At 44.3% G+C, this 288,358-nt stretch overlaps 3 protein-coding genes across 9 annotated transcripts in view; 2 read left to right on the forward strand and 1 right to left on the reverse strand.

Moving 5' to 3' along the window:
- Window positions 1-285: 285 nt before the first annotated feature.
- Window positions 286-78,060, reverse strand: MPHOSPH10 (M-phase phosphoprotein 10). The gene is made up of 11 exons (XM_033920107.1): window positions 77,715-78,060; window positions 61,802-62,468; window positions 50,189-50,295; window positions 49,577-49,775; window positions 47,989-48,130; window positions 39,191-39,258; window positions 34,166-34,303; window positions 22,573-22,683; window positions 21,071-21,178; window positions 19,641-19,874; window positions 286-531 (listed from the first exon to the last, which is right to left on the reverse strand). Exons 1-11 carry the CDS (start codon window positions 77,801-77,803, stop codon window positions 382-384), a joined length of 2,013 nt encoding a protein of 670 aa, XP_033775998.1. The 5' UTR covers window positions 77,804-78,060; the 3' UTR covers window positions 286-381.
- A 3-nt stretch (window positions 78,061-78,063) lies between these two features.
- Window positions 78,064-137,824, forward strand: MCEE (methylmalonyl-CoA epimerase). Of its 5 annotated transcripts, none has more exons than XM_033920110.1 (4): window positions 78,240-78,366; window positions 79,048-79,388; window positions 134,700-134,775; window positions 136,014-137,824. In XM_033920110.1, exons 1-4 carry the CDS (start codon window positions 78,333-78,335, stop codon window positions 136,028-136,030), a joined length of 468 nt encoding a protein of 155 aa, XP_033776001.1. In that variant the 5' UTR covers window positions 78,240-78,332; the 3' UTR covers window positions 136,031-137,824. The 5 variants fall into 5 exon arrangements, with proteins under 5 accessions (XP_033776000.1, XP_033776001.1, XP_033776002.1 ...); XM_033920111.1 differs by lacking the exon at window positions 136,014-137,824 and adding an exon at window positions 109,829-109,920 and having other exon boundaries at window positions 134,700-134,821; XM_033920109.1 differs by lacking the exons at window positions 78,240-78,366; window positions 136,014-137,824 and adding an exon at window positions 78,064-78,234 and having other exon boundaries at window positions 134,700-135,226.
- Window positions 137,825-179,775: 41,951 nt separating this feature from the next.
- APBA2 (amyloid beta precursor protein binding family A member 2) overlaps window positions 179,776-288,358 on the forward strand; it is a 339,269-nt gene continuing 230,686 nt past the window's right edge. Inside the window, exon 1 of one of the 3 annotated variants that reach the window (XM_033920561.1) lies at window positions 179,776-179,823. The gene's annotated coding sequence lies outside the window, so the exon portion shown is untranslated. Of the gene's footprint in view, window positions 179,824-180,124; window positions 180,455-288,358 lie in introns of those variants that run through there. The other 2 variants (XM_033920559.1, XM_033920560.1) reach the window with 2 other exon arrangements.

Here is a 288,358-nt window from a genome sequence, read left to right on the forward strand (position 1 = left end):
TTTTGGGGGGAGGGGGAAAGGGGGGGAGTCCCATTCTTTTGTCATTATTACATTCAGGTTTTATACTTTGCCATTTTTTCTGTAATTTTTCTTGACCTCTTCTCTATTTTTCTCTAATATTCTGTACTTTCTCTAACCATTCACAGATTTATCTGTTTCTTCTCATTTCTTGTGTCTCTATGATGCTGCTGGCTTCCAATACCTCTAAATCCCCAATTCCCTTCTCTCATCTTTACATCCATTCATATATCTCACTAACACCATCACACAAAATCCAAACTCATATAAATATTCCAACAATTTATTATAAAACATCTCCATTTACATAGCCTCAGAGACATTTCTTGAACAATATGTACAAGGCAGCCTAAAAATAACGTCTTATAATTTGAGTTTATGAGCAGAAAGTTCTTGAGGCTTCTTGGATTTCTTCTGTGCTTCTTTAGTAACTTTAATCTGTGATCTGACTTGATCTTGTAGCTGAGAAAAGAATGCTTGTGATGACTTCAAAGCTTTATCCTTCCCTTGGTCCTGTAAAAAACAAGTTTTTCCAAGCTAGTAATCATCACTACGCATTTGCTTAAACACAATAAAATATTCTACAGCAGGTTGAGGCCATAGTGCAAAGGCTGTACTGTTTAGGGAAACTTTGCTCCTTGTATTCATCAGCTTAACTCAGACATGGGCAACTCTGGTCCTCGAGGGCCGGAATCCAGTCAGGTTTTCAGGATTTCCCCAATGAATATGCATGAGATCTATTTGCATGCACTGCTTTCAATGCATATTCATTGGGGAAATCCTGAAAACTCGACTGGATTCCAGCCCTCGAGGACTGGAGTTGCCCATGTCTGGCCTAACTGCTGCTCTGGCACTAGATAACATTTGCTGTCACGTGATAAGTTGGTCGAGAAGGACCCCTGAAAAGTGTGACATTCAAAAGTGGCTCATATCCAAATACATGGAAGGATTATGGTTTGGGATAAAGATCCAAAAAGAATCCAAATTAAAGTCTGTCAGATAGCAGAAGAGCTGTGTAATAGGTCCACAATAACTGAAAGCAGAACTCTGACCTAAAAAAACAGCTACTCTTACATGTGCTGGCTAATTTCTGTAGTTGCTTAGGTTGAAAGAAGACAAAAGGTCAGTTTTTTTCTAAACTTCTTCACAACCACTCTGAAGGGAACAGATAAAAATTAGAAGTGACCTTACAAATCTGGAAGCCTGCTCAGTGATGAACCAATGAAAGTATAAAGTCATAAATTTGAACATGAGCTGCAGAAATAGCAATGTTACTTACCGTAACAGTTGTTATCCAGGGACAGCAGGCAGCTATTCTCACTAGTGGGTGATGTCATCCGACAGAGCCCCGATACGGACATCTTGCAAGCATGTCTTGCTTGAAGAAACTCAGAAGTTTCGAGATGCCCGCACCGCGCATGCGCCAGTGCCTTCCCGCCCGATGCTCCGGGCGTGTCTCCTCAGTTCAGGTAGCTAGCAGAGAAGCCAACCCAGGGGAGGTGGGTGGGACGTGAGAATAGCTGCCTGCTGTCCCTGGATAACAACTGTTACGGTAAGTAACATTGCTTTATCCCAGGACAAGCAGGCAGGTATTCTCACTAGTGGGTGACCTCCAAGCTAACCTCAATGAGATGGAGGGAGAGTTGGCAACTTAGGAGAACAAATTTTGTAACACAGTTTGGCCAAACTGCCCATCCCGTCTGGAGAAAGTATCCAGACAATAATGAGAAGTGAACGTATGAACCGAGGACCAAGTGGCAGCCCTACAAATCTCCTCAATCGGTGTCGATCTGAGGAAGGCTGCCATTGCTCTGACCTTATGGGCTGTGACCTTACAGGGAAGGGGTAATCCAGCCTGGGCATAGCAGAAAGAGATACAAGCCGCCATCCAGTTGGAGATGGTGCGCTTCGATACAGGTCGTCCCAACTTGTTTGGATCAAAGGAGACGAAAAGTTGAGGAGCAGTTCTGTGTGGTTTGGTGCGATCCAAGTAGAAAGCCAAAGCACGTTTACAGTCCAGAGTGTGAAGAGCTGATTCTCCAGGATGAGAATGAGGCTTTGGAAAGAACACTGGAAGCACAATGGATTGGTTGAGGTGAAATTCAGAGACCACTTTAGGCAGGAATTTCGGGTGAGTGCGGAGGACCACCTTGTCATGATGGAATACTGTGAAAGGTGGGTCCGCCACCAAGGCCTGAAGCTCACTGACCCTGCGAGCAGATGTGAGGGCCACCAGAAAAACCACTTTCCAAGTGAGAAACTGTAGTGGAGCCTTGCTCAGAGGCTCAAAAGTAGGTTTCATAAGCTGAGAAAGGACAACATTTAGATCCCAAACCACTGGAGGCGGTTTGAGAGGAGGATTGACATGAAAAAGTCCTTTCATAAATCTGGAAACCACAGGATGAGAAGAGAGAGGTTTCCCTTGTAGAGGCTGATGGAAAGCCGCAATAGCACTCAGGTGGACTCGTATAGATGTCGACTTGAGACCAGACTGAGACAGATGTAAAAGATAGTCCAAAACAGAGGATAGGGAGGCTCGCTGAGGCTCCTTAGAATTGGAAATACACCATGAAGAAAATCTAGTCCATTTTTGGGAGTAGCATTGACAAGTAGCAGGCTTCCTGGAAGCCTCCAAGACATCCCTCACCGCCTGGGAAAACTGGTGCGGAGTTACGTTGAGAGGAACTAAGCTGTCAGGTGGAGAGACTGCAGGTTGGGATGAAGCAGAGACCCCTGATGCTGAGTAAGCAGTGAAGGAAACACTGGAAGTAGGCACGGTTCCCTGCTGCTGAGTTGAAGTAGAAGGGAGAACCAAGGTTGCCTGGGCCACCGAGGAGCTATCAGAATCATGGTGGCATGGTCGGACTTCAGCTTGACCAGAGTCTTTTGAATGAGAGGGAATGGCGGAAACGCATACAGAAAGCGATTCCCCCAATCCAGCAGAAAAGCATCTGCCTTGAGGCGATGAGGAGCGTAGATCCTGGAGCAAAACTGAGGCAGCTTGAAATTGTGGGGAGCCGCAAAGAGGTCTATCTGAGGCGTTCCCCACTGAGCAAAGATCTGATGAAGGGGCTTGGAGTGGAGTGTCCATTCATGAGGCTGGAGAAGACGACTCAGTTTGTCCGCCAAGACATTGTCCTTCCCCTGAATGTAGACAGCTTTGAGGAAGGTGTTGTGGCGAACCGCCCAATCCCAGACTCTGAGAGCTTCCTGGCAGAGGGAGGCCGAGCCGTGCCCCCTTGCTTGTTGACATAATACATGGCGACCTGATTGTCGGTGCGAATGAGGACCACCATGTCGTGAAGCAGATGTTGAAAAGCTTGAAGAGCATTGAAGATGGCTCTGAGCTCCAGAAGATTGATTTGATGGAGTCGGTCCGCACAGGTCCAGAATCCCTGAGTGCGAAGCCCATCCAGATGAGCCCCCCAGGCATAGGTCGAGGAATCGGTAGTGAGAACCTTCTGATGAGGAGGAGTGTGAAACAGCAAACCTCTGGATAGATTCGAAGAGGTCATCCACCAAAGTAGAGACTGCCGAAGAGCAGGAGTGACTATGATGTGTCGAGTCAACGGGTCTGACACTTGAGTCCATTGAGAAGCTAGGGTCCACTGAGGAATTCTGAGATGGAGCCTGGCAAAGGGCGTCACATGAACTGTAGAGGCCATGTGGCCCAGGAGGACCATCATGTGTCTCGCTGAGATGGACTGGCGAGAAGATACAGACTGGCAGAGACGAAGAAGAGCATCCATGCGCTGAGGAGGAAGGAATGCTCGAAGCTGGATGGTGTCCAGTACCGCCCCAATGAAGGGAAGGGACTGGGTAGGCTGCAGATGAGATTTGGGAAAATTGATCTCGAAGCCTAGGCTCTGCAGGAAGCAAATCGTGGTCAAGGTCGCCGAAATGACCCTTGGAGCTGACGGGGCCTTGATGAGCCAGTCGTCGAGGTATGGAAATACCAGAAGACCCCTGTTCCGGAGTGCAGCGGCCACCACCACCAGACACTTCGTGAAGACTCTGGGAGACGAGGACAGGCCGAATGGAAGCACTCGATACTGGAGATGTAGATGTCCCACCCGAAATCTGAGGAACTTGCGGGAGGCCGGATGAATGGGAATGTGAGTGTAGGCCTCCTTGAGATCCAGAGAGCATAACCAGTCGTTCTGCTCGAGGAGAGGGTAGAGAGAAGCAAGTGTCAGCATGCGAAACCTCTCCTTGACTAGGAATTTGTTGAGGGCCCTGAGGTCCAAAATGGGTCGCAGGTCGCCCGTCTTCTTCGGAACAAGGAAGTACCGGGAGTAAAACCCCTGGTTCAGTTGGTCCGTCGGGACCGGCTCCACGGCACGAAGCCGGAGCAAAGCCTGAGCTTCCTGGAGAAGAAGGGCTGTCTGAGTCAAGTTGGAAGGATACTCTCTTAGAGGGTGGTCCGGAGGGACCCGATGGAAATGAAGAGAGTATCCTTCCTTGATGATAGTAAGGACCCAGAGGTCGATTGTTATGGCCTCCCAGCGATGATAAAAATGATGGAGGTGCCCTCCGATGGGAAAAACAGGGGGAGGCAGAACGAGGTTGGTTATGCCCTCGACGAGACAGTCAAAAAGGCTGAGTGGTCTTAGGGACAGCAGGCGATTGAGACTTAGGCTGACCCTTTTGGGGAGGCTGACGCTTCGCCAGTTGCCTCGCAGGAGGAGTTTGCCTCGGCTGATAACGCCTCTGATAAATCGACGGCGGACGAGAAGGTCGAGACTGCTGAGGCTTAGGCTTCGGCCGAAGGATAGATTGGAAGGACTTTTCGTGGTCAGACAACTTCTTCGTGACAGTCTCGATGGATTCGTCAAAAAGATCCGCCCCAGCACATGGGACGTTTGCCAGGCGGTCCTGAAGATTCGGGTCCATATCAATGGTCCGCAACCAGGCCAACCGGCGCATCGCCACCGAGCAGGCCGCCGCTCGGGCGGAGAGCTCGAATGCATCATAGGCAGATTGCATTAACTGAAGCCGAAGTTGGGACAGCGAAGCAACCACTTACTCAAACTCAAACCTAGCCTGGGATTCGATGTATGGTGTGAACTTCCGAAGCACAGGTAGAAAAAATTCCAAGTAGGCTGCAAAGTGGAAATTGTAATTCAGGACTCGAGACGCCATCATCGAATTCTGATATATGCGTCGACCAAACTTATCCATGGTTCTGCCCTCGCGGCCCGGAGGCACTGAAGCATAGACCTGGCCAGGATGAGACCGCTTGAGCGAGGATTCGACCAGGAGGGACTGGTGAGAAAGCTGAGGACCCTCGAAGCCTTTATGATGCACCGTGCGGTACCGCACATCCAATTTGCCAGGGACCGCAGGGATAGAGTAAGGAGACTCGAAGCATCGCATGAAGGTCTGGTCGAGGAGCTTGTGCAGGGGAAGCCGCAAGGACTCTGCCGGAGGACGAGGCAAGTGCATGGTATCGAGGTACTCTTTGGAATATCGAGACCCAGCATCGAGAGTAATGTCCATGTCATCCGCCATCTGCCCGAGGAACGATGAAAAGGACAATTGGTCTGCCGTCGCCGGTCTGCGAGACGGACTAGAAGAAGAAGAGGCTTCAGGCTCCAGAGAGGCCTGCGAGCAACAGGACGAGTAGAAAACCTCGGGGTCCTTGAACTCCGGGCCCGGAGGAGGAGACCCAGTCGAAGCAGCATACCCCAACTGAGGCAATTTCTTCTGAGGCGAGACGGTCGAGTGTCGAGAGAAATGCTTCGAAGAATGTCTGGATCGATGCCCATCCCGATGCCTGGAAGGGGATCGAGCCCGTCTGTGAGAAACTGGCTCAGACGCCTCCAAGGAGCAGATTGGACTCGATGCCGTTGATCGCAGAGGCGGCAGAGTCGGAGGCTCCCCGACGCCGCCCAGGTTTGATAGGGGGTTCGGAAGAACTCGTCCTGCTTCCTGCTATGCCCAGGACTGGGTGGCCCCAAAGGTGGACGCCACACTGAGTCATGGGGCGGAGTAATCGGTTCCAAGGGAGGCAGGTCACTAAACGAGGCTTTCCTCGAGGGGATGGGCTCCAAGGGAGGCATATCACTAAGGGAGGCCCTCCTCGAGGAAATCGGTTCCAAAGGAGGTACAGCGCTAACGGAGGACCTCCTCGAGGACCCGGACACCGCTCGCCGCTCCTCCTCGCCGAGTAACGAGGTAGTGCGGCGAGGAGGAGGAGGAGGGGGCGGATCGCCCCTCGAAGCCGAAGCTGGAAGGTCACCCTGGATGGTGGCAATCAGCCGAGGCCCCATGGTCTGCATGAGCTCCACGAACTGAGCCTCCAGGATGGACCGCAACGAAGCCGATATGGAGGGATCCGCACCAAAAGGGGGCCCTTCCGCACGGTCTCCGCGCTCCTTGGGTGCTACATGCTTCTGCTTGCCAGTCTTCGGCACCTTGAGCACCACCGGAGGAACTGTCGGAGTCAATACCTGCTCCGAGGAGACGGATGAAGGCTCCGGCGCCGAAGCCGGGGCCGAAACCGGTGTAAACGACGCCGGTTTCAGGAGGCCCGAAGCAGCCGGGGAGGCAGAGGGCTTCGCAGAAGAGTCGAAGCACCTGTCGATGTCGAAGCTGCAGGATCCGATGAAGCTTCCATCTTGAACATGGACTCCCACAGCAGACAGCGACGCTTAAACGCTCTCGCCGTCAGAGTGGAGCAAGGCCGGCACGTTTCAGGAAGTGATCCGGTCCCAGATACTGTAAGCAGCGTTGATGAGGGTCCGTGAGCGAAATCGCGCGCTGGCACTTGCTACACTTTTTAAAACCGGTGATCGGCCGGGACATAGGCCGGAAAAGTTCCGCCGCAAGGTCGAAGGTGCGGGGCCCCAGCCACGCGGCCGACCCGGTATCGGAAGGAAAATTTTTTTTTTTTTTTTTTTAAAGAAATCAAAGAAAGAAATAAATGCACAGGAGAGCCAAAAGAACTCAACCCGCGGCAAAAAAGAAGGCAAAAAAAGAGATTAAATGGGCGCAAATTGAAGATAGACTTCTCAGCTCCGCGGAAGAAAAAGAACTGAGGAGACACGCCCGGAGCATCGGGCGGGAAGGCACTGGCGCATGCGCGGTGCGGGCATCTCGAAACTTCTGAGTTTCTTCAAGCAAGACATGCTTGCAAGATGTCCGTATCGGGGCTCTGTCGGATGACATCACCCACTAGTGAGAATACCTGCCTGCTTGTCCTGGGATAACCAATGGAACTGGATATAATTGAGTGGAGAGAGATTTGATCAGGTAATAAAGGTGCAACAGAAGAAGAAAGTGCAACCAGAGACTCATGAAATCACCAGACAACAAAGGTAGGAAAATGATTTTATTTTAAATTTAGTGATCAAAATGTGTCTGAATTTATATCTGCTGTCTATATTTTGCACTATGGCCCCCCCTTTTACTAAACCGCAATAGCAGTTTTTAGCGCAGGGAGAGTAGAGCTGGGCATTCAGCGCAGCTTCCTGCGCTAAAAACTGCTATTGTGGTTTAGTAAAAAGGGAGGGGGTATATTTGTCTATTTTTGTATGGTTGTTAATGAGGTGACAGTGCATAGAGTCATCTGCCTTGACCTCTTTGAAAAAACCCCGGAATAGGAATGATAATTAATATTTTCTCTGCGTACAGTGTGCTTTATGTTTTTTAAAAAATTTTATTGTTAGGAGATCATTTTCACTTGGTCATTTTAAAAGTAGCTCACAAGCCCAAAAAGTATGGGCACCCCTGGTCTAGAGGATATTTCTGGAGATGCTCAGGTCAAGAGATCAGAACTTGAGGCATGGAAAGCATCTTCTTCTCAGATAGAAAGCAAGTCCAAAAGATTATAAAAATTAATTCCCAAGAGGCTCGTGGATCCTGGCTATCATTCTCTAAGAAGGGACTCCATGCTGGTGGTTCCTGACAAAGACTCTCTAAGAAAGGGGCATGCTGTTGGTTCCTGGTTTTGAGGCCTGCTGGCTATTCTATGCTTGAGCTTCTACCCTTTGCATATGTGACAGAGGCCGGAAGAGAGTGCTGGACCCAGGCTACAGCTGTTCCAGTGTTGAGCCTTCCTCCTTCAGAACACCTGCAGCGTTCCTGTTGCCTGAGAGACCTCTCTCCCACACAGACCGTATTGGACAGAATGCCTGATCTTGCACCATGCCAGAGCCCAAGCTGACTAAGGAAGAACCTTCCCTGCATGCACAGGTCGTATCAGATTTCTGTGTAATAGGGGGGAACTAGTTAGAAGATCCAATTATTAACCTGTAAGGAAAATGCATTTGCTTTCCCAGATAATTCATACAATAGTAGGTAATTGTATTCCTTATGCTTTCTAGCTTACCTATGCACTAAGAAGTCTCATACCTAATATGCACTTTCTGATCATTATTATGTGCCACTTGAAAGAAAAATAAATTCTCTCTCTAACACCAAGCCTGGTCTATTTGCTTGTCAGTAATCCTATTGGCACAGGGAGTTTGGATTTGGATCTTTGGGAATACAGATAAATATATAAATAAAGAGATTTCATAAACTAGAGTGCTACCATAACAAAGTCTGTATTTCAGTGTCCTGGCCTAGCCAGGCCATGCAAGCAGACCCTGTTTAGTCTCACCAATATGCTTGCACGTGGTGGTGGTGGGAATCTCTGGTTTGGAGAAAAAGTTTGAGAAGGGTAATTTCCATATTCAGGTAATGTGGGATAATGGCGCTGATACTAAATATAAAGGTAAAACCAAAGGAAGAAAAACAAACCCTATGCGTTTTTGTTACTTTGAATCCACAACACTGTTGAAAGGCTCTTAGTGGCTGTTTTACATCAGGTGCTGTTACAACTGCACCTCTCATATTCATTTACAGAGGCAGGCAGTTTCCTCGTCGAAACATAGCCCATGTTGGGTCTCTGTAAAGTTAGTGCTTGACTATTTTTTTTTTTGGTTTGAAACATTTTTATTAAGAAGCAAACAAAAGTGCTTGGCTATTAAACATAGTTGTTTTTTTTAAACCTCTGGTCAATTCTTTGTTTTTTAGATGATACTAAATATCACATGAAGCACCACTGTTGTGCATCAATTATGTCAGGACTGCAAGTAAGACAGGGCTCCACATATCCCAGGTCCTGGCTCCCAAGATTTTTGTGGCCCTTTTAAAAGGGCACAAGCTTCCCTCCCTGAACTGTGAGAGTCTGAGCCATGTGGTACAGAAACTCTCGGGATCCGGAAGGTTCGCCCCCCACATTTCGCCCCCAGCAATTCGCCCCTCACATTTCGCCCCCCACATTTCGCCCCCACACATTTCGCCCCCGAGTGTCAGACTATTCCTCTCGCAGGCGATTTCTTTGCCGACACGACGGCAGGCTACAAATTCAAAGTGCACAGCTGGCTGTTCTCACTGCCTCTAATGTCGGCCCTGCAGCTCCGGACTTCCCCACACCTGCTCTTCCCCCCCCCCTATTATTTTAAATGTTATGGCAGCCGCGGCGCTGTATCCATCGGAGGAGACTTCTAACCTCGGCCTGCCCCGGAACTCTTCCTGCAACAGCAACTTCATGTTCCTGCCTAGGCGGGTGGTGGCTGCAGGAAGAGTTCCGGGGCAGGCCGAGGTAGCGTGCACTGTCTGTCAATTCTATCAACCAATTACAGTTAAGGGGGTGCAGATGAGCCTGTTCTTGCCACGTCTCCTCCTCCCCTTCCCAGTCTTTTAAGCTTTGAATCTAAAAGGAGCGACACGCTTACTTAAGCACAGCGTCTGCCTAGCCTGTCAGCCAGTCAAGGTAGAGGGGAGGGGCGGGACCCTGTGGCACCATCCCCCCCCCCCCCAACGCGGGACCCTGTGGCACCATCAGCTCTTACTCCCTCTAACGCCGGCCCTGCAGCTCCGGACTTCCCCACACCTGCTCTCTCCCCCCCCCCCCCCGATCACTATTATTTTAAATGTTATGGCAGCCACGGCGCTGTATCCATCGGAGGAGACTTCTAACCTCGGCCTGCCCCGGAACTCTTCCTGCAACAGCAACTTCATGGCCGAGGTTAGAAGTCTCCTCCGATGGATACAGCGCCGTGGCTGCCATAACATTTAAAATAATAGTGATCGGGGGGGGGGGGGGGAGAGAGCAGGTGTGGGGAAGTCCGGAGCTGCAGGGCCGACATTAGAGGCAGTGAGAACAGCCAGCTGTGCACTTTGAATTTGTAGCCTGCCGTCGTGTCGGCAAAGAAATCGCCTGCGAGAGGAATAGTCTGACACTCAGGGGCGAAATGTGCGGGGGCGAAATGTGTGGGGGCGAAACATCCGGGGGGCGAAATGTGCGGGGGCGAAATGTGTGGGGGCGAAACATCCGGGGGGCGAAATGTGCGGGGGCGAAATGTGAGGGGCGAATTGCTGGGGGCGAAATGTGGGGGGCGAAACTTCCGTGAACCGAAACTCTCATGCTGGTCTTGACTTGAGAGCCAAAGATTAAACAGACAATCCCTGTACCATGCAGCTATGATATATCTGCTGTTGAAAAAGGGCCAAATGTATATAATTCAGTGTCTCATTATCCTTTCTTGGGAAATTAAACAGGTGGCAAAACCACAATTGATCAATTCTTTGGAGGAACATGGTCATTGTGATTCCAAGCAAGCTAGTTTTAGAAAACAGCATGGAATAAATAACCCTGCAAGCAATTGAAAATGATCTGTGTCTGGCAAGGAGGAAAAAAAAAAAATTATCTTTCCGGATATTACAGCTATGCTTTATTTGAAAACTGGCGTGTTTGATTCAAGTAGATGTGTGGTGTGGTTGAAGCTGAATTTCTTGTCTGTGAATTTATTAAAATCTGAAGTTCTCTGATTGGGAGAGTGATAATACTAGACAATGCAATTATATATAATATTGAAGACCCATACTTATCATATCATAACCTGGCAGTAATCTCTGCTGCCAAGTTTTGCACTGATTCAACTGATTTGAAGACAATGAAAAAATGTATTTGACACCCCCCCAAAAAAAATAACTGAAGAAAAAAATAGATCTTACACCACTATTCCAAAACACATGAGACGGTCTTGAAAGATGCAGCATACAAATACGATGTGAATCTGCTGTTCCAGTGAAAGATAATCTCCAAAGATTTTACCTCTTTACCAACTAAAAGCTATCAGGACAAAATTAATGAACGCAAAGGAGATAGATTTATATACCAGGGAGGCAATGTAAACAAATCTTTCTCATGTATATTGATTGTGGGCATCCTGAAAATCTAAATTGGCTGGGTATGCCTTGAGGACTGGCTTGAGAAGCTTTGCTCTAACTCACAACTACATCCATGACTTAAATGTTGTCTGAGGAGCATGGGAGACAATTTTTTTTGCCGACAATTATTTTTCTGGTTGGTTGAGTGTGCCAGTTAACTCAGAGTCTAATGTACTTGGTACAGGTCGACAACTCTCTTTCTGAAATGCTCAGACCAAAGATTTTTTGGATTTCAATATTTCTCAGTTTTTGAAATGATGAACAGCCATATAGCACCATCCCCACCCTCCACCCCTTGCCCTACTCCTGTACTCCCTTATTCTGTGTTCCCCCCCAAAAAAAATACCAAATGATGAACAGCCATACACGGCCAATACCTTTGTCTGTGGCCAAGAATACCCAAGCCCCACCAGCTGAAGAGATCCTTCATCGGTGGTACTTTAATTTGACTGCTGCTCCCCCCACCCCAACATGAGTGCACCAGAGTTTGTATTTTGTTTTGCTGCCATCATGCTATGGTTCATTCTTTTTATGGGTAAGAATGGTGTAGTTTTACTTTGTCTACATGGCTGATAAATACATTTTAAGAAATTAAGTTTAAACAGTCCTCTGATGAAGTAGTAATTCCACATACAGTGCAGAAAAAGCACATTTACTTACTGTAACAGGTGTTATCCAGGGACAGCAGGCAGATATTCTCACATGTGGGTGACGTCATCTACGGAGCCCCAATGCGGACAGCTTTTCAAGCAAACTTGATTGAAGTTTCAAGCTTGCTATGCTGCACCACGCATGTGCATGCCTTCTTGCCCACTAGAGGGCGCATCCCCACCTCGTGGTCCTCAGTTCCATAGCCAGCAAAGAAGCCATCCCCGGGGAGGAGGGCGGGTTGTGAGAATATCTGCCTGCTGTCCCTGGATAACACCTGTTACGGTAAGTAACTGTGCTTTATCCCAGGACAAGCAGGCAGCATATTCTCACATGTGGGTGACCTCCAAGCCAACCAAAAAAGGGCAGGTGGGAGGATGGCAATTTAGGAAAACAGGTTACGCAAAACCGACTGGCCAAACCGGCCGTCGCTCCTGGATAAAGTATCCAGACAGTAGTGGGAGGTGAAAGTATGAACCGAAGACCAAGTGGCAGCCTTACAGATGTCCTCAACAGGTGTAAACCGGAGGAAAGCAACAGAAGCTGCCATAGCCCGGACCTTATGCCCCGTGACTCGACCATGGAGCATGAGACCAGCCTGAGCGTAGCAAAAAGAGATACAAGCAGCTAACCAATTGGACAAGGTGCGCTTGGAAACAGGACGTCCCAACCGATTAGGGTCAAAGGACAAAAACAATTGAGGAACCCTCCGATGAGACTGAGTGCGTTGAAGATAAAAAGCCAACGCCCTCTTACAGTCAAGTGTGTGAAGCGCCACCTCACCAGGATGAGAGTGAGGCTTCGGAAAAAAACACCGGGAGGACAATGGACTGATTGAGGTGGAAATCAGACACAACCTTAGGCAAAAATTTAGGATGGGTGCGCAAAACCACCTTGTCATGATAGAACACCGTAAAAGGTGGGTCCGCAACCAAAGCCTGCAGCTCACTAATCCGTCGAGCAGACGTGAGCGCAAGCAGAAAGATCACCTTCCAAGTGAGAAACTTAAGATGAGATTTGTCAATAGGCTCGAAAGGAGGCTTCATCAGTTGAGCCAAAACCACATTAAGATCCCAAACTACAGGAGGAGGTTTCAGAGGAGGATGAACATTCAAAAGACCCCTCATGAAACGAGTAAACAGAGGATGAAGGGAGAGAGACCTACCCTCGAAATGCCGATGGAAAGCAGCAATAGCACTGAGATGCACCCGAATGGAAGTCGTCTTCAGCCCAGACTGGGATAAATGAAGCAAATATTCCAGGACCGAAGTCACCGGAACCGAGCTCGGATCCAGATGGTGCGAGGAACACCAGGATGAAAATCTGGTCCACTTCTGGGAATAGCAAAGCCGAGTCGAGACCTTGCGCGAGGCTTCCAAAACCTCCCTTACAGACTGAGAAACAGGAACTGAAGTCAAGGGAAAAGGAACCAAGCCGTCAGATGTAAGGACTGAAGATTGGGATGCAACAGCGAACCCCGACTCTGAGACAGCAGAGAGGGAAAAACAGGCAGAAGCAGAGGCTCCCTGACACTTAGTTGAAGGAGCAGGGAGAACCAGTGTTGACGAGGCCAACGAGGCGCAATGAGAATCATAGTGGCTCTGGTCGATTTGAGATGCACCAACGTCCTCAAGATCAGAGGGAAAGGAGGAAACGCATAAAGGAACTTCTCTCCCCAGTCGAGAAGAAAGGCATCGGCCTCGAGACGGTCCAGGAAGTACATCCGGGAACAATAGAGAGGCAGTTTGTGAGTCTCCGGAAAGGCAAACAGATCCACTTGAGGGGTCCCCCAGTGGTCGAAGACCTCGTGCAGAACTCGGGAGTTGAGCGACCACTCGTGCGGCTGGAGGAGACGACTGAGTTTGTCGGCCAGACAGTTCCGCTCTCCTTGAATGTAAACCGCCCGAAGAAAGATGTTCCGAGAGACCGCCCACTCCCAAAGGCGGAGGGCTTCCCAACACAGGGGCCAAGAGCACGTCCCCCCTTGCTTGTTCACATAGTACATTGCCACCTGGTTATCCGTCCACACTAGGACTATCTGATCGTGCAGCAGGTGGCAGAAAGCTCGAGCAGCCAGAAAAATGGTGCGAAGCTCCAAGACATTGATGTGACAAAGACGGTCCTCCGCCGACCACAGTCCTTGAGTCCGCAGACCGTCGAGATGAGCCCCCCCAAGCGTACTCTGAAGAGTCCGTGGTCAGGACCTTGCGATGCGGAGGGACGAGAAAGAGCAAACCCCCGGAAAGATTGGAAGAATTGGTCCACCAACGGAGCGAGCGTCTCAAGGAGGGAGTCACTGTCACAGGGGAGGAGACCGGGTCCCGGTCCTGACGCCATTGTGAGGCCAACGTCCACTGAGGAAGCCTCAGGTGCAAGCGGGCAAACGGCGTGACATGAACCGTAGATGCCATGTGGCCCAGTAGAATCATCAGGCGCTGCGCCGATACTGAGGGCAGCAGCGATATCTGGCAACTGAGTCGAAGCAGGACCTCCAACCGTGGAGGAGGGAGGAACGAATGGAGGCGAACCGTGTCCAGCACGGCCCCGATGAACTGAAGGGATTGAGCCGGGCACAATTGAGACTTGGGAAAGTTCACTTCGAACCCCAGACGCTGAAGGAAGATGATAGTCTGTCGGGTCGCTAAGATAACCCCCTCCCTGGAAGGAGCTTTGATCAGCCAATCGTCCAGGTAGGGAAAGACCTGCAGACCCTGGGATCGCAGGGCCGCCGCGACTACCACCATACACTTCGTGAAGACTCGAGGGGACGAAGCCAAGCCAAAGGGGAGGACCCGGTATTGAAGGTGCAACTCCCCCACCTGGAACCGTAGAAACTTGCGGAAGGTGGGATGCACCGGAACATGGGTATAAGCTTCCTTGAGGTCCAGGGAGCACATCCAGTCCCCTTCGTCCAGCAGCGGGTACAGGACCGGTAGAGATAACATACGGAACTTCTACCGGACAAGGAACTTGTTGAGCCTCCGGAGGTCCAGAATGGGGCGCAAGTCCCCGGTCTTTTTCGGGACCAGAAAATAGCGGGAGTAAAAACCCTTCCCCCGCTGGTCGGGGGGCACCCGCTCTACAGCCCGGAGACCCAACAAGGCCCTGGCCTCCGAAAGGAGCAGGGGGAGCTGCTGTTTGAAGGACACGCGCCGGGTGGACTGTCCGGCGGGATTTCCCTGAAGTTGAGGGAGTAACCCTCCGAGATGACTCGGAGCACCCAAGCATTGGAGGTGATGAGAGTCCAGGCAGGATGAAATGCCCTCAACCGACCCCCAATGGGTAGCGGGGTCGACTGCAGCGCGGAGGGGGCCCGCCCCCATCCGCTCAGAGCGTCAAAAAGATGGCACCGGCTTGGACGCCCCTTGCGCCTGAGGCTTCTGTTGAGGAGCCCTGGCCTGCTAAGGGGGCCGCCTGGGCGGAGGCCTGGAGAAAGCCGGTGTGGACTTCTGCGGATAGCGCCGCGGTGGAGGACGGTACTGCTTCGGAGCCTTAGGGCGGACCAGGGAGGCGAAGGAGCGCTCATGCTCGGAAAGGCGTTTAGTAGCCGCCTCCAGGGACTCATCGAAGAGCTCCGAGCCCACGCAGGGCAAATTCGCCAGGCGCTCCTGCAGATTGGGGTCCATATCTACAATGTGCAACCACACTAGGTGGCACATCGCCACCGCGAATGCGGAGACCCTTGATGTTAATTCGAAGGCGTCGTAGACGGCATGGAAAAGGAAAAGGCGCAGCTGGGACAGAGAATCCATGAGCTTGCCAAAGTCCCCCTTATGCGAGTCGGGCATGACCCCCTGATAACGGGGCATGGACTTGACCAGATGGCGCAGGTACGAAGAGAATGTAAATGCGTAGTTAAGCACCCTATTCGCCATCATGGAATTTTGGTAGAGGCGGCGCCCAAACTTATCCAGGGTACGCCCCTCACGCCCGGGCGGAACCGCTGCGGACACTCGAGAAGGCTGGGATTTCTTCAGCGACGATTCCACCAGCAAAGACTGGTGGGACAACTAAGCCTTCTCAAACCCCTTACAGGGGACCATGCGGTATTTCGATTCCATCTTTGAGGGGACAGCCGTTACCGCATAAGGGGAATCCAAATTCCGCAAGAAGGTCTGTTGCAGGACCTTGTTTAAGTGCAGGCGTGGAGACTCCCGCAGAGGAGAGGGTAAATCTTGTTCCTCCAAAAATTATTTGGAATACTGGGACCCCGTTAAAAGGTCCAGGTCCAAAGCCTTCCCCATATCCACCACAAACCTCGAAAACGAGGAGGGCCTCGAGGGAGGGGAGCGAGAGGCCCACGCCGCCGAGAAGGACGGAGAAGCCTCGCGTGAGTATCTGGGCTCACGACCCGTGCCAGCCTCCGACCCCCAGGAAGCCGCCCCGAGGGACCGCGTCGGGGTCGGAGACCTCCGAAGTCCCGAGGAGCCCCTCGGGGAAGTCCCCGGGGTATGGGGCACCGAAGCCTTCCTCCTCCTCGGGGAGGAATCCCTCGATCCCTTCCCTGAAGGGGAACCGAGCAGCCGTGGATTAGTCAGGCTGAGTTCCGAAACCTTCAGAGCCTCCGCCTCCCGGGTCGGCGAGGAACGACTGCGCCTCCGAGGCGACCCACGAGGGCGCTTAGACTTACGGGACCGGCGCTTCACCCGAGGCCGACCCGAGGGCGAGGACCAACGGGAGGTCCCCGTCGAGGACTTGGAAGAAGAAATCATGTGAACCCGGTGCACCTTGTCCCGAGGTCGCACGCTCCGCACAGGCTGGTCAATAGTCGAGGCCGAGGCCGAGGCCAAGGCCGGGGCCGAGGCAGGAACAACCACCGGGACCGAGGCCGGAGCCGAGGCCGGGGTTGCGGTCGGGGCCGAGGACGGCTGCAGGTGGGCCAGGGCACAGGACAGCTCCGAGGAGATAAGCGCTCAGAGCATGTCCTGAAACACGGGGATGGCCATCATGGATGGCATGTCCGTGGCCGGCGGGTGCTCCCTTGAGGGCAACCTCGGCAGCGAGTATTCCCGCGGAGCACCCGACTTCAACGTCCGGGCCGGGGCCGAGGACGACCCACCCGTCCTCGTCGAGGAACCCGAGGACAGCTTCTTAGAGGACCCTGGAGTAGAGGAAGGAAGCGGAGACTTACCCGGGGCCGACTTCGGCGTCGAAGACGCAGGCTTTGAAGTTGAAGGCATCCGTGGCGAGGTCGAGGTTGCCGAGGCCGAGGTCAAGGCCGGGCTGAGGCAGACGTCGAGGCCTTCCCCGCCGCGGGTTCTACAATAAAGAGCTCCGCCAAGCGGGCGTGCCGGCGGCGGAGCGCTCTAGGTTGAAAAGTGGAGCATCTAGTGCAAGAGTCCGTCGGGTGATCCACACCCAGGCAGACAAGGCACCACCGGTGGGGATCGGTGATGGAAAGCAACCGATCGCACCGGATGCACTTTTTAAAGTCCGACAAGGGTCGGGACATGAACGAAAAACTAGGCCGCGAACGAACGAGGTCCCGCGGCCGCGGCTACCGGGAGCCCCCGGAGCCTGGAACGAAAACTTTTTTTTTTCTCAACGGATTACAACAACACGACAAAGCAAAAACAAAAAAAAGGCACAGCGACTAAGAATAAACCCCTGCCACGGTGACAGAAGGCAAGAAAGCACGGAGCAAAAACTCAACAGGGCTTCTGGCTCCGCGGAAGAAACAGAACTGAGGACCACGAGGTGGGGATGCGCCCTCTAGTGGGCAAGAAGGCATGCACATGCGTGGTGCAGCATAGCAAGCTTGAAACTTCAATCAAGTTTGCTTGAAAAGCTGTCCGCGTTGGGGCTCCGTAGATGACATCACCCACATGTGAGAATATGCTGCCTGCTTGTCCTGGGATAAAAATATTTGCCATATGTTAATTTGTATTCTATTCTCATTTCTGCTGAATAAGCAACAAAATTTCCCTCCTCTCCCTCATCCCAAAACTCCAAGACTTTTGGGGGGCTTCAGAATGCCTAGCCTTCAGCCCTGAAGGAGCAGCTGATCCATCAGTGTGCAATAAGTACTATGGGGAGGTGACAGACCCTGCTGAAATTTGAAAATTTTTTGATGTACTGCTATACTGCTAGTCAGGGTGCTTAAATTTATTTCAGCTTATAAGATGCTGGTATACCAAGGCATTTGCAATGTGGAAAATAATGCTGGTGGAAACCGTAGTTTAACCCCAAAAAGATGATCAATAAATAAATCATTCAAAAGATAAAAATTCAGCTTATAGCACTGAATATCTGGTTATCTGCTGTCACCTGAATGTCAACTGGGTACTGGCTAATATTCAGATCAGTGCTCAGTTAATTTGGCCTTTTTGCTGTCCTAACTTTGTTACTTAGCTGCTAGTGGAAGGAATATTGCCAGTAAAGAAGCAGCTCTGCCCCAACACCCACTCACAAATACCCCTAACATAGTTGGTTTGCACATGGTCACTTAGGGCCCGATTCTATAAACAGGGCCTAACTCCTAGGTGCAGCTCAGCACGGTTGTCATATATGCCATTTGCAGAATTGTTCCTAACGGCGCCTAAGTTAAGTTAGGCACCAATATATTAAGCCAGAGTTTTCCTGGCTTAATTTGTCAGCGCCTTGTCATACCACGCTTATTCTCTGCCCCTAACCACTCCCACTTTTCAGGTAGGTGTCACTCCGATTTCCACACGGAACTCTTAATTAATCTTTTAAATTTTGTACTGAGGATACCGATGGGCCCCAAACCATAGGGGGGTGAAGCTGGTACCATTCCATTCCTGAGAAGATCGAGGTTGCCCCCAAGTGCCCATGATTGCTCTCACTCCCCCATTTTCAGGGTAAGAGAATATGAAGGTAAATCCCTCTACTCATGGATTGGGGCCCTCAAGAACAGGCAAAGAAGGTAATATGAGAAATTGTAAGGAAATGAGAAGGGGGGCACCTCCTAAAATGTTAATTGTCGGGAAGAGACCCTGTGAGGCTCCCAGAAAGCAGGCCCAAAATAGGGAGTATCAAAAGGTAGGAGACTAGTTAAATGATTCAGAATAGTATTGTGAAGAAGGTGAGATGAGTTGGGACCCCATAGAGAGGGAGGAGGGAAAGCCTATGAAGGCAACTGAGATAAGGAACCAGGAGGAAGCTATGGAGTTAGAATCCTGATTCTTAATTTGCATCACTCATGCTTTGGAACTAATTTGCATATTTTTGTGACAAACTTTGTTCCTGGATGCCCGTTTATCAGAGGCCATTAGACTTTGGAAAGGAATTATTATGGACCCGTCTTAGTTAAGGAAAGACATTAATTTCTTCTCAAGCGATTGATACCACTTCACTCTAACTATAATAGGAAGACCCCAGTAACATCCAGAGGCTCCCAACAGGTGAAAAGGGAAGAACCACCTCACTCTTGGAGTTCCTATGTCTCTTCCTTTGAGACACGATGATTGGGGCTTGTATGAGAAAAGCTTCTTTCTACTGGAAGGGAAAACCAGATGTGACAAGTTTTTAAATGAGATTTTAATAGTGTGGTAAATTACTACGCCGATTTATCAATTTTGAGTTCTGCGCAGAAATCAGCTAGGTGCTTAACCTAGGTGCCACCTATAGAATCAGGTCCTTAAAGCCAATATTCAGCATTGCTACTCAGTTAGGTGCCACTGAATATCAGCAGCCAAACAGCTCAGCAGGGTTTAACCAGGCAGCTTCCCAAATTTATCCTAGAAGGCGAATCATATTATTACAAAGGACAAACAACTCAAATTTCTTACCATAAGCAAAGTAGCTTTGCCTTCTTTTGTGAGCTTTTTTAACCTGGCAGGTGCAACTTGCTTGTTGTATCTATTTTGTGCTTCTTCGGGTTTTGTTTTATTTAGGAGTTTCTGCCGCTTCATCTTCTCTCTCAGCCGGAGACGTTTCTGATGCTTCTTTCTCCTTCTCTCTCGTTTTCTGTCTGTGGCCGTCTTTTCTGAATCTGTTTTCATATCACCAGCTTTGGTTTTTTCCTAGCAAAAACAAGTAATGATATCTTAGCACATGTTCTCTGCAGACAGGTCTGGTTGTGCATTCACAGAAACCTAGAAAACGATGGCAGATAAAAACCATATGGCCTATCCAGTCTGCCCATCCACACCACATCTACTATCCCTTCCTATCCCTTAGAGATCCTATGTACTTGTCCCAAGCTTGTTTGAAATTAAAAACAGCTTTCTTTTCTACCATCTCTATTGGAAAGGCTGTTCCACAAATTCACCATCCTTTCCGTGAAGAAGTATTTCCTCACCTTTTCACTTTAAAAACACAATCAGATATGAAACGTCAGGAAATGACATGACGTCCCCTTCTCCCTCATCTCCCAGACTTATCCAAAATCTATCCACCACTCTCTATCAGACAGCAGCTGAGTGTGTTTGTTAATCATTTCCATAATAAATAACTCCTTAATCCCTTATTTATCCTGTTTGTCTGTCTTGAAGAAATTGTAGGCTCTGTCGAGCACGAATCATTATTAGATGTACAGTGCTCGGTACATCTAATAATGTTACAGAAATAACTCATAGTAGTTTACTGAGTGCTAGTCTTCATTTCTCCTCTCCCAAAGGGGCATGGCTGGGAAAAATGAAAGATTACTTAAGTGTATGTCCATATGGAAGCTGCTTAGGTATAAGTGGAATATAAATAAATAAATGCTGGTCATTAAATTACTGAATTTGCTTTGTGAACATTACAGAGCTTTCAAGGGGGACAGCTTTTTCAGTGGGAGTTTTAGGGCACGCACCCCCAGCCCACTCCAGTGGCAGCCCACGGCACTATAAGCAGCAGGAGATGCCTTAATAAAACATACTCTCCTGCTGCCAGTCCCATAGCTCTTATCGTGAGACTGGTCCTGTGGCAGCAGGTGATGAGGTTTTATTAAGGCATGTTCTGCTGTCACTGGAAGGGGAGGCTGCTCAGTGGGAAGTCTCAGCTCCTCAGTGGGAATGCGGGAGATGACCCTCAAAAACTGAATGTGACAGGTCTGACATTACTGGACCACAGAGAGAAACATATTTTAATTCACAGAAAGAATTGGGTAATCCTGAATGGTTTCTTCCAGTTTTATCCTACAGCTTTACAAGCATGTAATATGGGCTCTGTTTTGGTTCGAGGCCTGTCTCAGTCTTTGATGGAGAGCGTGTTGTTACTTCACTGGAGCACATACCTTGACCTCCTCTGGAGCCAGGCGTGCAGCATCACTGACATTCACTGGTGCCACTTCCTCCATGCTTATCGCTGGGAGATTTGAAACAATCTTCACTTCCGGTACAGGCTTACAAAAAATGTTTTTTAAAATTAGAAAAACACAAACAGGTGCAGATACTCACAGTCAACAATAATGGCAGACATCTATTTCCAGTAGCAGCAATGGTTATACAAAGCAGGAGCATCAGAAATATAACTGGCAGCTCCACACTCCTATTGCTTTGGTTTGCAAATTTTTACCACCCTACTTTAGCCTTTTAAAGCAAGATTTGTCTTTTATTTGTATTAAAATTTCTTATGTACTGCCTGCAGACTCGAAAGCTATTGAAGCGGTGTACGTTTAGGTACAAATCACAACTATTTCCGCCTATTCCTCTCCACCAGTTGTTTTCAAACCCTTATATAGCTAGTATACTTCTGAGTAAATTATACACTAATAACAAAATAAAAATCACAGATATTCCATGATATTCCACTTCTTGATTTTGGGCTATGTACCAACACTAGTGACACAGTATACCAGTGTTTTTCACATGATAGACAGTCGATCTGGGGGAAGGTGGGGTTCTGATCATGTGGTCAGCCCTGCATTTCAATGACTGAAACAAAATCTCCTTCTCCTACAGTTAGGCTTAGGAAACAGTCTCTCCACTACCTGCTTTCCCTCCCATTCATCTTCCTAAAACACTCTCCCCAAAATACATACTATCTTTAAACCCCATCCCAGCCAGTCTCAGTTCTCACAAGCCAGCTTCTGTCATTCTGTTTCAAACCCTAACTTTCAAATCAGCTCTTCTGCTAGCTTTTTAATCACCTCCCCCCCACACACACCTTTCACTCCAGAGGCTTACCAACATCATCATTTTTGGAATAACTATCCTGTTTTCATTCAACATCACTCACATCACTCTTGGAGTCTGAACCAAATTGTGCCTGAGCTCCAGAGAATAGCACGGGACTTTGGCTCGAGGTTTCATGATCTTTTCCAAAGTCGAGACACAAATTATAACTCATGTACCCCGGTTACTTCCCTGCCAAAGCAGTTACTTATACTTGAGGTAATGGAGAGTGAAGACACTTGTCCAGGGTCACCAGAAGGGTCAGCGAGAGAAGTTACACCCTGACTTCCCAGGTTCTCAGCCTGTTACTTGAACTACTTTGCTACTCCTACACTCCAGTCTGGGCAGATGTAGGTAGAGAACTGGACAAAGCCATGGAAGCACTGACAGCAGCAAGCCTCTAGAAAAGGCAGGGGAGAGATACTGGGAAGAGAGACAGAGGGCCACATCAAGCATCAACAGGAGGTGCTTCTGGGCCCCAGGCCTTATTATAAAGAACACTGCCAAATACATCAGAATTTCATGGAATTCCGACCATCCAGGTAACTCTTCCCTCGTAGCTTTATCCAAAGCAAATTTTTCATCTTTTGTTTTCTCAAACTAGTTAATGTTGCAAACTAACCGGTTTAGGAATGAAGTGGAAGTTAGAAAGAGCATCTAGTTTTAGGAAGAGAGCGTCCATCGCCTTCTGAATCTCCACATGCTTTGGGTTTTCTTCCTCTTCAGACTTTTGCTGCAATAGTTATTAGAACACAAAAATCATTAATTGTAAGTTGTTAAACACAAACTACTTTTGAACACTCTGCAGTTTTACATCCTCTCCCAATTCGCTTAACAAATGACAATAATTGGCACAGGGGTTCTTCTAGAACCCTGCAAATATAGGTTCTAACTAAATCCAGTCACTAGGTATTGCTGCCATATGACTGCTGGAACTCCCTCCCTCCACAGCAACCTCAGCTTTGGTAGAGCCAGAGGAATTGATCCAAGGTCATCATCCGAGTTTTTTTTTACAAGTGAATGCACAGTTCCGTTACCAAGGTAGCTCATTTTCTTAATTGTTTTATCAAATAATGTATCAGAATGGCATTCTTAACCAAGTCTGCATCCACGTCTAGAGGATTCGCTGGATAGGAGAGAGGGTCCAAACGAAGTATTGTACATAGATTTTTTAAAATCTCAGAATGGTCCAGTACCAAACTTTAACAGATTAACATTTAGCAGAATAAACTGCACATTAAGAATCAATCTCATTTTATTCACTAGTACTAGTATTTTAGCCCGTTACATTAATGGGTGCTAGAAGTCTGGTCGGCTCTTGTAGTCCCTTGCCGCCGCCCCCCCCCCTTCCCTTTCCGCGGTCTTGACTCCAAACCTGCCGACTTTCGAAGAAGCGTGTGTAGAGTGATGCAGACGCTGCTGGAGTCGGGACTGCGGGAAGGGAAGGGGGGGCGGCAAGGCGAAGAACGTACTTTTACCAGAGCAGGGAATACAGCCCTGGCGGCCAGTCCTGCCGGCGAGTGTAGTTAGGTGCTGTAAGGCTGGAGACCCGCGTATGCGCACTCCTGCCACCACAGACCTACATCTCACGGAACAGGGAAAATGGAACACGCAGGTAGGAGTGCGCATGCGTGGCTAGGGTTTTATTATATAGGATGATGAGTGTAATAGCACTGAGTCCTAATTGACTAGTGTATATATATATATATATATTGTTGTTATTGAAGGTTAAATTTGCTGTGGTGTCCCTTTCCATCCCCATCTTTCTAAAGAGCCCAGCATCTATGTTCAAATGTACTGCTTAGGATATGCTGGAGCCTGGACTCAGATAATATCAGAAAGAGTTTTACTCTTAAATAAGCGAAAAAAAAAAGAAAAAGAAAAGATCTCCATTTAAAGCAGGGGTTCTGAGGATACCCACAATGAATATGTAAGAGATAGATTAGCATACAATGGAGGAAGTGCATGCGAATTTACCTTATACATATTCTTGGTAGATATCTTTTAAGAACATAAGAACTGCCGCTGCTGGGTCAGACCAGTGGTCCATCGTGCCCAGCAGTCCGCTCCCGCGGCGGCCCTTAGGTCAGAGACCAGTGCCCTAACTGAGTCTAGCCTTACCTGCGTATGTTCTGGTTCAGCAGGAACTTGTCTAACTTTATCTTGAATCCTTGGAGGGTGTTTTCCCCTATAACAGCCTCCGGAAAAGTATTCCAGATTTCTACCACTCTCTGGGTGAAGAACTTCTTTCTTAAGTTTGTATGGAATCTATCCCCTTTTAACTTTAGAGAGTGCCCTCTCGTTCTCTCTAACTTAGAGAGGGTGAACAACCTGTCTTTATCTACTAAGTCTATTCCCTTCATTGTCTTGAATGTTTCGATCATGTCCCCTCTCAGTCTTCTCTTTTCAAGGGAGAAGAGGCCCAGTTTCTCTAATCTCTCACTGTACGACAACTCCTCCAGCCCCTTAACCATTTTAGTCGCTCTTCTCTGGACCCTTTCGAGTAGTACAGTGACCAGTGCTGGACGCAGTATTCCAGGTGTGGGCGTACAGTGGCATGATAACCTTCTCCAATCTGTTTGTGATCCCCTTCTTAATCATTCTTAGTATTCTGTTCGCCCTTTTCGCTGCCGCTGTGCATTGCGCGGATGGCTTCATTGACTTGTCGACCAGTACTCCCAAGTCTCTTTCCTGGGGGGGTCTCTCTGAGTACTGCGCCGGACATCCTGTATTTGTGTATAAGATTTTTCTTACCAACATGCATCACCTTACACTTATCCACGTTAAACCTCATTTGCCATGTCGCAGCCCATTTCTCGAGCGTGTTTTATGTGTCGTTGCAGGTCTTCATAATCCTTCTGTGTCTTCACTAATCTGAATAACTTTGTATCGTCCGCAAATTTAATCACCTCGCTTGATATACCAATTTCCAGGTCGTTTATAAATATATTTAAGAGCACAGATCCAAGCACCAAACCCTGCGGCACTCCACTCGTGACGCTTTTCCAGTCTGAGTATCTTGAAAACTAGACAACCCATGATTTCAAGAGTTCCTCCCATGGCAGGAATGCTGGAGCCTGAGAGATTCAGTAAGGCAGGGCTTCTCAAAGTGAGGGTCAAAATCCAACAGTCCTGAAACCTACATTTGAGGTCACAACCTGGGTGGGGGGTCCTTCATAGGACGTCACTGGTCAACACTGCCAGGGAATCATGTACTTTCTGTGGCTGCACAAATAGGTATGTGACCACAGAAACCTTGGTAAGCACTGCCTTAGAAAAAAAAAATTAGGATCTCCTTTAACAGTGCAATTGGCATAGCACAGAAAGAGCCAAAGACTCCCCCCACCCACAGAAACAAAGCCAAAAAGCAAAGGTTATGTTAATTTACTTTGGGATCAATAAAACAAATTTTAAATTGGTTTGGGGCCCGTTGGTATCGTATGTTACTTCTATATAGCAGGTCTCTGATTACAAGTCAGTTTTTGTTTACTTACATGCACATCCAAGATAGGGTGGGAGGGGGGATATTTCTGTCCTAATTTGACCCGAGTATTTACATTTGGGGTGGTAGGAAGGGTGGGAGGATATTATTAATCTGAAAAGGGTAAGGTTACTGGGGAAATAGATGTTGCTATGTTTTATTGAATAATCATTGAGTGGGGGGGAGAAAATGAGGGGTTATATATATAATTGTAAGTTAAATGTGCTTAAATTGATGTATTTTGTGTTACATATGGCACCTTTGAAGTATGGAAAATCAATAAAATGATTTAAAAAAAAAAAAAAAGGAAGGAACAGATGCAACAAGGGAAAGCTGCACCCGCCACTCTGTGCAGGTTATAGTCATTCATGCTTAACTGATAGTTAAATATGATGCAGTCTTGGGGTGGTATTTTAAAACCAAAAGTATGGCTGACAGTATTTAATTTGCTAATCTCAACAATGAGATGTTTTTTTCCTCTTCCTTCAGATGTGCAGCACCCTCACTTGGAGCACATGATAATAACATGATCTTTTTTTTTTTTCTTTCTTTCTTTATTGATTTTCATACTTTAATAGTGCAATACATAAAAATATAACATATAATAATACATCAATATAAGCACCTTCAACTTACAATTATATTTAAGCACTCATTTTCTCCCCCCACCCCCCCCATTCAATGATTATACCATAAAACACAGCAACAAAGAGTTCCCCAATAATCTTACCTTAAACAAATTAATAAATCCTCCCATCCTCCCAAGTGTAAATACTCTAAGATCAAATTAGGACAGAGATATCCCCCCTCCCACCCATCCTTGGATGTGTATGAAAATAAACAAAAAGTGACTTATACAAGACCTGCAATAATAAAGTAACATATGATGCCAAACTAGTTTAAAAAAATTACTGTGCCTCAAAACTATCTGCATTTGTTTTTTCATATCTATAGCAGGAACACGGATTTGCCCACCAAAAAGGAAAATTTAAACGGTCGTAGTTCTTCCAGTTCTTGGTAATCATTTGCATGGCTATCCCGGTCATGATAAAGAAGGAGAAATTAGGTTCTTACCTGCTAATTTACTTTCTTTTAGCTTCTCCAGACCAGTAGAGGTTAATCTTTACAAATGGGTATATATCCAATCATGACCAGCAGGTGGAGACTGAAAACAAAACTGTGGGACAGTATATAATATACTCCCTTCTCTATTTACCTCAGTCTGCCGAATAGCCAAGCAGAACCAAGAACTGGAAAACAGAAAGAAAACAATACTCCAAACAGGAGTAACAACTAACATACCCAAATGCTGTTGGAAAATGCAGAGGAGAAATACCCGAAGGAAAATGTCCCCACAGCTCGCCAGCTAAGCCAGCCGAGCCACAGCCGCTGTTCTTTAATTCTCCCCGGCCCTAGAAAAATACTAGAACCCGCAGCAAAATACAAAAACTGCCCGCGAAACAGCCCCAACAACACAACAATAACAACAACAGACAGGGTGGGGACCTCTACTGGTCTGGAGAAGCTAAAAGAAAGTAAATTAGCAGATAAGAACCTAATTTCTCCTTCTTTAGCATTCTCCAGACCAGTAGAGGTTAATCTTTACAAATGGGACGTACCAAAGCAGTCCCTCTCACGGGCAGGACCCCCGCAGGGCCGATACCAGAACATGCTCACCGAACACCGCGTCCCGACGTGCCTGAACATCTACCCGATAATGTCTAACAAAGGAATGCAAGGAGGACCAAACCGCAGCCTTACAAATATCCACCGGAGGCACGAGCGACGACTCAGCCCAAGAAGCTGCCTGACCCCCGAGTGGAATGAGCCTTGAGAAACTCCGGAACAGGCTTCTGTCTCAGAAGATAAGCGGAAGCAATCGTCTCCTTGATCCAGCACGCAATAGTAGCCTTAGAAGCGCCAGCCCCCCGACGAGGACCCGCCAGAAGGACAAAGAGATGATCAGATTTCCGGACTTCCTGGGTCCGCTGCACATAAGAGCGAAGGACCCGACCGACATCCAACTTGCGCAGCTGCCGTTGCTCAGAAGAGCCCTCCCGACTACCCAAGACTGGGAGGACCACCGATTGATTGACCTGAAAAGGAGAAACTACTTTCGGCAGAAAGGAAGGAACAGGCCGCAAGACAACCCGCTCCCTAGAAAACTCCAAGAAGGGAGCCCTACAAGCGAAAGCCTGTATCTCAGAAACACGCCTAGCGGAAGTAATGGCCACCTAAAAGACCGCCTTCAGAGTAAGGTCCTTCAAAGAACAGCCATCCAACGGCTCGAAAGGCGGGCGCACCAAAACAGAGAGAATCAGATTGAGATCCCAAGAGGGAACAGAGAGCCGTAGGGGAGGCCTGAGCAACTTGGCCGCCCGCAAAAAGCGAATCACATCAGGAATGGCCGACAAACGCTGACCTGTCACCAACCCTCGAAAAGCCGACAGGGCCACAAGTTGAACCCGGAGAGAAGACCAAGCCAGGCCTCTATCCAGGCCATCCTGCAAGAACTCTAGAATGGTAGGCAGGGAAGCGCGAAAAGAGACCACTCCCCGCGCCCGGCACCACCCCTCAAAGAGACGCCAAACCCGCACATAAGCCCGAGATGTAGAAAGCCTCCGGGACCCCAAGAGCGTAGAGATCACCTTATCTGAATATCCCTTCTTACTAAGGCGACCCCTTTCAAGAGCCAAGCCGTAAGACAGAAGAGAGACGGGTCAAACATGGGAATGGGACCCTGCGTCAGAAGATCGTCCAAGAGAGGCAGAGGAAGAGGATCCGCCACCAGATGCCTCACCAGATCCGCATACCATGGACATCGAGGCCAATCCGGAGCCACCAGAACCACCAGACCCGGATGGTGAACAATGCGAAGAAGTACTCTGTCCACTAATGGCCAAGGAGGGAACACATACAACAGCCCCTCCGTTGGCCACGGTTGGACCAGAGCATCCAGACCCTCGGCCAGACTGTCCCTGTGACGACTGAAGAAGCGGGGCACTTTGGCGTTGCCACTCGTGGCCATCAGGTCCATCAGGGGCTGCCCCCAAGCCTGCACTATCAACTGAAACGCCACGGAGCCGAGACACCACTCTACTGGATCCAAGAAGTGACGACTGAGGAAGTCCGCCTGAACATTTTCTACCCCGGCTATGTGAGAGACCGAGAGGTCCAGAAGATGGGACTCCGCCCAAAGCATGAGCCGAGCCGCCTCCTGCGCCACCTGAGTGCTCTTGGTGCCCCCCTGACGATTGACATAAGCCACCGCCGCGGCATTGTCCGACAGGACTCTGACTGACTTGCCCAACCAAAGGGAGTGGAAAGCTAACAGCGCCAGACGGACCGCTCTGGTCTCCAACACGTTGATCGACCAGGAGGCCTCCTCCGTGGACCAGGTGCCCTGAGCTGAGTGACCCAAACACTGAGCCCCCCAACCGAGGAGACTCGCATCCGTAAGGAGCACCGTCCACTGCGGGAGATCCAGACCCACCCCCTGAACCAGGTGAGGGGTCCAGAGCCACCAACGCAGACTGCAGTGCGCCACGCCTCGCAGGGGGACAGGAACCTCCAAACCGTGCCTCTGGGATGACCACCGGAGCAGAGCATACTGAAGAGGACGCATGTGGGCCCGCGCCCACCTTACCACGTCCAGGGACGCCGCCATCGACCCCAAGACTTGGAGGAAATCTCGTGCCCAAGGACACCGGGACGCCAAAAGCAGGCGAATCTGAGATTGCAATTTGCTCACCCGGGCCCCTGGAAGGAAGACCTTCCCCAAGGAGGTGTCGAACAGAACCCCAAGGTACTCCAGACGCTGAGCCGGGACCAACCGACTCTTGGAAAGGTTGACCACCCAGCCCAGCGACCGGAGAAACTCCACCACCGAGCCGTAATCCGGGAGCTCTCCTGCAACGACTTTGCCCGAATCAACCAGTCGTCCAGGTAGGGGTGCACCAGAATGCCCTCCGAGCGCAAGGCCGCCGCGACGACCACCATCACCTTGGTGAACGTCCGGGGAGCCGTGGCCAGACCAAAGGGAAGCGCACAGAACTGATAGTGCCGACCCAAGATCGCAAAGCGAAGGAAGCGCTGATGAGAGGCCCGAATGGGAACATGCAAGTAGGCCTCCGTCAGATCGAGAGAAGTGAGAAACTCCCCCGGCTGAACCGCCAGAATGACCGACTGCAGAGTTTCCATGCAAAAAGAGGGAATCTTGAGAGCCCTGTTGACCCCCTTCAAATCCAGGATGGGCCGAAAGGTCCCCTCCTTCTTGGGCACCACAAAGTAAATGGAGTACCTGCCGTTGCCCCACTCCCGAGGGGGCACTGGAACAACTGCCTTGAGATCTAGCAAGCGCTGAAGGGTCTGGCGAAAAGCCTGCGTCTTCCAAGGAGTCTGACATGGAGAGGCTAGGAAAAGGTCCGGCAGAGAGCGGGCGAACTCCAGGGCATAACCGTCCTGCACCACCTCCAGGACCCACTGATCGGACGTGATCTCGGCCCATTTGGGGAAAAATTCGCGCAGCCGGGCCCCCACCGGAACCAAAGGGGGAGCCGGCAAGGAGTCATTGTGCAGGACGGGAAGCAGGGGAACCGGCGGAGGGATTCCCTGCCCCCCGACGGGCCCCCCGAAAGGGCTGCATGCGCTGGAAGAACTGACCCCGGGAAAACCCTGGAGCCGGGAAAGAAGCAGCCCCACGCCCAGGGCGATACTTGCGAAACTCCCGCAAACGCCCCCGGGCAGTGCCACCCCGAGACGCAGGGCGGGCACGGTCCTCAGGTAGACGGGGCACCTTTGAGTCCGTCAGAGTTTGAAGCAACTTATCTAATTCCTCCCCAAACAAAAAAGATCCCCGGAAGGGAAATTTAGTAAGCTTAGCTTTGGACGCAGCATCCGCTGACCAAGCGCGCAGCCACAAAATACGCCGCGCGGCCACGCCAAAGGCCATAGACTTAGCCGAGATCCGCACCAAGTCATAAAGAGCATCTGAGAGGAACGAGGCAGCCATCTCAATCTTCGCCACCTCCTGATCCACCAAAGACCAGTCATCAGACTCCCGATCCAGGACACGCTCAGCCCACCGAAACACGGCGCGAGCCACCAGCCCCCCACAAATAGCCACCTGGACCCCAAAGGCAGAGACCTGAAAATTTTGCTTAAGAATGTTCTCCAACTTGCGCTTCTCAGAGTCCCGCAAGGCAGAACCGCCCTCAACAGGCACGGTATGCCGCTTAGAAATAGCCGAGACCACCGCGTCTACGACTGGCGATGTTAAAGTAGCCCGACCCCCTCTGGGATGGGATACAAACGAGCCATGACGCGCGCCAAACGAAACGGCGCCTCCGGCGTTTTCCACTGTTCCAGTACAATATCCCGAATATCCTGATGCATGGGAAAAGAGCGGGAAACGGTACGGATCCCCCGAAGCAGAGGGTCCCCCACATGCGGAGTCTCCGGCGGCGCATCCTCAAAACGCAACACCGAAGATACCTGTTGAATCAGGTCCGGTAGCTCATCTCTCTGAAAAAGGCGCACCACGGACGCCTCTTCGCCGGAGGACGGGAAACCCGACAACCCGCCGCCAGCGGCCGTCCCCTCGAGAGGGTCCTGGAAATCCTCAAAAGGGTCCAGGTCCTCATCCAAACCGACCCGCTCCTCAGACCATAAATCCTCGTCCCAAGACACCCGCGGACGCTTGGACAAGGGAGGAGGAGGAGGGGACGCCACAACAGACGAGAGAGGCAAAGCCGCAGGGAGCACGGAGGAAACCCCACTCCCCGAAACCCCCTGGGCGCATCCGGGACCCCCAGCCGCCTGAAAATAGGCTCTGCACAAAGAAAAAAAGAAATCAGGGGAAAAACCCCCTGAGGGACCCAAGGGACTCCCTGCCACAGCAGGGGACCCAGCAGAAACCTGCCCCTGTTTTTCCAATACAGGGGGAAGGTCACCTGAGGTGGAAGACAAAATGGAGGGGCCAGACTGTGAAAATGGCGACTTTCCCGCCAAAAATGCTCCCTTCATAGCCTGTAGCGGCTGAGAAGCCTGAACAGTCTCAGCCGCTAAAACAGGCAAGTCGGCATCAGCTGTCAAAAAATCAGCTGAGAGGGAATCCTTCGGGGAATCCCTCTATGGGCGGTTGGGGAAGACCAGGCTTCCCCACTGCTCCCAGCCGACTCGCGAGGCACCATCGGCAGGGAGCTCTGGGCGCCTGCAGCCGCTGCCAACGGAGCTCCACCACATCACCGGGCCAAACTACTGAGTTCAGTCCGGCCGCGAGTGCCTCGCGGCTGGACCTAATTGTGTCCCACTCCCCCGGAGAAGGGCACAATTGCTCCATACGCGACCTAGCTAGAAACAAAGTGCCAGTTAGATGAAAAAATACTGTAAAAAACAGTAAACGGACAGGGAAGCAACCCTTCAGACCGGCACTACCTCAGGATTTTTTTATTTTTTTTTTACAGAACAGACTCCACAGGCTTGATTTAGGGGGCAAGGCTTACTGCTGAGGCTCCTCTAAAAAAATGTGGGGAGGTGGAGGAAGTGGGGGGAGGGACCCCGCTCGAGACCCGCCGGGTTTGACACCCCCGAGGTCGGACGGACCCCCAAACAGGGCCCGCCCAAGCTCTGTCCGGCCAAAAACAGGGACTAGAAACCCCCTAAACAAATTCCAACAGCCCTACCAAGGGAGATGGGTACAGATCACTCAACACCTGCTGGAGACTGAAAGAAGACTGAGGTAAATAGAGAAGGGAGTATATTATATACTGTCCCACAGTTTTGTTTTCAGTCTCCACCTGCTGGTCATGATTGGATATATACCCATTTGTAAAGATTAACCTCTACTGGTCTGGAGAGTGCTAAAGAAAAGACGGTATTTATATTGATCCATAGGGGGCTTAACATGCAATAGTGTTCCACAAATGACCACCTCATGTGTCAGTGGCACTGATGAATCAAATATGTTGTTAATCTTACCCCAAATTGACCTCCAAAAGTTAAGTATCAAAGGACAACGGAACAACAGATGATCCAGTGTCCCAATGTCTAGATGATAGTGCCAGCATCTATTAGATTTAGAACTATCTAACCTGTGTAACCTAACAGGGGTCCAAAAAGATCTATGTAACAGAAAAAAAACAAGTTTGTCTCATAGATGTTGACGCTGTACATCTCATCCTCCAAGTCCAAATATGTGGCCATCGAGATGCAGAAATATACTGCTTAATCTCAATGCTCCAAATATCATGAAGACCATTTTTTGTTTTTTTATTCAAAAAAATCAGATATTAATTTGTATCCACTTGGCAGCCTGAATAAAGTGACCTTCAATATGCAGATTTGATCTTCATTGTCACTTGCCGTTTCTTACACACAGACTGTAGAAGACTGTTCAACACTGGCCTCAGTTCCCTAATCCATACGTGTCTTTTGCCGTTTGCAGGACACAGACCGTAGAAGTCTGTCCGCCATCATAAAATTATTTGTTCCCCCTTTGCATTTTTATTAGCTAGTACAGACAAAATTCAAAGCAGCTCAAAGTTCGACACAATCAGTATCACATTTTTCTTTCATTAAAAAGATGCAATTACTTCATGCTACATAAGCATCAGAGTCTAAGTAAGCCAAAATATTTTCTGAAATTTCTCCAAATGTAAGACATGTGTGTGTGCATTGGGGGGGGGTAGACAGCAGCAGGTGAGGTACTGTGACAAGATAACAGGAGAGAGTAAAAGTAATCAACTATCATTCTCCCAATTACTACAATGACCACCGTGCGTTTATTACTCTCCAAACCAAATGTTGTGGTTTTCAGCTGTTTAAACAGAGCTGGCACACTGTATTCACTTTCTGCACTCAGAAGCTGCTTGAGTGTAAGAAACGAGCTTACATCTGAATACTACTGTAACTGAAAAAGACCCATCAAAACAGACAAGCTAAGATGCATCTCCATGTGCAGACTGGAAGCTGAGCTCCACAAAGGCCGCTCTCTTTTCCGGCCTCTGAATACAGTGGCTGGAGGTGTGGGACAGTGAAATTAAAACTCATAACTCTGTACCCACAGACCTGCAGCAGAGTTTCCTTTTCAGAATCCAAACAGCAATGTCCTCCTAGACTAGGGCTGCCCAAGTCCAGTCCTCGAGATCTACTGGCAGGCCAGGTTTTCAGGATATCCACAATGAACATGCATGAGAGAGATTTACATACCACAAAGGCAAGTGCAGGCAAATCTCTCTCATGCATCTTCATTGTGGATATCCTGAAAATCTGGCCTGCCAGTAGATCTAAAGGACCAAACTTGGGCAGTCCTGTCCTAGACTTTCTATCTGATATTTGTGCAACAAGGCATGCATAGAAATTTGAGAACCAATCTTTATACGTCACCACCACCACCACCCTCTTGTCTCCAAGTTGCTGACAAAAATAAGTTCTCGCTCCTGAAGATTTATCTCAGTAATGCCTTAATAACTAGAATACTTTTCAAACCTGTCTTTCCAATGAACCATTACTGCACTCTTTCAAGCACAATGTATAAAATCTATCTCTTAGAAAAGGAAAAGGGGGTCTTGCCAGTGAAGAAAGGTTGAAAAAAGTTACTGCAAATTACATAAATCATTGAAAAACTGTGGCTTTAATTTGCAATGACTGTGCGTGTTGGTGGGGTAAGGCCTGTTTCAGGTGTTACCCAGTCATCAACAGTAGCAAGACATCTATACGGTTTCCACAATCTTACCTGGGTGAGTTTCACATATTCTTGCTCATAAATTTCAGCTAGACTTAATTTGCTCTTCTCGTGATCCAAAGTTAAGCGTTTCTTGTATTCAAAAACATTCTCTTTAGGTTTTACTTTGCGTATTACGTCATCCCAAGCCTTGAAGCAGAAAAAGATTATGTTAGTAACCTGCAGCTATAATGGTCATCTTCTGTGTGATCGGCCTGAGTGGCTACTCCTGTAAACTAGTGCTCTCTCTCTCAAACATTTAGGCCCATATTCTAAAAACAGTGCCTTAAGCTGAGCACCTAACTTAAGTGGCAAAGCTGTTTAAAAATCATTTAAAAACTAAAACGGAGGCGCATAGATTGCATTTACAGGGGCGCCTTAGAATGCCTAAGGTCGAAGTAGAAATGGCTAAAACCAGAAACGATCTCAGGTGCCTCCATAGACGCGATTCATGTCAATCATAGGCACCAGAAATGTAGGCTTCAAAAACTGTGGCCTACATTTCCAGCGCCTATGTTTGAGGTAGCCGCAATTCTACAAACTTAGTCAAAAAAACACTGCAGGGGTAATTAACTCAACTATAGTATTATTGTTAAGTAACTAAAGAGGTAAGTATAAGTAATACAAAAGTCACTCAAAAAATATAGAAACAAAGTTTCAAATCAAACTGTTTCTCAAATGGTGAATACAATAGAACTCTGCTCAGAGACATGAAGGCTGATCTCTCTGCCTCACCCACCAATCATTGCAGTGTTCAATAAAGCTTCACTCCAAAACTCATGTTTATAATGTACGCTATTTGCTAGCTTATCCAGCTATGCTGAGACTACTATCACAATTATAAGGTAGAAAAATGTTGGTACTTAGCTTAAATAGCTAACTGGTTCTGACGTGCCATGTTTCGGTACTGCGTCAGGGAACCGACAAACTAATACAAAATTGAATATGGAGGTGAAGTCTCTGTATATTGATTGTAACTATGTTACTATACCGTCTACAACTAGGCGGTTTTACAGAGTACAAACATAAAAACTTAGGAATAAACACCACAAAGCAAAATCTTTAAAAAAAAACACCAAAAACCCCCAAAAAACAAACTACTCTTAAAATAAACCACTGTGCCACTGAAAACCTTGGACATTTCACAAAAATGCTGTAACAAAACAACTGATTTTTCAATAATTTTTTAAATCTTAACCAGTCGGAACACAGCCGTAACAGTCACTAATGCATTCCATAACTTAATACCTGAATTACAAAAAGCAGCGGCTCCGGTTCAGTTTATCTACCTCAAATTATAGGTTCCAACAACTTTTGATTTATGGATCTCAAACCTCGATTAGCCTGATAAGGTAACACCACACTAGTAAAGTACCATGGTGCTTGGTGGTAGGCCGTTTGATGAATTAAAGAAATCACTATGTTGGACACAAAATGCAATCGGTAGCCAATGCAATTTCTTCAAAACAGGTATAATATGGGCTGTTCTTTCAACACTCATAACCAACCTCCCTGCTGCATTTTGAACTAACACACATCCTGCTCCTCATTTTAGAATCACCGAGGTAAAGAGCGTTACAGTAGTCCAATCGTGATAATACCATCATTTTCACAATTCTGAAATCACATGTGGAGATGACCAAAATGTGTCTTTACCGTCTTAACAATCTGTCATTTCAACTACCAGCACTGTCATCTCTTTCTTCACTGGTAATTGCACCCCAAATACATTTATTGTATCAGGCCACTTTTCTTCTTCACTCCATTCAACAAACATCACTTCTGTTTTTCCCATATTCCCACAAACCATGTCAGGTTTGTATACAGGTAAAACTACAGTACAAAAGAAGGCGCTGAATCGGTAACATTTACAGCTGGCAAAATCTTACACAGGACGTATTTGTAAATAGTTGCTTTGGCAACCTTTTTTTGGCTTAGCAAAACCAGCAAGTAATTTAATGCGTACGTCTCATAATTCTATTTCCATGCTAAAATTTATTTCCATAAACTTGTGTCACAGGTTATTGAAATCAGCACTTATTAACCAATACCCTTTTCATGCAGGAGTCAAAAATGGTACACTGCAGTCATTTCATTACCAATTCTCTCTGCTTTCACAGGTACTTCAACATGCCTTTGATAAACTAAGTAAATCCAAGCATTCCTCTAAAAATGCATGACCATCTCTGGGAAAAGGGGCCTGAAGTCACCAGAAACAAAAAATGAGGTTAAAGAAAACAATTTGTACACAGCCCAAGCCCCATCCTTTTATGTGAAAAAATATTTTAAAAGTTGCAGGTTCAAGCATGCAACTTTTTGAGTCTGCTTATGAGCCCATGACATGAAAAACTGATCAGTCTCAACATTTTGGATCTGCTACTTTAGTCACATTTTCCCCAGAGACAGTCACATCAGACATAACAAAAATTCCAACAATTCTCACAATGCACTGCATTGTAAATATGTGAATGAGAGTGGAATAGGATGATTCATTGCAGGATATTTCATCACAGCTGCAATGAACTGGTCGAAATGAATTGTCCCATACTCTTGCTTCATCCCTGTACTGCTCTCATGCTTACCATTGCTGGCCAGGACTCCTCTTTGCGGAGAATACAGATGAGGTTCCTCCACTGGGGCTGGATCAGTATCCTCTTCCAGGGGGAGGGGAGAGGCAGGAAAGACTGCAGGACGCGGCTGTATAAAAGGCTCTTTGGTAGAGAATGACACGGTGACTGTTTCCCACTGCTAGCCATGAATAATAACCCGCAGGAATGGGGGAAGTAATTGACTGGTTGCTGTGGGTATGGGGACAAGGCCATTCACTTCTCCATAGAGCTTTGAATGGCCTTGTACCCACAGTAAATGATCTGCTGCGAGTTGCCTCCTTTCCAGGTCAGTGATCGTGGGTGCAGTAGCAGCAGCCCCCCTCCCTCAGCCCTCACACCCTCTCTCTCCCTGATCACCAAAAAGAAAGAACAAATACACAAACCCGTGACTCTCCTGGGTCGGCTCCTTCCAGCCTCCCAAGGTGGGCCTACCAGCTAGTTGGAAGCTAGCACGCAATGCTGCTCTGGGAACCTTCTTGCTGCTGAGTCCCTCCTTCCGATGTAACTTCCGGTTTCGCTTAGCTTGCGGGGATGGGGACTGAGCTGGTGGGGATGAGGACAAATTTTTTTCCCTGCATCATTCTCTACTCTTTGGAATGGGATGATAAAGCGAAGGGAGAGCTCAGAAAGTCCCCAGCAGCCAGGGCTGAAGATTAATTTTGGGGAGAGTTGAATTGCCCCCCCCCCAAATGATGAATCAGGCCAGTTCATCACACTGAATTGGCCATGATAAACTGTCCTAGACCTAAATGAGAGACCATGTAAAATATAAAAACACATGCACACATTTCTATGGATATAGAAGAACTAGCAAAGGTTCAGAAAAGAGAAATCAAAATAAAAAGTATGGATAAGTTCCAATGAAGAGATGCTAAATAGATTAACCCAGTATGTTGTTTGTTTTTTTTAAAGGTCAGTGTATTTGTATTTGTATTTTACTTGAATTGTACATCGCTTAGGTATTTAATAAGCGATTTATCAAGCACTAATAAAACTTGAAAACTTGGAATTAAGAGGTCCTTTTACTAAAGAGCATTAATGATTCCTATGGGCTGCACGAAATTTAGTGCACAGTAAATCTGTTAACACACCTTAATAAAAGGACCCCTAAGGCTCTTCAGCTTAGAGGAGATACGGTTGAGAAGAATCTATAAAATACTGAGTGGGGTGCAACAGATTTAAAGAGTACTAAGATGAAGAGGTGCACATGAAAACTAATTAGGTAGCACATTTAACACAAATCCAAAAAGAAATTTTTCACTCAGCAAATAAAAGTATACTGTGGAGTTTGTTCTTGGAAGATGTGGCAGTTAGCATAGAAAAAAAAACACATTAAACTATTGGGCTTGGGACAGCCACTTCTTATCCTTGTGCATAAGCAATAAGCACTGATCTACTTCTTGGCATCCTGCCAGGTACTGGAGACCTGGATTGGAGGCTGATAGATTGGATGGGGGGTTTGATGGATGTTCGGTATGACACATTTTATGTTCCCAAGGACTGTCCCTTACAAGCAGCCATGCTGTCATCAATATTCAATGGAGCTCATCATTGTAAAATGACTTCAGCCTGCCAGTAGGCAAGCAACCATCAGCAGTGTAATTTCAAAAGAGAGGCAGACACAGACTTGGTGAATGCACAGAAAGCTGGGCTCATACCATAATAAGCTGCATAAAAAGGTGTTCTATCATAGAATAAATTTGCTCCAGGTCCTTCCCACTCTCCCATATACAAAAGCATATTCCTTGCTTAGTAACTAAAATAAAAAACATCACATTATTTTAAGGCTTGATGTTCTTTTTATTGTATTAATTTGAAAGCGTAAACTGTTTTGGTGTGTAGAAACAGGGGTTCTAAACCCAGTTCTTGAGACACATCTACCCAGTCTGGTTTTCAGGATACCCACAGTAAAGCAACTCAAAGAAATGTATAAACTACTCCCTAAATACTTCTACTCCCTAAATACTTCTAATGTCCAACAATCCACTTGTAATCCACCTTGAACCGCAAGGTAATGGTGGAATAGAAATCCCTAATGTAATGTAATGTAATGAATATAGATGAGTGAGATTTGCATGTTCTACCTCCATTGTACATGGATCTGTCCCATACATATTCATTGTGGGTATCCTGAAAACCTGACTGGCTTAATATTTCCCAAGTGTTCACCCATGCTTAGATTTTCAAAACACATCTATTTTCATTATAATCTTGCTAGGATTCATAATGTCTATATTGCTAACCTTATTAATCTTATGTAAGCCACAATGATTCCCAGTTGACATTTGCGGGGTATAAGAAACAATATGGTATGATACTTGGGATCTGGGTTGGCCACTGTTGGAAGAAGGATATTGGGCTTGATGGACCTTTGGTCTGTCCCAATATGGCAATTATTATGTTCTTAACTGCAAGTCAAAAGGCTAACCTGGTCTTTTATCCTCTGTTTGATGATGTCTTCAAGCTGCACTGTGGTCTCCTCGGTGATTACAGGGGCTAGAAGAAAACAAATTAAAAATGATCTATCTATCTGGATTAAAACAGCTTTCTGGCCAAGTTTTAGCATGAACAGTTCCTTAAAAGGTTTGCCAACAAAGGCCCAGATTCACTAAAGATAGAGACTCGATCGCTGTTGGCCGATCTCTGGACGATTTTCAAACAGCAATTGATTCACTATCAAGTTTGCATGTAAATGATTTGCACAGATGTCGATCTTCAGAACCTCTTATGATATTTATATCATTTCAAGTTCCCGTCTTGTATTCATTTATAATCATTTATGCCCACCACTAGTTCTAGTAAAAGGCAAGAGGAGGTGGGCATAAATGATTATAAATGAATACAAGACGGGAACTTGAAATGATATAAATATCATAAGAGGTTCTGAAGATCGATGTCTGTATAGTTATAATATATGCCCACCATTCTATTTGATAATTCTATTTAATTATCAATAGGTTCAAAAGGAAATTGTGAAAAGGTTTTTAATCTAGAAGACAGAAAGAGATCCACTTGCAGATTTAGCACAGTTACTTACCGTAACAGGTGTTATCCAGGGACAGCAGGCAGATATTCTTTACGCATGGGTGACGTCACCGACGGAGCCCCGGTACGGACCTTTTTAACTAGAAAGTTCTAGTTGGCCGCACCGCACATGTGCGAGTGCCTTCCCGCCCGACGGAGGAGTGCGTGGTCCCCAGTTAAGATAAGCCAGCTAAGAAGCCAACCCGGGGAGGTGGGTGGGATGTAAGAATATCTGCCTGCTGTCCCTGGATAACACCTGTTACGGTAAGTAACTGTGCTTTATCCCAGGACAAGCAGGCAGCATATTCTTTACGCATGGGTGACCTCCAAGCTAACAGAAAGGGAGGAGGGAAGGTTGGCCATTAGGAAAACAAATTTTGTAACACAGATTGGCCGAAGTGTCCATCCCATCTGGAGAAGGCATCCAGACAGTAGTGAGTAGTGAACGTGTGAACTGAGGACCAAGTGGCAGCCTTGCAGATTTCCTCGATGGGCGTGGAACGGAGGAAAGCCACAGAAGCAGCCATAGCTCTGACCCTGTGGGCCGTGACAGCACCTTCCAGTGAGAGACCGGCCCGAGCATAACAGAACGCAATACAGGCAGCAAGCCAATTGGAAAACGTTCGTTTGGAGACGTTTGGACGACCTAGACGGTTAGGGTCGAAGGACAAAAAGAGCTGAGGAGATGAGCGGTGAGCCCTGGTACGGTCAAGGTAGTATGCAAGGGCACGCTTACAATCCAGCGTGTGCAACGCCTGTTCCCCAGGATGAGAATGGGGTTTAGGGAAAAAGACAGGCAACACAATGGATTGGTTGAGGTGAAAAGCCGAGACCACCTTGGGAAGGAATTTAGGATGGGTACGCAGAACCACCTTGTCATGGTGAAAAATAGTGAACGGTGGATCGGCGACCAGTGCATGCAGCTCACTAACCCTCCTGGCAGAGGTGATGGCAATGAGGAAAAGCACCTTCCATGTTAGAAGTTTGAGCGAAGTTGTGGCAAGAGGCTCAAACGGGGGTTTCATGAGGGCAGATAAAACCACATTCAGGTCCAAGACGACAGGAGGAGGCTGCAGAGATGGTTTGACATTGAAGAGGCCTCTCATGAACCGGGAAACCAGTGGATGAGCCGTAAGAGGTTTTCCGAGGACAGGCTCATGAAACGCAGTGATGGCACCGAGGTGGACTCTGATTGAGGTAGACTTGAGGCCAGCGTCGGACAGAGAGAGCAAATAGTCCAGTACAGTTTCCACCGCTAAAGAGGTGGGATCGTAATGATGCAGGAGACACCAAGAGGAGAACCTGGTCCACTTCTGATGGTAACATTGGAGGGTGGCCGGTTTCCTGGAGGCATCCAAAATGCGACGGACAGGCTGTGACAGATTCTCCGGAGAGGTTAGCCTGAGAGAAACCAAGCTGTCAGGTGGAGCGAAGACAGATTGGGATGCAGTAGAGATTGACGTTGCTGCGTAAGCAGAGTGGGAAACACAGGAAGAGGAATGGGCTCCCTGGAGCTGAGCTGAAGCAGGAGGGAGAACCAGTGTTGGCGAGGCCACCGAGGAGCGATGAGAATCATGGTGGCCCTGTCCCTGCGGAGTTTGGATAACGTCCGCAACATCAGAGGTAATGGAGGAAAGGCATAGAGGAACCGATCCGTCCAGTCGAGCAGGAATGCATCTGGGGTCAGACGATGAGGAGAGAAGAGTCTGGAACAAAACTGGGGCAGCTGATGGTTGTGAGGTGCTGCAAAGAGGTCCACCTGCGGAGTGCCCCAGCGAGCAAAGATGGAGTGGAGTGTTGAAGGGTCCAGAGACCACTCGTGAGGTTGAAGGATGCGGCTGAGATTGTCGGCCAGGGAGTTCTGTTCGCCCTGGATATAGACCGCCTTGAGGAAGAGATTGCGGGCCGTGGCCCAGGTCCAGATGCGGAGAGCCTCCTGACAAAGGAGGCGAGATCCGGTGCCGCCTTGTTTGTTTATGTAGTACATGGCGACTTGATTGTCTGTGCACAGGAGAAGAACCTGAGGGTAGAGAAGGTGCTGGAAGGCTTTGAGAGCATAGAACATGGCTCTGAGTTCTAGGAAATTGATGTGATGTTGACGCTCCTGAGGGGTCCAGAGTCCCTGGGTGCGTAGATCCCCTAGGTGAGCTCCCCACGCATAGGGGGAGGCATCCGTGGTTATGATCATGGAGTGAGGGGGTAGATGAAAGAGTAGACCCCTGGAAAGATTTGAGGAGTTCAACCACCATTGAAGAGATTGCTGAAGAGACGATGTCACAGAGATGGGATGAGAAAGAAGATCCGTGGTCTGCGACCATTGGTTGGCAAGAGTCCATTGAGGTGTCCTGAGGTGGAGTCGTGCCAGAGGAAGCACATGTACCATGGAGGCCATGTGGCCCAGGAGGACCATCATCTGTCGGGCAGGAATGGAGTGATGAAGGAGCACCTGACGACAGAGGTGGAGCAGGGTCCGTTGACGATCGGAGGGGAGAAACGCCCTCATTAGTGTGGTGTCGAGGACTGCTCCAATGAACTGAAGTCGCTGTGTAGGAAGCAGATGCGACTTGGGGTAGTTGATCTCGAACCCCAGGAGATGGAGGAGCGAGATGGTGTGATGAGTGGCTTGTAGCACAAGCGGCGACGTAGGAGCTTTCACCAACCAATCGTCCAAGTAGGGGAACACCTGGAGGTTGTGAGACCTGAGGAAGGCCGCCACCACAATAAGGCACTTGGTGAACACCCTGGGCGATGAAGCGAGGCCAAAAGGTAGCACTTTGTACTGATAGTGACGGTGCTGTATTTGAAACCATAGGTAGCGACGTGAAGTCGGATTGATGGGGATGTGAGTGTAGGCCTCTTTGAGGTCCAGGGAACATAGCCAGTCGTGTTGAGAGAGAAGAGGGTACAGCGTGGCAAGGGAGAGCATTCTGAACTTCTCCTTGACCAGACACTTGTTGAGGTCCCTGAGATCGAGGATGGGACGAAGGTCTCCTGTCTTCTTGGGAACCAGGAAGTAGCGGGAGTAGAATCCCTGACCCCGTTGGGCCGGAGGCACCTCTTCGATGGCATTGAGAAGAAGGAGGGATTGAACCTCCCTCAGGAGGAGGGAGGTTTGGGGGGAGTGAGAAGCAGACTCTACGGGAGGATTGTTTGGTGGAAGAGTCTGGAAGTTGAGAGAGTAGCCATGGCGGATGATGTTGAGGACCCATTGGTCTGATGTGATGACCTCCCAACGGCTGAGGAAGATTTGGAGGCGTCCTCCGATTGGTTGAGGAAGAGGCGACGAAGGAGGAAGACTGGCTATGCCCTGGAGAGAGGAGTCAAAAGGGCTGAGAGGGTTTCGAAGGAGGGAGAGGCTTGGCAGGTTGATTGGACTGAGAGCGAGCCTGAGTGTGCTGATGTTGCTGCCGGGGCCTCCGCGGTTGTTGAGAAGGCGGATTGAGGGGTCTGGCAGAGAACCTGCGCTGGTACGAGGACTGTGGTCTGTAAGGGCGAGCAGGTGGAGCCTTTTTCTTAGGTTTAACAAGGGTGTCCCATCTGGTCTCATGGGCAGAGAGCTTCTGGGTGGTTGAGTCTAAGGACTCTCCAAAAAGTTCATCCCCAAGACAGGGAGCGTTGGCTAGGCCATGTCCAAATCAGATGTCCAAATCAGATACCCTCAACCAGGCCAGGCGGAGCATGGCAACGGCCATGGCAGATGCACGGGAGGTTAGCTCAAAGGAATCATAGATAGAGCGCACCATAAATTTCCGCAGTTGAAGGAGGCCGGAAATTTGCTGCTGGAAGAGTGGAACCTTGTGTTCCGGCAGGTATTTTTGAAGGGCGGACAGTTGTTGGACTAGATGTTTCATGTAAAAAGAGAAATGAAAAGTATAATTGTTCGCCCTGTTGGCCAGCATTGCGTTTTGATAAAGGCGCTTGCCAAACTTGTCCATCGTTTTGCCTTCTCTGCCAGGAGGGGTGGAGGCATAAACACTGGAGCCCTGAGTTTTCTTTAAGGTAGACTCAACCAGGAGAGACTCATGGGGCAGCTGAGGTTTGTCAAAACCCGGGATCGGGATGACCCTGTAAAGGCTATCCAGCTTCCGGGGGGCCCCGGGGACGGTGAGTGGGTTCTCCCAATTCTTATAAAAAGTTTCCCGCAGTATGTCATGCACGGGTAATTTGAGAAACTCCTTGGGAGGCTGTTCAAAATCCAAGGCCTCCAGAAAGGCCTGGGATTTTTTGGAGTCAGACTCGAGGGGGATAGAGAGAGCCGCTGACATCTCCCTGAGGAACCTTGAGAAGGAGGATTGCTCAGGCTTAGAGGTGGTATCAGGCGCTGAGGGCTCTTCGTCCGACGACGATGCGTCCTCCTCGGTACCGGGAGGAGAGTCTTCCCATAAGTCCGGGTCCCTGACATCAGTGTGCGCATGTCGAGATATCGGGGTGGAAGGCTCAGTGTGGTGTGTCTTAGAGAGAGACTTACCAGAGCGCATCGAGATATTACCGGGAGAGGAAGATCGGTGCTGGTCTCGGTCCGGGGAGGACCGGTGCCCAGCCTGGTACCGAGGAGGATCGGCATCAGCGTGGGTATGACCTACGGGATGGGCACGAAGGTGCTCAGCCGAGAGAATCGGCATGGAGGAGTTGAGTGGATGGAGTGGATACCGGTTGGACGGCATGAGGCTCGGGCCGGTCTGGCACCGAAAGGAGCAGTGCCAGGAGGGTTGGTAACAGGTGCTGGAGTTGTTGCTGCAGCTGTTCCTGTAATTTGTCTTGGAGGATGGTTGCTATGCGGTCATCCAGGGGTTGCACCGGAACCGCTTTTTTCTGCTTCGGTTCCTTAGGTGCCGCTCCACGCCCCGGCGAAGAGGAGGCTGATGACGAGGCACTCACCGAGATCGGGGCGGAGCGTTTCCGGGGTCGGCGTGAAGCCGGTAGGGTCGGTGTCGCCACTGTGGCCAGAGGGCGCTCAAGGGGGGTGGAAGGCTTCTTAGCCGGCTTACCTGGCGCCAGCGACGCAGATGAAGGATCGGGCGTTGTCGAAGTGGTGGGTGCCGATTTTGGCGGTACCGTAGTGGACGCAATCGGTTCCATAGCAGATGCGGTGCCGAAGAGGATGTTCTGCTGGATTTGACGATTCTTTAGAGTGCGTTTTTTAAGAGTGGCACAGCGGGTGCAGGAGTCCGCCCGATGCTCAGGACCCAAACACTTTAGGCACCAATTGTGTGGGTCAGTGAGGGAGATCGGGCGTGCACACCGCTGGCACTTCTTAAAACCCGGCTGCGGGGGCATGAATTGAAAAACGGCCTCCGCAAAATCAAACCCGGAGGTCTGTATGGTGACAACAGGCCCCGCCGGGGTTGGATCGAAATTAAAGTAAAAAAAAAAAAAAAGCAAGATTTTTTTTTTTTTTTAAATGAAAATAAGAAAGAACCCGAAGGCAAGGAGAAAAAAAATTTAGGGAAAATCGCGAGCGGGAAGGCAAAAGTAGATTTTTCAACGGCCGTTGAAAACACATGCGTCTTCTTCGCTCCGCGGAAATGAAGAAACTGGGGACCACGCACTCCTCCGTCGGGCGGGAAGGCACTCGCGCATGCGCGGTGCGGCCAACTAGAACTTTCTAGTTAAAAAGGTCTGTACCGGGGCTCCGACGGTGACGTCACCCATGCGTAAAGAATATGCTGCCTGCTTGTCCTGGGATAAATCAAAATAGGTCATTATGGCAATTGAGGTTTATCCTGAAAGATTTGGCTAACAAAAAGGAATGTTTTGATCATCTTTAAAACCCATTTTTTACTATTGAGGTTTGGATACAGGTTTGATGTTGTAAAGGCTGAAAACTTTTTTCATAAAACCTGATGCAAAATAGCCAAGCAAATGTTAGTGAATCAGTTGCTTGGCTATTTAGCATGGAGTTTTACTAATTTGCATGGCCGGATCGGAAAATGAGCGATTGAGGGGGGAAACACGTGGTGGGCCATTTTGTGAATCTGTTTGGTTAGCGACAATCGCTGACTTTAGTGAATCGGGACCTTTGTGTTATCTAAGCGAGGATGCTGAGATAAAAAGGAGATACCAGCAAAGGATAATACAAATACAAAAAAAAAAAAAAGGCACAAAGATCAGTAAGAGTAGGAGAGTAAAGAAATATCACTGTATGGACAGAAGAGGCCCATTGCACCTTGACAGGCAGCCTATATATATTACATCCTATGAACTTCACAAGAAATCTTTGGCATGATGCAAAGAGCCTGAGTAGAGAATGACACGGTGACAAAATTCATCACCGTTCCCGTCCCCGCGGATAACCGCGGGAAACCATCTTCATGTCATTCTTTAAGGAGAGAGGGAAGAATCAGAGTATGAATGGCCACAACCACTGACCTGCAAGCCTTGCTTTGAAGAATGCTGGTATAGAAGGACTGAGGCTGAAATAGACACTAAAAAATGACATGGGATTATTACCCACGGGGACGGGAACGGTGATGAATTTTGTCACCGTGTCATTCTCTAAGCCTGAGTTCATCACACACATACCCTGGGGCTTAGGAGCAAGCTGTTCTAATGCATTTTACAGATCACCTCCTTACTCCTGCGATTTCAAGGTATTTGTGAGTTGGATTGGCCACTGTTGGAAACAGAATGCTAGGCTTGATAGAAACTATGGACACAGTCAGTAGAAACTAAGAGAAAACAGCTGTGCCAATTCCCTCACCAATAACTCAACATATTTCCAAGAAGAGGGAACCAGTTTTATCAAGGACAACAGGATACTATGAGCGGGGGGAGACTACAGCAGTCTTCACAAAGTTCTCCCAGCCACAGCTCCATTTTAGCAGCTCCAAACATCATGTGACCTTAGCCCCACTTCTATGCCTCGGCTCCAGGCTGACTTGCATTAGCTGCTGCTGCTCTCCTCAACCTCTATTAAGCCTGTTTAGGCAAGGTTATAACATCTCATCAGCCAGCATAGTAAATGATGGCAGATAAAGACCCGAATGGTTGGGCAGACTGGACATACATGCTCCATAAAATCATCATTTAATTTAAATGGTCCTTTTTCTTAGATATTTCTGGGCCAGAATCCCAGAGCCCCGTCCGATAGTGTGCTTAGATTCTATCTACTGGAGTCTTCGCCAAAGCTCACTCCAGCCCATCTTAACCATCCCAGCCATTGAAGCCCTCCCCAGCCCACCCTCAACTAAATGTCCATATACAGAACACAGACTGTGCAAGTCTGCCCAGTAATAGCCTTAGTTCCTTCAACTAGTATGCCCATTATTTTCAGATTAGAGATCCTCTGTGTTCATCCCACACTCGTTTGAACTCTGTCACCGGCTGATGATGCCACAGTGCAGGGGTTTTTTTGTGGTTTTTTTCAGGCATGGTCATGATTCCAGATAAGAATTTTGTGACTCCATCTGTGTAACAGCTTATAGTTTAGAGTAGAAAGGTAGAATCCTAGGTAACAATGCAGCTTCACCTTTGAAGTGATACATTGTTGCACTATGAATCCTAAAGAACACTATATTCATCATTTAAGCTGTATAGAAAGAACATCTTTTCATTAAGGATATTTATTTTATTTTATTTATAGTTGGGGCTATCTTAAAATTCTGGGCAAATTACAATATAAAAACACGAATAAAAAAACAATCCAAATACATCATCAGCAATATATAAACTAAAAAATATTGACACTATAATGCAGCAAAAAAGAAAAAGAAAGAAAACATAATAAGTCTTCAATATCAGCTTTATAATATATCATCGAAGGCCTTTTGAAAAAGAAAGGCCTTCAATGGTTTTCTAAAACACAGGTAAGTTAATGATACCCTTAACACAGTTGGCAGAGAGTTCCACAGCATTGTTCCAGCAACATAAAAATATAGACAACCAGGACTCCTCAATATGGATCTGTTTGAACAATGGAACTTCCAAAAGACCCCTCTATGCTGAATGTAAGCTAGGCAATAAAGTCTTAAAAGTAGCAGCAAGATAAGTTGATAGCTTACCCTGCAATGACTTATAAACCAAGGTTAAAATGTTAAATTGAGTCCATCAAAAACCTAGAAGCCAATGTAGCTTTTCTGAGGTAGGTGAAGCATATGTATGGTGGATTGTACTTATTATTCTTTCTCCATGAAGGATTTCTTCACATTAAATCACATGTGTGGAGCATATGTATAGAACCAGTCAAGTGAAGGGGTTCCTCACCTGTTTTAGATGCATGTTCAAAGAGCAGCGTCTCCTCTAGAAGGCTGTTCTCAGGTCTTTTTTGTCCTGTCACTTCTCCACTGAGCTGCCAAGACTTTTCCCCCAACAATTCTTTTTCTAGCACGTTAATTTTTTCAGTCATCTTAAAATAGGAAAAAAATGCAATTATTCAAAAAATTACTCAAGAAAAAATAAAAAAGGTCATTTGACATTTGGAAGCTGCAAAGAAATACTAGAGAAGACTTAAATTGATGTTAATCCCTGACGAAGCTGAACGAAGTGAAACGGAAGAGCTCCCATCGGGTTAAGTACCTTTTTGGAAACTCTATTATAAAAATCAAAATCACAATAAGCAGCTTTAGTGAGTAAATATGAACCGATGATGTTCATTACCCCAGTAAAGACACCAGTATAATACGGTGTTTGAGGTTCATCGCTCGCTTCGTAATGATATCTATATGACTTGTTTCATATATCTTGGCTCAGTTTAGAGAGAGATTTATTTTTGTTGAGCAAGATTCTTGTTTACAACAAGATTCTAGTTTACAACTATACCAGCTCTTTCACTGTGTTTTAGTATTTTGCACTCTCTCACTGCCCCTTTTACCACCACTCTAAAAGATACAATATGATATACAGAGTACAATAATATCAACAGCAGAATGTGTTTGAGGAAAAACAACTAATATAATGTGATACTGTGAATCCTTAGTGTGGGATAAAGAGGTATAGGAAGCCAGTTCCTCCACAAGAAGAGGTCAAAGGCTCCAATGCTCAACTTGGCTCTGGATTTTTTTTACTGGCATAAGACTTAGCTCGCAATTTTAGCCACACACCTTCATGGGAGTTCACAAGCGTGCAAAAACAATGTAATAAGTTTTTGTGACAAGTGGCATATAGTAAACTACAAAATAATAATTATTTAACTATCCACCAACACAGCCCAATGATAACAGCCAAAATACTGAAATGAACACAGGTTTTATAACTTAGCTTATATCGAGCACTGCTTTGTTCATTTGTCACAGCGGACACCAACAATTCTTTCATCCACCGCCGAGAAAATGTGTAATGGTTCAATCAGGTTTGGTTTCAGGGCAAACTGCCCCTTCCTCAGGAACCTCACAGAGTTTTTTGTGTTTTAAGGTCAAAAAGCTCAGAAACGCTGCTGTGCACGCCATTACTTGTCACCACAGCGTTACGTTCTTGCCATAGAATAAGGTAATAGTATGACAGACATCTACTGGTACTCATCATGGCATCTATTTCATATCTATTCTATAAAAGTAGGCACCCACCTTTCTCGTTACAGAATCCTAGCACAAGTGGCCAAAAACATGCTTATCTTTAAAGTGAAAGGGCTTATACCAGCATACGCCTAGATGTCAGCACGAATGCATGCACATTCTAGTTTCTATACTTTACATGTATGCTTGTGAGCACCACTCAAGCTCTGCCCATGCATACGGCATCAAATCATAGTATTTTTTCTGCTAGTTAGTTTCTCTAAGAAACCATTCATGCACCTTCTTGTCACCTACACCTAAGCAGCTCCTTAGAGAATTACTCCATAGTATCCTAGAATCACCTTTTCTTGTCTTTTCTCAAAGGAGGACTTGGGTTCGACGGTATCTTTCTCCTTCCCACCAAGTATCTCTGTAACATCTTCCCCTTCACTGTCGTCAGACAGGTCAAAAGTCACTCTCTTTGTAGATTCTTGCACGTTCTCCATTGCGTCTTCCATTGCATCATCTTCCTCAGTGTTGTCATCATCTTCTGCTTCACCCCTATGGCGCATTATTTAAAAAAAAAAAAAAAAAAAAGACATCACCAATGAAAGCATATTGCATCACCAAGGACAACAATTTCAGATCTTTTCTCGGAGGAACCATGGGAAAAAAAAATAAAACTGAAAACACTCCCAGTCTCACACTACTATCAGAAAATATTTCGGAGGGAAGGGGAGGGGGGGCAGAAAGCCTTTAATGTGCTCTTAACTAGAAATTACATGTTCTCCACACTGATGTTTGTATTCTCTACTATAATGCATTTAAAGACAAATTTTATTTAAAATAACTGGACATTAGAAACTGAGCATAATTTTCAGCGCCCACTGACTTATGCAAATGAGACGCCATCATGATCCACATCCCCCCCCCACCTAGTTAGAAATAGTACTAGAAGGTATCTGAATGCATACTCTCCCAATGATGCTTCTTCCTCCACCACTTCACCACCATCATCCTCTTCCTCCTCGACTGGATCAAAGTAATCCTTGTACTTCAAGTCTCTGGAACTTTTAACTGGCTGCAAAAAAAAATGAATAAGGGAAGAGATGTCCATTATACAACTTTCACATAGTTCCACACTTGGTTAATTTATGTTGGAGCCAGTGGCATAGTAAAGGGGGAGGCAGTCAGCCCCAGGCGCCGTCTTGGTGGGGGCGCTGGCAACCGTCCTCCTCTCCACCCCCTCCGCTCCTTAGTGCAAGCACCCCTTCCCACATACCTATTTAACGTTCCCTGTGTGAGCAGCAACCCCAACCTACTGCTTGCGCCAGCATCAGCTCTTCCTCTGATTTCACTTCCTAGATCCATGCCTAGGAAGTGACATCAGAGGAAGAGCCGATCCTAGCGTGAGCAGCAGGTTGGGGTTGCTACTTGCACTGAGAACGTTAAAGAGATATGGAGGAAGGGAAGGGGTGCATGCGTGCAGCAGGAGGGGGCAGGGAAGGAGCGGATGGGGGAGAAGAGGGCAGGGGAGGGGCGTCACCACCCTGGGCGCCTCCCACCCTCGCTATGACACTGGCTGGACCAGTCTATGCTAAGAACCTTGAATGAGCATTCCACTTTACAATGTGCTGCATGAAATTTAAAATGATTGAAAAAATATTTTAAAAATCACAAGCCAATTCACCAAAGGTACAGAGCAAAAGTAAACTCTAAAGATTCTACATGCCTTTGTCCAATGGTTGGACCAAGGATCATATACTCCATTCATTGAGATTTACCCCTTGGTGCATGAAGCACCAACACTCCAAGGAATGGTGGTTCAACAGGTTAAACTATCTAGCAAAGAGAAGACTTGATCAGTGAGCAAATTTTAAAATACAAAACCTGATCTTTCCAAATCTAAGTTAAGAAAAATTACACATTCAGACACAATGGGTATTTCCCTGTCCCCATGGGCTTACAACTGAAGGGCTTCATTTACTCATCTGCATTAATGCACATTATTGCATTAAAAACACACAATTAGGCCCGATTCTATAAGTGACGCCCTAACCACAGAAGTCTAGGAACGCCTAACTTAGGGCTCCTTTCATCAAACAGCAATAGAGCGTTTTACTGTGGGCCAGCGAGATAAATACTCCAACGCTCATAGAAATTGAGTGAGCATCAGAGCATTTACCTCGCTGGCCCAAAAAGCTCTATCAGCAGAACTAAATTGTTTTTAATTGGTTTAAATGGAATGGTAATTGACCACGCCATTAAAAAATGATTACAAAATTTATTTTAATTATCGATTTAGCTTGTGTGCAGATATCCACACAGTGCCTAGCAAAACCTAAGTCGAGGTGCCCTCCAACACCTAATGACCCCTATCTGAAAAGAAGACATGGTTAAGGGCAGAGAATAGGTGTGGTTGACTTAGGCGGTGGTAAATTAGGCTAGGAAAGCCCTAGCCTAATATATTAGCACCTACCACAAGGACACCTAGGTGCTACTAGGTGTGATTCTATAACGGACACCTAGTGGTTGACTGACAATTTAGGCACTGCTAGGTGATCTTGATAGAATCAGGCCCTTAGTAACTAAGTCCTTTGACAATAACAAGGCCTGCATTAATTAATGTATGCTAATACATTTAGCACGTGCTAGTAAATGTAGCCCAAAGTTTGTACCTGAGGCAAGGGGGGGTTGTGAAGTGATATGCCCAAGAACATGAGAAACTTGTCAGCGTATTTTGGTTTCCATGGTTCTCAACCTGCTGATCTATATAGATTTGTCTTTGACTGGGTATACTGGAACCTTGTATGGATGTTTGCTATGTATATATCCTCAGTAGGCCCCCAATCCTAAGAATATGAACTAAAAAGGCTTTTGCTTTGCAAACCTGCCAGTGGCTAGAATATTAACCATCCCACAGAACACGAGATTGAACACTAATGTCTTTCTTTACTGTATATCGGCAGGCACAGATCAACTCTTTTTATTATTTTTTATATAAATTCTGCATGCACAGCATAGCTTGAGGACATGTGTTTTAAACAAATGCATTATGAAACCTTTCTTGAAAGCAGTTCAGCCATGCCAAAGCTCTAGGGTACAGCTGATCGATTTTGTGATAAAAACAACCATGTACAAATTATGATCTATAAAGTTTTCACTTTCTAATAAGACATTTAGGTAATTTAGTACCAGGGTGTAAAGAGAGCTTTACTGATTCACTGATATTGCTATAAAACATACATTAGCCAGTTTTCATTTATTTTGGAGGCTACAAAACTAAATGCGAGCTGTACAGGCTTCGGGGCTACATTGCTATTTAGAATTCTCATATCTACTACTGTTCTGCAAATGAAGCAAAGTAAAAATCTTACATAAAAATTAGACTGCATCCTTGTAAAACTAAGATCCAAATATTCTATATCCAATCTAGATAAGTGCTAGAATGAATAAATTAATGTAATAATAAATGACCCGAGTTTGTGCACCAAGCCCCTTCCCTTAGCTTGTTTAAAAGCAGACTGAAAACCTAACTTTTTGATATAGCCTTCAATCCATAACCCTACTCCCCACTGCCCTCCAACCCAGCCAGCAGATTAGCTGTTCCCCATAACAGTATCCATGACATCCTGTCTGTCTGTCTATTTAGATTGTAAGCTCTTTCGAGCAGAGGCTGTCCTTTTGTGACTCTGCACAGTACAGTGTATGTCTGGTAGCGCTATAGAAATAATTAATAGTAGTAATAATTATATTTCAAGTTTCCAGTGCAAAGGCAAGCTGAGAAAATGCTAAATGTTTTGATTAGTGCACATTTCAAATTGTTTCAGTTTGTGCCCTTTATTCTACATTGGTGAATCAATTCAAATTAATTTGCTTTCTAAAAAAATCAAACGTACTGATTCAGTGAGTCCTGACACTTCTGGGTCTCCTAAAGCAGCAGCAGCAGCAGGCAGGAAGAGGCAAAGCTTGGAACAGGCTGCTCCTGGCCTGCCCTTCTGGGGCCTTCCCTCTACTGCATCACTGATGATGTCACTGATGACATGGCAGAGGGAAGCCCTGGCGGAGCAGGTCAGAAGCAGCCTATTCAAAGCTCTGCCTCTTCCTGCTGGCCACCACAACCGCTGCTGCTGCTTTGGGAGGCCCATAAGTCAGATCTCACGGTGGACGGTGGAGGGGGTCATTTGAGAGGTGCTGCACAGGGAGATAGGAGAGAAGCAAAGCTGCTCCCATGGGGACAGAAGGGAGGAAGGGAAAGCTGCTGCCCAGGGGGATAGGAGGGAGTGAAAGCTGCTGCCCAGGGGGATAGGAGGGAGGGAAAGCTGCTGTACAGTGAGATAGAAGGGAGGGGAAACTGCTGTACAGTGGGGAAAGCTGCTGTACAGTGGGATAGGAGGGAGGGAGGAAAAGCTGCTACGCATGGGGGGAGAGAGGAAGAATTGTTGGGCAAGGGGTGGAGGAAAAGAAGGGAGAGATGCAACAAAATGGTAGAAAGGGAGAAATCCTGCATATGATGGAGGGGAGGGAGACATGCATGGAGAAGAGAGAGGAGTAAAGGGCAGGGAGAGATAGTGCATGGGGATAGAAAGAAATGTTGCACATGATAATGGAGGGGAGGAAGAGAGAGATGCTGCATGGAGGGGAGGAAGAGAGAGATGCTGCATAGAGGGGAATAGAGCGGTTTGGAGAGAGAAAGAGATGGTAGACAGTGGGAAAGAAACATAAATATTGAATATGGTCATGGAAGGGAATGTACAGAGGTGGAAAATGGATAGTGAGCATGGAGAAAGAAGAAAATACCAAATGGGCAGGAGACCCTGGCAAGTGAATTAATAGAAGACAAATAGAAACCAGAGCCTGGGACCAACATGATTTGAATAATAAAATGGCCAGACAGAAAAAAACATTTGAAAAAAAAACGCCCCATTGGGTAGGAAAAGTGAATCAAATCAAAAAATCACTTTAATGGATCAAATCGAAAATATTTTCCTGAATCGGGCAGCACTAGTGTGAGAGAGAAAGTTATGGGGGTGTGAACAAAGTGTACAGAGACAAAAGAGATTGGTAGGGACCCATACCATAGTGATATGAAACAAAGAGGCAATTACCTCTTTGCTTCACCTATTAAATGGATGATATCACACAGCTATATCATGCTACCGAAAGGAAGATTGTTGGTTCTGGCAGAAACGTACAGAAACTTTAAGAGACTGATTTATTAAACTTTTGTTGACTACAGACACAGAATAGGAAGAGAGTCTTAGTAAATTAGTTTCTACAGTTGCTGATGCTGGAGAAAATTCCCCTCCCACTAGAACTGCACTGTGGCGGTAGGGTAGAGGAGAAATGAAAGGGTTCACCTGCTGGCTCCTAGATTCAGTGAAAATTTGTTGATGCCTGCCCTAATGCACTCACAAAAGAGAATAAAGGGTTAAGAACATAAGAACATAAGCAGTGCCTCCGCCGGGTCAGACCATAGGTCCATCCTGCCCAGCAGTCCGCTCCCGCGGCGGCCCAAACAGGTCACGACCTGTCTGAATCACCAGAAGGGGCCCCCTTGGTTTCCCATTGAGTCCTATCTTCCCATCGAAGTCCTAACCCTCCGGTCTTGCACATGCACGACCTGGTTGGGTTTCTATACTTATTACCTGGTTAGCTTTCTATACCTGTGTTACATCCCAGCACCTCTCTCAGTATCCCACGATCCCTTTATCCCTCAGGAATCCGTCCAATCCCTGTTTGAATCCCTGTACCGTACTCTGCCTGATCACTTCCTCCGGTAGCGCATTCCAGGTGTCCACGACCCTTTGGGTGAAAAAAAACTTCCTTGCATTTGTTTTGAACCTATCTCCCTTCAGTTTCTCCGAATGCCCCCTCGTACCTGTTGTCCCCTTCAGCCTGAAGAATCTGTCCCTATCCACCCTCATGATCCTGAAGGTCTCTATCATATCTCCCCTGAGCCTCCTTTTTTCCAGAGAGAAGAGCCCCAGCCTATCCAACCTCTCGGCGTATGGGCAGTGTTCCAGCCCTCTTACCAGTTTCGTTGCTCTCCTTTGGACTCTCTCAAGTACTGCCATGTCCTTCTTGAGGTACGGCGACCAATATTGAACGCAGTATTCCAGATGTGGACGCACCATCGCTCGATACAATGGCATGATGACTTCCCGCGTCCTGGTTTTATGCCCCTCTTTATGATGCCCAGCATCCTGTTGGCTTTTTTCGAGGCTGCTGCGCACTGCGCAGATGGCTTCAGTGATGCATCCACCAGCACACCCAAGTCTCTCTCTAGACTGCTGTCTCCCAGCAATGCCCCCCCCCCCCAATTTGTAGTTGAACAACGGGTTCTTTTTCCCTATATGCATGACCTTGCATTTTTCCACGTTAAAGCGCATTTGCCATTTGTTTGCCCAGTCTTCCAGCTTGTCCAGGTCCCTTTGCAGGTCCTCACACTCCTCCCTGGATCTAACTCTGCCGCACAGTTTGGTATCGTCTGCAAATTTTATAACCTCGCACTTTGCCTCCTTTTCCAGGTCATCGATAAATATGTTGAAGAGTAACGGCCCCAGCACCGATCCCTGTGGCACACCGCTCGTGACTCCCCGCCAGTCAGAATATTGTCCCTTTACTCCGACCCTCTGCAGTCTACCCGACAACCAGTGCTTGATCCATCTGTGCACATCCCCTCCCACCCTGTGGTTCCACAGCTTCCTAAGCAGCCTTTCATGTGGCACCTTGTCGAAAGCCTTTTGAAAATCGAGGTAAATGATGTCTATGGGTTCCCCATTGTCCACCCGACTGCTTATTCCCTCAAAGAAGTACAAAAGGTTCGTTAAGCATGATCTTCCCTTACAGAATCCGTGCTGGCTTGTTCTCAGTAGGCCATTTCTCTCGATGTGCTCGCAAATACCATCCTTGATCATAGCTTCCACCATCTTTCCTATAATTGAAGTCAGGCTCACCGGCCTGTAGTTCCCGGGGTCACCCCTCGATCCCTTCTTGAAGATAGGTGTGACATTCGCCAGTTTCCAGTCCTCTGGTACCTCTCCAGTTTTCAAGGATAGGTTGCAAACATGCTGGATTGTGCCCGCTATTTCTTGTTTTAGTTCCTTCAGAACCCTTGGGTGGATCCCGTCTGGGCCCGGCGATTTGCCGCATTTTAACCTGTCTATCTGTTTGAGGACATCCTCCTTACTTACCTCTATGTGTTCCAATTTTTCAGCCTGTTCCCCACTTATGAGCTCCTCTGAATCTGGTATGTTAGATGTTCTTCTCTCGTGAAAACCGACGAGAAGAACGTGTTCAACCTCTCAGCTACCTCTTTATCCTCCTTAATCACTCCCTTCCTATCCCCATCGTCCAACGGCCCCACCTCCTCTCTCGCTGGTCGCTTCCCCTTTACGTAACTGAAGAATGCCTTGAAGTTCTTCGCCTCCCTGGCCAGCCCCTCTTCGTAGTTCCCTTTTGCTTTTCTAACCTCCCGGTGGCATTCCTTTTGGCATTTCCTGTGCGCCTGGTGATTTTCCTCCGTTGGGTCCTTTTTCCATCTCCGGAAGGATACTTTTTTGTCATTTATTGCCCTCTTTGCTTCTGTTGAGATCCAAACCGGGTCCTTTGATCGCTTGTTCTTGCCGCCTTTCCTGAAACTGGGGACGTACATTCTTTGTGCTTCCTGCAGGGTGTCCCTGAAAAGGGTCCAGGCGCTTCCTACAGTCTCCATCCTAAGGATGTTTCTGAGCTTCCTCCCCACCATTTCCCTCATAGCAGCATAGTTCCCTTTCCTGAAGTTGAGCGCAGTTGTTGCGGTCCTCCTTACTGTGGGTGTCCCCCTTTCTAATGTGAATCTGATCGCATTGTGGTCACTGTTGCCTAGTGGTCCTCCCACTTCTACCCCTCTTGCAGGCCCCCCTAATCCGTTTAGGATGAGGTCAAGAGTAGCACTCCCTCGCGTCAGTTCCCTGACTAGTTGCTCCATGAAGCAGTCCCTCACAGCTTCTACAAATCCCGTTTCCCTAGCGCAGTTGGAGTGACCCGTACTCCAGTCAATCCCCGGGTAGTTGAAGTCCCCCATCACTGTTACACTTCCAGTCCTGCATTCTTGTCTCAGTTCAGCTTTCAAGTCGTGTCCGACTCCTTCCGGCGTACCAGGTGGGCAATAGTACAGCCCCAGTTTTATGCCTGCTCCCTTGTTTCCCGGCAATTTGACCCATAGTGATTCCAGCCCCTCTGCCTTCGTTGCCATATCCATCCCGACTGAGTAGATAGAGTCCTTTATATATAGTGCTATGCCTCCCCCCTTCCTGTGGGTCCTGTCCCTCCTGTAGAGCTTGTACCCCGGCAGCGCCACATCCCATTGATTCTCCTCTGTCCACCATGTTTCTGTAATTCCAATTATATCCAGGTCCTCCCCCTTGGCCACGACCTCTAGTTCACCCATCTTGGCCATGAGGCTTCTTGCATTTGCGTATAAGCACAGTAGGTCCCGTCGTTTTTCCTCCACCTCTGTATTTACCTGGGCTGCCTCCCCTTGAATTTCAGGCAGTTCTCCTGTTCCCTGTGCTTCTGCTTTGCCCTCAGCCTTTACCCTCATAGCTTTCGGTTTCCCCACATTCCCGCCACCCCACTTCCCCGCTTTTCCTCTGGGTTTTCTAGCCCTACCGGCCCCCTCCTGGGCTATCATCCCTTGAGCCTCCATTTGATCCCCCTCGCCTTGTGGCACCTCTATATTGCCCTCAGCTTTTGCCCTCGTGCCACCCAGTCCCCTTGTGTCTCTATGCCCCTTAGTCTCCTCCCAGCAAGCTCCCCTTACCTGATGTTTCCCTCGCTGTCTGATCATAAGATCCACCGGTCTCTCTACTTCCTCCTTGCAGTCAGCCCGTTCAGCATCTGTTCTGAATACTGTTGTCCGAAGCGTCAACATCAGATCAGCTGTCGGCTTTCCCCCTCTCCTCAGTTTAAAGCCCTCTCGATCTCCTTCCTCACATTGGCTGCCAGTAGTCTAGTTCCCGCTGTGCTCAGGTGCAGGCCGTCCCGCCGGTAGAGCTTACTCTTTCCCCAGAAGGACGTCCAGTTCCTCACAAAGTGGAAGCCCTCCTCCTGGCACCATCTCCTCAACCATGCATTCACAGCCTGGAGGTCTGCCTGCCTCTTTGCATCTGCTCTCGGTACAGGCAGGATCTCTGAGAATGCTATCCTCCGGGTACTCCGCTTCAGCTTTCGTCCCAAGACCCTGAACTGGTCAGTCAGTGTGGCCATGCTGAAGTTCCTCCGGCTCACATCATTCGTTCCGACGTGGATTATCACCGCAGTCTCCTCTGTCTCTGCTCCGTCCAGGATCCTCTCGATCCTATCAGTGACGTCTGATAGGTTCATAATCAAAACTTATACATGTCTAAAAACCCGCACAAGTCAGCGCTTGGATGACCTAAAAGACAGGTTGTCCAAGTGCTGATAATCAAATTGATTCTCTGGACGTGTTGCGGGACTTTTTAGGCCTCTGAATCCCGCTGTGCACCCAGAGCTAATATCTGGAGGAGTAGTTAGGGCAGTATATGTGTGGGATGTGGGCAAACCTAGACTTAGTTATCCTGCAGGGATAATCGAATGTTTTACTACACATCCTGGACAAAAACTTAAATGTTGTAAGTTAGATGATGTAAAAACAGGTATAAGTGCCAAAAAGGTATCCAAAGTGACCAGATAACCACTGCAAAGACAAATTAAAGACCCACACACACTCCCCCAGTGTTCACTGACCCCCCTCACACACCCACAAAGATCGGAATAAAAAAGTACATACCTATCTCTAGAACATCAGCACCTGGTATAGAAAAGCCTAGTAAAGCTGCAAACAAGTGTTTTAAATAGCTTGGGGGGTGGGCTAATGAACCATAGAGAGGAGGACCCAGGTAGAGAATTATACAGGGAGAAATTATTCTCCATCCCCGTGTTCTGGAATGTTCTTTTCCTGCCCCTGCACCATTCCTGCAAGCTCTGTCCTCATCTGCACAAGCCTCAAACACTTTAAAATCTTAAGTGTTCAAGGATTGTGTGGTTAAGACAGAGCTTACAGGATTGGAGCTTGGACAGGGACAACGACAAAACTCACGGGGATGGGATGGGGAAATTGAGTTCCTGCGGGGACAGGGAAAAATTTATCCCCATGTCATTGTCTAGTCCCAGGCCTATAAGCCACTCTACCTACTACATTTATGGTGAACAAGTCCGCCTACCAAAAACCCCTCAAACCCCCACTCTGCTGCCATAAAGGTGCCACCTGCAGCCAAGAAGGCTATTGGGTTTGTAGACAGTATAGTGGGTATAGTGGGTTTTGGGGGCTTACCATAAACTATAAAGAAGTGCCTTCTACGATGCCCCACTGCTCTGTTGCCATGTCTGGGTGGCTAGTCCATTACAAGATTGGCTCCTCCCACATTCAAATGGTCTTGTTCTGGGCATTTGGGACTTGGACATATTTTTGGTTGAAAATGTGGTATAAAGATGGATGGCGGTCTGCACGAACAATAGCCTGGACATCCAGATAGACTATTTTCGAAAAAAAATATGGGTATATATATATATTCCTACCAACGACTTTGAGCGTCTAGCGCCATATGTCTGAATCGGACTTTGACGTTTCTTTTGATTATGCACCTCCACGACTACAGGGTCATGTGTGTATATTAGGGTTTTGGTCTTCACTCTTACCCCCTCTTCTACGAAACCATGCTAACAGTTTTTAGCACAGAGAGCCGCGCTGAATGGCCCGCACTACTCCCGACACTCATAGGAACTCAATAAGCGTCGGGAGCAGCGTGGGCCATTCAGGGCGGCTCTCTGCGCTAAAAACCACTAGCGCAATTTCGTAGAAGAGGGGGTTAGTCCTTGAGGACCACCACCAAATGAGATTTTCAGGATATTCAAAATGAATATGCATGAGAGAAATCTGTATACAATGAAGGAAATAGGCAGCTGTTCTCTCTCTCTCTCTCATGGATGGATATTCATTATTACCAATTAACAATGCATCAATGGGACTTATTAATTACTTTCTATAGCTCTAATTAAATTACTTATACAACATACATTTCTAACTGGGTTAGAAACTGGCTGTCGGACAGACGCCAGAGGGTGGTGATTAATGGAAGTCGCTCGGAGGAAGGAAAGGTGAGTAGTGGAGTCCCTCAGGGTTCGGTGCTGGGGCCGATCCTGTTCAATATGTTTGTGAGTGACATTGCTGAAGGGTTAGAAGGAAAAGTGTGCCTTTTTGCAGATGATACCAAGATTTGTAATAGAGTAGACATCGAAGAGGGAGTGGAAAATATGAAAAAGGATCTGCAAAAGTTAGAAGAATGGTCTAATGCCTGGCAACTAAAATTCAATGCAAAGAAATGCAGAGTAATGCATTTGGGGATTAATAATCGGAAGGAACCATATATGCTGGGAGGTAAGAAGCTGATATGCACGGACGGGGAGAGGGACTTTGGGGTGATAGTGTCTGAAGATCTAAAGGCGAAAAAACAGTGTGACAAGGCGGTGGCTGCTGCCAGAAGGATGCTGGGCTGTATAAAGAGAGGCGTAACCAGTAGAAGGAAGAATGTGTTGATGCCCCTGTACAGGTCATTGGTAAGGCCCCACTTGGAGTATTGTGTTCAGTTTTGGAGACCGTATCTGGCGAAGGACATAAGAAGACTTGAAGCGGTCCAGAGGAGGGCAACGAAAATGATAAGAGGCTTGCGCCAGAAGACATATGAGGAGAGACTGGAAGCCCTGAATATGTATACCCTAGAGGAAAGGAGAGACAGGGGAGATATGATTCAGATGTTCAAATACTTGAAGGGTATTAACGTAGAACAAAATCTTTTCCAAAGAAAGGAAAATGGTAAAACCAGAGGACATAATTTGAGGTTGAGAGGTGGTAGATTCAAAGGCAATGTTAGGAAGTTCTACTTTACGGAGAGGGTGGTGGATGCCTGGAATGCGCTCCCGAGAGAGGTGGTGGAGAGTAAACTGTGACTGAGTTCAAAGAAGCATGGGATGAACACAGAGGATCTAGAATCAGAAAATAATATTAAATATTGAACTAAGGCCAGTACTGGGCAGACTTGCATGGTCTGTGTCTGAGTATGGCCGTTTGGTGAGGGATGGGCTGGGGAGGGCTTCAGTGGCTGGGAGGGTGTAGATGGGCTGGAGTAGGTTTTAACGGAGATTTCAGCAGTTGGAACACAAGCACAGTAATGGGTAAAGCTTTGAATCAGGTTGGGCAGACTGGATGGACCATTCGGGTCTTTATCTGCTGTCATCTACTATGTTACTATGTTATGTTAAAAGCTATTAATACATATTTTAAAGCATGCTTTAAAATATGTATTAATAACTTTTCTGTATGTTGAATAGAGATATTCTGAAAATCTGACCTGTTGGTATCCCTTGAGGACTGGGAGAAAGAACTAAGGAAGTAAATTGAACTGGCAAATCTCATGCCCCTTCTAGGATCTTTACCATCTGCCACCAACAGACTAGCAAGTTAATAAATTAGCACTAAGTAAATTGAAAACCATGTATAGCAAATATTTCTAAATAATTTTTACCTTCTTTCCTTGTGTAAGTAGTTCTTCCTCTTCATCATCATCAGAAAAGATGTCATCAAAATAATCAATCTCCTCATCTTCATCACCCTGCCTGCTGCTTCCCCTTTTGTCTTTCTCCAAATTGTCTAGAAAAGTTTCCATCTCAGCCAATTTGAAAAACTTATCATCTACTATTGACTTTTCTGATGGTCTCACAGCTCGTTTTCTGACTTTTTGAGTCTTTTGCTCCAGTTCATCAATGTCAAAGTCAACATCACCATCTGAATCCTCACTGCTAAATGATGCCTTTCTCCTCTGTCTAATTTTGCTTTTCTCGTCAGTTCCTTCACATTCTTCCTGGGTATCTTCACTGCTTTGGTCAGACTCATCCCCTGACCCCTCATCATTGCTGCTGGCAGCACCCTCCTCCAACACCAGCTTGTCCTCTCCACAGGTTTCAAGAAGACTAAGGCCTTTATCGTTAACATTCTTACCCACCACTATGTGAAAATAGTCCAGAACAGCAGCATTTTGAAGTTCTAGCTGTTGCCAGATCTGCTCCTCATCAAAGTTCTTTATCACCAGTTCTTTTAAAGGGCTGCCCTTCACTCCAGCAGGCTCTTGCTTGTGAAAATCATACAAAGCCTTTGTCAGCAAAGTAAATTCTGAAGCCAAGCCATCTTGTACGCTGATTGGGGAAAAAGTTGCAAAAAGAGGTGCAAACTAGTTAAAACTTGAAACTGACATCAAGATTGTAAAATTATGTCCTACCTGTTAATTTTCTTTCCTTTAGAAGCAGCAGATGAATCCAGAGACAAGTGGGATATAGCTCACATCGACCAGCAGGTGGAGATAGAGAAACTGATTTACAGTTGGCCTTATAGCCTGGTGTTCCTCCTGTTGAATCAGTTATACATTTTGCCCCAGCATCCCAAGAAAGGAGCATGAGCATTCAAACCAAAGGAAAAACTTCATTCCAGTGAAAAACCTTCTAATTATAAATGTAAGAAAAAATAATCACCAACCATATCCCAACCGAACCAAGAACCCAATAGATCAAGAGAGAGAGAGAGAGAGCGCGACCATCTGGGTGGGGCTCTGGATTCATCTGCTGCTTCTAAAGGAAAGAAAATTAACAGGTAGGACATAATTTTACATTCCTTAGCAAAGCAGCAGATGAATCCAGAGACAAGTGGGATGTAGCAAAGCAACTCAAACTGGGTGGGAAGCCAAAGTCGCCTCTGCAATAACCGAAGCGCCAAAATTTGCCTCCGCACAGGCTGCCACGTCCAGCCGATAATGCTTTGAAAAGGTGTTCCCCGAAGACCAAGTGGCCGCTCGGCAAATTTCCTCCAAAGACATACCACCGGACTCTGCCCAAGACGTTGCCAATGCACGAGTTGAATGAGCCCGAAGTTGTTCCGGCACGACCTTCCCTGCCAACAGATAAGCCGACGCAATAGCCTCTTTTACCCAACGAGCGATCGAAGCTTTCGACGCAGCCATACCCTTGTGTGCACCTGCAAATACCACGAAGAGATGATCTGACCGGCGAAAGTCGTTAGTCACTCCTAAGTAATGAAGAATCATACGGCGTACATCCAGTAGCCGTAACAACGCGAAACGCATCCCCCAATCCTCCTTCCGAAAGGCCGGGAGGAATAAACTTTGGTTCACATGAAACGAAGAAACCACCTTAGGAAGAAAGGACGGCACCGTCCGCACAGACACACCAGCATCCGAAATGCGCAAAAAAGGATCCCTGCAAGAAAGCGCCTGCAGCTCCGACACCCGTCTTGCAGATGCCATGGCTACCAAAAACACTGTTTTTAACGTGACATCCTTCAGAGTCGCCGCAGACAGAGGCTCAAACGGAGCCGCCTGTAACCTATTAAGGACCAGCTTCAAATTCCATGCTGGACAGGTGCGCTTCACCGGCGGACGGATATGGTGAACCCCCTTAAGGAATCGCACCACGTCCGGGTGAGAAGCTATTGACGAGCGAGACACCCGGCCCCTATAACAAGCAATGGCCGCCACCTGAACCTTTATCGAGTTATAGGCTAACCCTTTAAATACGCCCTCCTGTAGAAAAGACAGAATAGCCAACAGAGACGCCTGGAAGGGCGCAATACTCTGCTTCCCGCACCAAGTCTCAAAAACTTTCCAAACTCTAGCATAAGAGGTAGAAGTAGAAATCTTCTTCGCTTGAAGAAGAGTGGCAATTACCTGATCCGAATAGCCCCTCTTTCTCAACCGCGACCGTTCAATAGCCAGGCCGTAAGACCAAAGTGGGCCGGATTGTCCATGGAGATTGGACCCTGAGTCAGCAAGTCCGGAGTCACCTGGAACTTCAACCGATCGCCCGTCGAGAGTTGCATGAGATCCGCGTACCAAGGCCGACGCGGCCAATCTGGAGCCACCAGGATGACCCTGCCCTGAAAGAGAGCGATGCGTTGTAACACTCGACCTATCATCGGCCAAGGGGGAAATACATACAGAAGGGAATTCGGAGGCCACGGGAGAGCTAACGCGTCCACCCCCTCCGAGCCCCTCTCTTTCCGTCTGCTGAAGAACCGAGGCCGCTTTGTATTGCGGGATGAGGCCATGAGATCCATGTCTGGAAGCCCCCACCAAAGGACCAGCAGCTCGAACGCCCTCGGAGACAGCTCCCATTCGCCGGGATCGAGACGATTCCTGCTGAGGAAGTCCGCTTGAATGTTTTCGTGACCCGCAATGTGTGCTGCTGAAAGAAGCGGAACATGCACCTCCGCCCACTGAAACAGCAGCATCGCCTCTTCGGCCAATTGAGGACTCCGAGTCCCCCCTTGACGATTGATATATGACACCGCCATGACACTGTCCGAAAAGATCCTGGTCGGACGGTCCTGAATCATGGACCGAAACTCCCGTAGCGCAAGCCTTATAGCCCTCAGTTCTAACAAATTGATTGAACACTGGGCCTCTTCCGAGGACCATACCCCCTGCACGGAAGCTTGCCGGCACTGAGCCCCCCATCCTCGAAGACTGGCATCTGTCGTAATCACGACCCAATCCGGCGTCGCTAGCGGCATGGACCTCGTTCAGCCACCAGTGCATGCCGCGAGCCACCCGAGGACTCCATTGGAGCCGGCGACTGTAGTCCAGAGATGCCGGGGACCACCGAGAAAGAAGCGACTTCTGCAGGGGCCTCATATGGAACCGAGCCCAGGGAACCACTTCCAGAGTCGCCACCATCGAGCCCAGAACCTGAACATAATCCCAAACCCGAGGATTGGGCGACCCGAGAAGACCCCGAATTTGAGACTGTAATTTCTCTCCCCGTTCCCGGGGTAGATACACCATTCCCAGACCAGTGTCGAACCTGACCCCCAGGTGCACCAAAGACTGAGAAGGGGACAGAGAACTCTTGGGAAAGTTGACGATCCACCCCAGCGACTGAAGGAGCGAGATTACCCGTTGAGTTACCGACACACTCTCTTGCCTGGACGACGCGCGGATCAACCAGTCGTCTAAGTACGGGTGTACCCGAATCCCTTCCTTGCGTAAAAAGGCAGCCACCACCACCATAACTTTTGAAAAGGTGCGGGGAGCCGTCGCCAGGCCAAAGGGCATAGCCCGAAATTGATAATGCTGGCCGAGGATCGCAAACCTCAGAAACTTCTGATGCGGAGGCCAGATCGGAATATGGAGGTACGCCTCCTTGAGATCGAGGGACGTGAGGAACTCTCCCGGCCGTACGGCCGCAATCACCGAGCGAACCGTCTCCATCCTGAAATGGCGAACACTGAGAAATTTGTTGACTCCTTTTAGATCCAACACCGGCCTGAAGGAACCCCCCTTTTTTGGTACAATAAAGTAAAGGGAATAAATGCCGCGGCCCACCTCTTCCGGCGGTACTGGCACCACCGCCCCTAGATCCAGGAGAATCTGAAGAGTTAAGCGGACCGAGTCTCCCTTGGCCGCCCCATTGCACGGGGATACCAAGAAAGAATCGGCGACGGGAGAGGCGAATTCTAACTTGTACCCTTCTTGAATAATGTCCAACACCCAACGATCTGACGTGATCTTGGCCCACTCTGCCCAAAACGCCGACAGGCGTCCCCCTAATGGAAAAGCAGAGGGGGCCAAGACCCTGTCATTGTGGAGCGCGACTTGCCGGGGTACGAGCTGGCTGACCTGAAGCGGGTTTGGTCGTACGAAAGGAACTTCTCTGCCGACCTCTAGGTCTAGAAGAAGAGAAAGAACCATACGCGGAACCGAAGAATGGTTTCCCGGACCTGTATCTCCTCACTTCTCTGAAACGAGGTCTAGATGACGAGGACTTCAAAGGGGGCCTAGGCCTATCTTCCGGTAACCGCTGAGTTTTGGTATCTCCAAAATCCTTTACCAATCTATCTAAATCTTCTCCAAACAATAAACCCCCTTTAAAAGGGAGTTTCACCAGTCGAAGCTTAGAAGCCGCATCTGCCGCCCAATGGCGAAGCCATAAAGACCTGCGAGAGACAACTGAAAGCGACATCTGTTTAGCCGAAGCGCGAATAATATCATATAAGGAATCCGCTAAATAAGCCAAACCTGATTCCAAATCAGCCAGTTCCGAAGGGACAGAACCCCCGGACTCCATCATATTATCCGCCATCACTTGAGACCACTGCAGACAGGCTCTTGCCGCATAAGAGCTGCAAATTGCGGCCTGCAAAGTAACTGCAGCTACCTCAAAAGATAACTTCAGGGAAGATTCAACCTTCCTATCCTGGGCATCCTTTAACGTAACCCCCCCTTCTACTGGCAAGGTCGTCCGTTTGGTAACCGCGGCTACCAGTGCATCCACCTTAGGCAATTTAAATTTCTCAAGTTCGTATGGGTCCACCGGATACAAAAGCCGCATGGCCTTTGCTACCCGTAACCCGGCCTCCGTCGTATCCCATTGTGCCGAGATCAGCTCCTGCATGGCCTCATGCACCGGAAAAGCCTTAGGCGGCCTACGGGTACCTGCCATAAGAGGGTTCCCCGAAACTTTCGAATCTACTTGAAAGATGTTCAAACCCAGTAATGCTTTCGAAATTAAGGAGGAAAGTTCTTCCCGATGGAAAAGACGGAGCACGGAAGGGTCATCCACTTCCCTACACGGGGGATCCTCCGCTTCCCACTCCTCAACCTCACCTTCCTCCAAAGACTCCGGAAGGGAAAAAGGGGAAACTACCATAGGCTCGCCCGCGGACGCGAGCCTGCGCTTTTTAAGTACCGGCAATTTTACTGGAGAACTATCTCCCTTCGCCGTCTCCCCAGTATCCACTTTCAGGGGAACAGCAGAGGAAGAGGGCACAGTAAGAACCGGCAAGTTCACCGAGATTGGATGAGCAGGCTGACTGCACTGAAGCATGAAAGCCCTATGCATTAGCATAATGAACTCCGGTGTGAACGAGCCCAGGCCAACCGCTGTTGAAACCCCCTGTTCGGCGCCGGAGAGCGGAGCACCCGCTCCCTCTAGCACTTCCGACTCCCCGCCCCCTGCCGACCCCCCCTCGGCCGTGGAAGCACCTCGCCGCGAGGCCGAGCCGACCGCGAGGGGCGGGGACGTCGAGCGCGCTTCACGGACGCGGGAAATGGCCCCCTCGCAAGCCTGCAAGAAAGGATCCTCAGCCGGTGCCTCTAAGCACCCGGCTGAGCACAATCCCGCCGGTGTTCGACGCTTCCCACAGCGTGAACACCGCTGACGAGAATCTTCTGCCATCACAACGCCACCCCCCCCCAACCGGACCGGCACTCAAGGTGGCAAAAATAAAAAATGAATAAAGAAAGCAAATTACTTACCACACTCTCAGCCCGCCCCCCTTCAGTAAGGATAAAGCTGGTAATTAAACCGAAAGCTACCTCAAAAGGGCACAGCTCAGCACAGGAAGGAGCGTTTTTTGTTTTTTTTTTAAACTGGAATGAAGAAACCAACGCTGAGAGCAGGAAAATCCCTCAATCACTCGGAGGGGAGGGTGGAGAAGGGACCTGGGAGGGCCCAGGTGTAGCTCCTAAAGCCGGCACCACTCAGCCAGGCACCCCGATCCTACTGAAGAGCCAAAGGCTCAACAGAGGAGACTAAATGATCACCAATCCACCAGGCACCGTCAGAATCCAGGAGCTAGTGAGATAGCTCCACCCCTGCTGGGAGATAGAGCAAAACTGATTCAACAGGAGGAACACCAGGCTATAAGGCCAACTGTAAATCAGTTTCTCTATCTCCACCTGCTGGTCGATGTGAGCTATATCCCACTTGTCTCTGGATTCATCTGCTGCTTTGCTAAGGAATATACAGTTTGCTAAAGTTCAACTATGCTAGAAAGGCCAAGCTCATCCACCTTGTTATGGTGGGCTCGATGATTTGTCTAGAAAAACTAATATGGTTGCCATGTTAGTTAAAAACAAACATTAAAAAAGGAAAACAGGTGATAACTTAAAAAAAAACAAACCTGGACTAAAAATACACTTTTTGACATGCTTTTGAAAGCAGAATTTTCTCCAGGAAAATAAATTACTGAAAAATATATTCCTGGCTCCACCAATGATGGCCTTCTGACAACTACCAAAATTGGAAGTTAAAATCAAAACTTCCACAAGAAGCTTAAAAAACCAAGAAGAGCGTGACCCACATCCCTGCAATATACTAGACTGCAAACTGTGCCAGTATCTGTCACAGACCCCATAGTTATCCACACTGGAAAAACATTCTTCATAAGGGGATCCTACTCTTCACTACTAAAATAGCCTCATCCCCATGACCGCATTTGGTGCCTCCAAAAACTTTGGTAGCTTTGAGCATGATTTCTATGATCCAGAACTATTTTTTGTTTGACCAATGGCCTTATCAAAAGGTTTCAGGAATATAATTGGAGCAACATTTGCCCCAGCTATTGTCTTTTTATATTTTGAAGAATGTTGAGTTTACACTATCTTTGTTTGTCCGTTCTCTTTGTGCTGGTGATGCTACACTTATGATGTGATTGTATTAAGAAAGGGGTTCATGGAAAACTTTTTGGCATTTGTGAATCAACAGCTATCACCCCTTGATCAAATCTTACCATACATATCACCAGTCTCAAATAATTTTTTGGACATTTTTGTGAGTTTGATTCTGGTACGTATGTTTTCTTTTTTAAATTTCTGTGTATTCCAAATCAATGGACTGTATCACTTTGAAAATGACAGCATGTATCCTAGGCATTCTGTTTTTCTCAAGTTTTGCAATATTGTTGAATTTGCATTTCTAATAACAGCTAGAAGTCAGCAGCAGATACACTGTGATAAGCTGAAATCAAGTGGATATCCACAGAGCATTATCATTCAAGAAGCTAAATGCACCTTTTATAATCCAAGGGATGTTCTTTTAACTACTCATAATAAGGGGAAGGAGTCTGTGTAACATATTACTCAATCTGATCAAATTGCCAAGGTCATTAAGTGCCTTTTGAGAATTACAGATTCATCCTTGTTTCAAAGATCTTGGTTTTATTATAACATATAGTAGTAATTTGAAAGACTGTTGTTCAGATGTTTGACAATATAGAATCTCTACACATGAAATAAAGGAAGGGACATCATCCTTATGGAAACTGCTCTGTTTGTGATATCACAGTGACAGCTTCTTCATTCCTGGATTCATCAGGACAATAATATACCGTACTTTGAAATTTCAGACTACTTATATTGTATATGATTACCCATTCAGGTGGTTTAAATTATGTGGGACAAACTTTGCAATGTTTGAAAACTCACTTAATTGAACAAACATTGCATTTAAACTATATAAAAAAATGCAAGGAACCTTTGGAGAATCACTATTTAGAGGAATAATAATAATAACTTTATTCTTCTATACCGCCACAGTCGAAAGACTTCTAGGCGGTTTACATCAAAGAAGGCTGGACAATCAGCGAATTACAGAATGCGAGAAGTGAGGGTACAACTTATCCAATAGTTCCTACTTTAAAAATATTAAGAGTTACTTTGGATCGTACTTTATCATTTAAGGCTCATACAGATTTACTGGTCAAAAGATGTTTATCACTCTTTGGAAGTTGTGTACCATTAGAAAATATTTTGATTTTATATCATTTAAAATACTGATTCAATCATCAATTCTTTCAATGCTGGATTACTGTAATGTTGTTTATTTGGGTGCTCATAAAAAAACAGCTAGTAGATTAAGATTAATTCAAAACACAGCAATTCGTTTGATTTTTAATCTAAAAAAAAATGATCATATCAGCTCATATTATCAAAGGCTCCACTGGTTGCCGTTTGAGGCAGAGTGTTGTTTAAATTTGGATGTATTTGCTACAAAGTCTTATTTGGGTTGGCCCCATCTTATCTTGTTGCTCATTTTAGATTTTTTATATGTAAAAAAAATATACGTAGAACTGGCTGGTTTTATTTTCCTTCAGCGAAAGCGTGCCGTTTTAAGAAATTTTTAGATAGGACTCTGGCGTTTCAAGCAGGAGTAATGATACATGCTTAAATGTTCTTATTACTCCAGCTCTCACTTATCAGCAATTTCGGAAAGATTTTAAGACCTATCTATTTAAACAGTACAATACTTAATAGATATCAATATCAATTTGATAAATGGATTTTTATTATTTTTATGGAATAAGGCTTACAGAAGCTTATCTATTTTAGTATAAATAATCTGTATTGTGCATACTTTTTTGAATGAGTTAGGGTCGTACTTTGTCAGTTAGTATCTTTTATTGAATTGTGTTATTTCCTTTTATAAGACACTGTTATCTGGTTCTGTACTTTAAATACTTTGTAATTTATTGTGTAAACCGCCAAGAACAGATGGTATGGCGGTATACAAAAATAAACTATTATTATTATTATTTATAAAAAATAGATAAAAGGACAGCATATTACACTGAGTTTGATAGAGGGAAAATATAACTTAGTAAGTGGTGAGGCTTCTGTATGGGAGATGAATTTGTCAAACAATTGCTTTCCGGACTGCGCCGTAGGTCAGCCTGGTTCCATTAATATAATTTCCCAGCCAGGACTGCTGTTTGCTTGCTTGGAACATGAAGGACCTGTCCAAAAATGATTTGAATTTGCAGCCTGTGATCTTTGGGTATGTAAATATGCTACGGTTTCTGGTTGGTTGTGTAATATGAAGTGTGGTACCGTGTTTCCACGATGGTAAGACACTGTCTTATTTTTTTTGGAAGGCCAAAATATGCTCTAGGGCTTATTTTCGGGGGGATGCCTTATTTACCCTTTCATGTCCCCTCTGTATCTCTATCCTTTCTCTCTCTCTTCTGCTCCCTCACCCACGAGTCCTGCATCTGGCCCTCTCCCTTCTACCTGCACCTGGCAACACCCCCCTGCTCCGCGGCTCTCTTCAGCAACTTGTCAGCAGCGGTGATCAAGACAAGCTACCGACATCGAGGCCTTCCCTCTACGAGTCCCGCCTTTGTGGAAAAAGGAAGTTGAAACAAGCGGGACTCGCAGAAGGTAGGCCCCGACGTCAGAAGCTTGTGTTGATCGCTGCTGCTGAGTTGCCGAAGAGAGCCGCGGAGCAGGGGATGTGGCCGGAAGCAGGTAGAAGGGAGAGGGAGATAGGAAGGCTGTAGATCTCCGGAGCATGACACCGACCCCGGCCAGGATGATTTCTTTTTCAGGCGTGCATCTTACAAGTCCGGCGTCGCGGCGGGAAATAGCCATGCTGAGCAGTGAGCTCAGCACTACACAGATGAAAGCCTTGCTTGCTGATTGGTCCGGCGGCACGGCCGCCGGACCAATCAGCAAGCAAGGCTTTCATCTGTGTACGTGCTGAGCTCACTGCTCAGCATGGCTATTTCCCGCCGCGACGCCGGACTTGTAAGATGCACGCCTGCGTGACACACTACCGGAGCCACGGCAAAAGTGGAAAAGAGCCGCATGCGGCTCTGGAGCCGCGGGTTGCCGACCCCCGCGGTAGACGTAGGGACCACACGGAGTCACCCACCGTACCACCCGATTCGGGTAAGCGCAGGTATCGGTGGGTGGCTTATTTGCGGGGGGGGGGGGGGGGTGCCTTATTTTACTATTTTTTCTAAAAAGGGGGGGCTGTCTTATTTGATGGCCCTGCCTTATCATCGGGGAAACACGGTAGTAGGTAAGAAGGCGCTAGTCCCCAGACCTGCTTGAAACAAATACAAGCAAACTTGAATAGTATTTGCGCCTCCATTGGCAACCAGTGCAACCTTTTATAGTAAGGGCTAATATGGTCATTTTTCCTCAATCCGAAGATCAAGCAAACTGCAGTGTTTTGCACTATTCTTAATTTTTGTACTGTTTTCTTTGGGATATCTAGATAAACGATATTGCAGTAGTCCAGAATTGATAGGATCAGAGACTGCACCAGTAATCTAAAGGATGTAGCGTCAAAGTATTTTTTAATGGTCCTTAGTTTCCACAGTGTACAAAAGCATTTTTTCACCACTAAGTTTGTGTGGTCAGCCATGGTTAGGTGTGTGTCTAGTGTGATTCCCAGTATTTTTATGGTTTTGGAGATTGGGTATTCGTGGCCGTTTAATTGTAATGATCTTCTGGTAATTTTGTCCTTGGGGCTTGCCAGGAAGACTTTTGTCTTTTCTGTGTTTAGACTTTTGTCTTTTCTGTGTTTAGTCAAAAGGTTGAAGATTTGTGTTTAGTCAAAAATTTGAAGATTTTCAGCATTTGGCTATCGGTCAAATCATACTGCTTGATCATAGAGGGAACTCAAGGAAAAGTTTGTTTCAATGTGAACAGACATAGAAGTTTACATTGAGAACTGTGGATCAGCTCCATGGAATGGGGTGTTTTTATATGTTGTTTTAAGACTATGATGTGAATTAGCCAGTTTGAACTTAACAGTGTTTATTTATGTTCCTATAGCCATTTTGGAAATCGTACTGGCTTCTTTTTCACCATAGATTTTCTTTTCTTTTTGATTTTTGTGATTGTGCCCTTACATAAACAGAATTTTGAGCAATTCCTGTGATTTTTGTTTTTAGTTTGCTCTTATTTTTCTGGTAAGAAGACTGAGGTAAGTAAACACTATAATTCTGGGTTACATTGTAATTCCGGGTCTAGGGGGAGTACATATTGTAATTCCGGGTCTAGGGGGAGTACAAATGGTAATTCTGGGTTTAGGGGGAGTACACATTGTAATTCTGGACTAGGGGGAGTACACATTGTAATTCTGGGACTAGGGGGAGTACACATTGTAATTCTGGGTCCAGCGACAGTGCACACACTGCAAATTGTACTAAAGGAAGTCAAGTAGCCCAAGCGAGAATACCCCCACAGGGTACACACAATTCCGAGTCTGGGATAGGAGCACACTATAGATCTAGGTCTGGGGAGTCCGGGAATAGTGCACGTTGCAGCTCTGGGTCTAGGAACAGTTCAAGACATGCAAATAATGCTAAAGGTGCCCTGGTTGCTATAGCAGGAATGTCCCCACTGAGACGTAACAAACATACAACATGGAGGGCTATGTACGTCAACGCCCACAGTCTGGGTAACAAGATTCTGGAATTGGAAACAGAAATGAGAAATGCAGACCTGGATGTGGTGGCGATATCTGAGACCTGGCTCACAGACTCCCACGGGTGGGACATGGTCATACCGGGTTACAACTTGCTTCGCTGGGACAGGGAGGGAAAAATGGGAGGAGGTGTAGCATTATGTAATGTAATGTAATGTAATTCATTTCTTATATACTGCTACATCCGTTAGGTTCTAAGCGGTTTACAGAAAATATACATTAAGATTAGAAATAAGAAAGGTACTTGGAAAATTCTAAAGATGGCATTAAAGTCACCAGAATCACAGATGTACAGTACACTGGGGAATCCCTTTGGGTAAATTTGGCCAGAGGGAAGGACAAATGCCTGTATCTTGGCGTAGTATCAAGACAACAGGATACCCTAGATATGGAATTAATCGGAGATATAGAGAATATCACCTTGCGTGGGGACACAGTATTGTTAGGTGACTTCAACATGCCTGATGTGGATTAGGTCACACTTTCCTCTGCTTCCGCCAGCAGCAGGAGGCTATTAAACTCTTTGAAGGGAGAAAAACTCAGGCAATTGGTGTTGGAAACAACAAGGGATCAGGCAATACTGGACCCGATACTTACCAATGGAGAAAGTGTCACAGAGGTCTCGGTGGGCGACACATTGGCCTCCAGTGACCACAACATGGTATGGTTTAATCTCAGGAAAGGTTTCACTAAATCTACCACACTGACCAAGGTCCTCAAATTCAAGGACACAAACTTCAAAGACATGGGAGACTTCGTTCACCAGGCGCTACAAAGCCAAGCAGAAACCGATAACGTGGAAGGAATGTGGTTGACTTTGAAAGCCACCATACAGGAAGCAACAAACCGCTATGTTAAATCAGTAAGTAAACAGAGTAGGAACAATAAGCCACGGTGGTTCTCTGCGGAGATCTCAGACCTCATCAAGGAGAAAAAAAAAGCATTCATCTCTTACAAACAATCAGGGAAACAGAATTCTAGAGTAGACTATCTAGCCAAGTCAAAAGCCGTCAAAACAGCAGTTAGGGAGGCCAAATTCCGCATGGAGGAGTCTCTAGCAAAGAACATACAAAAAGGAGATAAATCCTTCTTCAGGTATATCAGTGACGGGAACAAGAACTCAGGCGGGATAGTACGTCTCAGGAAACCAGACGGAGACTATGTAGAAACGGACTCGGAAAAAGCACAACTGTTGAATGAATACTTCTACTCAGTCTTCACCCGCGAGGCGCCGGGACTCGGTCCTCAGCTGCAGACAAGGGCTGAACCAGTTGACCCGTTTAGTAATTTCAAGTTTACACCCAGCAGTGTCTACTGCGAGCTGTCAAAGCTCAAGATTAAAAAGGCAATGGGGCCTGACAACCTACACCCTAGGGTGCTCAGGGAGTTGTGTGATGTCTTGGCGGAATCGCTATCTGCGCTCTTCAATCTCTCCCTTAGTACAGGTAATGTCCCGTTGGACTGGAAGACGGCTAATGTCATTCCACTCCACAAGAAAGGCTCCAAGATGGAGACAGCAAACTACAGACCAGCGAGTCTCACATCAATAGTGAGCAAACTAATGGAAACTCTAATCAAACACCAATTGGATACGATTATGAATGAGGAGAATCTACGGGATCCCCGTCAACATGGATTTACTAAGGGGAGATCCTGCCAATCCAACCTGATTAGCTTCTTTGACTGGGTGATGAGGAAGCTGGATGTTGGGGAGTCCCTGGACATTGTATACCTGGACTTCAGCAAAGCATTTGATAGCGTACCACACCGCAGGTTGCTGAGCAAGATGAGTTCTATAGGATTGGGCAACACGCTGACGAAATGGATTGGGAACTGGCTTGGAGGTAGGCTTCAGAGGGTAGTGGTGAACGGCACCCCCTCCGAAATGACAGAGGTGATCAGTGGAGTGCCGCAGGGCTCCGTCCTGGGCCTGATCCTGTTCAACATCTACATAAGAGACTTGGCAGAAGGGCTCAGAGATAAAATAACATTATTCGCCGATGACGCCAAACTAAGCAATATGGTGGGCAATAGCACAACAGACAAAAATTCGATGCACGACCTACTTCTACTAGAGCGCTGGTCTAGGTCCTGGCAACTCAGCTTCAATGCCAAAAATGCAAAGTCATGCACCTGGGCAGCCATAATCCATGCAAGACTTACACTCTTAATGGCGAGATCCTGACAAGAACTGAAGCAGAACGAGACTTAGAGGTGATCATCAGTGAGGACATGAAGACTGCAAATCAAGTGGAGCAAGCTTCCTCAAAAGCAAGACAAATCATAGGTTGCATACGCAGGAGTTTTGTCAGCCATAAGCCTGACATCATTATGCCATTGTATAGATCCATGGTGAGATCACACCTGGAGTACTGTGTGCAATTCTGGAGGCCGCATTACCGAAAGGATGTGCTGAGACTAGAGTCGATCCAGAGAATGGCCACCCGGATGGTCTTGGGTCTCAAGGATCTCCCGTACGAGGAACGGCTGGATAAATTACAGTTCTACTCACTCGAGGAACGCAGAGAGAGGGGAGACATGATCGAGACGTTCAAGTATCTCACGGGCCGCATCGAGGTGGAAGAAGATATCTTCCTTTTCAAGGGTCCCACGGCAACAAGGGGGCATCCGTGGAAAATCAGGGGCGGGAAACTGCACGGTGACGCCAGGAAATTCTTTTTCACTGAAAGGGTGGTTGATCGCTGGAATGGTCTTCCACTTCAGGTCATTGAGGCCAGCAGGGTGCCTGATTTTAAGGCCAAATGGGATAGACATGTGGGATCTATTCACAGAGATGGGTAGGGGAGGGTCATTGCGGTGGGCAGACTAGATGGGCCGTGGCCGTTATCTGCTGTCTATTTCTATGTTTCTATTTTATAACCCATGGATGTAAATTAATGACTCTGCCCTAGAACATATCTACACACGAGTCATATGAAAGTACACACCTTCTTGCCATTGCTTGTACTTTCATGTGTGTAATCCACATGGTTATTTCTAAGAGGCAGCTTAAGAAAGTGTTAAGACTAGGGAACACTCCATGAAGTTACAAGGTAATACTTTTAAAACAAATAGGAAAAACTATTTCCTCACTCAACAAATATATGGGTCCTTTTACTAAAGCACACTAGCCATTTCAGCGCACGCTAAACACTAATGTGGCCATAGACTATAATGGCTAGCGCACCTTAGAACTCCAAGCTTTGGAACTTGTTTACCAGAGGATGTGGTAAAAGAAGCAAGTATATCTGGGTTTTAAAAAAATGTTTGGACAAGTTCCTGAAAGAAGTGTCCATAAACTGATGAGGTAGACTTAGGTAAAGCCACTATTTATCTCTGTGGTCTGTTGCATAGAATCTTGCTACTCTTTAGGATTCTGTCAGATACTTTTGGCCTGGATTGGTCATTGTTGGAAGCAGGATACTGGGCTAGACAGGCCATCGATCTGGCCAAGTTTAGCAGTTATTATATTTCTTTACTGAAACACTAATGTATCAGACCAGCAAAGCAAGGACACATGGGGGTGTACTCCCTGTACCCCATGGAATACTCTCCAATACCTACAAGCAGGCATTTCCTTAGTAACAAGAAAACTAGCCTCAAACTGTGTTTACTAGGTCCGTCATCGCCAGTATAAGTAAAAGGAAGCTCTCATATACTGACAGATTGAAACAGTTAGGACTGTTCTCCCTGGAAAAGCGGAGACTTAGGGGAGACATGATAGAAACCTTCAAGATCCTGAAAGGCATAAAGTAGACAGGGACAGATTTTTCAAACTAAAGGGGACCACAAGTACAAGGGGGCACTCGGAGAAATTGAAAGGGGACAGGTTTAGAACAAACGCTAGGAAATTCTTTTTCACCCAGAGGGTGGTGGATACATGGAATGTGCTTCCAGAGGCTGTGGTAGATAGGAGCACTGTACAGGGCTTCAAGGAAGGCTTGGATAGGTTCCTAGAGGACAAAGGGATTGAGGGGTATAGATAAGTGTAGAGATGGATTATAGGGATAGGAGTAGAGGTAAGTTACAGGAATAGGAGTAGAGATAGGTTATAAAGCTAGTCAGGGACCACTGCTCAGGCAAAAGGGCCTGATGGGCCGCCGCGGGAGCGGACCGCTGGGCGAGATGGACCTCTGGTCTGCCTCAGCGGAGGCAACTTCTTATGTTCTTATATGCGAGTACCCACTTATAGTGAGCATCATAAATGCTAGTTCTCTTCTCCTCTTACACATTTCGCGTTCATTACGTGTCAAAAGAAGAGGATGGAAGCTAGACAGCACTACATTCCTATTAATTCTATATACAAAGTTTCCTCCCCAGAACCACCACCGAACTAGATCCACACCGGTGTCTCTCTACAGCCTGAGCCGCCTTTACCTAAGAAAGCGCACAGGCTCCGCACATGCTGCATCCAGCGCCTGCAAACAGTCTTCCAGACGGAACGGCACCGCCTCTGCAGCAGCCATCCTCTCCCAACCCCTTTGCCGAGTACACTCCGCTCTAGGGCCGGACGGAATTCGCAGCGTACGTGAATCCGAGCGGAAACAAGTACCATCCCAAACTGGTTCCTACTTAAGAAAGGTTCCCAAGGCTACACTATACAGCACGTTTCACGGCGGTTTTATTCTTCCCAATCAGGAATGACTATAGTAATAATTCACAGCTACAGCTCTGAAATCAGGATTCCTTCGTTTAACGCTGTAGGTTTCAGTGTAACAACCGAACCCTCGGAATGTGTCTCTGTGACGTCACAAAGCCTCTCGGTCTTATTTACACCTGCGAAGGACTCCGCCCCCTGCCCCCTCTTCTTTTCTGTCTAATTGTCTCCGAGAAGCTCCGAAATAAAGTTGTATCGAAGAACATTCAAGTATGGCGGCCTCCCTTATAAGAGGAGTAGGTAATAAAGGATCTTGGTTTTTGCTGTTTATTAGATTTGTCAGTTAATACCGTAGATGTTAGAGTTTGGTTGTGGTTTTCAGGGTTCCAGGTTCTGAGATGAGCTGTAGAGGAGTTTTTATACATTTCTTTGGTAAAGTTACTACATAAACTGGATGTTGTGTGCCACACTCATTCCAAATACAGGGACAGTATGGAAGCCTTTGAATAAAGTTTTGGGAACATACAGTATTCCTGGGACTGGAAATATTTTGGATTTGGCTGGCTCACCCCTTTCCAGTTGTAGTTCAAAGTACGTTACATTCAAGTGCAGTGTTTTCCTGTTCCCGGAAGGCTTATAATCTAGCAAGCCAATATTGAAAGGGATTTAGCGGGTAAGAGAGGCTCTTGAAGCTTTCTCAATATCTGGGCTAATAGGCTTGACGTGCTGTTGTAACAGGCAGTAAGCACTAGTTCAGGGCTGAATTGGTTATTTCGCTTATCTTTTAAATGTAGTGAACATAAAGACTTAGAACAGCCTTTTATTTGCTATTTAGACCAATTTCAAACCTTAAAATGAATTTGTTTGGCCTTAGTACAATAATAGTGCATATTAAACAGTGCAGACTAGTTTATTCATGCTAACACCACCTCCTCTGTTCCTCTATATTCATTTCCAGATTTACTAATAGTAGCATTGGCTAATTGTTGTTGGGGGAGATTCTTCTGCCATCTTCTTACTGCTGCTTGTGGCACAGTGGTGAAATTTCATTCTTAAATACTTAGGTTCTGTTTCTTCAATAGCATTACACAAAATACTATTGGATTGTTGCAGGACTTTTCAAGAGGCTGCATACTTCAGTTCCATCGGTGCGAGCTTTGTCAGTGTCACAGTCTGTGATGCAGAATGTTCCAGGTTTTCTGTGGAAACTGGGTCAATTGAACCATGTAGCCATCGCAGTACCTGATCTGGAGAAGGCTCGGTCTTTCTACCAGGATGTGCTAGGAGCACGGGTGAGCAAGACTGTCCTGCTTCCGGAGCATGGTGTTTACACAGTGTTTGTGGAACTGGGAAATACAAAGCTGGAGTTGCTGCATCCTCTGGGAAAGAACAGCCCTGTCACTGGCTTTCTGCAGAAAAACAAGGTCGGAGGGATGCATCATATCTGCATTGAGGTATGATATGCTTCAGGTATTATATTTCGTATTATCAACTGCATAGACTCGTAGAGAATTGCAGGCTATAAGACACTGTATTGTATTAAACAGCATTCCTTTTTATTTTTTACAAAATGTTTACATTTTTAAAGGAAAGGCACAGTGAGAAGCACATCCTTTAGGCAGTCAGCCAGCGTCAGCACCTCTCCATGCCTTTTCCCTTCCAGCCCCCCCCCCCCCCCCACACACACACACTGGCAGCTCAGGGCCCCATATGGAAGGCATTCGCTCATGTGTGGATGTTGACATGATGACTTCATGCATGCATGTCGCATCATCGTGTCAACGTCCACGCACTTCCAAATGCCCTCGAGCCATGGCCACCAGTTTAGTGTGCTGCGGCTTTGCAAAGTTTGCGAGACACTGCTCTAAGCCAATTTAAATTTTTCTGCTTTGATAAAACCAGTATATATAAATGGTATTATACACAAAGGGCCTGATTCTAAAAACAGCGTCCCGATTATAGATGGCGATAGGCATCCTACCGCCATCTAATGGACCAATCGGGATGTATGTTTAAAAAAACCCAAAAAACAATGGGACAAAGGACACCTACAATGTAGGTGGTGTTCGTGCGTGTACAGAGGCGTCAATGGACGCCTAAGGTTGGCATAGATGTGGTTTATGCTGGAAATGGCCTTGGGCATCTGTAGGCTTCTCGTTGGTGCGCGTCAGACACTTTAAATGTAGGCCTGTAAAATGCTGGCCTACATTTAAGGCATCTGTAGAAGAAAATAAATGCGATTCTGGATGCAGCACCTACCAGTGACCAAGCGCCATTTCCAGAATCTGGCCCAAAGTAATGCGATTCTCAGCACTTCTAAGTGCAATTTGCTTCTTTCTCTCGCCTCCAGACATTCATATCTTCTTCCCACACTCCCCTTCCTTATGCGTGCTCCCAGACACACACTTATAACTGTATCATTCCCTTATACACCTCACATAGACCGCTACTTATTACATACTTGCCCTACCTAGACCCGATTCACCACTGCATTCCCCTCAAATAATGAGGAAAGATATCTTACGTGCAGGAGATGTGCTTAATAACAAAACACTTACTCCCTCTTCTATTAAACTGCGCTAGCAGTTTGTAGCGCATAGAGCCGCTCTGAATGACCCACGCTGCTCCCGTTGGCAGTGCGGGTCATTCAGCTTGGCTCACCACACTAAAAACTGCTATTGCAGTTTTGTAGAAGAGACGGGTTAATTATTCAAATCCACGTTGATAGAGATTGCAGTGGGAGACCAAAGGAGCTCCAACTTGACACACACAGTCTGTGCCATTAATACGAAGATGTACGTTTTTTTATTGGTCTTATAATATATCTTAAAAATCACTTCAAAAACTTGTGGAGCACACTGAAATCCTCAAAGAATAGGCTATAGCATGAGTCCAAACATAAGCTATATATCAACCAAACAGTTGAATTAAGAGATTATTAGGATCTCAAGTGCGCACAGTTATATGCTGGCTGAACAAGTCTTAGCATATAGCTATCATGTGAGCTATCATTGGTCCTTTAAACTCTTATACCTGCAATAAGTTATATGTGGGTAACGCACATATTTATGCATAATTATTTTTTTTTGCATGTTTTAGATCAGGGATGTCTAACCTGTGGCCCGAGGGCCGCATGCGGCCCCATAAAGCATTTTGTGCGGCCCCGGTCGAAGGCGATGCAGTGTTTTCTTCTGCTGCTCCCGGGTGTTTACTGTCTTGCCGGCTCCCTCCTCTGTCTTGCTGCAGCGTTTGCGTGGCCCCAGAAACATTTTTTCAACCAATGCGGCCCAGGGAAGCCAAAAGGTTGGACACACCTGTTTTAAATGATCTTAACTTGCATGGATGAACTGGTGTTTGTTTCAAGCTATACCATCATGGAATATGATTTACAGCCTCCATATTTACAATGGCCTTTAAAATGTCATTCATCTGGGAGGCTGTAGTATACTCTTTATCTCTGGCAACACTGCTGGACTTGGCAATTCCTTTAAATTTCAAGAACTTGAAAAAGAGAGACATAAACTGTGATCCTTAAACACAGAATGAGTTTGCATTAAGTCCTAATTTCTTTTAATGATTTTGTGCACTTTCTAACTGGATTTATTTATGTGTGTATGTATGTATGTATATATATATATACATAAATAAATCCAGTTAGAAAGTGCACAAAATATATACCACTTATAGCCTAAGGGACTCATAATCAAAACTTAAACATGTCTAAAAACCCACCAAAGTCAGCATTTGGACGACCTAAAAGACAGGTCATCCAAATGCCTCTAAATCCCGCTGTTCACCCAGAGCTAAAAGGGGCATATCTATAGGAGTGGTTAGGGCGGGATCTGGGTCGACCTAGACTTAGTTGTCCTGCAGGGATAGTCGAAGGTTTTACTAGATGTCCTGGACGGAACTTAAACATTGTGAGTTAGACAATATAAAAACAGGTGTAAGTGCCATAAGGTTATCCAAAGTGACTAGATAACCACTGCAGAGACAAAGTAAAGACCCCCACACACTCCCCCAGTGTTCACTGACCCCCCTCACACTCCCACAAAGATCGGAATAAAAAAAGATGTCTCCAGAACATCAGCACCTAGTAGAGGTGTCTTAAATAGCCTAGGGGTAGACTAGTGAATCATAGAGAGGAGGACCCAGGTCCATAAGCCACTGTAACCACTACATTTATGGTGGAACATGTGTGCCCACTAACCCTCCCAAACCATACTCTAGTACCATATAGGTACCTCCTGCAGCCATAAGGGCTATTGGGGTTGTAGACAGGTTTGGGGGGGGCTCACCATAACCTATAAGGGAGTTCTGGTGAGATGTTTGTGCCACCCTTTTTGTGAAGTTCACAGCAGTGTCTCTGTAAGGTGCCCCACTGCTCTATTGCCATGTCTGGGTGGCCAGTCCATTACAAGGTTGGCCCCTTCCAAGCTCAAATGGTCTTGTTCTGGGCGTTTGGGACTTGGAACTAAATTTTGGTTGAAAATGTGCAATAAAGACATATGTACTGGCAGCCTGGACAATCAATTGCTTGGATGTCCAGATAGACGATTTAAAAAAACAAAAAAAAAGAGATTTTTTTTTTTTTTTTGAGAAATGGCCATTTTCCTACTGCCAACTTTGGGTGTCTAGTGCCATACAACCAAATTCAAATTAGATGTTTGTTTTGATTATTCCCTTCCAAGTGGTTTATGTTCAGGTCCTCAAGCATTTTTCCCTATCTGTTAGCATTCTGATTCAAAAATGAGTATGTAAAACCAACAAAAGTTTACCAAAGCTTACTTTACTTGCTGAATATGTACCCCTAATGATTTCACACAATCCAATCTAATTCCCAGACTAAGTTCATCAAATGGAAAGCAAACTGTATTTTCCACTAGTGCTGGGTAAAATCAGCCACTAGATTAACCTCATCCCCCATCCTTTTAAATATCTCCATTTTATTTATTTATTCAGTTCTCCCAGGGGAGCTCAGAACGATTTACATGAATTTATTCAGGTATTCGAGCATTTGTCCCTGTGGGCTCAAAATCTATCAAATGTACCTGGGAAAATGGGGGAATAAGTGACTTTCTCAGGGTCACAAGGAGTAGCGTGGGTTTGAACCCACAACCTCAGGATGCTGAGGCTATAGCTTTAACCACTGTGCCACACTCTTATTAACCTTTAACTCATTGCTTACCAAACAGTCTGCAGCATCACTAACTAACACAGTGGTTGAGACCTTCTTTCAGCACTAATCTTTCATAGACACCAATATTTATACCTCTTCTGCATATAAATGCGATATGTCATATTTATGAACTATAGACCTTCATAGGGTTAAAAAGCAATTTCCACAACTGTCGGTTTTCATTTTCCACTTTAATTTCTGGAGCGTTTCATTTACTAGTTACACTTTGTCTTGAGCACACATCTGACTTTTTTGCTCAAAATCAATCTTTGAATCCTTAGCTTATTAATTCTTCCACTTTGTCCTTTCTGTGATATGCTACAGTAGCTGTTGCATGTAAATTGGCTATTTTACATTCTGTTTTCATGGCTTTGCTTTTGTGTCTTTATGGTTAGCATTCTGTGCTGTCAGGCTGGATACCTTCCATTTTCGATCTGACTTATACTATTTGTACTAGAAACACTCCATGAAATTCAATCTCCCCATTAGCTGTAACGTGATTGCTTACAATGGTACTTACATAGGAGCATGTATTGGCCAATTGATGTAGTGATAGAAGTGGCTCTGATGAGACTTAATATATTCTGTTGGCCGCAAAATCACTACTGTGTTGTTCATAGTGGCGGTATATAAAATGTAATAAATTGTAAACAGATGCACATGGAAGAAAGCAGGGATGTTATTGAAAGCTGTTCATACTGGATCCCTGATGATATCCAGGTAGTAAAAAATGAAGAAGAATAAACAGAGAAAATCAATCCTCTTTAATACAGTGGTACCTTGGAATCCAAACTTAATCTGTTCCAGAACCCCGTTTGAGTTCCAAGGCAATTTTTCCCATTGAAAATAATAGAAACTGGATTAATCCGTTCCTTGGTCCCACAAACTCAGATTTTCCAATAAATTTAACAGAGGCAACAAGATCGGCAATTGTAAGCGGTGTTCAGCCCAAAGCTTAAGAACATAAGAATTGCCGCTGCTGGGTCAGACCAGTGGTCCATCGTGCCCAGCAGTCTGCTCCCACGGCGGCCCCCAGGTCAAAGACCAGTGCCCTAACTAAGACCAGCCCTGCCCTCCCAAGCAGAAACAGGAAGCGGCATCAGAGGGGAAGCTTTGGGTTGAGCACCGCTTGCAGTTCCTGTACATTCTGATTCCAAAGCAGCGTTCAGATTCCAGGCCAAAATTTAATTTAAAAAAAATGTTCAGATTCCAAGTTTGAGTTTTGGGGCATTTGGATTCCAATGTACCACTGTATTTCAAAGTCTTATCTGCAGCAGGGAAAGCAGTATGCATTTTGAAACCTTATGTTTGTTTTGTTACAATTTTAATACAGTAAATGTTTTAATGTTTTGTGTTTATGTGAGGCTTATATACCACCATTCACGTAACCATCAAAGCGGTATATAAAAACAAGGAAAAAGAAAGGAACTACAATAGGAAAACAGAGAGAAGAAAGAGAGGCAGGAAACGAACAAAGAACAAACTTATTCTTAAAGTTATCCAGGTGTTGCAGTATTCCAAAAGTAACCAAGCCAGGCTAGGCCCCCCTCTGAGAATGCCCTAGAGAAAAGTTAAACCTTCAAAAGTGTCCCAAACTTCAGGTAAGCCCAGAGCGAATCACAACAGATTCCAGAGCCTGGGAACAGTAGCAAAAAAAAAAAAAAAAAAATGTATCTAGTATAAGAAAGCAAAATAAAGATAAAAAAGAAGGGAATGTGAGACTGCCCACTGTAGATATACCCAACCCTATTCTTTCCATGTGTTCTGGAAAGAATATGTTCATTTTAACATCAGTATATATGTTGTATCTAAAACCTTGGTATCCCTGTTGTGGGAACACAGCTCCTAGGCCTTCCTTGCTCAGCTCCATTTTGGCAATTTGCTGCTATGGTGAGGTATAGTTTTTGTATAACAGAGACATCATTTCATGGATTGTCTGTGCTTTTACTATGTGTTGTATGTGCCATCTTGTTTAGATTGTACATGAAGAAATAAATTTCATTTTTAGAAACTGTATTTAAAAGATGTTTTCCTGCTGCTTTTATAGCCCCAGGATACAGTAATAGTGGGTGATCTATGCACAGGAAGCTCTTTGGACTAATAATAACAATAATAAATTTTAAAACTGAGTCTTGACATCTTTTGCAGAAAAATTAAAACAGTGTTCCATTGAGAATTATTGGAGTCTGTCTATGGTGGAAGCACACACATATGTCCCCTTTTTACAAAACCATGCTAACGTTTTTAGCGCTGGTCGCAGTAGTAACAGCGCCGACGCTCATAGAATTCCTGTGAGTATCGGAACTGCTACCGTTGCAGCCAGTGTTTAAAAACTGCGCTACGGTTTTGTAAAAATGGGGGGTTAAATTCCTCCAAACGTACCTGTCGCCAGTGGATAAATGCATTTTAATGTTTAACTTAGCTTTTTCCTGACTCCTAGTTCAAAAAAGAAACAGTAGAATATGGGTGTCTTTCTTGTGAAAGGTCAATGCACAGTAGCACATCCTGGAAACCTACAAAAAAGCAATCCTACTCGTAGCAAAGAATTACGTTTCTCTTTGTTCTCTCCTCACCCCTCTTTCCCTCACTCCTGTTTTATTTGATCATCTAATTACTACAGGTTCATCATTTAAGAACCTTGGAGTACACTTGGATTTAACACTTTCTTTTATTCAACAGGCCTCTTCTGTTGCAAAATCTGGTTTCTGTTCTTTACATAAACTTAGGCCCCCTTTTAAGAAGCTGTACTAGGCTTTTTTATTGTTGGCCGCAGCGGTATTAACTCCAACGCTCATACAATTCCTATACTGCCATGGCCAGAGATAAAAAAGAAAGCCTAACGCAGTTTCGTAAAAAGGGGGGTTAGAGCATTCAGAAATTACCTTGATTATCATTCCCTTCAACTCCTGTTTTATGCTTGCTTAAATTCACGCTATGAATACTGCAATGCTGTCTTTGCAGGATTAAAATAAATCTAATGTGAAGCATCTTCAGACCCAGCAAAGCACAGCAGCCATAATTCTTTGCAGAGCCAAAGGGACCATGCAACTCCTCTACAGAAACAATTGCATTGATCACCTATACTGTATATCGGGGGTGTCTAACTTTTTGGCTTCCCTGGGCCGCATTGGCTGAAAAAAATGTTTCTGGGGCTGCGCAAACACTGCAGCAAGACTTAGGAGGGAGCCGGCAAGACGGTAAACACCCGGGGGTAGCAGAGGAAAACACTGCATCGACCGGGGCCACACACAATACTTCAAGGGGCCATAGGTTGGACACCCCTGCTCTTATGATTCAATTCAATATACTTATTCTAACCTATGAAGTTGTCCATGAGAGTAAACCAGAGTACTTGGCTTCCTTACCATTCCCTACACTTTAGCCCAGTGTTTTTGTTCACTGAATGACCATCGTCTTGTCCTATCATCCCCATCTTGGGCTAGGTGGGAAATAACCTGGAATACTGAATTTTTTTTTCTGTCGCCACTGAAAACACACAATTAATTTCAGCCAAAACTGAAACTATAGCAGATGCCTTTTGGCCAAATCTGAAACCAGAGAGAGAGGATTTAGGGGCAGTTTTCAGCACTGAAACCAAAATTCAGTCGGCCTCTATTGATGTCAGATAATTTGATCTCTATAGACCTGAAGCACGTGCATTACTGTTAAAGTAGCAACTTAAAAACTGTTATGAAGCCATTGTCTTTAACCTGCATAAAGGAGTAATGATTTTTATTCACTTAAGACCAGACATTTGTCATTTTATATCATTTATACATATCGCAAGATATGAGAGGTGCATTTGTTCTGTAAAAAGCAGACTCTGGCTGGTAATCTGAGAAAGACATAGCCTTCTCTTGCTGCTTTTTCTTGTCTGTTTCCTTCCTGGCAGCTTTTTATTTATTGCTCCATTTTTTATGGAATATTTAACCATGGAAGAAAATATTAAGGCTTTTAAAACTTTTCTGAAAACTCATTTCTTTTGGAAAGCATTTGGAAGTAGATTCAGTTTTAACCGACTCAATTCATATATATTAGAGGAATTGGGACTGTTAGCAGACATCCTGTAATTCACCATTAGTACAAGAGAGATGCTGTAAATTTAATCTTGATATGTAAGTTCTTGTGTGTATGTTTTTAGAACTATGTAGGTCTGTCCTGCTTTAAATAGAGTTCTTTTTCTAAATTCTATATATTTGTAAACCGCTTGGACCTATCATAAGAACAAGCGGTGTAGTAAGTTTTAATAGAACATAATTTATGAAAAGATTTTATCCTTAATGTTCTCATATATCTCCATCTATTCCAGCTTTCCACGCTTAAGCTGTTCAGACTTTCTGTTGGTAGTACAAGCATTTGATGTGTTAGATCTCAATTATAAACTTCATATAAAACTTTAACAGTGCATCAGACCTGACTGCCATAAATCAATCTTGTACCACCAGTTTTGATTTTGTAAGTGGATTAATTTGAGTGATTACTGGCATCAGGCCTGTGCTCACCATCGATGATAAAAGCAAGAGTGGCTAAAGCTGGTCATGTGATTGCTAGCCTTTGAGGGTTGTCAGTCTTCCGAGATATGACATGTTCTTTCATTTTCCCAGAATACTGTCTTGCATCAGAAGTAGCTTTGTAAGTGAATCTGCTTTTGAAATAATTCTGTACTTGTATTAAATCAGTAGACTAAATGGCACCATCGTTTATATGAAAACAAGAGAATTGACCCAGTGATCTCCACAGATAAATCCAAGAAGAAACAAAAAACAATGTGGAGAAATGATGTTCCTGAGATGGATTTTATTAATATTAAAATAATATTAAAACTTGGCAAACCACATAAAAACCTCTAGGACGCAGTTCGCTGGAAAGCTTTGGACCCTGGACCCAACATGATCCATGTTTCGACAGAATGTCTTCTTCAGGGGTCCCTATGAAGTCCTATGATAAAGATAGGTGGATAAAAATGCCAGTCGGAAATAAACTGCTCCATAAAAGCTGTGTACAGGACATGGGCTCAAGAAGCTATATTTTGAATATCTGTCTTCTAATAAATCTCTGTCCACTTCTTCAAGAAAATAAGAACATAAGAATTGCTGCTGCTGGGTCAGATCAATGGTCCATCGTGCCCAACAGTCCGCTCACGCAGCAGCCCTTAGGTCAAAGACCAGTGCCCTAACTGAGTCTAGCCTTACCTGTGTACATTCTGGGTCAACAGGAACTTGTCTAACTTTGTCTTGAATCCCTGGATGGTGTTTTCCCCTATAACAGCCTCCAGAAGAGTGTTTCAGATTTACTTTCTTATGTTTGTATGGAATCTATCCCCTTTTAACTTTAGAGAGTGCCCTCTCATTCTCTCTAGCTTGGAAAGGATGAATAACCTGTCTTTATCTATTAAGTCTATTCCCTTCATTATCTTAAATGTTTCGATCATGTCCCCTCTCAGTCTCCTCTTTTCAAGGGCGAAGAGGCCCATTTTCTCTAATCTCTCACTGTACGACAACTCCTCCATCCCTTTATCATTTTAGTCGCTCTTTTCTGGACCCTTTCGGATAGTGCTGTGTCCTTCTTCATGTATGGCGACCAGTGCTGGACACAGTATTCCAGGTGGGGGCGCACTATGGCCTGGTACAGCAGCATGATAACCTTCTCCGATCAGTTTGTGATCCCCTTCTTAATCATTCCTAGCATTCTGTTCGCCCTTTTCGCCGCCACCGCACATTGCGTGAACGGCTTCATTGATTTGTCGACCAGTACTCCCAAGTCTCTTTCTTGGGGGGGTCTCTCCGAGTACTGCGCCGGACATCCTGTATTTGTGTATAAGATTTTTCTTACCGACATACATCACCTTACACTTATCCACGTTAAACCTCATTTGCCAAGTCGCAGCGTGTTTATGTCACGTTTCAGGTCTTCACAATCCTTCTGTGTCTTTACTACTCTGAATAACTTCGTATCGTCTGTAAATTTAATCACCTTGCTCATCGTACAAATTTCTAGGTCGTTTATAAATATATTGAAGAGCACGGACCCAAGCACCAAACCCTGCGGCACTCCACTCATGACATTTTTCCAGTCCAAGTATTGTCCATTTACCTCCCACTCTCTGTTTCCTATCCACCAACCAGTTTTTAATCCACGTGAGTATTTCTCCCTCGATTCCATGGCATGCAATTTTTTTTAAGTAGTCATTCATGTGGGACCTTGTCCATACGCCTTCTGAAAATCCAGATATTCAGTGTCGACCGGGTCACCCTTGTCTATCTGCCTTTTTATTCCCTCGAAGAAGTGCAGCAAGTTCATCAAGCAAGATCTTCTTTTGCTGAAGCCATGCTGGCTGGTCCTCATCAGATTGTGTCCATCAAGATGATCAATGATGCGGTCCTTTATCAGTGCTTCTACCATCTTTCCTGAGGTCTGTAGTTCCCTGGATCTCCCCTCGAACCTTTCTTGAAGATCTGCGTAACATTCGCCACTTTGCAGTCTTCCGGAATCCTTCTTGATTTGATTGACAGATTGGCTATTAGTTGGAGCAGTTCAGCTGTAGTCCCTTTCAGTTCCTTGATTACCCTCGGATAGATGCCATCCGGTTCCAGGGATTTATCACTTTTAAGCCTATCAATCTGTCTGCATACCTCTTCTAGACTGAGTCAACCCTGTCAGTTTCCCGTCTTTGTTTCCTGCATATAGCCTGTCAGCTTCCGGTATGTTGTGAATATCCTCTTTGGTGAATGCAGACGCAAACAATGTGTTCAGTTTGTCAGCGATGGCTTTGTTCTCCTTTAGCACTCCCTTTATTCTATGGTCATCCAACGGCCCCACCGCTTCCTTAACATATTGAAAGAATGGCTTGAAGTTTTTTTGCCTCCTTGGCTGTTTTTTTCCTCATAGTCTCTTTTGGCCCCTCTTACCGCCTTATGACACCTGCTTTGATGATGTTTGTGCTTTTTCCAGTTTTTCTCCGTTTTTGACCTTTTCCATTCCTTAAACGAAGTCGTCTTGTCTCTGATTGCTTCCTTCACTGCTACAGTGAGCCACGCCGGTTCCTTGTTCTTTTTCCTCATGGATTCCTTGTTGATAGGTGGTATATATAGATTTTGTGCCTCGGTGACTGTGTCCCTAAAAAGGGACCATGCTTGCTCTAGCATTTTTACAGTGCTTATCCTCTTCTTAAACTTCTTCCCCACCATGAGTCCCATCCCTTCGTAATTCCCTTTTTGGAAGTTCAGTTCCGTAGCCGTGATTCTGGATCAATGTTTTGCCTTTGTGTCCAGGTTGAAATGGATCATATTGCGATTACTGCTTCCCAGCGTCCCTTCTACTTCTACACCTTGCACCAGTCCTCGTAGTCTATTTAGAATTAAGTCCAGAATTGCATTTCCTCTCATATTTTCCTTAACAAGTTGTTCCAGGAAGCATTTGCCTACACCATCCAGGAACTTGGTGTCCCTACTGCAGCTGGAGATGCCTAGGCTCCAGTCTGTCCCCGAATAATTGAAGTCAACCATGATAACTGCTTTTCCTCCCTTGCAATTGCGTTTAATCTCGTCCGTCATTTCTCCATCAATTTCTTTGGACTAACCTGGGGGTCGGTAGTAGATGCTGATCTTCGTTTTTCCATTCCATTTGTTCCTGGAATTTTGGTCCATAGAGACTCTACCTTATTTTTCGTTTCCGGCATGTTCTCTCCCGTAGACTCAATTCCCTCTTTGATGTATAGGGCAGTACCCCCACCTTTTTGATCTACTCTTTCTGCGGTATAGCTTGTATCCCAGTAGCACAGTGTCTCGGACATTTTCCTCGTTCCACCTCGTTTCCGTGATGCCGATGATGTCAAGGTTATCTTTTTGTGCCATAGCTTCCAATTCCCCCATTTTACTCCTTAGGCTCCTTGCGTTCGTGTACATACATTGAGTTTGCGGCCTGTTACTTTCTTGCATTTCCTTCCCTCTTGTGTCCCTTTCGATCCATCAGCCATTTCTGTCTTGCCTATGATCCAGTGATTCCTCTCCACTATCTTCCTGCATGGTATCCTCTGGGTATACCGTTTCCCGAACCATCGACTCTTGGTTGACTATTGGCTTTCCCCTTCTTCCTAGTTTAAAAACTTCTCAATTTCTCTCTTGATGTTGCTTGCAAGTAGCCTCGTTCCGTCTCCGCTGAGGTGGAGTACATCCTTCCTGTATAGCTTGCTCTTTCCCCAGAACGTCGTCCAGTTGCGCACGAAGTGGAATCCTTCTTCCTCACACCAGCACCTCATCCATTTGTTGATTGCTTGCAGCTCTGTCTGCCTCTTCTCGTAGGCCCTGGGTACTGGCAGGATCTCTGAGAACGCTATCCTTGGTGTTCTGGTCTTCAGCTTCCCTCCTAACATCCGGAACTGGTCCCTCAGTCCTTCCCTGCTATAGTTCTGTTGCTCACGTTGTTTGTCCTCAAATGGATCACCACCGCTGTATCTTCCTCTTCCACGCTGTCGATGATCCTGTCAATGTGGCTCACCATATCTTCTACCTTGGCTCCTGGTAGGCAGGTCACCAGCCGATCCTGTCTTCCTCCTGCTATGTCTAATGATGGAGTCCCTCACGACGATTGCTGTCCTCTATCTTCTCTTGCCTCTCTAGCTGCAGGTCTGTGTCCCTGGTGTATGACCATCTCTCCAGCCATAGGTCTGTGTCCTCTGTGCATTTCCATCTTCCCTCATCCTGGCATTGGCTTGCACCGGACTCATCTTCCTGTGGGTTTCCTCCGCTGTTTCCAGGTCTCACTGCTGCGTCGCCTATTTCTTCCTTGTGGTTGTCCTCCAGGTTGTCCTCACTCACTGTAGGTGTATCTTGGCAGCTCCACTGTTGTTGATGATTTTCCATGGCCTCCCTGTATGCCTGCTCGATGAACTTCTCTAACTGCCTGACTTCTTCCTCAACGGTTTCCTCTGTCGTTAAGTTTTCTGCCTCTCTGTCCTCTTCCACTACTCATAGTGCTTCTAGTTCCAGTATTCTGCCCTCCAGGAGTCTGACTTGCTTCTTCAGGCCCTCCAACTCCTTGCATCGAGTGCATACATAAGACTGCCTCCCAGAGGGGAGGTAGTCATACATATGGCAAACGGTGCAGAAAACTGGGTAGCTCAACATCCTGCTTCTGTATGCTGCATCCATTGCTGTCGTCTGAAGTGGCTTCTCCTTGTGTAGGAATCTGTGTAGCGTCCTTGGTGTTACTGTGAAGTCCTTTTCTTGATTTTAAACCTGCTACCCCTGCTGTCTTGTGTGTCCCCTGTGTTTGCTTTGATTGCCCTCTGCTACTACTGTGTTTGTTTATCTACTGTTGTCTATCCTGTTGCCCTTGTGGTACTTGCCTGTGTAGGTGTCCTTCCCTAGTGTTTCTTCTTTGCAGTGCTCATCCCTGTCAGCCTAGAGGCCTCTGGGAGATTATATCAATCTGACCCTGGCATGGGAAGGCAGATAGACCCTTAGTGCAGGGAAACTGTTTTAAGTAGCCCTGATTGATATATTTTAAGTTTCAAGTAGCCCTGATTGAATCATGGCTAGCTAAAAGGTGTTAATGCCTGATTAAGAGGGTGCTTAGGACAAGGGTGCACAGATCAAGCCAGAGACTTAATCCCATCAGGTTTCTCACCCTCCTTTGTTAATTAAATTAACCATTGTCTCAAACAGTTTACAAATTCTAAACAGAAAGATACTGGGAGATACAATATTTTCTCTATTCAGAATAAGATTCCAAGGTATAAAAGCCTGCTCTCTGCTCTATCAAGTTAGCTCTCTCTTTTTCTATGGAGCTATCTCTTGGCTCTTTGCTCGGCACTCTGGTTCTGTCTTGGCTCTCCCTCTCTCTGTCTATCCTTCCCTTTATCTATGGAACACGAAGCTTCCTAGAACTGCAAGCTTCTATGTCCCTCTGCCTCTGACCTCTGTAAGGCAGTGAGACTGCTTGCTCTCTGCTTAAGTGTAATGCTCTCTGCTTAATTGTAATGCTTATAAATATTACTTTTCTGTAAGACTATTTCTATAATATATTCTTTATATAATCACCCCTGACTGTGCTTCTTATTTGATTCTATCCCTAATGAAACTTCTGTGAAGGAACTGAACCTGGGACCTGGCGTTTGTCAGTACGCCTTTCACTTAACCCCTACCACCTAATATTGTGGGGGCCACTTTCAAACTGACAATCCCTTCGCAAAGGCGAGCGCCTTTAATGCTCGCCTTCACGTGCCAAACAGCAGAGCGTCATTGGCCCCTTCCCTTTTAAGGGTGAGCTCCAGTGGATGACGGGGGTGGGTGGGCGGAGCTACTTCTAACTGATGCCCCTTGCATCTGTGAAGGAAGCCTGTATATCACACCAATGTAAATATATTTTTCATTCCCTCTTTTCCAGTTTGACCCACAGTGCCTCTTCCTTACCCTGTAGTTTCTGCAGTTGTGTGTCTTTTATAATGATAACATATAATGCCACTCCCTCTCCTTTTCTTCCTACCCTGTTTTTCCTGAACAGATTATAACCTGGAATAATTAAATCCCAGTCTTAGCTCTCTGTTAACTATGTCTCTGTGATCATCACTATTCCAACTTGGCCTCTTCCAGCGCAGCCTCCAGATCCAGAGCCTTGTTTCTTACACTTTAAGCATTAGTATATACTTTGCTTCTTTTTCATTTACTTACCTGGGGGCTTTGACCACCCTGCCCCGACGCCCCTGTTCCTAGTTTAAAGCCATCTTCAGTAGGCTAGCCAGTCGTTTTCTTCCCTTTTTGATAGATGCACACCATCCCTGCTCAGCAGCCCTTGGAAAATCATCCCATGGTCCAGGAAGCCAAAACGTTCTCAACAATACCACCTGTGCAGCCACGCATTCATCTCCAGGTTGTGAGCTTCTCTGCCCTGGCTTTTACCCTTGAAAGACATGATTAATGAGAACATCACCTGCGCACCTGACTGCTGCTGCTTCTCTCCCAGAGCCACAAAGTCACTTTTAATATGTTAGGAAGGGAGGTGAACTGTGTGGTGGACCCCAGAGTGTAGATGTAATACATGGGGAAAAACATGAATCCTTTCCTCTGCAAACATTTATTCCTCACTGGCGTGTGTGTACGTTTTCATGTGCATAAAATCACCTTCCAAACATCTCCTATACCAGTGTTTCTTATCTCAGTCCTGGAGTAACCCCCTTGCCAGTCAGGTTTTCAGGCTATCCACATTAAATTTGCATAAACTTGATTTGCATATACTGCTTCTATTATATGCAAATTTATTTCATGCATAGTCATTGTGGATATCTTGAAAATCTGACTGGCAAGGGGATGCTCCAGGACCAAGTTGAGAAACACTGTCCTAGAGCATACTCTCCTCATTGTCGCACTGATTGCTTGTTTTTTCTCCAAGGGTTGGATATTGTGATCATGCTTCAGTGTGGGAAGACATTAGAGAATGACACAGGGACCGTTTACCGCGGTAAACTGCGGGTCACCGCAGTAAATCAGCATGAATGGAGACATTTGCAGCTGGTTTACCACAGGAATGGGGACAAGACCTTTCAGCGCCCCACGGGAATGGGGACAAGACCTTTCATCACCCCGTGGAAGCGGTTAAAAGTCTTACGCCTGTGGTTAAAAAAATTGCGCCCATGTCATACATATTCTCCCCAGCTCCTCTTGCGCCTACTTTACCTTCAGGAGCCAGCCATGCCACGATGAAGACTGAAGGAATCTAAAACCAAAGCCTGAGACTAATGTGATTTGAAGAATAAAATTACCAGACAACAAAAAGAAAAAAAAAATAAATTTATTTTATATTTTGTGATTAGAATATTTCAGATTTGAAATATTTATCCTGCTAGAGCTGGTATTGGACATAACTGGGGACCGCAAAGTCCAGGCTGTTCTTCTTTAGCTTCCAGCTGGCTTAGGGCTCTCTCTCTGACCAGGGGGCAGTTGCCCTAGTTGCACTCCCCTAACATTATTCTTGCCATGTGTGACTAAAGTATTCTGTTAGCTTGATTTTTTTTATGTAGCATTCTGTAGTAATTTGGTTTGTTCAGTTTTCACAATAGTGAAGGGGATATTTGTGAAAGGGAGGGGAGATGGGTTTTGTTGAACCTTGCTCTGTTTTATTTGTGTTTATAAAATGACAATTTTCAGAGGAGAAGCTTCCGCCCACACACACGCGACTGCAGGGCAGCATAGGCAGGCTTTGCCGGCATTGGTTTCTTTTCTAAAGCGCCACAAAGGTAAGGGGGAGGAAGGGAAGGAGATAAATTTGGCCGGAGGGAGGGAAAGGGCCGCGCGCGCGCCTTCCCTCCCTTAAGTTTTTTTACACCGTGAAGGTATGGGGGAGGGAGGAAGATTCTCGGGCCACTGAAGGGCAGTGAGAGGGAAGGATGGATGCTGCAGGGGCAGTGAAGGGGACGGCGGGCACGGTGGTCCGGTGACAAGGCAGTGATGGGGACAGATTTTTTTCCCTGTGTCATTCTCTAGAAGACATCATATTTAGACAGGGGTGGGCAACCACTGCCCTCAAGGACATACAGCCTAATTGGGATTTCAAGATTATCCACAATGCATAGGCATGAGATTGACTTGCATGTACTGCTTTCATTATATGCAAATAGATCGCATGCTTATTCATTGTAGAAATCTTAAAACCAAAACTGGGTTGTAACCGTCAAGAACTTTGGTTGCCTACCTGTGTAGTAAGATCTCATAAAAGCCACCGAAGATGGCAGAAATTTCTAGCTTTTAAGCAGGCTGATCTCAAATTTCAGGGAATGTTGTATCAAAAATAGAATGAATATGAAACATACAAGGCGGCCTTCAGAAATAAATTCCCTTGTTTTGGGAGCTGATAAAGGCAGCTGTCAAGGGGGCGTTGATTGCCTATGCTAGCAGAGGGAAAAAAGGAGGCTCATAAAGATTCTAAATCCTAGAAAACTGAACTGTGTAAGGCTAAATAAAGAATCCTTGTTTGCAGCTTGGGCTATGCTTTTTTTTTTTCTTTATTTTTCTATGGTTTTTCGAAGTACAAAATCTGCAGATATATAGAAACAAAGGTGGCAAAATGATGGCTAGATCCACACTGATTGGTAACTGAAAATGAAAATAACTGTATGTTAACTTAAAGACAAAACTGTGTGCTAAACTTTACTCTGTATATCTAACATTACTTTACAAACATAAATTCATAATTTTTTTTGTCAACCTTGTTATCTATTCTGAGCTCGTTGGGGAGGATGGAATATAAAATTAACCAACCAAATAAATAAATAAATAGATTACTTCTTTAGCCAGGAAGGAAGTGGATTTAGTATAAGTATGAAAACTGCTAAAGGAAGTAGACTTTGTTCTAATATACAAATTAGCGACATGTTTAGAGGATACTGCAGGTGTATGCTCTTGAGGTTAGGCAAGAATTTTTCCAAGGTTACTCCAGGTTTTCATAGAGAAGATCAATTCACTAGGGCCAGATTCTATAAACAATGCCAGTATTTTAGGCCACCAATCGAGTGTCAATCATGCACCAACGCTGTTTGAGGAATCATGTCTTTGTGAAAGGTAGGAGTCAGAAATGTAGTCCAGGGTTTTCAAGGCCTACATTTCTGGCACCTATCTTCCGTGTGAATTGCAGCTACAGAGGCACTTTATGATATCTAATGCCACTTCCAGTGTTGGCCATGCCTACAGTAGTTTTAGGCATTGTAAAGTGCCTCCATAGCCATAATATGGGCACCTACATTTTTTTAAAATGACGTTTTGCATTTAAGTTAGGTGCCTAACCTAAGGTGCCATTTATAAAACATGAACCTTAATGCTCCTGGATCCAATAAGGAAGGTACAACTTTAGTCTAAGGGCTAGAAAATTTTAAAGCATCTGGTTTAGACAAGTTTGGGGCAGAATTCTTTAAGATTCTTGCAGCTAAAATAGCTTTTCTCCTGTCAGAACTAATTACTTCTGTCCATTGGAAAACTTGGCATTGTATTTCTCCGGTTCCTAAAACAGCCAGGGATTCATAATATCCTGGTTCAATAAGGAAATGATGTAGATTGTAGTAAGAACATAGGTAGTAATATCTTCTTTTAGTCATAGAATGTCCAAAAGGATCATTATTATTCAAATAAAGCTCACTGGTCCATATCAAGGAGATCATTCATAAGGAAATCTTAAAAAAGAATCTTCTGTTAACCTATTCACTTAATCACAACAAAAGTTCTTAATTAGCACCCACAGGAGAGAAGCATCAGAATTTCGATTGGAAAGGAATCATGGGGCCTCTTATAGCTCCTTTTATTGCAGTACCCACGTCACCGATCCTCATCTGCTTCTACTCCCAACCTTCCAATTATATATAAGCTTTATTCAAAAAGACTGTTTAAAATCCCTTTTTATAAATTTCAAAGTGGTCATGATTTTTGAAAATAATTGTAAGTATTCAAAAATAACTTATACAAAAACCATTTCTCAACAATGTCAACGTGTATTGTAAGATTTCACTTATCTGGTCCACAAGACCCCAATGCTGTTGACGATTGAAAACTCCCAACAAGGGTTCTGAAAGAACTAAGACAGGAAATAGCGGGCACAATCCAACATGTTTGCAACCTATCCTTGAAAACTGGTGAGGTACCAGAGGACTGGAAATTGGCAAATGTCACACCCATCTTCAAGAAGGGATCGAGGGGTGACCCTGGTAACTACAGGCCGGTGAGCCTGACTTCAATTATAGGGAAGATGGTGGAAGCCATGATCAAGGACGACATTTGCGAGCACATCGAGAGGAATGGCCTACTGAGAACAAGCCAGCATGGATTCTGTAAGGGAAGGTCGTGCCTAACGAACCTTCTGTACTTCTTTGAGGGAATAAGCAGTCGGGTGGACAATGGAGAGCCCATAGACATCATTTACCTCGACTTTCAAAAGGCTTTCGACAAGGTGCCACATGAAAGGCTACTTAAGAAACTGTGGAACCACGAGGTGGGAGGGGATGTGCACAGATGGATCAAGCACTGGTTGTCGGGTAGACTGCAGAGGGTTGGAGTAAAGGGTCAATATTCTGACTGGTGGGGAATCACGAGCGGTGTGCCACAGGGATCGGTGCTGGGGCCTTTACTCTTTAACATATTCATCAATGACCTGGAAAAGGAGGCTAAATGTGAGGTTATAAAATTCGCAGACGATACCAAACTGTGCGGCAGAGTTAGATCCAGGGAGGAGTGTGAGGACATGCAAAGGGACCTGGACAAGCTGGAAGACTGGGCAAACAAATGGCAAATGCGCTTCAACGTGGACAAATGCAAGGTCATGCATATAGGGAAAAAGAACCCGTTGTTCAACTACAAATTGGGGGGGGTATTATTGGGAGACAGCAGACTCAAGAGAGACTTGGGTGTGCTGGTGGATGCATCACTGAAGCCATCTGCACAGTGTGCAGCAGCCTCGAAAAAAGCCAACAGGATGCTGGGAATCATAAAGAAGGGCATAGTAACCAGATCACGGGAAGTCATCATGCCATTGTATCGAGCGATGGTGCGTCCACATCTGGAATACTGCGTTCAGTTTTGGTCGCCACACCTCAAGAAGGACATGGCAGTACTTGAGAGAGTCCAAAGGAGAGCAACGAAATTGGTAAGAGGGCTGGAACACTGCTCATACGCCGAGAGGCTGGATAGGCTGGGGCTCTTCTCTCTGGAGAAAAGGAGGCTCAGGGGAGATATGATAGAGACCTTCAAGATCATGAGGGGTATAGAGAGGGTGGATAGGGACAGATTCTTCAGACTGAAGGGGAAAGCAAGTACGAGGGGGCATTCGGAGAAACTGAAGGGAGACAGGTTCAAAACAAATGCAAGGAAGTTTTTTTTCACACAAAGGGTCGTGGACACTTGGAATGCGCTACCGGAGGAAGTGATCAGGCAGAGTACGGTACAGGGATTCAAACAGGGATTGGACGGATTTCTGAGGGATAAAGGGATCGTGGGATACTGAGGGAGGAGCTGGGATGTAACACAAGTATAGGAAGTTAACCAGGAAATGAGTATAAACCAACCAGGTCGTGCATGTGCAAGACCAGAGGGCTAGGACTTCGATAGGAAGGCAGGACTTAAATGGGAAACCAAGGTGGCAAGGGAGCCCCTTCTGATGATTCAGACAGGTCTTGACCTGTTTGGGCCGCCGCGGGAGCGGACTGTTGGGCAGGATGGACCTGTGGTCTGACCCGGCAGAGGCACTGCTTATGTTCTTATGTTCTTAAAATAAGATTCTAGTGACTTGACTGGGAGAGAACATGCACTTGATATCTGATAGGTTTTGTTAAAGGGAGACACTCGCTTGCTCACTAATGCCGGAAAACTTGGCTGCAAATGAACATAGCAGCTGTGTGGACACTGCCTGACAAATAACCAGCATTGATATACAGAAAGTTTTTCTTCAGATGTCGTGGCCATACTTTCATAGTTTGCTGTAGAGAAATTTGGACTAGCTGGTCCAATTAGAGAGAGAGAATTTTAGGACACTTTTTACAAAGCGTTTTTAGCGCACGCATTGGAATAGCATGCCGGATATGGAATCGAGGGAGATATGCTGTCTGCCTGGAGCCAAAATATGAGATGTGACTGCCTGTCTTGATAGACTTCTTAAACCCCAAGACCACTTCCCCATGCTGCTCATCCACATCGGAACGAATGACACAGCCAGGAACGCCCCGGAAGACATACCTAGAGACTTCGGAGCTTTGGGGGAGAGGCTGAAGCAGTCAGGAGCACAGGTAGTATTCTCTTCAATTCTTCCTGTTAGGGGCAAGGGAAAGGCCAGGGACGAGCGAATCCGGAGAACGAATGAGTGGCTGCAAGGATGATGCCGGGACATGAACTTAGGATTCCTGAACCATGGAGAGGCGCTACAGGGACTTCAGGGACCAGACGGACTTCACCTGATCAGCAGAGGTAAGAACATCTTCGGACATCGGCTAGCCCGCCTGCTTCGTAGGGCTTTAAACTAGGTAGGTTGGGGGAGGGTACCCACTTATATACCAGAGCAGTAAGTAACAATCCTGACGAGGTGAGCCAAATCTCCGCTTCTGGGTCCGAGGTAAGTACCCACATTGCAAAAGATTCACTAGGAGACACTTTGACTCAGATGGGAAAATCCCCACAGGGGTTTAGCAAATACAAAGCGTGGAGAGCTATGTATGTTAATGCACACAGTTTAGGGAATAAATTTCTAGAACTGGAAACAGAAATAGTGAATGCCAACCTGGACGTAGTGGCAATATCCGAAACCTGGTTCACAGACTCTCATGGGTGGGATATGACTATACCAGGATATAACCTGCTTTGCCAAGACAGAGAGGGAAAGTTAGGAGGAGGGGTAGCCCTCTACATCAAAGAGAACATCAAAACAACCAGGATCATAGATGTTAAGTACACCGGGGAATCCATCTGAGTAAACCTGGCCAGAGGCAGAGAAAAATGCCTGTATCTTGGAGTGGTATTCAGACCTCCAAGACAATCGGAGGAAAAGGACACGGAATTAATTGAAGACATAGAGAACATCACTCTACGGGGGGACACTGTTCTGCTAGGGGACTTCAACATGCCTGATGCAGATTGGAACACACTCAGCAACGACTTGTAGTAGCAGGAGGCTATTAACGTCCATGAAGGGAGTACGGCTCAATCAAATGGTACTAGAGCCCACTAGGGCCCAGGCGATCCTGGACCTGGTACTCACAAACGGGGAAAGCGTCTTGGAGGTCTCAGTAGGAGAAACGCTAGCCACCAGTGACCACAACATGGTATGGTTCAACCTTAGGAAGGGCTTCCCTAGATCACAAACAAAAACGAAGGTACTCAATTTCCGGGGCACTGACTTCGCACGCATGGGAGATTTCGTCCATCGAATGCTGCAGGACAAAGCAGTGACTGATAGTGTGGAGGATTTGTGGTCAACCCTGAAATTGACCCTACACGAGGCAACTGTCCGCTACATAAAATCAGTAAATAAACAACAAAGAAATAAGAAACCCCAATGGTTCACAGATGAGGTCTCGTACCTCGTCAAGGAGAAGAAAAAGGCATTTCTCTCCTACAAACGTACCGGGGAAGGGGAAGCTAACATTGAATATAGGACCAGGTCTGCAGCGGTCAAAACAGCAGTCAGGGAGGCCAAACTTCGAGTGGAAGAAACTTTAGCAAAGAACATTAAAAAAGGTGACAAATCCTTCTTTAAGTATATTAGTGACAGGAAAAAGAACACAGACGGGATAGTACACCTTAGAACACCGGACGGAAATGATCTGGAAGCAGATTCTGATAAAGCCAAACTTCTGAATGAATACTTCTGCTCAGTCTTCACCTGCGAGAAACCAGGGCATGGGCCACAGCTGGAGGCAACGCCAAGCACGGAAGACCTGTTTCAGAAATTTGAGTTCACACCAGCTGATGTTTACAGCGAACTGTCAAGACTCAAGGTGAACAAAGCCATGGGACCGGGCAATTTGCACCCAAGAGTGCTCAGAGAGCTGGCTGATGTCCTGGCGGAACCGTTAGCCATGCTCTTCAATCTCTCCCTAAGTAAGGGGAGAGTCCCCCTGGACTGGAAAACAGCTAATGTCGTCCCTCTGCACAAAAAGGGTTGCAGGGCAGAGGCTGCGAATTACAGACCAGTGAGTCTCACATCAATAGTGTGTAAACTCATGGAAACACTACTTAAACATGAATTAGACACGATCTTGGATGAGGGGAATCTAAGGGATCCCAGTCAACATGGTTTTACCAAGGGTAGGTCCTGCCAATCCAATCTCATAAGCTTCTTTGACTGGGTAACAGGAAAGCTAGACTCGGGAGAGTCTCTGGACGTCGTGTACTTAGACTTCAGTAAGGCTTTTGATAGCGTCCCACATCGCAGGCTGTTAAGCAACATGAAATCAATGGGGTTAGGCGAGACACTGACTACATGGGTCAACGATTGGCTGAGTTGCAGACGTCAGAGGGTGGTGGTCAACGGCACCCTCTCTGAGACTTCAGAGGTGACCAGCGGAGTGCCGCAGGGCTTGGTCCTGGGTCCACTCCTTTTTAACATATTCATAGGGGACTTGACTCGAGGGTTTCAAGGTAAAGTAACATTATTCGCCGACGACGCCAAACTATGCAATATAGTAAGTGAAAGCAACTTGCAGGACAGTATGGCGCAGGACCTGCTTACATTGGAATGCTGGTCCTCGACCTGGCAGCTGGGCTTCAACGCTAAGAAATGTAAGGTCATGCACCTCGGTAGCGGTAATCCATGCAGAACTTACACCTTGAATGGAGAAACATTGGCTAGGACTTCAGTAGAACGAGATTTAGGAGTAATCATCAGTGCAGATATGAAGGCTGCCAAACAAGTGGAGAAGGCCTCATCCAAGGCAAGGCAGATGATGGGTTGTATCAACAGAAGTTTCGTCAGCCGGAAACCTGAAGTCATAATGCCACTATACAGAGCCATGGTGAGACCTCATCTGGAATACTGTGTGCAATTCTGGAGGCCACATTACCATAAAGACGTGCTCAGAGTCGAGTCAGTTCAGTGGATGGCCACTAGGACGATCTCGGGGCTCAAGGGTCTCTCGTACGAAGAGAGACTGCACAAACTGCAGCTCTACACTCTTGAGGAACGTAGGGAGAGGGGGGACATGATTGAGACATTTAAGTACATCACAGGACGTGTCGAGGTGGAAGATGACATTTTCTTTCCCAAAGGACCCTCGGCCACAAGAGGACATCTGCTCAAACTCAGAGGAGGGAAATTTAATGGCGACACCAGGAAGTACTTCTTCACGGAAAGAGTGATAGATCGCTGGAACAAGCTTCCAGTGCAGGTGGTCGAGGCCACCAGCGTGCCTGACTTTAAGAATAAATGGGACACCTACGTAGGATCACTACGAAGGTCAAGTTAAAGAATTGGGTCATTAGCACACAGACTAAATTGGGTGGGTCAGTAGAGTGGGCAGACTTGATGGGCTATAGCCCTTTTCTGCCGTCATCTTTCTATGTTTCTATGTTTTCTATAGCATGTGCTATCCGAAAAACTACCGCCTGCTCAAGAGTGCGTGCAGCATTTTAGCGCTTGCTATTCCACGCGTTGAGGCCCTAATGCACCTTTGTAAAAGGGGGTTGTATATTCGCTCCATAATATTTCCCCTTATTTCCAGCCACTTTTTGGGAGGAAAAAAAGTGTGTCTTATAGCACGAAAAATATGGTAATCTGGATTTAAAAGCCTTTACTAATTGGATATCTGAGAAGCCTAACTCCCATGATGAGTTTTTGTCACATGAAGGGAATTTGACAGTTAACATGGTTATAGACCGAGTCGAACCTCACCGACCTGACTAAGAACATATCCTCTTGTATAATGAACCTACAATCCTGGGCCCACACTGTGCAAATGAAATTGAATGAGTCCAAAACAAGACTTCTTTGGCTCGGTCCAAAATTAGATCACCTACCCACCTCCATCCCACTACCCTCTGGCTCCTCTCTGCAGCTTGAGTTCTCGAGCAAGGTCTTGGGCATCATCATTGATTCCACATTGTCCTTCAATGACCACCTCCAATCCTTGGTAAAAAAATGCTTTTTCAGCCTTCATATGCTGAGGAAAGTTAGATTCTGCTTCCATCAAAAACATTTTACCCTCCTTGTCCAATCCATCATCCTCTCCAGATTGGACTATTGCAACTCTATCTACTTAAGCCTAACTAAGAAAAACCTCCACAGACTCCAACGGATTCAGAATGCCACGGCCAAGCTCATCTTCGCTAAAAGTAAATTTGACTATGTCTCCCCGCTCCTGGCCAAGCTCCACTGGCTTCCGATAATCGCCAGGGTCCACTATAAATGCGCCTGTTTAGCTTTCAAAATCCTATATGGTATCCTCCCTCCCTTTATCCCTCTTTCTTGGAATTCCTCAAACTCTAATACCACCAGATCCTCCCACAAATTAAAACTATTCTTCCCCTTGCTAAAAGGCATTTCCCACACAGGAAAGCTAGGGACCTCCCTCCACTTCAAAATCACTTAGCTTTGGGACAACCTTACCTCCCCTCTTCGGAACTTGAGCTCTCTCCAAGTTTTCCGCAAACATCTGAAAATCTGGCTTTTCTCAAAAAATGTAAGTCTCCCTCCAACTTAGGAATCAAAGAAACTCTTATATCTTGGCATCCCAAGTCCTCTAAATTTTCTTCACACTTCTACCTCTAACCCTCTGTTGTAGTTCCTTCCTATTTCTCCTACTGTAAACCGCGTCGAGCTCTACGAACGTGGAGATGATGCGGTATACAAACCTAAGGATTAGATTAGATTAGATTATATACAGTATGGTGTACTATCCACCAAGGATGATAAATTGGCAAAGTAGTTAAATTAAAAAAAAAAAAAAATTTCAGAAGTGCAAAGACCATTGTGCCCTATGCATTTCTAAAGTGAGGTACTATCTTGAATCTTTTCAAAGCATAAAACCAACAGACCTGGCTGTCTCTCTGAGCTAGATACCTTCTACTTGACTCTAGGGAAGTCTGCCTCTTCCATATCATATTCTTATAAGTTTCTAATCAATCAACAGATTGACTTCTTGGATGTATGCTAAATGGCAAGCAGAGGGGCAGCTGAATTATCCATAGCTGTGCTTTTAAAGAAGGACTGGACCATTATAGAGAAATCATTGCTCATTTTCACTCGGTCAAGGCCTTTAAAGTATAGTTATTTGTACCAAGTGTGTAACCCATAAAATCTCCTATTTCACATTGTATCTGGTGTTGCCTGATAAACCTCTAATTCTGGAACCAGGTTTTCCTGTGTTTTAATGAGCTGACGTCTTTCCTTCTTGCATCATTGATCAGGTTTCACCAATTTGAAATAAACATCACACTTTATTCATACAAAAAAATTTGCTTGTAGACAAAAATGTTTCATAAGCTGCTGGTCGAAAAGCATTCTGCTAGACAGAGCATATTGAACTGTGTACCGGCTAAACAAAGTGGCCCCATGTAAAATGGATCACCTGCCAGTACATTTGGGAGCCATTCATATTGTTGTCTTGGGGAGCAGGCAATTGTTCATCTAACCGGCCACCAGATGAAATACCAGGGCTCAGTCTGGAGTCCGTCCACAAAACCTTCCAACTCCTTTGTTTATATATCTACGGTATATAGGAGTTTATGGGAACAGGGATGGGGACGGTCAAACTTTGTCCCTGTGTCATTCTGTAAGTGCCATTTCACTAATATAATATTATAAAATATTACAGTTTGTAATCATTAAAGAACTTTGATTAAGCTGTTTGTTTCAGGATATGTTTTACTTTTACAATGTATTTTGATATCAAGAACTTGATATCAAAATATATTCTAAAAGTAAAACATATCTTGAAACAAATGGGTTAATCAAATTATTATCTGCGAAATAAGAAATTTTAAGCATTATAATATTTGGAGGGCATGCAATTTAACTCTTTTAGGAGTTGGAGTTGAGTCGGCACATTTTCACCAACTCTGACTCCAATTCCACAGCCCTGTTAAATACCCTTATATCTCTAGTGCTCTGAGGTAGATGCTGAACTGGTATAAAGTTAAGAAATTTTTGTCAGTGATACAAATAGTGGGAAGGGAGAGAAGGGTTAGATGTAGATAAAGGGCTCCTTTTACGTTTATCGCAGGCAAGTTTCAAGTTTATTAATTTTTAATATACCGACCATCAACTGGTATCTAGCCGGTTTACAATAAAATGATAAAATAGGAATAGGAGTAATGCTTATAAGAAGGAGGGGATGTGTACATAGAAGACATTTTACGATCACAAACATGATGGTGGGGTTAAAAAAGAGGGGAGGGGAGTAAGAGTACATTATTAGTGATGAAGAAAGAAAGAAAAAAAAAAAGGGTTGAAGGGAAATGGAAAGAAAGGGGGGGTAAAACATTAGGGGTGGGATCGCTTCTTTAAAGCGGTTGGCTGACTTGATGATGAGGGGTTCAAGAGCAGTGAAACGCATCTTGAAATAGGAATGTTTTTAGCATGCGCTAACCCTCACGCTAGCTGAAAACCTACCACCTGCTCAAGAGGAGGCGGTAGCAGCTAGCGCGGTCGACAAATTAGCGTGCGTTAAACTGCTAACGCAGCTTCGTAAAAGGAGCCCGAAGTATACTTGTGTGATCGTTCTGTTTATTATACCACTTTAGAAAAATAAAATAAATAGACTAGCCATACTTTGGCCTTTGTTTCCACTAATAATTCTAGGAATTACATTCTCAGAAGGACTTAGCTGAGAGAGTTGCTGTCAGTGAACTTCCATTCATCAGGGACACTTGGAGCCAACTTGAGTTTGCAGCTCGTACTTCTGAGTATTCTCCAATCTGTAATTTTGAGTTCTTTGTATTTGTCAGCATGCTTTAACAAGTTTGAAAATTGACTGGGGAGAGTTGTCAAGCATGGCTGATGGGGATCTTTCCAGAGGAGCTTCATTGTAGCCAGACTCCCTTGTGACGGATCTTGCAGGCAGAGTATTTTGATTAGCTTCTCCCATAACTAGTTATTAATTCCTTTAGATTTTCTTAGCCTTATTTAATTTTTATTAAATAATTCTTAGCCTTATTTAATTTAATTTTTAAGGACTGATGCATTAAATTATGTTCTACTGATGGAAACATTTTTTCTTAATAAATGTGTTAGATTGAGATCTGGTAATTAGGGAGTCTGATATATACTTCAAACATGCTTACACACATTTCTAAAATTGTATTTCTTCATGCATATATTCAGCCTACTTGGAGTCTTAGTGAAATGCCCCTCCAACACAGCAGTTTTTTTTTTCCTTTTAGATCAGCTCTTGGTAGTATAAAAAAACAAAACCAAAAAAACAAAGGAAATAAGGTGACACCATTTTTTTATTGGACTAACTCAATGCATTTTACGATGAACTTTCTAAGGTTGTAGAAGGCCTGGTTAGCGCAAACAGCGCAGAATAAATAGCAGGGTGTGGCAGAGATCTTTCTAAGTCCTGATCAGAGGGACTTAAATGCAAACACATTTAAAACTTTGAAAAGTCGGGGGAGGGGGAGCACGTGATGCCGGAAAACTAACCGGACATGCATCCCAGCAGCTCCGGGCCCTGCACAAACCTTGCCGGAGCCCAGACAAACGACAGTTCTGTAGCCCTCGCTTCGCTGAATCAGCTGCAGCACGCCATTCCTAGCTCAGAGTGTGCTAAGGCCACTAAACCACCCAGAACTGCTAAGGACAAACAGAAGGGGCAAGATAGCAAAATGGCGGAGCAGCATGAGGCGCCCGTTTTCACACTAGAGGCCGCGGCAATACAAGAGCTAACCCGATCCCTCACACTGGTCATGGAAGACAAACAGGCCCCATTCATACCTTTTATGGAGGGCATAAAGGAAAGCCTGAATTCTCAGGCTGGCCGGCTGCAACGTACTGAAGACCGCATTGCCCAGCAAGAAGATATAACTAATTTTGAAAAGCGTATTCGAACTTTGGAGTCTGCAAATAAAAATATGGCTGAACAGCTTTAAGACCATTAAAATAGGGGCAGGCACAACACCCTACGCTTTGTTGGGATCCCAAATTCCGTTTGTGATGTCGACCTTCACCAGTGACTGGAGAGGTGGCTTCCTAAGGCCTTGGTGCTACCTGACCCTATGGCCCCCTTTCTCCATTGAGTGGGCACATTCATATTGGGAGGGGATTTCAATTTGGTAGCCAACCCTCAATGGGACAATAAGCCAGCTAAACTTACGCCAAAAGGCCATTTTACAAGGGGGGGGTCAACTTTCTTCTGAAGGATCTGGGTCTCTTAGACTTCTGGTGAACCATGCACCTGGAGGAGTTTGACTTCTCCTTCTATTCACACCCCCACGCAGTCTACTCTTGCATTGACTATATTCTGATTTCTGACTTGCTCTTCCCTAAATTCACTGACACACATATTATGGCACCCCTGCATCCGATCTTGTTCTTTTAGGTCTTACCTTACGATTCGGCTCTCACACCAATGATCGGATCTGGAGAATGTCCCCCCACCTATACGCGGATGCTGATTTCCGCTCCTATTTCTAAAAGAAATGGGAGGACTTTGTACAAACCAGTTCCATGGCGGATGCAGGACTGGTCATTTATTGGGAAGCGGCAAAGGCAGTCATGAGGGGGCATATTCTGCTTCCCTAAAGAGGCGAAGGGGTGGGGAACTGCTATCATTGTCTCAGGAACTTTCTAAGTTACGAGCAAAACATTCACAAAATCGGCGCCTCTGAAACCGAGCACGCTTCGATTTGCGAGCGCCCCCCCTGCGAACCGGCACCCTCCCCCCCACAATCCGGCACCCCGCCGCCGCCGCCATCGGGCCCCCCCCACCGCAACCTGAGGTCCCCCTAACCCACCCGAACCCTCTTCTTACTTTTCTATAGCCTCCGCAGCGGCACTGGCACCAGCATGTCCTGTGCGTGGTGCCGGTGTCTGAAGATCTGCTTCCTGTGCTGGGCAAGGCCTGAGAGTTCACGTCGGCAGGGTGGCGCAGGATGGCGGCAGGGTGGTGCACGATGGCGGCAGGGGGTGCCTGATGGCGGTGGGGGGTTGCGGATCGCGTGGGGGAGGGTGCCGGTTTGCGGGGGGGCCTTCGGGGGGAGCAATGCCGGTTCTCATGGGGGGAGCAGCGCTGCAGGCCTCGGGGGGGGGGGAACCTATCAAACCGAGTTTCCATTATTTCCTATGGGGAAACTCGCTTTGATAAACGAGCATTTTGGATTACGAGCATGCTCCTGGAACGGATTATGCTCGTAATCCAAGGTACCACTGTATTTAAATGGCTGTATCATATCTCCCCTGTCCCTTCTCTCCTCTAGAGCAGGGGTAGGCAATTCCAGTCAGGCAGGTCAGGTTTTCATGATATCCACAATAAATTTGCATAATATAGATTTGCATCTTAAGGACGCAGTGCATGCAAATCCATCTCGTATATATTCATTGTGGATATCCTGAAAACATAACCTGATCTGCCTGTGGCTCTCTAGGACCGGAAATGCCTATCCCTGTTCTAGAGTATACATGTTTTGGTCTTCCAGTCTCTTCTCATACTTCTTTTGGTTCAAACCCCTTACCATTACTTCTTTGTTTATTGTCTTGAAACGTTTTCTATACGACCTATTAGCCTCATCAGAGCCCATCGAAGATTACTGCATGCATTCCATTATCTCTTAACAAGGTCTTTGGAAGTCTTTTAAGTCCTGGGAAGGTACTGCTTAGTGATGCTGTTACAAGGACAAGAAACAAACTAGCTATCTATTTGAAGGTATCTGCTGTCTACTCAGCCCTTTGTTAGGCTGTGTGAAATAATGGGCAGCAAAAATGAAAAATTGTTCTCAATAAACTAGATGGCCACGTAAATCCTCTGAGGACACCAGCAGACATGCAGCCAGCAGAGCTGCTGAACTCGGATGTGCAAGATTCATCACTCAGAGTCTATTTTGTTGTTCAGCTGGGAATTGTAATATATGTGGATCTTCCTCTCTTTGGGCTTTACATTTGCAGCCTGCGTGACCACTATTGTCTTATCGTTAGCAGTTCATAATGTTTAGGAGTGCAGTGTAAGAATAAATGCAAACCTTCAGAAGGCTTCTGATATTCAGAAACTGATGCAGAAGGCTGGCTGATTAAAAATGTATATATTGCTGCTTTGTTTCACAGATGAGAAAAATATCAGCATGTGGTCTTTACTTGCTTTCTGATCTGAGGAAGAAGCTAATCATAAACTACATTAAGTTAATCCCATAAAAAAGGTGGTATTTTTTTTCCTTTTACGTTTTTGTTTTATGTCTACCTTGAAGAGTGGACGAACGCGGCCACCATACCATTTCACTTTACCTAGCCTAGAATTCTAAGTGGATGCAGATGCCTTATCCATTCTTTTGCATAAGACAGCGACTTGAACGTTGCTCCAACTAAATTATGCCTTAATTCTGCTATTTATTCTGGACTTTATGTATTTTACCACCTTCCTGAATGGTCATTCAGAGCTGTTTTATAAAAACATAAAATTTTAAAATTTGCATTACATACGCCATACAAAATAACATATCAAAGTCAAAACCAAGAAAATAAACATAACATTCAAATAACAATAAAATGAACAGCAGGGGCAGTAGTTCTGCACGACCCATGGACCAGTGTTCATAAGACCCTGGAGCTCGTAGTGTTCCCATTAACCCTAAATGCAGTGTTCTGAAACCCCCCCCCCCCCCCCCATCTACTACCTTTCCTAGGGCTTATGCAGGAAGCTGCCGTACACAGCAGTTCATTACATTACATTAAAATACATTTCTAGATCTCAATACCTTCCAGATTGATGCAGTTTATATCAAGAGAGGTGTGTGTGTGTGTGTGTGTGTGTGTGTGTGTATATATATATATATATACAGTTAACAAGAGGCAAGCGAACAATGCAAAAAAAAAAAAAAAAACAACCCCCAAAACAGGTGTGGCATGAAAGACATTATTAACTATTCTATATCAGTGGTGTATAAACTGTTTTTTTGTAGCATCTTGCTGATGAACAACTTGAGCCATAAAATATTAGTGTCATACAGAGGCACGATAAAAAGCCCACTTGTCAAGGCTGTCAGTCTGTATGTTGTAAGCCCTAGAGCCCTATTGACCAAAGAGAAGCTGCAGAATAAAGCATTCAGCTGATGCCTTTGGAAGCAGAGAATTATTTTAGGAAGAAAGCCAAATTTTAGCAATTTGGAAATTAGCCAATGTAATGTTAGGGGAAAGAGCAACATTGCTGCCATAAAAAGGGGAGAGGAATAAGCGTGGAGTTGAAAACTGTATAAAGGAATAAGCAGCAATCGGTATTCTCCTTGTAGACTTTATAAAAGTGACTGGAAAGAACAAGATCTCCATTGGCATGATTTATATTTTGCTAGTATAGATAGCTGCTAACAGCAGTTTCTAAAGCAAGGCATAACAATAAAATGCACCTATTTTTTTATTTTTAAGCAGCAGGCTGATTCTCCTTTGATAGGGTTACTGGATGTCCAGGAAAACCCCCGGCATGTCCTCTTTATAGAAGACTGTCTGGGTGCCTGGATGGATTTCCAAAACCTGACCTCGGGGGCCGCATTTGGGGGGGGAGGGCTTCTGAGCATGCAATGTGATATTGCACGCATGTGAGCGACGTCATCCTATTGTAACATGTTCAGAGGCTTTCCTAGACGCAGCTCCGTGCTCAGGGAAGACAACAAAGGTTTGTGTGGGGGTGTGACTGGAGGTGGAATGGAACTGGGTGGGACTGGGGCAGAACAGGGCAGGGCCACGTGTTCTCTTCTCTCTCTTTTTTTTTTTTTTTTAACTTAAAAAATCTGGTAACCCTATGCTTTGGTCATAGTTGTATGTAAAGTTATCTTCCTAATGGGTTCTGATGGCAGGGCTGTAGTCCTCATACAGTTACACTTCTCCCTCCGTATTTGCAGGGGATGCAGGCAGAACATAGCCGTGAATACCGAAAAACCACGAGTATCTTTTTACATGTTATTTGCGGGTTTTCAGTAAAATAGACCTGAAAAAGATAATCAACCGCGAATAACCCGAGCTGTGATTTGCTCCGTACAACACCGGGAGCAGCGATTTCCTCCATGAACCACCAGGAGGGCCGAGTGCTAGGCTCTATCTTTCCACAGTGAGCTCCTAATGTTCAAACCATGTCTCCACTCCTGCGCTCTTCTCAACCCCTGTCAGGGCCTGCCGAACTTTATTGCAAGGAAATCACCCTGCAGGCTGCACACATGCAGCATGAACAGTGCCGAAAAAAGGGATCCTGTCTCTCTCTGATAGAGCCAATAGCCTCCTCCACAGTCTGTGCACTCGCGGCATAGCGACGTTCCCAATGCTCAAGCTCCCGTTCTCCTCTCAGCCCCGGTGGGACTCGCCAGATTCCATCGGTGGGGGGACACTCTCCACTGCAGCCGGTACACTCGTGGCAAAAATGCTACAGAAAGAATCCTGTTTTACTCAGGTAGTGCTGATAATCGAAAAGTTAGCATTTAGTGCGGCAGCTCGCTAAATTTCTCCAAGCCAGCGTGGAGTCCGGGTCAGCTCCTACTCTAGTCAGCTATTCACTTCGGAGCAGCAATTTCCAATGTGAAATGTTGGGTTCAGTGATGAAAATTAGGGGGCGGAGTCGGCGAATAAGCAAATCCGCAGATACGATGGATATGGGGGATAAGCTGTTAATTTGCTCTACACTGCCTTGAATGAATTCTTTCAAAGAGGTAGTAAATAAATCCTAATAAATAATTTCAGGCAGAAGGCTAGGAAAGGACTATCCTCGGCTCATGGCTCAGGCCCTACCTACGAACCCATTCAAAAATAGGCCCAAGAGCCATCCATGTCTGCCAGGGGCCAGAAGTATTCTATCACTTTTGTTGCAGCTTGGTTCTTTTGCATAATCTAAGGAACAATAATCTGAAGTACTGGGAATGAACACTTTCCATAATGAATATGTGCAAGAGAGACCTGCAGATCTCTCACATGTGTATTTAGTAGGAGTATCCTGAAAGCTTAACCCATTTGTCAGTTTCTTTCTTGCTTCATCATGGTTTTAACTTTTAGCATGGATGAGCAGTTTTTTAACCATTTTATTTTGTCACTTCTTTAGACTTGTATACCGTCTTTCCCTAAAAATGCTTTGAAATGCAAAGTAAAATATAGTCAATATGATTCAAAGCATCACCAAACATAAAATAATAGAAATTGACAATACAATACAGTGCAAATTTTTAATCAAACTGCTTCAAATGAGCATTGATCTAAATTTTAAGAAATATTTGTTCTTAGTTACCCGATGTATGGTGTATGTGAGGGGTGCTTCTTTTTTATGATGGGAACAGTATTTAAAATAGTATCAAAACATTTGAAATGAAGTAATTTCCTCAGTTAACTCAGTATAAGTCATTGAGATATCTGAGAATGTAGAGAATGACATGGTGACAGAATTCATCACTGTTCCCGTTCCCACGGGAAACCATCCCCATGTCATTCTTTAAGGAGCGAGTGAAGAATCAGAGTATGAATGGGCACAACCACTGACCCTTAAGCCTTGCATTAAAGAATGCTGGTGTAGTAGAATTGAGGTTGAGATACACTAAAGAATGACATGGTTTCCCGCAGTTATCCTTGGGGATGGGAACAGTGATGAATTCTGTCACCATGTTGTTCTCTAAATGTGACTGTCATGCTATGTGAATTGCACAATAAATGACTTGATGTCCTAAGAACGATATAGTGCATGGTCCCAGTGCTATTTAACTTATTTATAAATGATTTTGAAATTGGAACGACGAGTGAGGTGATTAAATTTGCAGATGACACTAAACGGTTCAAAGTTGTTAAAACGCATGTGGATTGTAAAAAATTGCAGGCAGACCTTAGGAAATTGGAAGACTGGGTGTCCAAGTGACAGATTAAATTTAATGTGGACAAATGCAAAGTGATGCACATTAGGAAGAATAACCTGAATCATAGTTACCGGATGCTAGGGATTAGCGCCCAAGAAAAGGATCCGGGTGTCATTATAGATAATACAATGAAACCTTCTGCCCAATATGCAGGGGCCAAAAAACCAAACAGGATGCTAGGAATTGTTTAAAAAGGAATGGTTAACAAGGCTAAGACTGTTATAATGCCCCTGTATCGCTCCATGGTGCGACCTCATCTGGAATATTGCATTCAATTCTGGTCTCCTTATCTCAAGGAAGATATAGAGGCACTAAAAAAGGTTCAAAGAAGAGTGACCAAGATGATAAAGGGGATGAAATGCCTCTTATGTGAGGAAAGACTGAAAAGGTTAGGGCTCTTCAGCTTAGAAAAGAGACGACTGAGGGGAAGATATGATTAAAGTCTACAAAATCCTAAATGTAGTAGAACAGGTACAAGCGGATCAATTTTTCACTCCGTCAAAAATTACAAAAACTAGGGAACACTCGATGAAGTTACAGGGAAATACTTTTAAAACCAATAGGAGGAAATTTTTTTTTGCTCGGAGAATAGTTAAGCTCTGGAATGCATTGCCAGAGGATGTGATAAGAGCGGATAGCATCGCTGGCTTTTAAGAAAAGTTTGTACAATTTCCTGGAGGAAAAGTCCATAGTCTTTTAAGACATGTGGGACGCCACTGCTTGCCCTGGATCGGTAGCAAGAATGTTGCTACTCTTTGGGTTTTGGCCAGGTACTAGGGACCTGGATTGGCCACCGTGAGAACAGGCTACTGGGTTTGATAGACCATTGGTCTGACCCAGTAAGGCTGTTCTTATGTTCTTATGTACTAGTTCTTTTTATGTACAGTCCAAAAAACTTCAGACTCAGTTTTTCATTTGAATGGTGACCCATGGCCACATGGAGCAGAAAGAAATAGGAGTGTGTGGCACAGTGGTTGGAGCTACAGCCTCGGCATCCTGAGGATGTGGGTTCAAACCCCGCACTGCTCCTTGTGACCCTGGGCAAGTCACTCAGACCTCCATAGCCCCAGGTACATTAGATAGATTGTGAGTTCACTGGGATAGATAGGGAAAATGCTTGAGTACCTGATTGTAAAACCGCTTAGGTAATCTTGATAGGCAGTATATTAAAAAAAAAAAAGAATAAACTTGAATAAACTTCATTAAATGAAATTGGTCCTATGACATTGTAGATATCTGTGCCTCTTTGTGAACATACATATGAGTATAGGTAGACATGTAAAAAGAGCAATGCTGTGTCTTTAACCATACTTATGTTTGTGTGTATATTCTGAAATGTGTGCTTTTCATAATATTAATAACCGTAAGAACCAGTAGTTGTTCTATAGGATTTCTAAGGTAAGTAGAAGATGGAACTTGACAGGGGATTAGAGTAGTGATCAGGATGTGCTGTGTTTGGCTCTGTTTTTTTCTCTTAGGTGGAATGAAATAAATCAAAAGTATCAGTGAAGCAATAGCATGAACTAGAGAATGACACGGGGAGCGATCCCCGCAGCGAACCGCTGCGTGGCTGCGGGTTATGGTGACCTCATTAGCAAATCGCCGCAGACGCGGGGACAAATCCTTTCACCGACCGCAAAAACGGTGAATAGATTTGTCCCCGCAGGCCAATGTCCCCCCTTCTAGGAACCGCTATTTACCTGTGTTTCACCGTGCTCCTCATTTGTCAGATCAACCCTTCCTGCCAATAGAACCCGCCCCCACCCCCCCGACGATCGCCCTCAGCCCTTCATGCCGACAGAATCAGCCCTCCCCAACGATCGCGGCAGGAGGGTACCCATCCCCTCCTGCCTACCCCAACAGCCCCCCCGACGATCGCAGCAGGAGGATATCCAACCCCTCCTGCCAGCTCCCCAACAGCCCCCCTATGATCACTGGTAGGAGGGTGCCCAACCAGTGTTCCCGCTAAGCTGCGCTGGCGTGCGCTGGCGCACAAAATATTACATCGCAGCGCACAAGTTTCTCGTCACAGCGCACGGCGTATGGCAGATGGCAGGGCGGCGAGAGGAGAATCGGGCGAGTTGGCTCATAACTTGCTGGCGCCCGATATTTTTAGCTCACAGCAAAAAAAGTTTGCTCACAACACCCGCCCGCTTAGAGGGAGCACTGTGCCCAACCCCTCCTGCCGGCACCCCCAACGGCCCCCTATATCGCCAATAGGAGGGTGCCCAACCCCTCCTGCCGGACCCTCCCCCAACAAACCCCGCCATCCCGAAACACCACCCTTAGTCTTACTTTCCAAGTTGGACCGGACAGCTCCTCGCTCGTCTGGCCAGCAGGCCTGCCTCCGTCCAAATGAGGCGGGCCCGCCCCTCCCCTCCCCTGCCTAACCCACAGGATCCTAGGGCCTGATTGGCCCAAGCACCTAAGGCCCCTCCTATAGCGGGAGTGGCTTTAGGTGCCTAGACCAATCAGGCCCTAGGATCCTGTGGGTTGGGCAGGGTAGGGGCGGGCCCGCCTCATTTGGACGGAGGCAAGCCTGCTGGCCATACGTGTGAGGAGCCGTCCAGTCCAACTTGGAAAGTAAGACTAAGGGGGTTCCGGGGTGGGAGGGTTCGTTGGGGGGGGGTCCAGCAGGAGGGGTTGGGTACCCTCCTGCCGGCGATCTTAGGGGAGGCCATTGGGAGGACCGGCAGGAGGGGTTGGGTAAGCATTTAAAGTACATGTCGTGTTTGTTTTTGCATTGCTAGCCCCAGGGGTGGTGGAAGATTAGTGATTGAAAAACTGTATGAAAAATAACTATTTTAAATTTAGTGATCAAAATGTGTCAGTTTTGAGAATTTATATTAATTAATTTTTTCTCTGCGTGTTTTGTTTTTGTATAGTTATTAACTAATATTTAACTAAGTTTTAAAGTTTTAAAGAATGTTTCCTTTATACGTAAATAAAGAAAAGTATATAAAATCGTACCCGTTTAAGGCTTTTATGTATGCAGCGGTGACGGTGACGGGGCGGTGAATGGGGTTGCAGTGGCGGTGACGGGGCGGTGAATGGGGTGGCAGTGGCGGTGACGGGGCGGTGAAGGGAATGGCGGTGACGGGGCGGTGCAGAGGATGGTGAGACGGGGACGGGGCGGTGACGGGGACCAATTTTTTCACCGTGTCATTCTCTAGCATGAACCACTTGATAACAGTGTGGACGTTCATATCACATCCAGCTGCAAAACTGGAATAAATAAACCTACCTCTAGTACTTGATGTCTTGTAAAATTATTTAAGATATTGCCCCTTTTGGGTTAAGAAATGGCAGTTAGCATCCATGGAAAAAGAGAGAACTGATACGTTCATGTTATGTCTTGACTAATAGTCTCTCAAGTCCAGCATTCAGGTTCTTAAAAATTACCAATTTGCTGCTTGAAAGTACCCAGTAGATGCTGATGGGAAGGTCCTTCTCCAGTGCTGCACAACCTGATGTAAGAGGAAGTGATCTCCTAATCTACTTGGCTATTATAATTGGTAGTAAGCTTGTATGCTACTTGACTTGGCAATATATTCTACCAACAAATTTCACAGCTTAATTGTGTGTCCTGAAAATCTACCTTTTTAACTTTCAAAAATAAGCTACCAGTTTTATGTTCTGTCCTATTTCCTCAGTCACCTCCAAGTAGGAGATCAGAACAAGCTCCGAACCACCTAGGGAGGAGCGATGACAAATCGGCCGAAGCCTTGGGGGCCAATCGGCTAGGCGCAGGGGGGGGGGGGGGAAGGGGGGTAGGATAGATTAGGGTGAGCGGAGGGGAGGTCGCCCCTTTCGATCCGGCTTCACATGAGGCGGACGCGGCTTCCCTCCCGCTCACCCTCGACTGCACAGGCCGGCAGCAACGGGCTTTGCCGTCGTCTTCGCTTGCAGGGATTTGGGTGGCTGGTCGCCACGGAGGGAGGTTCTCTCTCTGGCTCTGTGCATTGGAGTGGGCGGAGTGCGGCCGTGTCTTGGTGGCCCCGACGGCCCAGGCGTTGCCAGTGGACCGGCGGGTGGGGGCGCTGGGGGCCTCGGCGGGGATGGGCCGCTGCACGGGCGGCCTGGGCGCGTGGCCGGGAGCTCCCGTCTGCGGCTCCTTTTCGCCGAGTGTCCTCTCTTGCTGCGTGCGCTCTCTCCGTCCGGGTGCGCGCACGGGGCGGACGCGACTTCCTTCCCGCTCACTCTCAAAAAAAAAAAAAAAAAAAAAAAAAAAAAAAAAAAATATTAAACTTTCCTTCAGCCAGAAACATTTAGAATCATATTAATATGTAATGGCAGTCCCTGGGCTAAGAGTAAGTTCCATTTTTTAAAACCATTCTTAAGTTGAATTTGTATGTAACTCGGATCATGGACAGTACACAGTCTATAAAAACATTAAATAAGAAACATTAAAGAAACAGTCCTCAAATTAAAGTACTTTAGTTTAAATAGAAAAGATAGGAGGTTTTACACTTTCATTCTTCATCCGTTCCACCACATCCAACATTTCTCTTTCTTCCCCATGTATCTGTAACTCCCACCTCTCCCACCATCATGTCCAATAACTTTCTTTCCCTCCCTATGCCTAACAATTCTCCTCTTTCTTCATTTCTCCATGTGAACCATCTCTTTTCTTCTCACTCAGACACCCATGCCCAGCAATTCTCCCTTTCTATTCCCTCCCTCCCTCAATTCTTCCATCCTGTGTCATGCTCCCCTCCCTCCATTCTGTGTCCCAAGTTCATGCTCCCTCCTTCCTTCCTTTGTCTGAAGTTTGTGCGCTCTCTCTTCTGTGTCCCTTGGCCCTGCTTATCCCTTCCTTTGCCAATGCCACCATCTTCCTCCTCTCCATGTCCCAAAACGCCTCTCATTGTCCTTTCTTTCCTCTGTGCTGTGTCCCAAATTTGGTCCTCCCTCCCTCCTGCGAGTGTTAACCTCCTCTGGCTGGCTCCCTCCTCCAAGCCGCGGCCGCTGTTCCTACATAAGGCTTCTGGGTTGACTGCGGGCAGCGGACAGGAGCCACTGTTTGCAGTTTCGTAAAGACAAGTGCATCTGGGAGGAGGGAGCAGCCAGAGGAGGTAAACGCTTACGGCAGGGGTGCCCACACTTTTTGGGCTTGTGAGCTACTTTTAAAGTCAAAATGATCTACCAACAATAAAATTTTAAAAAAACACAACGCACACTGTACGCATAGAAAATGTTAATTATCATTCCTATTCCAGGGTTTTTCAAAGGGGTCAAAGCAGATGACTCTATGCACTATCACCTCAGTAACAACCATACAAAAATAGACAAATATACCCCCCTCCCTTTTTACTAAACCACAATAGCAGTTTTTAGAGTGCAGGGAGCTGAATGCCCAGCGCTGCTCTCGATGCTCATAGGCTCCCTGCGCTAAAAAACTCTATTGCGGTTTAGTAAAAGGGGACCTTAGTGTAAAATATAGACAGCAGATATAAATTCAGACACATTTTGATCACTAAATTTAAAATAAAATCATTTTTCCTACCTTGTCTGGTGATTTCATGAGTCTCTGGTTGCACTTTCTTCTTCTGACTGTGCATCCAATCTTTCTTCCCTTCTTTTAGCCTGTATGCTTCCTCTCCTCCAGACCTCATTCCCTCCCCCAACTTTTCCTTTCTCTCTGCCTCCCTTTCTTTTTTTTCTGTTTCTCTTCTTTCCTTCTGTCTCCCTGCCTGCCCTTTTTCTTTCTTTCTCCCTGCCCTCCCCCAAGCCACTGCCATCGGGGACCAGGACCCAAACCGCCACCAATAACAGGCCCCAAACCGCCACCAATAACAGGCCCGAAAGCCGCCGCCACCCCAACCTCTCCCTGCTTCGGCCGACCAGCATTCCTCTCCCCGACGTCAATTCTGCCGTCGGGGAGAGGAAGGCTGATTGGCACAAGATCGCAATCGACCTATTGGGGGAAATGCTGCCGGGTCCTGCCTTCACGGAAACAGAAAGTAGGCAGGACCCAGCAGCAAGAAGAGCAAAAGCTTCACTAACCTGTCTCCTGCCTTAGCCCATAGCGAACGCTTACTTCAGGGCTCTCAACATGTGCGTGCCGGCTTCCCTTCTCTTCCCCCCCCCCCCCCCGAACATAACTTCCGGTTTCGGAGGGAAGAGAAGGGAAGCCGGCACGCACAAGTTAGAGCCACGGAGCATAAGTTCGCTACGGGCTGAAATCTCCAAGTTTTTTTTTTATGTTCAGCAGCGGCGGCAGCAGCAGATGACAGCTGGGCGGACCGCCCAGCTAAAAGGCCCTAGAGAGAACACTGGAGAGGAAGGCTGATGGGCCCGGTAGATCAGAACGGCAACACGAGTCTATCACAGAGCCCGGGATGGGCTCCGCGATCGACTCGCGTTGCCTTCCTGAGCTACTGGTCGATCGCGATCGACGTGTTGGGCACCCCTGGCTTACGGGATGGAGGAAGGCACAAATTTGAAAAGCAGCACAGAGGGAGGGAAGGACGACAAAAGGTTGTGTTGGGATAGGAAGGGAGGAAGAGGGGCGTGTTGGCACAGGAAGGGAGAAGCAGACCCTGGTTCGTAAGTACGGAGACTGCCTGTATTACCATACTGATTACAATTAAGACCTGGCCAGTTAACACAGGTGAGATTCATGGTAGAAACCTGCTGCAATAAAGACTTGATAACGGTGACTCAACCTACTAGCTTGCCCTTTTAACAGCCTCCTAAATAACTATGTAATCTGTTTACTCATAGAATATAGGCAGGACATTAAATCAAACTTTAGCAAAAAGATATGCGGCTTCAATGACTTCATGTTCCTCTCCTGCACTGCACTAAATGGTACTTTCCACCTTGGCTATTACTATAAATAAATAAACTCATTATCTTTCTTTTTCTACATGTCAACAAACCTAAACCTGCTGAATAACCAGTGGCCTCCTTCTTTTCCAGAGCATTATAAGAGTGTTTGTTTCTCCAAACACTTGTTCTTTTCAAGTATTAACAGATTCAGGTTTTATTTGGCATTTCCAGACTATTTACAGCAATTCAACTGGGTTGGAAAATTAGGCAGGCCTTATGAAAAAACTATGGCATTCTTTGTGTGTCCTATATATAGAAAATAAAGCAAAGGAAATAAGATAGTACCTTTTTTATTGGGTTAACTTAATACATTTTTGATTAGCTTTTGATCCTTTAGATCAGAAATAGACAAATGTAAATAAAACATAAAAGCATTCCAGTGACTCTAACAGGAAGAGAAATGGCGGGTAAGATGAGAAACAAGGAGAGCTTGGTTGGTAGAGATGTATGGGTGATAAGAGAGTGACAATGCAGTATAATTTTATGATTTGTAATACTAAAATGAAATTTTAAGACCATCCAGAAACCTAAGACCTTTGAAATGAAAATAAGTCCTGTATGGTGAGTATCAAAATATTTTAACAGAGACCTGGGGGCAGGATGTACAAAGCTCTGACACCACGGCACCTTAGCCAATCAGGGCCTTAGGCCTCTTCCAGTGCATTCCAAGATACATTGGGAAGGGAAAACCTGCCATTTTGAAGAGGCGGGCCTGCCTGCAGAAGGGAGTGGGCATCCCTCCTGCTGATCTTCAATTTAGAGGTTCAGGGAGGTGGGGGGGCCCCGCCAGCAGGAGAGAGAAGGCCTGCTGATCTTCAGTTTAAAAGTGGAGGGGTTTCAGTGGGGGGACCCCAATAGAAGGCTGGAGTGGGTATTCCTCCTGCCAATCTTCAATTTAAAGGTGGGGTGTCTTGGAGGTCTTGATGGGAGGGAATGGGGGGCCATGGATGGAGGGGGATGTTTTGTTTTTTTAAATGGGCATTGAGGCCTTTACCAGCAGGGTTGGCTGTCATAGCCTTATTTTCCTGTTGATGCCTGAGCCAATCAGCACTCAGGCACTAACAGGAAAATAAGACTGTGACAGCTCAAACACTGCCAGTAATGTTTGTGCAGGAAACAATGTTTCCTTGCTGTGCATAGGATTCTCGGTGGCTGCTACAACTTGCAGGAAACCTTTGGTGCATCAGGGCCTGAGGTTTTTTTTTTTTTTTTATGGCATTACAAACCCTAAAATTATACTCCTTTATCACCCTGATCACCCATCCATATCTCTCTATCTTTCAGTCACCCAACCCTCCCTGTTTCTCACCTTATCCACCACTTCCCTTTTCCTGTGAAACTGCCATTAGAATGTTTTATGTTTCATGTATATTTACTGACATTTGTCAACATTTGCTTATTTCTGATCTAAAAAAGAGGTTACATTCGAAAGCTAATCAAAAATGTATTAAGTTAGTCCGGTAAAAAAAAGATGTCATCTTATTTCCATTATGTTTTGTTTTATTTCTATACTTTATTTACCCCCTCTCTGTCCCAAATAGGCTCACAATCTAAATTAAGGTGCCTGAGAAATAAAGAGTATGACATGTATTATATATAGATATATAAGTGTATAAAATATATAGGAAAATATAAAAACAATATCAAAGAAAAAAATAAAGCAGAAAGGCAAAAAATAAACATAAACCTAGCAGAAAAATAAAATAAAAATAAGTAAAATAATTTCCAGTCTCCAAAAAATCATAGCATCGGTCCAATCCAGTAAAGCACCACATCCATCTCTGTTCTGTGCAAGGCCATTAAGTCACCAATGCAGGAGGCAGCTCCAGGTCGAAAACACTAGACAAGGCCATGCAGCATGGCTGTCGGCAGCAGGCCAGATCAAGGATGAACAGCAAACTCTCCACCAGCATCTGCACCAGACCAGTGGGCCTCCACCACAGCACTTGATCCCCCGACATCGGAACGAGACCAATGGGACGCAGCTGAAGCAAACTCCACCCCAATGTGAAAAGCAGGGCCCAACGTTGTTAATCTGACAAGCAACCACCAGCAGCAGGAGAGCTGCAACGGAAACCAGATAAAACTCCCGACACACTACACACCGATTATCCATACCACCAGACAGAGACGGCCACCATCATAGCAGGCGAGCAAGATGGAAGATTTATGCCGTTAGCAGCCAGACAAGGAGAGGTTCAGTTGGAAAGAAAAAAATGATCGAATAAAGATCATTTAATTAGATCAAATTAAAAAGAAACAAAATAACCCAGGATAATGTTAAAAGAGTAAAAGAATGCAAGAATAACAGAAAATAAAACAAATTAAAAAAGGGTGAGAGGCGCGCCACACCCCACAACCTAATCAGGCACCATCTAACAACCATTTTACTCAAGATGTGTTTGTCTAAAAACCTGATTATATAATGTGCACCAAATGTTGCCCCCTGTGAAGGTAATTTTATAAGTGGGCGCCTCAAGGCCATCCAGTGAGAGCCTATTCATTCTATTATAGAATTGGCACATCTAATGTTTACACGACCACAGTTACATCGGCCATAGAAACTGAGGGGCAACAGGTTCAGGACAAATATCAGGAAGTTCTTTTTCACACAGCGAGTGGTGGACACTTGGAATGCTCTCCCGGAGGAGGTTGTGGCAGAGACCACCATTCTGGGATTCAAGGGCAAGTTGGATGCACACCTTCTTGCAAATCACATTGCGGGATACGGGTCTTCAACAGGCAACACCTAGCTTGACCGCCGCGTGTGCGGGTCGCCGGACTAGATGGACCCAATGGTCTGATCTGGTGAAGGCATTTCTTATGTTCTTATAACTGGGGATGCATAAATGTGAGAAAGCGTGTAATATACAGAATACTGTAAGTTATCCATGTAAGTGGGATCCCCATCTATGTCCTGTCCATTCATAAACTCCCTTGCATTTACATGTTATGTAATCTACATATACTCTTACAGAATAGGACTTTGGTGCCCTGCTGGCACTTTAGCTTATAAGTACTAGCATATACACGGCCCATTTCAGTATCTCAGTAATGAGGCTCTGTGCTCCCAGTTAGGAAATGTGTCTCCTGTTCCTTGCTGAATCTCCTGCCTGCTTTGACTGAAACTAGGGCTGCAACTGAATTAATCCTTACATCTCCCACAGGATTGTTTAAGCAGATGCAGTACTGACTGCTTAAAAAAATGTGATGATGAGAATATTCCTGTGAGAATTTCTACTTATTTGTGGTTGACACTGTATTACTGTTACAGAGATGCATCAGAATTTTAATTTACATCTAAAATGGCATTGTTGTTAAAAAGGAGTTTTTTTTGTTTGCTTTTTGTAAAGCTCATCATTATGGATGTGACAAATAGGAGGAATCTCAGGAATACAATTCCACAGTTTACTCAGTCGTCACATTCCCATTGCCACGAAGTTATCACTTAAATACTTGTGTAGTTGCTTTAACATACCATCAGCCTAGCACAAGAGTAGATGATGGCAGATAAAAACCAGTTGACCCACGTGATCTGCTTGGTTGTTTATCTATATATTGCTGTAGCTAAGGATATAGTTCAGTGTTCCATCTGGGCTTGTTAAAATAGTGAGCATAGCCATAATAAAAGCTCAAAAAAGTCATAAAAACCTAGTAGGGCAAAATGAAAGATTTCAGGAATAAATTCAAAAGGAAAGTTATTTTATATTTAGTTCATGGCTTTTTTTCAGTAGTTTCTCAATGCAAGTTAAATTTAGCTACAGTAAGTATTTTACTTTCCCTAGAGGGCTTACAAGCCAAATAACTCTTTATGTCCATCTTACCATTCTTTCTGAGAGAAACTCCCCAACCCCTATATGTCCTGTTTGTCTAAATTAGGCCCCCCTTTATCAAGCTGCATTAGGGTTTTTTTTTAAATTGCAGACCGCATCAGAGCTTTTACCACAGTGGTCTGCACTTAAAAAAAAAACCAAAAACCTTATGCAGCTTGATAAAAGGGGCCTTAGATTGTAAGCTCTTTTGGTCAGGGACAGTCTATTACATGTTAAATGCATATGTACAGCGTTGCATACACCTTCAGCGCTTTAGAAATCATAAATAGTAGTAGTATATCTGGGGCAGTGGAGGGTTAAATAGACTTGCCCAAGATTTCAAGGAGCAGCAATAGGATTTGAGCCGGTTCTTAGGCCACTGCTCTAACCTTTAGGCTACTCCTCTGCTAGGAAACAGGCAAGCTACTATCTTGAAGATTCTAGCTAATATTGTCACTTTTTAAAGATTTGCTCTAAAAGCTTGTGTGACTCTTTATTTTTTTTTTTGTTTTATTCTGTTGTTTAACAAATCTCTGTGCTCTGTTACCAAGGGTCATGGCAAGGTACAATAAACATGGGTAACCGAACAAAAGAAAGCAAAGTACAAACAATCATGGCTGATACCAAACTAAAAGTACTAGAGAAAAAAATACCTGCTCAAACAAATGTCTGTAGCCTTTTACAGTAGATAGGTAGTTGGATAGGCTGGAATGAACTTGGTCAGCAACTCCAGCAGTGGGAACCTAGGACAACACCAGGTGGACTTTATGGTCTATGGCCCAGAAATATCAAAGAAAAAAGACAAGTTAATTTAATCATGAATTGATAATGTGTACAACTAATGGGCAGGTCTTTATCTGCCGCCATTTACTATGTTACTATGTTGAAAAACTCCAATAACATGAAGCTCATTAGGTAACCCACAAAATTGTGCATAAAACAGATGAGTACTAGTAGTCTCTTTTCTGCCCACTGACAAAGAAGGAATTACATCAGTATTCTGGGAACATTGCCGTGTAGGCCCAACTAGGGAAGGCAGACGGAACAGAAGCCAAATCCATGAGCAATTTTAAACATCAATAACAGCACTTTCAATCTGATCTTCACCTCCAAATGGTGCCAATAAAACTGAACCAACAATGGGGTTATAAGAGAGTGTTTCAGTTGCCGTAATGATGACCCGATTGCAGTGTTCTTTGCCATTTGCGATGGCCTCGGTGCAGATGCAGGGAGACCTTAATATATATTACAATAATTCCAATACGGTTGTTCAGCTCTGGTACAACCTTATGAAATTCATCCTTGGGTAAATATACTCTCTATCTGTTTACAAGCCCATGTAAATAGGATGGTGCACCCACTTTCTACAGGGTGAGGGTTATAAAGTCATCGAGAATGACGCCTGAATATTGAACCTCCCACTTCACTGATGCACGCATCACAAATCTGTAGCCCTTTATTTGGCATTGTTGCTCAGGAGCAACATGTATCTTCTATGGCTGTTATGGGAGATCTGCATCTCCAAATGCCTATTAGCACTGTTGCTCACGTTCAACATCAAGTTACATGAAACAGCTGTTTTACCATCTGCCAGTTAAAGGGTTAAGAGAGTTGGCACAATAAAAACGGCATCATGGGAAACTACAAGAAGCTCTGTTAAAGCTTAATTATTAGCCCATCTTCTTCAAGCAAGCATAAACGCCTGAAAGCATTTAATAGCCACTGATGAGTGGATACCATGCTGAATGAAAAAAAGGTACATATGTAAAGATGGTAATAAACTCCACAAGAATTGATAAGATTACTTAAGGACTGCAGATAGATATTACATAAAAGAGCAGAACCTTGGTATGCACCTTTGTCCAACTTATACATGAGGAAATTAAACATCCAATCCTAATTTGTTGTGCATGCATCGATTAAATATCACCTAAATCACTTTAACATCACAGAATCAGTTCCAAGTGCTAGAAGCTGCCACAACAACTCATGTACCACTGATTCAAAGGCTGCAGAGGCATCTAAAAAATATCAATTGAAATCCATTGCCACTTTTCTTCAAACCTCAGATTGGCATGTCAAATAAACAGGCTATAAGAATTGCTTTGAGAATCCATGCTGCTGCTGATAAGGGGGCAAACGTTGGTCAGCGTGTATTTTTCATCTGGAGAAGTACTATGCATTCAATTAGCTTTGTGTAAAGAGGCTAGTGGGAGCCATGGGACAAAACATCCAAGGTGGATCCCTTAAAAAAAAAAAAGGATAAACACTTTGCCCTCTAGACATGTCATCACTCCTGATTTAAGTGATGACATAACAGGGTTTCCATCACTTTCTAACAATCATTACCCAGGTTTTGAGGCAGAGCTATAATGAGGATGTAACTGTATCCAATGATGTGAGAACCCTAGAAATTTCATGGCTGTGTGCAAAACAAATTCCACCCCACATGGGAATTGAGTTTATAACAGTTCCTGATTCAAAAGAAATAATTGCCAAGTATCGGAAGGAATAGAGAACTAAAACAGGTAGATGCCACTGGCTTGTTACCATGGGCAAACCTGCCACTCTCTGTGACAATTCAATGAGAAGTGCCGTTTCAGTAACGTGTAATTCTTCCTAATTCCCACCAAACAGCGCTATTCATGCAACTAGTATAAATAATACACACTAGCATGTTAGTTTGCCTCCAGCATTGCACCAATCTATGCAACACTTGCTTTTCATCCCTAAGTTAAGCATTACAGCATTTACAGAAAGGGTGATAGATGTGTGGAAGTCTACCGATTGGAGGTGATGGAGACAGAGAGTGTGTCTTATTTCAAGAAAGCCTGGGATAGGCACTTGGGATCTCTTAAAGAGAAAAAGAGATCATGGTTACTGCAGATGGGCAGACTGGATGGGCCATTTGGCCTTTATCTGCCATCATATTCCTATTGTGTTATGGCATACTGACCTGTTCCAAACCCTTTGTGCTATGTGGCGTAATGAAGGCCCATTGTAAAGTTGTAATCCAAGCAGTATCATGTTAGCCAAAAACTCTAACTTAATAAATTTTATCAAGTGATGTTCACTAGGAGAACTGCATTGCATTTACACTTTTGAGAAGTGAGCGAAAATAATGATCCAACTGAGGGACTAAAGCGATAAGATGAGGAAGACTGCTGTTCTTTGACCATGAAGTTGCCTCATGTAATGCACCCTTATGAACATCCCTAGTTCGAGGTCTGACCTGACAGGCGCTCCCCTTAAGCAGGTTCTATTGGTTCTTAAAGTGTGTGATGCCTAGGGCAGAAAGATGTTAGCAGGTAAGATTTCTATTGTTTCTCCCCAGGAAAATGCAAACCAAATACCATTGAGTTTAGCTCTCTTAGGATTTTAGCCTTCTGTTATGTGTGATCTGCACTGATAAGTTTCCCAGCACAGAGGAAAATACAGTAGAAAATGCCTTTAGAACTTCAGATCTCTTTTGGCCAAGACCTGTAACTTCAGCTTTGTTTAGCACTTAGAAAAACCCCTTCTTAGAGAAAATTTTTTTTGTTTAAATCTTTATTAATTTTCAAATGTTAACAGTGCAATACAATGAATTTAAACAAACACTACACAAAACGCACTTTATATACACAAATAATTTTAAAAAACAATCATTTTCTCCCCCCCCCCACCCCATAACTAATAAAGGAAGAAGTACATATTTAATTTCAGTAATATAGATAATTAAGTATAGCAAACAATAATATAGTCCCCACCCCCACTCTCCCGCCCTGGATGTGTAAAGAAGTCAAATAAAAGGAAAGGTACATGACAATTATTGTGACTCAATAAATGCAGTCAATGGGCTCCACATCATTTTAAATGCATTACTATATCCCAAACATTCCACGCTCATTAAGAACATAAGCAATGCCTCCACTGGGTCAGACCTGAGGTCCATCGTGCCCAGCAGTCTGCTCACGCGGCGGCCCAACAGGTCCAGGACCTGTGCAGTAATTCTCTATCTATACCCCTGTATCCCTTTTTCCAGCAAGAAATTGTCCAATCCTTTCTTGAACCTCAGTACCGTACTCTGCCCTATTACGCCCTCTGGAAGTGCATTCCAGGTGTCCACCACACGTTGGGTAAAGAAAACTTTCTAGCATTCATTCTGAATCTGTCCCCTTTCAACTTTTCCGAATACCCTCTTGTTCTCTTATTTTTCAAAAGTTTGAAGAATCTGTCCCTTTTTACTCTCTCTATGCCCTTCATGATCTTGTAAGTCTCTATCGTATCTCTTCTAAGTCTCCTCTTCTCCAGGGAAAAGAGTCCCAGTTTCTCCAGTCTCTCAGCATATGAAAGATTTTCCATACCTTTTATCAGACGTGTCGGTATCCTCTGAACCCTCTCGAGTAATGCCATATCCTTCTTAAGGTACGGCGACCAATATTGGACGCAGTACTCCAGATGCGGACGCACCATCGCCCGATATAACGGCAGGATAACTTATTTCGTTCTGGTAGTAATACCCTTCTTAATTATACCTAGCATTCTATTCGCTCTCTTTGCGGCCGCTGCACACTGTGCCGTCGGCTTCATTGTCATATCCACCATTACCCCCAAGTCCCTTTCTTGGGTACTCTCTTTCAATAACATCCCTCCCATCGTATAGCTGTACTTCGGGTTTCTGCTTCCCACATGTAGTACTTTACATTTCTCAACATTGAACTTCATCTGCCATCTCGTCACCCATTCCCCTAGTTTGTTCAAGTCCCTTTGCAATTCTTTGCAGTCCTCTTTAGTCCGAGCTCCACTAAATAGCTTTGTGTCGTCCGCAAATTTTATTATCTCACACTTCGTCCCTGTTTCTAGATCATTTATAAATATATTAAATAGCAGCGTAAGTTTGCCCATCAAAAAATGTAATTAAGTCAATCATAACTCTTCCAGTTACGTATCACCATCTAGATGGCTGTTCCCGTCATTATCAAGAAAAGTCTGCTTTTATGTCAATCCAAAGAAGGTTTAATATATAATAAAGTATCACAAATTATGGCTTCATAAGTCATTGGTATCGATGACCCAAGTACAGCATTGATTTGTCCCCAAATTGACTTCTAAAAATTGAGTATCAATGGACAATAGAACAACAGATGATCCAAAGTCCCTATATTATCTCTTAGAGAAAATTAATTTTCCTCTATCCTAGCTCCTTTTGAATTCCGATCGGGGGTGTTCGTTTGTTCTTTCATTCAATCATTCATTCTTGAGCATATTTGGTTTGGGGGGTCAGGGGCTTGGGGAGGTTGGTCCCCAAACTGGGAATCCATTTCCAGGGGACTCCACCTTAAGGATATTGGATTTTTAATCACAGCTAATTGTTGGGCTGGAAAGAATTTTAAAAAAGTTGAAGAAATGTTTTGGGGGCAAAATGATACAACCTTAATGAAATGGGACTAAATTTGACTTGGAGAAAGAACTGGTTAAAAATGGAACTAAATTTCAATTGAAATTTTAATTTCACGATTAAAGGATTTTCCCACTGCAGCAGCTTGTGACTCTGGGCAAGTCACTTAACCCTCCATTGCCCAGAATCACAAGGAGCTGCAATGGGAAAATAAATAACATACCATTAATCACACAATAAATTGTGATTGCAAATTTTAATCAAAAAGCAGCCTTAAAAAATTAAAGAATGAAAAGTAAGGAAAAGTTAAATGCAATTTTTCAATTTGAATCTTATAACTTAAAGAACCTAAACCACTTTGCAAAATGGCTGTAAAAACTGAGGCTGTTCATAGTTTACTTCAAAAGAACAAATAAAAGGAGGAGAGTGTGGCACAGTGGTTAAAGCTACAGCCTCAGCACCCTGGGGTTGTGGGTTCAAACCCACACTGCTCCTTGTGACCCTGGGGAAGTCACTTAATCCCCCCATTGCCCCAGGTACATTAAATAGATTGTGAGCCCACCAGGACAGATAAGGAAAATGCTTGAATAACCTGAATAAACTCATGTAAACCGTTCTGAGCTCTCCTGGGAGAACAGTATAGAAAATTGAATGAATGAATCTATAATAATAAAACGCTAAGCGCGCATGCGCACTCTTGCCGCGTGTTCCCTGAGTCCTGATCTGTCGGGATGTGGCTGGCAGAGTGCGCATGCGTGCTAAGGCAAAGGCGGTGCGGAGCGGAGGATGCCAGGAGGAGAGCTTGCCGGCTCCAGCCTGACTCACAGCAGGTAACACGCCGCGACTCCCCCCTCCCCGGCGCCGACCCTACCCAGCACACCCGAAACCCCCGTTGACCGTCCCAGCCGCACCTACCACCGCGCGACGAACACAAACCTTCCGGCTCCAGCAGCATCCCAGGCACAGTAAACACGCTGCTTCGGGCCTTCTACTGGCCTGATTTCCTCTGCCGTGTCCCTGATGACATTAGGCCAGTAGAAGACCGCGAAGCAGCAGTGTTTACTGTGCCTGGGACGCTGCTGGAGCCACATGATGCTGGAAGCAAAACAGAATAGCTGAGAGTTAAGATTGCTTGGGAGAGAGTATATGAAAGAGTATAGGCTGGGGGAGACAAGAAAGCCTGGAGAATCAAAATTCGTTTTCTTTATGCATAATGATCAAACATGCCTGAGCAGAAAGACTGGCTGGATCACTAGAGAGGGACTTCCCCAAGGCCTTGGCCATCACCCGCCTTATTCAGCACTGGGCCTGGGAGGCAGGCAGGCAGACTGGCATCGGGGGGGGGGGGGGTTTAAATAAAAGGGGGATGGGAGGCAGGCAGCCTGGCATCGGGGGGGTTCAATGGAAGGCAGGCAGGCTGGCATTGGGGGGTTTCAATGGAAGGGGAATGGGAGGCAGGCTGGCATCGGAGGGGGGTGGGGGGGTTTCAATGGAAGGCAGGCAGGCAGGCTGGCATCGGGGGGTGGGGTGGTATCCATGGAAACATACTGCTCAGGGGGATGGGAGGCAGGCAGGCATCGGAGGGGGGTTTCAATGGAAACATGCTGCTCAGGGGGATGGGAGGCAGGCAGGCTGGCATCAGGGGTGGGGGTGGGACAAAGTCTGGAAGATAATGATGGGGACATAGGAAGGAGGCACTGGGGGCACTGTGGACATAGGAAGGGGCACTAAGGACATAGGAAGGGGGCACTGAGGGCACTAAGGACATAGGGAGAGACACAGACAGAATAAATGACAGACAAGCAGCGTGCACAAAGAAAAAAAATACCCAGATAGACAGACATCTACTCTAGCACCCGTTAATGTAACGGACTTAAAGACTAGTAAATAAATAAACCTAGTAAAAAAGACAGTACATCAAGTTAATAAATGGGCTAGATCAGGAGTTTTTTTAAAAAATAGCGTATTTTTCGCTCCATTAAGACGCACCTGACCATAAGACACACCCTAAATTTAGAGAAGGAAAACAAGAAAAAAAAATTCTGAAACAAATTCTTCATGCCAGACTCTGAACCCAACCCTACACTCCTTGCCAGGCTCTGTACCCTGTCCCACTGTACTGCCTTGTCCTGCAACCTGTCCCTCAGTACCTTTTTTTAATCCCCCCTCTCTTTTTTATGGTAAAAACATTTTTTATTGGTTTCCAAAATAAATTACAAACAGGGCATAGCCCAAAACAGAAACAAGTCCCAAACAAAACTGGAAAAATAATCAAGAATACCACAGCATGAACCCCCACCCCCTCCTAGAGCAGGGAGCAACCTCCAGTATGCAGAATAATGAAATAAAAATTAAAACAATCTTTTTTAACCTCCGTCCCTTTTTAAAACACCCCTGTCCCGTCCGGTAGCGAAGATATAAATTTTTAACACCTCCCCGGTTGGGTCTTTTAAAAACACCCCTGTACCTTTTTTAACCCTCGTCCCTTTTTAAAATACCCCCCACCGCCCAGTCCTGTCCCTGTTCAAATCGCCCCCATTGCCTGGTGCTCCAGCGGTGTCAGAGCCACCCTCTGAATGTTGTTTTCAGTATTGGCCGGCAGGCGCGAGCTCTGCCCGCCTGCCTGGGACAGCGCCACCCTCCGAATGGTGCCTTCAGTTCTCGCGAGTCTCTTCTCTAAAATCTTGTGTCTATATTCTGACAATGGCTACCTGACGCCTAACTGTCTAAGTCCCAATTAACACTTGTTAAGACCTTTAAATCGCTCGTTTACCACTTAAATCAGATGCCTAAACCAAGCCTAAAGTTAGGTGCAGTTTGCAGAATCGGGGGCCTTAATGTATATTTTAATTTATTTTGAAAATATCTGTATTGAGCATTTCCAAAGCAACATGAATACACAATACAAAATGTTCTAATAATGACTCAAAAAAGTGAGAAACACAAATGAACTGGAGAAGAAAGGTTGCTCCAAACCAACACATTTCTACCCCTCCCATGTATCCCAGGACCCTGTCCCTTCCCCCACCCATATAGGAGGAAATGTTTCTGTGGAAAAAGAAAACCAGGATTAAGGGTTAGATTCACAAAGCAAACTGATCGTGTACCGATCAGGCAGGTTCGACAATCTAGCCCTTAGTGTTAAGTAATTGGCTTCAGGCTGTTTCAAATTTATTACTTTTAGAGTGGTAAAACTAAACCTATACCACCATCCAATAAATCTACAAATATCCCAAGTAAAAAATAATATGCAGCTAGAACTAACGACAGCTCAATGCTGGCTTTAAGGTTTAGCGTGCACGGCAATTCAGTGCGCATTTATGCCCTAACGTAGCTTAGTAAAAGGAGCCCTAAATATTTGTGTGTTCTCTAGACCAGTCTCTCTCAAAATTTTTTTGTTCTGACACACTAAAGCCCCCTTTTTACTAAACCGCGCTAGAAGTTTTTAGCACCGGGAGCCGCACTGAATGCCCTGCGCTGCTTCTGACGCTCATAGGAACTCTGAGAGTCAGGAGCAGCGCACGGCTCCTAGCGCGGTTTATTAAAAGGGGGCCTAAATGTGGCAAATGTTTTTCGTGGCACACTATAATTGAAATTATGAAATTACAAAACCAACAAAAAATTAAATTTGAGAGTTATTTATTTAAAGTTCTTTAAGCTATGTATGGGTAATTGTAACAGTGGTGAAACTAAAATACAGTGGAACCTTGGTTTACGAGCATAATTTGTTCCAGAAGCATGCTCGTAAACCAATTTACTCGTATGTCAAAGCGAGTTTCCCCATAGAAAGTAAGGGGAATTCGCTTGATTTGTTCCATCTCCCATCCCCCCCAGCCACCGGCTCTGCTCCACCTCACCACATCCCCAGAAGACCCCCCCACCCCCGAGGCCACTGATGTGCTTCTATATCTCCCCCCTCGTCCGCAAACACTTCCCCCCCCTCGTGAACCGGCATCGCCCCTCCCTCCTCACGCGAACTAGCATCCCCTGCCCAAACTGCTAGTCTACTCCCCATGTGGCACCGACACACAGCACCAAGCCACAGGAGAGAGGCGGGAGCCAGAAGGCCTCGAGCATGCGCAGATGCTCAAAGCCCAGTCGGAGGAGAGGCACAATCTTCGGACACCAGCACCTTCTGTGGCTTGGTGCTGCATGCCGATGCCACATTGGGGGGAAAGCTTGCAGTTTGGGCGGGCAGGGGATGCCAGTTCGCGCGGGGGGGGGGGGCGGGCGTTCGTGACGAAGGAAGTGTTGGTTCGCGGGGGGCAGTGTTTGCGGGCGTGGGGGGGCGATGCCGGTTAGTGGGCAGGGGAATTCGCAAATCGAGCCAATGCTTGATTTGCGAGAATGTTTTGCTCATCTTGCAAAATACTCGCAAACCGGTGCACTCATAAACCGAGGTTTGACTGTAGATAGAATTGCTAATCAATGCGATGGATGTGCTTGTTTTTGAGTGCAAATTAACTCAAAATGCGACTCGATAGTCAACAAGCAAACACGCATTTCATCATCCACCACCTGCATTTGTTCTCTTTTTTTTTTATTTTTATTTTTTTCAATTTAATTTCTGTCAGAGCTGAAAATCCAAGTTCGCAAAGATAAGATCCTAACAGTAACAAAGCCTTGAATGTTTTGTTGCTCAACTTAGGATAACTAATGCCTAAAAAATAAAAATAAAATTGCTTGCTATTAGTTTCCAAAGACCAATTATGTCAAAGAATGATGCTTGTCTGGGAAGTTGTATCCTTACGCACACAAACGCTTATAACATTGACAGACGCTTATAACATTGACAGACTCTTGTATGTGATGTACACGTCATCTATTGTAGTGTATGCTTATGAAGGGATTTTTTTTTTTAATAAAGTAAAATTCTGATCTCTCGTGGCAGTTTGAGAGACACTGCTCTAGATTAATCTCTAGATTGCTTTATTTCTAAGATAGCTACTTCATCACTGTTTGAATTGCTAGTGTTTCTCAGAGTTGTCTTCTTGACTGCCCTTCAGTGTCCTTATAGAAGAGTGAAACTTCATCACTGCCTATAAATGTATTTTCCCCTTTCTCCTTTTTTTTTCTAGGTAGATGACATCAAAGCAGCGATGGCACATCTAAAAGAAAAGAAAATCCGGATATTGAGTGAAGAGCCAAAAATAGGTGCACATGGCAAACTTGTGATCTTTCTACATCCAAAAGACTGCAATGGAGTCCTTGTGGAGCTCGAGGAAGCCTAATATGTGATTAAGGCTTAGTGGAATATAAATGTGTTTAAAATAGATAAAAGATAGAATAAACTGTACAATGCTGGGGGGAAGCGTATTCAAGCTTCATTATCAGCATGTGTAAAACCCATATCATTTGGTAACTACTGCCTTTCATATTGATTAATGAAGCCACTGTTCCCTGACAGAGTAAACTTGAATAATTTTCAAATGTAAATAACTGCATGTCACACTTTTTAAGGTTTAAACTGTGTCTGCCATGGATTTATTTTCTTCTTTTCTTTTAAAATTATGCTTCTTACAAGTTAATTTTAATTGTATATCATTTCAGTAGTTTTTATTAATGTGTGGATGTTGTATTTAATAATAATAACTTCTGAAATGTTTTTGGTTTTGTATATTTAGCTACCTCTCCTACCTGTTACTTCTCTCCCTGTCACTGTTCTTGAAAGTTCTACAAATGGTTCGTTTTTTTTTTTTGTTTGTTTTTTTAATCTTTATTAATTTTCAAACTTTGACAGCGCAATACAATTTAACATAAACACTACAAAAAACACACTTTAAATCCACCATTAATACAAAAAAACAAACATTTTCTCCCCCCTCCCCATAACTAATAGAAGAAGACATATGTAATTACAATATTATAATTAAGTAATTTTAATAACCGGAATACATTTCCCTCCAACCACCCACCTACCCTGGATGTGTAAATAAATCTAATAAAAGGAAAGATACATGACAATTATTGCAATGCAACAAATGCAGTCAATGGTATCCACACCTTATTAAATGTATTTCTAAACCCCAGACATTCCACATTCATTCTCTCATACTTATAAGTGGTACAAACATTTGCCCACCAAAATGTGTAATTAAGTCTGTCGTAGCTCTTCCAATTTCGTATAACCATTTGGATAGTTATTCCCGTCATGATCAAGAAAAGACGGCTTTTATATTTATCCAGAGAAGGCTTAATATGTAATAGCGTACCACAAATTTTGGCTTCATAAGTTAACGGAATTGATGATTCAAGAATAAGGTTGATTTGTCCCCAAATTGACTTCCAGAAATTAAGTATCAATGGACAATAATATAACAGATTTCCCTTCCCTTGCTGACCTCCGCCATCACTGGTCTCTCCCTGATATGCCTTTCTTTGCTTATTTACAGCTGCGTCATTTTTATGAGGCCTCTCGGAAGTGCGCCCCAACTGGCTATCGTTTCCTGAAGGTTGACCACATCTTTCTCTCTCTCCCTGCCTCTATGAATTCTCTCTCCACTTGGTATAGGATGGCCCGGGCAGAACAACCGGACGCTCGGCTCCTTGGTTTGGCTTCCCAATGGACTGAGGAGCTGGGGGAGACGGTCGGGGTTGAGATGTTGGTTGCCTGCTTTTCCAGCATCCCCAGAGGGGCGCGGAACGTCTCCCTGCAGGAAATACAATTCAAAATACCGCACATACTTTACTTGGGTACGGGGCAGGAGGGCGGGCCTTTGGGAATCTGATATCTGTGTTAAATGTCAGCGTATGCGTGGCACCCTTGTACCCATGTTACTGGAATGTCCGCAGCTGGAAACTTATTGGAATGGGGTGTTGGATTTCTTGACTCGGGTTGTGCAACTGCCTTTTCAGTGGTCCTATTTACTTATTCTATGTGAGGGGGAGGTGTTAGACCATGGTCTTAGTTCGGAACACTTGCGCTTTTTGTACACTGCTCTGTTGGTGGCCAAGCGTGGAGTGCTCCGTCTTTGGATGGATGTCAGTGCGCCTGAGGTGCTAGGATGGAAGCGCTTCTTACTCGAGGTGGCTCGATGGGAGCTTCGCATTTGCCCGGAGCCGCTGTCGGCGTCCCGGCGCCTGTATCGCTCTCTGTGGGATGCTACCATATTGGAGGTTGGCTCTCTGTGACTGGATGTGTGTCTTGCCCTGGACTGGGAGGGGGGGGGGGGCTGTCTGCTTCTTCGTTTGCTTGGATGGTTGCTGGTGTGTGAGTGTGCGGATCGGTATGAATGAGGTATGGGTGTTGTGGTGTGTATGAGTTGGCTGGATATTGGGGGTTTCTTTCCCTGTGTTTCCCTTGGGGGTTTTGTTCATTACAAAAAGTTGAATTGTACTGCTCAGCTTGCATGCACTTTGCGCTTCTTTCTTATGCGGACTGAGCCGGGGTGGCTTTTGTTTTGATTTGATTTGCCCTTTTCGGGACCTCGTGGGGTTTGTCTTCCCCTCCTCTGGGGGGATGCTCACCTGTTTGCTATGATGCTTTGCTCATTCCTTGCTCTGTCTGAATTGTATTGTTTCCCTTGGCTGTTCAGTGCTTTTCTGTTCAATAAAAATTATTTCAAACAAAAAAAAAAATAATATAACAGATGATCCAAAGTCCCTATATCAATATGACAATGCCAGCATCTATTAGACTTACAGCTGTCTAATTTTTGTAAACGAACTGGGGTCCAAAAAATCCTATGTAATAAAAATAACCATGTTTGTCTCATAGATGCTGACACCGTACATTTCAACCTCCAAGGCCAAGTCTACAAATGGTTCTTAATATTCGGAAGAAGGGGGGTGGGTCCTTATTCAAAAATGCAAGAGTCACAAAAGTGTGCATGTGAGCAGCTAAATGATCTGGAGCAGGCCAAATGAAAAGGCTGAACACTGTAATGGTTTTAATTTACCAATTATAAAAGCTTAAATCCGTTGTCAAATAGTATTTATCGGTACTCTAATATTAGTGATGGATTCTCGCAGTTTATTGGTTTTCTTTGAGACTAGACATTAGTTAGATTAATTAGTAACAGTAGCCTTTTCACAGTAAAACTAGCATCCCAAGTAAAACAGGGCTCGGAGCAACTGGTGCCCACACCCAGTAACAGATAGGGAACAATAATAATAATAATAACAGCTTATATACCGCAATACCGTGAAGTTCTATGCGGTTTACAAAGATTAAGCAAAGGTACAAATTGATTGACTTTAAGAGGGGAGGAAGAAAGAGGGTTAATAGGACAGGAAATCCATTTTTGAGGAGAGAGTGATCAGTAGAACAAGTTAATCACTATAGAGGGGAGAGAGAAGAGAGGATCAGTTGTCTAGATACTTTAGGAACAGGTGTGTTTTCAGACGTTTCCTAAATTCCTCATAAATAATGGGCGAAAGCAATTGTTCTAGGTCTTTACCCCATGATGCTGCTTGGTGCGAGAGAAGATGTTCATGGTGTTTTTTCAGTTTACAACCTCTCACTGGGGGGGAAACGAAGTTGGAATGTGAGCTTCTCTTGTGTCTGTTGGCTGAGAAGATGAAAAGGTCAGTTATATATTTAGGGGCAAGTCCGTGTAGTGCTTTGAAGCAGAAGCAGGCAAATTTAAACTTTACGCACGCCTCCATTGGCAGCCAATGCAGCTGCCGGTAGTAGGGTGTCACGTGGTCAAACTTCCTCAGCCCAAAGATCAGTTTGACTGTTGCATTTTGCATCAATTGTAAACGCTGCCTGTTCTTTTGGGAAATTGCTAAATAGGCGATGTTACAGTAGTCAAGTAGACTCAGTACGAGGGATTGGACTAGGGTTCTGAATGCCACTGTATCGAAATAAGCTTTAATGGATCTGGGTTTCCAGAGAGTGAAAAATCCCTTTCTGATCAAGGAGTCCACCTGGTCTCTCATGGTTAGGCACTGATCCAAAGTTACACCTAGTATCTTTATGGTAGGTTGGATAGGGTAATTAAGATTATTGATACATAGTGGTGATTTGGTGTCAAGCGGATGTGGCGAAGCAACGAAGAACAATGGGACTAATGATTGGCATAGAGGTAAAAAGCAGGATGTGGAAACTGAATCATAGCATTCTGTGCATCAAAACTGCCTTGAACCCTAATGTAATGTATCCATTAGAAGAAAGCAAAGAGACATGTCATGAATATTTTTCTTATCTTAAAATTGTTCTGATTTTTAAAGGAATATGTTTGTATCTGTGGGAATATACAATATGATGTGAAAAATATTACATATGCGGAAATCAATATAGTAGAATTTCAAAACAGATACAACCAGAAGGTTATTCCACAGTAGTATAAATGACAGAAGCAAGTGCCATATAGACTAATAGATTTATTGTGTTATAATAAACTTTAGAGGTCAGGAGCTTGATGGTGCCATTTAACAATGTGGTCTCTTGTCCTCAAAACCTCATGCCACAATAAATCTTAGTCTATTATGTGGCATCAGCTTCTATTTCTATAATTTTGCAAGTTGGAGCATTTTTCATTTGAGTTTCTTTGGGAAAAAAGAGAAATATATCTCATGTAAAGCACATTAAATAGGTCGAGAAGAAATGCGGGATTTCCTGCTTCCCTAGCCTTTACAGTAATGTTTGAGTTAGTTTTGTAGGTTATGTTATACCGTTTGATTCTCTTGCTGTTGAGAAAGTTCTGTTCTGTTAGAGCAAAATAGATCAAATGCATCTATGTGAAATAAGAATAAGAAATCAACAAGGAGACCGTTTCCCTTATCTTCATTCCCCAGCACTCTCCACCATCAGAAAAATTTGCTAAGCCTCTGTGTGGTTGGTTGGTTTGATAGGCAGGTTTTTGTTTTATTGTACAGAAGCAATTCCAGTGTAACATACTGTAGCAAGTACTGCTGTGAAGCATCCTTTGCACTATGGAGAAAAGCTAGATTATTTGGGGGTGATGTTCCATCAGAAGTATGCTGTGTGCACAACAATGTTTTTAGTATTTATTGTATGTATTATAATGCTCAACATCTGTTTGATTCCCGCTCCCCCCTCCCACCCCCCATCCCAACAGCCATCCTCTCTAGCAAATTATCCTGACTCAGGGATATGGTACCAGGAGCTGCAAAGAATAGATTCACATAATCAGTTTTTGTAGCACATATAATTGGCATGTGAGACCCATTCCAATGCAGCTGCTTGCAAGCTATATAATAATGGCAAAGTAAACAGGAGGTACTAAAGCCTCACAGGTTTTGCATTTTTCTCCTAAATTCCTTGGTTGGCTCGCCCCCTCATTTTCCCATGAAAAAAGTGTTGGCCAGATGGTTGAGAAAGTTGGGTCACCATCCAGTCACGTGGAAACCTATTGCTCATGATCATCTGCTTGCATTATTATGAGAGGTGGTTCTTTAGGTTGTTTCTTTCGCATAGGAGATTGTCCTTTCTCACATTGCCTTTTCAATTGCATTTTTTTTTTTTTTTTTTTTTGCAGCCTTCCAGATAAGTGAATTAGTCACTGCATGCAAAAAATAAAATAGCCATTGTTGGTCTGCTTATGCAATTTTGTCTGGCCCAATACTCAAATTTATATTTATAGTGCTGCAAAACAGGCCAAATGGATCAATCTGATTAAGATCCATGGTCTTACAACATGTCCTGTTAGTGCTATTAGGTAATATATTGTACTGTGTTTGAGGAACAAACCCTTGTTGTCCATGCTGATGGTTTCCTTTTAATCCATTATCAGTTCCTAGCAGTGCTGAAGAGAAACATGGTCAATAGTGGGTTTGTCCTTTCATGGTTTTTGGTACACATTCATTCAGAACTGGCACAGCATCTAATACAGCTATCCTAGTCTTAGTTCCATTGCAGTACAACAGATTATTTGCCTCAAGCAGCTAGTACTCCTTCACCTCTGATTAATTTTATCTGATCTTTATTTTCCAGACGCTTATCAATGAAAATGCACAATCTGATCATGGGACATTCATTCATATATTGGGCTTTCTAAGCTGGCTGGTACCTAAAAATTTTTTCTAGTTTTTTTTAATGTTTCCACTCCACTATAAATTCCTGTCTCATGGCAGTGTTCATGAAAGGTGGACAGCTCTCCCTGTCCTGCATAATTTAAGTACATGGATAGGCCACACAGATATTCAGTGGACTGATTTCCTGTTCACTGCTGGAGCACTCTGGAGCAGCACATCCTGACACATTAATGTTTCATCTTTGTAACACTGTAGACCAGGGGTAGGGAACTCCGGTCCTCGAGAGCCATATTCCAGTCAGGTTTTCAGGATTTCCCCAATGAATATGCATGAGATCTATTTGCATGCACTGCTTTCACTGCATATTCATTGGGGAAATCCTGAAAACCCGACTGGAATGCAGCTCTCGAGGACCGGAGTTCCCTACCCCTACTGTAGACTATATGTCGGCTTGAAAGCTGTTCCACATAGGAGCAATCTCATGTTGCTAATATCCTGGTTAACTGGTACACTGTTATTATGGTCTGAGACTATCCGGTGGACTCCATTCTGATCAGTTTCGAGATCCATTTCAAAATGCAATAGACAAATCAGAAAATTTTGCAATCACTTGGGTGGATGGGTGCTCCACCTTGGGCACAGTTGAATCTTTTCAAACTGCTTCAACTTGTACTGTAGTGATAATAAAGGATAAAGACTTCTTTATTTTAGGTCACAAACAAGCTCTTTCTTCTGCTATGCTGATTGCATCTCGATAATGTTGGACCACAGCTGAGTTTGGGAATCTTGTTATCGCTCGCCCCTCTCCTTTGGGCTTGGGAATTATGGACAGCTTATGTAAAACTTTGATGGCGTGTCTCAGCACCAGACTGTGAATCCTCCCGGAGATGCCAGGTCATTCACCCTAGAAAGGAGTTGTGATCTTGTGCCAGCCAAAACTTCTGGGCCATCTTAGCTATGCTCCTGCTTAGAACAAACCTGAATGTCTTCTAGTAAAGATATATTGTCTAGTCTTGGGTACTAAGCTAGACTCCCCTGTTAGAGCTCTATGCAATGAAGTTGCAGTCTTTATTTTCCAATGAAACTGAGCTCTCTATAATTTTATGTGCATGGCCTTTCACAGCAACTGGGTGGTTTGGGGGGGGGGGGGTGAGGCTGAGGTCATGGTTGCCTCATTAACCACTGATACAAATGCACAAGATCAGTTTTTGTAGGAAGAGAGAGCAACATGTAAAATCAATACTTAATTTTTATAAGATATTGTGCATATTTTAATTAGGATTCTTATCAGTTGCCACAGTTAAGTGTTTTTCCAGAATGGAAAAGTTTCTCTGTGCTTTTAGTACCACTCTTGTAGCCATACTGAGAAAAGGAAGTAAATTGGTACAAAAAGCATCAATCAGCTCCCTACTATTCAACAAGAGCTAGAGTTAGCAATTGACACTGAAGAAATTGCAGATAATGAAGAAGTGGGGATGGAACAGTATTATTTTTTTAATTATTTATATACCACTTATAGCCAAAGTGGTTTACATTCAGGTACTTTATCATATTTCCCCATCTGTCCCAGTGGGCTCAAACTCTAGTGTACCTGGGGCAACGAGGGGATTAAGTAATTGGCCCAGGGTCACAAGGAGCAGTGAGAGACTTGGAACCCAGAGCCTCAGGGTACGGAGGCTGTAGCTCTAACCCCTGTGCTACACACTCCCAGTACATATCAACCAGATGAATATTTGTTAAGATAATTATTTATAGAATAGCACCTAGCAGGGATTCACCCACCCAATTTTGTCACAAGGAATTGCCTCGAGAACTCCATTCTTTGGGTAAGTCTCTCTTGTCTGTATCCTTCTCCTCTACTGCCAACTCCTGACTCCATCCCTTCTGCCTTGCTTCGCCATATGCCTGGAACGGCCTTCCTGAATCAGTATGCCAGGCTCCATCTCTAGCAGTATTCAAACCCAGGCTCAAAGCCAACTTTTTGAAGATGCGTTTCCAACTTGTAATTCTGCTATATCTGTTTCTCATTCCCTCTCTAGTTCTACATCCCTTTGTATTTCCCTTCATGAGCAGCATATATTGATCTACCCTGTGTCCAGTGTGTCTTGTCCTAATTAGATTGTAAGCACTTATTAGCAGGGACTGTCTCTTGCATGTTTAATGTTCGGCGCTGCATGCATCTGGTAGTGCTAAGAAATGATAGAACTAGTAGTAAATCCTGTTGTATCTTTTGTGAATGGCCCTGACCCAGGGCCGGATTTAGATGAAAAGAGGCCTAGGCTATTCCACTTATGAGGCCCTTTCACCTCCCATTTTTAAGTTTGTAAATACAGACAGATAATAAAATACATCATTACTGTGATATATCAATATGTTAAATGAAACATGTTGTTATTGGTACTAACCTTTATAAAAAATGTGACACGGATAATAAATAAAAAAAAGTCGAGAACACTTATTTGAACATTTATTCTCAGCACCATATATAGTACTTGTAACAATAACTAATCAAACATAACACACAACATTTAAAAAGAAACAAAATTCAAATAATGAAAATCTTTGACTACGAAAATAAAATATACAAGAAAAATTATCATATTTTCTATTAAATTAAATATATTCAATACATTGAAGATTAAACCAAATTCAATTCAGATAAATTTATTTCATAATAATTTGCATTTAAAGTTTAAGTATGAATTATTATGAATTTTAAATCTTAAACTAAACCAAAAATGGAACTTTATTCAAACAAAATCCAGATTAAAAAAAAGAAAATATCAAATTGTATATCATATTAAATTTTATGTTAATAGTTATTTTATTTAAGAACTAATTCAATCCAAGTATACATTTAAAACGAAATAGTAGATTAGAAGAATTTCTTTCTAAACTTTTTCACACAGAATTCTTCTATAAGTTCACCAAAATCTATTTTTCTGAAGGTCTCATTTTTGATGCACAAAATACTCAATGAAGACAACCTCGTCTGGGTCATTGTGCTTCTTAATTGATTTTTGATATTTTTAAGTCTTGAAAATGACCTTTCTCCAGTACAATTAGTGACTATTAAACTGAGAAACAGCCGTAAGATTGATTCCACATTGGGGAAGGCCACTTGAATATTTTCTTTGAATATTATTTGACTAGTCATTAAGCCCATTACATTAACGGGTGCTAGGATATATGTCTGTCTGTCATTCTTTATTTCTGTCTCTCTCTCCCTCCCGCTATCTTTCTTTATCCCAGGACAAGCAGGCAGCATATTCTTTACGCATGGGTGACGTCACCGACGGAGCCCACGGTACGGACCTTTTTACTAGAAAGTTCTAGTTGGCCGCACCGCGCGTGCGCGAGTGCCTTCCCGCCCGACGGAGGAGAGCGTGGTCCCCAGTTTCTTCGTTTCCGCGGAGCGAAGAAGACGTGCGTTTTTCAACTCCGATTGAAAACCTCTTTTTGCCTTCCCGCTCGCGTTCTTTTTTCGTTTATTTACCTTCGGGTTGCTTTTTTATTTCATTTCCAAAAAAAAAAAATATTTTCTTTTTGTTTCGTTTTTTGTCTTTGCCCCGGCGGGGCCTGTTGTCACGATCCAGGCCTCGGGGTTTGATTTTGCGGAGGCCGTGTTTCCATTCATGCCCCCGCAGCCCGGTTTTAAGAAGTGCCAGCGGTGTGCACGCCCGATCTCCCTCACTGACCCACACAATTGGTGTTTACAGTGTTTGGGACCGGAGCATCGGGCGGACTCGTGCACCCGCTGTGCCACTCTTAAAAAACGCACTTTGAAGAATCGCCAAATCCAGCAAAGTCTGCTGTTCGGCACCGGCCCGACTATGGACTCGACTTCTTCAACTGCGGCACCATCGAAGTCGGCACCGACCACTTCGACACCGCCCGACATCACATCGGCGCCACCGGCGCCAGGTAAGCCGGCTAAGAAGCCTTCCACCCTTGAGCGCCCTCCCACCTCGGTGGCGACACCGGCTCTTTCGGCTCCACGCCGAACTAAAAAGCGCTCCGCTCCGATATCGGTGAGTGCCTCGTCATCGGCCTCCTCATCGCCGGAGCGTAGAGCGGCACCCATGGAACCAAAGCAGAAAAAAGTGGTTCCGGTGCCACCCCTGGATGACCGCATTGCGGCCATCCTCCAGGATAAGTTGCAGGAACAACTCCAAACGCAACTTAAACAGCTCTTGCCCTCTATCCTGGCACCGCTGCTTTCGGTACCAGACCGGCCCGAGCCCCACACCGTCCAACCGGTATCCACGCCATCGGTACCTATGGACCCATCCATGCCCATTCTCTCGGCACCGCATATCCATGCCCATGCCGAGGCCGTCGCTCTGACGACATCCGATCCTCCTCGGGACCGAGCGGAACACCGGTCTTCCCGCGAACCTGACCGGCACCGTTCTTCCCGGGACCGAGACAGACACAGGTCTTCATCCCCCGGTACCGTCTCGGTACGCTCAGGCAAGTCTCGGTCTAAAGCTCATCATACCGAGCCTTCCACTCCAGTCTCTCGGCACGCACACACCGATGTCAGAGACCCGGACCTCTGGGAGGAATCTCCCCTCGGTACCGAGGAGGATGCATCGTCGTCGGACGAAGAGCCCTCGGCCCCCGATACCACATCTAAACCTGAGCAATCTTCCTTTTCGAAATTCCTCAGGGAGTTATCGGGGGCCTTATCTTTGCCTCTGGAATCTGATTCCAAGAAATCACAAGCTTTCCTGGAGGCATTAGATTTCGATCAACCCCCTAAGGAGTTCCTGAAGTTACCCGTGCATGACATCCTACGGGAAACTTTTTATAAAAATTGGGAAAATCCATTAACTGTCCCTGGGGCACCCCGTAAACTGGATAGCCTTTACAGGGTTATTCCAATCCCGGGATTTGATAAACCCCAGCTGCCCCATGAATCTCTCCTGGTTGAGTCCACTTTAAAAAAGACTCAAGGCTCCAGTGTCTATGCCTCTACCCCTCCTGGCAGGGAGGGCAAAACTATGGACAAGTTTGGCAAGCGGCTCTACCAGAATGCCATGCTTGCCAACAGGGCAAACAATTACTCTTTCCACTTTTCATTCTACCTGAAACATCTGGTAATGCAACTCTCCGCCATGCAAAAGTACATGCCGGAGCACAAGGTCCCACTATTCCAGCAGCACATCTCCAGCCTGCTTCAACTTAGAAAATTTATGGTACGCTCCATCTATGACTCCTTTGAGCTCACCTCTCGTGCATCTGCCATCGCTGTGGCCATGCGCCGCCTGGCCTGGCTCAGGGTCTCTGATCTGGATGTCAACCATCAGGACCGACTAGCCAACGCCCCATGTATGGGAGACGAATTGTTCGGAGAGTCTCTGGATACCACCACACAAAAACTCTCCGCCCATGAGACCAGATGGGATACTCTCATTAAACCAAAGAAGAAGGCCCCTCCTGCTCGGCCTTACAAACCACAGTCTTCTTACCAGCGCAGGTTCTCCGCTAGGCCGCTTAACCCGCCTTCACAGCAACCTAGGCGGGCTCGCCAACAACACCACAACCAGGCTCGTGCACAGTCTAATCAACCTGCCAAGCCTCTTCCTCCTGCCAAACCTTCTCAGCCCTTTTGACTCCTCTCTCCAGGGCTTAGCCAGTCTTCCACCCTCATTGCCTCTTCCTCAACCAATCGGGGGCAGGCTCCACATTTTTCTCAGCCGTTGGGAGGTCATCACATCGGACCAGTGGGTCCTCAACATCATCCGCCACGGCTACTCTCTCAACTTCCAGACTCTTCCACCAGACAATCCTCCCGTAGAGTCTGCTTCTCTTTCAACTCAAACCCCCCTCCTCCTGAGGGAGGTCCAATCCCTCCTTCTCCTCAATGCCATCGAAGAAGTACCTCTGGAACAAAGGGGCCGGGGATTCTACTCCCGTTACTTTCTGGTTCCAAAAAAGACAGGAGACCTACGTCCCATTCTCGATCTCAGGGACCTCAACAAATGTCTTGTCAAGGAGAAGTTCAGAATGCTCTCCCTTGCCACGCTTTACCCTCATCTCTCTCAGAACGACTGGCTATGTTCCCTGGACCTCAAAGAGGCCTACACTCACATACCAATCAATCCAGCTTCACGTCGCTACCTAAGATTCCAGGTGCACCATCGCCATTATCAGTACAAAGTGCTACCTTTTGGCCTCGCTTCATCACCCAGGGTGTTCACCAAATGCCTCATTGTGGCGGCGGCCTTCCTCAGGTCTCACAACCTCCAAGTGTTTCCCTACTTGGACGATTGGTTGGTGAAAGCGCCTACGTCTCCACTTGTGCTACAAGCCACTCATCAGACCATCTCTCTCCTCCACCTCCTGGGGTTCGAGATCAACTACCCCAAGTCGCATCTGCTTCCCACGCAGCGCCTTCAGTTCATTGGAGCAGTTCTCGACACCACACTAATGAGGGCGTTTCTCCCCTCCGACCGTCAGCGGAACCTGCTCCGCCTGTGTCGTCAGGTGCTCCTTCATCACTCCATTTCTGCCAGACAGATGATGGTCCTCCTGGGCCACATGGCCTCGACGGTGCATGTGCTTCCCCTGGCACGACTCCACCTCAGGACACCTCAATGGACTCTGGCCAACCAATGGTCGCAGACCTCGAACCTTCTTTCTCATCCCATCTCTGTGACATCGTCTCTTCAGCAATCTCTACAATGGTGGTTGAACTCCTCAAATCTTTCCAGGGGCCTTCTTTTTCATCTGCCCCCGCATTCCATGACCATCACCACGGATGCCTCCCCTTATGCATGGGGAGCTCACCTGGGAGACCTACGCACCCAAGGTCTTTGGACCCCGCAGGAGCGTCTTCATCACATCAATTTCCTGGAACTACGAGCCATGTTCTATGCTCTGAAGGCCTTCCAGCACCTTCTTTGCCCTCAGGTTCTGCTCCTGTGCACAGACAACCAAGTTGCCATGTACTACATCAACAAACAGGGCGGCACCGGATCTCGCCTCCTTTGTCAGGAGGCTCTTCGCATTTGGACCTGGGCCACGGCCCGCAGTCTCTTCCTCAAGGCTGTCTACATCCAGGGCGAACAGAACTCCCTGGCCGACAATCTCAGCCGCATCCTTCAACCTCACGAGTGGACTTTGGACCCTCCCACGCTCCACTCCATCTTTACTCGCTGGGGCACTCCGCAGGTGGACCTATTTGCAGCTCCTCACAACCATCAGCTGCCCCAGTTCTGCTCCAGACTCTTCTCTCCTCATCGTCTGGCCCCGGATGCATTCCTTCTCGACTGGACGGATCGGTTCCTCTATGCCTTTCCTCCTCTACCTCTGATGTTGCGGACTTTATCCAAACTCCGCAGGGACGGAGCCACCATGATCCTCATAGCTCCCCGGTGGCCTCGTCAACACTGATTCTCCCTCCTGCTTCAGCTCAGCTCCAGGGATCCCATTCCTCTGCCTGTGTTTCCTACTCTACTTACACAGCAACATCAGTCTCTACTACATCCCAATCTGTCTTCGCTCCACCTGACAGCTTGGTTTCTCTCGGGCTGACCTCTTCAGGAAATCTGTCTCAGCCTGTCCGTCTCATTTTGGACGCCTCCAGGAAACCGACCACCCTCCAATGTTACCATCAGAAGTGGACCAGGTTCTCCTCTTGGTGCCTCCGTCATCATCACAATCCCACCTCTTTAGCGGTGGAAACTGTTCTGGACTACTTGCTCTCCCTGTCCAACGCAGGCCTCAAGTCTACCTCTATCAGAGTCCATCTCAGTGCCATCACGGCTTTTCATGAACCTGTCTTAGGAAAACCTCTCACGGCTCACCCTCTGGTTTCCCGATTCATGAGGGGCCTCTTCAATATCAAACCACCTCTGAAGCCTCCTCCGGTCGTCTGGGACCTGAATGTGGTTTTATCTGCCCTCATGAAACCTCCCTTTGAGCCGCTTGCCACAACTTCGCTCAAATTTCTGACATGGAAGGTTCTTTTCCTCATTGCCATCACCTCTGCCAGGAGGGTTAGTGAGCTTCATGCACTGGTTGCCGATCCACCGTTCACTATTTTTCACCATGACAAGGTGGTTCTGCGCACCCATCCAAAGTTCCTTCCAAAGGTGGTCTCAGCTTTTCACCTCAACCAGTCCATTGTGTTGCCTGTTTTCTTTCCGAAACCTCATTCACATCCCGGAGAACAGGCATTGCACAGTCTTGACTGCAAGCGTGCCCTGGCTTACTATCTTGATCGTACAAGGGCTCACCGCTTGTCCCCTCAGCTCTTCCTGACCTTCGACCCAAATCGTTTGGGTCGACCGGTCTCTAAACGGACGCTATCCAACTGGCTTGCAGCTTGCATCGCGTTCTGTTACGCTCGGGCCGGTCTGTCACTAGACGGCGCTGTCACGGCCCACAGGGTAAGAGCTATGGCCGCTTCTGTTGCTTTCCTCCGTTCCACACCCATTGAGGAAATCTGCAAGGCGGCCACCTGGTCCTCAGTTCACACATTCACTACTCACTACTGTCTGGATGCTTTCTCCAGACGGGATGGGCACTTCGGCCAATCTGTACTTCAGAATTTATTTTCCTAATGGCCAACCATCCCTCCTCCCTCTTTGTTAGCTTGGAGGTCACCCATGCGTAAAGAATATGCTGCCTGCTTGTCCTGGGATAAAGCACAGTTACTTACCGTAACAGGTGTTATCCAGGGACAGCAGGCAGATATTCTTACGTCCCACCCTCCTCCCCGGGTTGGCTTCTTAGCTGGCTTATACTAACTGGGGACCACGCTCTCCTCCGTCGGGCGGGAAGGCACTCGCGCACGCGCGGTGCGGCCAACTAGAACTTTCTAGTAAAAAGGTCCGTACCGTGGGCTCCGTCGGTGACGTCACCCATGCGTAAAGAATATCTGCCTGCTGTCCCTGGATAACACCTGTTACGGTAAGTAACTGTGCTTTCTGTCTGTCTCTCTCCCTGGCCCCCTTTGTCTGTCTGTCTCTCCCTGTCCCTGTGTCTTTCTTCTTTTCTTTCTGTCTCCCTTCCTCCCGCTGTCTGTCTTTCTTTCTATCTGTCTGTCTCTCTTCCAGCCTCCTATGCAGCAGCATTTCTCTCCCCCCCCCCCACTTCCCTGTACAGCCACAGCAGCATTCCCTCCCTCTCCATTTCCCTCCCTCCACATCTCTTCCCTGTGCAGCAGCAGCGTTTTCCCTTCCCCCCCCCTTTTTCCCTTCTCACGGTCTAGCCAGCTTCTTTAGTCCGTTGCCGCAGCCCCCCCCCCTTCCCTTTCTTTCCTGCGGTCCCAACAAACCTGCCGACTCCAGCCTGCAGCACTCTGCACACGCTGCTTCGAGGCCTGCTACTGCCCTGATTTACTCTGCCGTGTCTCTGATGATGTCATCAGAGACATGCCAGAGTAAATCAGGGCAGTAGAAGGGCCCGAAGCAGCGTGTGCAGAGTACTGCAGGCTGCTGCAGTAGGCAGGTTTGGAGTCGGGACCACGGGAAGGGGGAGGGGCGGCAAGACGTCGGGAGAACTGAGTTACCGAAGAGCAGGGAGTCCAGCAATGGCGGCCAGTGCTGCGAGTGTAGGTAGGAGCTGGGGACTCACGCATGCGCACTCCTGCTTGGCCACGGACATACAGAACATGGAATAGGGAATACAGAACACGAAAGTTGGAGTGCGCATGCGCGGCTAGCGTATTATTATATAGGATACAAGTCTGTATGCGACAATGTGGAATTTTTTGAAGGTTTATGTGTTTGTCTCATCTTTTCTAATAACATTAACACGTGTTTCATATTATCGAAGTAATACGAATATAACCGAACGTCGGGGTATCAATAGGTCTGTTCCAATCTACACCAATCTGCACTTTATTTATGCAAGAACAAACCAGAGCTTAGTAGCATAAGGCACGTCAATATTTGCCATAGCAATCAGTGAACGTATGAACTATACTTTGGTGCAATCTAGTACAGTATATACAAACGAACAGACCCAATGAGCCGAAAGCGTTGATCTTAACCAATACATTTTTATGTTTGTTTATTAGTCATATGCGTAGAATTTCTCCTTATTTTTGGTTCAGTGTTTTAGTGTTCACTGTTTTTAGAATAGTTTAATTTTAATTTTTCTAACAATTTGAATGTAGGCCCCTCTTGATCTTGAGGTCCTAGGCTGACGCCCAGTTAGCCTAAAGGAAAATCTGTCCCTGCCCTGACCCACCCATATGCCTCTCATACAGTTTACGGTTTAATTAAGATTTCTATGCTGGCATGCAGAACACAGCAGTGTACAATTAAAATAGAGGATGACAAGAACAACAATAAGCATAGAACTTTTGTCAATCATTCCAAGAAAGTTAGGAAGAGAATGGGAAAGTAAGGCAATAAAGGAATTCCTAGGGTAAAGGAATAGGAGGAGAAAGGGTAGGAGGAAGAAAATTGTCATTGTTGCTTAGAAAGAAGTAAAATTTAAGGCAGGAGAGAAGAAAACGTAGTTGTTTGAGCTGGTGGGTAGTGACAGTTGTAATCAATATAAGCCTAAGTAAAAAGCCTGGTTTTGAGTTCTACCTTTGAAAATAATCAAACAAGTAAGAAAATCAGAAATACATTCAAATAAGAAGAGAAAAAAAATATTTTAAAGAAAAATTTTTGAATTCTTTGACCTCAAAGTTAGAGAGGAATGGCACAAATAATGAAATCAGTCCTCTAAACCTCTTTCTTGCACATGAAAGCCTGATTCCAGGCTAACATAATAATTGAGCAAACTCTTGAAATAAATTCAATGAAGGGTTAATGGAAACTTCTTCTAATCAAAGGAGTCCACCTGGGTATTTCGCTCAAGACACACTACAGGATTAAACCCACAAACATCATCTGCCACCACCCTATTATGAATATTTTATATTGCAAAAGAGCTCTGTAAACTTTAACGTGAACTATATTATTTGAAAGTGATGTGTAAGGATTCAGTTTAAAGAAGTCAAAACATCTTCAATATACATTCGTTGAGACCTTTAGGTCCATTTCGTTAATAGTTTCCACTCCAATTTAATCATTATTAAGGGAAACATAGCTTTCATATGTCCGAGAGAATCCAAATCCTTTCTTTTTAGGGGGTGCCTCAGCTGAATGCCCTACAGAGTCCCCTGTTTCATGTCCTTCAAGGGCATACTTAGGGCCACAACCCGCTTTGTGAAAAGCGATGATTTCACAAAGCGAGTTGTGGCCCTGAGTATGCCCCTGAAGGACACGAAACAGGGGACTCTGTAGGGCATTTGGCTGAGGCACCCCCTAAAAAGAATATGCTCCTGAAGCTTGAGAATTCTGAAAGTACATCTTCATAACAGCTTCCAAATTATGTTCAAAATCAAATGTCACTAGCAATGTTGCCCTTTCTGAATCTTTATTCAAAGATGTTTCAAGTATGGCTGATACAATTCCTCAGGTCTCTGATTATTCATATTCCAAGTAGACTATTGCAGGGTATAAGAAAAATGGTATGATAAGGTACTAGGTTGAGTCCCTTCTCCATTTGTAGATATATAATAAATCTTATTTAATGGTGGAATAGCTTCTGCAGGAAATGTCAACATTTCCAAAAAATAACGCTTATACACTTAGGGGCAATTCCAGATGATTTTGAAAAATTTAATAGCTGGAGATTTAACCTTCTGTTGTGATTTTTAATCATCTCAATTTTCCTGTGTAAAATCAGTTTGTCTTTAACAATAGTAGATGAGGTATCTAGTAATGATTTTTACTTCCTAAACTCAGTCTTAGTTCCATCTTTTTGCTAAATCATTAAATTTGCTCACAAATATAGAAACTTCATGGGTCAAATTTGCCAGAGTAGAGTCCAACACCGGGAGGGCTTCCCAAATGCACTCCAGAGAAACAGCCTGGAAAGTCTTGCTACCAGCAATCACTACTGGCTGCTCCCGAGTGTTTAATTTTTCCACTGGTAGCCAATGCAGCAACTCTGCCTCCAACTAGGGCCTTTACCAGTGCTACTTCCACATGAAAAGTTCTGACAGCTGTTACTAGGGCTGATGGGTTAGGCGGCCGGTTACATTCCAGAGGTGAGAGTGAAACACCCCCAAAATGAGAGTGCTGCTTCTCTCTCAACTAGCATCGAGGAAACCCTCTCTGGTAATGGGGGGTTCTGTGAATCACTTGCTAATTGACTGACCTGGGGAAAGAGCCCTGGCAGCCGGAGGTGCTAACTTGACAGTCCCCTTTCATTTAGTGTATGGCATATTGGATAAAGAAGCAAAATTACCCATGTTGATGATGAGTGTCTACTTGCAGGAGAATTCATGCTGCCATCTTAGCCACACCCCTACCTTAAAACTTTTAAAAGATACATTACTGCACAGGGAGAGAAGTAAATTGTTCCATGTTGCTGGGCCAAAGAAGTAATGCTTTTCTAGTGGATGTGAAAGGACTAGGCAGTGGTTGTTTAAAGGGCCATTTATGATGTGACACCCAAATTTGGATGTTATGTGGAAGGTGCACAAAAATCCAGCACCAGACATGTCTATTTTCAAAACTGCAAAACATCTTATCTTTTTTCAAAAATGGCAATTTTTTAGATGTGCATCTATCTCTTTCAAAAATTTTTGGAAAACACACAAAACTAGCCATTGGGATGTAGGAGAGGCCAGTAGCTGTAGTAGACTGGCCACACTGACATCCCAGCAAATCAATAGGGGTACCTCAGTAGCCACTGCAATTGAACTTCACATGAAAGGTCTCCCTTTATATTGTATGATAAGCCCTCCAAAACCTATTGGACTTGACTGTATTGCACAATAGTACTTCTGTATATAATGGTCCAGTAGGTTTTGGTGGGCTCACATGCTGATTGTCTAATTTGCACAAAGATCTCCAGAGCAGATTCAGATTTGGACACCATTTACAGAATCCAGGGGCAAGTACTTATATTTGGGTGCACTTTGCACTTTGAAAAGTTCACATGTGGGCTTTACGTCACATTTGAAAGTGAAAACTAAATATGTACTGAATGGCATATTTTGCTATTCAGCCAAATAGAATAATGTGCATTGAGCTTAAATATAATAAAAGAAGCAATGTACAATCCGAGATCAAGGCCCGGATTCTCTCTATGATGCCAATATTGGTGGCCACCTAAAAGGCGTCTTGATGATCACGTCAATCACATGATGGTACTGTATAGAGAATCCTGCCTCTGGGAAAGATAGGTGCTGGAAATGTAGGCAAGAGTTTTCCAGGCCTACATTTCTGGTGCTTTTGTCATGAATTGCGCCTATGTAGGCACACCACAGTGCCTAACACCACTTCCAGTGTTAGCCACACCCATAGTGGCATTAAGTGCCTTAAAGCACCTAAGTAGGGGCAATTCTGACACCTTTTATTTGATCAGCGGTAGGCACTTTAATAATGTTTTTTCCTTATTTAAATCACTATTTGGTCAAATCCAAATAATGCAGTCAAGGCACTTCAAATCAAATATTTGGTACAGCTTTTTTCTTTGAAACTCCCATAAATACTGGCATGATTTTGTATCTGCTTTTTTTGCAGATAGACCTTTCTTGAAAGATAATGTGCATCGATTTGAAAATATGAGCCACATGCATTATTTTCCAACACACTTGGACCATTTCCTCTAAACGCAGCTGAAATTCTCGCACTGTAGAACAATTGGGATGTGTTGTAAATCATAGGCGTGGGATTTCTGTGATCTGTATTCCTTTTTGCTGTTTTATATGTTGTAATCCACAGAACGGCTTAATTTCTGGGGGAACAGTCTGAAATGTTCCAGCACTTCTTTTCAGACTCCAAGGCAGCAGGAGTGTTCTGCTCCATTCCCTCCCACGAAGCAGGCAGAGAGCAAAAGGGGAGGAGGTAAACTTGGAGCACAGCAGAGAACAGTCACTCTGCTCCCTATCCCTTTGGCCCATGCTTAGAAAATTTGCAGTAGAAGAAACTGTACCGTAAATCCAGTGCTGAAAAATCTGTGTGGCATGTTCAAAGTAATGAGCATGCAAATTTATGCTGTGTTAGAATCATGGCAGTAATTTGCTTCTCATTATTTTGAGCTAACTTTCTTGTCAGTGCCTAAGTGCTGATTGGCTCAGGCAATGAAGGGAAAGTCAAGTTAAAAAAAAACAACAAACACACAACACCTGTCCTTTCTCTTAGCATGAGCTCAAGCAGACCTATGCAGCTCCTTGTCATGCCCAAAGCCTCTCAGACATGACCCCCAGCTAGCCCAGGCCCAACCCCCTAACTTTTGCTGCCCTGGTGGTCCAATGACTCTCAGATTCCCCTCAACCCCTACCATGGGCCCTGGTGGTCTAATAGAATCCCCACTCCTCTATGTACTTTAGTCATAGGAGGCAGGAGCCTCTGGGCTGCCTCTTTCAAAATGACAGTGCCCTGCCCCTGCCTGGTATATGCTGGGATGCACAGGGTGGAACATAAGTACCATATAAGGTGCTTTGGTCCTGCATAGTGCATCCCAGGATAGGTGGGACAACCCAGAAGCAGAAAGGAGTAAGGGGATTCTACTTGACCACCGGGGCAGTGCTAGTTAGGAGGTTTATCTTGGTCAGGAGGGAGGAGGGAAGGATTCCTATTTCCTGCTACTTGAAGTATGTTGGGCTGTGGTAGGGTTACCAAATATCTGTGAAAACCCAGGCATGTCCTCTTTTTAAAGGACTGTCTGGGTGCCCAGATGGCCTTTCCAAAACCCGGTAGTTTGTCCAGATTTTGGAAAGTCCTGACCTCCAGCTGTGTCTGCAGGGCTTCTGAGCATGTGTGAATGATGTCACATGCATCCACGCATGCTCAGAGGCCCACCAGATATGGCCCACTCAGAGAAGAAAGACATGGCTTTGTGGGGTTGGGGCCGGTACATAACGGTGCGGTGTTGGAGACGGAATAAGGGAGGGCAGGGACAGAAGAGGGTGGGGCCATGTGTCCAGATTTCTATATCCAAAAATCTGATAACCTAGGCTGTGGTGGTGGGCTAGGACTACATGAGGCCAAACTATTTGGGGGGGGGGGGGGGTTATCCAGCCTGGTCAGAGGGTCCTAGTTTTGGGCTCACTACCAGCAGGGATGCATTTTTTTTTTTTTTAAAGCTGTTGTGCCTGTGTTGTGGATGCACAACACATGTACAACAGTTACTGACATCTCCAGAGCTGCCAGTAATTAGTGATTGTAAATGAGGGGGAATTCCCCTTTGTGCATCACTAGGAGAGCTCATTTAAATACTAAAAAGCTCCTAGTGATGTATTTGCAGAGGGTTCTGGGAGTTCAGGAAGAAGGGGCGTGCATGCAGCTAGAAGAGGGGGAACGGAAGTGCGCCTCTGCCCTGGGCACCCCCTACCCGTACCATGCTACTGAATGGGGCAGAGTTTGAAACTCTTTCTGCAGTTATAATAACAGTTATACAGTTGGCCAGGTTTATGTCCTGTATAAGGAAAAGTGAAGAAGGCAGACAGGCAAGGAATTAAGCAGGAGCCAGCCAGCAGCATGCTGAGTGCTCCATTCTAACCCCAGGGGGAAAAAAACAGAAAAAGATAAAAGAGGAAAAAAAAAAATCACATCACAGAAGGATCCCAGAGATGGAGTTTAGTGGTTTGGGAGGGCCAGAACCAGGGATAGTTCAAGAATATTTAGTACTCTAGGTAAATATTGAGTCTTGCACTCCCCCCCCCACCAAAATAAACTTCAAAAGTCCCTAGAGACACCCTCCTTTCTAAGATTTTGATAAACAATAATCATGATCCCTTCAATGCCAGGTGTCACAGAACAAACCTTTGAAAATGTATAATTGGATTTCATACATTTATGAATATTAAAATTTAATTAGTATATACCTATTATCATTATTACTAGGGTTCATTTTAACTCATTTATTGTATTTATGATTATATTTAGTCATTTTACTATTGCTATACTGTTAAAGTTGTAAGTTGTGTTTTTTTATCATGCAGTATTGTTGTAGACTACATTTGCTGAATATTTTCATACAAACAGTTAATAGTCCCAATAAACAAAAACCAAATAAAGGGCAAATTCATGGGTAAATGGGCTATTCAGGAATCCCACTCTTGTGGTAAAAGAACAGACTGATGGTCCTTTTGAGTTTGTGTGGTGGCCGGTACTATTTTGCTTTGAATCTGTTCTTTGCTGCCTCCCCCCACCCCTTGAAGCTGTTGCTCTAGATCAGGAGTGAGGAACGAAGGCCACAATCCAGTTGGGTTTTCAGGATTTCCCCAATTAATATGCATGAGATCTATTTGCATATAATGGAGCCACTGCATGCAAATAGATCTCATGCATATTTGTTGGGGAAATCCTGAAAACCCGACAGGATGGTGGCCCTTGTTCTCCACCCTTGCCCTGGATAATCACCTACTGTACTTTTGCCAAATGGTTGGGCTGGCCTTGGCCAAAACTCAAATCCTTTAACCATAACCAGTGGTGAAATTAATAGGGTTTCGCAAATATACCTTTATGAGGCTTCTGGCCATTTCAGAGTGCTGTCTTGGCAGCAGCTTCAGTGGTTACATCCGAAGAGTGGCTGGATCCCTCATAGCTACTGTCCTGCTTCTGCTGTCAGTTGCACAAGGGGGAGAAGGTCACCACCCAGCATAACAATGGTGAGGAGAGTTTATTTTCCTTTATATTTTATTACATTTCCAATAGAATTACAAAGTATCATGACAACATTTTAAATTATCAAACAGAAAATGTAGCCAGAAAACCACTAAGCAGATTTTTTTAAATTTATCTCTGTCACGCTGATTGTCTTTAATTTATATTTGGAAAGGAGAACACTTATGATGGGCTGTGGTGAGAGATAAAAATTGAGGAAAGGCCTCTGTGATGGAGAACACGACCTGTGTGAAGTACTTCAAGACGTTCAAGTATCTTACGGGCCGCATCGAGGCGGAGGAAGATATCTTCTTTTTCAAGGGTCCCACGACAACAAGAGGACATCCGTTGAAAATCAGGGGCGGGAAACTACGAGGTGACACCAGGAAATTCTTTTTCACTGAAAGAGTGGTTGATCGCTGGAATAGTCTTCCACTACAAGTGATTGAGGCCAGCAGCGTGCCTGATTTTAAGGCCAAATGGGATCGGCATATGGGATCTATTCACAGGGCAAAGGTAGGGGAGGGACATTAAGGTGGGCAGACTAGATGGGCCGTGGGCCCTTATCTGCCGTCTATTTCTATGTTTCTATGTTTACTTGACTGTTAAGGAACCTATCAGTAGTTGTAAAAGGGTAGGGCTGCATTTAGAACCTTGGCTCTTCCATTGCTTAGCTGACAAGACATTAAGGGCACCTTGTACAAAGGTGCACTAGTGTTTTTAGCACTCGCACAAGATTAGTGCACACTAGCCGAAAAATTACCGCCTGCTTAAAAGGAGGCGGTAGCAGTTAGTGTGCATGCTAAAACCACCAGCGCACCTTTGTAAAAGGAGCCCTAAGACTCAATAAATGCTGAGAAAAATCATTAATGTGTGAAACAAAGCATTTATATTTATAATGATTAGAAAAACATTGTTGGATAATGGGTGTGGCCGATGGCAGTGAAAGAGCTAAGGGCATGATAGCTAGGGGAAAAAACCCTGTGGTGCCCACTTTCCCTTGGTGCCTTAAGCACATGCTTATCCAGGGATGTAAAACAGTGAATGTTTAACTCAGAACAGGGATGTTTCAAACTGAAGTCCTGGAGGGCCGTAAACTAATCAGGTTTTCAGAATAGCCCTAATGAATATTCATGAAAGATTTATAGTATTTGCAGATTTCTCTCATGAATATTCATTATACATATCCTGATAACTTTGCTAGTTTGTGGCCCTCTAGGATTGCCGTGTAATACCCCTAGGTCAGAGAAAGCAGGTTTTTCTCTTTCAAAAAGTTGGCATCCCTATCTTTAAATCTGGTCCCAAAATGGGAAATTCTACTACTGGCATCTGAATTTACACCAAGACTACCAATTGGCTCCAGATTCACATGACAGGGTTGATTCAATCCTGGGTTTATTGCATTACATGCATAGACTTGTAGTTTTGATTTTCCCATCTCCCATGAACAGCAAGACTACAAGTCCCAGCATACACTGGGTTTATGCCAGGTACTTGTGGCCTGAATTGTCCACTGTTGGAAACAGGATACTGGACTAGATGGACCAGTGGTCTTACTCAGTATGGCTTTTTTTATGTTTTTAAAAAGGCAGCATAATTATGTCTGGTAATGAATCATAAAACCCTAAGAACAATATTCAGCAGGGTAGTCATACTTTTTAAATATATATCAATATTTTTAAACAGATGTTCAGCTGCATGATGCATTTGAGGGCACCGCTGAATATATGTTTCAAAATGAAAATGCATAAAATGTCCACTTGAACTTGGCCAGCTATCCATGTCATCCTACTTAAATGGATAATATGTGGATATCACCAAAAATCTGATTTATCTGCTTATGTTTTAGTTCTAGCACCAGAATGCTTTTGAAATGCCCTCTCTTCAATGGTTAACAGTTGTCTGAAAATTGAGATATCTAGCCAAAGTTTATGCATTCACTGGTCCCAACTTTAAAATAAAAAAATCTACTTAACTCCACATCTTACTGTAAGAATTGTTTTGAATATTGACCTTCTCATGTCTCTGCTAAGTGCTTGTATGTTTCTTCGAGGTGAATGATACATTTTAATTTTGAGTGTCACATGTATTTGCGTTTGTTTAATTTTTCTTAAAACATTTTACTCTGCTGATCCAGCATAATATATCCTCAGTAGATGACATACTAAAAAGATTAATTGCAGCATATTAATCCAGGGTACAATCAATCAATGATAAAAGAACACCATAAGTCATAACAGATGCCATTAGGGATATTTTTTCTTGTACGGCACCTCAAACATGGAACGCCCTCCCTATTTCTTTACGGGAGGAGAAAGACCTTGGAAAATTTAAAATTGAGTTAAAAACTTTTCTTTTTAAAGATGCCTTTTCTACATAATTTTATATTTCATGAATTAATCATTTGGTTGAACATGTTTTAATTACTGTATATCCTTTTCATATATGCCCTTAATGTTTCTTCTTTATTTTAAAATTGTATTTCATCCCTCCCTTCCTAGTGTTTTATATTGTTTAAATTTAGAATATTTTAGCCATTATTTAAATTGTATGTATTATGTATTGCATTATTATTGTTCTTTGATTTTACATTGTAAATTTTAAATGTAAATCGCTTAGAATATCCGATTAAGCGATTTATCAAGTCCCATAATAAACTTGAAACTTGAAACTTGATATGAAAAATAGACCAAATGAAGGTTAAAATTATATCCTATGTTCTTGGATGGTTCAGCATTTACTGTTTTGAATCTGCTCATAAGGTGCATTGCTCTGGCCTGAAAAATGTTTCCCCCACGGAGGTACTGTGTTCTTAGCTCCACCCACTGTAGAGTTCCTGCTCCTCTTCAATCCTATTTGAGGGCCGCCGAAAGGTCTTTTTTCAAAGAACAGCAAGGCAGAGGAAGGAAGAAGGTTCCCTCCATCTTGTCCCTCCTTCTTCCGCCCGACACCGCTCCAGATGCGAAGATCAGGCTCGGCTCCGCTCACCGCAGAGTTCCTGCTCCTATTCAGCCCTATTTGAGGGCTGCCAAGTAAGTGGGCACATCCCGCCGGCAGGCCCCACCGAAGAGCCACATCAATACCAACATATAACGAAAAACACAGTAAAAAACACCTACAACAAAATAATCCTCTCCCAAACACAAAATCACCACTGAAAACCTCACTCCACACAATCCTCACCCCACAACTCCACAAAAAATGAAGACAACAAAACAGAAACTAATAGTCATCGCCCTACTACTCTTGATCCTAATAAACCGGAAAGCAAAAGGAAACTATAATTCTCCAATTCCAGTTATAGCAACTGTCAGCATAGCTATTGCTACCAATCAGCATTTGCAGTTGGCATAACTAATGTCAGCAAAGGCCTATGGAAAATTATATCAATCTGACTCTGGCATGTGAATACAGATAGACCCTGAGTGCAGGCAGACGGTTTCAAATAGCCTGATTAGCTAAAATATGTTAATGTCTGATGCTTAAGAGGGTCAGTTTAGGATATACAATGGGTCTAGGTGCACAGATAACTAAAGTTAATCAGAAACTATTGTCAGAGACATACTGGAAATCACATAGGACTACAGCCTGTTCTTCTGTCTAGCACAAGTTTACTACAGATGGGGATGTTTAACTTCTATTGATTCTATATTTAGGATAAGTTTCCAAACTATAAAAGCCCCTCGCAGCATCACCCCCTCTGGTGGCTCTTGGCTCTCTGGTCCTCTCTTGTTTCTCTTGAGCCATCTCTTTCTCTGTCTATCTCTCTGTCTATCCTTCTCTTTATCTATGGAACCCGAAGCTTAGACCATCACCCCATCCCCCTTTCTCAATCTCTCTCTGAATCTCCCTGGAACTTCAGGCCTCTCTGTCTCTTTGCCTCTGAACTCTGTAAGGCAGGGAAACTACTTTGCTCTCTCTTTAATTGTAATGCTTAATTGTAATACTTTCTGTAAGACTATTTCTATAATATATTCTTTATGCAATCATTCTGGCTGTGCTTCTTATTTGAGTCTACTTCCTGGTGAATCTTCTGTGAGGGAACTGAACCTGGGACTTGGTGTTTGTAAGGGCGCCTCTCACGTAACCCCTACAACCTCACCTTGTGGGGGACCTGACGATTCAAACCTTACAGCAACAAGCAATAGAAACCACCACCCAGCAGACAGAAATCATATAAGCATGGTTGACTGCTCCATCTGCATGCACCACACCATCACCCAGACCTGGGGGAGAAGACCTACAAACATCTCCCAAAATCATCCCAGGATCAAACCCACCCCCAAGCAAACTCACTTATCTACCCAAAAACATCACACAACACTAAAGCAGAATTTATATATTTAAATGATCCCAGTAATTATCGCCCTATAGCAAAAATACCATTCATAGCAAAAATGACAGAAAAAATAGTGTTTAATCAAGTCTCTGAATTCTTCGAGAAAACTGGAGCACTACACCCTCACCAAACAGGATTAATAATAATAATAATAATAATAATAACAGCTTATATACCGCAATACCGTGAAGTTCTATGCGGTTTACAAAAGATTAAGCAAAGGTACAAATTAACTGACTTCAAGAGGGGAAGAGGATTCCGACAATACTGCTCAACTGAGCACTCTTTAATAGGTTTGACATCTTCCGTCCTATATTTTTGGAATCAACATAAATCTGTCCTCCTTATATCTTTAGATTTATCATCAGCTTTCGACACTATCAATCACCATCTGCTTCTGAGCAGATTAGAATCCTTGGGAATCTCGGAAGTTGTTCTCCAGTGGTTTCAATCATATTTCAATGAAAGATCATCTAAAGTAATATTCAATGACTCCTCAGCAATTATAAATTCAACAAATTTTGGGATTCCGCAGGGATCAATTTTATCTCCATTACTGTTTAATATATTTCTGGCACCATTATTAACTCTTAGTCAATCAATTGGGTTTATACCTTTTGCAGATGATGTACAGCTTTTGTATCCTATAGATACTAGTTCAGATGTAGAAATCACAGAAATTAATGAGAAACTTTCAAAAATAGCTAGATGGTTACATGACAATAAGCTGTTGCTTAATACATCCAAAACAGAAACTATGCTTTTTCCATGTAGGGAGGGGCAGGAATTAGGAACCAACATAATTATGAACACAACTAACCTTAAAATAGTGAAGATTCTTGGGATCATATTAGACCAAAAGCTTAGTTACCATGAGCAAATCAGTTCACTTGTAAGAACCTGCTTCTATAGGTTAAGACTGATCAGATCATTATCTGCGTTCCTTGACGAGTCATCACTGAACATATTAATACACTCATTAGTTATATCAAAAATTGATTATTGTAATGCCCTGTACAAAGGGTCAACCTTAAAAGAAATACGCAGAATACAAATTCTTCAAAATACCGCAATAAAAATAATTATGAAAAAGAAAAAATTTGATCATGTAACACCACTTCTAAAGGAAAAACACTGGTTACCGGTAAACTACAGAATCACTTACAAAATAGCATTACTCACATACAAAATACTCATAAACAAAGCCCCTACATTCTTAGAAAGATATCTAATACTGTACACCCCCATAAAATCTTTAAGATCTGAAGATAAATCTTTACTAGTAGTTCCTTCACTAAAACATATATTCTAGGAGAGATATGATCTTTTCTGTCACAGCCCCGCAAATTTGGAACTCACTTCCACTCAATATAAGAGAAGAAAAATTACTGAGCAAGTTTAAAAGTCTCCTAAAGAGTTGGCTATTTAAGGATGCTTTCTAATGGATTTATTCTAAGTTACAATAGACTAAGAAGACGATCTAGTAAAAATTAAGCAGGTATTTGTTCCCCTACCTTTTGTGTCACTAGACCTTCCTTTTTTTATTATTATTATTTTTTTTTTTTAGAATTGTACTTAAGCCAATTGTTATCAGCCTCCTTTCCCTAAATGTATTATTGTAATTAGTATTAATTGTTATGTTTGTTTATCTTTTATTTTAACCCTACTTTTATGTAAATCGCATTGGATTTGGAGTATGCGAGTAAATCAAAGAACTTAAATAAACTTGAAACTTGAATAAAATGTGCATATAGGAACATCAGATCACTAGGTCCAAAAACTGAGATCATAAAGGACTAGACAGAAACAGAAAAACTAGGATGCCTCTTCCTCACAGAAACATGGCTAACCCCAGAATAATGGAAGTTTGCCCTCAAGGCTACAAAATACAAGTAGTATGCAGAGTCAAAAAACGAGGAGGAGGACTAGCCATCATAGCCAAAAATACTCTAAATATAGCCCTACAGGACAAAACCTCCACCCCACACATGAATCTACTCACCTGCCAATTATCGGGCCCCACAATCAAAGGAACCCTAATCTGCCTACTTTGCTATATAACACCAGGAAAATGGAACATAGCAAAATCAGAACATAACAAAATCAGAAACTCCCTCACATCAACATACAAACTAATCAAAGACCAGGCTGGACTAGGCTGGACTCATTTAGAACACTGGTCTTTGACCTGGGGCCGCTGCGTGAGCGGACTGCTGGGCACGATGGACTACTGGTCTGACCCAGCAGCAGCAATTCATATGTTTTTATGTTCTTATGTTCTAGGCCAGTGGTTCCCAACCCTGTCCTGGGGGACACCCAGCCAGTCAGGTTTTCAAGATATCCCTAATGAATATGCATGAGAGAGATTTGCATATAATGGAAGTGACAGGTATGCAAATCTCTCTCATGCATATTTATTAGGGATATCTTGAAAACTCGACTGGCTGTGGGTCCCCCAGGATAGGGTTGGGAACCACTGTTCTAGGCAATCGTAACCTACACCTGGAAGATGAATCTTCCAACCAAACAGAAAGCCTCCTCTTATTCCTCAAAAACCTATCCAAAGAATCCTGGACCCACAAATTATATACGAGAAAGGCCACCAATTCAACATAACAGCCTTCATGTCCCAACAGCCCACCACACCAGAAATTCACACCACAAACAGAACATGGTCACACACCCTCTGGTCAGACCACTATATGTACACCTTCAAAATCAACTGGACACAGGGCAAAACCAAACAAAAGAATCAAAGCTTAACATACGAAGTACACAAAAAGATCGACCCACCCAAATTCTGGAACAAAGTAGACACCATGATCCAAGATGGAAACCCCAAGGACTTCATTTACCACTGGCACACCCTAAGCACATCCATCCTCGAATACATGACACAACCTCAGAAAAAAACCCAGAATCTGCAGACGCTCAGATAAATGGTTTGACAACGAACTACTGCAACTCAAACAACAATGCATACATCTTGAAAGAGAATGGAGAAAAAACAACCAACAACATACAAAAACAACCTGGAGAACACTGAACAAACAATATAAACAAAAGCTAAAAGAAAAAAGAAAGTCATATTACACCAATCAGATAGGCACCGAAATCCAAGACACCAAAAAAACTTTTCAAACTAGCAAAGGAACTCAGACACCAAACCCTACCTGGCCACTAAAACCGCCCCTCCCCCACAGTCAATCAATTGGCTGAATTCTTCAGAAACAAAATCTCAACAGCCAGAAACACCTTCATCGGGACCCCAAACCACCTCGATGAAATCTCTATACCACCTATAGGAAACAAGTCCCACACAGCAGATAGAAACTGGTCAGACTTCCCAGACACACAATGGCACGACTTAGACAAACTCTACAAAAAATACAATCATGCAGCCTGTGACTTCAACCACTGTCTCCCATACCTGTTAAAAGCCTCCAGCACTAGATTCCGCACCCACCTCATGTGGGGGATCAGTTACATGCTCACAGAGGACCAATTTCCACAAGAACTCACCAAAATCATCATAACACCTATTCTGAAAGACCCAAAGGGCGAAGCAGATCAGCCATCCAATTACAGACCTACAGCCTCAATACCGTCAAACTAATGGAAGGCCTCGTAGCAAAACTTCTTACCGAATACTTAGAAAACCACAACATACTCCACCCCTCACAATCAGGCTTCAGAGGCAACTACAGTACAGAAATACTACTAGTCTTTCTCCTTGACACAGCCAAACAACACCTAAGCAAAGGCAAAAAAAATGCTACTCATACAACTCAGTCTCACAGCGGAATTTGACCTAGTAGATCATGAAATTCTACTACAAACACTGGAGGCAATAGGAGTCATAGGCAAAGTCTGCAATTGGTTTGAAGGATTCCTCCGCTCAAGAAGACACAGAGTTAAAGCAAACAATGAACAATCAGAATCCTGGAATAACCCCTGTGGAGTCCCCCAAGGCTCCCCACTATCTCCAACACTCTTCAATCTTTACATAGCCACACTTGGCATAATGTCATACAGCTACGCAGATGATATCACCATCCTGCTTTTCGACCAAACCACCCCCAACAAAATGAACAAACTACACATTGCACTAGAAACAGTATCACAGTGGATGAGAGACCACAAATTAAAACTGAACCAAGACAAAACCAAATTCTTACTTCTAGAAAGAAACAAAACCCCAACCATAACAAACCTAGAAATAAACTCCATCATATATTCCTTACAACCCAACCTAAAACTACTGGGAATAATGATAGACAAAGGCTGCACCATGCAACTTCAAATAAGCAAAAACGGTTCAGAAGGCATTCGCAACCATGTGCAACATAAGACAAATCTGAAAATACTTCAACAACGAACAATTCAAACTCATAGTACAAGCGCTAATCCTAGGACTCCTGGACTACTATAACATACTATACCTGTCATGCCCTGCCAACATGCTAAACCAATTACAAACAGTCCAAAATACAGCTCTTTGACTGATATACTTGCTGAAAAAATACAACCACATTACCTCCGCTTTCCAAGACTCACACTGGCTCCCAGTACAAGCACGCATACAATAAAAGCCCAAGAGCTAGTCTCGACGGGCGGCATTAACGCGGGACTGGGTGGCCCGCGGTGTCGCCCGTGGGACTAGCTGAGGCAGGGAAGGGGGGCGAGGTAGCGTGCCCGAGGGGGGGCGGTCCGCGTCGCAGCCGAGGGGGATTGTGGGTGGGAGGGATTAAAAGGCGGCTCTCGGAGGACCCGAACAGTTTCGGTCCTCCAAAGCGGCTTTAGTCAAGGTTCAGCTTTCCGGCCGGGTACGAACGCGCGGGGAGGCCTACCTCGTTGATCGCTTCGTGTCGGGCCTACGAACCAGCTCGCCGGCCTGGCACGCGCTCGCAGCCAGCACGCGCTTGCGGCCAAGGAATATATAAAAAAAAAAAAAAATTTTTTTGCTGCCACGTGGCCGGCGAGCATGGCGAATTCACAGGCCGCCGCCGCCGCGGACCCGGCTGAGATCTCCTTCATGGCAAGCGACTCCCTAGATGAGGACCTCTTGGTGAGTGCGGCGGTGGGGAGGGGCAGGCAGTTGCCTCCGAGGCGCTCCCGTGCATCGGCACGGGCTGCTATAGTGCTGGAGGTAGTGGGGGTGGCGCCGGGTGCACGTCACGGTGCGGGGTCTACCCGCAGGGGCAGGAGCCGGAACCCTGCCGCGGGAAGGGGGAGGAGCGGCGCGGCTATAGCGGGGGCGCAGAATACGGGTGCCTTGCCGGCCGGGAAGGTTACGGCCGTCGGGGACCCGGGAGCGGTGGCCCCGGAGCCTGCCAGCAGGGGGGGTGGAGGGCCGGGGAGAGAGCCTGCGACGGCGCCCGCGTCCCCCATGAGATCGGGCTGGGGGGGAATGCGCTCGAGTCTGCCGCTGTTCCTGGTACCCCCTCGACATCAGGAATGGGGGGAGGTGGGCCAACGGGCCCAGCGGGCTGGTGGGCTCCCTGGTCTACAGGTCCCTGGTGCGCGCCCTGGAGTGGAACTCCCTGGGCGTCAGTCCCTCCTCCGTTTCCTCCTTATCCTTGGGGCCCGGGTGTGCTTGGAAGGTCTGGGGGTAGCGGGGGACCTCATGTGGGGGCTGGTTATATGGGGCTAACTTACCCTTCTGCTGTGCCGGTTGCTGGCCCCTGTTTGGACTTCTTCCCACAGGACGTCGCTGCGGGACCTGTCGAGATGGCTGGGACTTCGGATACTGGACAGTCTAGCGGAGGAACGGCTGCAACTCCACAGATCGGTGGCGGAGAGCATGCTCGAGACCAGCAGCGTCCAGCTACGGTGGCAGCTGCGGAAGGCGCCACTTCGGGAGCGGCTGGAGGCGGACACAGACCTGGAGACGACCGGATCACGGGTAACATGGCCCTAGGGGCTGGGGTTAGTGTTCGGGGAAAACGGGGGAAGAAAAAGGGTAAGGGTAAAAAGAGACGGGGGGGCAGAGATTCTTCTTCGTCTTCCTCTTCCTCCTCTTCAACCTCTTCTTCCTCTTCTTCGTCTTCCTCCTCTGGGTCACGTCGGCGGGTGGAGGGAGAGGATCAGGCGCGAGAGGGCACAGATCGGGGCGCTCTTGCGCTCGTAGCGTTGTCAAAACTGTGGGAGAAAGTCCCTCGGTCACTGCGGCGCAAGATTCGGAGACGCGCGTGCGTGGATATTTTCAAGCTACTAGAGGGCAGGGCGCGGGGCCGTAAAAAGAAGAGCAAAAAAGAGGGAGAAAAACCTAAAGTAGGCGCGATTTCACGTAACGTCCTTAACTGGACCCGGGCGTTTTTACGGCTCGCCAGCGTCTGGGGACAGGAGCGCCCACAGGATTACGGTCTGTTGTTGGCGTATGCAGATACCATTCTCGACTCTTGTCAGCGGTTCGGAGGGTGGGCGTGGCTGAATTACGACGAGGCATTCCGAGACAAGATGGAGGAGAACCGGCATATGTCCTGGGGCACACAGGACATTAACCTCTGGCTCACCCATATGGCGAAGCCAGGAGGTGCGAGCACGGGACCGTTGGGAAAGCCGGTCTCGCAGGCGGCAGGGAGGACACGTTCCTTTCGTACGCCCGGAGGACCAGGTGCCGGGGGCGGGCCGGGCCTATGCTGGCAATACAATAAATCAGTCTGCTCCTTCACCTATTGCCGTTTCCGACACGCTTGTTCCCTGTGCGGACAGGGTCACTCAGCTCTCAAGTGCCCCAAGAAGGGAGCCGGGTTACCTCCAGCCCCGGCTAAGTGAGCGAGGGTCCCGCGGGCTGCCCACCCCGGTGGAGATAGGCGCCATGCGTCCGTGGCTCGACCAGTATCGTGATTCACGGGCAGCGGACGTTCTGTTGAAGGGGTTCAGCGAGGGTTTTGTGATACCGTACGTGTTGCCATTAGCTAATGCGCAGACGGCCAACGTGTCCTCTGTTTCGCACCTGCGGGGGGAGGTCCGACGGAAGTTGACGGTGGAACTTGAACGGGGGCGGGTAGCCGGGCCTTTTCATGATCGACCATTTCCGGTGATGGTGGTGTCTCCCCTGGCGATCATACCTAAGAAAGAGCCGGGCAAATATCGATTGATACACAACTTATCCAGGCCGGCGGGGCGTTCGGTGAACGAAGGCATACCGCGGGACCTCTGTACGGTGCGATATGCGTCCTTTGACAGCGCACTTTGTCTCATTCGCCGAGCGGGGCCAGCGGCTTTAATGGCGAAGGTGGACATTGAATCCGCGTTTCGGTTGTTGCCGGTTCACCCGGCCTCGTATCCATTATTGGGTTTCCGGTTTGAGGGAGCCTTCTACTACGATCGATGTTTGCCTATGGGGTGTTCTATCTCATGCGCCTTCTTTGAATTGTTCAGTTCCTTTTTGCACTGGGTCACGGTGCGGCGCGCAGGAAGGGACTCGGTGGTTCATTATTTGGACGATCTTCTGTTTGTCGGGGGAGAGGACTCGGGCGATTGCGGGCTGTTGAAGACCACGTTTGAGGACCTAGCGGTGGAATTTGGGGTGCCGCTGGCGGCAGAAAAATCTGAGGGGCCTACTACGTGCCTCACGTTCCTGGGGATAGAGATAGACACCGTAGCGATGGTGACTCGGCTTTCGGAGGGCAAGGTCCGGCAGTTGTTAGAGTCAATATCACTGGTACGGGGTGCTCGCAAGCCCACCTTGCGGTTAGTTCAGTCTCTATTAGGGTCTCTTAATTTTGCCTGTAGGGTTCTACCTATGGGTCGCCCCTTTTCCCGTCGTCTAGCGGCAGCGACAGCCGGAGTAAGGGACCGCAGACACTTTGTGCGGATGTCGGCGGGGATCCGGGCAGATTTGTGGATGTGGTCACTTTTTCTTGAACGCTTCAACGGGTCTCTCCCAATTCAACAGCCCGAGGTGACTAATTTGGATCTAGAATTGCAGTCCGACGCGGCAGGTGGCATTGGTTTCGGGCTCTACTTCCAGGGAGATTGGTGCGCAGCAGCTTGGCCCAAGGCCTGGCGGCTGGCCGGTCTTACCTGTAATATCACGCTTCTGGAACTTTTTCCTTTGCTGGTGGCTTGTGAGTTGTGGCCCGACAGGTTACGGAATAGGCGAGTCGTGTTTTGGTGCGACAACATGGGGGTGGTGGAGGTGGTCAACCGGCAAGCGGCGAAATGCCTACGGGTGACGGCGTTGATGCGCGAGCTCGTCGTGCGCTGCTTACGTCTCAACCTTTTCATTCGGGCACGTCACGTTCCCGGAGTACAAAACAGACTAGCTGATGCTCTGTCTCGTTTCCACTTTTTGCAGTTTCGGCAGCTGGCGCCGGCAGCGAAGACGGTGGGATCGCAGATGCCGGAGCATTTATGGAGCCTGGTGGAGAACGGATCTGGGGATTACTACAAAACTCCATAGCCCCGTCTACGTGGGCCCGGTACAACCGAGGCTTTGCACTGGTGTCCAGATTCCTTCAGTCTCGGGGATGGACTCCGGGTCCTGTGTCGGAGATCCTGCTAGCGGATTTCCTAGCCTCGTCCCAGCTGCGGGGCTGTTCACGGAGCGCGGCGGCGGGTCATCTAGCGGGCTTTGCATTCTTTTGTAGGGCCCTCGGGTGGACTTGTCCTTCATCGGGATTTTTGCCGCGTCGAATGTTGGCGGCCTGGGGGAGGGTAGCCCCGCAAGGGCCCGACCCACGGCTGCCGATCACGCATGCCTTGCTAGTCACCCTTGCAAATGTCTTACCACAGGTGACGAACTCCGGTTACGAGACATGTTTGTTTCGGGCAGCTTTCTCATTATCCTTTTTCGGAGCGCTCCGGGAGGGCGAGCTGCTCGTCCATCTGTCGGACGCGCGGGGTCTGCGAGGCCTACTAGGCAGGCAGGTGTGTATAGTCGGGAACACGCTGCGAGTTTTCATTGCGCGTTCAAAAACGGATCAGCTGGGCAGGGGGCGCACGTTAATCCTGCATCAAGTGGAGGGATGTACGTCTTGCCCCGTCCAATCTCTGGTTGCCTACATGGCGGTCCGTCCTCAGTCCGCCTTAGCATTGATGGTGCACGAGAATGGCACCCGGCTCACGCGGTATCAATTACTGGCGGTGTTGCGTTTAGCCTTGGGACTCTGCGGTGAGGACCCTGCTCGTTATGGCACTCATTCCTTTCGTATCGGGGCGGCTACAAGTGCCTTCGCGGCGGGGGTGCCCGAGGCGGTAATTCGGCGATTGGGTAGGTGGTCGTCGGATGCTTATCGAGGATATATCCGACCACCGGGTGCTGCTCGGGGGGATTCTCAGTCTGGAGGGTTGATCTAGTAGGGACATTACGGGATGGGAGTGGGGGGCGTCTCGTAGGGGAGTGTTTATGGTGGGAAGGGGTCGCTGCCTGGCTCCCTTCTTACAAAATGGTAACTTATTTGCTGGGTTTGCTTTGCAGGTGTGGTGCAGCGGGTCCTGTCGGTATGGATTATCGGGCACTCCTTCGTCCATTGGGCAGGGGAACGTGCCATAGTCCGGCCCGGCGGTCAACACTTGGGCCTCGGGCATCGCGGAGTGTTCGTGTCCTGGTGGGGACAGAGGGGCATGCGCTGGCACCAGTTGATGCATCTGCTGAACGACCTTCGGCGGCGTTCTCGGCGTCCGGATCTACTGCTCCTTCACCTGGGGGGCAACGATGTCGACGCCCTTAGCGGAAAGCACCTTATAGACACAGTTATCGGGGACTTGGGGGTAGCTCAGGGTTGGTTCCCGGAGACGCGGCTGGTCTGGTCGGATATCATTCCTCGGCCGAGCCGGCTAGCGTCTCGGCGGTGGACCAGAGGGCTAGCTAAAGTAAATCGACAAGTGGGTCGATGGGTGGAGGCACGGGGCGGTATTCAGATAAGACACGATTGGGTCGACGTGTCTTGTTCGGGGCTGTTTTACAGAGATCGGGTGCATTTGTCGGATATAGGCAGTGATCTGTTGTTGGACAACTTCGCCACCTGTTGTGAGCGAGTGTTGGTTTCCTAGCCGCAGCTCTGTTACTTATCTTGTTTGGGGGGGGGCCTGTAACTCGTTACAGGCCTGTGGCGGTATCCCGAGCTACTGGCTAATGGGCTCATCAAGGGATGAGCGGTGGGCCGGCTGGGAGCTGTGCCTGGTGGGTCGGATGACCCTGGATAATGGGGCATGTGGGGGACATGCCACCCCTCGGACCCTTGCTTAGATGGCGGGGTCGGGGGCCAATTACATCCAATGGTAGCTCGGGATCCAGGTCACAATGGTGATACCATTGTTAATGTGTTATTTATGGTTATGGGTTATTGTTATGGGTTATTGTTAATGTGTTATTTATGGTTGTTAATTTATATATACTTATGTATGTTAAAATGTTATATGAATATGTTTAATATTCAATAAACAGGGCTGCGGCCAGGTACTACCAACAAAAGTGTATTGTCTCATTGAGATAGGAAAGGTATGTTAGGAAGGGGGGTAAAGTGTTATATAGAAGCGGGTCACTCCAGGTCCCGCTGTTATACAAATTCTACTGCATCCTTTACAAAGCCCTAAATTAATATGGACCAAGCTATCTGAACAACCGCCTAATCAGGAAAAACACATCCAGACCAAGGAGAACTCAAGCACACTTTACCTACCCCCCCAATCAAAGGCATGCACAGCAAAAAAAATATGACAGACTACTAGCCACCAGAGCAGCAAGACTAGACTGCCACCTCTCAAATCTGCTGACCACGACACCCAACTACAAAACATTCAGGAAAGGGGGTGGGGGTTGGTTAGGAAGTGCTGCACAATGGGATGAGAGGGATGGAAAGCTGCCGCACAGGGATAGGAGGGAGGGACAGAAAGCTGTTGCACAGGGGGGAAAGACAGGAAAAATTGATGGACATGGGTGGAGGAGAGGAAGGGAGTGCAACAAAGAGGCAGAAAGGGGTGAGAGGGAGAAATCCTGCATATGGTGGAGGGGAGGGAGAAGAGAGAGGGATAAATGTTGGACATAGGATGGAGGGCAGGGAGATAAGGTGCATGGGGAGAGAGAAAGAAATATTTCACATGATAATAGAGGGGAGGAAGGTATAGATGCTGCATGGAGGGGAATAGGGAGGTTTGACCCAGGGCACTGAAAACTATACTATTCAAGAAATTTTCAAATGATCTAACCAAACCGTATCTTCCCTTCCAAGATCATGACGCATTCTATATATCTCAATCTTGTAATCTCCCTGGGAATGCCCAGGCCAATTCTTGTTGTAAACTGCCTAGAACTGAAAGGTATTTGCAGGAAAGAAGACACCAATGTAATATAATGTAATTTTATATGTCTGTGTAAGTTTGCGTTTGTTTCTAACTTCTGGCCTGTTTTGCTAATGTAGCATGCTCTCCTCTAAAATCATCTCCAAGGAAATTGCATCTTTTTATTTATCTCCATTTTGCTATACTGTTTTTAGCTGCAACAAGCAAAGCAAAGCAGTGTACAATCTAAATTCAGAAAACAGAAAAGAAGTACAATATCATAATAGGACAGCAATATTCATACAACCAACAATAATTAGAAAGTACTAAGAGGGAGAAGAACAAAGGACCAGGGGAAGGATAGGAGAGAGGGGAACAGGAAACCGGAGGTGATCAGCTGCTAGACAATCACCTGAATCATCCTGGAAGAGCCTGGCTGAATAGTCAGGTTTTAGTAATTGCAATTTTATAGTTTTTTGTTTTTTTTTTATTAAATAAATCTTTATTCATTTTGAAGCCAAAAATAAGTGCAACATATTATATAGTCATTTTATACTTTAACAGAACTTAAATTCAATCAAAATTATATTCTATGACAAATACAGATATCACCCCCCCCCCTACTACATATCTAACAATTTGCACTCAAATTAAAATATATCTTCCCACCCACCCTGGACGTGTATTATCAATGGGCAAAATCAACAATCACTCCTTACAGAATTTTGTCAATGGCTCTCAAATATCCATAAACTTCCTATAATGTCCCTGTTGGATGGCCATCATATATTCCAATTTAAAAGTGTGACACAGAGATTCCCACCAAAAAGTATAACTTATAGTTTTTAATAGAGATTTCAGAACAAATAGCAGGGACCATGAAAAAGAATGCACAATGCGGAGTGAATCTTCACTTTAAAGCAGTGAATATAAACCCTCTGTAACAGAAAAGAAAAGAAAATCACAGTAGGGGGGTGCCCCTGCAACTTACATACCAACAAAAGGAAAAGAAATCATAAAAGACTTTCAGCCACTAATCCTGATGATGAATGTCCAAAAGAAATCTCTGCTGCTCTGCCACTCTTAAGATGTCTGATAACCTGAATGCAAGGGGGTGCTGAAAAGTTCTCAGCCCAACCAAGAAGAAAATAACGTGGATGTGGTTCAATCAATGATCTGAAACAATTTCAAAACATAGAATTTCATTTCTGTAAATTGGCACTTAACGAAATAAGATAACATTCTTTTCAGCTACAGTTGCAAAATAACTCTCAAAATTTAATAAGTTGGTTGGTTAGACTGAGAACTTTTCAGCAACTCCTGGTTTCCTAGATAGGCAGCATAAAATCTGTTTTTCTCCTTGGGATCTTGCCAGGTACTTGTGACCTGCGGTTGGCCACTGTCTGTCCCAGTATAGCAAATTTTTATGTTCTTAATATGAAACAAGCTTCTATCAAAAGCTTAGAAAGATGAAAATGGCACATACCCTTGCAATATACTGTGCTGAAAACTGTCAGAACATATCACAGTACTACATACATAGTTATTCATATGAGAAAGACATTTAGAATAAGAGAAACAGGAGCTCCACCTTTAATGTAAGATATTTTATTCATTGCAGGAAATGTGAAGAGGGATGCTACCTTTTTGGTGAAACATGCCAGAATAACTCTCACACAAAAAATTACAAATCACAGATAAAATTGTGGCAGAGTGCAGAGGCGAGCCACGAAACTTGTCAAAGGAATGGAGCATTTGGATTACAAAGATCGATTCAGGAAACTGGGACTGTTTACCCTCGAGAAGAGAAGACTGAGGGGGGATATGATAGAGACTTTTAAAATATTAAAAGAATTTGATAAAATGGACCAAGAAACAGCATTACTAACATTTTCAAATGAGACACGGACTAGAGGTCATAGCCTGAAAGTGAGTGGCAGTAGGTTCAGGACAAATGTCGGGAAATTCTGTTTCGCGCAGCGCGTGGTGGGTGCTTGGAATGCACTCCCCAGGGAGGTTGTGGAGGAGACTACTGTACTGGGATTCAAGCGCAAGTTGGATGCACACCTTCTTGCATATCATATTGAGGGATATGGTAATTCTGGGTCTCCAAAAAGGAGTACTTAAATGGGCCGCCGCGGGTGCGGATCGCTGGACTAGATGGACCTCGGTCTGATCCGGCGAAGGCGTTTCTTATGTTCTTATGTTATGTTCTTAACATATGGAAAGAGAACTAAAATAACAAGTAATTCAAATACTAGGGAAATGTGACAGAAAGATGCACAAATGGTTCCACTTGTATTGAGTGACACCTACTAGATTAAAAAGAATACCTTGATAATTTGCCCATGCATATTGCAGTTCATGAAGGCATGAACGATCTGTTTGACAAGGATAAGTACTAAGGTGAGCAGTATCAGAGAAAAGTGCAGTGATGATAATTCCTGCCATTGTGCGCCCAATGGAAATCCATCTAGATACATTATCCCTTTTTGAGGCCAAACCAGTGCATCAATGATATTCTGATCAGGATGCTAAAAGGGAAAGTTAGAACTGCCCAATTAACTAAAGCAGGCATGTCCAACTTCGAACAGGTCGTGATCTACTTTTTCCAGCCAAAACTGCCGGTGATCTACCACCATGAAATTAAGTTTCAAATTAAATTTTAACCCAATAAAGTTGGAGGATCCCCCCCCCCCCATTTTTAATGAACCTTCTGTCACTTGGATGTGATCAGCTGTTAAGCAAATTAAGCAAAAACAAAACAGAGAGACGAAGATCCACTAAGAACTGTGAGGGGAAATGGAAAATACATTTTTTCTTACACTTTTGAGTAATAACTTTCTTTAACTTTTTTTGAGTAATTTGTATTAAATTTAGGTTGAGTACTGGTCCAGGCTGATCTTGCACAATCTTTAATATTTCACTCTTGCTCATTAGTGAGACGTCTGAGCCTGCATGTCATCCACCAGCTTTTGAAGTTGGGTGAATATTGCGTGAGGGCCAGTCTCGGGGAATCCTGAAGATGTTCATCTGTCATGTTGGAATGTTGTGTACTCTTTATCATTTTCAGATGGGAAAACACAGATTCACACAAATAAGTTGAACCAAAAAAAGGAGTGTACAGCTTCAATGCATCTTCTCAAGTTGGGAAATTTGTCTCTAGGCACTAGCTTCCAAAACAATTCTTGCTCAGTACGGGTCTTGAAAAAAATGTAATTTTTAAGGGTTAAAATTTCGTTTTCAAGAGATGGCTTGTTCAATGAGTAATTTTTACTGATAGCAGCTACAGTTTCTTTAATGTCCACATCTACTTTGAATGAGTATGACAAGTACTCCACAACTGTTCCAATTTTTTGGAAGTCACAGAATCTATTTTTGAATTCATGGATATTGTCCCAGATGGTCCTGCGTATTAGGAAAATGATCAAAAGTGTTGTTTGCAAGGTCAGTCATCATTAGCTCAAATTTGCTTTTGTAGGATGAAACTATACTCATCATCTCGCCAATACGTTTGTTTTTACCTTGTAGTTCAAGGTTCATATTACTTAGATTGCCTGTAAAGTCAGCGAGAAATGCCAGATCACATAATCACTCCTCATCTTCCAACTCTGCTTGGTCATCTCCCCTCTCCTTCAAAAAACTTCTTATTTCATTCAGCACGAAATCTTTACTGAAATTTGTGCCTACTTAGCCACCTTACATCTGTGTGCAAAATGATTTCCGCTGTCCCTTCATCAAGAGTAAGATTGAAAAGCCATTTTTGAAGTGATCTTCCATGAACTGAATTTACAATTTTGAAAGTGATGTCCATGACAGTCTTTGTATTGAGTCTTTTGATTGCCAAAACTTGCTGGTGAATGATGCAGTGGTAAGAAAGGAAATCTGGGAAGTCTTCATGCTGTCTACAGAGGGCTATGAATCCCTTAACCTCACCTGTTATTGCTCTTGCTCCATCAGTAGTGATGGAAATAAGTCTATGGAATGGAAGATTACACTTTGTCACAAAAGAATGAAAAGAACTGAATATTTCCTGTCCGATAGTTCTCCCTTTTAAAGAAATCATTCCAAGTAGTTCTTCTTTAACACTGAAGTCTTCAAAAACCATCCGGATAAAGACTAGTTTCTGGGCTATGTCTGTAGATTCATCCAGTTGGAGTGAGAAAGCAACACAATTTGAAACATCCTCCAATAATTGTTCAGTTGTGTCTCCACACATCTTTTCTATTTGCCGCACGACGCTGTTTCTTGACAATTGTATTTCTTGAATAGCAGCTATGATCTCTTTCTTATTTTTAAATCCTTCAAAAAGATTGTCAGCTGCTTCAAGAAAATAATCTTTTACAAATTCCCCTTCAGTGAAAAGTTTGCATTTCTTTGCGATCAGGTTGCTGACCTTGAAGGATGCCATGGTTGCATTAACCAAATGTGACCTTGACTTCGCCATCAACTGTTGCTGAGATGCTAATTTTGATTTAAGTTCTTTGAGCTTCAGTTTACAAATTTCACTTTTGGGTGGAAAATCAGCAGAGCCTTATAATGACGTTCCAGATTACCCTTTTTGGGCAAGGATACTGGGGTGTTACAAATTAGCCAACAGCACTTGTCTTTCACCATGATGAAGAAGTAGTCCATTTCCCATTCATCATGAAAGTGGTAGGTTTTGCTCTTCTTTGGAACACTCATCTTTGTTATACTGGGGAGGCTGGATGTAAGAAGACCAAATCTGCTAAGTTAGTACAAGCACTGGCTGAATCTGGTCCAAAACTGTCACTGTTCCAAAGCATTAAAGATCAACAGGAACTGAAGATCTCTGGATGATGTGCAATACAAGGAATGAAGATGTCAAAACCACACATGCAGTTCTAAAAGTAAAAAAAAAATTCATCATACTGGCACCAATAATCAAATACCATCAAACAATCATCAAAACAACTCAAACACCTGTCCAGCAAACCAGATAAAATCAAATACTGCCAAACAAGTTCAAATACCACCATATGTGATTTATAAATTCTGCATACAGTGTAGAATCAGCGCAAAGGCAAGGTGAAATAAAATTGCAGTGTAGAATCAACACAAAGGCCAGGCAAAATAAAATTGCAGAGGCAAGCAAAAGTCACAGTGGTTTGAACCAATTCAAAGGCAAGGCATAGGCAAGTTAGAACAAAATTGGAAAAGTCTGCCAAAATCACCAAATTCTTGATTCTTGACACTTTGTTGTGTCTGCCCGAAAACATTTAATGAAAGTGAACTATAAAGCGACCAACGACCAGCACATGACACAACTAATACGGTAAGTGTATTCAGGTAAAGCCCGGGTGAATGGATATCGCCTGGTATATAACAGACTTCTAAGGGGTGTTGGGGCAGGGGCAAGAATGGGTGATTCTAAGAGGCAGGAGACCAGGTATGATGCCCCCAATACACCCACAGGCAAGATTTCTGCAGGTAGGAAAAAAGACAGGTAAAGGATCAGCAGCGGCGGCAAGCCCTTGGCAGATTCCTGCCGGCACGAGCTCTGTCCTAGCGATGGGGCGAGCTGCTGGAGAGATGGAGCCAAGTGGAGCTGGCAATCTACCTCTGACCCTTCCGTGATCTACCTGTTGGACATGCCTGAACTAAAGACATTCAAAATTAACAGGATGGGACAATTTAAAACAAAACGTAGAACCACATAGAAGCACAATTAGGACATAAGTCTGGCTCTCTCTTCTCCTTATCATTCTAGTGACAGTAACATAAGAACATAAGAAGTTGCCTCCACTGAGTCAGACGAGAGGTCCATCTCGCCCAGTGGTCCGCTCCCGCAGTGGCCCATCAGGTCCGTGACCTGTGAAGTGGTTTTTGTCCACTTTTATAACCTACCTCTATTTCTATCTGTACCCCTCAATCCCCGATTTCTTTTTAGATCTGTAATTCCTCAAGTCATTAGGATTCGAACATGAGTTGATGACACCTAACACAACATGAGTTGATGACACCTAACACAAGGTGGTAGAGAACAATAACACTATAACTTCTCATAAGTACCAGTACAAATGTATATACGGAATATGGGAACAAGTTTACACTCTAAAAGATAAATTATGGCGTTCTTTCTAGAGGTCTGCATGGGAACGGGAATCCCGTGGGTCCTGCGGGGATCCCCCCTAACATATTACTCTTCTGACCCCTCCTCACATCACCTTTATCATGTAGAGTGTGATTTACTTTATTTGAATTTGGCTCACTCCTTTTCAGATGTAGCTCAAACGTGAGTTGGGTTAAGTGATTTATTCAAAGTCTCAAGGAGCCACAGTGGGTTTTGAACCGGGCTTCCCCTGCTATAACCATTAGGTTACTCCTTCACTCCATAATTAGTGCTTACAAACCTTTGAAATGGAATTAAATTATACGTCAAGGTAACATCATTCTTTGCCTGTTCTCTGATAAAGGGAGGATAATTCCCCAGATCTAGTCAACGAACGTACCGTAGTTAATAATAATAATTTATTTTTGAATACTGCTATATTAAAAAAGTTCAAAGCGGTTCACAAGATAAAATACATGCAATCAGTAAAATTGAAATGACATAATAAAAACAATCAATTAAAATTGGAATACATGAATTAAGAATCAGTTAAAATTGAAATGCATCAGTTAAAAAACAGAAGTGAGTTAAACAGTTGTAATACAAGGTTGAAGACATGTTATAGTACTAGGATATAGACATGTTGGGGTCTTTAATGTTTTCCTAAAATCAAAATAGGAAGTGGCCTCTAATATAGGTTTTCCTAGCCACATGTTCAGTTTGGCGGCCTTGAAGGAAAAAATTCTGTCAAAAAAACTTCTTATATTAAGTGCATTAAAAGTATCTCCTCATATTATTGGTTGAGGCCGTTGATCATTATTTCAATAGAATTGCAGACCGTTTCTCCTAGGACAAACAGGATGAGTCAGCCACATATGGGTGTTGTCCCAACAGTTCCCAATTTGCGGAATGATGGTCCTTCTTAATTGTTCTGTTACTAACATTTTCTCAGTTCAGGGGATGTTTAGACTTGGGACACGAGAATAGTAGGTACCTACCCCAAAACGGCTGTAGGTTTCAGCATCTCTTCTCCAGCGAGATGCAAAACTACCTCGCTGCCGGCTACAGCGCAGCTCCTAAAGCGAAGTTAAAAAAAACAAAACAAAACAAAAAAAAAAAACCCCTTCGAGGTACGGGGGGGGGGGGGGGGGGGGGGGGGAGAGGGACTGTCACCGTAGTAACAGCTCTGCCCCTCTCCCGCTCTCTGGTGCATTCTCCCATCCTTGCAGTCCCCACATGCAGATTCCGGGGTTCTTTGCTTTTGCTCTATCCAGCCGCCCGGGTTAATTAGTAGTCTCAATGTGTGTCTTGGCGAAGCAGGCACACAAAAGAGCCAGTGCAGCTGTCTCGCGGCTCGTGCGCGGCGCGGCACGAGGAGACGCCGCCGGCTAAGGCAACCGCGACCAGGTAAGCGGCGCAGCTCGGGCCGGGGGGGAGGCGAAGGCAGAGCTCCAGAAACCTCCCCCCACCCCCCTCCAAAACGACACGCAAAGGCACCGGTCAGGAGAAGGAAGTGGCGGCGAGTGAGAAGCTCTCGGCAGGGCAGCGCGCTCGTGCCCCACGGATGCCGCCAGCAATCCCCGAAGGGCGACGGGAGGAACGAAGTGGCTGGCCAAGGTGAAATTGCGGGGCGGCGGAGCTAAGGCGAGTGGAGGAGGATGTGGGGGGCGGGGGTGCTGAAATGTACGCTGCTGCCGCCTGGCTCTTGTTTCCCTGGAGCCCCAGAACAAGTGAACAGGATTTAGCTCGCGCCGGCCGTTCGAGGAGCTGCTTTTGCGCTCCTCGCCTTCTCTATGCGCTTTGTTTATTATGTGGCTGTCCCTTTGCTTTGCATCTGATACCAAAGAGCTTTTTTTCAGTGCCCCGAATATATATATAGCTATAAAACGAAATGAATGCTGCAGTGTAATTGGGATGCATTAAAAACATGCTCTATGCGTATTTGAATTACAGAGCATCAATGTAAAGATTTTGCTTCCTGAGTGCTTTTTGCTGTCTTATCATGCCTCCAGTGTAGCAACTGATTCTCTGCTCTTTTGATAGATTTTTTTTTTTTCACTGTTCATAATGAGGTCCGTGGGGAGCGGTCTGCAATTAAACAGATTCTGTGCCTCGTTATTCTTGGGGTAAACAGCATGGCAAGCTGCAGTGTGTGTGTCTGCATGTTTTTCCTGCTCTGTGATTACAGAGGGAACGAGTTTTGGCATTACCATGACGGGGTTGGAAGGGATGTAAGGTCAGTAGAAAAGATCTGGGATCGTCAGTCTCTGCAGCTGACAGGTTCTTTTTTTTCTGATTTATGAAGCTGGCCTTCTGTGGGTACTTACATTCCAGGAAGGGGAAAAAAATGAATTTTCCCCATGATAGACACCTAAATTACCATTTTAGAGAGAGTCGCACATATCCTACTAATAAAATTCTTGTGCTGTTCACCTGACAGTGCCAAGATGCTAAAACAAAAAAAAACAAACCAAAAACTACTGGCCCAAATAGCTAATATTCCTCTTGCCAGATGTAAGAAGGAGATTTTATGGTCAGCACATCTGGCACTGTTTGAGGTATAATATCCAAACTGCAAATACTAAAACATAACCAGACATGTGGTGAAGTATCTTGTCAGTGTGGCTTTATAAGTTGACTAGTTGGATCCCTAGTAAGACAGCAAAATGTTTGTTTTAATGTGCTAAAAAACTGGTATACTCAGGGCAGGATTAACCAATAGGCCAAGTAGGAATGTGCCTAGGGCCCGAAATGGTTGGGGGGGGGCCGATGAAGGAAGGCATCAACATTGTTTTTTCCAAACGGCGATGAGCCCCTCCAGCATTGATCGGCAACGTGGGCCCCACCCCGATCGGCAACCCCGATGCCTAACTTTAGACGCTGGTTACAGAATTTGGGCCTTAATCTTCCATTTTTAGGTACAATCTTAGTGACCCTTTAATAAAGTGCTTTAAACAGTTTATGGTTTATGGCTTATTTATTATATCCCCCCTTTAACAAGGTGGGTTACAATATCATATTCACAATAAGCATTACAAACAGCCATAAGACACACGTGTATAAATTTCCCCAATGAAAATGTTCAATACCCATGCTTCATTTCACAAAAAAGATATCTCTTTAAAAGCCTATTAAAAACAATCACATCGTTTTGCTTTCTGATACACAATGGAATAGCATTCACACATCTGTTACCACAATGACATAACAGCACACTTTATGTGTTGGGGGCGGGGAGAATGGACACGAGCTGCTATTCTGTGCTATGCTAAAATTGTCTTATGTTCCGCATTATCTCCAGAGGATTCAGTGTGGATTACAGCAAGACAGAACCCTTAACAATAAAACAAAACAAACAACCCACAATAAAAATAATCTGTCTAAGCCAAAAATTAGTAAAAAATTTGCACATGCGTAGAAGAAAGGCCCGGCAATCTACTTCTGTATTCTGCCACAAAAACTTGATATCATTATCGAGTCACTAAGACTCGAACATGAGTCGATGACACCTAACAGGGAAAAATCCAGTAAGATGTTCAGAATTCCACAGAACAAACTGTGGAAGGAGATGGTCATGGCTGTCATCGGTTGAGGGTGTATCGTGAGAACAGGTAGACTACAAGCAACTGCTCTGGAAAACACTATCACAGGATTTGTATGTTATTTGATAACTATGTATGTATATTATGGAAACCGCTTAGTTATAAGCGGGCTAGAAAAGTAATAATAAATAAATATCAAAGCTCTGGTTCACTGAACCAAGATGAGAAGAAGGAGGTCGTGCTCCATCCAGCACTGTTGTATGGAGAATAAGCTGAGGGCTGTCTTGAGAATGGAACAGGTTGAACTCATTAAAAGAGGGTCTGAGAAATCTGGCTTTTTTACATGGCCTCCTCTGTAGTACAGCCTTTTTAATTATTTTCCCCATCTCTCTTTCTTACAGCATATACAGAATCAGCATATTTTATTTCTTTCAGCATATACAGAATCAGATTGGGAACCAATGTAATGATATGAGAAGAGGGGTTATATAGGTATTGTAGGAAATAACAATACCTTCTTTTCTGCCTTTCGAGATCAGCAATACATCAAATCAGTTTGCATAAAACAGGACGGAAGCAGACAAGGGGACTCATGGCTTCTAATATCAATGTTAACATGAGAATTTTAGTCACCAATGCAATAAGCTAATCATATGCAAATTTGAAACTTGCAGAACTTCACTAATCAGGGCAAGCACATTAGAAGCATATGCACAAGATTCTGCAGGTGCCCAAGCAAAATGAAAGTAACAGCACACATTTGCAGATATTCTAAATGTTATTGTGTGGGTAATAGAGAGCATCATAAAAGTTTTGTGTGTATTACATTTTTAGAGTGCCTATATTTATGCATAGAATAATATTCCTTCATATCATCAGGCAAATTTTTTTCTGCTTGAACCCATTCTGTCTTAAAATGTGGTACTGTTATGCCTATAGCAAAAAAAAAAAAAAAAAGAAGAAGAAACAGGCATTAAATCCTCACAGATGGTACTGTGTAAGATCAAGCCAACCCTTCTATGCCACCTCTGACCTGGCAGCTAGGATTTGGGTCTGAGGTCACCCAAAACTTTGCCTTATTCTCAGCCTTTGTCTTCCCTACACCTCTCTGCATTGGGACTAATAGCTTCCTTACTATTCATTTTAATATGCTGTGTGTCAAGTGTACTATGCACAAATTCATACAAAGTTATCTTCTGCATTAAACACTTCTATGCATTGTGCACTCATAAAATAGTATGCTGAGGCCATGCTAACCCTGAACCAAAATCTGTATCTGCTCTTAAAGCAGTAATGATTAATAATAATAATAATAATTTTATTTTGTGTACTGCCATACACAGGAAATTCTAGGTGATTCACAACAATTAATTGAAATATAAACAATGCAAATCATTGAGATCAACAAGTTAAATGCATATAAGAAAAATACATACATGCCATAAAAGGAGGGTACAACAATCTTAAAAGAATAAAAGATTATAATAATAAAATATATTAAGAACTCGGCCTGTTAAATAATTGAGTTTTAATCTGCTTTCTAAAATCAAGATAAGAAGAGGCATAAAGCACAATTTGGGCGAGCCATGAGTTTAGCTGCCTGGAAAGAAAAGGTTCTTTAAATAACCTTTTGTAATGACATAATTTTAATGAGGGAAAAGCAAACAAATGTATTCTACCAGAGCTCTTATTGTTATAACTCAAAGTAAAGTGAGGGTTAAGATAACCTGGTGACGTACCAAATACTGTTTTGTAGTAGATACATGAGAACTTAAACAGAACTCTGGATTCCAATGGCAACCAGTGTAACTTTTGATAGAAAGGGGTAACATGTTCCCATTTCTTCAAACCAAAAATGGTATTCTGAACCATCCTCGATTTCATGGTGATTTTCTTAAAGGCGCCCAGATATATGATGTTGCAATTATCAAGAATACTCAGAATGGAAGATTGTACTTGCAAACTGAAAAGAGGCATCGTTGAAGTACTTTTTTATGGTGTGAAGTTTCCAAAGCACCGAGATACTCTTCTTAAATACTAAATCAGAATGTTTCTCCAATGTAAGATGTTTATTTAAAGTAACTCCTAGTATTTTTAAGGATTGTTCAATAAAATAATCCATTCCATTCATATGTATCGTAGTTTCCTTGATTTTATAGCAGAACAAAACAACAAAAACAAAGGCTACTAAAACCTTATAAACTAACCATAAATGCGCTCATGCCTCAATAAATCAGACTGTAAAGTGCCAATAGCCTTTTTGCGACTCTGTTTTCTAGTGATTTTGTGAACAAAGGATTTTGATTAAGTTCATGCCTTTCACAGTAGTTCAAGAAAAGTTACATTCTAGTTCAGAGGGTATTTTCCACTCCCCATAGTATTTACAATCTAAGGGTCATTTTACTAAAGTGCAGTAAATTTTTGCACGTACTTTTGCGCAGTATAAATTTGATGTTGTCGCATCAAGCGTGATCCTCTGCCGATGCCCAGATGGGTGGTACATCATTAGTCTGACATCTCCGCTGAAACCTGTCTGCCTTGGGAAGCCCTGCTGGTAGTGAAACTACCGACAGCAAAGCTTTCAGCTTCACAAACGCGCCCAAGTCCTAGTGGCATGACAAGCCTATGTATTATGACTGTAGTACTTTGAACATCTTACTGGACTTTTCCCTGAGGAGAGCTGATTAGTTTTAAAGGACCTGATTGTGAGGATGGTCTTTTTTTTTGTGTGTGATCTTTCCAACTCAAGCCCAGTTGGAAAGAATTATGCAAAAGAGGTCAAGAATGTCCCGGGAACAAATAATTCTCCAAAAATGTAACGGAATGGGCTGAAATTTATCATGAGTTAAGAACATAAGAAGTTGCCCCCGCTGAGTCAGACCAGAGGTCCATCTTGCTCAGCGGTCCGCTCCCGCGGCGGCCCATCAGGCCTAGTGCCTGAACAGTGGTCCCTGATTAATTTTGTAACTTACCTCTAATCCCATCCCTTTAATCTACCTTTACTCTTATCTGTACCCCTCAATCCCTTTGTCTTCCAAGTACCTATCCAAAGCTTCTTTGAACCCCTGTAGCGTGCTCCTGTTTATCACATCCTCTGGTAGCGCGTTCCATGTATCCACCACCCTCTGTGTGAAAAAGAACTTCCTGGCGTTTGTTCTAAACCTCTCCCCTTTCAATTTCTCTGAGTGCCCCCTTGTACTTATTGATCCCCTTAATTTGAAAAATCTGTCCCTGTCTATTTTTTCTATGCCCTTCATGATCTTGAAGGTTTCTATCATGTCTCCTCTAAGTCTCCGCTTTTCCAGGGAGAAAAGCCCTAGCTTTTTCAGTCTGTCAGTATATGAGAGGTCCTCCATGCCCTTTATTAGCTTAGTTGCTCTTCTCTGGACCCTCTCAAGTACCTCCATGTCCTTCTTGAGGTACGGCGACCAGAACTGAACACAGTACTCCAGGTGCGGGCGCACCATAGCACAATACAGTGGCAGGATGACTTCCTTTGTCCTGGTCGTGATACCCTTCTTAATGATACCCAACATTCTGTTTGCTTTCCTTGAGGCCGTGGCACACTGCGCCGACGCCTTCAATGTTGTGTCTACCATCACTCCCAGGTCTCTTTCAAGGTCGCTCACCCCTAGCGCTGATCCCCCCATTTTGTAAGTAAACATCGGGGTTTTTTTTCCTATATGCATGACCTTGCATTTCCCTATGTTGAAACTCATTTGCCACTTTTTGGCCCATTTTTCCAGTGTTGTCAGATCTTTTTGGAGATCTTCGCAGTCCTCCATGTTATTGACCTTGCGATATAGTTTGGTGTCATCCGCAAATTTAATAACCTTACATTTTGTTCCTGCTTCCAGGTCGTTAATGAATATATTGAATAGGAGCGGTCCCAGCACCGACCCCTGTGGAACTCCGCTTGTGACCCATTGCCAGTCTGAGTAATGTCCTTTTACTCCAACCCTCTGTTTCCTGTCCGCCAGCCAGTTTTTGATCCATCGGTGGACCTCCCCTTGCACCCCATGGTTCCATAGCTTCCTTAGTAGTCTTTCATGTGGCACCTTGTCAAAGGCTTTTTGGAAGTCAAGGTAAATGATATCTATGGATTCCCCTTTATCCACCTGGCTGGTTACCCCCTCAAAAAAGTATAATAAGTTTGTGAGGCATGACCTGCCCTTGCAGAAGCCATGCTGGCTCGACTTTAGCTGCCCATAGTTGTCGATGTGTTCCCAGATGCTGTCTTTAATCAGTGCTTCCATCATCTTTCCCGGGACCGAGGTCAAGCTCACCAGCCTGTAGTTTCCTGGGTCTCCCCTTGAGCCTTTCTTGAAGATGGGCGTGACATTTGCTATTTTGCTGGTATAAAGACGCATTGAGTTTGAAAGTAGGCCAGATTGGAGCAGGGGTTTCAGATAAAAATAACCCCTCCCTCCAAAATGGCCCAATGCATTTCTTTGGGTTCAGGAGTTCCAGCTGCTGTAGTTTACAAAATATAACAGAATGGGATGAAATTTAGGGCACCATTTATCAAGCCGCGCTAGCAGGGTTAGCGTACCTGACTTTTCATCATGCACTAACCCCCATGCTGGCCAAAAAACTACTGCCTGCTCAAGGGAGGCGGTAATGGATAGCGCGGCCGGTGGTTTAACTTGCGCTATTATGTGCGTTAAACTGCTAGAGAGGCTTGATAAAAGGAGCCCTTAGTATGTGGGTAAATAACATCAGTAAAAAGACATATCAAGTTTGAAAGTAGGCCAAATCAAACCAGAAGTTCCAGAGAAATAACACCCTCCCTATGACTCAGTGCATTTTTATTGGAAAAGAGTTATAGCTGCTGTAGCATACAAACGTACATACAGTGAAACACAGCAATTAAATAATTCCTCTTTTCAAATTGCCTTTCCCTGTTCTCTACTATTCCTAACTCGAAACTCTTCACCTTCAAGTACTATCTTCTGTAACTGCCTTACTAACCTCCAAAATGCTCCAACCACAAACACTAGGCCTTACAAATTGTTCCACCCCATTTAACTACCCCCTGCAAACTGTCCCAGCCTCCAAAACTATCCCCTGCAACTATTCTCCACCCTGCAAACTTTCCCACCTCAAAATGTACCACTGCAAACTGCTCTGCTCCATAAAACAACCCCTGCAAATGGCCCCAACCTCAAAAATACCACCTGCAACTGTCCCACCACCCCACAAACTACCCTCGTACCCAAAACCTAACTGCCTCACCAACCACAAACTGCCCTACCAACCTACAAACTGATGCTACCCCCTAAAAATACCCCCTGCAATTGCTATCGCATATAAAACTTAACTTCCTCCCACTTCCTATAAATACCACTTCAACTGACCTACCACCCCACAAATCAACTACTTATAACACATACCCTGCACACTGCCACAGAAAGGACAGCACTAACACCAGCACATATATATGCAGTATATAGTGGGATTGGAAAGAGTTACAATCCCATACAAGTGGGGTTGGAAAGAATTGCACAAGTTACATGCCTCATGCTTTTCCAACTTATTTTGGCATATCCTTGTTCTATTCACTGCCTGTGATGCAATTTCTACACCAGCAGTTTAGTCTTTCTTCCCTCCTTTAAACTTTTTTTTGTCTATCCTCTTTTACTCCTTTATTTTTTCTTCTTTAGTCTCATCTAGTTCTCCCTCTCATACTCTTCTACTAATAGCTCTCCACAATTTTCTAGCAGCACTGCCTATAAGCAGTTGTAATAACCATCCTGAGGTGATGATGTTACCCTGGAGATATTGTGGGTGGTGCCTGGTCATAATACTGCATGCGCACTTAGGGTTTTGTGTCCCTGCCGCTGTGATGTGTGATCCATGGCCGTGTTCCATTTTAGAACCCGGCGGCAGGGAACATTATGGCCACTCCCCTCCTCCCGCCCTTACTCACCATTTGGAAGCCAGGCAAGCTCTCTCCCTGCCCGCATCCTCGGCAGGAAACACACCTCCTGCCCTCACTCGCCGCTGCTGCCGCCGATCCTCCTCTTCAGATCAGCCTGTCCCGCCCTCACTCGCTGCTCTCGCTGCTGCTGCCGCCACCACTGATCCTCCTTTTCAGAGCAACCTGCGATGGTGGCCGGCTTTAAAGAACCTCGCAGACCGCTCTCCAACCTCAGTAGCACGTTCCCTCTGACGCATGGGATCGCGTCACAGGGAACGTGCTACCGAGTTGGAGAGCAGCCTGCGAGGTTCGCTAAAGCTGGCCACCATGATCGCAGGCTGCTTTGAAGAGGAGCAAGCCAGAAGACGCCGGAATGGAGGGAGGGTAAGAAGCGGATCAATACCGGGGGCCAGGGGGAGAGGGAAAGGGGGCTGCTTTGGGGGAAGGGGTGTGCTGGGGGGAGACAGAAGGGGCCATGGAGAGATAGGGAGAGGGAAAGGGGGCTGCTTTGGGGAGGAGGTTTGCTGGGGACAGACAGCTTTGCTCTGGGGGGAAGACAGAAGGGGCCATGGAGAGACAGGGAGAGGGAAAGGGAGCTGCTTTGGGAGGGGAGGTGTGCTGGGGACAGACAGCTTTGCTCTGGGTGGGAAGACAGAAGGGGCCATGGAGAGAGGGAGAGGGAAAGGGGGCTGCTTTGGGGGGAGGGGTGTGCTTGGGGCAAACAGTTTTGCTCTGGGGGAAGACAGAAGGAGCCATGGAGAGACAGGGAGAGGGAAAGGGGGCTGCTTTGGGGGAGGGGTGTGCTTGGGGCAAACAGCTTTGCTCTGGGGGGAAGACAGAAGGGGCCATGGAGAGACAGGGAGAGGGAAAGGGGGCTGCTTTGGGGGGAGGGGTGTGCTGGGGGGAGACAGAAGGGGCCATGGAGAGATAGGGAGAGGGAAAGGGGGCTGCTTTGGGGGGGAGGTGTGTGCTGGGGACAGACAGCTTTGCTCGGGGGGGGGGGAAAGACAGAAGGACACAGACAGCGGCCAAGGAGAGAGAGATAAAGAAACACAGACAGACAGACACATCTGTTCTAGCACCCGTTAATGTAACGGGCTTAAAGACTAGTTCTAATATAAACAACATCATGTTCATAGATCCATAGCACACACCCACTTTTCAAGGGGGCATATTTTTGGTGGACCAGGAAAGAATGCATGTATTCTGATTTGCACTGGCAATATATGCACACTGCAAAAATGGATATTGACCTTTATATGTGTTGTAGAGCAAGCATGTGTCAACTAACTGCTCACTTACGGGCCATTTTACTAAAGCTTAATGTGCACTAATAGACTTAGTGTGTGCTAATTGCTAAGAAGCCCATTTTATACCTATGTGCTTTTTAGCATTTAGGGCCAGATTCTATAAATGGCGCCTAACTCGGTAGGTGTCTAGCAAAGTGGCATCTACCGCATGTCAATCAAAGTTAGGCACTGTTTGTAGAATCATGCTTAATGGTGCCTAACTAAACTTAGGCACCGGTAGGCGTCATAATGTTAGACGCTAGTATATTAAGCCAAGGTTTTCTTAGCCTAACATAGACGTGTACTGGACCCTAAGTCAATCCATGCTTAAACTTTGCTCCTAGCCATACCTGCTTTTCCTGTAGCTGCCTCTATGCAGATGCCTACCATGAAGTGGTAGGCACCTACTGAGTTAGGCACTCACTAGCTAATTTAATTTTTTTATTGTTTTTTAATTGTTTTCTAATGGTACTTTCTTTTTTTTATTCTTTATTAATTTTTAATCAAAAACAGTGTCATACAAATGAAAGAACAAAAGATATTCCACATATTCCACTATTATCTATACAGGTAACATAAATATCATTCAATAATTTCATTTGCCTGCATATAATAATATCATAATATATCCTAATATACAATACAAATGAAGAATAAAATTACCCAATTATCACTATCAATATTTATTCCCCTCCCTCCAACCCCCCATCCCCCTGGATGTGTAAAGATAAATAAACCAAAGAAAAGAAGAGATATGATGAAAATATATTATTATGTTTTTACAAATTTAGTCAATGGGCTCCAAATTTTATTAAATACCTCACTAAAACCCCTACATTCTGCGTTAATTCATTTGTATCTGTATGTAGTATACACATTCACCCACCAAAATGTATAATTAATTCTATCATGGTTTTTCCAATTACTTGCAGTCGATTGAATGGCTATACCTGTTAGGATCATAAAGAGACGACTCTTATATTTATCTAGAGTGGGTTTCACATGTAAAATTGTTCCACAAATTATAGCCTCATATGACATTGGAACATTTGAATCTAGTACTAAATTTATTTGGTCCCAAACTGACTTCCAATATATTAATATAAACGGACAAAAATACAACAGATGATCCAAAGTCCCTATACCAGTATGACAATGCCAGCATCTATTAGACTTAGAACTATCTATTTTATTTAATCGAACTGGGGTCCAGAAAATCCTATGTAACAAAAATAACCATGTTTGTCTCATAGATGCTGACGCTGTACATTTCAATCTCCAAGGCCAAATTTGTGGCCAACGAGACACAGAAATACAGTCAAACCTCGGTTTACGAGTGCACACCGGTTTGCGAGTGTTTTGCAAGACGAGCATAACATTCGCAAATTGGCACCTCGGAAACTGAGTTTGACTCGGTTTACGAGCGCCACCCCCCTGCGATCCGACATCCCCCCCCAGCGATTCAGCATCCCCGTCCCCCGCTTGCGTTGTCATCCCCCCCCCCCCGCGATCCTACATCCCTCCCGAGCACCGCAATGACATCGCTTACCCCGATTGGGCACCGGCACCAGCACCAATGCACAGGAGGTGCTGGTGCCCGAAGATCCTCCCTCTTCTGGCCTGGCCTGGGCTGGGCTGGGCGGTGCGACAGAGATCCTCCCTCTTCCCTGTGCTGGGCTGGACTGGGCTTTGAGCATTTGTCCATGCTCAAAGCCTTCTGGTCTCGCTCTCTCCGAAATCCCTGCGACCCGATTCACTAACCTGTGTACCAATCTGATTCCGATCCATGCATGCAAATGAGGGAAACGGCATGCAAAGTAGGCAGGGACGCGATTCACTAAACAAAAATCTTGTACACCGACTGGGCTGTCTGATCACCAAGAAGCGACTGCTGGGAACCAGTCGCTCACCTCCTTTCCGACTGTCCTGCCAGCCCTGAAATAAACCTGCTCTCTCTGCTCTCTGCCGCAATCTGCTCTCTGCCTCCCTGATTCTCTCTCTGCCTCCCCCGGCTCTCCTGCTCTCTACCCCAATCTCCTGCTTTCAGCCCCCGACTTTCCAGCTGTCTTGCCGCCCTGCTCAGCCGCGATCTCCTGCCCTGTTCAGCTCCCAAGTTTCCAGCTGATCTCCTACCCTGTTCAGCTCCCAACTTTCCAGCTGATCTCCTGCCCTGTTCAGCCCCGATCTCCTGCCCTGTTCAGCCCCCAACTTTCCAGCTGATCTCCTGCCCTGCTCAGCCCTGGTCTCCTGCCCTGTACAGCCCCAACTTTCAAGCTGATCTCCTGCCCTGCTCAGCCTTGATCTCCTGCCCTGTACATCTCCCGACTTTACAGCTGATCTCATATCCTGTTCAGCCCCGATCTCCTGCCCTGTTCAGCCCCCACTTTCCAGCTGATCTCCTGCCCTGTTCAGCCCCCAACTTTCCAGCTGATATCATACCCTGTTCAGCCCCGATCTCCTACCCTGGTCAGCCTCCGACTTTCCAGCTGATCTCCGGCCCTGTCCAGCCCCGATTCACCTACCCTTCCTTGCAGTTGGTTTAAAGCGGGTTAAAACCACGAGCTCGTGAAGTAGAAAAAACAGTAAAAAAGTAAAAAAAAAATGTTCTGCCGGGCATAAAGGGCTTGCAAAAAGCAACAACAAAAAATGCTGAGAGCATGCACAGACCATCTACAGGCAAGGAAGATGGTCTGCGCATGCTCAAGGATCGCTCTCTAGTGATCCGTACGGAGGGTCCCCATTTGAATACAGGCCTTTAGTGAATTCATCAGCCTGCATGAACTCTTACATCAACCTACATTTCTCGACAAACTCCTTATACCTCAAAGTTCCACTCGTACATTAAGATCATCAGACTTCTATTATACTCGCAAAACAAATTTCGCTATAACCGCCCCTACATTATGGAACTCATTACCACAATACCTCCGTGACGAACAACAATTAGCTAAATTCAAGACCAATCTAAAGACTTTCTTATTTCGAGACGCATTTAATCAAACCTAAATTTTTTTTTATTTTTTTTTTTCTCTTTCATCAGGCAAGCATCCATCATTTTAACGCTCCCCCTTCCCTTCGTTCATCCCCCCCCCCACTCTTTCCATCTCATCTATACAATGTAACTTTTTCCCTTTCCTCCCCTATTGCCCTCACACTCCAGTATGTCAAGTCTTTGTCATTTATGTTTAATTTTAGACATCTTTATGCACATTCTACTACATTTAAACTCTTTATTAATTTTATTGTTAACCGGCCAGACAATTGTTTGATGGTCGGGATATTAAAAACTAATAAACTTGGAAAATGGATCGGACTCGGATCGGAGGTTACTGAATCTAGCCCTAAATTAGTTCATAATTTTCTCTTTGAAATTCAAAGTGGTTGCTGAGAAAACAGCAAAAAACTCTAGGGGGTTGGGGTTTTGTTGTTTTGTTTTGTTTTTTTTTGCCTCACCCTACAAAAATTAGCTGAACGTTTTGTTGGGTTGAGAAAATACAGAAACTGACACTTTTAGCAACCTTACCGCTCTTCTGTATGTTGTAAACAAGCAAGTACTCTTTCACTAACATGAATTTTTAAGCTGCACTGAGATGTATTTGAAGATTTAACAGATATCATTTTTTTCCATTGCCTTTATCTTGTTTATCCCATCTCACAGTACACCCAGCTGCGCACGCTTTTTTTTTGTACTGTCAATTTGTGCTGTTGGTGTCATTCAGTCTACTAAAAGAAACTTATTACTGGCAATCTGCTAACATTTTTGAAAGGTGTTTTATTTCTGAACACATGCTTATCTAAAATTGGAGTATTCTTTTTATTTATACCCCATATAAATATATCAATTCAGTTTGATGGCCTGAGTCTTTGTTTTGTTGTTTTGACCTATGGTGCTCAGATTCAGACCAGCACCTGGACTCCACTCTCAGCACTTCATGGCAGAGAGGGTGCATCAGCAGTGGCTTTAATTTTTGGGTAGCTTCTTTCTGAGAACATGCTGTCACATATGCCTCTCCTTCTTTGTTACAGGATGGGAATTGACAGGCAGCTCACAGGGCATGGAGAGGAGACCCCTCTTTGTAGAACATAATGCCATCTCCTTTGTGTCTTTCTTACCTCTGAAGACAGAAAAATAGTATACATGAATGTAACTCACCTTGAGCTACAATCAAAAAAAGTGTGAGTTAACTCAAAAAAGCCAATCTCTTTTGGTTTTTCTCTTTCTATCCATTAGCTGATTAAGTGCTGAGAGCAGCAGCCATGGAAAAGCTCTGATAGTCACATGTAGGGATGGACATTCAAATGAAAGTAAGCCAAAAAAGATAGAATCATAGAAACATGAGGGCAGATAAAGGCCAAATGGCCCATCTAGTCTGCCCATCCACAGTAACCATTATCTCTTTCTCTCCCTAAGAGATCTCACATTCCTTTCCCATGCCTTCTTTTGAATTCAGACATAGCCTCTGTCTCCACCACTTCTTCCGGTAGACTGTTCCACACATCTACCACCCTATCTGTAAAAAAGTATTTCCTTAGATTATTCCGGAGCCTCACCTCTTAACTTCATAACATCCTATGCCCTCTCATTCCAGACCTTCCTTTCAATTGAAAGAGACTCGACTCATGAGCATTTATGCCACATAGGTATTTAAACGTCTCTATCATATTACCCCTCTCACGCATTTCCTCCAAAGTATACATATTGAGATCTTTAAGTCTGTCCCCATATGCCTTATGACAAAGACCATGCACCATTTTAGTACCCTTCCTCTGGACCAACTTAATCCTTTTATCTTTTTAAAGATGCAGTCTCCAGAATTGTACACAATATTCTAAATGAGGTCTCACCAGAGTCTTATACCTCCTTTTTCCTACTGACTATACCTCTTCCTATGCACCGTAGAATCCTTCTAGCTTTCGCTATCACCTTTTCAACCTGTTTGGTCACCTTAAAATCATCGCATACAGTCACACCCAAGTCCCGCTCTTCTGTCATGCACATAAGTTCTTCACCCCATAAACTGTACCGTTCCTTCATGTTTTTGCAGCCCAAATGCATGACCTTGCTTTTCTTAGCATTAAATTTTAGCTGCCAAATTTCGGACCATTCTTCAAGCTTCGCCAGGTCTTTCTTCATGCTATTGCAGATTTTAGTATCATCTGCAAAGAGGCAAATGTTACCTGACAGCCCTTGAGCAATATCGTTTATAAAAATGTTAAAAAGAGCAGGCCCAAGAACATAACCTTGAGGCACATCACTGGTAACATACTTTTCCTCAGAGCGATCTCCATTGACCACTACCCTCTGTCATCTTCCACTTAACCAGTTCCTGACCCAGCTCGTCACTTTGGGGCCCATCCCAAGAGCACTCAGTTTATTTATCTGTGTGGTACATTGTCAAAGGCTTTGCTAAAATCTAAATAAACCACATCTAGCACACTCCCTCTACCCAATACTCTGGTCATCCGGTCAAAGAGATTGATTAGATTTGTCTGACAAAACCTACCTCTAGTGAATCCATGTTGCCTCCAGAAACTTCCCCATTCTCTGTTTTAAAAGCATTTCCATTAATTTGCTTACTACAGAAGTCAGACTTAGAGGCCTGTAATTCCCTACTTCTTCCTCACTTCCACTTTTGTGGAGAGGGACCACATCCACCCTTCTCCAGTTCTCCGGTACCACTCCAGACTCTAGAGAAGCATTGAAAAGGTCACTCAATGTAGCCACCATAACTTCCCTAAGTTCCTTCAGTATCCTTGGATGTACACCATCCAGACTCATCGCTTTGTCTACTTTTAATTTAGCTAGCTCCTCACGAACACAACTCTCTGAAAATCGATCGGGGTCTACCCCTATTCGCATTTGTCTTTTGTGGTCCTGCTCCCAAATCTTCAGCTGTGAAAACAGAACAGAAATATTTGTTAAGCAATTCAGCCTTTTATTTATCAGCTTCTACATATTCCTCCCCTTCACTTTTGAGTCTCACAATGCCACTTTTGTACTTCTTCCTATCACTGATAGATCTAAAAAATGTTTTATCTCCCCATTTTACCGTGTCAGAGCTGAGGTAAAATGGGAGCAAAGATACAAATGGAAAAAAAAAAATAGCTCTATTTTTTTTTTCCATTTGCATCTTTGCTTTCCTGACTTCTCAACCAGCCTCTCTTAACTTTTCCAGATATGTTTGCCTGTCTTCCTCTTTAGTGTTTTATTGTATGTCAATAATAGTGTGCATTCTTCTAAGAGAGTTACCATTGCGCATGTACAAAACACTGCATATGTGCACATAGGCCTGGATTCTATAAATAGTGCTCCAAATTAGGTGCTGGAAAAAAATCAGCACTAATTTTTATTCTGTAAAGGTTGCATACCCTAACAGAATAGCCCTTAAACACAGATCTTATGCCTAACCATGGGTGCCAGATTACACTTTCTGAAACCTGGTGTAAATGCTGCCCAACTACTCTATGCTTTTGTACTATTGTGGATCAAGTTTCAAGTTTATTAGGATTTTATATACCGCCTATCAAGGTTATCTAAGCGGTTTTTACAATCAGATACTCAAGCATTTTCCCTCTCTGTCCCGGTGGACTCACAATTTATCTAACGTACCTGGGGCTATGGAGGATTAAGTGACTTGCCCAGGGTCACAAGGAGCAGTGCGGGGTTTGAACCCACAACCCCAGGGTGCTGAGGCTGTAGATCCAACCACTGCACCACACACTCCTCTTATCCTAGGTGTCCTGTTATATAGAATTAATCTCATGTGTTGTTAGTTATCCTCCTCTTCAAGTTTTATCTATGAAGGCTGATTGAAAAGTAATGATACTGCCTCTGGTTTTCTTTCCAAGAAGTAGACGTGGCAACGCTGTGCTGGTCCTTGTGAAGCTTATACATCAATGTTCGAGAACCCACAGTTGGACTGCCATAGTCTTCATTGTTGGGTCACAGCGAGAGTGAAAACTTTGTACGTTTTGTCATAGCAGATGAGAGGCGTGTGATTGAATTTTGTGTTAATCTTGGAAAGCGCGGTAATGAAACTCCTGAATTGGGGTTCTGTTACTAAGCTGCGGTAAGCGTTTGCACAGCAAAAATTGCCACATGCAGAATGCACTAAAGTTTTCTTTAGTTCTGTTAGTTCTACTAACTAAATATTTCTAGGTTTTTTTGAAGGGCCTAATTGGGGTGGAGAGTGGTTGTTCCTGCACTAACCAGTTAGTTCATCTATAATAATAATAATTTATTTTTATATACCGCCATATCCGTGAGTTCTAGGCGGTTCACAACAGTTAAGCATAGTACAAACAATGCAGTTCATTTAAGATTCAACAAATTAAGTGCATTCAATATAAAAAAGTACAACAATGTATGTTATATTGAAATTCACTGCATTTTAAGATTCTGCATACTGTAATTCACTATCTGCATATTGTAACTCGCTGATTGTCCAGCTCTCTTCAATGTGAACCGCCTAGAAGTCGCACGATTATGGCGGTATAGAAGAATAAAGTTGTTGTTGTTGTTGTAATGTTAAAATAAAGTTAAAAGTTATTTTCATTCTTTATTCATTTTTAATCTTGCATCAAGTGTACAAATAATAAAACATTTGATATTAAATACATCACTTGAATTTCTTTAAAGTTAAAAGGATAAGATGCATAAAAAACCCAGCCTGTTAAATAATTGAGTTATTACTGTAACATAATATATTTAGGGACTCATAAAAAGATTTGTTACAGATTGCGTTTAATACAAAATACAGCAGTTCGTTTGATCTTTGGTCTGAGAAAGTTTGATCATGTGAGTCCTTTTTATCAAAGGCTACATTGATTGCCTTTTGAGGTGAGACTTTTGTTTAAATTTGGATGTATCTGTTTTAAGGCATTATTTGGCTTAGCTCCTGAATATCTTTCCTCTCAGTTTAAAGTATACAATTCTATTAGGAATACTCAAAATATCAACACGTTTATGTATCCATCTTTAAAATCCGTTCGATATAAGAGATTTCATGAAACACCACTAGGCTGAGCTAGCTGAATCCTACTATTAAAAACTAAATTATTTGAAAAATTGTGAAACTTGATGGATTTCTCAACTGTTTGTATGCATCACTGAATGTACAGTGTTCTTGTGTAAACCGCTCAGAACTTATGGCAGGGCAGCATATAAGAATAAAGTTTATTATTATTATTATTATTGACACCCTTACTGCCTGCAAAATAGGTGGCAGTTAATGCTCAAATGGTAATTTTTGAAAATGGCTGCATGCTAATGAATGCATAAGCATATGCAACCAAATAAGCAAAGGAGTATATATAAATGAAATTCCCATATTTCACATCAAGCCAATCGGCAAAATACAATACTCCCCTGATATTCATGGGGGTTCCGTTCCAGGAACCCCCGCGAATCTTGAAAAACTGCGAAAACAGTTTTTCATGGGGGAGACTGGATAGGGCAGCGGGAGAGGGAGGAGAGAGCAGCCAGAGTGCCAGCGAATGCAGGAAATCACTCGTCGTATGCTCTGACCGCCTCTTCCTGCACTAAGTCAGGCCTTACCAATCAGGAGCTGCGTGTCAAAGTAGCTCCTGATTGGATAAGGCCCGACTCAGTGCAGGAAGAGGCGGTTGGAGCATACAGCGAGTGATTTGCTGCACTCGCCGGCACTCCGGCTGCTCTCTCCTGCCTCTCCCGCTGCTTTCTCCTTGTCGGTGGTTCACGGTCGGAAAATACCGTGAATGACCGGGACCGCGAACGAACGGGGGAACACTGTATACAGGAAAAAATTTTTCAAACTACTACTACTATTAATTATTTGTATAGCGCTATTAGACGTACGCAGCGCTGTACAGAGTCACAAAGAAGAAGACATTCCCTGTTCGAAAGAGCTTACAATCTAAATAGACAAAACAGACAAACAGGATGTCATGGATACAGTTAAGGGAACCACGTAGCCCTTTCAGGACCAAGGGACATATTTGTCCCATAACTTTAAAATCCTATAAATTTTGATTGGGATAGTCTACAGTTCTAAATTTGATATGTACGGATTCCATATGATACTACCTTTATGTAAACAAACTGGTTCCGACATTCATTCATTAGCGTCGTTGCTAGATTGACGAGAAGATTCACTTGCCACACTGTCCATAAGCCAGAAGTGTGATTTTTTTAAATAAAAATAATGATATTTCACAAAAAAAATCAATTTTTTGGCATCTGCAAGCCCTTTTTACCATAAAAATGTCGTCAAAACCACAAAAATTGGCCTACGATCCTTATGGTACTGAAAGGGTTAATCAGCTGGCTGAGTTGGAAGGCAGAGGAGTAGGGTTAAGGATTGAAGGCTACGATATCAAAATGGTGGGTTTTCAGTCTGCTTTTAAACACAGGAAGGGAAGGGTATGTGTGAAAGTGCTCATGTCTCTCGCATACATCATGTTTCTATGTTTCTATAAGAGCCGCCAAGAGAACAAAAAACCCAGTGTGGATAACAAATACAGTGAAGAGGGCGATAAGTGACAAAAAAGCATCGTTCAACAAATAGAAAAAGGATCAATCAAAGGACAACCAAAAGGAGCATAGAGTACACCAGAAAGAGTGTCGCCGAGTGGTCAGGAAAGCAAAAAGAGAATATGAGGAGAAACTAGCGGGGGAAGCGAAAAACTTCAAATCATTCTTCAGATACGTTAAGGGGAAGCAACCAGCAAGGGAGGAAGTGGGACCCTTGGACGATGGAGACAGAAAGGGGGTGGTAAAAGAGCAAAAGGAGATGGTGACAAGTTAAATGAGTTCTTCACGTCAGTCTTCACGAGGGAGGACACAACCAACATTCCGGAACCAGAAGAGATCGTAAATGGAGATCAGGACGACAAGCTGGCCCAACTAGAGGTAAGCCAAGAGGATGTCCTCAGACAAATAGATAGGCTAAAGAGCGACAAATCACCAGGTCCGGACGGCATTCACCCAAGGGTACTCAAGGAACTAGGGAACGAAATAGCAGAGCCACTTCGACAAATATGCAACCTATCCTTAAAAACTGGAGAGATCCCAGAGGACTGGAAAATAGCAAATGTCACGCTAATCTTCAAGAAGGGTTCAAGGGGTGACCCGGGAAACTACAGGCCGGTGAGTTTGACCTCGGTCCCGGGAAAGATGATAGAAGCCCTGATCAAGGACAGCATCTGTGAACACATCGAAATAAATGGACAGTTTAAATCGAGTCAGCATGGCTTCTGCAAGGGTAGGTCATGCCTCACTAACTTATTACACTTCTTTGAAGGGGTAAACAGGCAGGTGGATAATGGGGAATCCATAGACATCATTTACCTTGACTTCCAAAAGGCCTTCGACAAGGTACCACACGAAAGACTGCTTAAGAAACTATGGAACCACGGTGTACAAGGGGAGGTCCACCGATGGATCAAAAACTGGCTGGCAGGCAGAAAGCAGAGGGTTGGAGTGAAGGGTCACTACTCAGATTGGAAATCGGTCACGAGCGGAGTGCCGCAGGGGTCGGTGTTGGGTCCACTCCTGTTTAATATATTTATAAATGACCTGGAGGCGGGAACAAAATGTGAGGTCATTAAATTTGCAGACGACACCAAACTATTCAGCAGGGTTGAAACAACGGAAGACTGCGAAAATCTCCAAAAGGATCTGACGACACTGGAAGAGTAGGCCAAAAAGTGGCAAATGAGCTTCAACATAGGGAAGTGTAAAGTCATGCATGTAGGAAAAAAGAACTAGATGTTCAGCTACCAAATGGGGGGATCACTGCTAGGGGTGAGTAACCTTGAAAGAGACCTGGGGGTAATGGTGGACACAACACTGAAGGCATCGGCACAGTGCGCCACTGCCTCAAGGAAAGCAAACAGAATGCTTGGAATCATTAAGAAGGGCATCATGGCCAGGACGAAGGAAATCATCCTGCCACTTTATCGCGCAATGGTGCGCCCACATCTGGAGTACTGTGTCCAGTATTGGTCACCGTACCTCAAGAAAGACATGGCAGTACTCGAGGGAGTCCAGAGAAGAGCGACTAAACTGATAAAAGGTATGGAAAACCTCTCATATACTGACAGGCTAAAAAAGCTGGGGCTATTCTCCCTTGAGAAGCGGAGACTTAGAGGAGACATGATAGAAACTTTCAAGATCCTGAAGGGCATAGAAAAAGTGGACAGGGACAGATTTTTCAGATTATGGGGAAACACAAGTACAAGGGGGCACTCGGAGAAATTGAAAGGGGACAGGTTTAGAACAAACGCTAGGAAGCACTTCTTCACCCAGAGGGTGGTGGATACTTGGAACGCACTTCCAGAGGCTGTGATAGGCCAGAACATGCTACAGGGCTTCAAAGAAGGTTTGGATAGGTTTCTGGAAGACAGGGGAATTGAAGGGTACAGATAAGGACTGAGGTTAGGATATAGGGACAGGAGTAGAGATAGGTTAGAGAAAAATCAAGGGCCACTGCTCAAGCAGTGGGCCTGATGGGCCGCCACGGGAGCGGACCGCTGGGCGCGATGGACCTCTGGTCTGACTCAGCAGAGGCAACTTCTTATGTTCTTATGTTCAGTGAGGGACCATCACATGGACAAATGAATAAATAATTAAAGAGCTTATCTGTTGTTAGAGTACTAGATGAGAGCTCAGTTCTGTTACTTTCCAAACCAAAATTTCCAACGCGGCTCATCAGGATGACGTTTCCCACTATTTGTATATGATTAAGGGGCTACATACATGTAACAGAGACTGTGGATTAAATGTAAATGAATTGGCATTCATTTTTAGCATGTAGACCACGTTTCCAGTTAGGGATGTAGAAAGTGCTGTGATGGTCCCTCATTGAACTCTTGGTAGCTCTTATGCAGGAGACGTGGGCACTGAGCACTTTCACACACACACATATATTTTTCAAATAAATTATTTTGGCTTTTTTATTTTTTTTCCTGTATATTTTGTTGATTGGAACTTAAGCATATGACCATTAATGAAATGAATTGAGAAATAGGCATCTTTACGGCTGGGTAAAAATGGTCTTAGCGCACAGGAAAGGCCCACGTAAAGGCGTAGTAAAGCCATTTCTTATCGCAGCTTAGTAAAAGAACCCCTATATCCTGCGCATCTTGCAATTCTAGTTGGGTTACAAATAAACATACACAAATTAAGATGCAATAAAAGAAATAACACACGCACAGCTTAAGTACAAACCTTCATTTATGCAGCAGCGCTTAGAAATAGCAAATAGTAGTAGTAATAGTTCCAGCAATAATCCTTATACTTCACATTTTATTGTTATTGAGGCTCCCAGTTCTCCATTCTTACATTAAATACATGGGACTAAAATCCCAATTGCAATTTTATTGATTTTTTTTTTAAATCCAGAAAGAAAAATGGATACATGGAAATTCAACTGGTAAAATCAGTTAAGGGAGAGCATACAAATCTGTAATCTGAGTCAATGAAAAATAAACTATTAAAAAAAAACCGGAAAGTGATAGTAGAAAGGTCTAACCTTTTCTGCTGATGTTTGCTAATGTGCATATTGTTCATGGTGCATCAGTTTACTTTCATAGATATATAAAAAAGAAGAAAAAGCAGTGGAGAACACAGGTTTGCATGTGGATGGTATACTGTACAGTAAACTATAGATATATAAATTTATTCATAAGTACAAAATAAGATACAGTCAGAAAACATAAAATTTAAATCTAAATACCAATCAGCTGGGAGCTCTAATTGTTATTCTTCCCCATGCTTGATAGATTCTGGGCCTGATTCACTGAGGCTTTCTTCCTAGTATGTACTGATGAAATTAAAAAAAAAAAAAAGAAGAAGAACAAATCAGGCCTTAACTGTGAATTTTGCAGCAGATGATTTAATTAGTAATAATGCTATTTTAAAACTATTATCATTAGCTAACACCAGGGGGAAATATCAGCATCTTTTCTATAATGTGAAAGATAATGCAGCCTCTTCTTCCTGTATTTCTTGTATAATGTATATGTGATGGAATAGACAAATATATACATTTGTAGATCATTGTTTGTGTTTTAGATTTCCTTATCTAATATTTGTATACATTACTCTATGTTCCATGAATTATGTCCTCAAATTCAGCACAAATAAATATTGTTAGATGTATAGTATATTTGGTACCTCCTTATAAATATTATTTGTATGCTTGGTTGGAAACATAGCTGGTGGCAGCTGAGAGGCTTGTAGGATGGTTGATCTTTCCATGTGATTTACTCATACTCCAACAGAGCAGAAACTATTAATTTTCCTGTTTCCTTTTACCTATCAGCTTTCCTGAGGGCTTATACTTATTTGGAGGCTTTGATCACCTAGCCTCAAATATTCTAATTTAAAGCTCTCTTCAGGAGTAGAGAATTACATGGGGACAAATTTGTCCCAGTACCCGTGGGATCTATCTCCATCCCCATCTTCCCGAGTTCTGTTCCTTTTCTGCTCCTTCCCTGCAAGCTCTATTCTCATCTGCAAAAGCCTCAAACACTTAAAGTAGATTAGCCAGTCTGCTGCTGAAGACACGTCTTCCCTTCTTTGATACATTCTCAGCAGCCTTTGAAAAATCGACCCATGTTCCAGGAAAACAAAACATCTGCGCAGCCACACATTCATCTCCAGGGTGCATGCTTCTCTGCCTTGGCCTTTACCCTTGACAGGGTAGATCGGCAAGAACACTACTTGTGCACCTGTCTGCTTCACCTTCTCTCCCTTAGCCACAAAGTCACTTTTGATATGTTTTGGAGGGATACCTAGCATTATCATTTAGTGTCAACCATGGATGAATAGCATCATATAATAGTCATTAGGCTTGACGAGTCTTGGCAAGCTCTCTATAACATCTCAAATTCTGACAACAGGCAGACAGCATACTTCCTGTGACATTATGTCTGGTCTGCAGATGGACAATTCTGTACCCCTCAGAAAGGAATCACCAACCACCACTACCTTTCGCCATCTACTGATCACAAATCCAGCAACTTTGTGGACTTCGAGCATTGGTTCTTCCTCTCTCTGGGATGCTCTCATCTCCACTTTAGTTCGAGGGTGAGTAGAGTCACAGTATCGATTTTGCAGGGTCCCATAATCTGAGTCCAGCTGTCCTCGTTTAGCATGGCCTCTTCTTCCTCAGTGCTTCATGAAGCATTTTATTGATGTACAGTACCTCTCATTCTTGCAGATTCTCAGTCTTGCCACCTCCTCTCTCAGTTCCTTTACTTCCTTCATGAGGGATTCAAGCTGAAGACATCTTGCACATGGAACTAGCACCTCTTCTTGGGTAATATTTTCTTTCTGCACAGTGGCAGAAGCTGTAACCAGGGCAACAGCTTTGGTGACACAATGTTTCCCAGCCAAACTGTGTTTGCAGAAGTACGCACCTGATGAAAGAAAAGAGAAGAGAAAAACAGAAAAATCCCTACCAGAGCAATGTTCTCTTAATTGGCTGAAGAGCCTATAAATGAAAAGATTACCCTTGGAGTGGATAGGAGGGAATTAAACACTGAACAGAGGCTCTCCTCAACTGCTATCTGTGCTCTAAAATGATGTTTGTCTTATACTCTGAAATACAACCTGTAATACTAATCTAGACTCTAAAACACTTTTTATATCAAACCTTAACAGAGACTTTAAAGGCTAAACTATTGTCTAAAATGACTTTGCTAAATAAGCAGAGTAATTTATTTTTAAAAAGTAAAAGAAAAATACAATGAAATCACCTGCTGAAGCCAAGTTTACCTTTTCCCAATATGAATGCCAGCAGGTAAGATACTCCAATGAGGTTTTTCTTTCCCTTAACAGGTCCTCACTTGACACCTCTATTATATTGCCCCTATCCTGCCTTTCCTCAAAAGTATACATAAAAACATACACAAACAAAACTCAATAAGTGCATTGCCTTAAGAGATCAAAGTGAAAAAAAATGCTTAAGTACATTAAGGGAAAAAGCCAGGCCCTTTTAAAATACCTGTAACATGTACTCTCCTGCCACACAAGCTAGGAAACCTATGTTGAGAGTGCAAATATTGCCTATTTATCCTGTTTTTAAAGACAATTTAGGCACCAATGTACTTTTATAAAATAGGCTTCCTGAGCCAGCCCCAACAGTGCAAAAATGCCCACATATAAATTTTTACCTGATCTGCAAAATGTGTCAACATGTACATGTATTCTAGATGCTTTATAAAATGTACATTGCAACTCCATCTTCACTGTGCCCTAACTCTCCCTCAAATTCTATATGTTACCCAAATTTGGACGTGTACCACAGATGTGCACATGAATTAATGAGGTGTTGACAATCAACAATTGGTGTTAATTTGTACTCATTTAAAATTAGGCATGGACCTGCTCTTGTGCGCAGTTCTATCTGTACCTAAATTTCATAGTGTACAACTCAAAAAGGGGGGGGCATGGCCATAGGAGGGGCATGGGCAAGTGAGGAATATTCTCCAAAATGAGGCATAATGTTATGGAATACTTGGATTTGTATGCCTAATAGCCATCGGCTGTACATGAGGATTTACACAAACTTTTGGCAGGTATAGGCCCTCACTGTCAAAGTTAGGAACAGGCAGTGTCATAGCGAGGAGGGGGAGGGCAGATCGCACCAGGCGCCCTCGTGTTTGGGGCACCCACACCTCTTCTCCTCTCCACCCACTCACGTCTTCAGATCTTCATGGGACTGGGAAGTAATGTCAGAGCTGAGGCCAGTGCGAGCAGCAGATAGGAGATGCTACTTGCTACTGGTAAAGATTTGAAGAGGTATGTGGGGGTGGGGGGGTAGGGAGGTGTGGCGGGAAAGAGAGTGAGGGGCGCACAGTATGGTGATGCCAGGTGGCACTGCCCCTGGGCACCTCCTTCCCTCACTATGCTGCTGGGAACAGGAAGTGCATTAAGCTAGCATTCTGTCAAGGGTAGCTTGTGCTGAGTGCCCTTGACAGAATAATAGACAGAACAATGGCGTCTGACTTTGGGTGTCATTTACTGACTGTGGCCCTTTACCTGTGTAAAAGTAGGCATAGTCTTACTGTTTGGAAGTAATGACACAAATCAAAGGTGCACTGACAACAGTGATGTGGAACTTATATGGAACACAACCTAAAATTAACCAACCCGAGTGGTATAAATAATCAATATAGTGCAATATATTATGCTCCACTCAATTGGAGAAGTGCATCTAGCATTCATCCACCATAAACTCTTTACTATTCAGGAAAAGGCCTCAGAATTAGAGCCTACACGTAGTTTATTTGGCTCCATGCTCCAGCGTAGTTTATTTAGCTCCATGCTCCAGTCTTTGGCCGAAAAACCTGATACTTTTATACCTGTTTTTTTAACTATTTTTCTTTTTTGGAATCAATTTAAATATTATTTTTATGTTTTTCTTCTATTTTACTACTGAATCCCTATTATAAGTTATCTACATCACCATTCACCACTTTTTTTTTTTTAATCATTTTTTAAAATATGCACCTGTCCATTCTTCTGAAAAAGTTTGACATCTAAATTACTTATCTTAAGCACTGCTTGTTCTTAAAGAATGCCGACGCAGCCAGCGTTTCGCGGAGTTTATTCTTATCCGCTGCTTTAGGGCCAGTGTTAGGGCATCGAAACATGAGAGTTTCTCCCTGTTGCCTGTGGGACACGCTGGCTTCTAGATTGCATCGGTCTGCCTCTTTCCAAGGGTTCAGACAGGCTCAAGGTTTGTGGACAGGTGCATATTAAAAAAAAATGATTTTGACCTCTAACACAGGCACTTGCCAAAACACGGGCTAGGTTGGGTCCTTCAATAAAGATTGTTCTCCCCATCTTTTGGCTCCACCCTGTTGTTCCATTTGAGGCCTGTTTGCCTGTTTTTTATGTGTTTGTGTGGAAAAAGTTTTATAAAAATTATTTGTGTCATGTCCATCATAAACAGAGAAACATCACTCTACCAACTCCCTTCTTTTAACAGAAGGTCCTTCGACCTTGCAGCAAAGTTAATCCAACACAATAATGGGTTTTAACATTTTTTTTTTTTACAGTGTTGCTGAATAATATGATTTGAACAGTGCTTGTCCCACTTTCCCTCTGTGCTTCTTAGAAAATTGTGTTGCAGAGATCTGTGAAATCTGAGCTTAGCCCAAACCCAACAAAGTAGAACACAGGAAAGTAAAATATCTTTTCCTCTGCAGCTTGAAATTTTTGAACTCTGAGTAAACAAGATAGGCATTGGTAATAGTTCTAGAAAGATATCTGAGGAAGTGATACATAGCTCATCTTATTTCAGCTCAGCATGCAGCCTTATATCATTCATTGCGCCACTCAACCAACTCTAATGCAGATTTGCAAACCTGCACCTCAGTGATAACATGCCAAAACCTATTTTATCGGCAGAAACAAGATGACCTTTTTTTTGATCCTTCTTTAAAATTGGTAAATGCATAAGCTGTAGATGCTCTGTTCTTATTTATTTTGTTTAATCTGTATTAGGGTGCTTTTAAAAATACTAAAATAGTTTACAGCCAAGTTCTGAATGGGAATCCTTTCATACATGTATTCAGGATTAGTTTTATTTTATATGCATTTATAACTACTCAAACCTGATCTCAGATGATTCATCTGTTCATTTTTTGTCTGATTGGAAATGTGTATACTTCCCTTAAGCTATTTAGAGCAATTGCAATTTGTATCTAAACAAGGTCCCAGTATGCTTTATTCAGGGACTTGATTCATCTAAATTCAGGAAAACATCTGGCAGGAAGATATTTGTTGGTTTTGGAAAATCTGAAAACCATGTTCTGTGTTAAAAGAAAAGCAGCTACGGAGGCTTCTGAAAAAAAAACAAATAAACCAAGTAGTCTAGTAGTAAAAGTACTGGGCTCCATTCCCAGGAGAGCCTGGTTTAAATCCCATGTGGTAAGAACAGATAGCATAGCTGGTTTTAAGAAGGGTTTGGACAATTTCCTAGAGGAAAAGTCCATAGTCTGTTATTGAGAAAGACATGGAGCAATCCACTGCTTGCCCTGGATTGGTAGCATGGAATGTTGCTTTGGGATTCTAAAATCTTGCTATTCTTTAGGGATTCTGCATGGAATGTTGCTACTATTTGGGGTTCCGGAATCTTGCTTACTCTGAGATAATGGAATGTTGCTACTCTTTGAGTTTTGTCATGTACTAGTGACCTGGATTGGCCACCATGAGAATAGGCTACTGGGCTTGATGGACCTTTGGTCTGACTCAGTAAGGCTGTTCTTATATTTTGATCTTGTTCAAGTCACTTAGGGCCCCTTTTTCAAAGCCACTATAGCAATACTACTGTAGTAAATGCACTGAAGCTCATTTAATTCCTATAGGCTTCACTGCATTTACCATGGCAGCATTGCTATCATGGCTTTGCAAAAGGGGCCCATAGTGATCCTTTTACTATGCTGTGGTAAAATGTGGCCTTAGCGTGCCCTTATATGGGTCTTTCCTGTGCACTAAGCCCATTTTTTAGCACAGCAATAAAATGGTTAATTTTGTATTTTTTTTTGTATTAATGGCCATGCACTAATGATTCAGGCTAATGCAATTAATTCATAGTCTAATTCTTAATATAGGCTTATTGCTCACGTTATACCTTGCTGGATATAGTGTGGGTATGTCCAGGCATACATTCAGGGCAGGTTGCATAAAGTCCATGGAAATGATGCAGTCTGGGCATGCTTTTACATGGGCTTGATGGATGCTGCCTGAAAAAGCTATATAAAAGCAGTTTGCATATGTGGATAATCTTGCTTACGTGTCTGTCAGTTCGGGTATATTTTGATGCTTCATATAGCGAATGACACGGGGAAAAAATTTATCACCATTCCCGCCCCATTCCCACGAGCTCAGTCCCCGTCCCTGCCCTGTCCCCGCAAGCTTGGTCCCCGTGCCTGCCCTATCCCTACTAGCTCGGTCCCCATCCCTGCCCTGTCTCTGCGAGCTCAGTCCCCATCCCCACGAGCTTGGTCCCTGTCCATGTAAGCTCAATATTGATGACCCTCACTTTTATTTTGAGCTAGTCACTTTACTCGCCAAACAAACCTCTAATTATTTCATTGTAGTTGGTGATTTTATTTTGATTTCTGATTTTGTTTTAAATAAAAAAGTCTCTTCTCCTCTTTCAAATGTACACAAGCTTATAATGCTTGGAAATCCCTTATCAGGCAATTTAATCTTTCTGATATTTGGTGTTTGCACCACCCTGACACTATTGATTTTACATTTCACGCCATTCCACACCACTTTTTTTGAGTATTATTTTTTTATCTCGAATGTCCTGATTCCTCTATACTCAGCACCTGCCAGATCACAAAGGCATTACGCTTATCTTATCATTTGGACCTGCCAAATCTATCTCTAGAACATGTAGGTTTAATGCATCCCTTTTGGATGACCTGGAATTTTTTTGCTGCATGTGTCTAAATGGACAGCAGAATTTTTCCACATTAAAAAAACCTCAGAGATGTCCTTTCCGGTTATATGGAACACGTATAAAGCATATTTACATGGGGAAATTAGCTTCCCAGCTAAAAAAGCTAAAGCACAAAGACAAGCCCTTGTGGACTTGGAGCAAAATATAAAAATGTTAGAATCCTTACTGATTGCCCATCATACTACTGATATATTCTGACTTGCTTGAGGAAATTAAAATTTTAGTATAATACGACTGTCTGAGCAATCAGGCATTCTTTTATATAAAACTATTGCAGCTTATTTTGAAAATTGAAATAGAGCGGGATGTACATTGGGAGATAGTGTGGCGCAGTGGTTAAAGCAGCATCCTGAGGTTGTGTGTTCAAACCCACGCTGCTCCTTGTGACCCTGGGCAAGTCATTTAATCCCCCCATTGCCCCAGGTAGATTAGATAGATTGTGAGCCCACCAGTACAGACAGGGAAAAATACTTGTGTTCCTAAATAAATTCATGTAAATCATTCTGACTGAGCTCCCTTGGGAGAACAGTATAGAAATTTAAATAATTAAATTTAAAAGCAAAACTCCTAAAATACAATCAATTAAAAATGGAAATCAGCTGTTTGTCCATCCTTCAGATATCGCTGCACAATTTCACTGCTTTAAAAATCCAAGCAGCTATTCATGCTGTCAAACCTAGGAAGGTACCAGGAAATGATAGGTACTCTGCTGAATTTTATAAGGCCACCACAGATATCCTTTCCCCTAAGTTACTGCAACTTTAACAAACTTTTATTGACAGTGAGATGGATAACCTGGACATACAGGCCTACCTTGTGGACGACTACCTTGTGTATGCTGGATACTACAGACCTATATTATCCCATAGCCAGGCCCGGCCTATACCTTGCTGTCTGTGAACACATGTATCCTTTGCAATGCTAACCCAGCTGACCTCTGCTACAAAGTTTTTGTCTCCATTCCCTGCTGGGAGGATATTTCTCCAAGGTTCTGCTGAACTGTTATCAGTGCTGTATGACTTCATATGCCAGGCACCCTGGAAAACCATAAAACATTTATAATGAGCAAGGATCCCTGCAGGACAATGTGGGTGTAGCAAGATGAGAGAACTTGGTACCAAAACATTCTCTGAACCGAGTTATGGGAAACAAGCAGCTGGATTGTTGAAAGGTCTCCTTTGCCAACTTTCAGCATACAAGGAAGGACACCATCCTGAAGATGCACAGAATTGTAAAACAACTAATTAGCATCTGCAAAGTGATAATGATCTCAGAGCTGGAGAAAGAAAGTTCACCAAGAGTTTTCTGTTTCTGCAAGACCCCCTACTGGGGAGGGGGGTGGGTGGGAGTGAGAGAGGCGTGGACTGAGAGAAGGAATAGTTAGGTGTACATTTTTCCAATAGGGGGTCACATGACCAGAATTCGGGGATGTACTTTTTGGAACAAAGGAAGAATTTCTCTGTATAAAAAACATGTGCATCACAGATAGGGCCAGAGAGATTCACTTACTTATGCTACGGGGAACTGCTAGCCCCCTGCTAAGCATATGGGTGAAGTTCTTCTCTCCATTGCATATTATGAACTGACAATATATTTATTTATTTCTGCTATGTTTGCTGCTATAATTTTGTAAGCCATTATACTAACAATAAACAAATATTGTCTGTTTTGGAAGATACAATGCCGTCTCGTAGTTATTCCAATGAGGTAAACAAAGCAGCCTTTACTTCAACAGCAACAGTAGTCACGGGTTTTTTACAGAAGCCTCTATTATTGTATTTCTGAAGCCAGGTTGGGAGCCCTTACTCACTAAAAACTACAGGCCTATTTCACTTGTCAATTATGACTGTAAAATTTATGCCAAGCTTTTAGCAGGTCATATAGCAAAATGTATGTCTACTCTTATTAATTTGGCTCAGAGTGGATTTGTTAGCAGTTGAATGGCTTGATAATACCAGAGTATTTTGTCACTTACAATAAGCAAATAAAGGTAAAATCCCTGTATGTATTATGCCTTTAGATGCTAAGAAAGCCTTCGCTTTTGTGGAATGAACATATCTATTTGAAAAACTTTGCAATGGTTTAATTTAGTGGATAATTTTATTAACATGATAAAGATTCTTCCCTTCTGCCCCTTAGCAAGGGTTTGCATAGATGGGTGTACAACTACCATATATACTCTAATATAAACCGGGATTTGTGGTTAAAAAAAATTGGCCCAAAAATGGGGGTCCTGGTTTATATTCGGGCCAGCGCCTCCTCCCAGAATTATTGCAGGCTGCTGTCAGGCTCTACACCCTGTCCCCCCTCCCTGCCCTGTCCTCGTACCTCCTCTGCCAATCCCTGGTGGTCCAGAGGTACAGCGGGCAGGAACGCACTTTCCGTGCTCCTGTCCTGCTACTAACCCGGTTGGTGGTGGCTGCTCAGAGATCGGGTTTCTTCAGCCGGTGAGCAGCACTGAGCAGGAGTTTGCTTAGGTGCTGCTGCTCGGCACTGAGCGGCTTCCTGACTGACTCCCATGAATTCTCACGAGAATTTGCGGGAGCCAGTCAAGAAGCCGCTCAGAGCTGAGCAGCAGCACCAAAGCACACTCCTGTTCTGCGGCTGAAGAAACCCGATCTTGCGACAGCCACTGACCAACTGGGTTAGCAGTGAGGCAGGAGTGCTCACTCCTGCCTGCTTTACCTCTGGACCACCAGGGATCGGCAGAGGAGGTATGAGGACAGGGCAGGGAGGGGTACAAGGTGCAGAGCCTAGGAGGGAGATGGCTGGGTGCAGAGCCTGACAGGTGAGGGAGGTAGGGAAGGAAGGGGGCTGGATGCAGTGCCTGACATGGGAGGGAGGGAAGAGGGCTGGGTGCAGTGCTTGGCAGGGAGGGGGCTAGGTGCAGAGTATGACAGGACAGGGCACTTGAATATTAAGCTGCCTGACTTATATTCGAGTCAACCATTTTTTCTCCTTTTTGGGAGAAACGGGGATCTTGACTTATATTCGGATCGATTTATATTTGAGTATATACAATAGTTCTTTTGCACTTATAAGGGGCATCAGATAGGTTTTTCCCCTTTATCCATTACTCTAATTACCCCAACCCCTTTTACGAAGTCGCATTAGGCCTTTCTTATTACCGTCCGCGGCAGTATTATCTCTGATGCTCATAGAATTCCTGTGAACATTAGAACTTTTACTGTCACAGCTGGTGATAAAAAAAACCTAACGTGGCTTCATAAAAGGGGGGTTAGCAATTGAACCCCTTTTACTCATTTTACAGTACTCCTTAAAATGTCATTGTATTCTTATGCACTCTCTAAACAGAAAGGTATCAGCTTTTGCTGCTGATGTCTTGCTGTATATGAGTTATCCTACTCATATGATACCTGCAGTGTTGGAAATACTTCCTTTGGTAAATTATATGACTATTCCTTAAATTGGGATAAAATGGAGGGCTATGCCTTTAAATACTATTGTGCTAAAGATATGATAACTCCATTTGGTATCTAATGATGTGCAAGGGAAATCAAGTATTTGGAATCAAATTTAGACCTACATTCTTTTATTGAATATGCAGACTGTACTTTCTCATATTATAAATCTCTCTCATTCCCGGTCTCCTTTATAGCTTTTCTGGTGGTGACGCTTAGAGGCTATTTGTATGCTTATGACTCCTCAAATATTATTCACCATTCAAATGTTCCCTGTTATGTTCCCACCCTCATTTTTCAAAAAGATTGATTCTATTATCAGTAAATTTCTTTGGAAAGACAAGGTCCCTAGGATATCTCTAAAGAGTCTAAAAAAAAAAAAAAATCCCAAGTAGAAGTTTTCCAGATTTTTGTAAATATACTCAAGCCTCGTATGTACAGAGTACTTGCTGGTAGTTATGGGATTCTATGCCTTTGAATTCTCTGATTTGGTTGCATATTAAATGAGTTCATATCCAGCCATATCCTTTGTATATAATATTAGACTCACCTAAGCATCCTCTGCTTATTTGAAGCCCTATTATCTCTGATACTATTAAGGTATTACATTTACTAGGCACCCTTCTTGACATTCCAATTGGCTTCTTTACAGCAATGCATAAATGGGGTAATCCTTCTTTTATTATCCACTTTATTGGAAAAGGTGGGTGATTAAAGGGACTTTTACCTTGGGAGATGTCCTGGAACCTCTATCTTTTGTTTTTCTACAAACTAAATTTGGCCTATTCACAGATCAATTTTTCCATTCTTTACAACTGCAAACCTGTTTACAGTCAATGTTCCATAACTGTACGCTTGAAATGTATAATAGTACTCCCAGCATTGTAGAGGTGTTGAAAAAGGGATTGTAGGTCTCTCATGTGGCATCTCAGATACACACATTTTAAATAACTCATCCTTATTGTCCAGCAGTTGCTATTCAATCTATATGGGAACACAAATTCTGCTTGCACTTATCATCTCGTCGATGGTCATATTTCTGGCGGTGGCCAACAGACCATTACGCTCGGCAGCAATACTTCAGTCTGTGTTCTATTTGATGCTTAAAGCCATTTTGGCACCCATTAAAAGCTGGAAATGTAACAGTGCTAATTCTCCTCTTTGCTAGTCGTGCATGCAGTCTGCTGGAACATTGCTGCATATCCTGTTTGAATGTCCAACTGTTGCCCAATATTGGAAAGATGTTTGGGCCATCATTACAGCCATCATATCGTGGTCCTCTACATTAACCTTCCCATTACTTACCCACTATAATCATAACTTTAACTCACTGGCATAGCCATGGGGGGCCTTGGGGACCTGGCCTCCCTCTCACTTTGGGCTCAGGCCCCCTTCTCTTGTTAAATGGCTGGCAGGTATGCTAAAGACCTACCAACCAAAGAAATGTGCTGCCAAGCCGCTTCTCTCCTCCTCTTGCTGCTGAAACAGGAAGTTGGCGGCATGTCTTTAACTTCCAGTGCCGAGGCAACTCACCCATGCTCAGTTTGTACAACAAATGATCTTCCTTATCATCAACAGCAGATGAATCCAGAGACTAGTGGGATTGCATCCATCAACCAGCAGGTGGAGATAGAGAGCACTGAGTTGTCCTCAGGTATATCTTGGATGCACAGCCTCTTGGCCAACCAGTACGGTTTATCTCCAGCAGGCTGATGGATGGGTTCTTCACAGCTCCTGGATTCTGCGGTGGATTTTGAGCCAGGCTTGGCTATTGGAAAGAGGGGTGTTCTGGCTGATGGTGCCAGCTTTAGAGATATACCTGGGCCCTCCCAGTGTCCCTACCTCATTCTCTTCAGGATAACACCTGGGCCCTCCCAGTTCCCTTTCCCTATCGGACAGCTGAATGGATGGGTTCCTCTTAGCTCCTGGATTCTGCAGTAGATTTCAAGCCAGGCCTGGCAGCTACCGACTTCAGTTTCCTGGATCAGAAAAGAGACATATTCCTGGTCCTGTGGCTTAGGCCTCAGTTAAGAAATATTCTGGTAGCTTAGACCTCAGGTAGGAAATATTCCAGTGACTTAGGCCTCAGATAAGTAATAATCCTGTGGATTAGGCCTCAGTTGAGAAATAATCCTGTGGCTTAGGACTCAGATGAGAAATATTCCTGTGGCTTAGGCCTCAGGAGAAATGTTACTGTGGCTTAGGCCTCAGTTGAGAAATATTCCTATGGCTTAGGCCTCAGTTGAGAAATATTCCTATGGCTTAGGCCTCAGAGGAGAAATATTCCTATGGCTTAGGCCTCAGAGGTGAAATATTCCTATGGCTTAGGCCTCAGAGGAGAAATAGTCCTGTGGCTTAGGCCTCAGAGGAGAAATAGTCCTGTGGCTTAGGCCTCAGAGGAGAAATAGTCCTGTGGCTTAGGCCTCAGAGGAGAAATAGTCCTGTGGCTTAGGCCTCAGAGGAGAAATGTTACTGGGCTTATGCCTCAGTTGAGACATGTTACTGTGGCTTACGTTTCAGCTGAGACATATTCCTGTAGCTTACGCCTCAGTTGAGAAATGTTACTGTGGCTTAGGCCTCGGTTGATACATATTCCTGTGGCTTAGACCTCGGTTGATACATATTCCTGTGGCTTAGACCTCAGTTGAGACATATTCCTGTGGCTTAGGCCTCAATGGAGAAATATTCCTGGTTCAGGCCTCAGATGAGAAATATTCCTGTGGCTCAGGCCTCAGATGAGAACTAGTCCTGTGGCTCAGGCCTCAGTGGACAGATATTCCAGTGGCTTAGACCTCATTTAAGCTGCGGGATGTTGGCTGTACGGTGCCGACTTTGATTAAGAAGGGGATCACGAACAGATCGGAGAAGGTTATCATGCTGCTGTAACGGGCCATGATATGACCTCACCTGGAATACTGCGTCCAGCCTGGTCACCATACATGAAGAAGGACACGGTATTACTCGAAAGGGTCTAGAGAAGAGCAACTAAAATGGTTAAGGGGCTGGAGAAGTTGTTGTACAGCGAGAAATTAGAGAAAGTGGGCCTCTTCTCCCTTGAAAAGAGGAGACTGAGAGAGGACATGATCGAAACATTCAAGATACTGAAGGGAATAGACTTAGTAGATAAAGACAGATTGTTCACCCTCTCTAAGGTAGGAAGAACGAGAGGGCACTCTCTGAAGTTAAAAGGGGATAGATTCCGTACAAACGTAAGGAAGTTCTTCTTCACCCAGAGAGTGGTGGAAAACTGGAACGCTCTTCTGGAGTCTGTTATAGGGGAAAACACCCTCCAGGGATTCATAACAAAGTTAGACAAGTTCCTGTTCAACCGGAACGTACGCAGGTAGGGCTGGTCTCAGTTAGGGCACTGGTCTTTGACCTAAGGGCTGCTGCGGGAGCGGACTGCTGGGCACAATGGACCACTGGTCTGACCCAGCAGCAGCAATTCTTATGTTCTCCCAGGTCCCTTCCCCACCCTCCCCATCTGTAGAACCTGGATACTTAAATCCCATAAGCTCACTCATTCTGTGGGTGTGGAGCTATAGAGGTCGCCGTTGTCTTCGGAGAAGCACAGGTATGAATTTTTTATTTCTTTCCCGCGTAGGGAAGGGCTAAGGGGCCCCCATTGCTCTTCATGAGCTTTGGCAGGGTGGGTAGTTGCGGTTCCAGCGCAGGTGAGCTGAAGACTGTCAGCATACTGCAATGCTGCTTTCTGCTCCCTGGGTTGGCTGCTGTGGTATGGGTGAGTGTGGTGTCATTGCACCTGTGCTTTGCTGGAGTCAACTTGCTGCAGCTAGGTTGGGCAGCAACAGGTGATAGGAGACCATGGGGGCCGTCGGGCAAGGCCCTTCCCTCCTGACATGGCTTGGGGGAGGGGGGGGCCGCTGCTGCAGCTGCCGTCACAGACGCCATCAGTCCTTCTCTTGGAGGAGGGATGCCACCTCTAGTAGTGCTACCTTTTCCGCCTCGGACCAGCCAGCCCCAGTCGCCACTGCACGGTCGGTGGGTTGGCCTTGGCTGGGGTAACATTGCGCTTACAGGCTGGTGTACCTTGTTTAGTCCCGGCCAACTGACAGCTGTGGCTAGGTTAGTTGAGGGCTATTTTGCAGCTCTTTCTCTCTTGCTCAGAGTTTGTTCTTTCCACTCCTTCTTGGTTCATCCATGTGGAGGTGAGGACTAGAGGTTGGACCAGCTACCTCAGTGCCCTGAGGTTGCCACTGTATCTCCTTGGGACTTTGGGAAAGCCACTAGACACTTCGTTGCCTGGGTACAGAATAGTGTCTGGCTACAAGGGGATGCCTTGCCTCTCCTCTGGCATTCTTCTTGATTTGGGTCAGCAGTTTTCCTCCTGTGGGAGCCCTATGGTCTTTTTTCTTTGAGAGGGCTTCAGTTAGATGGGGAGTCATCTCCTGTCACGATTGGATGCTGCCTTGCATTCATACTATTCGTGGAGGGGCACTGAAGCTGTGAATTCCGCAGCATGGTGCTCTCAGGCGAGGATTGTTCTGCTCACATGTGCTATGTTTATTTCCCTCCTTACGTTTGGACTGCTTTTGTACATCCCAATAGTCTCTGGATTCATCTGCGGTTGATGTCAAGGAAGGTAAAATTATGTCCTTACTTGATAATTTGCTTTCCTTTAGTCACAGCAGATGAATCCAGAGTCCCACCCTGTTGCAGGGTTTGTCGCTCTGAGGCGCGGTATGGGCATTCTCGATTTTAAAGCATCAGTGGTTCGGGTAGCACATAGAGGAGTTTCATATGTCTTACATGTTTCATGCCTTTTATGTGCTTATTTCAATTGCTCTGAGAAGACCTATACTGGTTAGCCAGGAGGCTGTGCATCCAAGATATACCCGAGGACAACTCAGTGCTCTCTATCTCCACCTTCTGGTTGATGGATATAATCCCACTAGTCTCTAGATTCATCTGCTGTGACTAAAGAAAAGAAAATTATCAGGTAAGGACATCATTTTATCATACTGAGGGAGTCCTGGAGATGATGACTTGAGGCACACCTCTGGTTTTACCATTTTCCTTTCTCTGGAAAATATTTTGTTTTATATTAATATTTTTCAAGTATTTGAACATCTGAATCATATCTCCCCGTCCTTCCTTTCCTCTAGGGCAGGTGTGTCAAAGTCCCTCCTCGAGGGCCTCAATCCAGTTGGGTTTTCAAGATTTCCCCAATGAGATCTATTTGCTTGCACTGCTTTCATTGTATGCTAATAGATCTCATGCTTAGTCATTGAGGAAATCCTGAAAACCTGACTGGATTGCGGCCCTCGAGGAGGGACTTTGACACCCCTGCTCCAGTCTTTCCTTGTACGTCTTTTGGTGCAAACCTTCTTCCATTTTTGTTGCCTTTCTCTGGACCGCTTTAAGTCTTCTTATGTCCTTTGCCAGATACGGTCTCCAAAACTGAATACAATACTCTTAAGTGAGGTCTCGCCAACAACCTGTACAGGGGCATCAACACCTTCTTTTTTAATACTGGTTACGCCTCTCTCTATACAGTCTAGTATCCTTCTGGCAACAACCACCACCTTGTTGCACTGTTTCTTTGCCATTAAATCTTCGGATACTATCACCCCAAGGTCCCTCTCCCCATCTGTGCATATCAGCCCCTCACCTCCCAGCACATATGGCTCCTTTCAATTTCTAATCCCCAGATGCATTACTCTTCACTTCTTTGCATTGAATTTTAGTTGCCAGACATTAGACCATTCCTCTAACTTTTGCAGATCATTTTTCATGTTTTCCATTACTCCTTAGTGTCATCTCTGTTACAAATCTTGGTATCATCTGCAAAAAGGCTAACCTTTCCTTCTAACCCTTCAGCAATGTTGCTCACAAACATATTGAGCAGGATCGGTCCCAGCACTGATCCTTAAGGGACTCCACTACTCATCTTTCCTTCCTCCAAGCGAATTCCATTAACCACCACCCTCTGGCGTCTCTCTGTCAACCAGTTTCTAATCCAGTTCACCACTTTGGGTCCTAACTTCAGCCAGTCAAGTTTGTTCAAGAGCCTCCTATAAGGAACAATGTCAAAGACTTTGCTGAAATCTAAGTAAATTACATCTAGTATATGTCCTTGATTCAATTCTCTGGTCACCCAATCAAAAAGTTCAATCAGATTCGTTTGGCATGATTTACCTTTAGTAAAACCATGTTGCCTCGGATTCTGTAACCCAGGGGTGCACACGTTTTTTGGCTTGCGAGCTACTTTTTAAAATGACCAAATTGTAAAAAACACAAAGCACACTGTATGCAGAGAAAATGTTAATTATAATTTATATTCGGGGGGGTTTCAAAGAGGTCAAGGCAGATGACTTTAAAATATGCAATGTCACCTCAGTAACAACTATACAAAAATAAACAAATATACCCCCTCCCCTTTTACTAAACCACGATAGCGGTTTTTAGCACAGGGAGCTGTGCTGAATGCCCTGTGCTGCTCTCGACGCTCATAGGTTCCCTGTGCTAAAAATCACTAGGTTTAGTAAAAGGGGTCCATAGTGCAAATTATAGACAGCAAATATAAATTCTCATAACAGACACATTTTGATCACTAAATTGAAAATAAAATCATTTTTCTTACTTTTGGTGTCTGGTGATTTTACACTTTCTTCTTCTGACTGCATCCAATTTTTCTTTCTTTCTTCCTCCTGCATGCTTCCTCTCCTCCAGACCTCATTCCAACCAATATCTCTCTCTGTCCCTCCATGAGTCCAACTTTTTCTTCCCCTCTCCCTGCCTGCCCCCTGCCACCCGACACACTCCATTCCCTCCCCTGACTTTTTCTTCCTCTCTCCCTGCCCCCTTCCCTTTCTTTCTCTCTCCCTGCCCCTACTTTCTTTCTGTCTGCCTTTCTTTCTCTCTTGTCTCTCTCCAAAGAAGGCAGCACTGTTAGTTGGTCAATGGAGGAACAGCAGTTTGTTTAATTCCAGGAAGCATGAAGCTCTGTGTCTTTCACTCTCCCAGCCCCCCCCCCCAAGCCACCGTCTTTCTTTCTCTCTCCCTGCCCCCTCCCAAGCTGCCACCACCACCAAATTCTCCCTGCTTCCCTGACGCGTAAAAGCCAGGCCCAAGCAGCCATTACACAAGCGTTCCCTCTCCCCCGACGCCAATTCTGGCATCGGAGAGGAAGTTCCGGGCCACCCAGGCAATGATTGACTGGCCTGGAACTTCCTCTTCAATGCCAGAATTGATATTGGGGAGGGGGGGGAACGCTTGTGTAGTGGCTGCAAAGGCCTGGCTTTTTTGCGCATCGGGGAAGCAGGGAGAACGCAAAGGCAACGTGAGTCTATCTCTCGCGTTGCCCTTACGATCTACTGGTCGATCACGATCGACCTTTTGGGCACCCCTGCTGTAACCCATTAGATTCTAGGAATTTCACTGTCTTTTCTTTCAGCAACACTTACAAAGTGAGGCTTACTGGCCTGTAGTTTTCCGCTTCATCTCTGCGACCACTTTTGTGAATTTGTTTGAGTGCACAAGAAAAAAGTGTTAGAAATGTATTTACACATCAGGCTCTAGAGAATGACACGGGAACAAATTTTTCCCTGTACCCACAGGAACTCAATTTCCCCATCCAGTCCCCGTGAATTTTGTCGCTGTACTTGTCCTTGCCCCATTCCTGTAAATTCTGCCTTCACCGCACAAGCCTCAAACACTTATGATTTTAAAGTGTTTGAGACTTGTGCAGATGAGATCAGAGCTTGCAGGAATGGGGCAGGGACAGGAAAAGAACATGCTGGGATGGGAAAATGAGTTTCCGCTGGGACGGGGAAAAATCTGTCCCCGTGTCATTTTCTATTAGGTTCTTATGCACTTGCTCAATAGTCCTTGGACTTCTAGTCCTTAAAGGCTTCCAGTGGGTCTAATTTTCAGGATATTCCTAATAAGAGAGATTTACATACAGTGGAGATAGTAGGTATGTAAATCTCTCTCATGCATATTCACAGGGATATCTTGAAAACCTAACTTCGTGGCCCTTCAGGACTGGGAGTGAAGACCAAGGTAATGGCTGTGCTTTAAGTTTCACCTGAGATTTAAGAACTGTTCCATTTAATCTCTGCATCACGGATTAGTATGTAAATTTAGCAGTTTCAATTTTCTTGAGGTTTTCAAGTACGAAATTAGAGAAGTGGTTGCTAAACTACTCATATGCAGATGATGTTTTTCATGCCTTGAATATAAAAGGTTGTAAAATGCAGTAATTTTTTTTCCACCATATGTTCTTTAAACACAAGGAATTAAAATGACAATTAGAATTTTCATTTCCTTCTTCAAAAGCTAGATGCTTTATAACTTAAGCTTCCAGCAGTGTTTTCTAAGGTAAAATAAGTATTCTCTTAAGTGAGCAATCATCATAAATAATGAATGCTGAACAGTACCCCTATTGCTGTACTGTAGTTGACTTAACCTTTTATCCAGATTTTATTTTATACATAAATATCTATTTCTTGTTTTCTTTTTCTTTAATATCTGCCAAATTGTCTTGTGAGAATCTTTGCTTTTTAAATCAGTCACTCCTGAGAAGATATCAAAGAACTAATAGTCCCTTCAAGGTAGTTTCGTAAGACAAATACTCTAGGTTACTGATGCCTTTTTGAACCCAATGCTGGCAGGGGCAGGAGTGATTTGGAATTACTCCTGCCCCATACCCCTAGGACAGAGGTAGGCAATTCCAGTCTTTGAGAGCTGGAGCCAGGTCAGGTTTTCAGGATGTCCACAATAAATATGCATGAGATAGATTTGCATCTCAAGGAGGCAGTACATGCAAATCCATCTTATACATATTCATTATGGATATCCTGAAAACCTGACCTGGCTCTGGCTCTGGCTCTCAAGGACCAGAATTGCCTACCCCTGCCCTAGGACACCAGGGAGTCATAGAGGTAGGCCCAAACGGGCCCTCATGGGGTTCTTTGGATATGGGGCGAGCTATAAGAGGGAGGTAGTGAGGGGGTTGCGTTATCTTTTTTTTTTTTAAGCCCTGGCCTCTTTAAGATGGTGCTTGGCAGCATCAGGCCATGTGTTAACTAGAAAAATAAATGCCAGCTTTGTGAAGTTCAACACAAGATGCATTATTCAGTTTGTATAATAATGGATTGCTTTGCATCTCATTATTGTGCAGTCTGTGGTACCTTAAACTAATATGTGTAAAATAACAGAGAATTTTGGTGTTTAATATGCATTCAAGGGCCAAAATTGTGAGTTATTATCTTAACGTATGTTGATAACTGCCCCATTTTGTATCTGTGGGGAAAAAGTAGTGAGGCCCCCAAGGTTAATAGAAACATAAGTAGAGTTTATTTTGATATAGCCCACCAGTTTTAGGAGCATATATTAATGATTATAGTAAATAGTCCAGATTCAGTAAGGGAAGATGTTGGCAAACCAAGAATTTGGTGATATTTTTCTCATACTTTCATAATTTTGGATTAGAGGGTGACTAAAACTGTTTTTTTTCTATTTTTGTGGTTTCTACCAAAACCAAATCTGCAGCTGAAATTTGCCACTTGGTTTTGGCAGGAATCAAAACTGAAACGGAAACTAGTTGCTACTGCCCTGATTCAGCACTAAGTCTAGTCTGGCCAAGCCTGGCTCCTAAACAGGTGTAGCCCCCACTCCTTCCCCGCTCTCCAAACAGAAGAAACTCTCTCACCTCTTCCAACCCCAGAACATAAGGAGTCCCTTCCCTCCCCCCCTAAACAGAAGGAGCCCCTTAGTGGGACTACCTACCAGTTACTGCTGGTCTAATGGCATACAGTAGTTGGAGCAGCAGTTATCCTTAGTTACTCCTATCCATGCCATCGCCATGGTAAAAAAAAGTCTGCCACAACCTTCAGTGGCAGTTTAATAATGAGACTACCTCTAGAGATCGTGGCAGCCATTTTGTTTGACTGACATTGTAAAGTGTATTTTTGTTTCCATTCTAAAAACGAAATTCTAAGATGTATTTTTTTTATCTTTCCAGCTTGGACTGAGTATGTTTTCTGTAGGTGTTAATTCATAGACATTTTGAGAACAGTCTTGAAACTTCTTGCAGAGCCTAAAATCATATTTTCTAAAAGAAACTGCATAAGGAATTACAGCTGTCATTGCAGTTATGAGTTTTGTATCTGCTCTCATCTGCTTTGCAGCAGAAACAGAAGTTTTACGATGAAATCCCATGTGTAGCTGGTTGACCTTGCTTATCCCCAAGGAAAAGGCACAGAGGGGTTCAATGCAGAAGACTTGTTTTAGATCTGTACGCTGATGGCTGAACGCTTAATTTCCTATCACAAGCTTAGTGCAGTAATATGCAGCTCATCACCAACATGTCATCCTTTCTGTCAGTGCATGAGTGGGGACTGCCTCACGCACTGACCAGAAGGGATGCATTTAAAAAAAAAAAAAAAATCCCACCATGTTTTCATCCTCTAACCATGTCCCCTGATATTCCAAAACTATCCCTAAAAGTCTGGTGGATTCCCTTTCCATGCACCAGACCCAACCAGACTGAAACCCCTGCCCCTACTTATATGTACGCCTTGTTATACTAGTGGACCCATCCTTCCCATCCCTCTTCCTGACCTGATCCATATCACTGACATAAAAAAATAAATCCTTGCAGTAGCATAGTAAGGGTGAACGGTACCCGGAGTGGTGGCACCTCTCCCCTGCCCTCTTTCCCGCACCCCCTGCTACGTGCGTACTCCCTTCACTTTCCCCGTACTTTTTTAACCTCCGGCATGAGCAGCATGCACACGTTGGTGTCGGCTCACCCTTTGATGTCACTTCCTAGGCGCGGGTCCCAGAATTAACGTCAGAGAGAGCACTGATGCAGACAGCAACCTCGCGCCAAGGAAGTAAATAAGGTATGGGGGAAGACAAGAGGCGCATGTGCAGCAAGGGGAGGAGTGGGGGGTGGAGAGGAGGAGGGGTGCTGCACCCTTAGGAAGACCGCACCTGGGCAGACTGCCGCCTCCCCCCCCCCCCACACCTTCCATACTAAGCCACTGAATCCCTGGAAGTCTTGTACACCCTGCTATCTTCTCCAGACTCCCAGACCCTCCCCATCGACCTCAAAGAGTGGAAAGGTAGGAGCAGTGCCAATTTATGTCTCCAGCATTGCTGTCATCAAAATGGTGTGTCTGACCCCTAGATTGACTCCTAAAGGAACATGCCACTATCAGGGCTTATTTGTGATTCAGGACAGAGGGTCGGGTTGGGGCAGGCTAAGGGGAGGGAAGTGGGGGTCAGTCCACTAGATTTTGGTAATCTTGAGTTAAAATATGACACCTCACCTCAGATTACCCTCAGGGATCAGTGCAGCAAAGTGCAAGGAGGGCTGTATGCCACCTCAGACTTGGTGTTACAACCCTGCCACTGTGCTCAGCCTGTCATGCCTCTGTATTGGTGCATTTTAGCTAATTAACTACATTTCCATGAGTTTGCATATTGCATGCGCTGAGTTGTAAAGCATGGTATTCTGTGGAGTTAGCTGCCATGCAAAACATCTTTCAGCTTCATGCGTTGACAAAATTGTGTGTTCAGATCATGTTAGCCCTGTGTAAAGCCTTGCTGTGCATTGTTACCTGGTTATAGAGTTACCATATTTGTGAAGACAAAAAGGAGGACAAATTACCCCACCCATACTCTGCGCACAGCCCCACTTACACTCCACCTATTTCCCATCCACTATACCCTTTTAGTACTTTTCTCTCTTTCTATCTCTCTCTCTTCCTCCAACCCTCCTCCCCCTAGGGTGCTTCTTTTTCTCTCTCTCCTTCCAACCCCCCTCTCCTGTGGGTCTTTCTTTCTTTCTCCTTCCAACCCCCTTCCCCCAACTGGTGCCCCTCTCTCTCCTTCCAACCTCTTCTGCTGTTTCTGCCTCTCCCCTCCCATCCAGCACTACCTTACTCCATGCTCTTTTCTCTAGCACTTTCCCCATTTCCATAATGCTTCTCCAGCCTTCCCTCCCTCTATGCTGTTTTTCCCTCCCTCCTTTCATGCTATTTTTCCAGCCCCTCTCACTCCCTTCATGCCCTCCCCCCCTTCATGCTGTTTCTCCAGTCCTCTCTCCCTCCCTTCCTTCATGCTATTTCTCAAGCTCTCCTCCATGCTGTTTCTACAGCCCCCTCCCCTCCTGTTCTCTAACTCCAGACTCCCCCACCTACCTCTTCTCTGGGCCGTCTGCTGTAAATGAGTCTTTGGGAAGCCGACAGTAGCAGCAAGGAGAGCCTGCAGTTACCAGCATGCCCCAGAAGCCAGGGCAGGCCAATGGCAGCAGGCCCTCCTCACTGTTGCTGCTGGCTGCCCGAAGGCTCAGTTACAGTGGTTAGCCCGGGGAAGAAGTAGGTGGGGGAGTCAGGAGAGCTGGTTAAACTCAGACAGACTTCCCCATCATTAAAAAAACCACCTGGGCACCCAGTCTTCGAAAAAGAGGACATGTCCGGGTTTTCCCGGAAGTCTGATAACCCTACCTGGGTAACATTGTTTGAAAATTGTCTATTTTAGATAAGAAACCCACTTCATCTTTCATTAGGGCCCTTCTGGTTCAAGCCATGATTTAGGGCCTGATGTACTAAACATTTTTCACCATAGATTAAGAATAGGAAAAAGAAATCCTTAATAAATCAGACCCTAAATCAGGGGTCTGCAACCTTTAAGACATAAAGAGCCACTTGGACCCGTTTTCGAAAAGAAAAAAAAACTTGGAGCCGCAAAACCATTATAAAAAAATCTAACACTGCATATATTGTTTCTTATCTTAATGCTATATACAAGATCACTAAATTGAAAATAAAATCATTTTTCCTACCTTTGCTATTTGGTGATTTCATGAGTCTCTGGTTGCACTTTCTTCTTCTGACTGTGCATCCAATCTTTCTTCCTTTCTTTCAGCCTCCTGTATGTTTCCTCTCCTCCAGACCTCATTCTCTCCCCCAATTTTTTCTTTCTGTCTCCCTGTTCCCCCTTCTTTCTGTCTCCGTGCCGTTCCCCAAGCCACTCGGTTTGCTGCCACCGCAATCGGGGAACAGCCCCCAAGCCACCGCCGTCCCAAGCTTTCCCTGCAGAAGTGTTGCGCTGACCAGCATTCCGCTCCCTGACGTCAATTCTGACGTAGGAGAGGAAGTTCCGGGCCAACAAGGCATTTCTCCTCATTCCATCCAGCCTGAGCCCCATCTCTCCTTGATCCAGCATTTCCCTTCTGTGTCTGTCAGAATTACCATTCCACCTATTTTCCAGCATCACCCTTCTTTGTGTCCATTTCACCTATATCCCTATCTCACCACTTTTTCAGAATCTTCATTTGTCTCTGTCCTTATCTTTACGCCATGTTCACCATTTGCCCTTTCAATGTCTTTATCTCCCCCCACACACTTTTTCAGCATTACTTCTATGTCTCTATTTCACCTCCTCTTCATGTCCCCTCTGTATCTCTATCCTTATTCAGTAGGTCCTGCTTACCCTTTCTCTTCTTTGTGTCACTATCTCCATTTTCAGCTTTCCCCCCTTTTCCTTTGTTACTGCACCCTGTAGCTAGAATCTTTCCACCCTCCCTCCACTCCGGCCCAGCCCAGTATGAAATATTTCCTTTTGTTTCCCTCCCCTCTCTCTTTCTCTCTCTCTTCTCCTCCCTCACCCACGAGTCCTGCATCTGGCCCTCTCCCTTCTAACTGCACCTGGCAACACCCCCCTGCTCCGCGGCTCTCTTCAGCAACTCGTCAGCAGCAGTGATCAAGACAAGCTGCCGACATCGAGGCCTTCCCTCTACGAGTCCCGCCTTTGTGGAAAAAGGAAGTTGAAACAAGCGGGACTCGCAGAGGGTAGGCCCCGACGTCAGAAGCTTGTGTCGATCGCTGCTGCTGAGTTGCCGAAGAGAGCCGCGGAGCAGGGGATGTGACCGGAAGCAGGTAGAAGGGAGAGGGAGATAGGAAGGCTGTAGATCTCCGGAGCATGACACCGACCCCGGCCAGGATGATTTCTTTTTCAGGCGTGCACCTTACAAGTCCAGTGTCGCGGCGGGAAATAGCCATGCTGAGCAGTGAGCTCAGCACTACACAGATGAAAGCCTTGCTTGCTGATTGGTCCGGCGGCACGGCGGGGCGGGGCCGCCGGACCAATCAGCAAGCAAGGCTTTCATCTGTGTATGTGCTGAGCTCACTGCTCAGCATGGCTATTTCCCGCCGCGACGCCGGACTTGTAAGCTGCATGCCTGCGTGACACACTACCGGAGCCGCAGCAAAGGTGGAAAAGAGCCGCATGCGGCTCTGGAGCCGCAGGTTGCCGACCCCCGCCCTAAATGATGTGTGTCCTCAGCACCTTTCCTTTACTTAGGAAGGCTGTTAAGCTTGACATCTTTGCATTCAGCCCATAGAATCCTACCATAGGCTTTTTAAAGTGATAAAAAGCTGAATGATTCTAGACTTGTTGTTAAGTGGATTAAAAACTATTGACTAAAGGCTTTGTAATGGAATTTTGTAAAGTCCTTTGAGTGTGTCTTGCTAAGAAACTAGTTTCAATGAGTGCCTTCATGCTCTGATTCATAAAAGTGTAAGTCCCCCATGGTTTAGAGTTGGAAGGTGCTGAGCATCAAAGGCGATCGTTCCTATGGGAACGACAATCATTGTGTATGTTCATTTGTTCCAGTTAAAAGACTTGCTTTCATTTCCCTGTTAGCAGAAGAATGGAAGGTTGTGATTGGCTACATTCTTATTTCTTTTTATGTATTCCAATTTCTGTGTTGCCTTCTGGTATTATTATTATTTTTTGTTTGTTTCCTGCCTGGCCCACTCCATTCATGGGGTAGATTTCAATCCTTCTGTGTATCTGTGATGGTTAAAATTACCTCTGCACTCCTTGTACACCCAATCTGTGGGATGTGGTTCCTCCTGCTCAAGCGGCAACACAACTTCAATGGGCCATATAGGAGGATCCCAGAATCACCCTGCTGCATTCATTATCCCTTAAATCTGCACTAAAAACTCTGTGTTGAATTTATCTGATGATTTTTTTCTGCAAGTAACTTTTTTAGTGCTCAGCCAGTGTTTGTATATCTGTATCTAAAGATACAGATGTAGATATAATAAATAAATGGTTGTGTGTATATTTGCCTGATAATGACCACAGAAACATAAAAACATGAAGGCAGATTGTGACAGAGTTTCTGTCATGAGCCAGCAGAGGGAGCCTGAGCAGTGGTGTGTTGACTCATTTGCATAAAGATATTGTAAAAGCACCTGGGAGCTGTCAACTGATCCTGAGTGAAGTAAGGTTCTGTAAAGGACAGTTCCAGAGCAAAGAGCTGAGAAAAGCAAGAGCTCCTTTGTGAGCCAGGTGACCCTCAAGGGGAGAAATGCTGGCTTCGGCTTAGCCCTTGGTAAGCCTGATAGACCAGCCTGTCTGGTAGAACTTGGAGTCCAAGGGGGACTCAAGCTTGACAACCGGCAGAGGGTATGGTTATGAAGGTATGGGTGACCAGGAGAATGAGTGACTTGGAGAGTCCTAATGGGGAACGGCTAAGGGACTGAAAGGAGTCCTCAGGAGACTAGGAGTGAGTGATTTGGAGAGCCCTCACAGAGAAAGACTGAGTAACTGGAAGGAGTCCTCATGGAGAGTCCTTGGGATGGGGATGGGGATGGGGGTGGGGTGGGTCTGGGAGAAGGAGTAGACAGAAGGCCCAGTAGAGCTTGGAGTCTGGGGGTGGAGGGGCACAGGCTTGACAACTGGCAGAGGGACCAGTGAAAAGTGTCCAGGATCCATGGGGACCAGAAGGCTGGGGAACAGAGGACTGGCGGTGGCCCCACAAGCAGCTAGAAGAGCTGGAGGAGTCCGAGGCTGTTGGTGACTGGCGGAAGACAGGTGGTTGGTGGAGAGACCAGTAAATGGTACTGGAAGCTGCCAAAAGACCCAAGAGGAAACAGCCTGTAGACCCTGAGAACATTGGCCAAAGGTAACTGGCAAGTGAACGACGGAGGAGCTGTTGGCGACTGGTGGAGAGACTGATAAATGGTACCAGGAGCTGCTTGAAGACCTGGTGGGCCAATGATGGTCAGGGAGGACCCAGAGATGATCAGAAAGGGCCTGGAGGGACCTGGTCACATGTGTTTTAATAGAATGTGAATGAAGTGTGTATTTGTTGTTTCAGTATAGCCTGAGGAAGGAAGATCAGAAGTACCTGGGGATAGTTGGGTGACAAGGTAATGACCACTCAGCTCAATCACACAGATAAAGGCCAAATGGCCCATCCATTCTGCCCATCTACTATCTCCTCCTCTCCCTAAGAGATCCCTAAGTGTCTGTCTTATACTTTTTTGAACTTAGACACAGTTTTGTTTCCACCACCTCTACCAGGAGACTATTCCAGGCATCCACCACTCTTTCTGTAAAAAAAAAGTATTTCCTTAGATTACTCCTGAGTGTATCATCTCTTATCTTCATTCTATGTCTTCTCATTCTGGAGCTTCCTTTGAAATGAAAGAGATTTGCCTCATGCGCATTTATAAGACAACTGACTCCAAGGAAAATTGCCAACGAAACTTGAAAGAATCCAACAATGAGGCAAAAAATGGTCAAAGGTTCCGTGAGGAACCTGGTTTTGCGGTGTTTCATCTACGCTGTTCCCGCACCCCTGGATGTTGAATGAAGACTCTTCAAGCTAAGTTGCTTTTTTGATTTTTTTTGCTGGGAGTTGGCTGGGGGGTTCCCTGAGTGATTGCAGTTTGTGATTCCACTTTTTTACTTGTGTTCATTGTGCACTTATTTGGGATTGTGTCATTTAATTTCAGAACACACTATAGGTACCCCATGATGGTGTATAGGTGGGGGCTCTTTAGCCTCTACCTTTTCGCTTGAAGCGTTGGAGTTTTTCTACCATCGCTTATCCTGCACACTGAGGGTACCTCATACTTTCACCCTTTTATTATTATTTTCATATATATATTCCTTTGTACGTCGGTGGTTTTGCAGTTCTGCAATCACTCACGGAACCTTTGACCATTTTTTGCCTCATTGTTGGATTCATGCGCATTTATGCCACGTACTGTAGGTATTTAAATATCTCTATCATATCACCCCATCTCGCCTTTCCTCCAAAGTATATACAGTGTAACCTTGGTTTGCGAGCATAATTCGTTTCAGAAGCATGCTCGTAAACCAAAGTGCTCGTATATCAAAGTGAGTTTCCCCATAGGAAGTAAGGGAAACTCCACATCCCCCCTCCCCCATGAGGCCATCAGCGCTGCTTGCTTCCACCCCACCACATCCCAAAAAGACCCCCCTACCCCCAGGCCCCACCCCTGAGAACCGGAATCGCCCACCCCCCCAAGAACTGGCATCGCCCACCTACCCAAACCCTTACTGTGATCTGGCACCGGCACGCAGCACCAACCCACAGCAGGTGCCGGAAGAGCCTGCCTTTTGCCATTGATCTCTGCTGTGCTGTGCCTTGAGCATCTGCGCATGCTCAAGAACTTCTGGCTCATTAGAATCTCGGAGAGAGTGAGAGCCAGAAGGCCTTGAGCATGCGCATATGCTCAAGGCCCAGCCCAGCAGAGATCAGCGGCAAAAGGCAGGCTCTACCGGCACTGGCACTGGCATGTCCTGTGGGTTGGTGCTGCGTGCCGGTGCCAGATTGCGGTAAGGGTTTGGGCGGTCGGGCGATGCCAGTTGTCGAGGATGGGGGCGATGCCGGTTGTCTGGGGTGGGGGCTCGCAAATCGAGTCAACGCTCGATTTGCGAGGCATAATTTGCAAGCGTGTTTTGCTCATCTTGCAAAACACTTGCAAACCGCGTTAATTGTAAACCGAAGTTTGACTGTATATTGAGATCTATAAGGGCCAGATTCTCTAAAATTGCTATTAAAATCCTGTGTGTCACTGTGTTCTCCTTCTCTCTATCAATTGTAGTTCTAACCCTTCCTTCCCTTTTGCTCCCGTTTGTCAATATCTTTAACAATTGTTACTCCTGGTTTGTTTATGTTTAAAATGTATTTTATTAAGCACATTGTTTTAGTGTTTTTGTACACCACCTAGAAGGTTTGATTGGGCGATATAATAATAATAATAATAACAGTTTATTTATATACTGCAAAACGTGAAGTTCTATACGGTTTACACAATTTAAAAATACATTTGAAATACAATAAAAGCAGGCTGAAAACCCTAAAATCTGATAATTACATAATATATATTTTTTCAAATTAGCTACCTAAGTACTTCAGAAATAAATGTGTTTTTAGATGTTTTCTAAATTCCCCATAAATTTCAGTAAAAATGAGCAATTGATCTACATCTTTGCCCCATGCTACTGCTTGATATGAAAGAAGATGCTGATGATATTTTTAAAGTTTGCATCCTTTAACAGGCGGAAAAACAAAAATCAAATATGAGCTTCTTTTATGTGTATTAGTTGTAAAAGAAAAAAGTTCATTTGTATATCTAGGAGTCAGACCAAATAGAACCTTAAAACAAAAGCAACTGAATTTAAATTTCACGCGCGCCTCCATTGGCAACCAATGCAACACCTGATAAAAGGGTGTCACATGGTCATTTTTTTAAATCCAAAAATCAACCTGACCGCTGTATTCTGCACCATCCGTAATCAGTGCATATGTTTCTGAGAAATTGCTAAATAAGCAATGTTGCGCTAGCCGAAAAACTACCGCCTGCTCAAGAGGAGGCGGAGGCGGTAGCAGCTAGCGCGGCCGGCAGTTTAGCGCGCGATATTACATGCATTAAACCGCTAACGTGGCTTCGTAAAAGGAGTCCTAAATGATGAAACATCAAAATATGCCTTAATACTTCGGAGCTTCCAAAGAGTAAAAAAAAAAACCTTTTTAACCAAAGAATCCACTTGGTCCTTCATTGTTAATCCCTGGTCCAATATTACACCCAAAATTTTAACAGTAGGTTGAACAGGATAATTAAATTTATTAATGCACAATGATATGTTGGTGTCAAACGGATGAGGTGAAGCGACAAAAAATTTCATTTTTTTTGAGTTAAGCTTCAACCTGAATTCAATCATCCATTGCTCCATCAAATCCAATACGTCTGTTGCCTTAGGAATAATTTCAAAAACAGTTAGCAAATGGGATACTAATCATGAAGTCGTCTGCATAATTAATTAACTTTATCCCCAACTGGAATAACTGCGCACCTAAAAAGACATATAAACATTAAAAAGCAGTGGGGATAATGGTGAGCCTTGAAACTTTGACAGAGGTCTGCCATTAATCCTATCCGATCAGTCGTTGGAGAAAGTGATTGACACATGTACAGAGCCGGCAGGGAAAGCTCCAAACAGCTGAGTCATAGGAGAAGCCCTGAACCAGCCTCCTGCCATTCAGCTGTTCAGGGCAAAAAGAGTAGTTTGTTTTGTTTTTTTTAAATGGCCAGGGATGTTGTCGCCACTCGCAACATCTGTGCCAATTTAAAAAAAAAAAATTTCTTGGGACCATCCCTTGTGATGGCCCCCTCCCCCCCAGAACTTTAAACAAAATAAAAAATTGGTAGGAAGGAAGCCCTCTCCCTCCTGCCGCAGCCACCCGCACCCCTCCATACCTTTAAATTGTAAATTGGCAGGAAGGATGCCCACTCTGTCCTGCTGCCTGGGCCCCGCCATTAACCCCCCCCTCCCAATACCTCTAAATTGAAGATCGGCAGGAGAGATGCCGGCAGGCAGTGATGTTATGAGCCTTTTAGGCTGTTATGCGGTATATAAAGTTCTTAAACATAAACATACTGCTGCTTTAAGATTGACAAGAGAGGCCCATTGAATTACAGTATATTAATGTGGGAACCTTAATTCATTAGATCAGTGTTACACAAACTGTGTGCCAAGTGACAGTGGTGTGCCCTGGATGTGTCATGAGAGATTCCAGAATTTTACTTTAATTAAAAAAATTCTCTTCATAAGTATACACTAGAATAGATGACATGTATATTGCGTACGCAAGAGTATGTCAATGTTATGAGCGTCTGTTTGTGTGAGGAAACAACTGCCCAGACAAGCATCATTCTTTTACATGATTGGTCCTTGAAAACTAACGGCAAGTAATTTTTGTTTTATTTTTTATGCAGTAGTTATCCTAACTTGAGCAATAAAGCAATCAAGGCTTTGTTACTGTTTGGATCTTATCTTTGCTAACTTGGATTTTCAGCTCTGACAGAAATTAAATTGAAAAAAAGAGAACAACTGCAGATGGTGGATGATGAAATGTGTGCTTGCTTGTCATCTATTGAGCTGCGTTTTGAGTTAATTTGCACTCAAAAACAAGCACATCCTTCGCATTGATTAGCAAATCTATTCTATCTACTTTAGTTTCACTGTTACAATTACCCATACATTGCTTAAAGAACTTTAAATAAATAACTCTCAACTTTAATTTTTTGTTGGTTTTGCAATTTTATAATTTCAATTATAATGTGCCGTGAAAAACATTTTTTCTGTTTAGTGTGCCAGAGCTAAAAAAAATTGAGACACACTGCCTTAGATGTTACTGCAGAACCAAATTAATGCCCCCTGGAGCAAACTACATGAACTTGAAATTCACCTCTGTCTCTACCGTTTATTGTTCTGAAAGACCTGTAAATAAATTAAAAGCCTAATTGGTTTGTTAGGATGACTTTTTAATAGAATTTTTCCTCACCTGATAGCTAAAAACAAAAAAAATGGTGACATTTTTATTACCAAATAAATTACATATGGTGTTCCCTTTATTCATGAGACTGAAGATGAGTAGCCCAAACTTGTATTGCTGTAAGAAAAACCTGGACTGGAATAGAGATCAAAAGTTTGAGGTAGCCTGTTCTCTTTTTTTCAGCATTGCTCTAAGACAGGGGTGTCCAATGTCGGTCCTTGAGGGCCGCAATCCAGTCGGGTTTTCAGGATTTCCCCAATGAATATGCATGAGATCTATTAGCATACAATGAAAGCAGTGCATGCAAATAGACCTCATGTATATTCATTGGGGAAATCCTGAAAATCCGACTGGACTGCGGCCCTCGAGGACCGACATTGGACACCCCTGCTCTAAGATTTAAAGGACTATTATTGTACAGTAAATCAAAAGACAGAATAATCCAAACAAGGGAAGCTCTGAATAAGTGGCAACCTCCTGTATCCTCTCCTCCTCTCTCCCCTCCTACCTATCCACCTCCATACTCTCTCCCCTCTCTCCTCTCTTTAAGTCACCTTGAGCCTATATAGGTATGAACCACGCAGAAATAGAAGATTACATTAAGTTAAGTTATCATTTCCTTAATTCACAGGCTTGGCTGGGTTGTTTGTTTTCTTTTTTTTTTTGTGGGGAGGAGGGGAGTGGAGTGGATACTGCAAGGCTGGTATTTCAAGAAATATTTACTATTTTTCAGTAAAACACTAGTTTTGATGAATATTTTGTTACCTTCAAAATTTACAAAATTGTCTATAATTGGTCATACATTTGAAAGTTAGTTGGTTTATATCATGTTTACATTTCCTGAGTTTGAGAAGTTAAAAATCTTCATGATTTTATTTTAAAGTACAGTAAAACCTTGGTTTGCAAGCATAATTTGTTTCGAAAACATGCTTGTAATCCAAAACACTCGTATATCAAAGCGAATTTCCTCATAAGAAGTAATGGAAACTCCACAATCCAAAAACTTTAATACAAAATAATAATAATAACAGTTTATATACCGCAGGACCGTGAATTTCTATGCGGTTTACAATGATTAAGAATGCTACAAATTGAGTAGAACTAACAAAGTTAAAAGCTAGTGACTAACAGCTCTAGAGAGCAGTTATTGTGGAATAAGATTGTACAAATCAGCTACCTAAATACTTCAGAAACAGATATGTTTTTAGGTGTTTCCTAAATTCCTCATAAGTAGTAAGCATAAGCAATTGTTCCAGATCTTACTGTATGTACTCGTATTGCAAGACCTTTCTTATTTAGAACAGTCACTACACTCTGCAGTGCCAGAGAGAGAGAGAGAAGAACCATTGACTCAGTTGTGATGATCTAAGTTTCCAAATTTATTAATAATTTAATATACCGACCATCAACATATATCTGACCGGTTTACATAGCTAAAAAATATATATATATATAAAAAGAAAATATATAAAGGGGAACAAGGAAATTTGAACAAGACATTGACATAACTGGACATGGGAGGAAAAAAGGGAGAGGAGAGTTGCTAATTACATTGTGAAAAATAAAAATAAATGAAGGTGCAAGGGGTGGGAAAAGACAACAAGGAGTGGGGGGGGTCGCTTCATAGAATTTGTTATGGTTGAAAGTGTTTTAACTTGTACTGTGGAATGCATCTTTGAATAAAAAGGTTTTGAGTTTCGTTTTGAATTATCAAGCACATTTTCAAGACGGAGATGAGATGGCATGACATTCCAGAGCGTAGGGGCTGTGGCGGAAAAGATTGTATTTCTGGTGTAATAGAGTTCTTTGATTGGAGGAATGGTTAGTAAGTTTTGATATGCCCTAGTTGAGGAATAGGGAATGATGTGTTTATCAAGAAATGTTGGAGAGCGCGTATGTTTTATTTTGAAGACGAGCAGAAGAATTATGTATGTGGTGCGATGTGACATAGGTAACCAGTGCTCTTCATGGAGGAGAGGAGTGACGTCATATTTTCTGGCATTGTGTATTAGTTTGATGGCTGTATTTCATTGTCTTTAGTGTCCATGAGTATGAACATTCAGCTTGCTCTTTAATTATTGGTTCATATATATAATCCCATTCACATCTTTGTTTCATTCATTTTATGGGTGCATTATATTTCATCGTGCCCATGCTTTACATATCTCATATCATTTAACTTTAAAATTACAACATGAAATGATTTGTCTAGTAATTTGATAGCTATGATTGTCCTGCTGTCTTAGAACTAAGTCATTTTATTCTGTTATTTTAACTGCATTATTCTATGTGTTTATGTCCTATTATGGTTTCTTCATGTTTGAATACGATTTCTTTTTTATATAGTTTAAAGACAATAGACTGTTTTCAATCCAGTTCTTTACATGTGAGTTTGCAAACCATTGGTATCTTCTCGTTATTACATTGGGTCATATATCTCTTCATGTTTTCAAAATCAGACACACACTATGGTTTCTTTATCCTATTAACTTTTCATTCTTATGGCTTCTTTTAGGCATTTTATAGATTTCTGTGCTTAATCTTTCACACTAATACACACCATGGCACTTTTTCTTCTTGGCCTTTTTTGGCATATTTTTTCCTCTTATGTCTCTTGTCGATGTTTCAAGCCTCTCTATATAGCATGATCACACTTGGCTCACTTGTTTTATCTTGCAGTCGAGTATAGACACTAATATGCATGCTCCAGATTGGCATCACAGTCACTTCTTATCTTTCTATCTTTTTATAATAATAATAATAATAATAATAATTTTATTCTTATATATCGCCAAAGCCATAGTAGTTCGAGGCGGTTCAGAATAAGAGGAGCTGGACAATCAGCGAAGATAGGTACAAGAAGGTATTAAAGTACATGAAGCAGATACAGGAAAAAGAGAGCAGGTGCCTGCTGCAAACAATCAGCGAGAGTGAGGCACTGGACAGACATCAATTCCAGTAGGCCAAGAGCACAGAGGAAATGAGAGAACGTGGTAAAAATCAGATGGAGTAAAGCGATAGGGCAAAGGAAGCAATTAGGATATAAATCGGTTGAACAAATCTGTTTTTACTAGTTTTCTAAAACTTAGATAGGAGGAAGCGTGCGTTATTAAGATGCTCAGCTAGTTGTTCATTTGGTCTGCTTGGAAAGCAAGTGTTCTGTCTAGGTATCTTTTGTATAGGTAGGCCTTTATTGATGGATGGGTGAACATATGGACTCTGCGTGTAGGTCTACTGGGGCAGTCCAAGTGCAACCTTGTATGTGGGGGCCGAGCCAAGTATAGATTTAAAACAAAGACAGACAAATTTGAACAAGACTCTTGCCTCCAGGGGCAGCCAATGAAGTTTCTGGTAATAGGGGGTTATGTGGTCCCATTTTTTAATGCCAAAAATTAGTCGGACGGCTGAGTTTTGGATGATTCGGAGTCTTTGAATAGTTTTCTTTAAAGATCCCAGATAAATGATGTTGCAGTAGTCAAGTAAGTTTAGTATGGAGGCTTGTACCACTAAACGGAATGAGGTTGCATCGAAGTACTTTCTGATGGTTCTTAGTTTCCATAGAGTCGAGAAGCCTTCAAGAGTAAGGTGACGGTCCAGGGTAACTCCCAGAATTTTTATGGAGTTGACAATAGGATAGACTTGAACATTCAAGGAAATTGAAGAGTCTTTGAGTTTGTCATTTGGGCTAGCTAGGAAGAATTTGGTTTTTTCTGAGTTGAGTTTCAGTTTGAATTGGGCTATCCATTGATCGATTTGCTTTAATATGAATGCCAGGTGGCTCTTTGTTTGAGGGGATAGGTTTGTTAGGGGAAAAACTAAAGTGATATCGTCTGCATAAATGTAAAATTTGGCTTTTAAGCTTTGCTGTAGGTTCCCCAATGGGGCTAAGTAGATGTTGTTAAATAGTGTAGGGGAAAGGGGGGAACCTTGTGGGACTCCACATGAGTTGACCCAGCAATAAGAATGATCGTTGTCACTGTAAACTTGGTATGAGTGTTTCCTTATCTTTCTCTTTATCATTATTCCTCATTACCTCTTCCTTTTAGGACCTCTGAGGAAGGCGTGTTCACTGTAACACGGACCGTGTAGGGTCCGGTTGGATTTTTATAACTGTATTTTTTATCATTGTACTTTTTTAATTGAATTTTCATGGTTTTATATGTCGGTGTTTAATAAATTATCTCCAGAACATCTGTATCCACAGTTTTTTGTTTTTGTTTTCATCGGTGGATTATTTTCACTGTGGATTATTGGGTCTTCCCATTTTTCTTTGTTGTATTTTGAATAAGCTGCAGACGGTGCGTTTCCTTTTGAGTGATCCCATGATATAAAGAATTGCAGTAGTCGAGATGAGAGATGATTAGTGAGTGAATTAGGATTTCGATAGAAGAGGTTTCCAGAACAGAGGTTAAGGAGCGAAAGAGACGGAGTTTGTAGAAACATTTTTTTTTTGTAAAAGAGCTGATTTGATCGTAGTATACTGTATGTATTTGAATTGCAAGACCTTGCTTGTATATCAAGTTAAAATTTAATCAAATGTTTTGCTTGTCTTGCAAAACACTTGCAAACCAAGTTACTTGTAATCCAAAGTTTTACTGTGTCTGGAAGTTCATGCTCTTTGTCTTGTGGGAGACTAACTGTTGAGGACTATGTTTCAAAGACTCAACACTCGGAACCACTCATCAACTCTTGTGCAGAGCCCCCACATAATAGAAATTCAGCAGTTATGAATATACACATTTTTTTCCCATATCTTTATTTATTTTTTTTAAACCAACATCAAGTGCAACAAATTATCAAAATAAAAAGCACTTAATTCCATCAAATGATATAATAAATACATATCCTTTCCCCCAACCCCCCATCATTTCATACAGTATAAAGATAAGCAAGAATAAGCAATACAAATGATCAAGACCAACAAATTACAATCAAATAATAATTTAAAGGCATATCCCCCAACCCCTCAAGGATGTGTATAATCAAAAGGCTAAAGCCAATAATTTTGTCAATGGGTCCCAAACATCCTTAAATTTCTTATAATGTCCCAATTGAATTGCTCTCATACATTCACATTTGTAAGTTTGGCACAAGGATTCCCACCAAAAACTATCGTTTAACCTGTCCCAATTTTTCAAAATAAGTTGCATGGCAACTCCCGTCATGATGAGAAGTAGTCTTGAGGAATTTCAATTAAAAATGAATGAATATTTTCAAATTAATAACTGAATATGCACATTAATATAAATACTGCAGCCAACATTTATATATATAAAAAAAATGCCGACTACTATTAAAAACAAAAATCTGACTGAAAATGAGTCCCTTCATTATTAATGCACACCATTAATATTTAGTGCACACTAACAAAGGAGTGTCAGTTGCATTGGAAAAGTGCTCACAAAGTAGGAGTGGGTGCTAATGATAAAAAAGAAAGATATCAAAATTTTTGAGGGTATTTTTTTTCCAATTGTTCCTGCAGAAAATGACATGAATTGACATAGGATAGGATACACCATATATATTTTCTATGTCGTTTCAAATGATTTTAGATCCCATGTGTCCTGTGTAGCTAAAAGTGCCCTTTGTGTAGATGGTCAGTGGGGGAAAATATCACACATACATTTGAAAATGGCATGTCCTTGAATGGTTCCCCTCCTCCCTTAAAAAATTTGAACAATTTAAACCTCTTCTTATTCTCCACTGCAAAGCATTTCTTTTTAACTTCTGTACCTCTGGCTGGTAACTCCCACAGTAAATGAATGACACAATTTCCAATCAACCTCACAAGCTGCATCATTATTCTCCTTGGGAGCATGAGGCCACCAACCAGTGCTGCCTTATTTGCCAATTCAAATTGATTCACCAGTTCACTTCAGTGAATTAATTTGAATCGATTCATTGTCCAAGAAAATTGGACTCTCCAATTCAGGGACTAACACCTCCTACCCACATCACCCCAGTGAGATCTAAAGCAGCAGCAGCGGCGGTGCTCTGAATGAGCTGCTTCATGGCCTGCCCCGCCAGGGCCTTCCCTCTGATGTGTCATTGATGACATCATCAGTGATGTGGCAGAGAGAAAGCCCTAGTGGGGCAGGCTGCAAAGCAGCCCATTCAGAATGCTGCCGCTGCTGTTCCTGCTTTAGGAGGCCTCAGAGGTATGTCAGGTCTCACAGTGGGAGGATCGGTGGGGTGCTGCTGCACAGGGGGATGGGTGGAAAGGATGGAAAGGTGCTGCACAATGGGATGGGTGGGAGGAAGGCTTTTGCTCAGAAAGATGGGAGGGGAGGTAAGATACTGCACATGGGGGAGAGAGGAAGAATTTGGGTGGAGGAGAGGAAGGGATAGATGAAACAAAGAGGTAGAAAAGAGTGAGAGGGAGAAATCCTGCATATGGTGGAGGGAGGGAGACATGCATTGAGAAGAGATAGGAGCAATGTAGCAGATAGGGTAGAGGGCAGGGATAGATGGTGCATAGGGAGAGAGAAAGAAATGTTGCACGTGATAATGGAGGGGAGGAAATGAGAGATGCTGCATGGAGGGGAATAAAGAGGTTTGACCCAGGGCACAAGGCAGAGAGAGAGAGAGATGGTAGACAGTGGGAAAGAAACAAATGTTAGATATGGCAGTGGAAAGTAGAAAAAAAATATTTATTTTCTATTTTGTGATTACAATATGTCAGATTTGAAATGTGTTAGACAGTGAGCATGAGTTAGGACCTAATGGAGAGAGGAGAAGTATTTTCTGTTTATTTTGTTTACACTACAACACCAGTGTGGAGTTGGAGAGGGCAAAGGAGGGGTGTAGGATGGGTGGAAAGACTACAAAATAAACCTGCCAGGGTGTTTGAAAAAAACCCCTGATTGGGTGGGAAAAGTGAATCGATAAATGGATTCAATAGGCCAAATCAAAAATGAATCATAAAAGTTTTCCCTGAATCGAGCAGTACTACCTGATGTTGCTAGGGACACCTAAAAGGGGCCAGTGCTTAGCAAATTGAAGTGGAGACCCCTTCCTCTCCCTCACACCCCTCCTTGAAGATCCAGCCTGGATTCTTGGGCCCATATTCTATAAACAATGCTTTAGGTTAGGTGCTGGTACGCGCCCTACCAGTGCCTAACTTAAGTGCAAAACACCGTTTAAAAAAATAAAATAAAATAAATAAGAGCACAGACTAAAGGTCAGACTTGGGGGAGTGAGATGCTCTGTCCCTGTTGCAGGCTGTTTGCCTCTTGGTGATTTCAGCTTAGGTAACTAAAAAAAGTGGGTGGTGGGGGGAGGGAGGGAGAGGTACCTGAGATGAAATGTGTGGCGGTAGCAGTAGCAGAGGGGGGGGGGGAAGGAGGAGACCTTGGTGGTCTGTGGGCCCCATGAAAAAATTTCTTGGACATTAAGGGCACAGTGAACGGAAGAAGTTTGGGAACTACTGGATTAGGACCATATTCAGATGAGAGAGAAAAAAACAACCCAACCTGGCCATGCACATTTGATTATATGTATGCAGCCTCTTCCCCTTTTTTCTTACATCCTTCACAAATAGCAGGTGCAAGATAGCTGGTTGGGATGAGCACACATATTTGCAGATATAGTTTCTCTTTGGAAATGTTTGTAAAAGCCCCTTGTGGTTGCAATTGTGTGGCAAATTTGAAATTTGCCCCTATAGAATTAGTGCTAGGAGGGAAAGGAAATCTCTAATGGAAGAACAGACTGTGTATGTGTGTGCGTGCATCTGTGTATATTAAACCACTGCATCTTTTTTATGGATGGACTTCTAAACCATTGCTAAAATGATGGTAAAAGGGCAACCAGCGATGGGTCATCTTCACTCCTTTCTAGTGAAATCAGTCAAATAATTTCCATTGGGCCTTGAGGCCACACTGTATAAAGCAGTGTGTCTTGCTTCAGTGCTGCTGTAGTGCTTTCTCAGCTTCACCATTGCCTCAAGTGGTACAGGCCTGCATAACTGAGGCATTGCCAAGTACGCTGTGTCCTGCTGAGACAGTGAAAATCAGAGAGAGCATGAGTGCCACACTAACACCACAGAATAACACAAGAAGTTGGCAAAGTTACTCTGACTGAATCCTACATGTAATTATTTTTCCTGGGAAAATATGTTTGTGCTGTAGCATAGTAACAGTGCTGTGGCATCATTCGAGATCAAGCTAGGATCTTTTTTTTTTCAGTGACTACTTCCTGTTTCTTGTGTTTTCTCATCATTCGGCCTTTATTTTATTTCTGTGTTCATTCTATGTTTTTGATCCCAATTCATTTAACTGTCAAGAGTGAAGGAGTAGCTTAATTAGAGAGGCAGCAGGTTTTGAATCAGGGAAGCCAGAGTTCAAATCCTGCTTCTCTAACAGACACACTTTGTGACCATAGACATGTCACTTTGCCCTCCATTGCCTCAGGATTGCAAAGAAAAAGCTTGTGTAGCTGAATGTAGCTCACCTTGAGCTCATATTTAGAGAAGACAAGTAATAAATCTAAAATCCATATCTAAACAAGTTCTACATCAGAGGTACTGTAAGCAATTCTCCTGAAGTCTGAGAGAAAATAAAATTTTACAATATTTTTTTTTTTTGCTCATCTTTTGACTTTTTTTTTTTTTTTCCATAGTCCTATTTAAGATGTAATGTAATGTAATTTATTTCTTATATACCGCTACATCCGTTAGGTTAAGATCTGCCACAACTACAAAAAATTCAACTCTGAATCCAGGCTGTATTTTTGGGATAATCTAGACTAAAGCAAAAGATGATTATCTGCATTTTGAACAGTTTTAAAAAAAAGATTTAAGGCTCTTTCATGGAAACCCACAAAATACTGCGGAAAGCAGTTGATGTTTTGAGTTTTAGGTCAGATTTTTTACATTACATTACATATTGCATATGGATCCACATATTGCATATGGATCCCCTACATAAATAAAACACATGGGGCTCATAATCAAAACTTTAAAACATCTAAAAACCTGCCTAAGTCAGCACTTTGACGTCCTAATAGACAAGATGTCTAACTGCTGATAACCAAACCAAGTTTCTGGACATATAGTGGGATTTCTTATGCCTCTGAATGCTGCTGTATGCCCAGAGCTGAAAGGGGTGTATCTGCAGGAGTGGTCAGGGTGGTATTTGGGCAGGATGTTGGCCGATTTAGATTTAGTCGTCCTGCAGGGATAATCAAACATTTTACTAAACATCCTGGACGAACCTTAAATGTTGCGAGTTAGATGATGTGAAAACAGATATGTGCCAAAAAGGTATCCAGAGTGACCAGATAACCACTGCAGAGACAAAGTAAAGACCCCCCTCACACACTCCCCCAGTGCTCACTGATCCCCTCACACACCCACAAAGTTCAGAATAAAAAAGTACATATCTGTCTCCAGAACATCAGCAACTGGTATAGGAAAGACTAGTAGAGCTACTAACAAGTGTCTTAAATAGTCTGGAGGGTGGGCTAGTGAACCATAGATAGGAGTAACAAGTCCCAAAAGACACTCTAACTAGTACATTCAGGGTGGAAAATGTGAGCCCACCAAACCCCTTCCAAAACCTCCTCTACTGCCATATAGATGCTATCTGCAGCCATAAGGGCTACTGCGGTTGTAAACAGGTAGGTATATTGGGTTTTGGGGGCTCACCATAACCTTTAAGGGAGTTCTGGTGAGATGTTTATGTGGCACCATTTATGTGAAGTTCACAGAGGTGCCCTGTAAGGTGCCCCACTGCTTTGTTGCCATGTCTGGGTGGCCAGTCCATTACAGGACTGGCCCCTCCTATGTCCAAATGGTCTTGTTCTGGGTGTTTGGGACTTGGATGAAATTTTGGTTGAAAATGTGGTATAAAGATAGATGTCCTGATGGTTTTGGTGACCTGATGGCCTGGACAACCAGATAGACGATTTTCAAAAATAAAAATTTTAGATGTATTTTTCAAAAATGTCCATTTTTTCCACAGCCAATTTTGAATGTCTAGTGCCATACATCCAAATCAGACTGTTTTGATTATGCCCCTCCACCCGTTCACCTAACTCCCACGACCGATAGATTACAAAGAAATGTATATTGATATAGGATCCTTGGTTTGTGTTGTGTTAGGACAAAAACTTGTAAAATTTTATACTGTAAGAAATTAACCTGTAATCTGTATATTACAGATATTGGTATTAGATTCCTAGTGTGTGTCGAGTTAGGATAAAAACTTGTACCAGAAAAAAAATACTTGTACTGTAACTATGGCATATTGTAACCTGTTAATTGTATATTATCTATGTTAACCTGTAACCCATCCTGAGCTCTTTGGGGGAGGGATTGGATAGAAAACTGATTAAATAAATACATTTTTTATAACCTGCCATTACTAAATCACTTGTAGGCGGTTCACAAATGAAAAACTTAACATTCTCAGGAATAATTAATGTACATTACCATTAAAACAACAGTTCCCATATAACAGTACTCCCCCGAAATTCACGGGGGTTCCGTTCCAATAACCCCCGCAAATTTCAAAAAACCGCAAATACGGTTTTTCACCTGTCAAAAGGCAGGGGAGGCAGGAGAGGGCAGCTGGAGCTCCGGTGGGTAAAGAAAATCACTCAACTAAGATTTGGAATCTACTATCACTATCTTTGAAATGCATATCCAGTTACAGACAATTTCATAAATCTTTGAAGGCATTTTTATTTCAGAAATATATGAGCCTATATACAGTGTTCCCCCCACAAATTCGTGGTTCACAAATCGCAGACTCGCTCGTTCGTAGTCTGCTCCAACCACTTCTTCCTGTAAATCTTTGTCCTTTCTCTTCTTATATTTTTAAGCTTTGTAAACCGTGCCGAGCTCCACTTCCGTGGAGATGATGCGGTATATAAACTTAAGGCTTAGTTTAGTTTAGTTCCTGTAGTAAAGTCGGGCTACATCAATCAGGAGCTGCTTTGACACACAGCTCCTGATTGGTGTAGCCCGACTTCACTACAGGAAGAGGCGGTCGGAGCAGACCACGAATGAGCGAGTCTGCGATTTGTGAACCGCGAATTTGTGGGGGAACACTGTATATAGGCTCATATATTTCTGAAATAAAAATGCCTTCAAAGATTTATGAAATTGTCTGTAACTGGATATGCATTTCAAAGATAGTGATAGTAGATTCCAAATCTTAGTTGCCTGGAAGGTAAAGGTAGTTGTGATTAATTTATATCTAATCTTTGACACACTTAGGGCTCCTTTTACAAAGCTGCACTAGGGCCTTAACGCGCAGAATAGCGCGCGCTGAATTGCCACGCGCTAGCCGCTACCGCCTCCTTTTGAGCAGGTGTTAGATTTTTGGCTAGCACGCGCTAATCTGGTACGTGCGCTAAAATGCTTAGCGCACCTTCGGAAAAGGAGCCCTTAGATCAGTGATTCCCAACCCTGTCCTGGAGGAACACCAGGCCAATCGGGTTTTCAGGCTAGCCCTAATGAATATGCATGAGAGAGATTTGCATATGATGGAAGCGATAGGCATGCAAATTTGCTTCATGCATATTCATTAGGGCTAGCCTGAAAACCCAATTGGCCTGGTGTTCCTCCAGGACAGGGTTGGGAACCACTGCCTTAGATAATGAAGGGATGAGAAATGTTTGGAGAAGGCATTACAAATTTGTGATAACATTTTGATAAAGCCTATCATGCTCGGGGGAGCTGAAAAGTTCTCAGCCCAACCAACCAAATTCCTAAATTCTGAGTGTTATTTTGCTACTATAGCTGAAAAGAGTGTTATCTTATTTAGTTAAGTGCCAATTTGCGGAAACGAAATGCTGGGGCCTGGCCATGCATTATCAAAAATACCAGTACACAAATTTCAAATATCTCTTATGCCTCCATAGGTAGCCAGTGTTCTTGGACTTGCAATAGTGATATCCTATCAAATTTTGACACCTGGCATATTAGTCGGACTGCTGTATTCTGTAGCATTTGCAGTTTTCTCAATTGAGATTTGTTACATCCTGCATAAATAACATTATAATAATCTAAAAATGCCAAGGCAAGTGCCTGTACAACTACATAATTAAAAGACATCAGATAAAAAAGAGCTCTTTTCCTCATAATCTTCCAAAGTGTTCTAAATACTTTGATAGAAACTGCTTTCACTTGTGATTAAAAGTAATCTTATTATCAAATAGTATTCCCAAATTGCTAAGCTCCTTTTCTAAGTTACTATATATGTTAAGAAGAACATAAGAATTGGACAGACTGAAGGTCCATCAAGCCCAATATCATGTTTCCAATTGTGGCCAACCCAAGTCCCAAGTACCTAGCTAGATCCCAAGAAGTACCATATATACTCGAATGGGGACCTCGGCTTATATTCGGGCCTTCACCATCCGGCCCCCCCCTCCCGGACCTATTACAGACCTCCACATGGCGTGCCACAAGACCTGGTGATGGTTAAACTGCTACTTAGGGTGGTGAGCAGAGGGCAGTGGGGAATAGGGTTATAAATTGAAGGCCAACTCAAAAAGGTGGGTTTTCAGCCTACTTTTGAACAAGGGAAGGGGTGTGGTGGACGGACTCAGGTAGTTTATTCCAGGCAGTACTCTGTTCTGGAATTTCCTAGAAAGAAATAATCTTTGCTCATTTTCTCAAATCTACCCCTACAGATTAATTTTTAGTCCCAGGAGAGAGCAGTTCCATTTCTAGAAAAGCAGTGAGATGAAGAAGAGAGTAGATTAAGAGTTGAGCACTAAGATGCTATGGACATTTGGAACATTATGGACATGTTTTCTGTAAAAGTTTCTCATTCTATTACTAAGCCACGGTAGAAGTTTCTACTGTGGCTCGGGGCGCTAAATGCTCCGATGCTGCTTCAATACGCATTTAACACTCTGGGCCACAGTAGAAACCTATACTGCAGCTTAGTAAGAGGGAGTAAAAGTTTTATATACTGCCTATATAACTTCCAAGGAGGTTAAAATAAAAACAAGCATAAAAATCCACAAAATCATAATAGAAACAATAATACAAAATATCAAACACATAAGTACTTCTTTGACTATATAAACAACTACTGTTGCGAATAACTGCATTGCAGTAAACAAGTGTCGTATTTTCACAGATCTTTCCTTATTTTGATAACCACCCCTGAAATGCCTGTTGAAACAAATGAGCTTTCAAAAGTATCCAGAAGTATAAATAAGAAGATGGTACCCTTCTAATTTCATGGGGGCAAAGAATTTAAAGCTCATTTAAGTGATAAAAATACTTTTTGGAAAAAATTAGAATGGTATCAAAGTTGAAGGGGTTTGTTAAATGCTATGAATTTTTACATTGCAATGCAGATATTAGTGTCGCATTTTGATTACTGCAATGCCTTATATTGTGAGTTGTCTCAGGCTTTGTTCTGAGCTACAACTGAAAAACATATGAGCTAAATCCAAAATCCCTTTCCTACTGCTCCGTAGTGTACATTGTTGAGCAATAGGGTATACTGTTGCCAACACTGAAAAAAAAATTAAAAATGTGTGTTTTTTTCCTTTGTGGCTAAAAACAACATGAAACAGCATAAGAAAATGTGTCAAATGATTGAACATTTCTAGCAAACACCCTTACACACATCACCATACTTGCCCCAACCCACCATCAGCAACAACCTCTCAGCCCTGCGTACATTTCCCATATATTCCAGACATCCAAAAGACACTTTCGTATGCACACTCTTACCACTGATAGAAGTACACAACTTGTAGGGACTCTTATCAACTTTGGAGAGTAAAGACCTCAAATGATGCTACTAATTATGACCCCCTTATACAAAGCTGCAGTTGGGATGCTGCCTCGGTAAATGCTCTGAAGCCCAAAGGAATTGAATGGGCTTCAGTGCATTTACCGCAGCTTTGTAAAGGAGCTCTATATTTTACAGATTACATTTTGGTTTTGGTTATGGTGCCAAAACCAGCCTGATTTTAGTTTCAGCTGAAAGTGTATATGAATTTACGGCCATGTTTTCAGTTTCAGCTGAAAATAATCATGTGTTTTTGGTACATGCTGAAAATTGGTACTTTATCCCATTGCTTCCCTCGGTCCCCCCTCCCCCCAGACTCCCAAGTAACTACTCTCCACCCACCCATAGGCCCCCTTAGATGCATTCCATCTATGTGGAGACTAATTTGTTTGAAGGTAAAATTCATTTTTTTTCATTATTTAAATTATTATATTAATTCTGGTTTGGATGCAATTTGGGTGATTGTAAATAATTTCTAGGCTCTGATGGGTATAATGAGGATGCAGCACTTTAATCAAACTTGTGTGCAGACGCTAGAATCTATGAGAGAAGAACCTGTGGTGATTGTTTTCAAGCACAAGTACTGCTAAGCTTATAATGGTAGTAGGGAAATATTATGATTAAATGAAGTTTATATATTAGAAAAATAATTGAGAAGCATATTGCTTTTGATTGTAATTTTTTGGAACACACAGTCCTCACATTCAGTAACATCAAGTGGCTTTTTTTATTCTGGATTGTGCATCAGGTCTGATATGAAGCCGTCAGTGTAGACCAGTGTCTGAATTCCTTTACACTGTCAGTTTTATAACTAAATACAAAATGGGAAACATCCCAATGCTACTTTCTCTTGTTAATCATGTAATTTGGATAAGCATCAGAAGCTGGTGATAATGAAATGTTTTCTCATGCATTCTATTAAAGGTGAGAATTGCGCCTGATTCAGCCAAGATAGGCAGCTGAAATGTAGATCTGGAAAACCCTGGCCTACATTTCTACCACCTATCTTTGCTGCTAGACCGCAGTAGCCATAAGCTGATCATGGCAGGGGAATTTATCCCCGATCAGCTGAGCTAACAGGGGTCCCCAAAGCCATGGTTTTGGGGAGTCCTGCTGGTTCAGCTGATTGGGGATAAATTCAGCTGAGCTGGCTGTTGTGCAAAGAGGACCCCCCCCAAATCAGCAGGAGGGATGCCCACTCCCTCCTGCCTGATACCTGAAACACCGCTGAACCGCAATAGGCAGGAGGGATTCCCATTCCCTCCTGCTGCCTGACACCTGAATCCCTGACACTCCCCAACCGCGATAGGCAGAAGGGATGCCCACTCCCTCCTGCCACCCGAACCCTTGATCCCCTTCAACTGTGATAGGCAGGAAAGATTCCCACTCCCTCCTGCCACCGGCTCCCCTTAACCACTGACACCCCCAACCACTGATACCCCCAATTCCCAATCTCCTACCCTGTCACCCCTAAGTCCACCTCGACCCCCCTCATACCTTTTATAGTCAGGCTGGCCAGAGAGATGCCTATTCCTTCTGGCCAGCAGGCCCACCTCTTCAAAATGGTGGGCCTTCCCTTCCGGGTGCATCCTGGGATACACTTGGAGGGGCCTAAGACTCCCATTGGCTCAGATACTTCAGATCAGTAAATTGGTTAAAACTTTGCTTTTCCAGAAATGTTTTGATAAAAGATTGAGTAGGAGTTATTTAAGTGAATCTTTTTTATTGTGTTGTATATGTTTGTTTTGGTAAATGACTGAGTTCTGAAAAATATTATTGTTTGTTATAGTTTATGAAATGATTTGTTTTTATGTTTTTTCATAATTTGTGACATTATTTTAATTCTGTATGTTGGATTGTAACTCGCTCAGAATTGTTGGATGGTTGAGAGTAATAAATTTTTTAATAAAAAAATAAATAAAAAGATACCCAAGTCCTGCCGGCTCAGGTGATCGGGGATAAATTTCCCTACCACAGGGGTAGGCAATTCCAGTCCTCGAGAGCTGGAGCCAGGTCAGGTTTTCAGGATCTCCACCATGAATATGTATCAGATGGATTTGCATGCACTGCCTCCTTGAGACGCAAATCTATCTCATGCATATTTATTGTGGATATCCTGAAAACCTGACCTGCCTCCGACTCTCGAAGACCGGAATTGCCTACCCCTGCCCTACCGCAATCAGCTTATAGCTGCTGCGATCTAGCGGCTGAAATGTAGGCCAGGGCGTCTACCACCACGGAAGTTTAGGTGCTGGTTATAGAATTTCCCCCTTAGCGTCTAACAGCGCTATAGAAATGATAAGTAGTAATAGTAGTAGGTTTTACTGTTGTTATTGTTTAAATGTGTGATTGATGCATTGTAATGCAGGCTTCTGTAGAATTGGAGATATTTGGAGGGCAAGAAACACCTTTGCTTCACCTGATTGTTTTAGCCTTTTATTTACAAAAGAGGTAACTGTATTACTGCACTTGTTCTAGAGAAAACCCTCTGGTATAGTCATGAACAATCATTTCATGGTACAAAGAACGCATAGTGAAACCACCTACCCATCAAGATTTTATAAACCGAATAATTGACAGCATCGTTTATTTTGATAAACATATTACTAAGCTTTCCCCATCTGTTCTAGTTCCAATTATAAATGGCAGAAAAAATATTTCATGGATACATCGCGATCCCTTCCCCCTTCTTCCCTCCCCCCCTAAAAAAAAATGTATTATTGTCACATGTATTTGCTCATGTGTGGTATGAATGCAGACTTCTAAAAGACATTGGCTGCACTTCAGAAGATCAGGAATAGCTAAACTACCCTGGAGCATTTACAGCTTCAAGGAGACTAGAATGATGGAACAATGTTCTGGCACAGTTCCGTGAAAATTCACATCACTGAGTTTATGTAGCAGTGGGAGGGAGCCAAAAATATTCCTGTTTTGAGGATTTCTATTATAGCTTCTGAGGCCATTTGCCAACCCTCGCCTGACTAATGCAGATCTGTGAGTTCAGTTCTCATTGGCTTTATGATGTGAGGGGCTATCACAGTGATGTGTACAAAGATAGGATAAGGTCCACCCCACCCACACGATATTCAGTGCTCAGTTAGAAACCAGCACTGACCAGTTAAATAGCGTTTTTGTGGCTAACCCCGGAATATTCCGCTTTAGATAACCAGTTATTTTCTGTTGAATATTTGCGGTTAGTGCCTACTGCTAAACTGGCTTTGTTGCATAATTATTCAGTTAGGTGAGGATATTCAGTGCCAGACTGTATAGGTTTAGCAATTAAATCAGTTCTATCTTTAACCACTATATCTTAACTGGTCAGCTGCTGAATATTGGCTTAATTGGTAAAGTGTTAAGCGGCCAAGAAAAATACCTGATATTGAATGCTGGAAGCCAGAAACAGTACAGCATTGAATAGCCAGGATTAACGCCGGTGGTGGCCAGCTAAAACATTGTCTGCCACTGGCTGAATATCAGGGGGGGGAGAAATCAAGTCCAGGGGTTTAACACCCCAAAATAAGTTCCCAAGTTACAAACCCCTTATTTGCTGATAATTAAATTTATTTAATCTGGATCAATTTATGCCTAAATAGGTTCAAGGTAATTTACAAATTAAGAGGCTCCTATTATGTTATAAGGCATTACAGTCAAATACAATATAAGTGAGGTCATCCTTATTTAACTCTGGTCCCACTCACACATTTGTCTGTGACCACTGTCCAGCTCTTCGGGTCAGGCATTTGCAACTAGGACTTACAAAAATAATTTTATATGGGACCGTTTTTAAGTCTATTGAGCTGGGCATAGGCCAGGAACAGACTTACTCCAGTAGGCCAAAGGATTACAATCCTGGGGTTCAATCACCACCCTCAGGCCCAGATACACTAAAGCCAGTGATTGTTGCTAAACCTGTTTTGTGCGACATTACCGTATGGACGTCCAGACACATGGGGATGCAGTGTTCGGTGAGCGTGTTCTGGTGGCAGCCCTCCAGGATTACTACTTTGGTACGTCCCATTCGTGAACTGTACTGGTCTGGAGAGATGCTAAAGAAGGAGAAATTAGGTTCTACCTGCTAAATTTTCTTTCTTTTAGACTCTCCAGACTGGTACAGTCCCTACCCTATCTGTCTGTCGTTCTTATGGGATTCGCGTGAAGAGTGTTTTTTCTGTGGGTTCTAGTACTGTATTTTTATAGGTTCAGGGAGATCAAAAGAACAGCGGTTTTGGCTCAGCTGGCATAGCTGGTGAGCTGTGAGAAAGTTTTGCTGAAAGGGCTTCTTCTATGCAATTTCCAACAGTATTGCTCTATGTTAGTTGTTACTCCTGTTAGGAGTGTTCTTACTGTTATAATTCGCACTTCTTAGTTCTGCTTGGCTATTCAGCAGACTGGTTAGACTAGAGCAGGGGAAGGCAATTCCAGTCCTCGAGAGCTGGAGCCAGGTCAGGTTTTCAGGATATCCACAATAAATATGCATGAGATAGATCTGCATCTCAAGGAGGCAGTGCATGCAAATCCATCTCATACATATTCATTGTGGATATCCTGAAAACCTGACCTGGCTCCGGCTCTCGAGGACCGGAATTGCCTACCCCTGGACTAGAGGGAAGCATAGCTGTTAGTATTACAGCTAAAGTTTTGCTTCAGTTTCCACCTGCTGGTCATGGTGAGCTATTACCCCTCAGTGAACTGTACTGGTCTGGAGAGTCTAAAAGAAAGAAAATTAGCAGGTAACTTAATTTCTCCTTCATAAATGACTAGAATGCTAGTATGTATGTGTGCTCTTGGGGATGGATTCTACAAATGGTGTACAAATGTTCACATGCAAAATTGCATGCTCTCCTGAAATACACATGCAACTAGATCCATATGCAAATCTTATAGCACGCAACTCAAAAGGGGTATGGCCATGGGAGTGGCATGGATGGGTCAGGGTCATTCACTAAAGAGTATATCCGAATACTGAGGATCTACATCAGGATATACACCAGGTTTCAGTTGGTGTAAATGCTTGTGACTAAAGTTTGGTGTGGAAATCAGATGTAAGCTCTATTCTATAAATGGGATGCAAGTCGGAGAATCCAATAGTGCTCTGGGTGGATTATTTTCAGCATTGTTTTTTTCAATGCCATTTACTGAATCTAGTTCATGGTGCCTAAATATAGATATAAAAACATAAGAATAGCCTTACTGGGTCAGATCAATGGTCCATCAAGCCCAGTAGCCCATTCTCACGGTGGCCAATCCAGGTCACTATATCTGGCCAAAACCCAAGGTGTAACAATATTCCATGCTACCGATACAGGGCAAGCAATGGCTTCCCCCGTGTCTTTCTCAATAATATACTATAGACTTTTCCTCCAGGAACTTGTCCAAACCTTTCTTAAAACCAGCTATGCTATCCGCTCTTACCACGTCCTCTGGCAACTCCTTATAGAACTACCCCCACCCCCAGTATGTCTAAAAGCAAATAACTGATTTCAGAGCCAAAATGACTGCAATAAGGAAAGAGGCGATTTGAACTGTATTAACCCTCCCTTTTCACAAAACCGTAGTGCCGGCCACAACGGAAACAACTCTGATGCTTATAGAATCCCTTTGAGCGTTGGAGCTGTTACTGATGCTGCCATTGCTAAAAACCGCACTATGGTTTTATAAATTGTTTTGAACTAGAGGAACAGAAATTGAAATTATTATTTTGATATTTATGCCATTTACAAATCAGAATGTTGCCCCATGCTCTGTGCTAATCGTATACTAAAATGTTAGATCACTGTCTCATGATGTTCTATCTCAGCTAGCCCAGAATTTTGGCATGCCGGTGGGGATCTCCAGCCTGGTGACACCAGAACGCAAGTACAGGATGAGTAAGCCAAACCGTTATTCTCAATTTTTAAATTTAAAAAAGATTTCACTGCTAGTTAGGCACATCATAAAATGATGCTCACAAAGAGACCAATATATTAAATTGCATTTGCTTTTGCAAACACAATAATATGCCAAAACATGTGTTAATATGATTATTCTCATTATTTATTTATGAAAATTTCTATAAATATAACAAATATTTTCTCTCAGCAGTGAATAAAATTACATTTATAATTAAGGAAGTCAATAAAACAAATTTGCTTGTTATACATATTGACACAGAAAGGATAACTTAATAAACCACTTTCATGCATAAATTCAGATTCACACACATACCATATATACTCAAATATAAGCCGACCAAAATATAAACTGAGGTAACTTTTCCCCCAAAAAGAAGGGAAAAAAGTTGACTTGAATATAAACCGGGGGGAGGGGGGTTAATATTCAAGTGCCATGCCCTGCTAGGCTGTGCACCAGGTCACCCTTACTCCCTTCCTGCCCTGCCAGGCTCTGCACCCAGTTCCCCCTTCCTCCCTGCCCTGTACATTGTCCACTCTCCCTCCCTCCCGATGCCATGTAGGTCTACCCCCACATACCTTTGAAATCCCTGGTGGTCTAGCAATGGGCTGGGACAGGAGGAATCCCTCTCACCTCCTGTCCCGGCCAACTGCGATGACTTTTAACTCCCTAGAAACATAGAAAGATGACGGCAGAAAAGGGCCATAGCCCATCAAGTCTGCCCACTCCATTAACCCTCCCCAAACAAGCCCCTAAGGGGTCGCTCACAGGTGGCATCACCTCTACACTGCCCTCGTAAAGATCCGACGTGGGCATCCCATTTTTTCTTAAAATCTTGTATGCTGCTGGCCACGATCACTTGCTCTGGGAGTTTGTTCCAATGGTCTACCACTCTTTCTGTGAAGAAGTACTTCCTGGTATCCCCATTAAAAATTTCCCGCCCCTGATTCTTAGTGGATGTCCTCTTGTGGCCGACGGACCCTTGAAAGAGAAAATGTTGTCTTCCACCTCTATTCGGCCAGTGATGTACTTAAATGTCTCAATCATGTCTCCCCTCTCCCTACGCTCTTCGAGAGAGTATAGCCGCAATCTGTGCAGCCTGTTCTCATATGAGAAATCCTTAAGCCCCAAGATCATCATAGTGGCCATGCGCTGAACCGACTCAACTCTCAGTACGTCCTTACGGTAGTGTGGCCTCCAGAATTGCACACAGTACTCCAGATGAGGTCTCACCATGATTCTGTACAATGGCATTATGACCTCCGGCTTCCGGCTAACAAAGCTTCTACGGATACAACCCAGCATTTGTCTAGCCTTGAATGTAGCCTTTTCCACTTGGATGGCTGTTTTCATGTCTCTACTAATGATTACCCCTAAGTCCCGCTCTGCTGCCTTCCTAGCCAAGGTCTCGCCATTCAGTGTGTAAGTTCTGCATGGATTATTGTTGCCAAGGTGCATGATCTTGCATTTTTTCGCGTTGAAGCCCAGCTGCCAGGTCATGGACCAATGTTCCAGTAACAGCAGGTCTTGCTTCATGCTGTCGGACAAATCATTTTTACTTACAGTGTTACATAGTTTGGTGTCGTCGGCAAACAATGCTATCTTACCTTGAAGCCCCTGTGTCAGGTCTCCTATGAATATATTGAAAAGGATCGGTCCCAGGACCGAATCCTGCGGCACTCCACTGGTCACCCTCGACGTTTTGGAGAGGGCACCGTTAACCAACACTTTCTGAAGTCTACCACTTAGCCAGTCATTGACCCATTGAGTTAGTGTTGCACCTAATCCCATCGATTTCATTTTGTTCAATAATCTACGGTGGGGGATGCTGTCAAAAGCTTTACTGAAGTCCAAGTACACGACGTCCAGGGACTCTCCCTGGTCCAGCTTTCTAGTTACCCAGTCAAAGAAGCTGATAAGATTGGATTGGCATGACCTACCCTTGGTGAAACCGTGTTGGTGGGGGTTGCGTAGATTCTCATCGTTCAGGATAGTGTACCTTTGAAAATCCTTGGTGGTCGAGCAGTGGGCTGGAGCAGGAGCGTTCTTCCCACATTCCTGCCCTGCGCTGAGCTGCTAGCTGAATGGCTGCTGCAAGTTTTCGCGTGAGAAAAATATCTACATAAAAGCTTTATTACTAGATTTATATAGACATCATATTAGGTGCTCAAAGTGGTCACCATTAGCATCCAGACACTTCTGATTTCAGCAAGCTACTGCATGAACAAAACTGCCTACAGTGTCAACAGGGATTGAAGTTTGTATACATTTTTGGGTCTTCTGTATATCACACAAGAATCAAATTCCACTTTCAAAACTGGACTGAATGGGCTCCAGGCAGAAAAATTAAGATGAGTCTTCTATAATATCATTTCTCCCAGAGTAGCGGGGATCGGGTGTGAGGTGGAGAATTCCTTCAGAGCTCCAGTAAACAAATCCTGCTAAAATAGAAAAAGAAACTGAAATGCAAGATATCAGAGATGCAGATTTTCCAAAACTGATATATTATAATTAATAAATTCAGAAAAAAAATACTCTATTGTACCTCGGTTTTTGAGTGTTGCTTTGGTTCCAGTGTCTTCTTTCAGCCTTTCTCTGTTTTTTCTTAACACTCTTTCCAGGGTTTCTCATACTTCTATAATTTATTCTCTCTGTATATCCACCATCCTTCTTTCATCTGTGTTCCTTATCTTTCCTGTCCAGCATCTGCCCTCTCAGTACCCCAGTCCTCCCACTATATTCAGCATCTCTCCTCTATATCCCTATCTTACTCTGTCCAATATCTCTTCTCTGTGTCCCTGTCTTTATGCCCTTTCATGCCCAACATCTCTTCTCTGTATCTCTGTTCCTCTTCAGCTTCTCCCCTCTCCTTCCCCTTTCTCCTGCACCCTCTACACAGGTGACAGCATCTCTCCCTCTCTCTCTCTCCTTAATCCTCACCCCACCCTTGGTCCAGCATAGCTCTCTTATCCCCTCCCCATATTCTGGCATAACATGAAATACCATGAACATATGCTTTCAATTCAGGCAGCTTTCCATGATAAGGTTTTTTGACCATTGTTCTTCACATCTCAATCTTATGAACAATTTAGAAAACAACTGAAGATTTATCTTTTTTCAAAATATTTGGTCGATTAAATCTCTAATGCTTTCTTCCTTTGTTATTATGTATAACTTTTGTAAACCGTATTGAACTTAAGGTTATGCAGTATAGAAATACGATATTATGTTATTATGGCATCTCTGTCTCCCTCCCTCTCTCCATTGGCCCAAAATCTCTCCTTCTCTCTCTCCCAGTCCAGTCTTGTTTCTCTTTATTTAATTCCCTCCCTTCAGGTCCAGTATCTGTCCTCATTTCTTCCCCTCCCCCCTATTGGTTCAGTTCTCTCTCTGTCCATTATCTTTTCTCCTCTGTCTAACCTAATCTTTCTTCTTCTCCCTCCCTTGGCAGGCCCGGGATCTCTCCATCTTCCCCACACGGGTCTGGCATCTCTCCCTTCCTCTTCCTCTCCACAAGTCCAGTGTCTCTTTCTCTAACCCCACCCCCACCTCTCCATTGTCCAACAAACTCATGCAAGTAGTAGCAGTGACTTAAACAGATTTCCTATGGCGGACCCCACCAGGGATTTTCCCCTCCTTCATTTTATCCAGAGGAAGTGGGACATGGAAGAGGAAAGAAACATAAAAACATAGGGAAAGACCCTGGTGGGGCTGACCGGAGGCAGTCTGTTTACATTGCTGTCAGTGCCAGTGATGAATTTGGAGGACTGTGGGGGTGGGGGTTAAACTCATAAGAAGGGAGGGGAAGAGGAAAAGAGAGAGAGAGAGCAATGCCAGATAATGGGTTCATAAAAGAGGAAGCTAAGGATTAGAGGGTATTAAGGGTTTGACAGCAGGTAGCCCCTACCATAGGGGTTTTTTTTTTATCAGGCTCACTTAATGATAACTATGACACTATGTGTAGGTGTGTACTTGGTCCTGCATTGCATGCCTTTTCAGATAATATGGATGTATCTGCACTGCAGGGGCATATAGACAGCCCTAAGTGGTATGTCTGCCGTTTAAATACCTACGAGGCATAAATGCTCAATGAGGCGAATCTCTTTCATTTGAAGGAAGCTCTGAAATGAAGGTGAAAGGGATTACACTCAGAAGTAACCTCAGAAAATACTTTTTTATGGATAGGATGGTGAATGCATGGAACTGCCTCTTAGTGGAGGTGGTGGACATGAAAAATGTTTCAGAATTCTAGAAAGTTTGGGACAAGTACATTGCATCACTAAATGAGAGGAAGGGATAATACATGCATGGATAGGGTTACCAGTCGTCTGGGAAAACCTGGATATGTCCTCTTTTTAGAGGACTGTCCAGGTTCACGGATGGACTCTCCAAAACCTGGCAGTTTGTCCAGGTTTTGGAAAGCCCTGAGCTCCGGCCACATCTGGAGGGCCTTCAACAAGCATGCGCTGATGACGTTACACGCATCCGCGCATGCTGGAGGTCCTCCAGATATGGTCTGGAAGTCAGGAAAAAAGAGATGCGCTTTTTGGGGGCGTGGCCTGAGACCTAAGGGGAGCAATTCTATAAGGGGGTGCCTGCTGCATAACAGGAGCCTATTCTGTAATGGAAGCTATGCACCTAGACAGAATGTTTTATTTTAGCTTCCCCTTCTTGGAAATATGTTAACTCTTTCCTCACCCTACTACCTCAGCTGGCATCTAAGTCAGTGAAATAAAATTATATAGCATTAGGATGATTCTGGTTTTAATCTGAAGTGCATGTTGTGCAGAGAGGGAGCTGAATTTCCTTTGAAAAGGGTTACAACTGCCAGATAACTGCATATTTTTAAATTGCTTAAGTAGTTACAACAAGTGATCAGGCACTAAATCAGTGTAATTTTCTTTAATTACACTAATATATTCCTTAGCAGTAGGACATGAATAAAAGCCTTTCGTTTCAGGAAGAGAAAGAGTGTGGTTTTTCTTATACCTTTCTGAAAGAAACCAAATGCAACCTTTTCCATGCTTTTAGCTCTGCTGAATAATGGTGCAGTGGAGTCAAATCTGTCAATTGCTCCTGAATACACAAGGATTGACGACTACAAGTTTGGTGTCTGCTTTACCAGTTTTATAAAAATAACTTTATTTAGGTATCAACATGTTCGAGGTAAGATGATAATTTGTACTCGGAGCCATAGTGGGGCAGAGGTGCTGTGGGGTATGTCGCAGAGGGCATGATTCAGGCACAAGATGCTCCTATTTTTGGCTGGTGTGGAAACAGGACAATTAAAATGCCTGTGCCATTCCTTACCGGGGGGGGGGGTTCTTTATTGATTTTCCAAACTTCAATAGTGCAATACATAAATATATCACTTATAATAAGTCAATAAAAGCACATTCAATTTACAAATATACATAACCAACCATTTTCTCCCACCCACCCAATAATTATTCAAAAAAAGCATAAAAGCATCGATTTTCCCAATAACTTTATCCTATTCAAAATTAATAATAACCTCCTATCCGCCCACCCACCCCCATTGTAAATATTCAAAGATCAAATTAAGACATAAATAGCCTCCCCCTTCCCTGGATGTGCACGATAATAAACAAAAACTAACTCACAATCAAAGACCTATTATGGTCAAATATATTTTTATTGAGCAATCAAGAAAGCAACAGGTCAACACAACAAAGTAGTCCAAAAAGGTTCCCAAATGGTCTGGAAAAGGCGGCCCCGGCGAGAAGACAAATCAGTCACATCCCTCCTCTCCCACATCAGAAGAGAAATCATTCGGCATTCAAAGACCTATTATAATGAGGTAATATAAGATGTCAACGGGCCCCAAACCAATTTAAATAAATTACTGTGCCCCAAACTATCGACATTCATTTTTTCACACCCATAGCTGAAGCACAGATTTGCCCAACAGAAGGGGAAATTTAAACGATCAGAATTTTCTAGTTTCGGGTAACCATCTGCATGGCTATTCCATAGGGGGCTTTACATGTAGTAATGTTCTACATATGACCGCCTCGTAGTGGAATAGATGAATCCAATTTGTTGTTAATCTTATCCCATATTGACCTCTAAAAGTTAAGTATCAGAGGACAATAGAACAACAGATGATCCAGTGTCCCAATGTCTTGATGACAGTGCCAGCAACTATTAGATTTAGAACTATCTAACCTGTGTAACCTAACCGGGGTCCAGAAAGATCTATGCAACAGAAAACAACATGCTGATGCTGTACATCTCATCCTCCAAGTCCAAATTAGTGGCCATTGAGATGCAGAAATATACTGCTTTGTCTCAATGCTCCAAATTTCATGAAAACCAGTTTTTGTTTTTTTATTCAAAAAATCAGATATTAATTTATACCACTGGGCAACCTGATGTCCTGAAAAATCTGTCTGGAAGCAAAGGACCTGCAAGCTATAATGATTTTTCAGATTACACCAGTCAGGGAACCCCTGCTTCAACTGCAACCATCTATAATTCTGAGACTTTGAAATACCGAGTGATTGTTGCAGTCGTGAAAAGTCAAGCAGTTTTCCATTAGCTAGATGAAAGTAAATGAATGATCTTTATTGCTGAAGGTCTCAGAAATGTGTGAGCAATGAAACCCATTACATCTGTCTTGGTGGGGGAGAGTCCAGATGGTTAAAATTATGATTTTGCCTGTGCTACCAAATGGGTATGTTGCCAGTGTTTTTTCAGGGGTCTTTTTATAAGAAGTTAAATAGTATTCTGACTAAATTTATTTGGCTGAGTAAAACTGCTCGAATTGCTTTAGTGAGGTAAATTTTCCCAACTTTTATAGGTATCATCAGGCCTATATATTGCATCAGGGTATGTATAATGGATCCTCCCCAAGCTCATGAAAAATTTGCCTGATTGGTTATACCTAGAGAAAGCATTACAGTCTTTTGCCCTGACATTTTCTTATTGCTCTCTTCTTTTCTCCATTTCAATTTCTGCCAGGGCTGAGATTCACATTACCTGGGGATTTCTTCCCTAGTTTATCTGCCTTCACCTACCCAAACAATGTTGGGGGCAGGGCCATAGCTGGATATGTGTAGCTACTACAGCTGCACAAGGCACAAAGGCACCAAACTAGTGCCCCATCTATTGACGTCTCTTGCTGGCCGTAATGCAGTGGACAGGCTGAGAGTGCTTGGGGCCATGCTGCAAGGGTGTTTTTCTGGTTTAGAATGCTCCTGGTTAGGTCCTTGCAACAATTAACCTGAGCCAGGGGCATGTGCCCTGGCATCTTAGGAAATTTTCAACCTAGAAACTTAGAAATATAAAAAAACATGATGGCAGATAAAGGCCAACTGGCAGCATGCACTATCTCCTCTGCTCCTTAAGAGATGCCCTGTGCCTGGCTCGTGCTTTCTTGAATTATATCCCACCCATGCTTTCTGTGCATGTAGGCATCACTTCTACAGTGACTACCCACCCCCACCCAATTATGGTAAGCACTAATGTGGAGCACACTCATGCGTTCCGCAATAATTTTGGGATCGATGTGTGTAGGGTTACCAGATTGCCCCATTCTACTCCGTTCTGCCCCAGCCCCACCCCCACTTGAACCTCCCGAGCTCTGGGCCATGTCTGGAGGGCCTCTGCCGGCACCTGGACAGTCCTCTAAAAAGAGGACATGTCCAGGTTTTCCCAGACGTCTGGTAAACCTAATGTGTGGTACCCATGTGCTTAAAAAATGTATTTTTTCGCATTGGAGGCAGGACTGGAGGCAGAGAATGTGCATGTTTTGTGCTAATCAGTTAATGCAGCTACATTGACATGCATTAACCTATTAGCACATGGTTACGTGTGATCCCTTACTGCCTATATATGGTGTAGCACAAGTCCAGAAATGGATGCCAGAAATCTGGACCACTTGAGAATCCAGATTACAAGTGTTGCATATTTTTATGCCTCTCTCCTGTACATCTTCCCCTTGTACAGTCCAGCATCTCTCCCTCCTCTCCTGGCCCTGCCTACAACTCTCTCTCATTCCCTAGCCCAGTTTTCTTTAATGCAAGATCTGGGGGCCTCTGAGGCGGCTCATATTGTTTTTCTGGGTTTATTTCTGCCTCTCTATCTAGGCTCAGGTCAGAAAGGGGACAGGGGAAAGTGGATGGAGGGATGAACCAAAAGCTTTAAGGACAAGTTATTTCTTAGTAGACAAAGGCAAATGCATTTTGAAAATTTCACAACCTTGAGAATACCTCCCAATGAAAGTTGAAGGTGGGCTTGTGGGGATGGATATCATTGACACACTCTGGTTAGCAGTGTCATGGCCCCACATGGGAAAATATTTGGTGGCTCTCCTTCAGCTTAAAAATTAATGAAGACCACTGCTTTAACCTAACCCCTGGTATACCTTTTCAATAAGCAAGTCTTCCATGTTGTAGCACTAGTGGGATAGTTATGGGCTGCCTCCAGCTTATACTGGGCCTGTTCCTCTGACTCCTCCCACCCTTTATGATCCAACTCCCTCTTTTTGGAAGGATGGGAGGGGTCAGAGGGAAAGGCCCGGTGCAGGCCAGAGGCATCCTTTGAGTAAGTCTGTTGCTGGCATGACAGCACGGAAGTCTTGCTTACTGAAAAAGTACATCAGGATATGGGTTAGAGATTTGACAGAGAGCCGTGAGCAGGGCTAGGACCATGCCTTGGGGGGGAGGGGGGAGGGGGAAGGAAGGTATGAAGGTGTGCAGCACTTGTAGTCCAGATTTTCAGGCTGTCTGGATTTCTGGCATCCGGAGTTTTGGGCTTCTACTGTACCATGAGAGGCTCTCCTTTGGGCTCTGCCATTTTCTTAAGCTGGAGAGACAAGTGGATGAGGAAGGGAGTCACAGAGAGAGAGAGAAATGCTGTATGGGGAAGAGAGACCCAGAGAGATACTGGTTGAGGAAGAGACTGACAGACTTGAATTTTAAAGTTATTGTCTGAGAATCCAGAAAATCGGGACTAACTCAATCCTCAAGCAGTCTTGATTTTTGGACTTTTTCTGTACTGCACAACACATTCCCTCTGATCTGCTAAGCTAGTCCAACCTGTTAACTTAAATAGTTCATTGCTTTCAAAACCTCTGTGACTGTCATTCCTGAAAGCTTTTTATTTTTGTGATACAATTTTTTTCAATTATAGTAGCATCTTTCAAAGCATTTAACTAACAATTATTGGCTATGTGAAACTGCTGCGATTCCACACTGCAAGACTCCATCCATTGCTGACATTAAAAAGGACATTGTTTTTTTTTCTCAGTTGGGCAACCAGCTTCACTATGAATGAAGCAATTTCATGGAGTGTGGTTTTATAACAGGATATCTGTGAAAAGTCCACAAAGCAACTACTGTATATACTCGAATATAAGATGATCCGAATATAAGTTGAAGTATCCTTTCCCCTCCAAGAAGGAGGAAAAAAAGTTGACTTGAATATAATCTGGGGGTGGGTTAATATTTATGTTCCCTGCCCTGCCAGGAACTGCACCCAGCACCCCTCACTCCCTGCCAGGCTTTGCACCTAGCCCCCCCTCACTCCGTGCCCTGCACCCTGTTCCCCCTCTCTCCCGATGTCCTGCAGGCCTCCACCGAGCCTGCCTTATGACCTGGTGGCCCAGTGGTAGGCCAGGACAGAGGGATCCCTCCTGTCCCTGTCGACTCTGACAATTTTTTTACCTCTCTTCCGCCTCCCCCCATGTACCTTATTGAATCCCTGGTAGGCCAATGGTGTATCAGGCAGGATCAAGCTTTCTGCACTCCTGCCCCGTGCTGAGCCCCTCCCTGAATGGCTGCCTTGAGTTCTCGCAGCCCAGCAGTGTACCGAGCATGAGCGAGCTTTTTGCGCTCCTGCCCAGCCCTGAGCCACTCCCTGAATGGTTGCCACCGGTTCTCACGAGTTCCGCGAGAACTGGTGGCAACCATTCAGCGAGCAGCTCAGTGCCGAGCAGGAGCTCAAGAAGCTCGCTCATGCCTGGTACATGTTTGACACCACATCTGCCTTGGCCTTCCTGGACCTAAAATTACTTAGTGTAAACCCTTTCTGCTTGGATAGCTAGGGCAGGGTACTTTTGTAAATTATGAAGGTGTGTAGGGAGGTCAGGGATAAGACCAGATTGTGCTGGGAGGCTGTTGACAATTAAAATTCATTCACTCTGCTCTCCTCTGCTACCAATAATTCAATTCAGGCCAGAATGTTTGGTCTAAACAAACAAAAAATAAGGGATCCACTTTCACTTGGAGTTATCGGGCAACAGGGGAAAAAAAAAATCTAAGATGGTTCTTTTACACATACAGTATCTGATCAACTTTTACAAGACTCTCTGAGCTTTGGGTTACAGAGTCCAGATTTGTCTCCCCAAAACAAAGAGCCAAAATACTCTTTGGCAGTCAATTTGGCAGGTCTGTTCATATTTGAGATGTGCATAAAATGACACTTAAATGTTTATGTTGCATAAAAGTCCAAATCCCCATGTTACAAAACTGGGATATGTATGTCTCAAACCCCAATGGGGTGGTCTGGGCATGTTTTGGGTGGGACAAGGGCACAGCAAGTTAATAAACATTCTCCATTTCAGAAGGGGGCTAATTGTCTATGTCCTAAACCAATTGTTTTCATTAATTTTTAAGCTGGGGCTACTTTGGGTTCTAATGAGTTGAAGGAGAGCCACCAAATACCTTCCCATACAGGGCCATGACACTACTGATCAGTGTGTATAATGACATCCATCCCCGCGTCTACCTTCAGACTTCATTGTTGTATCCTTAAGATTGTGAGCATTTCCAAATTCATTTTCTTTTGTCTATTGAGAAATGTCTTGTCCTTCAACCATGCATCTCCTCCCCTTTTGGTCCTAAGAGGCAGAGTAACAGAAAATAAACAGAAAAATAATGGGAGCAACCCCAGAGATCTCTGGGGCCACCATTGGTTCCCGGGTTTTACATTTAAGGCATTTTCCTGAACAATTGATGTTGAGAGTTACACCTACTACCAAGTACATTTAGGTTTTGTCAAACTGCTCCTTGAGCAGTGCTCTCCTGGAGGAAATAGAGAAGGTTGCCCCCTTAATACTTCAGTGTTTTGGGGCCCTTCCCCCTCCCAAACTAAACTGACAAGGGATACTGGTCTCTGTGATAGTGCTGGGAAAATGCACCTTTATATTTCCAAAATGGCATAGATATATTTGTAAGTGCAGACACGTACATATTTATATTGCTGTTCTACAACATATATGTGTATTTGCAGGCACTAACATGTTTATGTGCTGGTTTTCAACCTATGGAAATTTTTAGTGTTTTAAATAAAACTGCTGTTTACGCTGCATGAACTTGATGCATAAGTGTCTATTTTGCCTGTATTGTAGAACCGCTGCTACATCAGCAGATTCTGTTTTAAAATACTAGTGGAACTTGAGGTGTCTGACCTGGACACCTCAATTCCAACCTCGTTCTGTCTAAAATGGGGCTGCCCATCTTGGTTGATCTTCAGGGACTATCTTGTGGCTCTGTCCTGTTTTTCAAAGCTGGTTCTTAGATATTTATCTCCTTCTCCTTGGAAAGATGGGCTGCTTCCCTGTTCCAGGCACCAACAGAGGCAAGTGCATCAATTCAATTGACTCTGGAACTGCTCCCCAGAAACCCTCCTTCCTTTGCTGAGTATTTTAAGAGAAAGAATTTAGAGGCCAAAGACAAAGAAATTCAGCATGAGCTGGGTATTAATATCGGCCCAGTTTTCCTCTGAGGTGTTACCTCTTTCCACTGTCAGTCACTGATCAGGAGAACTATCCCCTGGCTAAGGTCCACCTTGTGGGTCAGTGCTCAAGAAAAAGATCTGGGTGTCATCATGGACAATACACTGAAACCTTTTGCCCAATGTGCGGCGGCAGCCAAGAAAGCAATCAAGATGCTAGGAATTATTAGAAAAGGGATGGTAAACAAAACTAAGAATCTTATAATGCCTCTGTATCACTCAATGGTGTGACCTCACCTTGAGTATTGCATTCAGTTCTGGTCTCCTTATCTCAAAAAAGATATAGCGCCTCTAGAAAAGGTTCAAAGAAGAGCGACCAAACATAGAAATAGAACATGACGGCAGAAAAGGGCCATGGCCCATCTAGTCTGCCCACACTAATAGCCCACCCCCTAACTACCTCAGTGAAGAGATCCCACATGCCAATCCCATCTTTTCTTAAAATCTGGCACGCTGCTTGCCTCAGTTACCTGTTGTGGAAGATTATTCCAGCGATCAACCACCCTTTCGGTGAAGAAATATTTTCTGGTGTCGTCATGAAATTTCCCACCCCTGATTTTCAACGGATGCCCTCTTGTTGCCGTGGGTCCTTTAAGGAAAAAGAAATCCTCTTCCACCTCGATAAGGCCTGTGACATATTTGAACGTCTCGATGATAAAGGGGATGGAACGTCTCTTGTATGAGGAAAGACTAAAGAGATTAGGGCTCTTTAGTTTGGAAAAGAGACAGCTGAGGGGAGATATAATCGAAGTCTACAAAATCCTGAGTGGTGTTGAAAAGCAGACTGAAAACCCACCTTTTTGATATGGCCTTCAATCCATAACCCTACTCCCCACTGCCCACCAACCCTTCCAGCAGATTAACCGTTCCCCTTAACTGTATCCATGACATCCTGTTTGTTTGTCTTGTCTGTTTAGATTGTAAGTTCTTTCGAGCAGAGGCTGTCTTCTTTGTGACTCTGTACAGCGCTGCGTATGTCTGGTAGCGCTATAGAAATAATAGTAGTAGTAGATCGATTTTTTACTGCATCAAGATTTACCAAGACTAGGGGACACTCATTGAAGTTACAGAGTAATACTTTTAAAACCAATAGGAGGATGTGGTAAGAGGGATTAATGTAGCTGGTTTTAAAAAAGGGTTGGACAAGTTCCTGGAGGAACAGTCCATAAACTGCTGTTGAGACAGGCATGGGAAAAGCCACTGTTTGCCCTGGATTGGTAGCATGGAATGCTGATACTATTTGGGTTTTTGCCAGGTACTTGTGACTTGGATTGGCCTCCATGAAGGCGGGATACTGGGTAGATGGATGTGGATGTTGAGAAATCAACATAAACCCTGATCACTGAGATAAGTAGCCCAGAAGGGAAAAGCGGGGAGATACCGGACGCCGGTGGGCAAAAGTAAAGACCCTTCCGGGCTACTTATCTCAGTGATCAGGGTTTATGTTGATTTCTCAACATCGATGATAAACAACAAAAATGTGGGGTGAAATAACTATTGCCAAATATCATAAATAATTCATTAATCAATACTGAAAAGAGTAGTAAGGCTGAGCTTTCATTCAAAATATAAAACTCATTTGTGGTGAGACCTCAGAAATTCAATCCCCAACTCACTATAGGGCAGCCTATGCTGATCCATTCGGGAGGTTAATTTATCAATCACCAGTCAATCACCACTCACCAACCTTAATGCAAAATATTATCATGTTCGATGGACTGTGTTGACAGCTCTCAAGTGTATCCTGATTAAGTGGCTGGATGGGGAGGCTCCGGACTATTCTCTTTGGCGTTGTCGTCTGATCACGCTTCTGATGTGGGAGTGCAGGATATCTCTTCCCCCCTGGGACAAGCTTTCCAACGTATTTGGTAACCATTTTGGACTACGATGACTCCGGTGCTCTTAGTCACTTATTGAACTGCTAATTTTGTTGCTATGTTGCTATGTTTTGTTGCTATGTTTTACTATTTGGCTCTTTGTACTTGGCTACCTATTTATTGCCCTTTCTGGCCTGTGGGAGGACTGGGGGGGTCTTGGGGGGGGGGTGGTTTCCATTTCTTGAAACTTTGAGCTAGTTTTGATGTATTCCTGTGTGTTTTTTCTGGTGGTTTCTGTTGAGCTCAATAAAATATATTTGATAATAAAAACTAGCAGATTGCCCTGCGTTGCCTGGATATTTATTTATCCTGGTTATTTATTTATTTCATGGACATCTTCATTTTTAGCATCAAGAATGACCCTCTCTTGCAACCAGTTAAAATTGTGATGGGGCTGAACTTGGACTTAAACGGCATCAGATTTGTTGCTATTCATCTCAGCAACCCTGAAAACTATGGATTAGACATTAATATCTTTTGTTTTCAATTATTTTTGCATGTCACTCCCTTCCCAACCCCACAGTATTTTTTCCCCCAGATAGTAAGTCATATGTATACCAAGTTTGGTTTAAATTTCTCCATGCGTTTCACTATTCATCTCAGCGACCCCAAAAACTATGGATTAGACACTTAATATCTGTCATTTTTAATTATTTTAACGTCACCCCCTTCCCATCCCCATATTATTTTTCCCCAGATAGTAAGTGATATGTATACCAAGTTTGGTTGAAATTTCTCCCTGTGGGAGGACTGGGGGGGGTGTTGGGGGGAGGGGCGGTTTCCATTTCTTGAAACTTTGAGCTAGTTTTGATGTATTCCTGTGTGTTTTTTCTGGTGGTTTCTGTTGAGCTCAATAAAATATATTTGACAATAAAAACTAGCAGATTGCCCGGCGTTGCCCGGATATTTATTTATCCTGGTTATTTATTTATTTCGTGGACATCTTCATTTTTGGCAGCAAGAATGGCCCTCTCTATGGGGCTGAACTTGGACTTAAAAGACGTCGGGAGTGTCAGTATTCATCTCAGCAACCCGAAAACTATGGATTAGACACTAATATGTGTCTTTTTCAATTATTTTTACATGTCACCCCCTTCCCACCCCCACAGTATTTGTTCCCAGATAGTAAGTGATATGTATACCAAGTTTGGTTGAAATTGTTCCATGCGTTTCAGAGTTATGCTGGAACATACATACAACCACAAAAAACAGGGAGGAATGGAGGAAAGTGTAATACAAAAGTACAAAAATATTACTTCAAAACAAAAACACCACACAAGCCAAAAAAGCTAGCTTATTAGTTAAGCGAAAGAAAAGCCTCAGACAAACGGAGATGTGTACCCACACTCTTCCACTCAAGCATCATAGGCAAAAAACTTTCACACAAGTTTAAAGTTAGCAGGTGGGTGCAAAAAAAAAAAAAGCTGAGAATGATTAATGGTAAAAAACCACTGAACACAAACAGGCCACGCCGATGATCGTTTCGTGGCCGGTAACAACTGCGTCAGGGCCTTAGCGCCAAATCCAGGCTATCAGTACACAGATCCTAACTGGTAGATAGCCTGGATTTGACGCTAAGGCCCTGAAGCAGTGGTTACCGGAAAACATGACCACATCACCGAGGCATACCTCGACTCACAATGGCTCCCAATTCAAGCAAGAATACTATTCAAATTCTACTGTCTACTATTTAAATCCATAAATGGAGACAGCCCAGCCTACTTGAACAACCGCCTAATTCAAACTACCACAACCAGATACAGGAGAGCCCAGGCACCATTCACATTCTCTCCAATCAGAGACATCAAATGGAAAAAAACTGTACGACGGCCTTCTAGCCACACAGGCAGCAAAACTAGACCACCAACTCTCCAATCTACTAATCGCAACCCCAGACTACAAAACTTTCAGAAAAGAAATAAAAACCCTGCTATTCAAGAAATTCACGAATACTAACAACATATGAAATATTTAAATCCTCTGAAGCAACCCGCTCTACTATGTAACACCTCTGGACATGTCCAGAAATCCTCTTCTATAATCCGCCTTGAACCGCAAGGTAATGGTGGAATAAAAATCCCTAATGTAATGTAATAGACCTGGTGCTAAAAGAGTGGCAGAATTAAAGCATACCTGGACAGATTTGAAGGATGCTGTGGCAGAAGAAGAGAGGAAGAACTTCTAGATGAGTAAGATCAATGATAGTATAGTAGGCAGACACAAGTGTGTAGACTTTTCTATTTAAAAAGAATGTACTGTAGACTGCAATAAAGTGCATACATTTCCAGACCACACAGACCCTTTCTTCAGAACATGGTGGTCACTAATGCTCCGGTACTACAATTTCTTCTTTGTTTAGCTGTTGGAGTGGCATCACTGCAAGCTTCTAGTTTTCACCAGGACTGCTATGACTGTCTTACAGACTATGCAGAACAAACTCACATAACAGATGCCAGCCACGTATCGACTATGAATGGTGTGCAATGACAGCTAGCAGCTGAAAAGATGTACTTCTGCCCAAGGCAGAAATACATTTATTTCAAACAGCAGCAGAATGCTTACAGTGATGTGCAGTCAGGGCTTTAAAGGGATTCAGTGAATCCCCAGCCCTGCTGTGACAGTCGTATGTATTTATTCACTTACTTTTTAATTTTTTTTAAACAATCTTTGCAGCTCAGGGATCCTGCCTTAACATTGGCAGCACTGCAGTAACATGAGGCGAGCAGGCATCAGAAAAGGTGCAAAACAGTTCCTCCTAGCTTGCATATAAGTTGATGTGCTCTGCTATAGACAAGCACAGAAGCTGTAGCTGAGATTCTTGTGCAGGTCTGGAGAGCTGTTTCACACCATTACCTATGTGTGCTCTCTTCATGTTATTGCAAAACTGCCAGTGCTGAGCCAAGAGACTGGAGCTGACTGGTGTAACTCTTGTGCTTCTTTCCTGCTTGATCATGAAACACTGAGACTACCGCTACCCCTGTTTTGGGTCCTCTAATTCCAGTGCTAACTCTTACCTGCCTAAAACCGGGTTCAGCTAAACTAGCTCATTCAACATGGCACTTAAGAGAGAAACATCATGTCAACATCATGGAGAGGGATAGGAACAGAAGGGACCTATCATTACATCCAATTCCATTTTCTTTTTGGTTTGTAACATAGAGGAGAGGAATAATATTATATATAATATTAAATAGATGTTAATTTGGGGAATGCACTACCTACTTATGACTTGGCTGTCTGTAATATTTAAGAACAGATACTTAAAGCATTTGAGGAAGAACTAGAATTTTATTTTTACAGAGTACATTTATTTATAAGGTTGGGCAGGCAATGCAGTAATTTTTAGTTACAATTTTGGGATCTTTAAACAAGTGAAATGTGTCACAAGATAAAATATGAATCATTAATTTAAGCTGGATTAAAAGTAACTCACTATGATGAAGGCCCAGGAGGACTATTTGCAGAGGATGATTGGAGGAGATGATGTCCTTGCTGGAAGAAAAGTTCTTCAGTTGCAGATTAGCTGGGAGCACATGACATCTTAGATGTAGTAGGTGTGTTGCAGAATGTCCAGTGACAATCCAAAGAATAGGAGCTTAGGTGAATCTCCCCTTTTTATGGTCCATAGGGGCTTGAAGTCAGGTCCAATCACCAAGTCAGGAATATTGTCCATTCGCAACTCAGGAATTCAATTCAAACTTGTGTCTGTTCTGGCTGGATGATGTAATCTGATTTGGCTCCCTAGCTTTGATTGGATTTTAGTAGTATCAAATGGGAATGTCCTGGTGGATGGTTATCCTTTCAGTCTCATCCCAGTTTTGAATGGTGTAGGCCCTTTGTCTTTTGTTCTACTCTAGCCTTTGTTTGCTGTCCATAGCTTGGAGAATAGGGTTCTGTTTAACACTGCTGCACCTTCTATTATGGTGTATATCCTTCAGAGTAAAATTCTGTGTAACACTGATACTAAACCCTGCTGTCTTTGTAAGGGGGTAGTTAACTTCTCTTTGTTTCAGGCTTGCAGTAGTATGAAAACAGCTGCTAGAATTTTCAGAGTTCAGGTAATACACTTTATTTCAGGCAATATTTTTATAATTGCAAAAATTAATCATATCATTCTACAGGTTGATGTGGTCAGATGGGAGACAGAGAGAAAAGAGTTTAGGGAAAAGAGGAAAAGAAAAGGGGGGGGGCACAAAGAGGTGAGTGTGACATGGGGTTATGATCTTCGATTGAAATTGAGATGTGGAGGGCAAAAGGAGGATAAAGGATTGTTGAGGCAGAATGGGGTTGGGGTACAAAGGGGAGCTCAGGGTAGCAGAGAGGGAAAAGTTGGGGGTGGGCCAGAATGGGAAGAGAGAAGGGAGGGAGAGGTTGAAGAGAGAGAGGACAGACGTTCTGCACAAATTGAGTGTAGTTGGGTCAAATAAGAAGGGATACAGCCACAGGAGGGAAAGAAAAGGAATTGGAAGGTGGAGGATAGCAGGGACAACAGAAGTTCTGAATCCATAAATGATCCAACTATTCAGCTAATTAGAACACTGAATGCCGCCTATGCTGCAGCTTGATCAATGGTATTGGTATTTCATTTAATCTAAATTGTAAACACAGCAAAGGCAAGTCTCTCACAAGACAGATCAGGATGAGCTAGAGTTTCGATGGCAATTCCAGCAGTGGGGCAGTGCCACCCATGCTGGATGGACTTCTACGGTCTGTGTCCCATATGTGGGAAGACAGATCATGAGGTGCTGTAGGTTTTGATTGCACCTCAGTAGCTGGGGAAGTAGAGCTAGTGCAGGGCAGATTTTCTTTATGGACTGAGCCCTGAAAATGGCAAGGATGGATCAGGAGCAAGTACTATCTGAGTACAGGTATGGTATAATAATAATAATAATTTTATTTTTATATACCGCCCTACCACATAGTTCTAGGCAATTCACATACATTACTAAAATTATACAATCGATGAATAAAAATACAATGCTCTAAATAGTACTAAAATTATACAGTAAAAGAATAAAATACGATTTACTAAAATACAATAAAAATCCTCAAGGATGTTCTAGCTGTAAGATCAATTTGCAATTTGCCTGTCAATAATCTGGATCATCAGTTTACAAATTTATCGAATAAAGCAGTTTTTAGTAATTTTATAAAGGACATATATGAATGGGCCTGGGAAATAATAGTACTTAGCCATTGGTCCATTTTATCTGCCTGAAAACCGAGCAATTTATCGAAAAATGTCTTGTAATGACAAGGTTTGATGGTCGGAAAAACAAATAAATATTGCCCTCGAGTAATTCTATTAGGTTTGTATCGTTCAAAGCATAGAGACAAGTAAATAGGAGCCATACCAAACAGCACCTTAAAACAGGTACAACCAGACTTAAACAATATTCTAGCCTCAAAAGGCAACCAATTTAACTGTCTGTAAGATGGAGTGACCGCCGTGTTCTGTATAAGTTTCAATCTCTTTTGAAGCTTTTTATGAAATCCCAGATATATTATATTACAACTAGTCTTTAAGCCTGTTAAATTAATGGGTGCTAGAATAGATGTGTGTGTCTGTCTTTCTTTCTCTCTCTCTCTCTCTCCTTGGCTGCTGTCTGTTGTTTTTTTTAGCACACCCCTCCCCCTAAAGCAGCTCCCTTTCCCTTTCTCCCTGGCCCCCTGTTGTGCCATGCCTGCCTGCTCTGTGGCCCCCTTTTGTTTCCCTCCTCCCAGAGCAAAGCATGATTGCTGTCTGGCCCCAGCACACCCCTCCCCCCAAAGCAGCCCCCTTTCCCTCTCCCCCTGGCCCCCTGTTGTGCCATGCCTGCCTGCTCTGTGGCCCTATGCTATAAAGCAGAATTAGATTTATTGAATTCATAACGGCATTTCTCCTCTTCCCTCCCCCTCCCCCCATGGGAGAGTGAGTGGTTAGAGCTATAGCCTCCGCACCCTGAGGTTGTGGGTTCAAATCCCACGCTGCCCCTTGTGACCCTGGGTAAGTCACTTAATCCCCCCATTGCCCCAGGTACATTAGTTTTTTAAAATTTATTCATTCAATTTTCTATGCCGTTCTCCCAAGGGAGCTCAGAACGGTTTACATGAATATATTCATAGATTGTAAGCCCACCAAGACAGATATGGAAAATACCCTTCCCTTCCCATCATTAAATGGAATATAAGACATCGACATGTGCCCCCCCCCAAAAAAAAAAATAAAAAAAAAATCTGCTATGGCTCAGTAACCCAACTAAGGATTACATTTCTTATATTGAAGCTGTTTGTCCTGCGGTGGGGAGCTGGAAACATCCTAGGAGGGCTGGTCCTTAACACAGCTATCTGGTCTCAAGGATCCTTGCAAATTAAGCTCTGAACTGATGTCCCCTTGTGGCACTGAGATGTAACTCACGATCACTATCCTCCTTGCACTACAAGTTTTCTGGGTCCCTTAGTCCCTTGCTGCCTCCCCTTCCCGCGGTCCCGACAAACCTCCCGGCTCCAGCAGCGGCCGCAGCACTCTAAACACGCTGCTCTGCGGCCTTCTACTGCCCTGATTTGCTCTGCCGCGTCTCTGATGATGTCATCAGGGACGCGGCAGAGCTAATCAGGGCAGTAGAAGGCTGCAAAGCAGCGTGTTTAGAGTGTTGCAGCCGCTGCTAGAGGTGGAGGTTTGTCGGGACCGCAGTAAGGGGAGGGGGCGGCAAGGGACTAAGGGTAGTGGCCAGACCGCGTGAAGGGAGGGTCGGACGGGGGTTCGTGTACGCCGGGGCGAAGGAGGCGACGATGATGATCTGTCTTACACGGAAAGAACCCTATGCACGCATGCGCACTCTTGCCAGCGGGGACCTACAGGATCATGGAAAATGGAACCACGCAGGTAAGAGTGCACATGCGCACTTAGGGTTTTATTATAGTAGATAATCCAGTATGGGCAGAACGGATGATTGTACCAGTAATCTAAATGATGCACTATCAAAAAAAATTTTTATCATCTGAAGTTTCCACAAGGTTGTATAACATTTTTTTACTAGAAAATTTGTGTGATCCTCCAGAGTTAAATGGCAAAATTTTTATCTTGGGAGAGGGGAAGGCATTTTGTAGTGGAACTTAGCAAATAAAATGTAATAATATACTGGATTGTTGGTTCAACATTGACTTGATAATGAATGTGACTATTGGGCAGAATGGATGGACCACACATTTACTATGTTAGATCTAGGCCATTTAACCTTCAATGAGATCCATCCATTGCCAGATCATCTAGATCTGGTTTAATCTTGCCCTTCTGTATACATAACATAACATAACATTGTGCTTATTGACCGCGTAACCAGAAGTTCAACGTGGTTTACAAAAAGTTATAAAAGTAAACATGTTACATGAAATAAGATGAATCATTAAACAGTCAAATATTTAGAAAAAAGATAGGTCTTCAATTGTTTTCTAAAATAGCCATAGGAATGGGTAGCAAGCAACAATATTCGGAATTCGTTGTCATAAAGAGCTGCCTGAGATGCCAAAGTATGATTTAGAAATTTCTTACTCCTGCAACCCTGGACAGAAGGAAAATTAAACAAAGGATGAGTTCTTCTACTATGTCTGTATGATGCTAAAGAAAATCTGTTGACTAAGTAAGAAGGAGCTGTACCATAAACAGCCTTGTAGCAGAAACAGCCTAGTTTAAAAAATACTCGGGCCTTCATTAGAAACCAATGCAATTTGCAATAAAAGGCTGTAACATGATCAAATTTCTTTAGGCCATAAATCATTTTGACTGCTGTATTCTGTACATAAGAACATAAGAATTGTCACTGCTGAGTCAGACCAGTGGTCCATCATGCCCAGCAGTTCGCTCACGCGGCGGCCCTCTGGTCTAAGACCAGCACCCTAACTGAGACTAGCTCTACCAGCGCACGTTCTTGTTCAACAGAAACTTGTCTAACTTTGTCTTGAATCCTTGGAGGGTGTTTTCCCCTATATCAGCCTCTGGAAGGGCGTTCCAGCTTTCTATCACTCTCTGGGTGAAGAAGAACTTCCTTACATTTGTACGGAATCTATCCCCTTTCAACTTTAGAGAGTGCCCTCTTGTTCTCCCTACCTTGGAGAGGGTGAACAACCTGTCCTTATCTACTAAGTCTATCCCCTTCAGTACCTTGAATGTTTCGATCATGTCCCCTCTCAATCTCCTCTGTTCGAGAGAGAAGAGGCCCAGTTTCTCTAATCTTTCGCTGTACGGCAGCTCCTCCAGCCCCTTAACCATCTTAGTCGCTCTTCTCTGGACCCTTTCGAGTAGTACCGTGTCCTTCTTCAGGTACGGCGACCAGTGCTGGACGCAGTACTCCAGGTGAGGGCGTACCATGGCCCGGTACAGCGGCATGATAACCTTCTCTGATCTGTTCATGATCCCCTTCTTTATCATTCCTAGCATTCTGTTTGCCCTTTTTGCTGCCGCCGCACATTGTGTGGACGGCTTCGTCGACTTGTCGATCAGAACTCCCAAGTCCCTTTCCTGGGAGGTCTCTCCAAGTACCGCCCCGGACATCCTGTATTCGTGCATGAGATTTTTGTTAACGACATGCATCACCTTACACTTATCCACGTTGAACCTCATCTGCCATGTCGATGCCCATTCCTCGAGCTTGATTATGTCACGTTGCAGATCTTCGCAATCCCCCTGCGTCTTTACTACTCTGAATAACTTCGTATCATCCGCAAATTTAATCACCTCGCTCGTCGTACCTATGTCCAGATCATTTATAAAGATATTAAAGAGCATGGGTCCAAGCACTGAGCTCTGCGGCACCCCACTGGTGACGCTGTTCCAGTCCGAGTATTGTCCATTTACCCCCACTCTCTGATTCCTATGCTCCAGCCAGTTTTTAATCCACGTGAGTATTTCACCCTGAATTCCATGGCTTGCAATTTTCCGAAGTAGTCGTTCATGCGGAACCTTGTTGAACGCCTTCTGAAAATCCAGATATACAATGTTGACTGGATCGCCCTTATCTATGTGTCTGTTTACTCCCTCAAAGAAGTGCAGCAAGTTCGTCAAACACGATCTGCCTTTGCTAAAACCGTGCTGACTGGTCCTCATCAGCCCGTTTCCGTCAAGGTGATCAATGATGCTGTCCTTTATCAGTGACTCTACCATCTTTCCCGGTACAGAGGTCAGACTCACCGGTCTGTAGTTCCCCGGATCTCCCCTCGAACCTTTCTTGAAGATCGGTGTAACATTCGCTACCTTCCAGTCTTCCGGAGTTTTTCCCGATTTGATCGACAGATTAGCTATTAGTTGAAGCAGTTCAGCTATGGTCCCTTTCAGTTCCTTGATGACCCTCGGATGGATGCCATCCGGTCCCGGGGATTTATCGCTCTTAAGCCTATCAATCTGCCTACATACCTCCTCTAGACTGACCGTCAATCCTGCAGCTTTTTGTCTTCGTTTCCAGCATATAGCCTGATGGGTTCCGGTATGCTGTGTACATCTTCTTCAGTAAATGCAGATGCAAAAAATGTGTTCAGTTTGTCAGCGATTGCTTTGTTCTCCTTTAGTGCTCCCTTTATTCCATGGTCATCCAACGGTTCCACCACTTCCTTTGCGGGTCGTTTCCCCTTAATATATCGAAAGAACGGCTTGAAGTTCTTTGCCTCCTTGGCCATTTTTTCCTCGTAGTCTCTTTTGGCCCCTTTTACTGCCTTATGGCACCTGCGTTGATGTTGTTTGTGCTTGTTCCAGTTTTCATCCGTTTTTGACCTTTTCCATTCCTTAAATGAAGTTTTCTTGTCTCTGATCGCTTCCTTCACCTCTACAGTGAGCCACGCCGGTTCTTTGTTCTTTTTCCTCTTGGATCCCTTGTTGATACGCGGTATATATATATTTTGCGCCTCGGTGACTGTGTCCTTAAAAAGGGACCAAGCTTGCTCTAGCGTTTTTACAGTGCTTATCCTCTTCTTCCAAGTTTCCAAGTTTATTAAATAGTTTGATTTATCGCCTATTCAAAATTCTAGGCGATGTACAAATAGTTCAAAAATTTAGGTAACATATCGTTCAAACATACAATAATTTGGGTAAAAAAAATATACTTATTTAAACAGATATCGATACATTTAGGAGATATTTCTACGTAGAATAATAAAACAAAAGGAAAGTTATTTAATGGTTACATTCATTGTTAAATTCAATAATTCAAGGGAAGTACATTAGGAAGGGAGACAATAACGATTAGTAAAGAAAAAATTAGATTGGCAATGTGGAAGATTTTACTCATTAAAAGCATCTGTAAATAGAAAACTTTTAAGTTTGGTCTTAAATTTTTCTAGGTTTTTTTCTTGTCTTAAATAAAGTGGAAGATCATTCCATGACTGAGGGGCTGTTATAGAAAAGATTATTTTGCCTTGTATTAATAACTTTTAATAAGGGGATAGCTAATAAATGTTGATCTTGTGATCTAAGAGATCTAGAGGTAGTATAAGGTATTAAGACTCTAAAAATAAAGGCAGGAGTTTTGAATTCTAAAGCTTTAAAGGTAAGTAAGCATTGTTTATATATAATCTTCTTCCCTACCATGAGTCTCATCCCTTCGTAATTCCCTTTTCGGAAATTCAGTGCCGTGGCTGTCGTTTTGGACCGATGTTTCTCTCCTGCGTCCAGATCAAAGCGGATCATATTGTGATCACTGCTTCCCATCATCCCTTCTACTTCTACATCTTGTGCTGGTCCTCGCAGGCCATTTAGAATTAAGTCCAGAATTGCATCTTTTTGAGCCACTCTGTCTCTGCGGTATAGTTTGTATCCCGGTAGCAAAGTGTCCCAGATGTTTTCCTCAGTCTACCATGTTTCCGTGATGCCTATGATGTCAACGTTATCTTTTTGTGCTATGGCTTCTAATTCACCCATCTTATTTGTAAGGCTCCTTGTGTTTGTGTACATACACTTGAGTTTGCAGCTTTTTCCTTTCTTGCATTTCCTTCCCTCTTGTGTCCTTTTCGATCTCTCTTGCCTGTAATCCAGTGAGTCTTTCCCTCTATCTTCTTGCACGGTATCCTCTGGGTATACCGGTTCCCGAACCATCGACTCTCTCTCTCTGTCGACTGTCGGCTTTCCCCTTATTCCTAGTTTAAAAACTTGTCCACTTCTCTCTTGATGTTGCTTGCAAGTAGCCTCATTCCGTCTCTGCTGAGGTGGAGTCCATCCTTCCTGTAGAGCTTGCTCTTCCCCCAGGACGTTGTCCAATTGTGCACGAAGTGGAATCCTTCCTCACACCAGCGCCGCATCCATGCGTTGATTGCTTGCAGCTCCATCTGCCTCTTCTCATCTGCCCTGGGTACCGGCAGGATCTCTGAGAATGCGTTCTGGTCTTCAGCTTCCTTCCTAGCATCCGGAACTGGTCCTTCAGTACTTCCCTGTTGTAGTTCCTATTGCTCACGTTGTTCGTACCCACATGGATCACCACCGCCGTATCTTCTTCTTCCACACTGTTGAGGATCCTGTCGATGCGGCTCACTATGTCTTCTACCTTGGCTCCCGGTAGGCAGGTCACCAGCCGATCAAGTCTTCCTCCCGCTATGTGGCTGTCAATTCGTCTGATGATGGAGTCACCCATGACGATTGCTGTCCTCTCTATCTTCTCCTGATTCTCCAGCCTCAGGTCCGTGTCCCTGGTGTATGTCCATCTCTCCTGCCACAGGTCCGTATCCTTCGTTCTTGCTACTGTATCACCCATTTCTTCCTGGTGGTTGTCTGTCGGGTGGTCCACACTCTCTGTAGGTGTCTTTTGGCAGTTCCACTGTTGCTGGTGATTTTCCACGGCCTCCCTGTATGCCTCCTCTATGAACTTCTCCAGCTCTCGGACTTCTTCCTCGATGGTGTCTTCTGTCTTGTTTTCTGCTTCCTCTGTCTGGATGTTCTCTGCATCTCTGTCTCCTTCCTCCCCTGCTTGAAGTGCCTCCAGTTCCAATATTCTGCCCTCCAGGAGTCTGACTTGTCTCTTCAGGCTCTCCAGGTCTCCGCATCGGGCGCTTACGTAAGACCGCCTCCCAGAGGGGAGGTAGTCATACATATGGCAGACAAAGTAGAAAACTGGGTAGCTCAACATCTTGCTTCCGTCTGCTGCTTCCATTGCTGTCTGCTTGCCGGTCTGCTGCGGATGCCTTCTGGGTCTGCTGTGGTTGTGCCTGCTCTTATCTACTTTTTTCCCCCTTTTGTTCTCTCTGCCTCTGCCTCTCTCTGTAGCTGCTTTTCTCCTGCTCAGATTAACTCTGCTCTGTTGGCCCCTCCCCTTTTAAGGTGGAGCTTCGGTGGTGGACGTCGGGGGGGGGTGGAGCTAACTCTCACCGATTCCCCTCTTGGTCTCCTGCCTCTGCTTCTCTCTCCTACTGTTTTATCTGCTTTTTCCCCTTTGGCTTCTCTCTCTCTCTCTGCCTCTCTCTGAAGCTGCTTTTCTCCTGCTCTCCTGCTCAGATAATTCTTTCTTGGTGACTGTCAGATAGATGATATTACAATAATCGAGAAGACTCAGAAGTAACAATTGAACCAGTCATCTAAAAGCAGAAAATTCAAAATAAGATCTAATTGTTTACAATTTCCATAACGTGAAGTGGCATTTACGCACTACAGCATCTATCTGAGCATACATTGTAAGATGCTGGTCTAAAATAACTCCCTAAATTTTAATCATTGGATGAATTATATACAGCAAATAAGACAGAGGCAAAGCATATATGGAGTGAACAAGGCTCACCATGCCCCTGCAGCTGCTCGCAGGTTTCCTTTATTAGCAGTTATGTTAGGTCCAGAGAACCTGGGTGATCTAGAAGACATCTCTAGATCTCAGTAATGGAGTAAAGGAAGCAAACCAAGCAGGGTCAGTGCATTTTGCAGCAGAAAAGCTTCTTACAGTGCTAGTGAGAAGTGGCTGGCAGGTTTCTTTTAAAGCAGTTAAGACAGATCTTAAAGATCCAAAGTATCTGAAGGAGATCTCTGCATCTAATGGATCCTTGTTATCTGACTAACTGAAAATAAAATGTATGCTCTGGGTGGTGGGATTTGTGTTTGACAACTGTCTTTTTCATAATTTCAGCTCTAGTATAACTGAGTTTGATGATAGCAGTAAAGACATATTTGAAGATCCAAGCAAATCTGGAGGAAATCTCTGGATCTCCCTGATCTGAATAGGGAGAGAGAGTTCTGCTGTATTCTGAGGATACAGACTTATGCATTTCAATCTGTGTCATCAATAAGGTCCAAACATTTAGGCAACCGATTAGATTTATTGGATGTTCCAACAATTAGTATATTAAAAACAATTCACTTATGTATCTGTGATGGGCCAAGAGGTCATCTCCCATCACTTTATCACCAGGCTCCTCTGGTCACATTTGTTTTCCTTCTACCACCAGGTTCTTCTGAACACACTTCCAGGTTCTTCTAAACACAACCAGGCTCTTCTAAGTACACTTCCATGGTCAATCTGGCCACCAAAGATCATGCCAGTCTCCACTATTCCCTCTGGTCACCACTGGTCCTTCCAACCATCACTAGACTTCTTGCTGCTTCTGGTATCATTACCACCCTCTCCACTGGTTGCCACTGGTCCCTGCGGTCCCTCTGCTGGCCACTGCCATTCATCATCAGCAATGGACCTTGCTTATTCTGGCTGCTTCCGCTACCATTACCAGCCTCTCCATTGGTTGCTACTGGCCCTTCAGTCCCTCTGCTGGTCACTGCCATTAATCATCGGCAATGGATCTTGCTTATTCTGTCTGCTTCTGGTACCGTTGCCACCGTCTCTTTGCTGGTCACATGCCAGTCAGAGCCCCAATACCACTGGTACACTGGTCCCCACGGACTCTTCCTGTCACTGGTTACTCCCTGAGTATACTGGCCCCTTGGTCTCCGGGGACTCTCTGGTTACTCAGATATTTCCCTGAGAACACTGGCCACTCAGTCTCTGGGGACTCTTCTGGTCACTTAGTCTCTCCCTGAGGACTCTCCTGGCCACTCAGTTACCACTGGGCATAGCTAGTCGTCAAGCTTGAGCACCCTGGCTCCTTAGTCTCTGGGGACTCTCCAGTCACTCCAAGCTCTACTGGGCATAGCCGGTCAAGGTTAAGCTTACCAAGCATTCCTCCCATTAAAGGTCGCCTGAACTCCAGAATTCCAAGTTGTTTGTTCTGGAAGTCTTGTTTTCAAATCCCTTTTTCAATCAGGGTGAGTAGAATGCTTTCATGTGTCTTTGCAGCATCCATGTGCAAATGAGCTCCTTCTTCCCTCTGCTGGCTGGTGATGGGACATACACCCTATCACAGTAACCAAAACAAAACCAGCTGAACCAGTGGATCTTAATTATAGTGATGAAAATCATGAGATCTAGAGGAACCGATGAATCCAGTTTATACCTATTTCCACAGTATAAAGGATAGAGGAGTATAGAAATATAGAAACATGATGGCAGATAAAGGCCAAATGGCCCATCTAGTCTGCCCATCCGCAATAACCATTATCTCTTTCTCTCCCTGAGAGATTCCACGTGCCTATCCCAGGCCCTCTTGAATTCAGACACAGACTTCGCCACCTCTTCCATGCATCTACCACCCTTTCTGTCCTTAGAAATACTCTGGAGCCTATCACCTCTTATAGAAACATGATGGCAGATAAAGGCCAAATGGAGTGACAGGATTGAAGGCAAAAGTAGGAGAAGCACAGGGAGTGAGAAAAAAAGCAAGACGCTGTTAGGCACAGAGGATAGGGAAGTGATATGGGTAGTGCATTTTGCCTAAATTGGATTGCCTAAATGGAGGGTCCCTGTTATAGAATTGACCTCAAAATGCTTTTAGGGCATTTGAACAGTTGTGAAAGCTTTAATGCATTTCAGCACACTGGTTCCTATAGAGGCTATTATTCAAAAATTGGGTAATCAAAACAAGTCACAAGTCATGGTCATCTGTTAGCTGATTCAGGAAAACAGCTGATAATAATTGAAATCATCAGCCCATATTTTTTTTTTTTTTTTTTATAACTGTGTAAATTAAACAGTTCATTGTTACACAAATTATTAATATTGTAAATGTTTTAAAATTTTTATCCCATCACACAGACTTGCATACTGAAACACTCACAGATTTTATGCTTTTGATGTACCTAAAAAAATTGTGAGATTTTGCCTTTTTTGGAAGTTTCTCTTCATATTCTTTCTTAGCTTTCTTTATCAACGCTTTGCATCTAACTTGCCAGTGCTTGTGTTTCTTCTTATTTTTTTTATTCGGATCCTTTTTCCATTCTTTAAAGGTTGTTTTTCGCTCTAATATCCTCTTTTACTTCACCTTTTAATAATACTGGCTCTCGTTTCCTCTTCTTTCTACCTTGATATAGTTTGAGCCATCAAAAGCTTTAAAGAAGGCAGTTTCTTTTTTTTATTCTTCACTGAAAATGTAAGATTCATCAGAAGTGCATGTGAACTGCAGCTAAAACAATTGTAGCAGGGTTGTTGTTTTGCATATCATATATCACAGTGGGTGCCTATAGAAGATATGACATTATGCAGATGACAGCATCTTATTAGGTGGAGTCTGAGAATAGGACAGATGATCATGACACTTCACACATTTTCCTACCTAAAGGAAAAAAAAAAAACAACCTGGTGGTGATATGCATCATTATAAGATCTCTAAGATGTCTGAAAATGTATTTGCGATGTTTAAAATATGTCAGTGGGAAACAGGCTGAAAGTTTCCAATAGTAAGATGTGTGGGTTGGTGATGAGAAGAGAGCAATTTACAGTTCATTCCCAGACGGTACCAGGCCTTGAGGAAGCTGGAGTTGGGATAAATTTGATGCTGGAAATGGATTATGCAGCACATGTACTCCATTTTATGGATTACATTTGTTTTTTAGTTTTGTTTTGGAAAATTTGATGTACATAATAGAAACATAGAAACATAGAAACATAGAAGATGACGGCAGAAAAGGGCCACAGCCCATCAAGTCTGCCCACTCCAACAACCCTACCCCCTTGAATTTACCCCCCTAGAGATCCCACATGTGTATCCCATTTCCTTTTAAAATCCTTCACGCTGCTGGCCTGAATCACCTGAGGTGGAAGTTCATTCCAACGATCGACCACCCTTTCGGTGAAGAAGAACTTCCTGGTGTCGCCATGAAATTTCCCACCCCTGATTTTCAGCGGATGGCCTCTTGTGGCAGAGGGGCCTTTAAAAAAGAAGATATCATCCTCCACCTCAATACGGCCGGTGATATATTTAAACGTCTCTATCATGTCTCCTCTCTCTCTACGTTCTTCAAGTGAATATAGCTGCAATTTATTCAGCCTTTCTTCATACGGGAGGTCTTTGAGTCCCGAGACCATTTTGGTGGCCATTCTTTGAACTGACTCAACTCTCAGCACATCCTTTTGATAATGTGGCCTCCAGAATTGTACACAATACTCCAGATGAGGCCTCACCATGGATCTGTACAATGGCATTATAACTTCGGGCTTCCGGCTGTTAAAACTTCTTCGGATGCAACCCATCATTTGTCTTGCCTTTGATGAAGCCTTCTCCACTTGATTGGCAGTCTTCATGTCTTCGCTAATGATCACCCCCAAATCACGTTCCGCCTTGGTCCTAACTAAGGTTTCACCATTTAGTGTGTAAGTTTTGCATGGATTCCTGCTGCCAAGGTGCATGACCTTACATTTTCTAGCATTGAAGTTTAGCTGCCAAGTCGAGGACCAATGTTCCAATAGAAGTAGGTCCTGCGTCATACTGTCTGGTAAAGTGTTCTCACTTACTATGTTGCATAGTTTGGCGTCATCGGCGAATAATGTGATTTTACCCTGAAGCCCCTGAGTCAGATCTCCCACAAATATGTTGAAGAGGATCGGGCCCAAGACCGAGCCCTGAGGCACTCCACTGATCACCTCCGACGTTTTTGAAGGGGCACCATTTACCACCACTCTCTGAAGTCTACTGTTTAGCCAATCACCGACCCATGTAGTTAACGTCTCTCCCAGTCCCATTGATTTCATCTTGTTCAATAGTCTGCGGTGCGGAACGCTATCAAAAGCTTTACTAAAATCCAAGTAAACGACATCCAGGGACTCACCCACATCCAGTTTCCTTGTTATCCAGTCAAAGAAACTAATCAGATTGGATTGGCAGGACCTGCCTCTGGTAAATCCATGTTGGCGGGGATCCCGTAGATTCTTCTCGTCTAGGATTGTATCTAATTTATGCTTAATTAGTGTTTCCATGAGTTTACTCACTATGGATGTGAGACTCACCGGTCTGTAATTCTCAGCCTCTGTCCTGCAGCCCTTTTTGTGGAGTGGGATTACATTGGCTGTTTTCCAGTCCAAGGGGACTTTTCCCGCCTTCAAGGAAAGATTGAAGAGCACAGACAATGGCTCTGCCAGGACATCACACAGCTCTCTAAGCACCCTGGGGTGTAGATTGTCCGGTCCCATGGCTTTGTTCACTTTGAGTCTTGATAGCTCACAGTAGACGCTGCTGGGTGTAAACTCGAAATTCCAGAACGGGTCATCTGAGCTATGCCTTGCTTGCAACTGTGGACCGGACCCTGGCGCCTCGCAGGTAAAGACTGAGCAGAAGTATTCGTTTAGTAGTTCGGCTTTATCGGAATCTGATTCTGCATAAGTCCTGTCTGCTTTCCTAAGGCGTACTATCCCATTTGTGTTTCTTTTCCTATCACTGATGTACCTGAAGAAGGATTTATCCCTTTTCTTAATGTCCTTTGCTAGATTCTCTTCTATCTGAAGCTTGGCCTCTCTGACTGCCGTTTTGACAGCTTTGGACTTGGCCAGATAGTCTTCTTTTACTGCTCCTCTTCCTGAATGTTTGTAGGAAACAAATGCTTTTTTCTTTTTCTTAACGAGGTCCGAGATTTCTGTAGTGAACCACTGGGGTCTGTTATTCCTCCGTCGTTTGCTTGTTGTTTTTATATAGCGATTTATTGCTTCATGTAGGGTAGATTTCAGGTTTGCCCACATAGCCTCTACATTATTGGTTTCGGCATGGTCTTGCAGTGCCCGATGGACGAAGTCTCCCATGCGTTTGAAGTCAGTGCCACGAAAATTTAGGACCTTTGTTGTTGTGGTCGATCTGGAGAAACCCTTCCGAAGGTTGAACCAAATCATGTTATGGTCGCTGGAGGCCAGCGTATCACCTACCGAAACTTCTGATACGCTGTCTCCGTTGGTGAGTACCAGGTCTAGTAACGCCTGGTCCCTGGTGGGCTCCAATACCAATTGTTTGAGCTGTGCACCCTTTATGGAGGTTAACAACCTTCTACTGCCGCTAGTTTGTGCGGTAAGTGCATTCCAATCTGTATCGGGCATATTAAAATCCCCTAACAGTACTGTGTCCCCACGCAAGGTGATGTTTTCAATGTCTTCGATCAGTTCTATGTCCTTGTCTTCCTGTTGTCTTGGAGGTCTATATACCACACCAAGGTATAAGCATTTTTCGTTCCCTCTGGCCAGGTTCACCCAGAGGGATTCCCCGGAGTATCTAACATCTGTGATTCTGGTAGTCTTGATGTTTTCTTTAATGTATAGTGCTACCCCTCCTCCTAACTTTCCCTCTCTGTCTCGACGAAGCAAGTTGTAGCCCGGTATAACCATATCCCACCCGTGTGAGTCCGTGAACCAAGTCTCAGATATTGCCACCACATCTAGGTCTGCGTTAACATAAGAACATAAGAAATGCCTCTGCTGGGTCAGACCCGAGGTCCATCGTGCCCAGCAGTCCGCTCACGCGGCGGCCCAACAGGTCCAGGACCTGTGCAGTAATCTTCTATCTATACCCCTCTATCCCCATTTCCAGTAGAAATTTGTCCAATCCTTTCTTGAACCCCAGTACCGTACTCTGCCTTATAACGTCCTCTGGAAGCGCATTCCAGGTGTCCACCACACGTTGGGTAAAGAAGAACTTCCTAGCATTTGTTTTGAATCTGTCCCCTTTCAACTTTTCCGAATGCCCTCTTGTTCTCTTATTTTTCGAAAGTTCGAAGAATCTGTCCCTCTCTACTCTCTCTATGCCCTTCATGATCTTATAAGTCTCTATCATATCCCCTCTAAGTCTCCTCTTCTCCAGGGAAAAGAGACCCAGCTTCTCCAATCTCTCAGAATATGACAGGTTTTCCATACCTATTATCAGACGTGTTGCTCTCCTTTGAACCCTCTCGACTAATGCCATATCCTTCTTAAGATACGGCGACCAATATTGGACGCAGTACTCCAAATGCGGGCGCACCATCGCCCGATACAACGGCAGGATAACTTCTTTCGTTCTGGCTGTAATACCCTTTTTGATTATACCAAGCATTCTATTCGCTCTCTTAGCAGCCGCTGCACACTGTACCGACGGCTTCATTGTCATGTCCACCATTACCCCCAAGTCCCTTTCCTGGGTACTCTTATTCAATAACATCCCTCCCATTGTATAGTTGTACCTCGAGTTTCTGCTCCCCACATGTAATACTTTACATTTTTCAATGTTGAACTTCATCTGCCATTTCGCCGCCCATTCTTCTAATTTGTTCAAGTCCCTTTGCAACTTTTCGCAGTCCTCTGTAGTCCGAGCTCCATTAAATAGTTTGGTATCGTCCGCAAATTTTATTATCTCGCACTTCGTTCCTGTTTCTAGATCATTTATGAAGATATTAAATAGCAGCGGCCCGAGCACCGAGCCCTGCGGGACACCACTCGTGACCCTCCTCCAGTCGGAGTAGTGACCCTTCACTCCTACCCTTTGTTTTCTACCCTCCAACCAGTTTCTGATCCATCTATGTACGTCTCCTTCCACCCCATGGTTCTTCAGTTTCCGGAGTAGACGTTCATGGGGCACCTTGTCAAAGGCTTTTTGGAAATCTAGATATATGATGTCTATGGGGTCTCCTTTGTCCATCCGTTTGTTGATCCCTTCGAAGAAGTGCAATAAATTCGTTAGGCACGATCTTCCCTTGCAGAAACCATGCTGGCTGGTTATCAGAAGTTCATTTTTTTCAAAATGTTGATCGATGTTTTCTTTTATCAGTGCTTCTGCCATTTTCCCTGGAACCGAAGTCAGGCTCACCGGCCTGTAGTTTCCCGGGTCACCTCTTGATCCCTTTTTAAAGATGGGCGTAACGTTGGCTATCTTCCAATCTTCCGGGATCTCGCCTGTTTTCAGGGATAAGTTGCAAATTTGCTGCAGTAGTTCCGCTATCTCCTCCTTTAATTCCTTCAGAACCCTTGGATGTATGCCATCCGGACCCGGGGATTTGTCAGTTTTTAGTTTTTCTATCTGCCTACGAACGTCCTCAAGGCTCACTTCTATGGATGTTAATTTTTCTGCCTGACTTCCGTTGAAGAATTGCTCAGGTTCCGGTATGTTGGACGTGTTTTCGTTTGTAAATACAGACGAGAAGAACATGTTAAGTCTTTCTGCCACTACCTTCTCCTCCTTCACCACTCCCTTCCTGTCTCCGTCGTCCAGCGGTCCCACTTCCTCTCTAGCCGGCTGCTTCCCTTTAACATATCTGAAGAATGGTTTGAAATTTCTTGCTTCCCTGGCTAGCCTCTCTTCATACTCTCTTTTGGCTTTCCGAACCTCACGGTGACATTCTTTTTGATGCTTCTTGTGCTCTTTCCAGCTCCCCTCAGTTTTGTCCTTTTTTCCATTTCTTGAATGATTTTTTCTTATTGCCTATCGCTTCCTTCACTGTTTTGGTTATCCACGCCGGGTCTTTTGTTCGATTCTTTTTACACCCCTTCCTGAATCTGGGGATATACAGATTTTGCGCCTCGCTCACCATGTCCCTGAAGAAGGACCAGGCATGATTTACCGTTAGCCATGTTTTGGAAGTGTTCCTAAGTTTCTTCCTTACCAATTCCCTCATTGCTTCGTAGTTTCCTTTCCTGAAGTTAAACGTTGTCGCAATGGATCTCTTGCCTTTTGACACTCCTACCTCAACCTTGAACTTGATCATATTATGATCGCTGTTTCCCAATGGTCCCACTACTTCTACTTCCTTTGCAGGTCCCCTTAACCCATTTAGGATTAGATCCAGAGTGGCATTTCCTCTCGTCGGTTCTCTAACAAGCTGTTCCATGAAACAATCCTGTGTAGCTTCCAGGAATTTTGTTTCCCTAGCGCATTTCGAGCTTCCAAGCCTCCAGTCTATCCCAGGGTAGTTGAAGTCTCCCATAATAACCGTGTTGCCGCTTTTGCATTCACGCTTCATCTCGGCTTCCATTTCCTCATCGATATCTCTGGTTTGCCCCGGTGGGCGATAAAACAGGCCCATCTTTATTTCAGGCCCTTTCCTTCCCGGTATTTTAACCCATAGAGATTCCGGCTTGCTGGCCGTCTCTGCTGTGTCCATTTGTGTGGATTGTCATTATTTCAGTCTCCAATTCCAGAATTTTGTTGCCCAAACTGTGTGCATTAACATACATTGCCCTCCATACCTTATTGTTGTTAAGTCCCTGTGAAGAGATTCCCTTCTGATTTAGTGTGACTCCCATTTTATCTTGTATAGTATGGGTACTTACCTTGGACTCAGAAGTGTGGTTGTGGCTCGCCACCTCAGGATAGTTTCTTACTGCTCTGGAATGTGAGTGGATACCCTCCCCCAACTTACCTAGTTTAAAGCCTTACGAAGTAGGCGGGCTAGTCGATATCCAAATACGTTTTTACCTCTCCTGGTCAGGTGGAGTCCGTCTGGTCCCTGCAGTCCCTGTAGCGCCTCTCCGTGGTCTAGGAATCCAAAGTTCATCTCTATGCACCATCTGCGAAGCCACTCATTAGTCCATTTGATACGCTCTTCTCTGGCTTTGCCTTTGTCTCTTACTTGGAGGATCGATGAGAAGACCACCTGTGCTCCTATCTGCTTTAACTTCTTACCCAGGGTTCCGAAGTCTTCGGGTATGTTCTCCGAGGTGCTCCTGGCAGTGTCGTTTGTACC

This window comes from Geotrypetes seraphini, chromosome 14, assembly GCF_902459505.1.
Source record: "Geotrypetes seraphini chromosome 14, aGeoSer1.1, whole genome shotgun sequence".
Classification (NCBI taxonomy): domain Eukaryota; kingdom Metazoa; phylum Chordata; class Amphibia; order Gymnophiona; family Dermophiidae; genus Geotrypetes; species Geotrypetes seraphini.

Bases quoted from the DNA above. Each gene is read 5' to 3' on its own strand.
- MPHOSPH10 (XM_033920107.1), bottom strand. From the start codon at position 77,803: ATGGCTGCTGCAGAGGCGGTGCCGTTCCGTCTGGAAGACTGTTTGCAG. The intron at 62,469-77,714 runs GTAAAGGCGGCT...TTCCCCAATCAG, and splicing joins GAGCCTGTGCGCTTTCTTAG to CGTACAAGATGGCTTGGCTT. The intron at 34,304-39,190 runs GTTAGCCTTTTG...TTCTGCTTCAAG, and splicing joins AACAGAGGATAAAAGACCAG to GCTTGGGATGACGTAATACG.
- MCEE (XM_033920108.1), top strand. From the start codon at position 78,333: ATGAGCTGTAGAGGAGTTTTTATACATTTCTTTG. The intron at 78,367-79,047 runs GTAAAGTTACTA...GGATTGTTGCAG, and splicing joins AGTTTTTATACATTTCTTTG to GACTTTTCAAGAGGCTGCAT. The intron at 79,389-134,699 runs GTATGATATGCT...TTTTTTTTCTAG, and splicing joins TGCATCATATCTGCATTGAG to GTAGATGACATCAAAGCAGC.